The following is a 288,358-nucleotide window of genomic DNA, read 5'->3' as shown; positions in this document are numbered from 1 at the left end:
TAAGTTATTATAAGATATTGGATATAGCTTCCTGTGCTATACAGTAGGACCTTGTTTGTTTTATATGTAGTAGAACTGTTAACCTCAAGCTCCTCATTTATCCTCCCTGGATTCCCCTTTGGTAACGGAAAGTTTGTTTTTTATGAGTCTGTTTCTGTTTTGTAAATAAGTTCATTTGCATCTTTTGTTAAAAGCTTCTATATATAGGGAGTTCCCAATGTGATGCAATGGGTTAAGAACCTGGTGTTTCTGCACCTGTTGTGTAGGTCCTAGCTGCAGCTCAAATTCAGTTCCTGACCTGGGAACTTCCATATGCTGTGGGTGGGGCCAAAGGGAATATATAAAAGATGTCTCCTGATTAGGGGGAGGTGGCAGTGGATGGAGTCTATTTAAGCTATTCTCTAGAACAATAGTGACACCCTGTGGTAAATTCTTATAATTGACTATATTAAACAGAGTGAATGTGGATTTCCTCCTTGCCTACTTGAAAGCAAAAAAGTACTCTTAACCAAATTAATTAGACTTAAAGTTGAATAAGAATTTATTGAGTGCCTACTATGCACAGGAACTATGCTAGTACTTTGATAGATATTGTTTCTTTCCAGTATTTTGTATTTCATCCAGACAACCGGTGCTAAAATCTATGTCTAGAGTAGCTGTGACATCCAGAACCCCTAAAATTGCATGCAAAATATGTGTATGTGTGTTTCTAGGGAAATGGGCTCTTAACTTTTTTTTTTTTGTCTTTTTAGCGCCATACCCTCAGCATATGAAAGTTCCCAGACTAGGGGTCGATTCAGAGCTGCAGCTGCTGGCCTACACCACAGCCACAGCAGCGCCAGATCCGAGCCGCATCTTTGACTTACACCACAGTTTACAGCAACGCCAGATTCTTAATCCACTGAGCAAGGCCAGGGATTGAACCTACATCCTCATGGATGCCAGTCAGATTGTTGAGCCATGAGGGGAACTCCAAAGAGATGGGTTTTTATTAGGGCTGCACCTGGGACATATGGAAGTTCCCAGGCTAGGAGTCGAACTGGAGCTGTAGCTGCTGGCCTACACCATAGCCACAGCAATGCCAGATCTAAGCCGTATCTGTGACCTACACCACAGCTCACTGCAACGCCGGATCCCTAATCCTGAGGCCAGGAATCGAACCCACATGCTCAAGAATATTAGTCAGATTTGTTTCCAATGTGCCACAATGGGTACTCCCTAAAGAGACTGTTAAGAGAATAGAAAGACAAGCCACAGACTGAGAGAAAATATTTGTGAAACTTATGTCTGATAAATGATTAATATTCAAAATATACAGAGAATCCATTGAGGAAACATGCTTACAAGTTTGAAAGTGATATTATATAAATATGAATTTTTATTTATAGCACATGTTTTTTCTTGGTTTTAATATAGTACACAATTAGATAATCAATGAAAATCTACTGTATAGCATAGAGGAATCTATTCAATATTCAGTAATAAACTACGTGGGAAAAGAACCTGAAAAAGAATGGTTATATGTATATGTATGACTGAGTCACTTTGCTGTACACCTGAAACCAACACAATGTTGTAAATCAGCTATACTCCAATTTAAAATAAAAGTTAAAAAAAATTAGTGGAGTTCCCATCGTGGCTCAGCGGTAACAAACCCTACTAGTATCCATGAGGACTTGGGTTCAATCCCTGGCCTTGCTCAGTGGGTTAAGGATCTGGCGTTGCCGTGAGCTGTGGTGTAGGTTGCAGATGCAGCTTGGATCCTGCGTTGCTGTGGCTGTGACTTAGGCTGGCAGCTACAGCTCCCATTCAACCCCTAGCCTGGGAACTTCCATATGCTGTGCGTGTGGCCCTAAAAAGACAATAAATAAAAATAAGATAAAATAAAATAAATTAAAAATAAATTTTAAAAAGCCAGTGCACAATCACCATAGGCAACATAAAAATGAGAGAAAAGGATAAAGAAAAAATGCATGCCGTATAGCAGAAATTGACAGAATATTGTAAATCAACTATACTTTAATAAATTTTTTTTAAAATTTCATTTTATTCCATAGGTCAGCAATAATAATTGTTAACATTTTGATGTATTTTTTCCTCTTATGCTAAACATAAATGACTATATTGACATGGTATTATTAGTTAACTGATATTTCAAATTTATCCTATTTGTTTCACGTCATGGGGCCTGGATTTTTACCAAGAGAAGGAGGAGTCCCTTTCCAACATTGAGGTACAGGATGGCAAATCCTGGTTTATGGAGTGACATCAGCCAAGCCCTGGAGCCGCACATGGGTCAGGGTTGGGCAGAGAAGGCAAATGTACTCCTCAGGTGTGTGGTTGCTGCCTCTTCTGCCTCTGAACAGAGGTGGTTTGTGTTTGGGTGTGCACATGTACAATGAGCATGTGTGAGCATGCACATGCATAGGGAAAGAAGGAAAGAGCCTGAGAGTCCAGAGCTGAGACTTAGTGCTTGCATTGCTGGCTGCCCACTAGCCAGAAGGGCTTTAGGAAGCCTCCACCCTGGGGACTTTTCCTTATCACTGGAACATTTTTATTGAGGTATAACATAAATACAGAAATGTGTGCAAATCCTAAGCATACAACTAGAATTTTAAAAAATCTAAGTGCACCTAGTTCAAGAAATATAACCAGCACCCCAGAACCCTCACCATTCTCCCTTCCAGTGATTACTTACTGCATGAGTGACCTGACTTCTAATACTGTAGATTATTTTTGTCTGCCATGTAGACTTTCTGATTCTATAATGGATTCATAAAGGGAACTATTATAGTGTATGAGCACTCTGAAAAGAGTAACATTGCATTGATGTAAATAATTTGGAATCGGAGTGCCCCTAAGTGGGTGAGGTCAACCAGGTAGGCCTGTGAACTCTGATATGTGAAGGTGTCATTGTACCTTGGACTTGGCAACATAATTTGGCTCTCTTGCAAACACTGGGGTACCACAAGACCTAACTGAAGTCCTGTCTAACCATGCCTGATCTACTGCTTTAAATCTTGCCTTTCCAACTTCAGATAGTACCAGTACTAATCAGTTACCCTGACTGCTGACCTGCCCGACAAAACTAACCTCTATAGCCTTCCCCTTGTCCCAATCCTTGTCGGTTTGATATCTTCTAAGCATGCTGTGTTGCCCACTATAACTTTAGCCAGGCACTCTTGCTCGTATTTTTTTGTTGTTGTTGTGCTATGTCCACAACATGCAGACATTTCTGGGCCAGGGTTTGATCCCAAGCCTCAGCAGTGACCTGAGCCATAGCAGTGACAACGCCAGATCCTCAACCTACGGGGCCACCAGGGAACTCCCTTGCTCCTAATTTGTAGGAGACTTTTGAAAGGTCTAATCCTAAGCAATGCAGACTGAGAAAGCTAAAAGAGTAAAATAGAAAGAGTGGTATTCAAAGAATTGAAAAGGACAAGAAAGAGTAGGGGTATTCCTTTTTGTCTTTTGGCAAATTTTAAGACATGAAACCTCCCAGTTTGCTTTTCTAGACTAGAGCAAATGGGAGTTTCTGCTGTGGGTTAAAAATCTGACTGTAGCAGCTCCAGTTGCTGTGGAGGTGCATGTTCCATCCCTGGCCCAGCACAGTGGGTGGCTAAAGGATCAGGAGTTGCTACAGCTGTGGCTTAGGTTCAACCCCTGGTCCAGGAGCTTCCATGTGCTGTGGGTATGGCCCTGAAATGGAAAAAAAAAAAAAAAAAAGACTAGAGCAAAGACCAAATCAGGGAAGTCAAAATAGTTTTCAAATTTCATATTTATTCAGACTTCTTATTGTGGCTCAGCAGGTTAAGAACCTGACATTCTGTCTGTGAGGATGCGGGCTGAATTCCTGACTCCACTCAGTGGTTTAAGGATATGGCATTGCTGCAACCTGTGGCATAAGTTGCAGATGTGGCTCAGATCTGGCATTGCTGTGGCTGTGGCGCAGGTTGGCAGCTGCAGCTCCAATTTGATCCCTAACCCAGGAACTTTAATATGCCTCAGGTGTGGCCCTAAAAAGAAAAAAGAGCAGCCACTCTGGCTTGAGGCAGAGGAACAGAGATAGTAGAAGTTAAATTATTCAATGGGAAAAAAGGACAAGTTTTCAAAAATTTCATATTTGTTCATTTTTAGGGAGATAACAATGTCATCAAATATAGCAGGGTTGAACATTACGTATAATATTGTTAGAAGTTATCTATTCATTCTCTGCACAAGCTTAATTTTTTTTACATGTTCTGCACATCTTCCCTGTTGCTGGTTGGAAGGTCGTTAAAACATCCTAGAAAGCTGTACTGGGACAGTTAGTGTTGGGAGGAGTCCATGGATGTTTTGTGAGCACTCTGTATATAATGTACAATGTAATGAGTTGTAAAGAGTTGGAGATCCACAGGGGGTGAGGATGATTTACAACATCCTTTACAATTTAGAATAAAGGAGGTGGGTTTAGAGAGACCTTAGAGGTTAAAGAGATCAATCTTCTAGGAAGTGAAGTAATCCCTTTGACAGTAACCCTGACAGATGGTTATTTAACATCTGCTTAAACATTTACAGTGATTTCCAATCACTAGAAGCTCACTGCTTATCCAGGCAAGTCATTTTATTTATCCGCCCCCTCTTTTTTATGACTGCACCAATTCCATGTGGAGGTTTCCAGGCCAGGGATGGAATCTGTACCATAGCAGTGACCCAAGACACAAGCAGTGACAATGCCAGATCCTTTACCACTACATCACCAGGGAATTCCTATTTATTCCCATCTTGAATTATCATAAACCTTTCTTTATAATAATTTGAGATCTGCCTTTTTGCAACTACTTCCTAGGGATCCCAGTTCTTTCCTTGGGAGTAATACAAACTAAGACTTAGTAAACTATTGGGCAATTTTCCTATAGTGAAGGAGTTACCGTGTCATTCCTTCCCTTCTCCAGGCTAAATATCTCAATTCTTTCTAACACTCCCAAGCTATCTTGGTCTCCTACCTCGAGACAATGTTGATTTTATCAAGGTCCAAATAGAACAGATGTGGTCTGATCAGTTTAGGGTCTAATGGGTCTATAACTTTCCTTGATTTGGATTTAATTTTACTGTTAATGTAGCACAAGCTGGGTTTTTTTGGTGAACAAGTCATACTTTTGGCATCTATTGAGCTGTGGTCAATAGAAACTGTCATTTCTTATTCTTAAAGTTTGTATAGTTTAAAAATTAACATACAGTAAAATTAGCATTTTTAGTGTACAATTCTGTGAGTCTTAACACATGTATAGATTTGTGTAACCACCACCACAATCAAGACAGAACAGTTCTGCCCACCACCTCCTCAAAAATTTCCTCCTTAATATACCTTTCTAATCATACCCTCTTCTGACTCCTAAACCCTAGAAACCACTATTCTGTTTTCCATCACTTATAGTTTTGTCTTTTCAAGAATGTCATATAAATGGAATCATTTAACATGCAACTTTGGGACTGACTTTTTTCACTCATCATAGTGCCTTTGTGATTTATTCAATTTGTTGCCTGTGTCAATAGTTTGTTTCTGTTTATTCCTAAATTGTGTTCCATCGTGTGGATGTACCATTGCTTGTATATCTACTCAGCAGTTTAAGGATATTTGGTTGCTTCCAACTTTTCGCAATTTTGATGGAGTTACTGTAACCACTCATGTACTAGTTTTTGTGTGAAGATAGTTTTCCTTTCTCCTAAATACAAAGGAGTGGAATTGTTGAGATACGTCTAACTATAAAAAACTTCCAAATGGCTTTCCAGAGTAGCTGTACCATTTTGCATTTCCACCAGCAATATTTGAGAGTTACAGTTGTTCTACATACTTGCCAGCACCTGGTATTGTAAATATTTTAAAAAATTTTGGGAGTTCCTGGAGTTCCCGTCGTGGCTCAGTGGTTAGCGAATCTGACTAGGAACCATGAGGTCACGGGTTCGATCCCTGGGCTTGCTCAGTGGGTTAAGGCTTCGGCATTGCCGTGAGCTCTGGTGTAGGTCGCAGACGCGGCTCGGATCCCGTGTTGCTGTGGCTCTGGTGTAGGCCGGCGGCTACAGCTCCGATTGGACCCCTAGCCTGGTAACCTCCATAGGCCGCGGGAGCGGCCCGAGAAATGACCAAAAAAAAAAAGAAAAAAAAATTTGGGGAGTTCCTGTCTTGGTGCAGCAGAAATGAATATGGCTAGGTACCATGAAGTTGCGTGTTTGATCCCTGGCCTTGCTCAGCAGGTTAAGGATCCAGCGCTGCGGTGAGCTGTGGTGTAGATTGCAGATGCCACTTGGATCTGGTGTTGCAGTGGCCCTGGCCTAGGACAGCAGCAAAAGCTCCAATTAGACCCATAGCCTGGGAAACTCCATATGCCGTGGGTGCAGACCCAAAAAGACAAAAGACAAAAGACAAAAGACAAAAAAAAAAAAAAAAAAAAAAAAAATTGGCCGCATCCACAGCAAGTGGAAGTTCCTAGGCCAGAGATTGAACCTGAGCCACAGCAGCAACAACACACCAGATCTTCAATCTGTTGCACCGCAAAAGAACCCCAGTTTTATTTTTTGTCTTTTTGTCCTTTTTAGGGCTGCACATGGAGGTTCCCAGGCTAGGGGTGAGTATCTTTTATGGAGTAAAAGGTTTCAATTTGAATGAAGTCCAATTTATCAATTTTTTTTCTTTTATAGATTGTGTTTTTGGTGTCATGTCCAAAAACTCTGCCTAAATCCAGGCCATGAATCTCTTTTTATTTTTCTTCTAACCATTGTATAGTTTTGTGTTGTACATTTAGGGCTATGATCCACTTTGATTAATTTTTGTTTATGTTTCAATTTATGGGTTGAGGTTTTTTTTTTTATATATGAATGCCCAATTGTTCAAACATTTATTGAAAAAAATTATCCTTCTCCATTGAAATGCCTTTCCATCTTTGTCAAAATTAGTGTGTGTGACTTTGTATTCAGTTCTGTTGATTTGCCTCTATTCTTTTGCTAACAATACACTCTTGATTATTGCATCTTTGTAGTAAAACTTAAAGTAGTGTGATTCCTCCAACTGTATTTCTCTTTTTCAAAATTATTTTGGCTATTCTAGTTCCTTTGCTTTCCCACGATTCCTTTGTCTATCAAAAATCCTGCACATTGGAATTGCACTAAACCCGTAGATCAATTGACGTCTTTACTGTGTTCAGTCTTCCAATTCTTGAATAGGGTAGGTCTCTCCATTTACTTAGGTCTATTTAAAAATCAGTGTTTTGAAGTTTACAGCAAATAGTTCCTGTAAAAGTTTTGTGAGATATATACCTAGATATTACATTTTTTGGAGCTACTATAAGTGATATTGTGTTTTTAAATTTTAGTATTCAAGTGTTTATTGCTAATATATGAAAATATGATGTTTGTCTTTTGGCCTTGTAGCCTGTAATCTTGCTAAATTCAATTATTAGATCTACGAGTGTTTTTTTTTTTGCTCTTTAGGGCCACACCCATGGCATATGGAGGTTCCCGGGCTAGGGGTCGAATCAGAACTGTGGCTGCCAGTCTGTGCCACAGCCACAGCAACTCAGGACCCGAGCCGAGTCTGCAACTTACACCACAGCTCAATGGCAACGCCGGATCCTTAACCCACTGAGTGAGGCCAGGGATTGAATCCGAAACCTCCTGGTTCCTAGTCGGGTTCATTAACTCCCATTCTATGAGTTTTTTAAGGTAGATTTCCTAGGGATTTTCTACACATTATCTGAGAAATAGTTCTATTTTTCCTTCAAATCGGTATGCATTTTATTATTTTTTTCTTGCTTTATTTCACTGGTTAATTGTTCTATTATGATGTTGAATTGGTGTGGTCAGAGACTGGACATCCTTGTCACTTTTTTTTTAAGATTTGCCATCAGGTTTATTTATTTCATTTTATAGTTTAATATCTGATAAAGATTTAGCAGGGGAAAGAAAACAAAGAATTGTATTAAGTCAAATTTAAGTCACCAAAACAAATATTTCTTTTTTTTTCCCCCTAGTCTTTAAAATTGACAGTAGGAGTTCCTATTGTGGCTCAGTGGTTAACGAGCCTGACTAGTATCCATGAGGATTTGGGTTCGATCCCTGGCCTCGCTCAGTGGGTTAAGGATCCGGCATTGCCATGAGCTGTGGTGTAGGTCACAGACATGGCTCAGATCCCACGTTGCTGGGAACCTCCATATGCTGTGGGTATGGCCCTAAAAGAAAAAACAAAATAAAATAAAATTGACAGTACTTAGTAAAAAAATTTATTCAAGTATAGTTGACTTACTTATAGTGTTGTGTTAGTTTCAGGTGTACAGCAAAGTGAATCAATTACACATATGTATATTATATATGTATACAGTAAGTTCTCGTTAATTATTTATTTTATACTGTAGTGTGTATATGTTATTTCCATCCTCCTAATTTCCTCTCTCCCCTCAATGGTTTTCCCTATGGTAATCATAAGATCAATTTGGAAATCTGTGAATTTGTTTCTGTTTTATTTATTTATTTGTTTGTTTTTTATAGTCACACCAGTGGCATATGAAAGTTCCTGAGTCAGGGACTGAATCCAAGCCGCAGCTGTGGCAAGACTGGATTCTTTAATTCGCTGCACTTGGGCCGCTCCTGTGGCATATGGAGGTTCCCAAGCTAGGGGTCGAATTGGAGCTGTAGCTGCCAGCCTATGCCAGAGCCACAGAGACTCGGGATCTGAGCCGCGTCTGCGACCTACACCACAGCTCACAGCAATGCCAGATCGTTAACTCACTGAGCAAGGCCAGGGGTCGAACCCGTGACCTCATGGTTCACAGTCGGATTCGCTAACCACTGAGCCATGATGGGTACTCCAGGCAGATTCTTTTTTTTTTTTTTTTTTTAAACTTTTTTGGGCCGCACCTACAGTGTATGGAAGTTCCCAGGCTAGGGGTTTAATTAGAGTTGTAACCACTGACCCATGCCACAGCCACAGCAACAGCAATGTGAGATCTGAGCCATGTCTGCAACCTACACCAGAGTTCTTGGCAACGCCAGATCTTTTAACCTAATGAGAGAGGCCCAGGATTAAACCTTTGTCCTCATGGATACTAGTTGGGTTCGTTACCCTTGAGCCACAACAGGAACTCCAGATTCCTTTTTTTTTTTTAATGGCTGCACCCTTGGCATATGGAAGTTTCTGGGCCAGGGATCAAACCAACCCATGCCTCTCTGGCAACCCCAGTTACTGCAGTTGGATTCTTAACTCACTGTGCCACGGTGGGAACTTCATCTGTTTTATAAATAAGTTCTTTTGTATCATTTTATATGATTTTATCTTTGTCTAACTTCACTCAGTATAATAATCTCTAGGTCCATCCATGTTGCTGCAAATGGCATTATTTCTTTTTTTTTTATCTTTGAGTGATATTACATTGTGTATTGTACCACATCTTCTTTTGTGGGAGCTGGGGCATGTGGCAGTTCTCTGGCCAGGGAGCAAACTCAAGCCGAAGCGATGATAATGCCTTAATCCACTTGCCACAGGGAACTCCTTGTACCACCTTTTTTTTTTTTTTTTTTTTTTTTTTTTTTTTTTTTTTTTTGCTTTTTTAGGGTCGAACCCTCAGCATGTGGAAGTTCCTGGGCCAGGGGTCCAATCGGAGCCACAGCTGCTGGCCTATGCCACAGGCACACCATAGCTCATGGCAACTTGGGATCCTATCTCACTGAGTGAGGCCAGGCATCGAACCTGCATCCTCATGGATCCTAGTCGGGTTCGTTAACCATTGAGCTGTGAAAGGAACTCTCGTACCATCTTTTCTTTATCCATTCCTCTGTTGGTAGACATTTAGGTTGCTTCCATGTCTTGGCTATTGTTTTTTTCCCCCCTTTAAAAAATGTTATTGAGGTATAGTTGATTTACAAGATGTGATAATTCTGCTATACAACAAAGTGATTCAGTTACACATATACACACATCCATTCTTTTTCAGACTTTTCCCATATAGATTATCACAGAATATTGATTGGGTAGAGTTCCCTGTGCTGTATAGCAGGTCTCCATTGGCCAGTCATTCAATATACAGTGTGCATGTGCCAGTCTCAAATCCCCAGTTCACCCCTCCCCCCACCCCACCTGTCTCCTTTGGTAACCATAAGTTTGTTTACAAAGTCTGTGAGTCTGTTTCTGTTCTGCAATAAGTTCATTTGTATCTTTTTTTTAGATTCAACATATAAGTGATATCATGTGATATAGTTTTTCACTAATTAGTATCTCTAGTCCCATCCATGTTGCTGCAAATGGCATTATTTTATTCCTTTTTTATGGCTGAGTAATATTCCATTGTGTGTGTGTGTGTGTGTGTGTGTGTGTGTGTGTGTGTGCGTGTATACTAACACACACCACATCTTCTTTATACAGAAGAATAAATATATATATATGGGTCTTGTTTTTGTATCCATTCAGCCAGTCTATGTCTTTTGGTTGGAGCATTTAGTCCATTTACATTTAAGGTAATTATTGATATGTATGTTCTTATTGCCCTTTTGTTAATTGTTTTGGATATGTTTTTGTTGATTTTCTCTGGCTCTTTATCTCTTGGCCTTTTCTCTTCCCTTTTGTTCTCTTCTCTTGTGGTTTGATGACTATTTTTAGTGTTGTGTTTGAATTGCATCTATTGTAGATTTTTGGTTTATGGTAACCATGAGGTTTTGATATAGCAATCTGTATAGACACACAAGATTGCTTTAAGTTGCTGGTCTCTTAATTGCAAATACATTTCCAGGATCCTGCATTTTTACCCTCCTTTTCTCACAATTGCTGCTTTTGGTGGCATATTTGTGTGTGGATGATTTCCTATCTTTATTAATGTTTGCCTTTCTGGCAAGCCTCCTCAATTGTAATTTTCTTTCTAGTTGTGGCCTTGTCTTTCCACCTAGAGAAGTTCCTTTAGTATTTGTTATAAAGCTGGTTTGGTGGCACTGAATTCTCTTAGCTTTTGCTTGTCTGTAAAGGTTTTGATTTCTCCTTCAAATCTGAAAGAAAGCCTTGCTGGGTAGAGTAATTTTGGTTGCAGGTTTTTTCCTTTCATCGCTTTAAGTATATCATGCTACTCCTCTCTGGCCCGCAGAGTTTCTGCTCAAAAATCAGCTGATAACCTTATTGGGGTTCCCTTGTATGTTATTTGTTGCTTTTCTCAGGGTGCTTTCAATATTTGCTCTTTGACTTTAATGTTGGTTAGTTTGATTAATATGTGTCTTGGTGTGCTTCTTCTTATTCTATATGGTATTCGTTGTGCTTCCTGGATTTGAGTGAGTGATTCCTTTCCAATGTTAGGGAAGTTTTCAGCTATTATTTCTTCATGTCTTGGCTATTGTGAATAGTGCTACAGTGAACATTAGGGTGCATATGTCTTTTTTTAAAAATTAATTTAATTTTTTGCTTTTTAGGGCTGCACTTGCAGCATATGGAGGTTCCCAGGCTAGGGGTCGAATCAGAGCTACAGTTGCTGGCCTACGCCACTGCCACAGCAACACCAGATCTGAGCTGTGTCTTCAACCTACACAACAGCTCACAGCAACACCAAATCCTTAACCACTGAGTGAGGCCAGGGATTGAACCTGCATCCTTATGGATTCTAGTTGTATTCATTTCTGATGCACCATGACAGGAACACTGCATATATCCTTTTGAATTATATTCTCCGGATATATGCCCAAGAGTGGGATTGCTAGATCATGTGGGGTTCTGTATTTAGTTTTTGAAGGAACTTCCATACTGTCCTCCAATTTTCTTTCCCACCAACACTGTAGGAATAACCAATTTTCTTTCCCACCAAGGCCAGATCTTTAACCTGCTGTGCCACAGGAAAACTCTCTGTTTGTAGACTTTTTTAAAAAAATTCTTTTTAGGGCCTCGCCTGTGGCATGTGGAAGTTTCTGGGCTTGGGATTGAATCAGAGCTGCAGCTGCCGGTCTATGCCACAGACACAGCAATGTCAGGTCTAAGCCATGTCTTCTACTTGCACTACAGCTCACAGCAATGCTGGATCCTTAACCCACTGAGAGAGGCCAGGGATTGAACCTGTATCCTTTTGGATACTAGTTGGGTTCTTAACCCACTGAGCCATAACAGGAATTCCCTGTAAACTTTTTGATGATTGCCATTTTTACTGGTATGAGGTGATACCTCATTGTAGTTTTGGTTTGCATTTCTCTAATAATTAGTGATGCTGAGCATCTTTTCTTGTATTATTTGGCCATCCTCTCTTCTTTGGAGAAATGTTTGTTTAGATCATCTGCCAATTTTTTGATAGGGTTGTATTTTTTTTTATGTAACCTTGTAATGTTTCTGATCTTAGAAGGAAAGCATTGTTTTTCATTAGTCAGTATGATGTTAGCTGTAGTTTTGTTTTGTTTTGTTGAGAGTGCTTTTTCTCAGTAGATTGAGAAAGATCTCATCTATTCCTAGATTGCTGAGAGTCTTTATCTGAGATAGTTGTTGAATTTCATCAATTGTTTTTTCTGCATCAGTTGAGATGATCATGGTTTTTTTTTTCCTTTAGGTTTTTGAAATGGTGGATTACATTTCTTCTTTCCTAATATAAATAAACAATGACTTAATTGCCCTGTAAGCACTGCTTTAGCTGTATGTCACAATTTTTTTGTGCGTGTTGTACTTTTATTTTCATTCAGTTCAAAATATTTTCTGATTTCCCTTGAGACTTCCTCTTTGATTCATGGATTATTTAGAATTGTATTGTTTAGTTTCTCTGTATTTGAAATTTTTTTCTTGCTGTTATTGATTTTTAGTTTAATTCTCTTGTGATCAGAAAACTTTGATTTTAATTATTCTGCATTTGGTAAGATTTACTTTATGAGCCAGTATCTGCTCTTTTGTGGTGCATTTCCATGCACACATGAAAAGAATGTATAATTCTGTTGGGTGGAATGTTTGTAAATGTCAGACTCAATTCTTTCGTGGTGTTGTTCAGTTCTATATCTTTTCTGATTTTCTGTCTACTTATTCTATCAGTTACCAAAAGAGGAGAATTGAAGTTCCAACTGTAGCTGTGGATTTGTTCATTTTTTCTTCCAGTTTTATCAGTTTTTGCTGCATGCATTTTAACATTCTTTATTTTATTTATTTATTTATTTATTTTTGTCTTTTTGCTATTTCTTTGGGCCACTCCCACGGCATATGGAGGTTCCCAGGCTAGGGGTCCAATCAGAGCTGTAGCCACCAGCCCATGCCAGAGCCACAGCAACGCGGGATCTGAGCCGCGTCTGCTACCTACACCACAGCTCACGGCAACGCCGGATCGTCAACCCACTGAGCAAGGGCAGGGACCGAACCCGCAACCTCATGGTTCCTAGTCGGGTTCGTTAACCACTGCGCCACGACGGGAACTCCTTAACATTCTTTAAATAGTCATATAGCCATTTTGAATTATGCATTCTTGGAGATTGGCTCCCTTTGTGTAGTATTTCTTTTTATTCCTGATAATTATATTTTCTATGAATTCTACTTTGCTATTAAATAGCCACTCAAGGAGTTCCCGTCGTAGCGTAGTGGTTAATGAATCCTACTAGGAACCATGAGGTTGCGGGTTCGATCCCTGGCCTCAATCAGTGGGTTAAGGATCTGGTGTTGCCATGAGCTGTGGTGTGGCTTGGATCCCGAGTTGCTGTGGCTCTGGTGTAGGTCAGTGTCTACAGCTCCGATTCGACCACTGGCCTGGGAACCTCCATATGCCGCTGGAGCGGCTGTAGAAAAGGCAAAAAGACCAAAAAAAAAAAAAAAGCCACTCAAGCTTTTTTTTTTTTAAGTTAATCTTTCACAATCTGTCATTTTCCATCTTTTACTTTTAACCAACCTTTATCTTGTACTTGAAATGGATATCTAGTACACAGACAGTAGTTGTCTTGGTTTTCATCCATTCTGACAGGAAGAGAAGACATTACATGATGGAAGGGGGTCCATTAATCAAGAACACAGAACAGAAGTTCCCATCGTGGTGCACTGGAAACAAATCTGACTAGCAACCATGAGGGTGTGGGTTCGATCCGTGGCCTCCCTCATTGGGTTAAGGATCTGGCATTGCCGTGAGCCAGTGGGGTAGGTTGCAGATGCAGCTCGGGTCCTGCGTTGCTGTGGCTGTGGCGTAGGCCAGCAGCTGTAGCTCTGATTCGACCCCTAGCCTGGGAACCTCCATATGCCGTGGGTATGGTCCTCAAAAGCAAAACAAAAACAAAAAACACAGAACAATCTTAAATGTGTACATGCTTAACAACAAACTTTAAAACACATGAAGCCAGAAACTGACAAAATTGGAAGAAGCAATAGACAAATTCACAGCTATAGTTGGAGACCTCAACCTTCCTCTCTCGGTAATCAAAAGAACAAGCAGATTAACACATTATAAACTTTGAGTACCAAGTTGGGTGTAGGCCATAATTTCTCACCAGCCCATGGTGTGTTGTGATTCCAATGTCAAAATGTTCAGTTTGTAAAGCCTTTGTAGTGCCATTCAGATCTGTCTCCTGTCTATGCCACCCAGTGGGCAGCTAAGGAACCGAGCAGTAGTCTGTCCACATTTCAGTTCTCAAAGTCTGTGGTGTACCATTGAGGGTCAGATCCATGCCTGTGTCACTCAGGGAGGAGCCCAGGAATCCATAAATTACTTTACTGGGCTTTTTTTTCCTATTTTCTTCCTCTCTATGGTCTTCCCAGAAATTTCTGGTTCCCTCGGGCTTTTCTTTTTGGGCCTCCAACTAAAAAACTGGGTTTTTAGTTATCTGGGTCTGCCTCACACTTCCTATGATTGCTTGTGTATCCAGGATCAAGTGGCTGGAAGACAGAGAGAAAAAAAACAGCAAGAGTTTACCCTACTATGAGGACCACACATCCTCTGATAGGAGAGGAAGTTTCAGTGCTTCAGTGTTTTAGGCACCTGCCACCACTGTCATTGCTGCTAGAGTGGCCATGGAATTGTTTGGGGTCTGGAGCATGAAAGAACAGTGAACAAAGAAGTGTAGTAAACTTCCCCTCTCCTGCTGAGTGTTAGGGATCTCCTTTCCACTTTCTGAGCCAAAACTAGAGGGCTTCTCCCAGAGCATATTTTTCCACTTCTGGGTGCTCACATCTGAATTTCAGGCTATCTTGAGTCCAGGCCAGAAATACTGGAAGGGATAAAAAGAGAAACTCATTGCTCCTGGTTCTGATCTTCCTCCCACATCTTCCTGCTCTTAGTTACCTTTCAGTGTTCTCATATAGGTACTTCATACTGTCGATCTAGATTCTATAGCTGTATGATTCAGGTGGCTAATGGTGACTGTAGTATCTTTTTATTTTATTTATTTAAAAATTTTTCGAGTTCCCGTCGTGGTGCAGTGGTTAAGGAATCCAACTAGGAACCACGAGGTTGCAGGTTCGATCCCTGGCCTCACTCAGTGGGTTAACGATCTGGTGTTGCTGAGAGCTGTGGTGTAGGTTGCAGACATGGCTCGGATCCCGCATTGCTGTGACTGTGGCGTAGGCCAGTGACTACAGCTCCGATTAGACCCCTAGTCTGAGAACCTCCATATGCTGCGGGAGCTGCCTTAGAAAAGGCAAAAAAAAGACAAAAAAAATTCTTTTTAAATTTATTTTTGTTTTATTGTATTCATTCATCTTATTTTTTAGATTCTATATAAAGTGATAACAGTATTTGTCTCTCTGTTTAACTTATTTCACTAAGCATAATACCCTTCAGGTCCATCCATGTTGTTGCAAAATGTCATTCTTTTTTATGGCTAAATCATATTCCACTGAATATATAATACCACTTTATTCATTTATCTGTTAATGGACATTTATGTTGCTTGTATACCTTGGCTACTGTAAATAATGCTTGCATGAACATTGGGGTAGATGTATCTTTTTGAATTAGTGTTTTCATTTTCAGTTTTTTGAGGAACTATTTTTTTCTTTTTATGACAGCACCCATGGTATATGAAAGTTCCCAGGCCAGGGGTCAAATTGGAGTTGCAGCTGCAGGTCTATGCCACAGCCACAGCAACACCAGATGTGAGCCGTATCTGTGACTAATGCCTCAGCTTGTGGCAATTCTAGATCCTTTCCCAACTGAGCAAGGCCAGGGATCAAAGCCGCATCCTCACAGACACTGTCAGGTTCTTAACAGGAAACTCCTTTTGAGGAGCTTCTGTACTGTTTCCACAGTGGGTGCACCAATTTACATTTCCACCAACAGTGTACAAGGGTTTCCTTTTCTCCACATCATCATCTACATTTGTTATTTGTGGTCTTTTTAATGACAGTTGTCATTTTTTTTAAATACTTCGCACTGGGAAGCCTCCCATCCTTCATTTGTGTTTTTGGAATATATATTTAGTGATATTAAATTTTGTCATATAGCTGTTGGCCTATGTCCTTTTTGTCCATTGTATTTCATGTATTTGTGTAATGTGTATAATTGCAATAACGGATAATCTCTTACTTTAATATGTCCTCAACCAAGTCATTGTTTAAAACATTGACTAGGATAAGACTAAGAAAAGAACTTTGGAGTTCCCTGGTCTCAATGGGTTAAGGATCTAGTGTTGTCACTGCTGTGGCTTGGATTGCTGCTGTGGTGTGGGTTTGACCCTTGGATCAGGAACTTCTGTATGCCACAGATGCAGACAAAGAAAAGAAAAAAAAATTAAAAGCTGTTAAAAAAGAAAAGAAAAAATTATAGAAGACTTATAGGTTTATTCATTTATCTATCACATCTTATTAAATGCCTTTTTACCATATCCCAGGTATTTTCTAATCTGTACTAATCTAATCTGTACTCAGATCTTCCTGCGTTGGAGATATGGAGACAAATAAAATAAACTCTGCTGACAGAAATCCAGAAAACAGTGTGCTTTGGTACATCAGTGAATGAGCCTAACTTTACTAAATCAGCGCAGAGTTTTTGAACCTGAGTCAGGCTTTGTGATGCATGGAGAAGACATAGCAGTGAACAAGTTAGTGACATCCCTGCCCTCGTAAAGTTTCCAGTCTTATCTGTACTATCACTTTGCTTTAGTTTCTCCATTTTGCTTACAAGTCTCCATGAAAGCCTTTGAAATACCTAACTTATGTCAGTGATATACCCCTAATCTACAATGCAGACATTCTATCAGAGAAAAAAGAAGATGTTAATTTGTGATACTTGCTCTATCTCCAGCTTCTTTTCTAAGTGCTGATTAACTCTTGTTTAAGGCAGTTTACATTTTCTGGAGCTCGACATTGGCTAATTGACAGAATCTAGAGCCTAGTTTTTCTGTGATCAAAAACCAAGCTGTTGGTCTTTATCATAATTCCTCTCTGCCAACTTAAACTTATCCAGCCTACTGTCCCCCTTGGTAGACCGCCACCATCTTCTACTGTCCAGGTCTTCTGTTATCAGATTTTAGCTCCTCCTTGTCCTGTTGTTATGTTCTCACTGCCTCTCTTAGAAGCTTTTCTAGAGGAAGGATGTGGGTAACCTCTGGTTAGAGCAATTGATCTTTATCTTTTGTCTTTTTGTTGTTGTTGTTGTTGCTATTTCTTGGGCCGCTCCCGCGGCATATGGAGGTTCCCAGGCTAGGGGTTGAATCGGAGCTGTAGCCACCGGCCTACGCCAGAGCCACAGCAACTCGGGATCCGAGCCGCGTCTGCAACCTACACCACAGCTCACGGCAACGCCGGATCCTTAACCCACTGAGCAAGGGCAGGGACCGAACCCGCAACCTCATGGTTCCTAGTCGGATTCGTTAACCACTGCGCCACGACGGGAACTCCAGCAATTGATCTTTAGAGCGAGTGGAGGAAAGAGAGAACCAGAAGATGATGAATCCTGACAGTGTTGTCTGTTCTCAGCTGTTACTTTGAATGTAGATGTTTGGTGCAAGATTGATCTTCATTAGTGGTATAAACCCTCTTGGTTTGACTGTTTCAAGGCTAGGAAAAATGGATGCATATGGAACTGTTGGCAGAAAGGATTTATTTCAGGACACAGAATGATTTGAACGGAAATTACATTTTGAAAATATGATGGCACCTGTTCCTATTATGAGCACCTTTTTAGGGTTCCTGAAATTCAGATGAAACTCTAATTATGGAAAAAGTAGTTACTGTTAAAGGCAAAAGCTCATCTTTTCCTCTCTGTAATAATAGCATGATAATCTCTATACATGAGGGTTGATTTATACCTTCTCCTGTTGGTTTCCAGTAGCAGTAATTTCAAAAAGTTCTGGTGAATCTTGTGATCCAGTCTCCTCTCCATGACAGATGTAACTACTATTTTACTACAAGATACTCTAAAATGACACAAACAGCAGAAATAAGAACAAGAGCAGCCACAACAAAACCTAGTTTCCAGCAAAATCCTGATTCCACATCTAAGCTGTGCAAACTCAGTTCTTCCAGATAATTGCCTTATATCTACTCCCTTTCTCCTTCATTTCATAATACAAGACTTTCCCACTAAAATCAATCACTCTTTGTCTCAGCTCATGTTTTCCTATGTACAGGAGTTAGAATGGTTCTGAACAGTTAATTAGCCATAAATCCATCTCCAAAACACAGAACATGTCAGCTGCTTTGGTAAACCTCCTATGTTCCATTTTGCTTCAGTGCTTTTTTTATAAACCTAATTGTGTTAATGCACTGGCATATTTATTGCTCACCTTTTCACCCTTTATGCTGATCTCTGGCTGCCCACGGGGTTCTTTCAATCGATCAAAACCACAATCCCCCTGTGTAAGAAAGGTCACATTTACTCTAACAATGGGAACCCACAGCCATGTGTTGCCTCGGCGTGGGTCACCAGGCACACATCAAAGCAAAGGCTATGGCTTGCTTGGATCCTTCTTGAGTTTTTACTTTCTCAGTTTCAGATTCAGAGGCACAGGAATGATTAAAAAAAAATTTTTTTTTGACTGCCACCTCACACTCACTATGTGTTCTAGGAAGGAAAATGGAAGGGTTTTATTCAAAAGAAATATCTCTTCTCTCTGCTCAAGCTTACACCAGAATTTTTCTGACTATGACTCAGGACCAGAAAAGAACAGAGAGGAGAGTGGGTAGATATGAGAATTCAGCTCAATGGAAAGCAGAAGTCTTGTGGAGGATGTGAATTTTGCCACATGCTAGGTTAGTTTCTTCATTTATCCTTCTACCCTTCCATTTATCCATCCCATCCATCCTCCATCTGTCCATCTATTTGTCCATCCCTCCATCTGCCCCTTACTTTGTAGAGATCTTAGCACCAGAGATCATAAACTCAAATGCCTTCAGGATATGAACGAGATTTAAAAACTATGAAAAATGAGAATTGAGAGTGAACTGGGAACACAGGTCCCATCTTAAAGCCGTGACCACTCCTCAGCCTTAGCATTTTCTAAGCAGGAGTACAAGTCCAGCGTGAACTGAATTTTCAAGAGAATCAGGAAACCTAACTTTTTACAACAAATCTTCCAACTTTTAAATGTCGACATTAACTATCTGAAAGTTTTAAAATCACTGTGCAGAATGGATCTGCTTTCTGAATTTGACAAGCAATTCAGGACATCCAAAGCTCCACTGTTCTGAAGTTTAGAGAGGAGTGAGAAGGTCAGAAGTGATTATGCTACAGGAGTTCCCATCGTGGCACAGTGGTTAACGAATCCGACTAGGAGCCATGAGGCTTCGGGTTTGATCCCTGCCCTTGCTCAGTGGGTTAAGGATCTGGCATTGCCATGAGCTGTGATGTAGGTCACAGACTCGGCTTGGATCTGGTGTTGCTGTGGCTGTGGTATCGGCCAGTGGCTACAGCTCTGATTCAGCTCCTAGCCTGTGAATCTCCATATGCCACGGGTGCAGCCCTAAAAAGCAAAGAATAAAATAAATAAATAAATAAATCTGGAGAGTTTGGAACTAAATTATAGACGACTCTAAAATCAGATTCAGCAGTTAAATTTTATTAACATTCATTTGGCAGTGGAGAAGTATTGAAGGATTTTAGAAAAGCAACAAGGAGAAAACTTTGTGATATCTGTGTGTAGGTTGGTGAGAAATGGGAGAGACTATAAGCAGAAAACTAGAGGCAATTATAGCAATCCAGGCATAAATAGGAAAAAGCGGTAGTTAAAAAAAAAAAAAAAGAAGAGATGGGTGGGGAAAGGTCATGAGAAGGAAGTATGAGCAAGACTTTTGTTGTCGGAGTTCCCGTTGTGGCTCAGTGGTAATGAACCCAACTAGTATCCATGGGGATGTGGGTTTGATCTCTGGCCTCATTCAGTGGGTTAAGAGTCCCACATTGCCGTGAGCTGTGGTGTAGGTCATAGACTTGGCTTGGATCCCACATTGTAGGCCAGCAGCTACAGCTCCAATTTGACCCCTAGCCTGGGAACTTCGATATAGTGCAGGTTCGGCTCTGAAAAACAAAACAAAAAACTGGAGTTCCTGTCGTGGCTCAGTGGAAACATATCTGACTGGTATCCATGAGGACACAGGTTCGATCCCTGGCCTCGCTCAGTGGGTTAAGGATCCGGTGTTGCCATGAGCTGTGGTGTAGCTTGAAGACGTGGCTCAGATCTGGCATTGCTATGGCTCTGGCATAGGCCAGTGGCTATAGCCCTGATTTGACCCCTAGCCTGGGAACTTCCACATGCCATGGGTGGGGCCCTAAAAAGACAAGCAAACGGACAAAAACTGATTGGTGTCTAAATTATGCCAAATCTACACCCAAGATGTTCTTACCTCCTCTGGGTTTCTGGCTGTCTTCTAGCAAAGGGGGAATGCATGATGAGGATTTGATGGGGTGATGATAATAGAATGTGGAAACCAAGTAGGGTAGTTTAGTAGCTGGCTTCCTGGTCCATAATCTTTCTAATTTATCTGCTGCTGGTGTCCGTTCTGGGACTGGTGGGAGCTTTGTAGAAATCCAGGATTAGGGCAAAGTGTTAGGTGGGGTACAGGAAGTAGATTCCATCTCAAGAAATCACTTTCTTCGTTCCTCCATAGGAAGCAACTCCTTATCCTTAAAGTTTTATCATGAAGCTGCAGCAATTCAGTCACATCAAGCTCTACTTCTTCTTTTTAAAATTTTATTTATTTATTTATTTATTTGTCTTTTTAGGGCCACACCTGTGGCATATGGAGGTTCCCAGGCTAGGGGTTGAATGGGAGCTGTTGCTGCTGGCCTACACCACAGCCACAGCAATGTGGGATCCGAGCCGTGTCTGTGACCTACACCATAGCTCACGGCAACGCCGGATCCTTAACCCACTGAGGGAGGCTATGGATCGAACCTGCATCCTCACAGATATTGGTCAGGTTTGTTTCCACTGAGACACAATGGGAACTCATTCAAGCTCCAGAAGTGGAGTAATTAGAAATAATTCTAGTTCTTTTGCTATTTCCACATCTGCAGTTACTTCCTCACTGAAGCCTTGAAGCCCTCAAAGTCATCCGTGAGGGTTAGAATCAATTTCTTCCACACTCCTGTGTATGTTGATATTTTGACCTCTTTCCATGAATCACAAATGTTCTTAATGGTAGCTAGAATAATGAGTTTTTTCTAGGAGGTTTTCAGCTTACTTTGTCCAGATCCATCAGAGCAGTCACTATGTATGGCAGATTATAGCCTTATGAAATGTGTTTCTTAAATAGTAAGACTTAGGAGCTCCCATTGTGGCTCAGCGGTAACAAATCCGACTAGTATCTGTGAGGATGCAGGTTCGATCCCTGGCCTCGCTCAGTGGCTTATGGATCTGGTGTTGCCATGAGCTGTGGTATATGTCCCAGACTCTCTGGGATCCTGCGTTGCTGTGGCTGTGATGTAGGCCGGCATCTACAGCTCCAATTTGACCCCTAGCCTGGGAACTTCCATATGCTGCAGGTGTGGCCCTAAAAAGACAGTAAAAGGAAAAAAGAAAAAGACTTAAGAGTTGAAATTACGCCTTGATCCATGGGCCATAGAATGGACGTTGTGTTAGCAGGCATGAAAACATTAATCTCGTACATCTCTATCAAGCTCTTGGGTGACCAGGTGCATTGTCAATGAGCAGTAACATTTTGAAAGGATTTTTTTTTTTTTTTTCTGAGCAGTAGGTCCCAATAATGGGCTTAAAATAGTCAGTGAACCGTATTGTAAACAGATGTACATTCATCCAGGCTTTGTTCTTCCATTTATAGAGCACAGGCAGAATAGATTAAGCATAATTCTTAAGGGCCCTAGAATTTTTGTAAATGAGCACTGGCTTCTACTTGAAGTTACCAGCTGCATTAGCCCCAAGCAAGAAAGCCTGCCCTTTGAAGTTTTAAAGTCAGGCATTGACTTCTCCTCTCTGGCTATGGAAATCCTAGATGGCATCTTCCTCCAATGTGAGGCTGTTTCATCCACATTGAAAATCCACGTTGTTTAGTAGCTACCTTCAATAATTATCTTAGCCAGATCTTCTGAATAGCTTGCTGCTTCACCTTGTACTTTTATGTTAAGGAGATGGCTTATGCTCACACCTCATGAACTAGTTCTACCAGCTTCAACCTTTTTTCTGCAGCCTTCTCACCCCTCTCTTCATAGAGATTTTAGAGCCTTGCTCTGGATTAAGTTTTGGCTCAAGGGAGTGTTGTGGCTGGTTTGATCTTCGATCCAAACCACTAATACTTTCTCCAGGTCAGCAGTAAGGTTGTTTTACTTGCTTATCATTCATGTCTTCACTGGAGTAGCAATTTTAAATTCCTTGAAGAACTTTTCCTTTGTATTCACAGACGTAGCTAACTATTTGGCTCAAGAGGCCTAGGTTTTGGCCTATCCCGACTTTTGAGATGCCCTCCTCTCTTAAACTGAATCATTTCTAGATTTTGATTTAAAGTGAAAGACTCTCCCTTTCACTTGAACACTTGAGGCCATTGAAGGGATATTAACTGGCGTAATTTCAGTATTGTTGTTTCAGGGAATAGAGAGGCCTGGGGAGAGGGAGAGAGATGGGGAACACTAGTTGGTGGAGCAGTCCAGCACACATACAACACTATTAAGTTTACTGTCCTACATCAACATGGTTTGTGGCACCCAAGGCAATTAGAATAGTAATATCAAAGATCACTGATCACAGATCACCATGACAAATATAGTAATAAAAAAATTGGAAATATTGTGAGAAGGAGTTCCCATCGTGGTGCAGAGGAAATGAATCCAACTAGGAACCATGAGGTTGCAGGTTCAATCTCTGGCCTCACTTAGTGGTTAAGGAGCCGGCATTGCCCTGAGCTGTGGTTCAGGTCGCAGATGCCTATTGGATCTGGCGTTGCGGTGGCTGTGGTGTAGGCTGGCAGCTGTAGCTCCGGTCTGACCGCTAGCTTGGGAACCTCCACATGCCTCGGGTGCTGCCCTAAAAAAAAAAAAAAAAAGAAAGAAATATTGTGTGAATTACCAAATGTGACACAAAGACATAAAGTGAGCCAATACTGTTGAGAAAATGGTGCTGTTTCACTTGCTGGAGGCAGAGTTCCACAGACTCTGTGAAAAATAAAATCTGTGAAGTGTTGTATAGCAGAAATGGACAGAACATTTAAATTGACTCTAAAAAAAAATCTGTGAAGCACAATAAAATGAGGTAGGCTCATTAGTAGCTTCTTAAAGACTAGTTAGTTTATTTTTTGGGGAATGTCAGTAACTTTTTTGATAGCCACATTGGGGGAGCTCAACCTTTCTTTACAATTACCTTGGAAAATCACATTCTGTGTTTTTGTTTGCATATTTATTTATTTATTGTAATTACTTTTATGTCTATCATAAAAATCACCCACAAAATTAAAAAAACAATCAAATGGCATTACCTCACCTCTCTGCAACTCTTAGCCTTATTCCCTAGAACCACCTATTTTTTAGCTGTTTTTCTAAGTATTTGGCTCTCTGTGTCTAACTGTGGGATTTATACTGCTCAATCCTGATTTAATAACTTTAGATAGTGTATTACATAGTTTCGGCTATGGTAGATTTGGATCTAGCAATTTAGCACTCTGACTGCCAGGCTACACACCCCTGGCCCTGACAAACCCTCTCCCTCACAAATTGTGTGATGAGAATGCTTTCAAGTGAGAATTACAGAAAACCCTGACTCTACTGGCTTAATAAGGGAATTTGTTATCTCCATTTAACATAAGTCTGGGGATAGTTCTCTCAAGATTGCACAATTCAGTGGCATTATGGAAACTTGATCTTTGTTCTGCTATCCTGGAGTGTTGACTTTGTCTTCAGGTTGACTGCTCTCATAATTGCTAGATGGTGGCAGAAAATTTATTTGTCTTTTCCACAAATCCAGAGGAAATGGAGGAGAGTGACTCTTTTATTATGTACTTAAAAGAAATTGAAGTATAGGAGTTCCTGTTGTGGCTCAGCAGTAACCAACCTGATTAGTATCAATGAAGATTCTAGTTCAATCCCTGGCTTCGATCAGTGGGTTAGGAATCTGGCATTGTCTTGAGCTGTGGTGTAGGTAGCAGATGCAGTTCGGATCTGGTGTTGATGTGACTGTGGTGTAGGCCAGTAGTTGTAGCTCCGATTTGAGCCCAAGCCTGGGGACTTCCACATGCCACAAGAATGGCCCTTAAAAAAAAAAATGGACTTCCCTTTGTGGCTCAGTGGTTAATGAAACCGACTAACATCCATGAGGATTCTGGTTCGATCCCTGGCCTCACTCAGTGGGTTAAAGATCCGTCCGATGTTGCCATGAGCTGTGGTGTATGTAGGTTACAGACGTGGCTCAGATCCAGTGTTGCTGTGGCTGTGGTGTAGGCTGGCAGCCATAGCTCCCTAGCCCGGGAACCTCCATATGCCATGATTGTGGCCCTAAAAAGCAGGAAAAAAAAAAAATGCTTTACTTCCTATCTTGCTTTTTCTTTCTGTGTCTCTGTCTTAATGTCTCCCTTTCCACCCCCCACCTCCCGCCCAGCCTGCCTCGGCCAGTATTTTCTCTGCACCTCTCTTCTCTTTCTTTCCTCTTTAAATAAACACTTAATTGGAGTTCCCGTCCTGGTGCGGTGGTTAACGAACCAGACTGGGAACCATGAAATTGTGGGTTCGATCCCTGGCCTTGCTCCGTGGCCTAAGGATCCGGCGTTGCTGTGAGCTGTGGTGTAGGTTGAAGAGGCTTGGATCCCACGTTGCTGTGGCTCTGGCGTAGGCCGGTGGCTACAGCTTCGATTAGACCCCTAGCCTGGGAACCTTCATATGCCTCGGGAAGCAGCCAGAAAAGGCAGAAAGACAACCCCCCCCCCAAAAAAAACCCACTTACTTGCCTCACACACACACACAAATTGAAGTATAGTTGATTTACTATGTTTCAGGTGTATAGCAAAGTGATTCAGTTTTATATATATAACTGAGAGGGAGAGAGAGGAGATTGACTTTTCTTTACATTTTGATTAAGAAGGCCCTCAATAGGAGTTCCCTGGTGGCCTAGTGGTTAAGGATCTCGTGTTTTCAATGCTGTGGCTTGGGTTTGATCCCTGGCCTGGGAACTTCTGCATGCTTCAGGCACAGCCCCTCCGAAAAAGTCCCTCAACAGACTTCCATCAATGCCTCTTCCTAAAATTATCACAATTAACGGGAATAGGGGAGTTTCTGTTGTGGTGCAATGAAAACAAATCCGACTAGTATCCATGAGGCTTCAGGTTTGATCCCTTGCCTCGCTTAGTGGGTTAAGGATCCAGTGTTGCCATGAGCTGTGGTGTAGGTCATAGACACGGCTTGGATCCCACGTGGCTGTGGCTGTAGCGTAGGCCAGCAGCTGTAGCTCCACTCAACCCTTCGCCTGGGGACCTTCATATGCCGAGAGAGCAGCCCTTTACAAAAAAAAAGAAAAGGAAAAAAAGGGAAGTGGGGTTGTTATAATTGGTACTAATTAGATTTACCCTTTAGGACTGATGCTGGGATTACTCTCCTCTAAAGCACATTGCCAGACTGAAGATAGTAGCTACCTGAGCAAAATCTAGGTGGAGGAAAATGGGAGATGGCGGGAAGGAATGTTGGGTGGGCAACAATACTCCACCATCATAATGGAATTATATCATAATTTTTGGTTCAGTAGATAATCATGCGTTGTCATGCATAACATCATATCATATAAATATTATTCACATCTGAACCAAATAATGTATTATGATTCGATGTCCTTAATTTTGTAGTTCTCATGCTTCCTTTTCTTGAAGTTGATGATTGCAACATTTGTTTCACATACTTTTCAGTACTTACTCTTTTTTTTTTTGGTCTTTTTGCTATTTCTTTGGGCCGCTCCCACGGCATATGGAGGTTCCCAGGCTAGGGGTCCAATCAGAGCTGTAGCCACCGGCCTACACCAGAGCCACAGCAACGCGGGATCCAAGCCGCGTCTGCAACCTACACCACAGCTCACGGCAACGCCAGATCGTTAACCCACTGAGCAAGGGCAGGGACCGAACCGGCAACCTCATGGTTCCTAGTCGGATTCGCTAACCACTGCGCCATGACGGGAACTCCGAAGTACTTACTCTTTTTTCCATGAGATTTGTCAAACTCCTCTCAATAGTTTCCCAGATACTGAGCAAGTCAGTTAGTTTATTAACATCATTCCTTTTCCTGGGAACTTTCCTCTGAGCTCTCTGGGGATCATTCTGGATTGGTTGTGCTCTAGGTCAGCCATCAAACTGACTATTCCTTAACTCAGCCTTAAATTTGAGACCCTGTTTTGGGGATCCATGATTTTTCCTTTTATTGGTTCATTTGCTTATTTTGCTGGACTCATTACTAGCTTTCTAAGAAAGGAAGTGTATCTACAAATGCTTTTAGTCTATTCTAAAGCTTGATGAGGTATAAAATTCTAACACGAATTTCTAAGATGAAAGTCATTATCTTTCAAAGTTTTTAAGTCTTCTGATCTTTTGTCTTCTATCACCTAAGGTCATTATTATTGAGAAGTGCAAGGCCATTCTCATTTCTGTTCACTTGTATGTGATCTTTTATTCTCTCTTCTGAAGATTTAAAAGGATTTTCACATTATCCCCAAGGGTAAGTAATTGGGTGATGCTGTTCTTGGAGTGGGACTTTTGAAATTAATAATGCTAGTCATTTTGTGAGTCCTTTCAGGCTATGGATTTGTGTCCTTCAGCCCCACTAGTTATCTTGAATTATTTCTTAGATTGTCACTCATTTTGTCTTTTTTTTTCCTCTTCCTGGCACTTAGAATGATGTTCTATAATCTGTACTGATTTCCTTCCTCTCTTTCTTTTTTTTTTTTTTTTTTTAGGGCCACACCAGTGACATATGGAGGTTCCCAGACTAGGGGCTGAATCTGAGCTGTAGCTGCTGGCCTACGCCACAGCCACAGCAATGCCAGAAACTTAAGCCACTGACCGAGGCCAGGGATTGAACCTGCATCCTCGTGGAATGGATCCTAGTCAGATTCATTTCCGCTGAGCCACGACGGGAACTCCTGGACTGATTTTCTTATCTTTTGTATTTGTTATCTTTCCCTTATTTCCCCCCTTTCTTTTTTCCCCTACTTTCTGGGACAACTTTATTTTCTAATCCTTCCATTTAATTAAAAATTTTTTCAATATATAGATTTTTTTTTCCCCAAGAGTGATTTTCTCTTTTTAGATTATCTGTTTTCATAGGACCTTTTTTTTTTTTTTTTGAAGGATACACCTTCTCTTTGAGGCTAGTCTCTTGTTTGTAAGCTTTTATCTCTCCCCTGTGTGATATATCCCTTTCCCCTCCTCACTCCTTGAATTTTTTTTTTTTTTTTTGTCTTTTTGCCTTTTCTAGGGCTGCTCCCACGCATATGGAGGTTCCCAGGCTAGTAGGATTCGCTAACCACTGAGCCACAATGGGAACTCCAGTCCTTGAATTTTTTAGTTTTTTCTCTCCTTTTCTTTTCATCTTGTTTGCTTGTTTCCCCCTCATCTCCCTTTGGCCAGGCCCTTGGTGTGCTTTAGTTGATTGATAGAGCCATAGCAGTGACAGCAGTGAACTCCTTATTTGTGTGTTTTAATTTCTTTCTTCCATGTTGTTGTCTTCCAGAAATATCTGATAAAAATCTGATAAAGCATTCATTTATATTTAAGGGTGGAATTCTAAGCAGTTGGTTAGAAGTCTGTGTACAGCCACTTCTTCTGTGAGGTCTTTCATGATTCCTCTAACCTATGTGCTTCTGGTCTTTTAATCCCCAAAGCACTCTGAATCTCTCTTATGGCATTCACATTCTGCTTTATATCAGTCACCTCTAAACTAGCCTTATAAATGTAAGCTCTCCTATGAGATATGGATTCATTCTCCTGGGATAGGTCAAACCAGCCTGGATAACCCTGGAACATTTTGTTTCTTCTATTTCCCTGTGTCAATGCTGTTTATCAGTGTCAAGTCTTATTAATCAGAAACATGGTTGAAATTCCTGGATTACCCTTGCATAATCTAGTAAAAACAAAACAACCAGAGAATAGTTGGATAGATTTACTAAATAAAAGTTGTAGATATTTTCTTTTTGCATTTTCATTGATTTGTGGGTAGGGAAGTTCTCCTACAAGGTGATGGTCTTCAGGGAACCACAAATGACACCCTAAGAAGCCACAAAAGAGGGATCGCTAAAAACTGGAGTAATATGTATGCATCCATTGAGTCAAAGAGTAAGGTATAATTAATGCCTCTCAACTCAAACGAAAGTATTTGAGCAAAAGAATTTCTCTTTTGGAATTCCTGTTGTGGTGCAGTGGAAACGAATCCGACCAGGAACCATGAGGTTGTGGGTTCAATCCATGGCCTGGCCCAGTGGGTTAAGGATCCGGCATTACTGTGAACTGTGGTGTAGGTTGCAGACGCAGCTTGGATCCAGCATTGCTTTGGCTGTGGTGTAGGCTGGCGGCTACAGCTCTGATTCAACCCCTGGCCTGGGAACTTCCATATGCTGAGGGTATTTTTTTTTTTTTTGAGGAAGATAAGAATGATTTTAGTGCTAACAGGTTACATATTTCACTTGTCTGTTATGGACTAGAAAGAATATTTACTTTGAAAAATTGCTACATAATTATATACCATCAAACAATCACTAGTGTGAAAATTAATAATGTTTTCAGAAAAAGGAAATTTTAAAACAACAAAAAAAATTAGTGATATTTAAAAAAATGGAATCAATCAATGTCAAAGAGTTGGTAGAAAGCTTATTAAGATTTTCTGAAAGGTGAAAAATGAAAGCTTAATTTATGTCAATGGTGAATAATTCATGATTTGCTTCCCTTTGCAGCCAAAAAAAAAAAAAAAAAAATTGGACTGTGACAATTTTCCTGAATCTTAAGTGCAACAGATAGTTGTTTGCTTAGGTAATTCCCTGAAAACTGTGGTGGGTGAGTATGTATGTTTACTTGCTTGTGTGTGTACTTGGCCACAGGAAGCAATAGAGGGGAGGAAAGCAGGGTGCTTGACTGCAGAGAAGCCTTACCTTTGCCTGAGAGCTCAAAATGGGAAAATGATGACCAAAAAATAGATTCACACTTAGAACATCACTAAATGTATTTAAGCTATCGTGGAAAAAGGTAGGGTGGTTTTTAAAAATTGGCTGCCATTTCTTTGACATTCCTCCCATCAGGAAGTATATATCCTTTCCCTTTGAATCTCAGCTGGCTTGTGACTCACTTCATAACCAATAGATGGAGCAGAAGTGATGCTGTGTGATTTCTGAGACTAGGTGAGAAAGGTGATGCAGATTCAGCTTTGGAACCCTGAGCGACCACGTTAAGTTCTCAGGCTGCCATGTTGTGAGAAAATCCAAGTCCCACAGGAGGGCAAGTGTAGGTGCTCAGGCCCGGTCAAGGTCCCAGCTGACAGGCAGCATCACCTGCCAGACGAGGGAGTGAATACACCTCCAGATGAGTCCAGCACATCTTTTCCTGCCCCTCCGTAAAGGCAATCCCAGTTGTTGATTCTTCCCACCTGAGGCCTCAAGTGTCATGGAGCAGAGGCAACTTGTATTTGCTCTGTCTTGTTGAATCCCCCCCTTTTTTTTTGCTTTTTAGGGCTGCACTCATGGCATGTGAAAGTTCCCAGGCTAGGGATTGAATTGGAGCTACGGCTGCCGGCCTACACCACAGCCACAGCAATGTCCGGATCCCAGACCCACTGAACCAGGCCAGGGATCAAACCTGCATCCTCCTGGATACAAGTCGGATTCGTTTCCGTTTTGCCACAATGGAAACTCCCTCCTATTGAATTCTTGATCCACAAAATTCACGAGCAAAATAACATGGTTGTTTTAAGCCTCTAAGTTTTGGAGTAATTTGCTACATGGTATTAGTAACTAAACTAGAAGGAAGGAGTTCCCGTCGTGGCGCAGTGGTTAACAAATCCGACTGGGAACCATGAGATTGCTGGTTCGATCCCTGGCCTTTCTCAGTGGGTTAAGGATCCAGCATTGCCATGACCTGTCGTGTAGGTTGCAGACTCGGCTCGGATCCCGAGTTGCTGTGGCTCTGGCATAGGCCAGTGGCTACAGCTCCAATTAGACCCCTAGCCTGGGAACCTCCATATGCCGCAGGAGCGGTTCAAGAAAAGGCAAAAAGACAAAAGTAAATAAATAAATAAATAAATAATAAAATAGAAGGGATCAAAGGGTGTTGATTAATCAGGTTCCAGGGGGAGGAAAGCTACGTTGAGGAGATGACTATGTTGAGCAGAAGCAAAATTTCTAAGCACACAGGTAGGTCATAAGCAAGCCTTCAGGTGACAGTCCTCGATTGTTCTGATACCACCTGGGAATTAGCCTTCACATATACACTTAACAGACAACCACAAGAATGCAAAAGAAAGTACTAATTTTCTCTCCCTCTCTCTCTCTCTCTTTTTTTTTTGGCTGCACCCGAGGCATATGAAAGTTCCTAGGCCAGGAATCGAATCTGAGCCACAGCTGCGATCTACACCACGGCTGTGGCAGTGCCCGATCCTTAACCTGCTGCACCACATGGGAACTTCCAGTACTAATATGCTTTTGTTCTGTACAGTCTTTCGTGACTTCCTCCAGCTTCCATGGAGTATTGCTGGCACCTTGGTGACATCTGAAGCGCCACATTTGTAATACTGACTTGAAGCTGTGTCAAGATTAGTAAAAGGAACCATACCAAACATTGGGAGGGCTAGCTTCACACTGGACCTGTGTGGCTCCAAATCATACAACTCCCTAATCTAATTTGCAAATAATACCACTTAGCTCCTCTTGTGGCTGGGTGTTTAAATCCTCGAGCACACTCAGTCTGTGCTCAGTCACCTAGCATTTCCTGAGATGCCCAGCAAGCAGCACATCCTCAGGTTTGAATCCAGGTGAACCATCATCTCTGCTTCTGACTCCGCTGACTATTTAGGGCTCCGTGGACATTTTTACCTCTTGCTTCCATTGAAGATACACACCAAGCAGTAGCCATCAACTGATGAAATTATTCTCTCTATATCTTTCTGGGGTTTCGGAGCTATGGGTACATATACTTTTTTTGATGGTGGTGGGGGGAGAGGAAAACTGATGTTTTTGCAGATGGTTGCCAGTTCCTTTACCCCTTCACTGTATTTACCCCTCCCTTTGGCAGAGAGTTGCTCTTGTTTCCATTGGGTTCTTTTGGAACCCCCTGTTTTCCAGGACTCTTTCTTATTACCTTCATGCATTGTACCAAGGGTAAATAAGAATCAAACTGGGCCAACATTTAGTCATAACTTAAATGTGTTAAAATTGAATTTTCTTTTATTCTCTATAACTGAACCTACATTGTTCATGAGTCCTCATTCCCTCGTTCCTAGAGAACACTCGTGTAACAGGATCTATAAGTGGAAGTTTAAGCTAAGATCCTAAGATGACAAATGCCAGATGCCAGAGTGGAATGTGAGGATTTGTAAAATTTCAAGGGAAGCTTCTAAACCTCTCTCATATCCAAGTTCTGAAGGGTAGGGTTGGAAATAGGAAGAGAGGATTGGACTGAGGATGTCTTTGAAGAGAGCTCTGTTGTGAGCTCTCTCTGCCTCCTTTCTCTTCATCTTAAACCTGATGAGAAGAGTTCCTTGGGATTCTTGATATGTGATTCATGCAGTTGAGGTGCAGAGGGGCCATGTGGACTGATGTCTGACTTCTGACTGAAAAATGTGAAAGACAGGAATGTGCACCATCCAGCTGATCCAACGTGAGAGCAAAAGATGTGTGTGGGGGTGGGGTGGGGGTTCCTCAATCAGATGTGGTCACTGGGAAAAATGACGGGCCCGAGGCTCTTTTAAATCTTGCCCAAGCGTGGATGGAGTGATGGGAACCCCAGGGAGAGAGTGGATGTGGAATGCCGAGGTGGAGCAGCTATCTGGAGCAAGTGTAGCCACGAGGACTAGAAACAAAACTGAATGTTCCCAGAGTTCCCCTTGTGGCTCAGCAGTTAATGAACCTGACTAGCATCCATAAGGACGAAAGTTCGATCCTTGGCCTTGCTCAGTGGGTTAAGGATCCGGTGTTCTGGTGTGCTGTGGTGTAGGCTGGCAGCCACAGCTCCGATTTGACCCCTAGCCTGGGAATCTCCATATGCTGCACGTGCAGCCCTAAAAAGCTGAAAAAAAAAAAAAAAGAATGTTTCCAGTGACACTTTCTAGAGGGACTCATAGAAAGGACCATAAACTAAAGAGCCAGCTTCAAACATTTATAAGATAGAGGGCAAGGACCATTTAATGGCAGTCTCGATTAAGTAATAACTTTCCTGGGAATTCTGGTCGTGGCTCAGGGGGTTAAGAACCTGACTAGTGGCATTCCCATCATGGCTCAGTGGTAATAAACCTGACTAGTATCCATGAGGATGCGGGTTCAATCCCTGGCCTCGCTCGGTGGGTCAAAGATCCAGCGTCGTTGTGAGCTGTGGTGTAGGTCACAGATGTGGCTCAGATCCCGCTTTGCTGTGGCTGTGGTGTAGGCCAGCAGCTACAGCTCCAATTGGACCCTTAACCTGTGAACATCCATCTGCTGAGGGTGTGGCCCTAAAAAGAAAGAAAAAAAAAAAAAAGTAATAACTTTCCCGTTCTCCTTTCCTGCTCCCCTTTCCCTTTTCTCTTCCTCCTGCTTTGACCCTTGAGGGGTCAGATAACACATAGCAAAATAGGAGACAGGAGAGAAGGGTTAGAAGCCTAGGATGGAGAAATACAATCATGTTCTGGTCTTTGGTTGGCTTACCTGCAGAGACCTCAGTTGGAAGAGGAGAGAAATTTAACTGGTAAATCAAATTCAGTTGTGGTAATTACTTGAGATTGCGCACTCTCATTTTGAGACTTTGTTTGCAACTTGTTGTGACCATTTGGGCTTTTTATTATCTAAGAATGACCAGAAAAGTCCAGGACTTCTTGGATTTTCATTGAAGGTGAAAAAAGGAGGGATCGTCTTTCCTTGTCCCAACCTAGGAAGATCTTGTATCCTTTTGGGGACAAAAAGCTGCTATTTCTTTCAATCTGGCACTGTTGCTATGGCTATTACAAAATCCTCTGCTTAGTCTTTTAGGCTTTAATTGAAACTTGGAAGTCAAATCTTGTTACATTTCAAAACAAAATCATCACTGTACCTTCTCTAGCACTTGCTACTCATTCCCATTGCTTCTGTTTTCAAACTGTTGTGTCTTCTCTGAACTGATGAAGCAACTGGATTGGCTTCTTTGTTCTAGGCTAGGCAGGTAGGTAGCCCCTGGGAATTACCAGGGCTTATGAGACCAAAACTGCATTTGTTTAATATTTTAAAAATATTATGCTGTCTCACAGCAGTATTAGGTAGGCCCACAGCATGTATTTCCACTGGTCTTCATTTGGCTTATAATGTACCAAGGTAGGGGTGCCATTTGTGAGGTTGTTTCTGAGTTATACAAGCAGGTGTAGAAATATCAGCAATTGTGGTGATTACAGAGGAATGATTGCTTCCTTCATTTTGTGGAACTTATGAGATCTCAGTTGGTGAAGTCAAATAAAATAAAACAAAACTGCATAGGAGCACCCACTCTGGCACAAAAGGATTGGCAGTGTCTTTGCAGCGCCAGGATGCAGGTTCTATCCCTGGCCTACCAGAGTGGGTTAAAGGATCTTGGCATTGCTGCAGTTGTGGCATAGGTTGCAGCTGCAGCTCAGGTCTGGTCCCTGGCCTGAACTCCATCTACTGCAGGGTGACCAAAAAAGAAACAACAACGACAAACCAAAATAAAACTAAGTAAAATCAAAGTCAAATGGTACTAGAGGAGATGATAGAGAAAGGCTTTTTTTTTTTTTTTTTTTTTGGTCTTTTTGGCTTTTCTAGGGCCGCTCCCATGGCATATGGAGTTCCCAGGGTAGGGGTCTAATCAGAGCTGTAGCCACCAGGCTACACCACAGTCACAGCAATGCTGGATTCTTAACCCACTGAGCAAAGCCAGGGATCAAACCTGCAACCTCATGGTTCCTAGTTGGATTCGTTAACCACTGCGCCACGATGGGAGCTGTGAGGAAGGCTTTTTATTATTGATCAATATGGTAAGGCAATATTTTTTTTTGATTTATTTAGGCCTGAGCTCATACCATATGGAAATTCCCAGGCTAGGAGTCAAATTGGAACTGCATCTGCCAGCCACAGCCACGGCAATGCCAGACCCAAGCCTCGACTGCGAATTACCCCACAGCTTGAGGCAACACGCCAGATCCTTAACCCCCTGGGTGAGGCGAGAGATCAAACCTGCATCCTCTCCGGCGTTGCCGTGATGTGTGGTGTAGATTGCAGATGTGGCTCAGATCCTGCGTTGCTGTGGCTCTGGCGTAGGCTGGCAGCTACAGCTCCGATTTGACCCCTAGCCTGGGAACCTCCATATGCCGTGGGAGCGGCCCAAGAAATGGCAAAAACAACAACAACAACAACAAAAACAAAACCCTGCATCCTCATGGAATCCTAGTCAGGTTTGTTACTGCTATCCATGATGGGAATTCCCATGATTTTATCTTTTAAAAAATTATCTTTTGGAGTTGACTTGTGGCTCAAGCGGGTTAATGATCTAGAATTGTCACTTTAGTGGCTTGGATTGCTGCTGTTGCACCAGTTTAATTCCTTGCCCAGGAACTTCCACATGCTTCAGATGATGCAAAAATAAATAAATAAATAACCTTTTAACAGTGTATTATCAAAATGTTAGTGTCTGGTGATCCATGTGTTTTTCACTGATGACATGAAGAGGTGATCATTGCAGCAGAGGTTTATGAGTTTTTATTTTTATTTATTTCTTTATTTATATATTTTTATTTTTTCTTTTTTGAGAGGTTTATGAGTTTTTAATCAAAACTTCTTGCTCGTTTATCCTGGAAAATCAGTGGCTTTGATGATTATGTTGCGTAGCCTGTTACTTACGGGAACTAGATAAAAAGGCAAGGCATGTGCAGGTCTGGTGCAAGAGAATTCCTATGACTGCAAAGGTCTTATGAGTCCTTCAGCAACTCCTTCTGTTCACCTTCCCATTCCTTAACTAGGGGACAATGGGAGAACAAAGGAACCAAAATATGAACATCAAATTACTGTGCGCAAGGCCACCCATACCTCCCTTTGCTCCAGGGCATCCAGGAGTTCCTTTCTGATGATGTCAACAGAGATCACCTCCTTAGAAAAATGTAAAGGCCAGTTTCTATATTTAACTAGGAGACTTCTGATGGTCTGTGATGGCAAATTAAAAAGAATCAGAGTGGTTCCTTGGCATGAAAATCTTCTCCAAACACACAATATTATTATAGCAGCAAGTCATGAAAAAGGCCTAACATAGGTTGACATCCGTGACCTTGTCAACACTGATGGGAACTTATGTGGAAACCAACTTTTGTCCTCTTTGAAGTCTGAAGTTTTGAGTAGACTCTAGCTGCTTTGCTAGGGCCCTGACGCTGATTAGTTCTGATCTCCACCCTTTTAAGATTCTCTTAGCAATTTGGCTGCTGTACAAATACTGCCAGGGTTATGTGCTACCGTTCCTCACAATATGGTAGCGTACTTGGGTTTACAGTTTCTGGCACAGAAAAAAACAATGCCAACTGATGCGAAGCCTAGTCACTTGTTGAAGCATAAACATGTTTTAATGTACAATGATCATCACAATCCAATTTAAAAAAAAGAAAAAAATCTCATTGTGCAACTACAGGTGTGATAAATTCATTGAATAATAATAAAGAAACCCCCAAAAAACAAAAAAAACAAAAAAAAACATGTTTTAAGGGAGTATGTTTTCCCCATCTTCTTGGCCTCATCTACCACCTGAGATACTGTTTGGTCAGTACTCAGACAGGAAGGGAGAAAGTGTTCTATGTGATCACCCTACAGTCTGATTAGACCAGAGACGTCATATAAGCCTGGCACATTTCTCTGGATACTTTCTTGGTGAGGGGAACAGAGTTACTCCCATTAACCTTGATATAGTTATTTAATAATTGTTGTACCATTGCTTCATATGAACATGTTCACATTTTATTTTTTAATCTAGAAGCTAAAGCCACTTCGTAAGAGCCCTGTGCCTGCCTACCTTCTCATATTGGTCTGAATTTTGCTAAACTGATCCCTAAATTTACATAATTGGGATTATAGCTAAAGCTCCAACTCTGGCTGTAGCTTTGTTCATTAGAACAGGAGAAGTGCAGGAGTTTCTGTTGTGGCTCAGTGGTTAATGAATCCGACTAGCATCCATGAGGATGTGTGTTTAATCCCTGTCTTCCCTCAGTGGGTTAAGGATCCAGTGTTACAGTGAGCTGTGGTGTAGGTTCCAGATGCGGCTGGGATCCCACATTGCTGTGGCTGTGGTGTAGGTTGGCGGCTACAGCTCCCATTGGACCCCTAGCCTGGGAACCTCCATATGCTGCAAGTGTGGGCCTAAAAGACAAAAACAAGAAACAAACAAAACAAAACAAACAAAAAAAAGAGTTCCTGTCGTGGTGCAGCAGAAACAAATCCGACTAGGAACCATGAGGTTTCAAGTTCGATCCCTGGCCTTGCTCAGTAGGTTAAGGCTCTGGCGTTGCTGTGGTGTAGATTGCAGACACAGTTTGGATCTGGCATTGCTGTGGCTGTGGCTGTGGCTGGCCCAACAGCTCTGATTAAACCCTTAGCCTGGGAACCTCCATATGCCATGGGTGTGGCCCTAAAAAGACCAAAAAAAAAAAAAAAAAGAGAGAGAGAGAGAGAGAGAGAGAGAGAGAGAGGAGCTAAAGAAAAGTGGAAGCATGCAGGCAGGAAGATGTAACACAATGCCCTGGGCCTAAAGAGGGTAGCAACATGAATTTGCCTGGCACTTAATCAATGGAGGTGTGTACATGTGTAGGAGGAAGCTTCACTGGACTCCAGTACATTCTCCAATAAGAGATAAGTCTAGAAGCAGGAAATGTGGTGTATGCCAGTCCAATGGTTCCTGGCACAATCCCTGCAAAGGCATAGAATCTGGGGGTAGATTAGGAAGGAGCTAGGCAGGGAATCAGGAGGCGAACTATTTTACTTTATCTTATTATTATTTTTTGTCTTTTTAGGGCCGCACCCATGGCATATAGAGGTTCCCAGGCTAGGGGTATAATCGGAGTTATAGCTTCCATCCTAACCAATGCCAAATCCAAGCTGCATCATCGACCTGCACCACAGCTCTCAGCAATGCTGAATCCTTAACCCGCTGGGCCAGGCCAGGGATTGAACCTGCAACCTCATGGTTCCTAATGGGATTCGTTTCTGCTGTGCCATGATGGGAATTCCAGGAGGTGAACTATTTTAGAAAGAGCGTGTCATTTGAAGCCAGACTTAAATGGTTATCTGGGCATTTCCCCTTCCTAGCTGTGTGACTTTAGCAAGTTACTTAACCTAAGTCACAGCTTCCATAACCATAAGGTGGAATAATAATAGGTTGTTGTAAGGATTGGGAATACTGTATGTAAAAATACCCAGCACAGTAGTAGGTCCATAATAGGGCATCTACTCTAAACTGGTTAAAACATAAGTCCTAGTAAAGGACGAGAGCTCCAAACAGGTGAGCCAAAGCAGATGCTCAGTCTGAGGGACTCAGATGACTTGGGTCAGGCAGAGGTCAGGTAGATCCTGGCTACTTGAAATTCCAAGGCTCATCTCTAGCAAACAGTACACCTTGTCACAGGCTGAAGGGCCTAGGGCTGTTGATAAGAAATGGCCCAGAATAGACCTAGGACTGGGGCTGGGCCCCAGAGGGGTCAGAGGACAAAAAGGGCAACCAGAGAAGGCAGAAAATGTCAGTGCTTTTTGTTGGTTACACTTACCTGTAAGCTAATGGAGTGGTTTTTGGTCTCTTCTCTAAAAAAGGTCTTTGGGGAGGCTACTAAATTCTCAAATATGTGTGTTTGGGTGGTGTGGGTGTTGCAATTTTACTGTTACAGAAGAAGAGGACATTAGTAATAATTACAGTTGTTCATGAAATCCTTTCACTAGCCTATATTATTACATGCGCTCCTTGCCACAAGTGTGACATTATCATTTTTGCATTATACATGAGGAAAAATAAGGTAGAGAGTGATCAGGTGACTTGTCCAAGTCACAGTTGGGACTAGAATCTAGGTGGCATTTCTTCTAGGCTAGAACTTTTCCCATTTTATAGATTTAAAAATGGAGTTCCCGTTGTGGCACAGTGGTTAACCAATCCGACTAGGAACCATGAGGTTGCGGGTTCTGTCCCTGGCCTTGCTCAGTGGGTTAACCATCCGGCGTTGCTGTGAGCTGTGGTGTAGGTTGCAGACGCAGCTCGGATCCCCCTTTGCTGTGGCTCTGGCGTAGGCTGGCAGCTACAGCTCTGATTGGACCCCTAGCCTGGGAACCTCCATGTGCCGTGGGAGCGGCCCAAGAAAAAAATAACAAAAAGACAAAAAAAAAAATATATATATATATATATACTGGAGTTCCTGCTGTGCTGCAATGGGATTGGCAGCATCTTGGGAGTGCTGAACACAGGTTCAAACCATGGCCCAGCACAGTAGATTAAGGATCTGGCGTTGCTGCAGCTGCAGCTTAGGTCACAGCTGTGGCTCGGATTTGATCCCTGGACCGGGAACTCCATATGCCTCGGGGCTGCCAAAAAAGAAAAAAAAAGAAAAGAAAAAATATACATACTAAGGGGTTTTTGGTGTTGATAATAGGACATACATGTTTTTCTCTGTGACTTGCGGGTTTTTTTGTTTTTTTTTTTTTTGGCATGCATTAACACATGGATAAGTTTTTTTGTTTTTTTGTTTTTTTTTTTTCCTTTTTAGGGCTGTACCTGTGGCATATGGAGGTTCCCAGGCTAGGGGTCAAATCGAAGCTACAGCTGCCAGCCTATGCCACAGCAATTCAGGATCCGTGTCTGCGACCTACACCACAGCTCAAGGCAATGCAGATCCCCCACCCACTGAGCAAGTTCAGGGATCAAACTGGAATCCTCATGGATCCTAGTCGGATGCATTTCCATTGCGCTAGAGCGGGAACTCCAACACATGGGTAACTTTTAATTGTGCCTTTATGTAGATTACATATGGAGTAAAATTCATGGGAAATTCGATGGTAGAATTTACATTCCCAGTCTCAGGGAAATCTTGCCTGGCAGTGCACTTTTGGAGATTGCAAACAGCCCAGTAAGCAGAATAGGTTTGGATTTGTCTGTAGTCAGCTATGTGGCTTTAGGCAAGTTCCCTAGACTTAGAAATCCAAGAGACTGTCATTCTAGCCTTAGTGTCTTAAGTGACCTTTGAAAGCTTCCTTCATCTCTAAGTAACAGTGACACTGTGCTCCACACAGTATATTTTACAGACAGTATCATTTGTAGGTATAATCACCTTCCTTTGATAGACGAGAACCCTGAGGCTCAAAGAGATGAAGAGACTTGACAGGGCCATAAGTAGAAGAGCAGGTTTCAGTATAGGATGGAGACCTCAAAGCCCTTGCTTGTTCTCCTCTGCCAGGTCACCAGTCAGTTTGGCACTTTCCACTTTGCTGATAGGAAGTCAGATAACTGTTAGGGTAGCAGCCTCCAGTATGGGGGTGCCCCTCAGGCATGTGCAAGGCACTTCACTGACGGACAGAAAAGAATGTCTCCACTTTGATTTCTATTTATCTCATACTTTAAACATTTCTATTGGGGGGCATATTTTAAAATGTATATAAGCAGTGTAATAGTATGTATATATGATGTCTAAATACATTAATTTACACATATCGCATATGGAGGTTTGTGTGGTATGCACAAAATTTATTTCCCCAAAAGGAAAAAAGTTTGGAGGGCTACATTTTAATTTCAATCACATTTTAATTTTTGATTAAACAAATTAATGTAAGAATAAATAGGCCATAAAAATACCATATAATAGAAGCTCAGTTGTAAATACTTTGATTTGGATTATTTGATCTTTCAGATTATTTATACTTTTAGATTATCTTGGGCCACTATTCTGTATCAAAGCACATGCCAGAAGGTTAATTGAAGAAGTGATGCCTGTGTCTTGTGGGAATTATTTCACTTTCATAATCTTACTTTTTTTGCTTTTCTGGTAGGTACAGTTTATATATTTATGTGCCAAGTACCTTGAAAGCTTCTTAAGATGTATTTCATTTAATCCAAAATAGAATTTGAGGAGTTCCTGTCATGACGCAGTGGTTAACGAATCTGACTAGGAACCATGAGGTTTTGAGTTCGATCCCTGCCTCGCTCAGTGGGTTAAGGATCCGGCGTTGCCATGAGCTGTGGTGTAGGCTGCAGACGCGGCTCGGATCCTGAGTTGCTGTGGCTCTGGCATAGGCCAGTTGCTATGGCTCTGATTAGACTCTTAGTCTGGGAATCTCCATATGCCGAGGGAGCGGCCCCAGAAAAGGCGAAAAGACAAAAAAAAAAAAAAAAAAAAAAGAATTTGAACTTTGATCTTTCCAACTCCTAAATTATTCACTTCTTTCTTGTTTGGTAATTTTTTTTTTTTTTTTTAAGGGCTACACCTACAGCATATGGAAGTTCCCAGGCTAGGGGTCAAATCATAGCTGCAGCTGCCAGTGTATGCCACAGCCATAGCAACCCAGGATCCACCACAGCTCAAGGCAATGTTGGATCCTTAACCCACTGAGTGAGGCCAGGGATTGAACCTGCATCCTCGTAGTTACTAGTCACATTTGTTTCTGCTGAGCCACAACAGAACTCCTCTTGTTTGGTAATCTGTGTTAAACATGTTAGACATATTCATAAAAATCAAGTGTTTTTTCTCCTTTAGGGCCATTAAAATTGATCCCATGATACATAACTCATCTAAACTTTATCACAAAGTTCCCAAAGTGCTTGTATAAGAAATCATGCTCCAAAACTATATATTTTAGGAGTGCCTTCTGTGTTGCAACAGGATCTGTGGTGTCTGGGATCAGCAGCATGTCTGGAGTGCTGGGATGGAGGTTTTTCCCTGGACAGCACAGTGGGTTAAAGTTCTAGCTGCATTGCAGGTCAGAACTGTGGCTTGGATCTGGTCCTTGGAACTCCATATGCCACGGGCAGCCAAAAAGGAATAAAAAAGAAATTATATATATTACGTCTTTTTCTCTTCTTTAAATAGAGATAAAATTAAACTCTGATGGGGAGTTCCCTTCATGGCACAGCCTGGAAACCTCCATGTGCTGCAGGTGCAGCCCTAAAAAGCAAACAAACAAACTCTGATAGGGTTCCCTAATTCTCATATTTGATAAATAATTATCTCTCAAAACTTGAAAATTATTAAATGTTAAATCACTAGAAGTAACTTATCAGAAATAGGTAATTTTGCTAATTTTGCTATTTGATATAGGAGGAGTTAAGGCTATAAATTATCTTACTGTCTGATTAGGTTTGCTACATAATTCCTATTTGGTACATTAGTTTCTACTAGAAATTGCATACATTGTTTAGTCAACAGAAGGCAAATTGCTTTTTTAAATTTTATTTTTTATAATGATTTTTATTTTTTTCCATTCTAGCTGGTTTACAGTGTTCTGTCAATTTTCTACTGCACAGTAATGTGACCCAATCACACATACATGTATACATTCTTTTTTCTCACATTATCATGCTCCATCACAAGTGACCAGACATAGTTTCCAGTGCTATACAGCAGGATCCCATTGCTTATTCATTCCAGAGGCAACAAATTGCTTTTTGTTCTTTGTCTTTTTAGGATTGAACCCTTGGCATATGGAAGTTCCTAGGCTATGGGTCCAATTGGAGCTTCAGCTGCCAGCCTATGCCACAGACACAGCAACACCAGATCTCAGCAACAGGAACTCCTGGCAAATTGCTTTTTGATATTAAGTTAAAAAACCAAAGAGATACAGAAATAAATCTATTAATTACATTTGAAACAAAAGTTGCTAATTTAATCTGGCTTTCTATGCTACAATTCCCTTTCAGTGAACAAGCCATAAATTTAAATAATATTTTCAGGGAGTTCCCATCGTGGTTCAGTGGTTAACAAATCCGACAAGAACCATGAGGTTGTGGGTTCAGTCCCTGGTCTTGCTCAGTGGGTTAAGGATCTGGTGTTGCCGTTAGCTGTGGTGTAGGTCGCAGTTGGGGCTCGGATCCCGCTTTGCTGTGGCTCTGGCGTAGGCTGGTGGCTGCAGCTCCTATTGGACCCCTAGCCTGGGAACCTCCATATGCCGTGGGAACGGCCCTAGAAAAGGTGGAAAAAAAAAAAAAAGAAAAAAGAAATTGTTTTTCAATTGAAATTTTAGAAAGTGACTAATCACATGGAAAAGAATTTCAGGGACAAAAAGGATTGAGTTTGGCCACTGGGTGTCAATCTTGATCCTTATTCACAAGTAGTTAAAGCAAGAGAAATAAATCTTAAGTGATTTCAGCTTTTCTTTGCTCTCTCCAGTTATTATGTTATTTAATAACTAACATAGTAACACATTTTCTCTTTTCAAGTCTTTGTCATTTCTCTTTCACCATCATGAAGAATCTTCATTTCTTCATGAAATCTGAGGAGAAAAGAAGACTAAAAACAGTGACAAAAGAAACCCGTTACCAAAAATGGACTGACATTTGCTCTTTAAAAATCTTCTTGGGCTAATCTTGATTGGCTGTATAAGACATCTCTGGGTTACTTTCTTTCTGCACAGTACTCTCACTATGTAAAATTTCAAAGACCATAGGTCAAATACTGGTCTGAAAAATATAGCTCTCTTAATGAAATGGTGCATTTTGTTCCATGATTACTTTTCAAACTTGGAAAAAAGTAATAAAACTATAAAAGATGTACAGCATTGGGGAGACAGAGCCTCATGCCCCCCTTATATTTACCTCTTTCTAATGTATCCTAGAATCTTGATGTACTCTGTGCATATGTTAACATTTATGTGTATATATCTCCCCTCCTTTTTGTGGTACACAAATGGCACAATATGTATGTCATGCTAAAACTTTTTTCATTTATTAGTGTATCTTGGAAGTTGCTTCACGTTAGTCAACATAGATCTAACTTATTCTGAATTGAGACTGTCCCTTTTTTAAGTTTTTTTTTTAGGGCTAAACCTGAAGCATATGGAGGTTCCCAGCCTAGGGATCAATCAGGGGTGGAGCTGCCAGCCTATGCCACAGCTCGTGGCAATGCTGGATCCTTAACTCACTGAGGCGGGTCAGGGATCGAACCAGCATCCTCATGGATACTAGTTGTGTTCATTACCCCTGAGCCACAACAGGAACACTGAGACTACCTTTTAAAAAGATAATTACAAGGCCTCACTCAGCTTGCTGTGGGTGTGGTGGAGCTCCTATTGGAGCTGTAGCCTGGGAAATTCCATATGCTGTGGGTGAGGCCCTAAAAAAGCAAAAAAAAAAAAAAAAAAAAAAACTAGTGTTCTGATATTCTCATTTTAGGATTTTTTTTTTCTTTTTTTGGCCATGTCCACAGCTTGGGGAAGTTTCCAGGCCAGGGATGGAAGCCATGCCACAGCAATGACAACACCAGATCCTTAAGCAGCTGAGCCACCAGGGAACTCCTCTTAGGATTTTTTTTTTTTTTTTTTTTTGGGATGCCCTAGGACATATGGAGTTTCCTGGCTAGGGATCAGACCCAAAATGCAGTTGCAACCTACACTGTGGCTGTGGCAACACCAGATCCTTAACTCACTGTGCCCAGCCAGGGATTGAGCCTGCATCACAGCATTCCAGAGACACCCCGGATCCGTTGTTCTACAGCAGGAACTCCTCCTCTTAGGATTTTAAAAGTGAAACCAAAGGCAAGAATTTGGTCAGACATGCCAATATAGATCAGAGGAAATGGAACACAGAGAAGTTCGAAGCCCTTACCTCTGATGGTCTGCAAGTCTTTGATGCCCTTTCTCCTCCTCCTTCCAGCCCCCTCTGGCAATCCCAACATACCTCTGACTTCTGTTTATCTTACACTCCCTGATAAGTCTTTTTAGAAGCTGGTGGTCTACTTAAGCCATATGATGGTCCCTAAGACACACCATAGCATTGTAAAAGCCCAGAAGAAAACATACCGTAAAATTAGATAAAGCTGGATGTTTGCAAATAACATTAAAAAAAAAAACCCTCTCATTTGCATTGAAACAGTGCTTGATCTCATTCATTTCTGAGCTACTAAACTGGATTGAGCATATTTTCATTTTTTTCAAAAGTAGTAGTTTGATTTAAATCTGTCATCCTAGAAACAGGGCTGCCCCAAATGAATCGCCATAATTATGGCAGGTTGCTGTGGCCCCAAATTTACCCTTCCATTATGTTAGACTGACATTGAAACCATTCTGGACAAAATGCCAGTAATTTTTCTAAAACCAGTGCAGTCATCATGTGTTGAGATATAGCTTCAACAGGTAGCCAATGATTCCTGACTTTCTGGAATGGCTGCACTTGGCTCTTGGGTTTCAGTATCCCCACCCATCCCAAGCACTTTGGGAGGCTGTACATAGGTTTTGAAGACTTTCAGTCTTGCTTCCTCTTCTTCTTTTTTTCTTTGTCTTTTTAGGGCTGCACCCGTGTCATATGGAGGTTCCCAGGCTAGGGGTCCAGTCAGAGCTATAGCTGCCTGCCTAGGCCACAGCCACAGCACCTCCAGATCTGAGCTGAGTCTTGGACCTACACTACAGCTCACAGCAACACCAGATCCTTAACCTACTGAGCAAGGGCGGGGATTGAACCCGCAACCTCATGGTTCCTAGTCGGATTCGTTTCTGCTGTACCATGATGGGAACTCCTCCTCTCTCCATTATTAATCACTCATTAATTTCTTTGCCTAGGTTAGAGCAAGACTGGAAATAGTATGTGGGCGGGGACCTCAGTTATGCTCTTATTACCACATGTATAATGCTCTAATGGTATTTCAATATTTGTCTTGAACAAAGGTAAATATACATTATATATATATATACACACATATATATACACAAATATATATATATATATATATATTTTTTTTTTTTTGCCATACCCATGGCATATAGAGGTTCCCAGGCTAGGGGTCGAATTGGAGCTGTTGCCACCGACCTATGCCAGAGCCACAGCAAAGCCAGATCTGAGCCACATCTCATGGCAATGCCAGATTCCTTAACCCACTGAGCAAGGCCAGGGATCAAACCCACAACATCATGGTTTCTAGTCAGATTCGTTTCTGCTGTGCCATGACGGGAATTCTTACATGATATTTTTTTATGAACTCTTTTTTTTTAATTAAAAATTTTTTTTCATTATAGGTGATTTACAGTGTTCTATCAATTTTCTGCTGTACAACAAGGTGACCCAGTCACACATACATATATACATTAATTTTTCTCACATTATCATGCTCCATCATAAGTGACTAGACATAGTTCCTAGTGCTATACAGCTGGATCTCATTGCTTATCCATTCCAAAGGCAGCAGTTTGCATCTGTTAACCCCACATTCCCAGTCCATCCCACTCACTTCCCCTTGGCAACAAGTCTGTTCTCCATGTCCATGATTTTCTTTTTTGTGGAAAGGTTCATTTGTGCCATACATTAGTTTCCAGATGTAAGTGATATCATATGGTATTTGTCTTTCTTTTTCTGACTTACTTCACTTAGTATGAGAATCTCTAGTTCCATCCATGTTGCTGCAAATGGCATTATTTTGTTCTTTCATGGCTGAGTAGTATTCCATTGTGTGTGTATATACACACATACTACACACACACACATCTTTTTTTTTTTTTTTTTTTTTTTTTTTTTTTTTTTTTTTTTTTTTTTTTTTTTTTTTTTTTTTTTTTTTTTTTTTTTTTTTTTTTTTTTTATTTTTTTTTTTTTCTGTTGTGGTATATATATATGTATGTGTATATATACCACATCTTCTTAATCCATTCATCTGGTTTTTGTTTTTTTGTTTTTTTGTTTTTTTTTTTTTTTTTTTTTTTTTTTTTTTTTTTTTTTGTTTTTTTGTTTTTTTTTTTGTCTTTTCTAGGGCTGCACCCACAGCATATGGAGGTTCCCAGGCTAGGGGTCCATCGGAGCTGCAGCCACCGACCTACGCCAGAGCCACAGCAATGAGGGATCCGAGCCAGGTCTGTGACCTACACCACAGCTCACAGCAATGCCAGATCTTTAACTCACTGAGTGAGGCCAGGGATGGAACCCGAAACCTCATGGTTCCTAGTCGGATTCTGTTAACCACTGAGCTACGACGGGAACTCCCCATTCATCTGTTGATGGACATTGAGGTTGTTTCCACTCTTCGCTATTGTGAATAGTGCTGCAATGAACATACGGGTGCTGTGTCTTTTTCAAGGAAGGTTTTGTCAGGATATATGCCCAAGAGTGGGATTGCTGGGTCATATGGTCACATAATATTTTATAAGTCTCTCTCACTCTCTCTTTCTCTAAATATATATATATATATATATATATATATAAAATTAAACTATAAATAATTGACTTAATATTTGTATATAATTGAATATATTCAGTATATTGTATATATGAAGATGAATATTATACTTGAATTTATAATTATATATGTATACTTGAAAGTTGAAAGTCTATATCCTTAATATTTTCATTCTGATGAATGCATTCTTTCAGAAGAGAACTTGTCGCTTTTCTAGTTAAATGTACTTATTTAAGGGCCAAAATGGAGAAGTTATTCCCTCCAGATCACACAACTCATTAGTGGCGGAGCAGGGAATAAATCTGAGATCTTTTGTTTCAAAATGGTGCTATATAATACTCAGCATAGCTGAGTAGTCAAACAGTGAATGCCTGGAATAGCAGCTAGGTTAGTCCAATACATATCTGCAAGTTTTATCTGGAGCCAAGTACTCAAAAAGACACAATTCAGTTGCATTAAAATGTATACTGGGGAGTTCCCTTCATGGCTCAGTGGTTAATGAATCCGACTAGGGGCTGTGAGTTGCGGGTTTGATCCCGGCCTCACTTAGTGGGTTAAGGATTTGGCGTTGCCGTGAGCTGTGGAGTAGGTCGCAGATTTGGCTCGGATCTGATGTTGCTGTGGCTCTGGCGTAGGCCAGCGGCTACAGCTCTGATTAGACCACAGCCTGGGAACCTCCATATGCTGTGGGAGCAGCCCTAGAAAAGGCAAAAAGACCAAAAAAAAAAAAAAAAAAAAAGTATACTGGGAGTTCCTGTTATAGCTCAGCAGTAACAAACCCGACAAGTATCCATGAAGATGTGGGTTTGATCCCCTTGCTCAGTGGGTTAAGGATCCAGTGTTGCTGTGGCTGTGGTGTAGGCTGGCAGCTGTAGCTCTGACGCCTAGCCTGAGAATTTTCATATTCTGCGGGTGCAGCCCTAAAAAAACAAACAAACAAAAATTATACTCCCTAAAATGAACCTGTCTGGTTAGAGGTCAGAATAGTAGTTACCCTGAGGGGAAGAGAGTAACTGAAAGGGTCAAGAGGGGAGCTTCTGGGTTGTTGATAATGTTCTATTACTTGATCTGGTGAATTAATTTGTGAAAAACTCACATAATTGTATAGTTAATGATTTTTGTGTGTGCTTTACTCTTTAAAAAGCTTACTTAGAAGAATATAGGCACCTATATGTGAAATCTTTCGGTGCTATAGTTTACCCACATTAAAGTAAGAACTGGCAGTTCCCGTTTTGGCACAGAGGCAACGAATCCGACTAGGAACCATGATGTTGCAGTTTCGATCCCTGGCCTTGTAAGTGGGTTAAGAATCCGGCATTGCTTGTGAGCTGTGGTGTAGATCGCAGACGTGGCTCGGATCTGGCATTGCTATGGCTCTGACGTAGGCTGGCAGCAACAGCTCCAGTAGTCTGGGAACCTCCATATGCCGCAGGCATGGCCCTAAAAAGACAAAAGACCAAAAAAAAAAAAAAAAAAAAAAAGTAAGAACTGAAACAAGCAGTGGAAGGCAGAAGTTCATCTTTTAGAATGATCATATTATATTTAATTCTCTGCCTTTGTTCTTTTATTGTCTCCTGGAAATCCAGTTTCTCCAAAATAGCTAAATTTATTTAAGAAATGTAACAGATAAAAATCCTACCTCTTGGGCATCTTTTGACCAAATTGTTTTGAAAGATACAGGGGGTTTGATTATTACCATGATGAGCCCAGGGTTAGAAATGTCACTTGTCTGGTCATCTTTTTATGTGCCCTTATCTGATCGTCTTTCCACCTCAGGCAGTAAAGGAGATGATAATTCTTCCTTCGTGCCTTGCAAGGACATCGTGTCATAGATGAAGGAGGGCTGGGCAGAGGTGCTAGAAGTAGAGCCATGAATTGAGCAGAGCTATTTTATTTATTTATTTATTTATTTATTTATTTATTTTTGTCTTTTTGCCATTTCTTGGGCCACTTCTGCGGCATATGGAGGTTCCCAGGTTAGGGGTCGAATCAGAGCTGTAGCCGCTGGCCTATGCCAGAGCTGCAGCAACAAGGGATCTGAGCCGCATCTGCAACCTACACCACAGCTCACAGCAACACCACATCCTTAACCCACTGAGCAAGGCCAGGGACTGAACCCGTAACCTCATGGTTCCTAGTCAGATTCGTTAACCACTGAGCCACGATGGGAACTCCAAGCAGAGCTATTTTAGATGTTTGGCATGTTTCTCCGTTTCTGCCCCTCACAGTGTGAAGGCTTGTGCAAGGCAGGTCCAAGCATATTTTTCTTGAAATGAATGTTAGCACAGAAGGGAGTAGGAATTAATGGTTTTTTATCAAGAAATAGGAGGAGGAGGCAGCTGAACACTATTGATGTAGAACTGACTAAGGCCTGCCACCTATTTCTCATCCTTTGATCTTTTGCCATGATTTCCACCTTTAAAAGTTTAATTAAAAGCTTTGCCATGGAAAAATATGACATCCTTATGGGCCCACCAGAGTGAGTGCAGTTCTTGCAGTTTTATAGATTTTCACATCAAAATTAATTATAAATAAATTAATTATAGAAAACCTGGACCATTTTATATTTAAAAATAACTATCAGCTTTCTAGAAATATAGTTATAATTGTCTCAAAGTTCTCTATTCCCATTCATTAGCTACTTTTTAAAATATGACATCTCACTACAAGATGCTTTTTTTTTTTTTTTTGAATTCAGAGTTACTAAAACATTCTTTTGAAGTGTAGTGGAAATTCCTTTAATTTTTACTTTCCCTTTTCTGGTTGAAATAAGAAAAATATTAGTTAAAAGAAGTAAACATCAGTTTTAACAATGAAAAATGTTCTTACATAGCTTGAAACATTCTGAAATGGCAAGAATCTTGTCAACATTTTAATTTGGTTCATATGATCATTCACTGTCTTTGCTCCCTATATTTTTTTCAGCTTTATTGAGGTGTAATTGACTAATAAAATTGCAAGATATTTAAACTGTACAATGTGATGATTTGATACCTGTATACCCTGTGAAAGAATTTTTGCTGCAGGGTTAACACACCCATCACTGCACAGTTTCTTTTTTTTTTCCTTTGGTGAGAACATTTTTTTTTTTTTTGTCTTTTGTCTTGATGAGAACATTTAAGTTTTACTCTCTTAGCAAATCTTAATTTTACAGTACAGACTTATCAACCAAAGTGATCATGTTATACATTGGAGCATTAGATCTTCTGACCTTATGTATCTTATATCTTATATCCTTTTTACCAACCTCTTCCTATATTTCACTTTTCTACTCTCTCTGTTTCTATGAGTTCAAATTTTTTTTTTTTATTGTCTTTTTTGCCATTTCTTGGGCTGCTGCTGTGGCATTTGGAGGTTCCCAGGCTGGGGGTCTAATAGGAGCTGTAGCCACCGGCCTACAGCAGAGCCACAGCAACTCGGGATCCGAGCCTCGTCTGCAATTTACACCACAGCTCTTGCAATGCCGGATCCTTAACCCACTGAGCAAGGCCAGGGATCGAACCCAAAACCTCATGGTTCCTAGTCGGATTCGTTAACCACTGAGCCACGACAGGAACTCCCCAATTTTCTTTTTTTATATGATTCCACATGTAAGTGATACCATGTAGTATTTATCTTTCTCTGTCTGGCTTACTACACTTAACATACTGTTTGGTTCCTAGTTCTCAGATCTGTGTGTCTCAAAGCCAGACCAAAGACATCTGTAAGTAAATAAAAACAGAGAAAAGTTCAAAGAGCAAACATTTTGACTCAGTGTTATTTAAAGTTTGGATTTACAAAGTCTTCGCCCTATAGTTTCCCATATAGCTCAGCAATTCCAGTTATGGTCTACTCATTAAGCATCAAGCTCCATGTTGGGCATTTCATAATACAACAGCATTTGAAGTTACATTTGGATGGAAGGGGTGTGATTCTTCCTCAGTTTGAGAATGAAATCATTGTATTAGACTAAAGAGGAAAATGCTCTGAGACTTATTTTGTTCCGCATTTTTACTCTTTTTGATCTTTCAGTCCTTCAGTACATGTTATTTGAAAGCCATGTCTTTATAAATGCAATGATGCAGCCAAAGTAAGTTAAATTACAAAGGTTTAAACATAGCCACTATTTAAAATCTGTATGTAGCTGAGAGGAGAAAACAGAAACAAAGAGACAAATGAAAATCCTGTAGTTCCTAATGTGAAAGGCTAGTGTAAATGAAATGGAGACACAACTATTGACCCGGTACTTACTTTGAGGCCCAGATATTAAGTATTTTTTTTCCATTAAGTGATATTGGGAAACTTCTTTAAAAAATGCTGTGCTCAGGAGCACATCCATTGAAAAATTCCGGGACTACTCCCGTCTGCGTCCACATTCCAGCCCTATCTCTAGTTCTGAGATCTAAGAGTCAGAGTTAAAGAGATTTGAGAAAATAGTAATTTTTTTTTTTCTTCTTGCTGTAATTCAACCTGAGGGCTTTTCATTTAAGTTGTCATTCCTAGGGGAAAACAAAAACCTACCTCCAAACCTGATAATGCTGCTTTGGCTGGCTGCAGATAAGAGCACTTTTGCTATTGAAAAATGAGTTGACTTTGATTACCTTAAAATTACTCCAGTGAATTTGTCTTCAAAGGAGATATATATTTTCACAAATTTCATGTAATATCTATATTTCCAGTAATCAGTATACATTTTTACATGTTTACTCTTGTTGTCAAGAAAGAAAATCTGACTTAAGATCATAGAAGTTATTTTTTGTTTTATTTTTAGGGTCCCACCTGCAGCATATGGAGGTTTCCAGACTAAGGGTTGAATTGGAGCTGTAGCCGCTGACCTACACCACAGCCACAGCAACTCAGGATCCGAGCTGCGTCTGTGACCTACACTACAGCTCAGGGCAATGCTGGATCCTTAACCACTGAGTGAGGCCAGGGATCAAACCCTCCTCCTCATGCACACTAGTCAGATTCGTTTCCACTGAGCCACGATGGAAACTCCACAAAAGGTTATTTTGATGGTATACGTATAAGTGAGAGTCTGACAAATTAATGAACTGTTTTTTTCCCTACCATGCATTTCTGGACATTATTCCTTTCTCTTATTGTGTTGTCTAGAAGGTCATTTACTTGTACCTAAATAAACTAATGTCTATCAGAAATCAGAAGATACGAATATTGAGGAGTTCCTATTGTGGTACAGTAGAAACAAATGCAACTAGTATCCATGAGGATATGGGTTCGATCCCTGGCCTTATTCAGTGGGTTAAGGATCCCATGTTGCCGTGAGCTGTGGTGTAGGTCACAGATGCAGCTCAGATCCCGAGTTCCTGTGGCTGTGTTGTAGGCTGGCAGTTGTAGCTTCAATTTTACCCCTAGCCTGGGAACCTCCATAGGCTGCAGGTGCAGCCCTAAAAAAAAAAAAAAAAAAAAGGAATATTGAATGAATTTCTCTTTTCTGCTCAAACTGTGGCTCCATAGTCTAGCCTGCTCAATATTATCCCATGTACTGTTCTTTTAAAAACATGTACATTTAAACTTCCAGTTATAAGTAAGTACTAGAGATGTAATGTACAACATAATAAGTATAATGAGCACTGCTGTTATATATAAGTTTTTAAGAGAGGTCTCCTCACAGGAAAAGTAATTTTTTTCTATTTCTTTAATTTTGTATCCATATGAAATGATGGATGTTTACTGAACTTTTTAATCATTTAGTTTTTCCATGATGTATGTTAGTCAAATCATTATGCTGTATACCTTAAACAGATATGTGCTGTATGTCAACTATAAAACTATAAAAAAAGGGAGTTCCCTTGTGGCTCAGCAGACGAAGGATCAGGGTTGTCACTGCAGTGGTTCGGGTTTGTTCTCTGGCCGGGAAACTTCCATATGCTGCAGGCACTGCTAAAAAAGACTAGAATAATTTAAAAAAAAATACATTTATTGCCAACATTTGAAATTTGGAGTGTTTCTAATGAAAATCCAAATTTCTGGCTTCTGGTATAAAACTAGGGGCTGATGATACCAGGACCAACTTTTCCCAGATTGATAGTTATCTGAAGTTAAGCATTAGTCAAATTATGCACTTTGGAGCAATGTGAGCTTTTTCTTAAATATGACCCATATTAACTCATTTGTGTAACTAGACTAGGCCCTGTAGTCCTTTGAGTTTGAGACTCCTGTTTAAGGCAGGAATTGTGTTGAATTACACAAGACTTTGAAGGAAGCAAAAGTTTTTGGTGCTGTTTGTTCAGAAAGCTAGAATGACCCTAGAACTTCATAGTCAAGAGTCTAGACTTTGGTTCAGACAGATTTGGGCTCCAGTCCCTCCTTTGCTATGTCTTAGATCTTAGAACTTGGGGCAAATTACTTAAAAGTTTTTAAGCTGTTGCTTCTTGTATAAATGGAGCTAATTACATTTCTCTCATAGGGTTGTTACGGCTAAGCCGCAATGGGAAATTCTAAAATTCTGAGAAAAGTGATACATTTGTATATCCTAGATTCTCATCTAAACACTAGCTATAGGGAGTTCCCACCATGGCGCAGTGGTTAACGAATCCGACTAGGAACCATGAGGTTGCAGGTTCGATCCCTGGCCTTGCTCCGTGGGTTAAGGGTCCGGCATTGCCATGAGCTGTGGTGTAGGTCGCGGATGCGGCTCGGATCCAGCGTTGCTGTGGCTGTGGCGTAGGCTGGTGGCTACAGCTCCGATTAGACCCCTAGCCTGGTGGGAGCGGCCCTAGAAAAGGCCAAAAAAAAAAAAAAAAAGACAAAAAAAAAAAAATGAACACTAGCTATATTTTTGAATTACCTCTCTGTGCCCAAATCAGAATTGTAAATCATTTCCCTTTTAATATAATCCTTTCAAAAGAGTCACAGTGGTGGCTTTCAGGCTCAATAAAGCTTCCTGTATTGTATGGCTAGATTTCTGCATTTACAATAGTCATGTATAAGAGGCACTGTAGTTTCAGAGGTCATTCCTGGAGTCAATAATAAGAGACATGTTCAAAAAAAGCATAGGGGAGTTCCCATTGTGGCCCAGCTGTAACGAACCTGACTAGTATTCATGAGGATATGGATTCTATCACTGGCCTCACTTGGCGGGTTAAGGATTTGGCATTGCTGTGAGCTGTGGTGTAGGTTTCAGATGTGGCTTGGATCCTGAGTTGCTGTGGCTGTGGCATAGGCTGACAGCTACAGCTCTGATTGGACCCTTGGCCTGGAAACTTCCATACATTGTGGGTGTGGCCCTAAAAAAGCAAAAAACGAACAAACAAAAACCCAAACAAAAAACCATAGGGAAAGATTAAGATTTTGTGTGTGTGTGTGTACACACACAGAAAGTAGTTAAATCAGTTTCCTTGGATTGGAAAAATAGATTTGACCTAGAAAACCTATTCATAGACACATATTTTACAAATGAAACATAGCAAGGCCAACAGGAATCCTATAAAAATTGACTGAAAATTTAACCTCCTTCAAACTCTTCCTTTAATTATCCCATCTGCAAGTCTATAGTTATTAATACTGTCTAAGCAATAGCATCCCCAAGGTCATAGTTCTCCATCTAACTGCACATTAGAATCACTTGGGAAATTTAAAAATTAGTAGTACTCGCACTGGGTACTGGAGGGAAGGGTAACTTTTAAAAGAGTAGAGCCTGGCCATCAGTCTGTCTCTATTATGCTAATCTCCTATTCCTGGCATTCATAGAACTACTCTTGCTGGCTGCAACAAACTGAGCCTTCACTTATTTCAGTGCAGAGAAAGAGATGCCTTTGGAGCAAGTGGTTAGTCAGCACTCTAGCAAGGGAAGGAAAGGCCGTGCTAAACATATCTAAAGGTATTTATAGCAATATAAGAAATATTTGAGGAGTTCCCATCATGGCACAGTAGTTAACGGATCTGACTGGGAACCATGAGGTTGCAGGTTCAATCCCTGGCCTTGCTCAGTGGGTTGAGGATCCGGCGTTGCCTTGAGCTGTGGTGTAGGTCACAGATGCGGCTCAAATCTGGCATTGCTGTGGCTCTGGCATAGGCCAGTGGCTACCGCTTTGATTGGACCCCTAGCCTGGGGACCTCCATGTGCCACGGGAGCGGACCTAGAAAAGGCAAAAAGACAAAAAAAAAAAAAAAAAAAAAAAGAGAAAGAAATATTTGAAGTGCACTTCATACTTTACACAGTATATCTCATTTGGTCATATCGTTAACTTCTGAAATGGATGTTATTTATATTCCTATATTAAGGGAGAATAAAGGAATCTAAAGCAGATATGAATTTTTCCATAATAACTTGCCACATTGTTTTAATTTATTTTTCTTTCTTTTTAGGGCCACACCTGCAGACTGTGGAGGTTCTCAGGCTAGGGGTTGGATTGGAGGGACAGCTGCTGGCCTACACCACAGTCATACCAACACAGGATCTGAGTCATGTCTGCAACCTATACCACAGCTCACGGCAACGCCAGATCCTTAACCCACTGAGCAAGGCCAGAGATTAAACCTGCAACCTCATGGTTCCTAGTCGGATTTGTTTCTGCTGTGCCACTAAGGGAACTCCACATTGTTTTAATTTTTTAAAAAATTTTTTATTGGAGTTCCCTTCGTGGCTCAGTGGTTAACAAATCCGACTAGGGACCATGAGGTTGCGGGTTTGATCCCTGACCTTGATTCAGTGGGTTAAGGATCCGGCATTGCCAAGAGCTGTGGTGTAAGTCCCAGACACAGCTTGGATCCTGCATTGCTGTGGCTCTGGTGTAGTCCGGTGGCTACAGCTCCGATTAGACCCCTAGCCTGGGAACCTCCATATGCCTCGGGTGCAGCCCTAGAAAAGGCAAAAAGACAAAAAAATATTTTTTTAAAATTGTAATATAATTGATTTACAGTGTTGTGTTAGTGTGTTAGTTTCAGATGTATAGTAAAGTGATTTTGTTGTATGCATATATTTAAACATATATATTCTTTTTCTTTACTTCTCTTCCATTTTAGATTATTACAGAATATATTTCCCTGTGCTATACAGTAGGTCTTTGTTGGTTATCTGTTTATATATAGTAGTGTGTGTATTTTAATCCTAAAGTCCTAATTTATGTCTCTCCCTGTGTCCCCTTTGGTAATGTAAGTTTGTTTTCTATGTCTGTGAGTCTATTTCTCTTTTGTAAATAAGTTCATTTGTACCTTTTTTAAGATTATACCTATCACTGATTATCATATGATATTTGTCTTTGTCTTATTTCACTTAGTATGATACTGTTTAGGTCAATCCATGTTGCTGCAAATGGCATTATTTTATTCTTTTTTATGGCTGAGTAATATTTCATTGTATATATTACACTATATCTTTTTTTTTTTCATCTTTTTAGGGCTGCACCCACAGCATATGGAAGTTCTCAAGCTAGGGGTCGAATTGGAGCTGCAGCTGCCAGCCTACACCACAGCCACAGCAACACCAGACCTGAGCCATATCTGTGACCTATACCACAGCTCATGGCAATGCCAGATCCTTAACCAACTGAGTGAGACCATGGATTGCACCCGCGTCCTCATGAATACTAGTCAGTTTCTTAACCTGCTTAGCCACAATGGGTATTCCCACCGTATCATCTTTATCCATTCATCTGGACAGTTAGTTTGCTTCCCTGTCTTAGCTATTGTAAACAGTGCTGCTGGAGTTCCGGTCGTGGCTCAGTGGTTAATGAATCCGACTAGGAACCATGAGGTTTCGGGTTCAATCCCTGGTCTTGCTCAGTGGGTTAAGGATGCTGTGTTGCCATGAGCTGTGGTGTAGGTCGCAGACGCAGCTCAGATCCTGCGTTGCTGTGGCTATGGTGTAGGCCGGCAGCTACAGCTCCAATTAGACCCCAGCCCGGGAACCTCCAAATGCCGCGGGAAGCGGCCCTAGAAAAGGCAAAAAGACAAAAAAAAAAAAAAAAAAAAAAAAAAAAATAGTGCTGCAGTGAACACTGGGGTATGTGTATCTTTTCAAATAATGGTTTTTCTCTGGTGTTATGTTGAGGAGTGGTATTGCAGGGTCAATGGTTGTTTTAATTTTTGAAATAAAATTAAATCTATTTCTGAATTCTTGTTTGCAAAGATCAATAAACATTTTAGTACAAATAACTCACCTGTCATTGGCTTGCCCAAGAACCCTGGCCTGTGGACAGGTTGGGAGGATTGGGTTTTGAACTTTGGTGGTCACTATTATGAATCCACTCCTCCTGTTATGTGATTGTCTTGTCACAACCAGATCCTTCACTGTTCTGCTCCAGGTAGACTACAGAGAAATCCTTCGCCAAGGCCCTCTCTAATTTCTACGGGCTTGGCCATGGACAGACCCCTTGCTAGGCACTTGTCCTCCACGGGCATCCCTGTACCAGTCAACATTCAGGTTCACTGCGGGATGCTAGTGGAGGCTTCCCTTTCACGCAGAACCCCATCCCTCTCCTCTCCTAGTCTTTCAGGGGTCCAACAATACTTGGAGGTCCAGGTGAACCCTCTCCTTTCCTTGCATGGGCTGAGCCTTTCCAAAAGAAAGTTTTGGAAACACATAAAACACTGTAATTTTTCCTGAGGCAAAGGAACTCAAAACTTAGACATAAAGGCCTGGTTGTATTTCTTGAATGAGAAAAGGGAAAGGAACATTCTTTCTCTTTATTGTTGATAAATTCACAGCAGCCCCAAAGACACACATTAATTATTTATAATCCATTCTGGTGCAACACTAGAAAGTTTCAAAGCAAGTGAGACTGCTTTCCGGGAGCTTCTCTTTTCATCAAAATTAATCCATTGACTCAAATGGGTCTTGACAGTTCATTGGTCCAAAAAAAAAAAAAATGATGCCTTCATCAAAAAGTTTGAAATAAGACATTCTATCAGGTCTTTGGTAAGTAAAGACAAAACTTTAATATTTAATGAAGGTCCTTTGACACAGCTCTCTTTTCACGGACAGTTCTTCAATAGCACCCCAACCTGGTCATGGGCACTCCCCACACCCTATCCTTTTAGCTCTGTTTTTATGAGACTTTTTAAGTACTAAAAGTTAGTACTTTCCTCCCATTGATTCTTATTCTTTTTTTCTTTTTTTTTTTTCTTTGCTATTTCTTGGGCTGCTCCCGCGGCATATGGAGGTTCCCTGTTTAGGGGTCTAACCGGAGCCGCAGCCACAGGCCTACGCCAGAGCCACAGCAACGCGGGATCCGAGCCGCGTCTGCAACCTACAGCACAGCTCACGGCAACGCCGGATCCTTAACCCACTGAGCAAGGCAGGGACCGAACCCGCAACCTCATGGTTCATAGTTGGATTCGTTAACCACTGCGCACGACGGGAACTCTTGATTCTTATTCTAATATTCATATACCTATTTCTTAAGCCAGAAGAATATCTCTAGTCAAGAAGTGCTTATAGATTTGGGGAAACACTTGGAAGATCTAAGGGCTTCTGTGGCCTGACTCTCAGCTATAGAGCCTCACCTGTAAATATAACACAATGCAAATGGTCTCTGGCTCTACCATCCAGTAGTAGGTAATTCTAATAAGAGTTCTAGCCTGTTTCTTTCTTGCAGATTAAAAAGACAAGCCTTTTATTTTTTCTTTTTTTTGCTTTTTAGGGCCACAGCTGTGGCATATAGAGGTTCCCAGGCTAGGGGTTGGATTGGAGCTGTAGCCTCCGGCCTACACCACTGCCACAGCAACGAGGGATCTGAGCCGCGCCTGCGACCTGCACCACAGCTCACAGCAACACAGGATCCTTAACCCACTGAGCGAGGCCAGGGATCAAACCTGCAACCTCATGGTTCCTAGTTGGATTTGTTAACCACTCAACAGGAACTCCGACAAGCCTTTTCTGATGCTGAAGTTATTACATCTCATAAAGAATCACAGTGGAGGAGTTCCCATTGTGGCTCAGTGGTAATGATCCTGACTAGTATCCATGAGGATGTGGGTTCCATTCCTGGCCTTGCTCAGTGGGTTAATGATCCAGCGTTGCAATGAGCTGTGGTGCAGGTCACAGATGCGGCTTGGATCTGGTGTTGCTGTGACACTCGGGTGTAGTCTGGCACTTGCATCTCTGATTGGACCCCTAGCCTGGGAACTTCCACATGCTGCAAGGGTGTTCAGCCCTAAAAAGACCAAAAAAAAAAAAAAAAAAAAAAAAGAGGAACCACAGTGGAGTCTGATGAATGATGGTAAGAACTGAAGGCTCAGAGTAGTAGAGGTTTATGGTGAAAAATATGAGGTCATTTGTAGGATGGACTTTTGGAAAGACTGGGGCTTTGTGACAGGAAGAGAAGAGTGTTTTTTTGTTTGTTTTTTGTCTTTTTTAGGGCCACATCTGCCAGCATATGGAAGTTCTCAGGCTAGGGGTCGAATTGGACCTGAGGCTGCTAGCTTATGCCACAGCGATAGCAATGCCAGATCCAAGCCATGTCTGCAATCTACACCGCAGCTTATGGCAATGCTCCTTAACCCACTGAGCAAGGCCAAGGATTGAACCCACAACCTCTTGGTTCCTAGTCGGATTTGTTAACCACTGAGCCACGACGGGAACTCCTGCTTTTTTTTTTTTTTTTGTCTTTTTAGGCCCTTACCTGTGGCATATGGAGGTTCCCAGGCTAAGGGTCAAATCAGAGCTGCAGCTGCCAGCCTACACCACAGCCACAGCAATGCCAGATCCGAGTTGCATCTGTGACATACCCCACATCTCATGGCAATGCCAGATTCTTAACCCACTGAGCAGGTGTTGGAGACCACGAAACAGCTGAACTCTACAAAAGGCAAATATCTATGGATGCAGAGTTCTAAAGTACAGAGTCTCCTTCAAAGACAAGATAAAGGACTTATGTATTAACTCTGTTATTCTATAAACAGCTACACTCTGTCCTAAGGATACCCACTTTGATATCGCTAAGAAGATAACCTTGTTATTGCCTATGCCTGTTGCTGCCCACTGATCTTGTCACCTACTAATAATATTCTCATCACCTTCCTTAATAAAAATCATGTGGGCTAAAGCCTAGCCGCCTTTGTTCTGCGGTACAGAGTGCCTCCTGGTCCCCCACTTTCTAAATGTAAAAGTCTTGTGTATTTTGTTATACCATGCCATCCTTCTTCCAGGATTCCCCATTGCCCTGCAGCGCTGGACACAGCAAGCAGGGTCAGGGATGGAAACCGCATCCTCATGGATAATAGTTGGATGTGTTTCCAGTGCACCACAATGCGAACTCCTGCAGTCACATTCTTAACCCACTTTGCTATTGTGGGAACTCCAAGAGTAATATCTTGATTTTTGAGAGGACTGGCATATTGGAGTTGTAAATAACAGTAATTTGTTCTTACCGAACATTCATCCTCACAAAAATTGTATGAGGTAAGCATTATTATTAGTCTCACTTCACAGATGAAGAGTCTGAGTCACAAGGAGGTTATAAGCCAAGATTGTGTTGCCAAGGTTACATAGCTGAGGAGAGGGAGTAGAGCTGGGATTTGAACTCAGGCAGTGTAGCTCTTAATTTTGACGGTTGCCTGTACTAGGCTCATTGGCTTTATCACTGGAAGGATCTGGTGGAAGGCGTACTTGCTGAAAATTTTGCCTTTCTGTAATACCAGCAATGCTGTTCCTAGAAAGTGTGGCCAGGCTGGTATTGGCAGTGCTGCCTAGTCAAGTTTGCCTATGAAGCCCTCTAGGCATTGAATGTGTACAAAGGCAGCAGCAAGAGCTAAACATTTCCTTTTCTAACCTCCCTAAGCTTTGTCAAGTAAAACAGTTACCTTAATCATCTCAAGGTCCAAGGGTTGGAACTTGGCTTTTTCCTAAGAGAAGATTTTTCTGGGAAGGTTCCTAACTAAGAAAACATCTTGGCAAAGGGGTAAAAAATTGACTATTTAGTGACTCAATCCGGGGACTCGGGACCTTTGGATCATTGACACAGTTCATCTACTTGGGCAGTCACATAGGATTTCTGGGGACTAGCACATTATTAACTACCTGTTAAGCCACCAGACATGCAAACTAGACTCAACATATTGAAATACGGTCATAAAATGCTGGAGTGTGTTTGTGATAAGTAGCACATCTGAAGAATCAAATAATACAAGTTCACGTCTGTTTTATTCAAGTCACCGATAGTGTGGCTGTGACCAATCCAGTCCAAGTGCCTTCTATTTCTCAGACTGTACAATTTTTTTTAACACACTTTGCTCTTAGTTCTTACAGTGCACAAAATTCCACCTGAGAGTGTTGAGCAAGAGTTAAATATGACTGTACTTAAGATTTGATGTTTTTTGGTTTTTTTTTTTTGTCTTTTTAGGGCCGCACCCGAGGCATATGGAGGTTCCCAGGCTAGGGGTTGAATAGAAGCTACAGCTGCTGGCCTTTGCCACAGCCATAGCAACACAGAATCTGAACTGCAGGTGTTCCCGTTATGGCTAAGTGGTTAACGAATCCGACTAGGAACCATGAGATTTCGGGTTCAATCCCTGACCGTTCTCCGTGGGTTAAGGACCCGGCATTGCCATGAGATGTGGTGTAGGCAACAGATGCAGCTTGGATCCCGAGTTGCTGTGGCTCTGGCATAGGCCGGCAGCTGTAGCTCTGATTAGACCTCTAGCCTGGGAACCTCATATGCTGCCTGTGCGGACAAAGATGAAAGACCAAAAAAAAAAAAAAAAGTGTAGTTGATTTACAATGCTTTGTTACCAATAATTCCTTTTGATTGTAGAGTCGAAGTGTCTTATTCCCAAAGCTTTTTCTGGCTTATATTTTCCAGCTCCTTTTTCTTTGCAAACTTGTCCCTTGTTTAGAATCTTCTGAATTGTCATTTGTTGAAACCCTTACTGTCTTTTTTTTTTTTTTTTTTTTTTTTTTGTCTTTTTGCGATTTCTTGGGCCGCTCCCGTGGCATATGGAGGTTCCCAGGCTAGGGGTCCAATCAGAGCTGTAGCTGCTGGTCTACGCCAGAGCCATAGCAACTCGGGATCCGAGCCGCATCTGTGACCTACACCACAGCTCATGGCAATGCTGGATCCTTAACCCACTAAGCAAGGCCAGGGATCGAACCTGAAACCTCATGGTTCCTAGTCGGATTCGTTAACCACTGAGCCATGACGGGAACTCCAGCCCTTACTGTCTTTTGAGGATCAGTTTGAATGCTGCTTCTTCCATGATGCCTTTTTGATGGGCCTGTTCTCCTTTTCAGTCTCCCAGGATTCAGCCCTGGGTGTCCCTCACGTGATGGTTACCTCATCCTACCTGGACTTGTTATTATTTCCATAAGCATTTCACTTTATCTTCTGGATCAGAGGTTGGCCAGAGAGTAGGTATTTTAGGTTGTGTGGATTATATGGTCTCTATTTTAACTATTCAAATCTGCTATTGTGTGAAAGCATCCTTAGTCAGTATGTGAGTGAGTTAGTGTTAGCTAGGTTCAGTTTTTGGACACTGAAACCTCAAATTTCACATAATTTTCCCATGTCATGAAATACTATTCTTCTTTTGAGTTTTTCAACTATATAAAATTGTAAAAACCATCCTTAGCTTGTAGGCTATACAAAAATAGACATCTGGTGGATTTGGCTTTGCAGCTTGAACTCTGTGCAAGATTATTAATCCCTAGAAGGCAGGAGCCACATATTACACAACTTTGCTACGTGTCAGACTGTTTCGTATGCCTACCACCAAACCTTTAGCCAAATCAGTGTTATTAATGGGGAATAAAAAGAAGACATATCTGCATCATTGAAAAAAATCAGAAAACTTGAGTGGTTTATGATTCTTTCACTTATATTTTTTTTAATTTTAACTGCAAGGAAATTTGGAGACATGAAAAAGGTGATGGTTTTTGCTTGTGCAACTTTACAAAAGCAGAATGAATCCACTGAAGTGCTTTTGCAACATAAAAAACTTAATGAATAATGTAGCCATTCTTTTACCTGGAGTTTAAAAAAACTCCAACATTTTCTGAGTTCATTTGGAGTATAAATGTTTTAAATTGTATGTTGCTGGAGTTCTTTTGTGGCAAAGAGGGTTAAGGATCTGGTGTTGTCACTGCAGCAGCTTGGTTGCTGCTGTGGTGCGGGTTTAGTCCCTGACCTGGGAATTTCCACATGCCATGGATGTGGCCAAAAAAAAAAAAAAAAAAAAAAAAAAAAAAAAAAAAAAAATTACACATTGCTTTTGAAAAGTGAGTGAGAAGGGGTTTATGCCAGTGAGCAGAAATAAATTCTGAAGCCCCTATGAAGGACAAAAACATGAGAAAGTCTGAAGGTACTTTTCAGTGTATGCTGATTTGTCACACATTTTCTACAAAAAGAAAGTAGGATAAAGCTGGCTATTGTGACTTCCATATTTTTTCTCTTATTTGAATTTTTTTGATTATGGTTAAATACATTTAACATAAAATTGCAATTTTATTTTTTTTTAATTTTTATTTTTTTGTCTTTTTGCCATTTCTTGGGCCGCTCTTGTGGCATATGGAGGTTCCCAGCTAGGGGTCTAATCGGAGCTGTAGCCACTGGCCTACGCCAGAGCCACAGCAACGCGGGATCCGAGCCATGTCTGCGACCTACACCACAGCTCACGGCAACGCTGGATTCTTAACCCACTGAGCAAGGGCAGGGATCGAACCCGAAACCTCATGGTTCCTAGTCAGATTCGTTAACCACTGCGCCACCACGGGAACTCCTAAAATTGCAATTTTAATAATTTTAAAGTATACAATTTAGTGGCATGGCATTAAGTACATTCACAGTGTTCTATAACCATCACCACTGTCTTTATCCAGAATTTTTCATCATCCCAAACAGAAACTCTATACCTATTAAGCAATAATTCCTCATTTCTTTCTCTGTCCAAATCCCAATAACCACTATTCTTTTTGTCTCTGCGAATGACTACTGTATGTACCTCATGTAAGTACAGTCATACAATATTGTCATTTTCTGTCTGACTTTCTCCATTAAGCGAGATGTTTTCAAGGTTAATCCGTGTTGTAATATGTATAAAAACTATATTCCTTTTAATGGATGAATAATAGTCCATTGTATATACCACATTTTGTTTTTCCATTTATGTATTTTCAATTCTTTTGATTATATACCCAGAACTGGAATTGCTGGATCATATTGTAATTCTATGTTCAACATTTTGAAAAAACACCAAACTGCTTTCTACAGTGTCTGCACCATTTTTCATCAGCAGCATCAATGCACAAGGTTTCCAATATCTCCAACACTGTTATTTTCTGGTTTTTATTTTCTATGATCATCCTATTGTGTGTGAAGTGGTATCTCATTGTGGTTTTGTTTTGCATTCCCCTAATGACTAATGACTTTGAACATCTTTTCATGTGCTTTTTTGGGGGACATTTTAATATCTTCTTTGGAGAAATTTCAATGCAGATTCTTCTTTGCCTATTTTTTTGTTTGTTTGTTGTGTTTTTTGTTTTTTGCTTTTTAGGGCTGCACTCACGGCATATGGAGGTTCCCAGGCTAGGGGTTGAATCAGAGCTGTAGCTGCCAGCCTATGCCACAGCCACAGCAAGGCCAGATCTGAGCGGTGTCAGACCTACACCACAGCCCAGGGCAATGCCGGATCCTTAACCCACTGAGCTTGGCCAGGGATTGAACCCTCGTCCTCATGGATATTAAGTTCCTTTCCGCTGAGCCATGACAGGAACTCCATCTTTGCCTATTTTTAAATTGAGTTGTGAGTCTTTTTGTTGTTGAGTTGTAGGAGTTGTTTATATATTCTGGATACTAGACCTTTATCAACTATATCATTTCCAAATATTTTCTCCCAATCTGTGTGTTGTCTGTTCATGCTATTAATTTTACTCTTCAATGCACAAAAGTTTTAAAATTTTGGTGAAATACAATTTATGTTTTTTCTTTTGTTGCTTGGGCTCCCGGTGTCCTGTTTTAGAAACCATTGCCAAATCCAAGGTCATGGAGATTTGTTCCCATGTTTTCTTCTGAGGGTTTTATATTTTAGCTTAAGACTTCAATCAGAGTTCCCATCGTGGCTCAGTGGTTAACGAATCCAACTAGGGACCATGAGGTTGCGGGTTCGATCCCTGCCCTTGCTCAGTGGGTTAAGGATCCAGCATTGCCGTGAGCTGTGGTGTAGGTTGCAGACGCGGCTCGGATCCCCTGTTGCTGTGGCTTTGGTGTGGGCTGGTGGCCACGGCTCCGATTTGACCCCTAGCCTGGGAACCTCCATATGCTGTGGGAGCAGCCCAAGAAATAGCAAAAAGACAAAAAAAAAAAAAAAAAAAAAAAGACTTCAATCCATTTAGTTTTTTTTTTTTTCTTTGTATTTTTAGGGCCACACCCATGGCATATGGAGGTTCCCAGGCTAGGGGTCCAATCGGAGCTATAGCTGCTGGCCTGTGCCACAGCCACAGCAACATGGGTTCTGAGCCATGTCTGCAACCTACACTGCAGCTCACGGCAACGCTGGATCCTTAACCCATTGAGTGAGGTCAGGGATCAAGCCCGTGTCCTCAAGGATACTAGTCAAGTTCTTTACCTGCTGAGCCATAACGGGAGCTCCAGGTGTTGAGAATTTTAATGCACTGAATAAAGTATTGTTATTTTTTTCCTTCTAACATATTGTAAGCCATATGAATTACTTCTCTTTCACCATTAAGCTTATCGATCTTTTTATTCTCCAACAATTATTTTTCTCTTCCAAAGGAGAATTAGGTGTGTTGTCTTTTGTACTTCGTAATTGATTATAATACTTATCAGGCTGTATTGCTTTACAATATATAAATTCCTCAAAAAAGGGGACCATTCATTTCTCTAATCTTGGTGCCTGGCACATAGGTGTTTTGTAAATGTATATGGGCTAAGTGCAGGACATGATAACTTTCAACATCTGAGAAGTTCTTCATATCTTGCCTTCAGGATTTATCTCTGTACCCTGTGAAAAATTATGTCTTTGTGCCTTACCAAAGTTTTGTTGGGAGTTCGCATTATGGTGCAGTGGAAACTAATGCAACTAGTGTCCATGAGGATGCGGGTTCGATACCTGGCCTTGCTAAGTGGGTTAAGGATCTGGCCTTGCTCTGAGCTGTGGTGTAGGTCTCAGATGTGGCTCAGATCCTGTGTTGCTATGGCTGAGGCATAGGCTGGCAGCTCTGATTCGACCCCTACCCTGGGAACTTCCATATGCTGCAGGTTGGGCCCTAAAAAGACAAAGAAAAAAAAAGTTAAAAAAAAATCATTACATTGGGAGTTCCTGTTGTGGTGAAGTGGAAACGAATCCTACTAGTATCCATGAAGATGCAGGTTTGATCCCTGGCCTCGATCAGTGGGTTAAGGATCAGATGTTGTTGTGAGTTGTAGTGTAGATTGCAGACACGGGTTGGATGCGAGTTGCTGTGGCTGTGGTGTAGGCCAGCAGCCACAGCTTCAATTTGACCCCTAGCCTGGGAGCCTCCATATGCCACAGGTGCAGCCCTAAAAAGCAAAAACAAAACAAAACAAAACAAAACAAAACATTATAGATCTCACCATTTGGAGCTAAGCACTCATACTGCTTCAGTGACAAATATTTCTGAGTAGAGTTCAAGCTTGGTCTTGATCTCATGCATGTGTCTCTTTTTTGCTACACACACACATACAGCTTAACAGAACAGCACATAAAACAAATGTGACTCTATAAACTGATTTCTGAAACTTTTTTGAAGATGAAAGTAATATTTAGTATCTTTAAGAAACTAATCCTTTAAATTTCTGGTAACTGTAGTGACATGGCAATTAAGTTAGAGCCAATTTACAAGTAAGGGATTTTATGAAAGATAAATAAGGTTTAAAAAGTTAATTCGAAAGTTCCTGGTTCTAGAGTTCCCATTGTGGCTCAGCAGAAACGAATCTGACTAGCATTCATGAGGATACAGCTTCAAGCCTGGCCTCACTCAGTGGGTTAAGGATCTAGTATTGCTGTGAGCTATGGTGTAGGTTGCAGACGCGGCTCAGATCTGGTGTTGCTTTGGCTGTGGTGTAGGCGGGCAGCTGAAGCTCCGATTGGACCCCTAGCCTGGGAACCTCCATATGCTGTCAAAAGACAAGAAGAAAAGAAAAGAAAGTTCCTGGTTCTAATATCCTTTCTCCTCTCTTATAACTGATACAATTATCTAATTACTGGTTGAAATAACCAAGATTTCCCAGGGCTAGTGAATGAAGACAGGAGCCCAGATGAAAATCAGTCAACTCTGAGGCAGCAGAGGCAAAGGCACTAGTCGGGTGTGGAAGATGCCCTTATCTCTATCCATTCTGCTGAAAGGGGCTGTGCTGGAAGAAAAAAATATGCAGGTCTCTCATTTAAAGGCTGTGTTAAAAACTACCTCCAGTTTTCCAATTTGAGAAATAGTCGGAGTTTTATTAGAAGGAATCACATAAATAGTAAATCAGTGTTTGTTTGTTCTATTCCTTTTTGGCTGAGCCAATGGCATATGGCAGTTCCCAGGCCGGGGATCAATCCTGCCCACAGCAGTGTCCTGAGCCACCTGCAGTGACAACACTGGATTCTTAACCTGCTGCGCCACCAGGGAACTCTGTAAATCAGGTTTTTTTTTTTTTTTTTTTGTCTTTTTGCTATTTCTTGGGCCGCTCCCACGGCATATGGAGGTTCCCAGGCCAGGGGTCGAATCGGAGCTGTAGCCACCGGCCTACGCCAGAGCCACAGCAACGCGGGATCCCAGCAGCGTCTGCAACCCACACCACAGCTCACGGCAACGCTGGATCGTTAACCCACTGAGCAAGGGCAGAGATGGTACCCGAAACCTCATGGTTCCTAGTCAGATTCGTTATCCACTGCGTCACGATGGGAACTCCTAAAGAGTGATTTTGGAAGTTACTTGGTCAAAAGTGTTCTGTTGATTTACCCACAGTTATAGTCAGTAAAGTCGGATGGCAGTAGGATCAATGTCCCTCTGCTACTCACCGAACTTTGCTAATTGTAGGTTTTATTTCTATTTTTACTGTAGTTTGAAAAACTTCTTTATTTAGCCTAATTTGCCTTTCAGGTTGAGGTATTTCTAGGCATAAGTATTAGTTTATAAAGTTGTCACCTTTATGTTGATAGAATATAGAAGTAAGACGTTTCTGTAACCGTATGGTGCCCAGCAGTCACTAGGCAGGATGACCCCTGGCTACTTGTGCATACTGAGGGCATGGCTAAAAAAAACCCCAAAACAAACAAACCAGAACAATGGATTTTTTTTTTTTTTTTTTTTTTTGCCTCTTCTTGAGCTGCTCCCGAGGCATATGGAGGTTCCCAGGCTAGGGGTCCAGTCGGAGCTATAGCCACTGGCCTATGCCAGATCCATAGCAACTCGGGATCCAAGCCGTGTCTGTGACCCACACCACAGCTCACAGCAACGCCAGATCCTTAACCCACTGAGCAAGGCCAGGGATCAAACCCGCAACCTCATGGTTCCTAGTCAGATTCATTAACCACTGAGCCATGACGGGAACTCCCCCCTCCTTTTTTTTTTTTTTTTTTCGTCTTTTAGATCAATGGATTTTTAATGTAACTAAGGCTAAAAATTTCATCGCTACGGTTTCAGATTTCTTACTGTAAGTAACCTTTAGAAAACTACAACTTGTTGAGTTTTGGTGTAGCATCAGAGAATAGTCCCAATTATATAAAAATGTATTGAAAAAATTTAAATATAAAACAACTGTTTAAAGACGTTGGAGAGCAACAAGACATCCAACACTTTAGAGACCAAGCCCCCCAAAATAAAGGGAAAATACTGAAGCCCCCAGATCTACTACTTGTCTTCTCAAAGCATTTCCAGTTTGCAAGCTGCACTGAACTAAGAGTTCTAATATAAAGTGGATGCTAAGGAGTTCCCATTGTGGCGCAGCAGAAATGAATTGGACTAGGAACTATGAGGTCGAGGGTTCGATCCCTGGCCTTGCTCAGTGGATTAAGGATCTGGTGTTGCTGTGAGCTGTGGTTTCAATCGCAGATGTGGCTCAGATCTGGCGTAGCTGTGGCTCTGGCCAGCAGCTACAGCTCTGATTAGATACCTAGCCTGGGAACTTCCATATGCCATGGGTGCAGCCCTTAAAAAAAAAAAAAAAAAAGAAAGAAAGAAAAAAAGATAAAGTGGATGCTAGATGTTAAAGAATTACTCAGAGCTTTTGGCAATACCACGATGCTCTTGCAGTAAACACTGGAATTCATAGTCACCATGCAGAAAGAAGGGTCCTAGCAAACACTCCATGAGATGCCTGAGGGGCTATACCTAGTGGTAGGACAGACCAGAAGCAGTTCAGTTCTTTTTTTTTTTTTTTTTTTTTTTTTTCTGTCTTTTTGCTATTTCTTGGGCCGCTCCCACGGCATATGGAGCTTCCCAGGCTAGGGGTCGAATCGGAGCTGTAGCCACCAGCCTACGCCAGAGCCACAGCAACGAGGGATCCGAGCCGCGTCTGCAACCTACGCCACAGCTCACGGCAACGCCGGATCCTTAACCCACTGAGCAAGGGCAGGGACCGAACCCACAACCTCATAGTTCCTAGTCGGATTCGTTAACCACTGCGCCACGACGGGAACTCTGCAGTTCAGTTCTTAAAAAGACTGCAATCCAGTCTTAAGATACCTCAGTTTGAGTGGATCAAGGAATTAATCCTTTCTAACTGTCTGCCTGAAGGAAAATAAATCTTTTTTGGGGGAAGATAGCATCTTCTACAGACTATACAATTTTTCATACTTAATATAAATTATTCAATTAAAATTTGCCAGATAGGAGTTCCCGTTGTGGCTCAGGAGGTTATGAACCCAGTTAGTATCCATGAGGATGAGAGTATATGATCCCTGGCCTCGCTCAGTGGGTTAAGAATCTGTCATTGCTGTGAACTGTGATGTAGGTTGCAGATGTGGCGTGGATCTGGCGTTTGCTGTGGCTGTGGCATAGACTGGCATCTGCAGCTCCAAGTTGACCCCTAGTTTGGGAACTTACATGTGCCTCCATGCGGCCCTAAAAATACTATTTAAAAAAAGAAAGAAAGAAAGAAAGGTTACAAAATGCCTCATTTATTGGGAGTTCCCATCGTGGCTCAGTGGTTAACGAATCTGAGTATGAGCCATGAGGTTGTGGGTTCCATCCCTGGCCTCGCTCAGTGGGTTAAGGATCTGGCCTTGCTGTGAGCTGTGGTGTAGGTTGAAGACTCGGCTCGGATCCAGAATTGCTGTGGCTCTGGTGTAGGCCAGCGGCTACAGCTCTGATTCAACCCCTGGGAACCTCCATATGCCAAGGGAGCGACAAAAAAACCCAAAATGCCTCATTTATTAACGTGGAATCTTGAATCATGTTGCCTCAGAACAAGCAACCCATTTACAATGAAGGAGATTTTAATACTGAATGTTTGGCCTTGGAATGCCCGCATCCTATTATATATCTTATAATCTAGAACGAGCCACTCCAATGAAACAGTGAAATGATCTATTAAATTTTCATTTAAACAATCAGCTCAACAACAAAACTATGGGATTGGGGTGCTGTCTTCTAGGATGTAGTATGTAGCATATATTTGATGCTCTGTCCCAAGGAGTGGAAGAAAAACAGGTGCTTCTCACTGTCATCTCAAGAATTTGCTAAATGACAGGTATGTATTTAGGCTCTGGTGGTGTAGAGGTCCTTGTTCCTAGGCATGATGATTCCACTAGGGGACACAATAAGAGTACCACAGAACATTAAGTGGTGACAACTGCCTGGTCACTAGGCCTCATACAAGCTTCACCTCACCTTACCCTGGAAGCATTATGCTCCAGGTGCCTACTGCAGCATATATTTTACTTTCTACTCTGGAGCTTCTCCATTGCTTCAGGCTCAGCAAGCACACATGCATAACTCCAGGTTACAGGGAACATAATATCCCAGAACTATCAAAGTCACCCAAAACAAAGATAATGTCTGAGAAATTGTCACAGCCAACAGAGCTTAAGGAGACATAATGACTAAATATAATGTAATATCCTGGGTGGGATCCTGAAGTAGAATAAGGGTACTAGGTAAGAGCCAAAAAAATCCAAATGAAGTATGGACCTCAGTTCATAATAACGTATCAGTAATGGCTATTGGCTCATTAATTGTTACAAACATATCATACTAATGTAAGATGTTAATAATATGCTAAAATGGCTCTGGGATATACTGAAGCTCTCTGTACTACCTTTGCAGTTTTTTTTTTTTTTTGTCTTTTTGCCATTTCTTGGGCCACTTCCATGGCATATGGAGGTTCCCAGGCTAGGGGTCTAATCAGAGCTGTAGCCGCCGGCCTACGCCAGAGCCACAGCAACTCGGGATCCGAGCCGTGTCTGCAAGCTACACCACAGCTTAGGGCAATGCTGGATCCTTAATCCACTGAGCAAAGCCAGGGACCGAACTCGCAACCTCATGGTTCCTAGTCGGATTCATTAACCACTGAGCCACGATGGTTAACGAATGGTCCTATCTTTGTAGTTTTTATGTAAATAAATCTATTCTCCAATCAAAAAGTTTATTTAAGAAAGAAGACTGAGGGATACAAAGTGTATTGGAGGAGATATGAATGTGATCAAAGAATTTATACCACAAAGTGGAGAATCCTAATGAAGGTACATGTTTGGTGAGGTGGGATTATAGAAAGAAAGAGACTCTTGGGAAAGGTGGAGATTTTACCACAAAGGAGAAAATATTTGAGCTGAGGCTTGAGGAAAAAATAGTATTTGGTCAACCAGAGAGAAGAGAGAAAGTAAGTGCTTTTCTTGTTTAGTTTGCATTTACTTAAACATTGCTGAAGTGTAAGAACTGAGATGTATCTTCCAAGTTTTGAAATGCTTCTTTGTGTACCCATCTTTTTTTTCTGTTTTTTTTTTAAACTCTTTTTTTTTTTTTTTTTTCCTGGCCATGCCTGGGACATGTGGAAATTCCCGGGCCAGGGATGGAATCCATGGCATGGCAGTGACGTGGCTAGATACTTAACTACCAGGCCAGCAGGGAACTCGTTGGTGTGCCCCATCTTAATGTCTATTTCTCTTGACTGAACTCTGATCTACAGGATTATTGTCCTTTTCCTACTGCACTGTCCAGTTACTAGGAAGATGAAATTAGCAGAAGTGGTTTTTAAACGGACCTTATGATTCTGTTTTTTTTTTTTTTTTATTTTTTGTTAGGGCCGCACCCGAGGCATATGGAGGTTCCCAGGCTAGGGGTCCAATCAGAGCTACAGCTGCCGGCCTATGCCACAGCCACAGCAACGCCAGATCCGAGCCTCATCTTCGACCTACACCACAGCTCATGGCAAAGCCAGATCCTTAACCCACTGAGCAAGGGCAGGGATGGAACCTGCATCCTCATGGATCCTAATTGGATTCATTAACTGTTGAGCCACGATGGGAACTTCTGTGATTCTGTTCTTGATCTAAAGGTCTGAAATCCATCTCAAAGATTTTGTTGTCATAAACCTTTTGATTGCAGTTTCAGGGTTTCTCATCCTTAAACTAGTGAAATTTTGAGGCAGATAATTCTTTGTCACAGGACAGGAGGAAGGGGGGGCGGTGGGTGGGATGGTTTGTCCTGTTCCATGTAAGATATTTATTTATTTATTTATTTATTTATTTTCCATGTAAGATATTTAGAAGCATTCCTGGTCTCTACCAACTAGATGAGTGGAGAACTACCCCTCCCTGCCCCCTCCCCCTCCCCACCAGTCACAACAATCAAAGAGGTCTCCAAACACTGCCAAATATCCCCATGGAACAGTAGAGAAACAATGCGTCTTTTATAACTCAGATTGCAGTGTTAATTGTAGGCCCTTAAGGCAAGGATTGCTAAGGAGAAGTTAAAACTCTTAAATACCTTGAGGATGCTTCCATAGTATAGAAGATCTCAATATCTCTTTCTCTCTCTCTCTCTTTTTTTTTTAACATTTTTTTCTTTACTTAATGAATTTTATTACATTTATAGGTGTACAACAATCATCACAACCAAATTTTACAGCATGTCCATCTCAAACCCTCAGAGAGATGTCCACTCTCACCACTATAATTCAACATACTTTTGGAAGTCCTAGCCACAGCAACCAGAGAAGTAAAAGAAATAAAAGGAATCCAAACTAGAAAGGAAGAAGTAAAACTATCACTATTTGCAGATGACATGATACTATACCTAGAGAATCCTAAAGACTCTACCAGAAAACTGTTAGAGCTCATCAGTGAATTTGGCAAAGTCGCAGGATACAAAATTAATACACAGATAACAACTGCATTTCTATATACTAATAATGAAAGATGAGAAAGAGAAATTAGAGAAGCAATCCTGTTTACCATCACATCCAAAAGAATAAGATACCTAGGAGTAAACCTACCTAAAAAGACAAAAGACCTGCACTCTGAAAACTATAAGACACTGATGAAAGAAATCAAAGATGACACAAACAGATGGAAGACATACCATGCTCTTGGATTGGAAGAGTCAGTGTTAATATCTCTTGAGAGTAGGTCTGATATGAATGAAATGTCAGAAGCCAAACACAGAGTTTATACTGTTTTGTTTCTTTCCTTCCTAACTTCATTCATTCCACAAACATTTATTGAGGGCTTGCCATGTATCAGGTCTTAAGCTAAGATTTTGAGGATTTGGAAATGAATCAGACAGACCCAACTCCTTTGATAGGGAGTCTGGTTGAATTCTGATGCAGGTATCCAAATTGAGACATTGAAGACTAGAGTTATGTCTAGTGGTGATACTGAGACAAATGTCCTAATTGATTACATCCGAAGGTTCATCTATGGATCCTGACTTTACATAGGTGCTTTCTTCATGCACACACTACTCCTTATCACATACTTTTCTACAACCTCCAGCCCTTTCACAATCCCTGAGATAAGAGCTGGACTGTGGGATTGATGGAATTGTATTGGTCTTCTGGCTCTTAAGAGTCATTATCCAGGCAGATATTTTCACTGACCTTTGCCTGAAGAAATTGCTCCTAGGAGAGAGGAATTTGAAAGCAGGAACCTATCCAAGCTGACCCTGCTACTCTATTCCTAGCTTTCCTCACAATGCACTCTCAAGTACCCCTGCACAGCTCCGTGACGTGCTTATGCTGTTGGCATGATTAGAACGAGTGTGCCTGACTTAGGCCCACTTGACTCCCAGGGCCTCCCTTAATCGCAGAAAAGTCCTAGTTGTATTGAACTTTTTTTTTCTTTTGTCTTTTTGCCTTTTCTAGGGCCACTTCTGAAGCACATGGAGGTTCCCAGGCTAGGGGTCCAATCGGAGCTTTACCCACCGGCCCACGCCAGAGCCACAGCAACACAGGATCTGAGCCACGTCTGCAACCTACACCACAGGTCACGGCAACGCCGAATCCTTAACCTGCTGAGCAAGGCCAGGGATTGAACCTGCAACCCCATGGTTCCTAGTCAGATTTGTTAACCTCTGAGCCACGACGGGAACTCCTGAACTTTTTTTTTTTTCGATCAGTGAGACTCATTAGATTCTCTACTGTTTTTTCAAGTCTCTGCAAAGACGTTGTTCCAGAAGGCTATATTTGCAAATAAGGAGGATTCCTTTGTCATATCACACCTGGTGTCTCTGGGTGGTTTGGAAAATATGGTTGCTGCTCTGGATGCTCCTTTAGGTCTTTCTGTGGCTTGTCTTGGCCTGGCTACCCACCAGGAACAGGCAGCTGACATGGGCTGGTCAAAAATTGGAAAAAAACCAAAAACCAAAAACAACCCAGCAATGCTATTCCTTGTGAATGGCAGTTGTCATTACATCAGAAGCGTACTGGAGCTGCCTGGTAGGTGAGATACCTTGTGATGTTTTTTAGCATTTTTCTTTTCTTTTCTTTTTTGCTTTTTAGGGCCACACCCGTGGCATATGGAGGTTCCCAGAACTAGGGGTCTAATTGGAGCTACAGCTGCTGGCCTATGCCACAGCCACAGCAATGCCAGATCCGAGCTTCAACACACACACTGCTCACAGCAACACCGGATCCTTAACCCACTGAGCAAGGCCAGGGATCAAACCTGCAACCTCATGGTTCCTAGTCGGATTTGTTTCCGATGAGTCACGACAGCAACTCCTTTTTAGCACTTTTTGGATGGTTTCATTCTGGCTCTGTTTTACAAGGGCCTGAGATCCACTCAAGCTCACTCAGGAAAAAGGAGGCTTATTGTAAGGATAATCTAGTTGAGAAACTAGACCTGGGGCACAGTCTGGAATTTAGACAGTCCCATGAACCTCAGCCTACATCCCCCTGAGGCTCCTTAATTTCACCCTCAAGGCTGGGAAAGCAGACAGTATGTTTGAGGAACCAGGTGGAGGCCAGTGTGGCTGGATTGTCATATGAGGTTCACCAGATGGCCAAGGGTCAGTTCACTCAAGAGCTCATAGCCATGCTAAAATTTTTGAATTTTATTCCAGGAATAATGGGGAAATTACCGAAGTGTTAAGACCAAGTGATTCCTACAGTCTGGATGACTGCAAAAGAGAGATTTGTGGAAGCCAAGGGATAGGAGCTGGGCTGTGAGGGCATATAGAAACACCTCCTCTCAGTGGGAGTGGTGAGGGAAGACTTTCTGGAAGAGGAAATATTTTATTTTATTTTTATTTTATTTATTTTTTGCTCTTTAGGGCTACGCCAGCAGCATATGGAGGTTTCCCAGGCTAGGGGTCGAATCAGAGCTGCAGCTGTTGGCCTGCACCACAGCCCAGCGACACAGGATCTGAGCCACGTCTGCGACCTACACCACAGCTCATAGCAACATCAGATCCTTAACCCACTGAAGGAGGCTAGGGATGGAACCTACATGCTCATGGACACTAGTCTGGTTCGTTACCCCTGAGCCACAATGGGAACTCCCAGAAGAGATATTTTAGTTGAAACTGGAAAGTTGAATAGGAGTTAACTAGATGAAGGGAAGTATTCAGAAGGGAAGGATGTTCTAGACAAGGGAAAAAATGGGAGCAAACACTGAGAGACAGAGGACTGTCCTTGTGGAACTTATGATTTGATTAAAGTTTCTCAAACTTAAAAAAATTGCTTTATTTTAATATAATTTTAACCTGACAGAAAAGTGGCAAGAATAGTACAAGAAACTCCCACATGCCCTTTGCTTATTTGCTCTTTCTCTCCTTATTTATATGAACACGCAAACTTTTTTTTTGAATGATTTGAGAATAAATTGCAAAATCATGTTCCTGAACCTTTAAATCCTTCAGGATATATTTCCCTAAAACAAGGACATTCTCTTTCCTAACCAATATTAGATATGATAGGACATTAATTTTCAATCTACAGTCCATAGTGAAGTGCCTCTGACTCTCCCAAGAATGTCTTTTAGAGTTATTTCTCCCTCCCCCCAATCCGAGTCCAACCCAAGGCTATGCCTTGCATTTAGTTGTCTTATCTCTCGAAAGTCCTTCAGCATTTCATGTCTTTCATGACCTTGCCAACCTGAAGTATACCATTTGGTTATTTTATAGAATGCCCACAGTTTGGATTCTTCTGATGTTTTCTCATGATTAAGTTAAGCCTTTGTGTAGGTAATACTGTGGTATCTGCTTCATTTAGGCTGTGTTTAGCTTCTGTAATCTTGATGCATCTGCCCTGGCTGCATATGTTGGACACACCTTGTTCTGATGATATGCCTGAGCCACCTTGCCTTGACCTCCTGTCTCCTCCACAGTTGGGAAGGATGGAGGGGGAGTTATGTTCAAATACTAACTATCCAATCCTAAACCGGCTTACCCTGACTGCCTGTTCCCTTTTCCTTCCCTTGGAAGGCACAGTAAGGTGCTTGCCCACAATTTCTCCTTTTTCCTTCTGAGTTATAACTCTGGTGGTTGCCTGTGTGGCCCCCAGTGTCCTGAGTTGTAGTCCCAATTTTTGGGATCTGTGAGTATAATAAACTATCTCTTCCATGGCCTTCATCTCGTGGTTTGTTGACCTTACCACACCTAAGCCATAATAAAGCCTATCAGAACACCTGCCAGGTTGCCGCAACTGCAGAGTAGGTTGCAACTATTGCTTGGATCTGAGTCCTATCTGGGGAACTCCATATGCTGAGGGGCGGCCAAAAAAGAAAAAAAAAAAAAAAGAAAAAAAAAGGAAAAAAAAAAAGCCCCTAACAACACATGTCATGTTATCCACTTAGAGTTACTATTTTCTCTAATTATTAAATAATTTGTGGGGAGATATCTCATTTTCCCCAGAGATGCATCATGAATATATTTTACATAGTGGAGTGCCTGTTTTCACAAGAGTTTTTGTGAAACAATGCATGCTCTTTCCATAAAATTACTTTAGTTTCTGTTTTGCTCTATTTTATTTTTTGGCTGTGCCCATAGCATGCAGAAGTTCTGGGGCCGGGGATTAAACCTGTGGCCAGAGCAGTGACCTGAGCCACAGCAGTGACAATGCAGGATACTTAACTCAATGAGCCACCAGGGAACTTCTGTTTTGCTCTGTTTGAAAATAATTCTTGGAGTTCCCGTTGTGGCACAGCGGAAAGGAATTCGACTAGGAACCATGAGGTTTCGGGTTTGATCTCTGGCCTTGCTCAGTGGGTTAAGGATCTGGCATTGCTGTGAGCTGTGGCATAGGTCAAAGACATGGCTCGGATCTGGCATTGCTGTGGCTGTGGCATAAACTGGCAGCTACAGCTCTGATTAGACCCCTAGCCTGGGAACCTCCATATGCCATGGGTGTGGCCCTAAAAGGACAAAAAGACGAAAAGAATAAATAATAATAATTTATTATTATTAATAAATTCTCACCTAACCTACTACCTTGATTTTGTAAGTTTCTAATAGTGAATTGCCTTTGTTTGAAACAACCAGTCTTTTGAAAGTTCAATCCACTCACTTATCTCTCAAACCCACCCATTTCTCTCAATCTCACCAATCTCTCTCATCTGAATTATGGCAAGAGCCTTCTCTTGGGCTCCTTGCTGTCACTGTGCCTTCTGACACTTGTTTTCCATCCTGCAAGCAGATGAAGAAATTGCCTATCGAGTGGGGAAGAGAGAGGAGTCAAGAATGACAATTTCTGGAGTTCCTGTCGTGGCTCAGTGGTTAACGAATCTGACTAGGAACCATGAGATTGCGGGTTCGATCCCTGGTCTTGCTCAGTGGGTTAAGGATCTGGTGTTACCATGAGCTGTGGTATACATTGCAGACGTGGCTCAGATCCCGAGTTGCTGTGGCTGTGGCTGTAGGCTGGCAGCTATAGCTCTGATTAGACCCCCTAGCCTGGGAACCTCTGTATGCCTTGGGAGCAGCCCTAGAAAAGGTAAAAAAACAAAAAGACAAAAAAAAAAAAAGACAATTTCTACCTTGCCTGTGAGGTGGATGATGGTGCCCCTTGCTGAGATAAAAGAACAGTGAAGGTTTATAATTCAGGCTCTACCATGATTGTTTGCTTTTGTCTTTTTTTTTTTTTTTTTTTTTTTTTTTGTCTTGTTGTTGTTGTTGTTGCTATTTCTTGGGCCGCTCCCGCGGCATATGGAGGTTCCCAGGCTAGGGGTTGAATCGGAGCTGTAGCCACTGGCCTACGCCAGAGCCACAGCAACGCGGGATCCGAGCCGCGTCTGCAACCTACACCACAGCTCACGGCAACGCCGGATCGTTAACCCACTGAGCAAGGGCAGGGACCGAACCCGCAACCTCATGGTTCCTAGTTGGATTCGTTAACCACTGCGCCACGACGGGAACTCCTGCTTTTGTCTTTTTAGGGCATACCTGAGACAATGGAAGTTCCAGGCTAGGGGTTGAATCAGAGCTGTATGCCACAGCCACACTGGATCTGAGCCAGACTGTGACTTAACACCACAGCTCACTGCAACGCTGGAGGTTTTAACACACTGAGCAAGGCCAGGGATCAAACCCTCGACCTCATGGATGCTAGTGGGGTTCATTACTGCTGAGCCACAAGGGGAATACTGCAGGCTCCATCATGTTGAGTTTGAATTCTTTAGGGACATTAGGTTGGAACTGTCCAGTGGGCAGCTTGCTCTGTGGCACTCAGGAGGCTAATCTGAGTTAGATTATTAGCAAATTTAATTTAGATTGTACTCAAGAAGTTTTACTTCATGTCCACTGTAGGAAGCAGAATTTGGCTCAGGATAGGAAAAAATGCTCTGAAAATATTTCCAGTAATTTGCTGTTGAGATGCATAAAAATATAGACAAGTTAAACATATATTAAGGAAATCAACAAACATAAATTTACTAGAATAAATTTCACTTTTCAGCACTTTTTTGTCTCTTTTGGCTCAAGTCCTTTATGTATTTGTGTAGAGGAAAGTGGAACATAAAGAAATTACATTTTTGCATTACATAGGAACAATTCTGGCAGAAATCACAACCAAGCCTGCGCTTTCCTGGATGCTGGTTCTTAGTTTTAATCCTCCGTATCTAGCAACAGGCATTCTCAGGTATTGATACGAAATAAAAATATGTGCACGGTGAGGGCTGCTAAGAGATGTCTGTTTTGGGAGTTCCCGTTGTGGCACAGTGGTTAACGAATCTGCCTAGAAACCATGCGGTTGTGGGTTCGATCCCTGGCCTTGCTCCGTGGGTTAAGGATCCGGTGTTGCTGTGAGCTGTGGTGTAGGTTGCAGACTTGGCTCGGATCCCGCGTTGCTGTGGCTGTGGCGTAGGCTGGAGGCTACAGCTCTGATTCGACCCCTAGCCTGGGAACCTCCGTATGCCGCAGGAGCGGCCCTAGAAAAGGCAAAAAGACAAAAGAAAAAAAAAGCCTGTTTTTAAGTGGCACGAGTTTGGGACTGCATTGAGAAAATAGACTTTTTTAGAAAGAGTGTGGATGTGTGTGTTTACATACTTAGTGTTGGGAATGATGGACCGTGCTTCGTTATTGATACCTCATCCCCACCCCTTTATCTGCTCCCTTCCCTCCAGTTCTCCCTCCATTCTTTCCTCCTTCTCTGGCTGCGTTATTCTGGGATTAACGGCAGGGTTGGCCCCGTACACAAACGCAGCTGGTTCCTACGGTCAGCCTGAGCCCTGCTGTGCAACCACGTCAGGAATTCCAGTAAGTTGGCAACACTGGAGCACAAAGACAACAACAATGAGGAAAACCCTTCAGTGCAGAAAGGAATGTTTGGAGCCCCGGCTGCTACACTGAAAGGACACAAACACCGCCCGCACCCCCCTTCCCCCAGCAAAACTCGCGCCTGCGCTCACCCTTCCGCATCTCCACTAGCCCACGCACCCTCGGGGCGGGATGCAGCCCCTCCTGCCCCAGTTGTGTCCCTGCCCGCTCGCCCGCCCAGGCGCGCGACTCCGCAGCGCCTGCTTCCGCTCTTTGTAACTCCGTGGTGCGGGGACGCTCATTGACTATGCAGCAGGCCCCGGCGAGCTTCGGAGCCGCCTGACCCCGGCGCGGTCCCGTACCATCGCCCCGGCCGCCCGGAACCGGCATAAATCACCCGCGGAGACTAAAGTGCAGTTTCTTGCCCCCTCGCTGCTTCCCTCCTCCTACCCGCCTCGCCCCCCAGACTTCCCGGCCCCCCTGCCCCCTCCAGTCCCCAATGCTGCCTCCTCCTCGGCGCCGCCCATGCGCCAGACTCTGGGCTGGGAGGTAGATAGCGCGTCTCAGTGATTTTGGTCGGGGCAGAGAACTCAGGATTTTGAGTTTCCAAAAGAAAGTAACGAAGTCTCTCCCGCCCTTTCTCACAACTGCAGTTTTAATGTCTGTTTCCCCCGCCTCCTCTGCGTGTGTATCTTTCTCTCTCTCTCTCTGTTGTCTTTCAGAAATAAAATCTATCTCCCCCTCCTGCCTCCCCGTAGAGCTCCACCAACCAATAAAGCCCAAGGAAGGTACGCGGTCCGGACTGTTGCAAGTCCCACAAGATCCGTGCTCCGGGGAGGAGTGGCAGTGACTAGCTCGGGACTATGTGGGTGCAGAGCTGCCGTTTTCACGGCTACGGCCCCTCTGCCTGAGGCAAAGGGCTCCTGACCCCCTGACCCAGGGCCTGGCTCCTGGAGCAGGAAATTCTGGGGTGATCCTTGGCCCGGAAACGGCCCCTGCTTAAACAGAGCTCCCAGAGGCCAGGAATGAGGTCGCACTAACCCTCCTTTTTTCTGTGGGCTCTGAAGTCACGTACCGCCTGAGGACCTTGCTCTGTAAGGTTCGCTCACAGTGCTCTTGGGGGCTGCCCCCGGGGGCTGCCCCCCCCCCGCCCCGCCCCGCCCCAACCACTAATAGCCTACCCCTGGTTAGCCCTGCCCCAAAGAAAGGAGCTGCGGAGTTCTCTCGACTCCTTACATTTCTCCCTCATATAAAGGGGCACCAGCACTTTCATTTTTTTCAATTTTGCTTCGAAATGAGCAGATTTGTAAGAAGCGCGATCTGGCCGTGACACCTGTAGACGTGGTGCTTAAGAAAAACTAAACGAGTGTCCAACGCCCCTCCTCTCCCAACGTAGATTCAATTCTCTCTATAACTTGTAAAAACACAGAGCACCCCATCTCAGCACCCAGCTCGATGGAGGAAACCAGGGTATGAAGAGAGCTTGAGGGTTTCAGACTGGAGATTAGTCACAAATCTCTCCAGCAGGTTTTTTACTCCGCCTTCCCCTTCCCTTCTCTTATTTTTTCCCTTTCTAAAACTGTGCAGGTGGCAGATCTCTCTGTGGATCGCCTAGCCGACTTCTGTGCGGAGGCAAATCCTCCCTATGTGTGAGTGTGTCAGTGTGAGAGTATGACTGTGAGGAGCGGGTGTGCACACATGAGTGAGCGTGTGTACCTGTGAAGTGTGCGTGCATGTGTGACTGCATGTGTGCCCGCGTGAGGGAGCGTGTGAGACTGTGTGCCTCTGTGTATATGAGGCTGTGTCTGTAGGAGTGCATGCGTGAGTGTGCACGCGTGTGTTCGGGTCCGCGCTCCTCCGGGCGCTGCAAAGTGCAGGGGGCGGGCCCGGCGGCCGGAGGCCCGCCGCGCGGGATTCCCGCATGCTAGTTCCGGGGCGGGCGGGTCTAAAGGGCTTTATGCACTGTCTGGAGGGTGGGGACTGGCGAGGGTAGAAAACGGGATGCCTCAGGCGCGGGGCCCGGCTTTTTGCCACTGGGAGCCCGCCGAGGTGCGGGCCTGAAGGAGCGCTCTTGAGCGGAGGCGCTGCAGTGCTGAGTGCGACGCGCGCCCACCTCCCGGGGAAGGAACGGCGAGGCCGGGGACCCCGACCGTCGCAGGGATGGAGCGCTGGGCGGCGGCGGCAGCATGCACGCTGCTGCTGGCTTTCGCCGCCTGCCTGGCGCCGGCCAGTGGCAGAGGTAAGCGCCCACTGGCCCGAGCTTTGAGCGGAGCGTGGGATTTCCAAGGCCGTAGCAGGGTCGGGTCCGCAGGCGGGCTTAGGGGCCGCGGCGGACAGAGGCCAGGAGCGGGCGGCGGCGCTTCAGCCTCTCCCCCCGAGAGGCACTCAGGTTTCCCAGAGAGGGTGACCGTGAGCGCCCCTCCTTAGCCTGTGAACTCTTGCAAACTTGAGAAAGCAGCCGCTCCAATTTCGGTGACAGGGCACCCCATGGGGACCCCGCCTTTGTTCCCACGGGGGTTTGTCTCAACCCTTCTGGAAGGCACTTTGTAGCTCTCCCCGCGGTTCCAGAGCGTGCTCCCCCCACTGGTTTGCTCCGTCCAGGACTGAGCGGTCCATCCCGCAGCTCGGTGCGCAGTTTTCCACCTGCAGCGCTCAGCACGGGAGACCCTTTGCGCGCCCAGGCTGCGGGCTCGAGCACCCCGCCTCTCTTCACCAGCGAAACTTGGTCTCGCCGTGACCCCCAAGAGACTGCATCTAGATAAAGATCATTTACGAGCCAAGATAAGGCCGGGAGGAGGGATTGGCGGAGAGAGCGGCCGATATGCTGGAGCATTTTCTTGAAGGGTTTCCCTTTCCAACCGGGAGTGTGGAGGCTTTTGTGTTGATGAATGGGGCCCGTCTGCGCGGCCAGGAGTTTTGAGAGCTCGAATGGAGAAAGTTTTAGCTATGAAGCGCTGTAAACTTCTCAAGTTGTCGGGGAGTTTTTGTTTTGTTTTGTTTTTCTTATCGAAACAGGCGAGGGAAAGAGTAGGGGAGAAAATAGGGGAGGGAAATAAAAAGAGTAAGAGGGGAAGAGGAGAGAAAAACTAGCTAGTAGAGAGTAGAAGAAGGAAGGAAGAGAGAGAAAGAGCGAAGAGAGAGCCGAGAGCGAGCGAGCGAGGGCGAGCAGTGTAAGGAAGAGAGAGAGAGCGCGAGCTCGAGCGCTAGGGATGAATGGGAAGGGCGAGGAGGAGGCCGGGGAACCGGCGAGCTCTCTCCCTGGCTTTGCGTTGCTAGGTAGCAGTCAAGAGCTGCGTGTGACCGACCGCCAGACAGACAGAGCGGACGCTGCTGCCTCCACCGGGACTAATCTGTCTGTGGGGATGGGAGGACCCCCCCCCCCCCTTCTCCTCCTGCTTCTTCCTTCTCCGACATCTTAATTGCCCTACAATGAAAATGAAACCCCTATTGTTGTAGGATTAGCCAAAGCAATAAATTGATTTCCCTGGATCCCTGGATCACATATTGGGGTTGATGGGTGGGGACTGCAGAAGCCCCCATTTATGGCGGAGAGAGGGGAGGGCTTGTGGATGGGCTGTGGCATGTATTCAAATGGTTAATCTGCTTTCTTTCTTCAATTCTTAGCATAAGCTCCTTAGAGAGAATCAACTAAGTAATTATACAGCAACTCCTAGCAGTACCCATTGCAGACTTACTGGGAAGAAGTTTGGAAACGCCAACAAACGCTACTGGTCTTTTAAAAATCTTTGGAAAAGGAGGGGAGGCAGGGGGAGATCGTTAATAATTCTAACTTTGAGCACCTTTTCTCCGTGTTGGTAACACAGAAAAAAACGGAGGATTTATTATAATTGTGGAGAGTTTGCCACAGTGCTTAGGGTTATAAATATAACCTAAATATGGCCATAGGATTTACTATATGTTCCTGTCAGTGCCTGGCAAAAGGAAATCATGTCGGCATTCAACTGGGCTATGTCTAGGTTGTCCCCAGACAGCCAAAACAGATATTCTCTCCCCTGGATTGACTAGTTAGTCACCAAATAACCTGTACTACTCTTGGTAGTTTAGATCCATCCAGCTTTCATTCTGTAATAATATATAAAAATACGTATAGTATATAATGTATGTAATATGTATAGTAATAGAAACATACTGTACACTTACATATGAGGCCGGCCCTGTTCTAGGTATTTTGCACTTATTGACAATCTTTGTAATACTCCTTTGAAGTCAGTACTCTTAGTATTTTAGACATGGGAAATGGAGGCATAGAACAATTAACTCGCCCAAGGTCATACTGCTAGAAAATCAGAGCCAAGAGATTCTGACTCCAGAGGCTATAATTTAACTGCTACAGTTTGTGGCTCTCTGTCTCTTTTGTACTAAAAAGGTCATGCCTCCTAAGTTTCTGTCCTCAGGTAAAGTTACCAAAGAAGCCGAGGGGTATTTTCTAAGTCTTTGCCACTCCCTAACTGGGTATTTTTAGAAACTCCTTTTAGGTTTCTCTTCACCTGAATCCTAGTATCCTCACTCCCAGTCTTCCTACTTGATCATTTTTATGCACATGTCCTCTGAATGTCCTCACCTGGGAGTTGAAGGAGCTTTCCAGATTCCTGTTGTTTTGATTTTGATGAAGTAAAGTATGATGATGTTGTAAATGCCTTGTTTTAGCATAAAATATTTTAGGTGGGGTGTTAGTGCAAAATTTTCACCTTTAGAAATTTTCAAAATATTTTCCAGTGTTTTATAGTTAGTCTTTAAAAAAATTTGCAGCCAAAAATTTATTTGTATTTTCCCTAACACTTTTTAACAAAAAAAGTGTGTGAATTCTAGCAAGGCCTTCACCACATTCTGGCTGTGTGACCTTGGGGAAGTCACTTAACTTTGCTTGGCTCAGATTGCTTATCTGTAAAATTGATAATGAAAATAAGAGAATTTATTCCATGACATTTTTTGAACATAAACACATAAATGTGCTCAGGTAAGGCATTGTAGACAATGATCATGAACCAAGAGCTTTTTAAATTATATTGATCAACAATAAATGCTACTTAATGTTTTTTGCTTACCATTCATATTTCTAATTTCCAAATGCACATAGGAAAGTCTTTAACTATTTTCCACTTAACATTTCTTTGAGGAATTCCCACATCCCAGGGTGTGAGTTGAAGTTTTTTAAGAAAATGTTACTGATTCTAAGCAAAATGATATTCTTTCATCTAATAGACGTTTGGTGCTCTCAATAGTATCAGCTTTTATGATAGTTATATCTTTGTGTGCAGTTTATATGTTTAAAAGGATTGTGTGGCCAGTAACAAAGAGGCAACATTTTGGTTCCATCACATCGCTAATACCTGCTGATGCTTTTATTTCACAGCATTTGGCTTCTCTTTCTCTTATTGAAGTTCTTCCTTACCAGTCTTTGGGGCTTCTGCTTAAACTCCCTTCAGCTGAGTGCTGGTCTTGTTTTAATTGGAATTTTTATAGCTGGAGGAAACCTCAGATATCAGCTGGTCTACTTGCATTATTTCATAGATTAAGTAACTAAACCCTGAAGGGAGATTGAAAGCAGTGAAAGGGTGGGGACTAAGTGCCTTGCCTAAGGGCATGTGCCCTGTGTTCTGATTTGCGTGCAGGACCATTATTGTCTTTTGAATGTCCCCAGTCTGGTTGGTTGAGGGGACTTCTAGACTCCTTTTGCGTTGATCCTGACTAATCAAATGAGGCAAAGTATGATGAAAAGATGATCTTGGTGAATCTTCTTAAATTGGATGGGTCGCCTGCTGTAGGGCTAGAATGAATTTTAGGTTAATTAATTTTTTTTTGTCTTTTGTCTTTTTAGGGCCGCACCCACGGCATATGAAGGTTCCCAGGCTAGTGGTGGAACTGGAGCTGTAGCTGCCCGCCTACACCACAGCAGTGCAGGATCTGAGTGAAGTCTGTGACCTACATCACAGCTCACTGCATCGCCAGATCCTTAAACCACCGTGTGAGGCCAGGGATGGAACCCGTGTCCTCATGGATGCCAGTTGGGTTTTTTAACCACTGAGCCATGACGGGAACTCTGAATCTTAGGTTAATGTAACCATGTGTTTTTAGCTTGGTCCAGACCTTATGCCACAGCAGTGCCCCAGATCCCAAAGTCTACCTCTGGGTCCAGTTTTCTAAACCTTGGGCCATCAAAGCACTTTCCTGATGATCCTCTGGGTTTCTTAATGAAGGCTGCCATGTAATTAGATTTGTAGTCTTATTCAAGGTAATTATTGGTCTTGGTTAATCACTTTCCACGATCTTTTGGTAGGCATTCTCAGAACATTGAGAGGTTTCAAAAAATGTAAATTAAATGTTTTTTTTTTTTTAAGAAATCACTTTAAAATAATGATTCTGGGAACCTAAATGTATTTCCTCTGTGACCAGAAGCACATCGTCATGTTGTCTTTGAAGGTTCTGTTAAGTTCTGGTAGCTAGATCAAGCTGTGTAGAAAGTTGAGGTTGCTTACAGCAGTTTGTTGAATTGAAAAGGAAGGAACTGCACGCTAGAGAACAACTGAAAAGGTACCACTTGTAAAGCCCTATCCTAGTATGGGGTAAACGAGTGTGATGGCTCCTTTGTTGGTAGAACGCAAATAGTGATATCATATTCTTGTTAATGCTGTGATCTTGAGGAACTGAAAAAAGTTGTCGTCACGATGGCATTCCACAAACATTTGTTCTCCAGTGTAAGAGAGTCAACAGTATCAATATTCCAGAAAGGTTAGGGAGGATGAGAACTGAAGAGAGTCTAGATTTCATAATTAAAATGGCTTGCAGCTTTGCATTTGAGATTCTGAGATCATCATTTTCTAGTTCGTAATAATCCTGGCTAGGATTTCACTATTAGAAAGATTTTTTTTTTTTTTGTCTTTTTGCCATTTCTTGGGCCGCTCCTGCGGCATATGGAGGTTCCCGGGCTAGGGGTCGAATTGGAGCTGTAGCTGCCAGCCTACGCCAGAGCCACAGCAACGCAGGATCCGAGCCGCGTCTGCGACCTACACCACAGCTCACGGCAACGCCGGAACCTTGACCCACTGAGCAAGGGCAGGGATCGAACCCGCAACCTCATGGTTCCTAGTCGGATTCCTTAACCAATGCGCCACGACGGGAACTCCATTATTAGAAAGATTTGACACATTTCAACCTTGGGAGTCTGGGGCTGCTTCTTTCTTTCTTTTTTTTATTTTTATTTTTATTTTTTGTCCTTTCCAGGGCCACACCGCGGCGTATGGAGGTTCCTACGCTAGGGGTCTAATCGGAGCTATAGCCCCGGCCTACGCCACAGCCACAGCAATGTCAGACCCTTAACTCACTGAGCGAGGCCAGGGATTGAACCCAAAACCTCAGGTTCCTAGTCAGATTCATTAACCACCGAGCCACGACAAGAACTCCCTGGGTTGCTTCTTTAGAATGATCAGATTAGTAGATATTTTGAAATGTCAGACATTTCTTTGATGCTTCCCATGTTCTATAGAGGTCTGTGCAAATGTTTCCTAATGAATTTCTTGGCAATGTCAGCACTGTGAGACAAAGTGGGAAGAGTGTGAGATTTGGGGGGTTAGAAGATCTGGGTTTGAAACTTGCCTCTGTGGTTTACTATCTGGGAAATTGAGTACACACTCAACTGTTCTGGATTGGTTTTATCTGTACAACGGGCATGTGCTTTATGGGGTAGTTATGCCAATTAATTGAGCTGAGTGTGATATGTGTTTAATTTTTAGACTGTGAGGTCTCATATTTCTGTCCAGCTCATACTTATTTCTATCCATCATCATTCTTAGGAATTTAACTTTTTCCAAACTTAAGGAGAAGAAGATATTGTATCCTGGTATCTTAAAAAAAAATAAAAAAAAATACAGGTGGTCCTTTGAGTGCATGTTGGCATAGTGCTTTAGTGGCTATAGCACTCTTACATATTAGTCTGACTTCTTAGGTTTGTAAATGGTGGAAACCTAAGTTAAACTACTTGAAGCCATGGAGTTCCCATTGTGGCTCATCGGTTAACAAACCTGACTAGCATGCATGAGGATGTGGGTTCATTCCTGGCCTCACTCAGTGGGTTAAGGATCTGGCATTGCCGTGAGCTGTGGTGTAGGTTGCAGCCTCAGCTCGGATCCCGCGTTGCTGTGGCTGCGATGAAGGCCCAAGGCTACAGCTCTGATTCGACTGCTAACCTGGAAATTTCCATATGCCGCGGGTGAGGCCCTAAAAAAAAAAACCTACTTGAAGCCAGAATTTATTGAAATACATAATCGAGAGGATACAGCTATGAAGTTGTGCCATATGTGATTGCTTTTTTTTTTTTTTTTCAGGTCAGAAATAGTGAAATACGGCACTTTTGCTTGGTTCAACCTAATAAAAATGGGGGCTCAGCCCATGTCATTCTTATCTGGTTTCTCTTTCCTTTTTTTTTTTTTTTTTTTTTTTGTCTTTTTGCCTTTTCTAGGGCCGCTCCTGGGGCATATGGAGGTTCCCAGGCTAGAGGTCTAATCGGAGCTGTAGCCACCGGCCTACGCCAGGGCCACAGCAACGCGGGATCCGAGCCAAGTCTGCAACTTACACCACAGCTCATGGCAATGCCGGATCCTTAACCCACTGAGCAAGGCCAGGGATCGAACCCGCAACCTCATGGTTCCTAGTCGGATTCGTTAACCACTGTGCCACGACGGGAACTCCTCTAGTTTCTCTTTTTGTCTCCTGACTCTGAGATGACTGTTATCTAGTGTATTCTTCTTTGGTGTTATAAGATCGATGTCGGTGGCCTCTGAAGCCACATCCTTTCATGTCGTGTCCAATGGGAAAGAGCAAGAGTATTAATAGTACTCTGCAGACGTCTCACTTGCCTTTCAGGGTTCTGCTCAGGTCATACACTCAGTGGAGAAGCAATCACTGTGTCCAGGGACATGAACTATGCCTGGAGCTTAGACTTGGGTCACATGCTTGGTCCCTGAAGCCACAGACTACAGACAGACCTTGGAAGGAAAATAGGGTACGGCTCCCAGGAGAAAGGTGAAGAGGAGTTGCAAAAACAGGTGTCTAGAACACCTTATCAGATAAAGCCATTTTTCCATTTTATGTATGAAGACAAACTTGAAAAGGCTATAGACATTTCTCAAGAGCAGGCAAGTCCGTGATAACTCAATAATTGAAGGGGAAAATTAATGAAAACATTAAAGCAAAAGACATGGTGCTGTATTTTTTTTTTTTTTTTTGTCTTTGCCATTTCTTGGCTGCTCTCACGGCATATGTAGGTTCCCAGGCTAGGGGTCCAATTGGAGCTGTAGCCACCGGTGTACACCAGAGCCATAGCAACTCGGGATCTGAGCCACATCTGCGACCACAGCTCACGGCAACACTGGATCCTTAACCCACTGAGCAAGGCCAGGGATCGAACCCGCAACCTCATGGTTCCTAGTCGGATTTATTAACCACTGCGCCACAATGGGAACTCCCCTAAGGACTTCTGTAAATGGTAGAATAGGTATCTTTCACACTTCACTGGATTAATTCAGAAATGTCCAATGTAATTTTGTTGATTTTTTTTTTTTTTCTTTTTAGGGCTGCATCTGAGGCATATGGAGGTTCCCAGGCTAGGGGTTGAATGGGAGCTATAGCCGCAGGCCTACACTGCAGCCATGGCAACAAGTCTGCAATCTACACCACAGGTCACGGCAACACCAGATCCTTAATCTGCTGAGGCGAGGGATCGAACCTTCGTCCTCATGGATACTAGTCGTGTTCGTTAACCACTGAGCCACGATGGGAACTTCAGTTTTGCTGATGTTTAAGTCTTATTTTTAATAGCATGTACTGAGAACTGGAAATATCATTTCAAAAGTAAGGTGGCTAACTTTGGTAGTAGGGCTCTTGTGACTTAGGACAAAGCCGAACACAATGTGAAGAAATAATGTCTGTCCCAGAAAATGACAGATTAGCTGATGTGAAGTTTCATGCTGAAATCTCTATGCTTTTAGTCATTAGCTGTCAGGTCATGCCTGACCTCCAGGGTTATTGGAAACAGTGAAAAATGAATGAAAGCAGGAAATGTAATTACCATTCTGTGTTTTGAAAAGTTAAGCCACTGTTACCTTGGATACAATGGCTTGTTTATTGTCCACATCTTGAGATTCTAAGTTTGGAAGCAATACCAGAGGTCTCTTTAAAGTTTCTGTACCAACAACCACGTGGAGATTCTTAGTAACTTTGAAAATCAGTCTTTACTCTCTGATGTATTGATGTACATTGTGATAGTGAATGTTGAGGAAACCTGAAAAGAGGAAGAAGACCACAGCTCTGATTCTGTTATGCTGGACTTTCTTTCATTACCATATAATGACATCCTGTCTTATAGTGTCAGAGAGTTGTTTGTCATTTTGGGCCCAATTCTTTAGTTTTCAATCTCATTAACAAGAACTTTTTCTTAGTTAAAGGCTGAAAAATCAAAAGTCATTTATTTCAATAGGGAAATCCTTAAGTAAAGTGGAATTTACAGATGGAAATCTTATCAGAAATATATCAGTCTTACCTACCTTTTAATTTCACTAAAGGGGGAGGAGAAAATTCTAGTTTTTACTTCCACACTGGTTTGATTTTGATGTGGCAAAGGAGTGGAGGAGAGTTTTTGTTGTAAGAAATATAAAACCCATCTCGAACTGGTGTAAGCAATTAAGGGTATTTATTGGCTCATGTAAGTAAAAACTTCTAGAAGCAGAGTGGGGTTCAGGTAAGGTGCAGTCAGGGCTCCAGTTCTCTCTCTTTGTGTTTTTCTTGACTCTGCTCCTCTCTAGGTTTTCAGGTTTGTTTTCAGCCTGGCTTCCCATATTGTTATATTATATTGGGCAAATGGGGCTACATGTTTTCTTGATCCAATCTAGGGACAATTCAACTTTGAGAAGATTTCAGTTATGTTATCAAGTTCATTATTTCATCACAATTTATAGAATGATATCATCTCTAGGGACCCTGCTAGCTTCCTAAACTTGGCATACCATCAAAATCACCTGGGGAGCTTTAAATAGTATATAGATTCTTAGGCCAAAACACACACTAAGTAGGAGTATGGAAATCTGTTTTTTTTTTTTTTAAATTTTTTTAAGAGTTTCCAAATAATTCTGAGAGCTAGACAGTTTGGAAACAACTGATCTATGTAACCTCTCATTTTTAGTTTTGTAAACTGAAACTAACTTGACAGATTCCTTCTAGTAGCAGTGAAGGATACTCCTTTAAATCTATTCTTTCTTTTTTTTTAAAATATATAATGATTTTTATTTTCATCCATTATAGCTGGTTTACAGTGTTGTGTCAGTTTTCTACTGTACAGCATGGTGACCCAGCTACACATACATGTATAGATTCTTTTTTCTCACATTATCATGCTCCATCATAAGTGACCTAGACGTGATTCTTTCTTTTGAATGTGGATGTTACAAAGTAGTTACAACGAGATTCTGTTGTGGTTCAGCTGGTGAAGAACCCCACATAGTGTCTGTGAGGATGCAGGTTTGCTCTCTGGTCTTGTTCAGTGGGTTAAGGATCTGGCATTGCCATGAGTATTGTCACAAGCTGTGATATAGGTTGCAGATGCAGCACAGCACCAGCAGTGGCGGACCCCTAGCCTGGCAATTTCCATATGCCACAGTTGCAGCTATAAAAAGAAAAACAAAATAAAACAAGGTAGTTACAATTAAAAGGGAAACTCCTCTTTTATAACTCGGGCCAACATGAAGCACTGCCCCATTCCTGGCCAACAATGACAACCCCTCCCTGCAGCACTGTTTGTGTTTTAATTGTATTCTTTGCTCTTTCCCTGGATACTCTTATTTTTATTTATTTTTTGTCTTTTTAGGGCTGCACCATGGCATATGGAGGCTAGCTGTCAAATCAGAGCTATAGCTGCTGGCCTACACCATAGCCACAGCAACTCAGGATCCAGCCACACATGTGACCTACACCATAGCTCATGGCAACGTCAGATCCTTAACCTACTGAGTAAGGTCAGGGCTTGAACCTGCGTCCTCATGGATACTAGTCAGATTTGTTTCTGCTGAGCCATGATGGGAACTCCTCCCTGGATACTCCTCCCACTTTAAGAACCTGAGATTCTTTGAGCTGAACCACTGTTGGAGGTCTTCTCGTCCTTTTTCACTCAAGTCAAGGATTCATCTCAAGAGCATCCCCAACAAAGCCCACTGGGATCTAAAGCATCTGTCTCTTCCTTGTTTGGAATGTCAGTATTGGAAAACTTTATAGTTCATTCACTTAATATCCTAAGCCCAAATAAATCTTTGTGGCCCCCACTGGAACTTAGAGTCCATTGATCCTGACACCTCTTCACTGACCCTTAAATCCCTCAGTTATTTACTTCCTCAGCGAGCGCGCACGTGTGTGCGCGTGCCGCACACACACACACACACACACACACATATAATTTTTTTGCTTTTTAGGGCCGCACCCGTGACCCATAGAGGTTCCCAGGCCAGGGGTCCAATCAGAGCTGTAGCCGCCAGCCGGTACCACAGCCACAGCAACACTGGATACGAGCCGTGACTGCAACCTATACCACAGATCACGGCAATGCCAGATCCCTAACCCACTGAGTGAGGTCAGGGATCGAATCCGAAACCTCATGATTCCTAGTCGGATTCATTTCCACTGCGCCATGATGGGAGTTCCCTCAGCTTATATTTTATGACTCATTAACATCACTTCCTTGCCTCCACTCTCAGTGGTCTAGTCCTCTTTCCTTAAACCTCTTTCTTTTTAGGGTGGCACCTAAGACATGGAGGTTCCCAGGCTAGAGGTCAAATTGGAGCTGCAGCTGCCAGCCTATGCCACAGCCACAGCAACGACATATCTGAGCTGTGTCTTTGACCTACAATAGCTCACGGTAACGCTGGATCCTTAACCCACTGAGGGAGGCCAGGGATCAAACCTGCATCCTCATGGATACTAGTTGTGTTCATAACCCAATGAACCACAATGGTAACTCCAATACCATTTCTTATAAGCAACAATCAACAGAACTCAACAAACTCCCATAACTGCATCGTTGTCCATACTTCCCAGCCTGTGTATTCTGTCTTTCCTCCTGCCACTCTGGATGAACTTCCATGCTCTGTAGTGCATCCAATTCATTCACTTGCTTTCCTCTCACAATTTGTCTCCTCTCATAAAATCTTTTTCCTACACTCCCTTCTTGTTATCACTTATTTTCTCTGGTCCTTGGCAAAATTCCTTGGCGAATTTGTCTTTATCCACTGCAGTTTCTCTCCAGTTTTTCTCAAATCCATGGCATTCACATTTCTCCCACCTTTCACAGGCATTTCTTTGACCAAGGTCACTGATGACCTCCATGTTATTGGATCTTAGCTTTCATTTTTTGGGGGGCTAGGGATCGACCCTGTGCCATATTTACAAACTCCGCCACAGCAGTTGCAACATGGGATCATCAAAAGCTCCAGTGGCTTCTGTCCCATCCAAGTTGGGTTTTCCAGAAACAAAATCCATGATGGAGTTTGGAGTGCAAGGTGTTTATTAAGATCAGTGTCTGTGAAGGGAAGGGGAGGGAGCAGGACTGGGCGGAGGAAGAAGGCCTTGCTCAACCCAGTGGGCAGCTCTGGAGCTAGAGTGGCTGTTCTGTGTCTGTCTCACTGAGCAAATGGGCCTTCCTCAATTGCTGGATGTGGGCTGCCCCGGGAAGGGCATGGCCCTGGCAATGTGCCTTGCTACAACCAGGGTGGACCTCCAAGGTGCAATAGGTAGCTGGTCTTTCCTTGAAGGGGAATCTAGGTGGCGCATCTCTGCATCTCCATGCCTGCCATCACTTCCCATCTCATAAGGAGTCATTGTCTAAGTAGACCCTAATGATATCTGGCCTCTACATCACCTCCCTGAACTGTCTCCCTCACAGTGCATTAGGCACAATGATATTCTTGCTTTTTTCCCAACATAGTGAGCCCCTTAAGGCCTTGCTTTCTCTCTTCCTAAACACTCTTGCCTCACATTTACCCTTCACCTTCTATAGGTCATTGCTCATAGGTCATCTTCTCAGTGTCACTTTCTCTGATTTCTTTCTTTGTTTATTTCCTCCATCACAGTTAACCACTATCCAATATGATGGATATAATTTGTTCTTTGATTTACTTTGTATCTCCTTCCCCCCCACCTTTGGGGGCCAACCCATGGCATGCAGAAGTTCCCAGGGCAGGAATCAAACCTGCCCCACAGCAGCAGCCTGAGCTGCTGCAGTGATAATGCCAGATCCTTAACCTGATGCACCACAGGAGAATGCTGAGGGCAGGCATATTTCTCTCTTATTCATTGTCTTAGCCCTGTATCCAGAGTAGGGCTAACTAAATAAATGTAAGCTGAATGAATGGGTGGATAGATGCTACCATGGGTGCTAAAATTAGGAAGAGCAGTCTTAGCTCATGTCACTGGTATTACCAGCCCTTAATTCCTCCAGGCTCCTGGAGGCCCCATCAGCGTTCTGATGGAGAAAAAAGAAAATTGCTGTCTCTATCAAAACAAGTGGCTTAGCAACGCTATTTCTCTCCATTTGACTCTCCCCTTTCCTCCGCCTCACTGCCCCGCAACTACTGATGCTTTCCAGTGCATTTTGATAGCAGCTGATTCTGCATTGGTCTTGTTAACTTCCACCCCAGACACGTTGGTTACCCTCTGAGAATCCTCTGTATGTACAGAATGGGTCAGTCTGCTATTTTAAGGATGGATTTGATACAGTGGCTTTTACAAAAAGTTAAGCTAAAGTTTGTAGACTTTATGTTAGTGGACTGTCATTCTGTGTTTAAACAGGACACAAAAGAAATCTGTCCGAGACCATGGCACAGAAACAGCCTTGATCAGACAAAAGACCTCTTTGAAGAGGGGCGTGGTTTCCCAACTCAGGGAGGCAGCATGGACTATGGAGGAAAGAACATCACATGTCAAATCAGGACATTCATGGGTCTTGTTCCTGATGAATGGAGGAAAAATGGGCCCAACCAAAGAGGGCCAGACTGCTGAAAAATGCCCATGACTGCTTATTCCTGAGCACACTCCTCACATCAGACCTCATTCTCTCTCTATTTTTTTTAAACTTTTTAGGGCTGCACCCATGGCATTTGGAAGTTCTCAGGCTAGGGGTCAAATCAGAGCTCTGGGTGCCAGCCTACACCACAGCCATAGCAACAAGGGATCCAAACCTTGTCTGTGACCTACACCACAGCTCATGGCAATGCCGGATCCTTAACGCACTGAGGAAGGCCAGGGATCAAACCCAGTCCTCATGGATACTAGTCAGATTTGTTACCACTAAAACACAACAGGAACTCCCAGACCTCATTCTTTGATGACAGCCATAACCAAATAGGTCAGAAGCAAAAGAGTGACTCAGTGACATGGATGCTTGGGTAAAGAAGTTGGGAGAAAGAGCTAGAGTAATTATGGGTAAATTTTGAATGCTTTCTATGTGCCTGACACAGTCCTAAGTGTTTTACAGGTATAATTTCATCTCCCTCATTAACAGTTTGAAGTTTATGCATAAAGGACCAAGGTGGGGACAAGTGAGGTAGTTTCCCCAAAGCCAGATGGATAATTATAAGCGGTGCAGCCAAGACAAACTTGGAGCCTTTATTCTTACATGTTCTTACTGTGGGTAAGAAGGAGCAGCAGGAGGATAGTGCCTCTGTCTGAGGAGATTGCTGTTGTAGAGATGAGGAAGGCATTTGCCTCTGAGCTGGACATGTTGGAAGATCTCTTGGCTCCAAAGCATCTCTCCCTCTGTCCAGAGAGATCTGTGCCGACACTTAGGGCCAATTCTTGAAAGTAAGACACTCCCCCACTGAAATTCTGGTTTAAGTGCAGAGGAATGTCTACTCTTGTCTGGTAAAGTAGGTAGTTGAGATAATAATGCATAGTAAACGTCTATCAGAGAAAAGTTCAGAGAGAACAAGACCCAAAGCTCATGTTTTGATGTTGGACAGAGGAAGAGGATGAGAGTCTTAAAAAGGAGCCAACTTCATCTCTGAGTTATTTTGCCTAAATCATCTTCTCTGTGGGAAAATGTGTTATTGCTTGTGCTCTTTCCTTAGGATAACATTATGGGGATTTTCTGCGAATCTGTCATGCGGACATCATAGATGTAACTTTGTACCTCCTAGCGAGGCTCTCCTTCCTCCAGTGAGCTCTGTTGAAATGTTAGAATAAAAGCAAGGGTTGATCCTAAAAGCAAGAGAGTTGCAGCTCTCCATTAATCATTCCTTAGGGATTCAATTTGAGAGGGAGCTTTTGGATTTAGTGTAAATGAAAGTTGTAATTTTTCCAGACCATAATCATGACTATTTTCTTTCTTAGCATGCAATTAAAAAAGAATTTGCAAACGAGCAAAATACAGTCCACACATTTCCCAAGTCCATTGCTAAATGGTTAATTTTTATGTACCACAACTCCAAATTATTTTTCCACTTCACCTCTGCCATAAAAATTCACTTCTTTCCCAATATTTGGTGCAGTGAGGTGTTGAAAGAATTTGCTAAGTAATCATTGGAAGCTGAGATTCTAGTGAAAAACAAAATGCACTGTTTAAAAATTGAACATACTAATTGGAAGACAGAAAAAATGAAATGCTTCTTGCTGTAAATAATTAAGCCTGGCAGGGCAGACAGGAGAAAACATGGGATTTAAGCTAAGAAGGATGCATATTGTATTGAACACTTTCACTTCCTTGGAAGGGAAATCAAAGAGGTCTTTAATGGTTGTTGCTGATTGTGAATATGTGCAACAAAATCCCACTGTAATCCAGATTTATTTTTCAAGCATTTTGTTGTGATTGAAGGAATGAGAAAGTGAAGGGAAGAGGATTGATGTTTGATTGAGGCCCTTTAGCACTTTCTCTTTGGGAGGTTTGTCACAGTGACCTGGGGCTTTGGTTACCTTCCGGGCCTTCATGCTCTGTGGGTGCTTTGGTAGATCAAAGACAGTCGGTTTTCTTTTTCTTGCCGAGAAGCCTTGGAACTGGACTGACAGGAGACCCAGGATGGATTCTTTCTGACTTTGTCTAATGGAGTTAGTTTCTTAGACTGCCCACCTCCTCCACTTTTTTTGCAGTGAAGGCAAGTAGTTGGCCTTAATTCTTCTATCCGTAAAAAAGGGAATAAGGAGTTCCTGTTGTGGCTCAGCAGGTTATGTGGGTTTGATTCCTGGCTTTGCTCAGTGGATTAAGGCTTCTGTGTTGCTACGGTGCCGCGGCTATAGCGTAGGCCCACTGCTCAATTTGACCCCTAGCCTGGAAACTTCCATATGCACAGGTGAGTCCCTAGAAAGTCAAAATAAAATAAAATAAAATAAAAGGAATAAGATTTTACAGTTTTCATAGGTAGGGGGTTGGATATTAGCATTAATTAAGTGCCTTATTTATTACTTTAACAATTAACATAGACTGAAATAATGTGTGTGTATAGTTCTATAAATTTTAAAATGTGTATATATTTGTGTAACCGGCAACATGGTGGGGATTAGAACAGTTCAACACCACCCCACCCTCTCAGGTCCCTTAGGTTATTCCATGTGGTCACACCCTCCTAACAAAGTTTCTAAGTTCTTTTTTTTTTTTTTTTTCAAAGTCACTTTCACATACAAAAGCCTCAATTTCTGCCTTTCTTTTGTTTATTTTCATTCAGGAAGTGTTTCTAGCTCATTTTTGAAGTAATTCAAAATGACATGGATAAATGTAAGGTTGCAAGGCTTTTCCCTTATTACATGGAGGAAAAAACTCTGGAAAGATGAACGCCCTTTCAGTACAGCTATATAGGAAAAAAAATTCCCTATAATTTGGGTTGTTGCTGGATTGGAATCTGCAAAGAAAACACACTCAAGAAATCTCCCTTGAAGGGGAGGACAGGAGTTTATTTTTTATTTAACGGTGTACCCCCTGACACCTGGGAAATGATTAGTTGATGTTTTCAAAGAAGATTAAGTCAGTGTGGTTAATTAACTGTGGTAATCAGGTGACAAATTAATTAACTCCTTGTTAACAATTTCCATCAATTTTGTGAATAAATGACTGAATCAGTAAATGGAACTCTTAAGATTAAAGACTATATTTCCTGATTTATTTTATTGATGACAAATTAGAGATTTTCCCCTTCTCATCTTATTCTCCCTGCCAACATTACGAATGAGGATTAGCTAGTTATAGTTTGAGAGGAACACAACAGAGTAACTTTTTTTTTGTCTTTTTGCCATTTCTTGGGCTGCTCCCACGGCACATGGAGATTCCCAGGGTAGGGGTCGAATCGGAGCTGTAGCCACTGGCCTACGCCAGAGCCACAGCAACGCGGGATCTGAGCTGTGTCTGAAACCTACACCACAGCTCAGGGCAACGCTGGATCATTAACCCACTGAGCAAGAGCAAGGATCGAACCCGCAACCTCATGGTTCCTAGTCGGATTCGTTAACCACTGCGCCATGACGGGAACTCCAGGAGTAACTTTTAATATACAGTTTTAAGGAAAAGGCAGGCTAAAGGGCACCTTTGCTCCCTCACGTCGCCACATTTTGAAAGCTTTAGAGGAACCAAACAGTAAGTACAGGCATTGCAACAGTTAAGGGAGAATGGGGGTAGCAAGTAATGATGACACTCAGTCTAGGATAAGCTTTCAGTTTTGTTTTTTTTTTTTTTTTTTCATTTTTGGCATACGGAGCTCCTAGGCCAGGGATCAGATTCCAGCTGCAGTGGAGACCTAAGCCACAGCTGCGGCAACACCGGAACCTTAACCCACTGTGCCTGTCAGGGGATCGAACCCTATTCCCAGGGGTCCTAAGATGCTACTGATCCACTTTGCCACAGCAGAAGCTCCAGTATTAAGTTTTTAAATGTTTAGTTTTCTTTATTTTTTTCTAAGGAAAAACTGAATGAGCGATGTAATAAAATGAAACAGAATTTGACTTTTAGCTAGAAGTAAATTTTAAAGGCTACTTTAGGTCTCTAGAGGGGATTTAACAAAATGTGGTGATGTGGTGATTGCATTAGTAGGTAAATTGATTGCGGGTTTAAAATAGTATACAAATAAACAACTAAAATGTTACTTTTCAGAATCTTTAGAATTGAAAATTCTTTCCTCTTTACCTGATTTTATTGTGTCTTGCTTTCTAGTGAAACCTGGGAGCTAGAACATTACTAGCTAAATCATCCCCCATGCTCTCAAACAAGCGATTGCATTTTTCTTTTCTTTTCTTTTCTTTTCTCTTTTCTTTTCTTTTTTTCTTTTTGCTTTTTAGGGCCGCATCCACGGCATATGGTTCCCAGGCTAGGAGTCAGATTGGGGCTGCAGCCCCTGGCCTACACCACAGCCACAGCAACGTCAGATTTGAGCCACGTCTGCAACCTACACCACAGCTCACCGCAATGCCAGATCCTTAACTTGCTGAACAAGGCCAGGGATCAAACCCGCAACTTCATGGTTCCCAGTCTGATTTGTTGCTGCTATGCCGCGACAGGAACTCGACATTGAATTTTTTGAAAGGCTTTAAACATTGTAGGGCAGGGGACATAGGGTTATTTAGGATTGCTTCAAGAAGGAGTATTTGGTATCTTGAATAACTATTGAGGAGTTAGTATATATTTACATTTTTGAAAAAATCATATGCTAAAATTGCTCATGTTTTATGAAAAGAAAATTCCAGAGTTCCCTTGTGGCTCTGTGGCTTAAAGATTGGGGCATTGTCACTGAAGCAGCTTGGGTCATTTGAGTGGCTTGGCTTCAATCACTGGCCTGGGAACATTAGCATGCTACAGGCATGGCCAGAAAAAAAAAGTGTCCTTGAGGGTATAGAAGGCAGCCTAAATTGTGGGAGTGAGCTGAAGCCAGTGATGTAAATTTACTTCTCTGGCTGCCAAACAAAACTTTTGGTTCTTCCTATTATTATGGATGCTCTCTGGCCATGCCCCCTGCCCCTTCTCTGCCTGCCCGAAGATCATCAATCTCAAGAGGCTGCCCTGGACATGGTTCACCTGTGGCTGAACCTTTTCTGGTGCTGGGACACTACCAAAACCTTTTCTAATGTTGGAACGTGGAGATTGATATATCTCGGTCACTTCGTAGAAGTGTGTGTACCTTTGGGCTGCTTCACTTCTCTGAGCTTCAGTTTCCTGGACCACTTAGTAGTTTCTACTCCACAGGTTCCTGGGAATATTTAAAGGACCTTGTGAACACACAAGGCCCTGGCACTTGGTGAACATTCAGTAGATATTTGGCCCCACAGGGAACCCAGTGCTAAATCATTCATAGTTGACCAGCTCTTGGTTAGGTCAATGCAGTAGAGCAGCCACCATGCTGTGGTCTTTTGAAATAACGGAACCACTTGTCACATTCTCTATCCATAGAACTTGTTGGGGGAAAAGTACAGCTTTTTTTTTTTTTTTTTTTTTTTTTTAAGGAGGGTAAACTGTCAGACAAGGAAGCATTAGAAGACAGGCCTTTCTACCGTCAAGAATATTTGGTCCTTCATCTCTAGGTCTTAAAAGCATGGACCCAAAATGTTACATTAAAGAGAATTTCCAACTTCTCAATGGACCCATTGTTTCCATATCATGTGTCTATTCCTGCTTTGTGTAAACTTGGTCCAGTACAGAGTTTACTGGTGGTGTCTCTGTAATTGAGGACAAGGATGAGAGAATCATGGGTTTAAATAGAGCTCAGCCATGTCCTCTGGTCAACAAGAAAGCTTTCCAGAGGAAAGAATACAATCAAAGGTGGACACTTGGCTTTTTATTTTATTTATTTATTTATTTATTTGTTTTTATTTTTATTTTTTGCTTTTTAGGGCCACACTCGTGGCATATGGAGGTTCCCAGGCCAGGGGTCGAGTCAGAGCTACAGCCTTCGCCACAGCCACAACGACACAGGATCCGAGCTGTGTCTGCAACCTACACCACAGTTCAAGGCAATGCCAGATCCTCAACCCACCGAGCAAGGCCAGGAATCTAACCCGCAACCTCATCGTTCCTAGTTGGATTTGTTTTCACTGCACCACGACAGGAACTCCAACATTTGGCTTTTTAGACCACATGAGAATCATAGTCAATGATTTTTTTTTTCCTTATAATTGTTCCTTATTATTCCGTGAAAATAGAGAAGGGTCAGTGAGAAATTCAAGAGATGAAAGGCTATTAGTCAACCTAGATTTGGTTACTAATTACAGTGAATATTATCATTGATGTATTTATTCTACACGCATATACTGAGAGCCTATTGTGCCCCAAGCTGGAGACAAAAAGATGAATAAGACATGGAATCCCTGCTGTGGTGCAGTGCGTTAATGATCCGGCTTACCTCTGTGGCATTGCAGGTTTGATCCCTGGCTTGGTGCGGTGGGTTAAAGATCCACCGTTGCCACAGCTGTGGTTTAGGCTGCAGCTGTGGCTTAGGTCACAGCTCTGGCTCAGATTCATTTGATCCCTGGGCCCAGGGACTTCCATATACCGTGGGGCCATACAAAAAAGAAGATGAATAAGACACATACATAAACAATTGTGCTACAAGGTGAGAGTTGCTGCCATTGAGGTTTGGAAGCACAGGAAAGCTGAGTGAAGTCAGTAGGCCTGAAGGGGCCACGAGCCAAGGAAAACCACCCAGATTTGCCAGTTGAACCGAGGCTTGAGGGACGGTGTGTCAGCAGGCGATAGGGTTGGGACCTGGACTCTGGTGAGGCTGGAGGACTTTGTTCGTCAAGCTAAGCAGTTTGTTGCCTTTGAAGAAATGTAAGCTGGAAAGTGCAGTCAACAGATAATGCTTGTTGCCGTGAAGACAAGCAGATCAGTCAGTTAAAATTAGAGAATTATTGTACTATCTGAGTGACAGATAATAAGCATCATAACTAACTAAACTTGTGGACTGGGAGGTGGCCAGAAGGAGAAAGGGGCACTGTGGAAGATAGAGAAACCTTTTATTTATTGCTCTTTTTGACAATTCCCATTATTTGTTTTATGTGTTGATATGTTTTGGTTATGGGAATATACATTCATAAAAACTTGATGGCATTTTCTTGAATCTGCTTGTCTGAAAAATTCTAGCTTCTTGGGCTTGGCAACTGATATTTTCCTTGATTTTGCTCACTGATTCCTAGTTGGTAGAGTTCCCACGCAGAGCATCTAGAAATGTATAGGGGCCTTTTGGGAGTTGTCACATGCTTGAGGTGTTGGTGCTGTCATTTAGAGGGCAGATGACAGGGATGTTAAGCCAGCTGCAATACATGGGACAGTTCCACACTACAAGGGATCGTTGTCTAGCCCCAAATATCCATATTTCTTCTATGAACCAAGGGCCCATCTGGGTTATCAACCAAGGGAGGGAAGGAATAAAGAGGCAGGAAGGAATAATATTGGTCATAAGGGCTGATATTTACTGAAACTTGCTATATATCTGGGATATAGTCGCCATAATATTGTTTAGTCCTTATGGCAGTCTAGGGAGGTGGATACTCTTACTGTGCCCATTTTTCAAATGTGCAAACTGAGGCAGAGAGGGAGGACTGGCTCTAGATCTCACATGCTTAACTCTAATGCTCTAGAATAGGAGGAGAGGAGAAATACATTTAGTCTGTGCACTTATAGTTTATCATCTCTCAGGAAGCATTTCTTCCAGTTCAATTCAGTAGAGTATTGGCAGGTTTTTTTTTTTTTTTTTTTTTTGGCTGTGTCTGAGGCATGTGAAAGTTCCCAGGCCAGGGATTGAACCTGTGACATGGCAGTGACCTGAGCCACAGTGGCGACCACGGATCCTTAACCCCCCGTACCACCAGGGAACTTTACCTTCAAGTGTTTTTTAAAATATGGAAAAGATTTGATGACATATGTTTAAAATTACGGTGGCTTCATGGATTGGGAGAACCTCTCACTTGACAGCAGAACACTGTCACCGTTGGCACTCCATAAATGTCTGGTGAATTGACTTGAGCCCATGGAGGCACTCAGTAGCTTTAGAGGGTGCCAGGATCTTACACATTTGTTCTATGCTTCACTTAAAAGGGAATCTGCCACAAGCAGAATCTTGGTAAATTGAAGGCATGTGTCAGTGACATAGGATGAGAATGTGGCTCTTTCTTGCTCATGCCCTACACTTTCCTGGCTCTGTGCCAGTTCTGGTTTGTTCTTCTGCCAGCCTTACGGTCCCTTCAGACCCACATAGCTTAAATGCCCCTTCCTCCAGAGGGCCTTTCTTGATCTGCACTGAGTGTTATCTGAACCTCTCACAGCACTTATCATCATACCATGAATTACAGTTATTTATGTATGTATTTTATCTCTTCCTCTAGAATAGGACCACTAATGCTAAGAGTTATGCCTGCCTCCTCTGGTATCCTGTGTCTGGCACAGAGCCATGTGTAAACAGGAACTCAAGAAATCTTCCATGAGTTGAGAGTTCTTGCTGTGGCGCAGTGGGTTAAGGATCCAGCATTGTTGCAGCTATGGGATAGCTTCGGCTTGGATTCCATCTGTTTGTGGAAGCCAAAAGCAAACCAACAATGGTTGGGGGGAGGGTGGGGAGGGTGGCAGGTGTGCTGTACTTGTAGAGAAGGTTTTTTTTGGCCTTGTTTCTCTCTACATAACCAGCAATAGGAGGCTGGTGGTACCTATCTTTCTGCACCACCATCCTCTGGGATGGCTTCTATCCCCAAGGTTTCCTCATTGTCCAGAACAGTTTCTTAGCCATAGCTGTCTCTGCTCTGTGCTAATCATGGAGCTGGAGGAGGAGGAAGAAGGGCGTGCCTTCTCTCTTTAAAGGAGACGCCACACTGTTTGCTTGTATTTTGCCTTAGTTATCAAGACTTAGTCTCGTGACGACACTTAGCTGAAGTCTGGGAAATACAGCCTTTGAACTGATCCCACTGTGGTTCTGGGTCTGAAGACAAGGGGAATGGCTACTGTGGGGCTTTTGTGGCCCTGGCTATAGGCAGGTGACAGTGGACATTTGTTCAACTCTGAGGACCTCATTTTTGTAAAGACATTTGGACTAAATGTGGAGGGTGGAAACCAGGATGATGAGAGAAGTGGAAACCATATTGTGAGAGGAATGATAGAAATGCTGGGGTTGTTTCTTTTGGAGAAGAAAAGAATGAGGGGGACAGTGGCTAGCTCTCTATTCAAATATTCCAAGGACCATCACATGGAAGAAGGATAAAGCCCATTTTTAATAATTCTAAGGGACACAGTGGAAATTGACTAGTATCCATGAGGATGTGTGTTTGATCCCTGGCCTCGCTCGGTGAGTTGGGAATCTTCTGTGGCTGTGGCTGTGGCTTAGGCTGGCAGCTACAGCTCTGATTGGACCTATAGCCTGGGAACTCTCATGCTGCATGTGCAGCCCTAACAAAAAAAAGTTATAGTTCTTTAAGGGAACTATAATAGGCACACAGCATGCACCAAAAGAATGCTGGAATTCGACTATGTCTCTTGTAACTTTTGACCTTATAGTGATGTGTACCATATATACATCTGTGAACCTGATTTTGAGGTTAGGGTTGTTGCCTGTTCTCTAGTTTCTTTGTTATTAAAATCCCTTTTCTCAGGGGTTGCCCTGGTGGGGCTACTGCATTTGCAGATTACATTTTGAAAAGCTCAGGACTTTTCCTTCTATTGAGATGTGGGTTCTTCCTTTATGCTTGGTCTTTTGCAAAATGTCATAGTCAGAAACAACTTCCATGCTCAGGCTGAAGTGAGGAGAATTCTTAGGTCATAGATAACTAATATCAGGGTTCAATAATTCCATGTTGTCTAACTCAGTAATTCAGTAAATATTGTCACTGTCAATTTCTTCGGACTAAGGTATCTGTTTAGGCAGCTGGTTAATGTTAAACGTGAATTCTTTTAAATTATTACTAAACACTTTAAACACTTGAAATATAATTGCTGAAATGTCTTAAAAACAGGCATTATCAACCAGGGAAATAACCTAGTGGAGTTAATTTATACCACTAAATAGTGATTTTATTTTTGAAAGTGCATAGATGTGTATCTAAAAACTTTTCTGGGAGTTTCCATCGTGGCGCAGTGGTTAATGAATCCGACTAGGAACCAAGGTGTTGCGGGTTCAATCCCTGGACTCACTCAGTGGGTTAAGGATCTGGCATTGTCGTGAGCTGTGGTGTAGGTCGCAGACATGACTCGGATCCTGCATTGCTGTGGCTGTGGCTGTGGCACAGGCTGGTGGCTACAGCTCCAATTCGACCTAGCCTTGGAACCTCCACATGCCATGGGAGCAGCCCTAGGAAAGACAGAAAGACAAAAAACAAAAACAAAAACATTACCCCAAAAAACTTTTCTATCTTTACTATAAAGTTCTATTTTTCAGTTTTATCTTGAATGTAGATAGGATAAGATTTTCTTTTGTGAACCTCAGATATATGAAATTTTTAGTTAGGGAGAAAGTATAATTTAAAATAGAGGTGAGGAGTTCCCGTCGTGGCTCAGTGGTTAACGAATCTGACTAGGAACCACGAGGTTGCGGGTTCGATCCCTGGCCTTGCTCCATGGGTTAAGGATCCGGCGTTGCCGTGAGCTGTGGTGTAGGTTGCAGACTTGGCTCGGATCCCGTGTTGCTGTGGCTCTGGCATAGGCGGGTGGCTGCAGCTCCAATTCGACCCCTAGCCTGGGAACCTCCGTATGCTGTGGGTGCAACTCAAGAAATGGCAAAAAGACAAAAAAAAAAAAAAAGGTGATAATTTAAGAATAAGATAAATTCAGGAGTTCCTGTCACGGCTCAGTGGTTAACAAACCCAACTAGGATCTATGAGGACATGGGTTCGAACGCTGGCCTTGCTGGTGTTGCCGTGAGCTGTGGTGTAGGTCACAGATGTGGCTCAGATCTGGCATTGCTGTGGCTGTGGTGTAGGCTGGCAGCTGTAGCTCCGATTCGACCCCTAGCCTGGGAACTTCCATATGCTGAGGATGCGGCCCTAAAAAGAAAAAAAAAGGAATAAGATAAATTGAAATCACTTTTTTTTTGGGGGGGAGCCATAATGCTAATAGGGTCATTTAAAAAGATCTTCAAACTTGATTGCAACTTATGAATGTAATGCTAGACTATAAGCAACTACATATGAAACAGAAAAACCCGAAACAAAGGGAGACAATACATAGAGTTTAAAGGATCAGGAAACACCTGCCTAACAATAGTAACAATAGTTAATGTTTGTTGACCAGGTACTTATGTGCCAGGCCCATACTTCTTACTCTGTCTTCATTTTAACCTTAAGGGTAGGAGCTCTTAACTATCATCATTTTTAGATGAGGAAACTGAGGCATAGAAATTAAATAACCTGCTCACCATAGTGTTAGTAAGAGGTGGAGCTGGAGAGTTTGAACCCAGGTGGACTCCAGGGGCTCCCTCTGGAAGATTACTTGGTTTCTAAGCAGTCTCCCATCTTCCCTCAGTTTCCTTACCCCACTTCCCCCCCATTTTTTTTTTTTTTTCTTTCTTTTTTTTTTTTTTTTTGTCTTTTTGCCATTTCTTGGGCCACTCCCGCGTCATGTGGAGGTTCCCAGGCTAGGGGTCGAATCGGAGCTGAGCTGCCAGCCTACGCCAGAGCCACAGCAACGTAGGATCCGAGCCATGTCTGCGACCCACACCACAGCTCACAGCAACACCAGATCATTAACCCACTGAGCAAGGGCAGGGATCGAACCCGCAACCTCATGGTTCCTAGTCAGATTCGTTAACCATTGCGCCACTTCTCCCCCATTTTAGATAGCATATCAAGCATCCAGCCATCTGGTTATTCAGGGTTTGTTCTTAACCTTCTGTAAAAAAGTTTTTAAGGCTTTTTTTTTGGTTTTTTTGCCTTTTCTTGAGCTGCTCCTGCCGCATGTGGAGGTTCCCAGGCTAGGGGTCGAATCAGAGCTGTAGCCACCAGCCTACACCAGAGCCACAGCAACGTGGGATCCGAGCCTCGTCTGCCGCCTACACCACAGCTCATGGCAATGCTGGATCCTTAACCCACTGAATCAAGGTCAGGGATCGAACCTGCAATCTCATGGTTCCTAGTCAGATTCGTTAACCACTGAGCCACAATGGGAACTCCAAAAAACTTTTAAAGCTTTTAGACATGCTGGGCTGAGCGGAAGAAGGGAAATAGCATAGGGAACTCCTATACCTGTAATGCATTCCTTTAGGAAAGCATATCAGTCCATCCCTTAATCAGCAAGCTTTGAAAGACAGGCTTTCATGCGTGTGTGTGTGTGTGTGTGTGTGTGTGTGTGTGTGTGTGTGCGTGCGTGTGCGCGCGCGTGCGTATATACATATACACATTGGCTGGAATTGGTGAATCTTGTATTTCCAGTGGAAGGAATTGTAAGTAGTAGAGTAAGAGGTTTCAGTTTACGAAAGAATAAAAAGTACAGTGTTTCAATAAATCTTGTTCATTTGTTACTTGATCCTTTAGGCCCTCAGAGTCCTTGCTTTTGCAATATTTCCTTCGGGCCTTTTTCTTCAGCCTAGATTAGTCTAAAACACATTACACTGATTCAGAGATGTCACTAATTCTCTTGAGAAACCTTTGGACCGCATTTTAAATGGCCCGTGCTGTTACAGAAAAGTGCCATCTCACTGCCTCATAAGATCCTCTGTCCCCTAAAATCTGCCCCGTTAGGCTGATGGGGAATGTATCTGGGCGTTAAGAGATGCCGAGAATGCCCCAGTTAGAAGAGTTACTTCTTTGAGGGCCTCATATTTTCTGCTGAAAGTGCCAATATCCACGGAAGTCTTTGAAACTCAAACTTTGCTTAGTGGCGGAATTAGGGACACTCAGAGAACCATGAAAGCTATGGGCATCTAAGGGAGAAAGAAAGAAAGGATTTTTTGGAGTTCCCGTTGTGGCTCAGCGGAAATGAATCTGACTAATATCCATAAAGATGCAGGTTTGATCTCTAGCCCCCCCTCAGTGGGTTAAGGATCTGGAGTTGCCGTGAGCTGTGGTATAGGTCACAGACAGTCGTCACAGATCTGTGTTGCTGTGGTTGTGGTGTAGGCTGGCAGTTAGAGCTCCAATTTGACCCCTAGCCTAGGAACCTCCATATGCCACATGGGTGGGGCCCTTAAAAGAAAAAAAAAAAAAAGATTTTTAGTCATGGGTGGAAATGAAGCAGAGGTAGAACCCTTTAACTAGATAAGGCCCTAATCTCCTCATTCCTGGACTATCAGGAGAGCCTTTTAGGTTTAAGTTGCTTTTACCTCTTTGTTAACTTTACCCACCAAACTTAGTGTTGAGTGCTCTTAGTAAACAGGGAAGAACTGGCTTCTCTTAGGTTCTGGCAGGAGGTGGACTGGCTGTGTGAGCTTGCAAGAGGACAGCCAAATTGTTGTGAGCGTGCTCTCTTAGTTATTCTGTCCCCTGAAGAGCACCCAGATAAATGGTCTGCCAGAGCCTCAACACATGCTGTTGGATTGCATTGAGTTTGCTCTGTCTGAGATCCGTTACCAGGCAAGCCTAGGACTGAGGTCATGGCAATGATGGGATGTTTTCTTCCTTCTTTTGGAAGGGTTAGTGTCTAGGTTTACGTAAATCTATTCTGTTGATCCAGAGAGAAGATAATAACTTAAGATGATCAAGTTTTCCATTGAATGTATTGTAAGGCATACTCACGGATGGTTTTAGGCAAAGAATGTTTGCATCTGTGGCACTTTTCTATTACATGAGGGAACGTTTAAAGAACTATGATAATGAATATCTTAGCATTTTAAGGAAGAATTTGAAATTTCATTTTTTTTTAACCTGGAGAATGGAACATTAGCTTAACTTTATTTGATTAAAATTCTGAATTTCTTTATATCCTCAATTCTGTTGAGGTCAGAGCTGAGGTCAATGGGAATATTTTTTGACCATAAAAAGGTACCCATGTCAATTTAACAGGCAGTACAATGATTTAAGGTCCACTGTGGGAAAACTTTTATGTTTATCATCAAATGTGTACGTGTTGAGATTATGCACTGATTTTACGTGTATTCCATGTAAAAACTCACCTGAGAGGCTCACCAGAGATCGAGTGATTTTAAAATAGACCAAGTAATAAACATGCTCTTTGTAGGAAAATAGGAACATGCATAGAGAAGAAAATAGGAAACCAGTGGCGAGCTTAGTTTTGGCCCTAGCTTGACCAGTATTTCCTAGGATACATCTTGATCTTTAGTCTTGCCCTTGACCTTAGACTGAGCCAGTGGTTACTTTGTTCACTCTTCACTGACAGGAGGCAAGTGCTATAAACACTGAGCCTCCCACAAGCTAGGTGGCTCAGGTTTGGGGAATTTTCTCTCAATTAGTTATTAGGGGAACACATATATTTTATCTGGTGAAGGCATTGGCCTCCCAAATATTTTTCTTCCTAGGCTGTTAGAATGCTATGATGTTAGATGGATGATAGGTGGGCGTGCCCAGGAGGGACCTACCTGTCACGGAGGGCCTGCTGTAATTCAGGCATTACTGTGCTACAGGGACCTTTTTAATCCTCACCAGAATCTGGTTTTGCAGGTAAGGAAACTGTATCAGAGAGTTTAAACCCAAGTTTAAACCAGGCATAGCTGGTTCCCAGGCTGGGGTTCAAATCGGAGCTGTAATGCCGGCCTACGCCTCAGCCACAGCAACGTGGATCCCAGCCACATCTGTGACCCACACCACAGCTCATGGCTCCTAAAACCAACTGAGCGAGGCCAGGGATTGAACCTGCAACCTCATCGATACTAGTTGCCGGATTCATTTCCGCTGAGCCACCACAGGACTCCTAGGTGAAATCTTATGAAATATACACTACCATTTTTTTTCCTGCTTTTGACAGTCACTGCAGACAAACTTGGAATTTTTTTTAAGCAGCTCTCTTAATATTGGGGGATTATAAATTCACAATTTATAGCCGGAAACCTAAACACCACTTAATGACACATGGGTATCAGTGGGTGACAATATAATATTGTTGATTCTGTGTCAACAGGCTATTGAGTTTCACTTTATAACACAAAGTGATGACATTTATGGAGACTGGAAGTGATTTGGAGACCTATAAATGCTGTTTGAGTCTGGGCATAACAAACCAGGGCCAAAGGACTCCTGGTTTAACAGATAACCTGCTGCCAAGGAAACTCAGGGAATTTAGTGTCATTCTGCCTTGAAAATGTTTACAAATATAATAGATCCTATTTTATAGATTCCCACATTAACAAAATCAGCTTTATCTTTGACTCTATAGGAAAAATAAAGTTATGCTTATGTTAGCAAATTGCTTATAATAAAAATTATTATTTTTTCTTTATCGGCCACACTGGGCATATGGAAGTTTTTGGGCCAGGATCAATTCCAAGCTGTAGCTGTGACCTACGCCACAACTCCCGAAGCTTTAACCCAATGTTCTGGGCCGAGGATCAAACCTGTGCCTCCATAGCAACCTGGGCTGCTGTAGTTGGATTCTAACCACTGTACCAGGGCAGGAATGCCAAAAAAGTTATGAATTTTGATTTGTGGAATCAAATGTTGTCTTGTAGCTTTCTTTTTTGCTTCTTCCTATTTTTTGGAGGGGAGTGTATAAGAATACTCTCTGTACTCCAGACTAATGCTGAATGTAAATGTTTTTGGGCAGGGCAGGGAAGTCACATGCTTTATTGAATTAGCAGAAAATGACGTGAACACATAAATAGGCTCCTAAGGATTTGGGAATTGAGTCTTTCTGGCCTTCGGTGAGGGTCAGCATGGAAGATAATTGTTCAATTGTTAATTAGATTGGAAGAAGCAGCAGGATCCCACTGTAAAGTACACATATCATCATGGTCTCAAGACTTGATCATCTTTTGGAAATCATCGTAGCTTCACCCATACATTCTAATGCATTCTGTATTGTTCATTATTGAGGGCCATCTAGGTATGAGGGGAAAAACCCTTGTTTAGTGCTATTTATAAACCCTGGTTTGGACTGAGAGCGAGTCTATCACACCCCATATAAGCTTTAGGCAGCAAAGCTGCTTGCCTGGAGATGTGGGTGGTCACTTATTTTTCACAAGTGTGTGATTTTCTTTTTCATTTTTGATTCCATCCAACTGTTTTCTAACCATTTATATTGCTAATCAGTAAGCCATAGAGGAATACTTTGGGTGGTTGGGGTCGGAAATCAGCTCTTAAATACGGGGGATTTATAGCTTTTGTGTAAGTTTTGTTAAAACATTAAGTGTTGAGGGGTGTTGTATGCTTTTTTTTTTTATGGAGTTTGATTCATTGAGTTCTTATTTATCAGAGCAAGCAGACTACCTTAAATTTTCTTCTGTTTAGATAGTGTTCTTTTCAGGATTCTATAAATGTAGCTCTTTGGCCATCAAAGAGGTAGATAACCAATTAGTCTCTTGGGGGGAGTGGGGACAAAGGTCTTGGGCTGAGTTCTCTCCTATGTGGAGGAGGAGTCCATCCATTGGAGCCTCAGTGACTCAGCTGATAGAGAAAACACTGCATGGATTACATGAGGAAATACAGAAAAGACCAATACAAACACAGTTGCAGTGATTGGTACTGGCTGGCAGGAAGTTTTCATTGCAGAGTGTTCTTGATCCAAAAACTTCGAGATTCTTTTGAATATTTGGGCTCTTACATGATTGTCAGTTTATATTTTTGTTCCCTTTTTTTTTTTTTTTTTTGTGGTGATTGTATGTGTCAGGGGTGGGGAGAGAACATTTGAAGACATTTTTTTTGTTGTTCTGATAGTTACACAGATGGGAAAAGGTTGCACCATAAGCAGTTGTGTTTTTGACTTTATTTTTCACAGTAGTGAGCCTTTGCACTCATGAAGAACTGCTTGAGGATTTCAGATTTTTGGCTTGTGTTTTTCCTGTGACTTCCCCCACCCTTGAATGGGTAAGCCTGTGGATGCCCCGTGGAGCATTCCAGGGTGAAGCAGGCCTCCCTGGAACTTAGATTCTTTATCACGCTCCCAGGGGAGTTCATTTCAAGGTGCTGGTACTAGCAGCTGCGGCATGATATTGCCCAATCCTAGGCCCTCTTACTGATGGGTGGGAGGGAGTGGGGTTGCAGCTTAAGAAACTTTATTATCTTTAGGAGGGAAGAATTTATTATAGGGGTTTTCTTAGATGATCTCTTTCATGTGGGTTAAGACGTTTTGAGCTCTGAATGTCCAAGCCGCTTAGAGGTTCTAAGTTGTTCTCAACTGGAGGTGGTACCGCCACCCTCAGGGGGTGTTTGGACATGATGTATGCAGTAGTCTTTTGTGGTCACAGTGAAGGGGGATGGGCACCTCAGGCATTCCACATGTGGGGCCCAGGGATGCTAGACATCCCTCTTTGCGCAGGGCAATTGAATAATTGTCTCACCGTACATGCAAAAACACATCTTCTCAAGAACTCCTGAGAAAGGTGGTTTGGTTTATAATGCTCTGCAGTGCTGATGGACAGTCTGGTTGTAGGGGTAAGGGTAGGGGTACGCAATGAAAAAGAAGTGGCATGGGAGAGACTGGGGCAGGGGAGAAAAGCAGGTAGCTTGTGTTTAAACAAAACTGGAGAGGAATTGCTCAGGAAAGGTGGAAACTTAACTTCCCATTTCTCAGAATTGAGAGGCTTCTCTATAATGCATCATATTATTTTGCTGACTTTTGATTATTGAAAAGGCACTTTAAAAATTATGAAGCAGGAGTTCCCGTTGTGGCTTAGTGGATTAAAAACCCAACTAGTATCCATGAAGATGAGGGTTCCATCCCTGACCTCGCTCACTGGGTTAAAGGAACTGGTGTTGCTGTGAGCTGTGGAACTTCCTCAGCAACTTCCATATGCTGCACGTTGCCCCCACTCACCCAAAAAACTTATGAAGCAAATATTTCAGCAATTGTTGAGATCTGCTATCTCTTGAAATCTGGCTGAATTCCACATACTGGACTCCCTGACACATTCATTCAGCTTGGAGAGAACAGGACACTAGGAGGCCTTGGGTGGTACCTGTGGAAGCTGCTAGCCATTTGCTCTGCAGATGGAGCTGCTTTGGATCAGGCCTGGGGCAACTGGGGGCGGTGCAGAGTGAGTCCCATCCCCACCAGAGCCTTATGGTGGACCACCCGCTGGCCTGCTCACTGAGCTCATGCTCAGGCAGGTTCTGAGAAGCCCAAGCCCTTCTTGTAGTCAAAGTCTATATCAGGTTTGCATCTAACCAGAGCAGCTTTTTTTAAATTTTGGCTTTTTAGGGCCGCACCCAGGGCATACGGAGGTTCCCAGGCTAGGGGTCGAATTGGAGCTATAGCTGCTGGCCTACACCAGAGCCATAGCAACGTGGGATCCAAGGCACATCTTCGACCTACACCACAGCTCATGGCAACGCCGGATTCTTAACCCACTGAGGGAGGCCAGGGTTCAAACCTGCAACCTCAGTGTTCCTAGTTGAATTAATTTCCGCTGCGCCACGACGGGAACTCCTGGAGCAACATTTAGTTTCAATATAGTTACTGACACTAGAGATTTTTCTAAACCCGTTTTATCTTGTCCATGCTCAACCCATTTGATCTTGTAACTCTGTGCCTGGCATTCAAGGCCCTTTCTTCTCCATCTCCCCAGCTTGGTTGTCCCCACTTTAGAAGAGCTACCCTGCCCTGGGCCTTGGGGTCTGCTCATGAGGCCCCCTCGCCCATGCCAGGCCTCCCTCATGTTGTTTTGGTCCTACACAAAGCCTGGTCCCTCCTTCACTTACCCAAGTCCTCCTCTTCTACACAGGCCCAGTGCATTCTTTTTTATTCTCCTTCATGAAGCCTTCTCTGATTATAGCATCTTGTGGTATTCCTTTTTTTCTCCCTGAGACCGCTTGGTTCTTATTTTTCTGATGCTCATTTGGAACCAAATCACCTACTGTCACATGGCACAGCCTTGGAGTTAGACTATATAAGTAAGTGTGAATCCCTGTTCTTCTACCTACCAGTTGTGAGATTTGGTCAACCCTCAGTTTTTTCATCTAGGAATTGGGGCTATTAGCACCATCTTACAGAACTGTTGTGAAGATAGGTGTGATGATCTAGAGGAAACACTTAAAATACCGTTGGCACTTGATAAATTCTTGGTGAAAGAAAGCTGTCATTTATTTATTTATTTAGCTTTTTAAAATTACTCAATGATTTTGTTATATTTATAGGTGTACAACCATCATCACAACCAAATTTTATAGCATTTCCATCCCAAACCCTCAGTGCATCTCCCCATCCCCCAAACCTGTCTCCTTTGTTTTTCAAAATCTGTGAGTCAGTATCTGTTCTGCAAAGAGGTTCATTGTGTCCTCTATTTAGATTCCACATGTAAGTGATAGCATTTAGATGTTGGTGTCTCTTTGTCTGACGGACTTCGCTTAGCATGATAATTTCTAGGTCCATCCATGTTGCTGCAAATGCCATTATTTCTTTCCTTTTAATGGCTGAATAATATTCCATTGTGTTTATGTACCACATCTTCTTGATCCACTCCTCTGTCGATGGACATGTAGGTTGTTTCCATGTCTTGGCTATTGTATATAGTGCTGCAATAAACATTGTAGTACATGTATCTTTGTGAGTCATGGCTTTCTCTGGATAGATGCCCATGAGTGGGATTGTTGGATCAAATGGTAATTCTATTTTTAGTTTTCTGAGGACTCTCCATACTGTTTTCCACAGTGGTTGCAAGCTGTCATTTATTTTGTGGGAAGTGGGATGAGGAAAAGAGTCATATGAATTATGTATGAATCAGACTTTGATGTTTTCATCTGTGGGAATTTGATTAATGTTTCTGAGGTTCAAGTTCTCCTATTTTTTTTTTTTCCTTTTTAGGGCTGTACTCACAGCATATGGAGGTTCCCCGGTTAGAGGTTGAATTGGAGCTACAGCTGCCGGCCTAGGCCACAGCCACAGCCACAGTCACAGCAATGCCAGATCTGAGCTGTGTCTGCAAATTACACCACACACAGCTCACAGCAACGCTGGATCCTTAACCCACTGAGTGAGGCCAGGGATCCAACCTCATGGTCTTTGACTTCTTAGCATGTCCTCTTAATATTGTTTTCCTCTGTCAACATATCAGGGCCCTGAAACAATAATTTGGAAAAAGCAATGAACTCAGTTGTTTGTAAACTGGATTTAAAAAAAGGAATAATTCTGGCCCTATATTTGATGACTTGTTCTGAAAACCAGGCACAGAAAGAGTATTAGGTTGGTTTGCCATGCCTGTCGTGTTTCTGTTCCATCAGTTGAGTTGGTGGTTATTCCACAGTGACATTAGGAAGGACAGGATGTCCAGACAATTTGTCCAGGCAGTCATGTCTGCAGTGTCAAGTTTGGAAATTAGCAAGCAAGTCCAAATCTTCAAAAGGGGGACTGGCCTTGTAGGTGTGGATAAGGTGTGAGAGTTGTATTGAACCATCATCCAGCTTATAAACATCACAGGTATGTCTCTCAATACCAAGGGAATAAAAGTACTGGAAAAGTGAAGTAAAAATTACAGGTGAATTAAGGAATTTATTTCTTTGGGTTTCGGGAATGTAGGACTATTGAAATGCCATATAATGATACATGTTTTTAAAAAGAGTGTAGGCGCCCCTTCAGGGAGACCAAAAGTGTCTGGAAAGACCAGCAGAGGATCTAGTGGGAAAATAGGATTTGCCATAGAAATTACCTTACTCTGTTAACTTTGGACAATGTACCATTGACTGCAACTTGCGTTTTTCTTCTGAGAAGAGAATTCATGAGAAGAAAAAGAAGAAACTCTTATGAGGAGAGGGCGAAAGAAGGAAACATTAATGACTCAATATTTTTCTCTTGTTAACACTTGTAGGTATTCCTCTTATTTCACGTTATTTCAGATTGCATTTTTCTTTTCATAGACATCATATTGTAAACTCCAAAATAAAGGCATCATTGTTTGCCTTGATGATTTTCTGAAACTCTGATATAATCTGCAGAGATGGAATTTTACAAAGAGGAATCTTCATCACCTGATGAATGGATGGTTATGTGCCTGGCACTGCGCTAGGGGCTGTAAAGGGCCCAGAAGTGGTGCTCTCAATTCTGTGCTGGCCCCTCCTGGAAAAACAAACAAACTTTTTCCCTACTCTAGGCATTATCTGTTACTCCCATATCTTATCTTAACACATTCTTAGTCCAACACTTAAACCAGGAAGCTTGGACCATGACTATTTATGAAGAAAGGATTACCCTTGTTTTTCTCCAGCTTTGGGCTACTCCATACTTGTTGAAAAATCGGTTTATCCCTATATCGAATACAATTTTTCTTGAAGAGATTGAAATGCCTTTTTTGATTTCCCTGCATTGCTTTTGATTGCTGTAAGTTTTCCAAGTCCAAGAGTTCTTTTGGTGCTAAGTAGACCTCCAGTTGAATTAAATGAGCACATAGTGGGGTATGGATTCCACACCAGTGCAATGAATGAATCCAGTGAATGTTGATAGCAACTTTGAAAAGTAATAAAAATTTTATATCCATTTTTGGAGTTCCCTGGTGGTACAGTGGGTTAAGGATCTGACATTGTCTCTACTGAGTCACTGCTGTAGTAAGGGTTTCATCCCTGGTGACCCAGGAATTTCTGCATGCTGCAGTCATGGCCCCCATTTTTTTTTTTTTTTTTTTTTTTTTGTATTTTTGAGTCTGGGTGAAAGAGAACACAGAGCACTGCTGGTCCGTATTGGCACAGATACTGGACCAGAATCACCAGGTCCAAATCCTTGCTTTGCATGTGTTTGTTATTCTATTTTGGGCAAGTAACTGACCTGCTCTTTGCCGTTAATTTCTTGATTAGTAAAATATTCATAATAATGACATCTTATAGGGTTGCCATGAAGATTAAATGATAGTTGCAAAGTGCATGCCATTTAAGTACCACATGAGTGTTTTGTCTTTGCACCATCTATTTTGATTTTTGGGAAAGGCAGGGCCAGACCTGGGACCGTAGGGTGTCCCTTTCATTCTAATAGTTCCTTGTCATTGACTGTCTGGTTCTTAAGAAAAATTTTTATTTCAGTGTGCATTATGATGTTTTCCTCTTTGGTTTTTATTAGAGAGAAAATACTTTAAAGTTGGAGTTCCCGTCGTGGCTCAGTGGTTAACGAATCCGACTAGGAACCATGAGGTTGCGGGTTCGATCCTGCCTTGCTCAGTGGGTTAAGGATCCAGCGTTGCCATGAGCTGTGGTGCAGGTGGCAGATGCGGCTCAGATCCTGCATTGCTGTGGCTCTGGTGTAGGCCAGTGGCTACAGCTTTGATTAGACCCCTAGCCTGAGAACCTCCATATGCCACGGGAGCGGCCCTAGAAAAGGCAAAAAGACAAAAAAAAAAAAAAAAAAAGAAAAGTAAAGAAAAAAAAGAAAATACTTTAAAGTTCTGAAAGGTTGTTTGCAACATTGGTTAAAAATAAATTGGTCTGAGTTCCCGTCATGGTTCATCAGTTTACGAACCTGGGTAGTGTCCATGAGGATGCGGGTTCATCCTGGCCTTGCTCAGTGGGTTAAGGATCTGGCATTGCCGTGAGCTTCGGTGTAGGTCACAGATGTGGCCTGGATCCCGCATTGCTGTGGCTCTGGCGTAGGCCGGTGGTTACAGCTCGGATTAGACCCCTAGCCTGGGAACCTCCATATGCGGCAGGAGCGGCCCTAGAAAAGGCAAAAAGACCAAAAAAAAAAAAAAAAAAAAGAAAAAAGAAAAAAGAAAGATTTTTTCCTTTCATAAACTCTATTTGGCTCCAGAGTATGAAATCCCTCCCCCATCCTTCTTTGGATTTCAAATTAGTAAGTAGGAAGGGGTTAGATAATATGTAGTAACCTTTGGAGGGATTGTGAGTAATGGCTGCTTATTTAGAACAAAACGTTTTGAAAAGTGCATACAAACCAGTTGAAATCAGGGCTACTTCTCATCAAACTTGGTCTAGACCTTTTTGCTAGCAATTTGTTTCTAAATAGCCCATATTCCCTTTATAACATAATGAGTGGAGTCTTCTGACACCAGTGGAGCACTTTTGCTAAGAGGCCATCAAGCAATGATTTAAGTATCCTTTTTGTTTTGCTTTGTTTTTTGTTTTTTTTTGACTGCACTGGAGGCATGTGAAAGTCCCTGGCCAGGGATCAAACCCATACCACCAAATAGAATTTTAAGTAGTAAAAAATTCTACTGACTCCAAACGTCCCCTTTCAGTTTAATTTTTTAATGTGTGATTTTAAATAATTGCCTCTGAAGTACTAAAAAAAAAATAAACTTTGGGTGTCTATTTTGTGTTCTCTTCATGATGCACTTAATTAACGTCATATTTTGGCAAAAACAAAAAACAACCTCAGTTTGACTTGCAATAAGTTTAAGAAATGAAAAACATACAAAAAGAAGTAACATTAACTATACATGTATTTAAAATCAGGCAGTTCTGAGAATTTTCTTTAGTGTGCTCAGTTTCTAAGTGTATGCTTTTTCCAGCAATAGGAAACTCTTTGTAAGTAGACTTACCTTTAAATTATTATAATTTTTCAACCAGAAATTATTAGATACTAAGGGAAACAAATGTACTAAATTTACAAAAATGTATTATGTTGGCTTATTAACAATAGACCTAATTGATAAAAGTGATTTAATATATGTTAATAGCTAAACCTCCAAAGCCTCTAATCTCTCATGGAAATATTGCTTTGTAGAACAAAATCCAATGAGAAGTTCTGGGATTCCAGAGTGAATTTGTACATTCCTTAGGGGCATTTTTGCAAGGGAGGTTGTTGTGTTTTAAAGGTAGTTGATAAGAGACCTGCACCACCAACCCCAGACCTGCACCACCAACCACCATCATGCATTAGTCTATAGAAGGTATTTGGGTGTACGTATTCCTGTACCACTCGGTACCACCATTTAGCCAAGGAAAGTTTCTGACCATTTGCAGCATACATTATAAATCAGGATGTCACTACCAGACAATCAGATTTGAACATTCCATGAACAAAGTAGCCTATATCCCCTAGGAATAGATCACTTAACTATGTTTATGTCATGCTGTCGATATGCCTGTATTTACACTAGACAGGATAGCACATTGTTTATTTATTTTAGAAGTAGGTAATTGATCTGTATATTTACTTAATTTTAGGTTAATTAGTCAAACATAAAATGGGTAATTTAGCATAATTGCTTAAATACATGGGAAAAATAGAATTATTCTCCCAACCCTCTAAAGTATTCCTCTACCACCATGGGTTTGTGAAAGAGTAATTTTGAGTCTTCTCCAAGTTGGGCTTGTCTTGGCTGCTGTCTTAAAAAAAAAAAAATCTTATTTGGCGCATAATGCATGAGGAGATCGCCGTCCAGATATTTGGGGAAACTCCAGCTTCCAAATTGTCCCCTGGGGAGAACTAGGAAAACTGCAGGATACATTGGTTGAATTAAGTGAAGTTGTTTACAGTTACAGAATATAATCCTAAAATATGTTTTCCTAATTGTATAAATAGTTTACCTTCTTTCATTACTAGTTGGTATCACTAGGGGACATCAATGCTACTTGGAAATGTGACAGCTCTGGTGACAAGTTTGTGCACCACAATTGCTGTAAATGATTTAGTAATTTAAAAAGGCACTATATAAAAGGATAGAGCGGCAAACTGAACTGAAAAAAAGCACCGTCATGCAAAAGGAAAATTGCTCATGATGTTATCAAGTAGAGATAACCACCTTTCACATTCTGGTCCTTTTTTTTTTTTGCTTTTTAGGGCCTTACCCACAGCACTTGGAGGTTCCCAGGCTAGGTGTTGAATCAGAGCTACAGCTGCTGGCCTATGCCACAGCCACAGTAAACGCAGATCCGAGCTGCGGCTGCAATCTACACCACAGCTCACGGCAAAGCTGGATCCTTAACCCATTGAGATGGGGGGCCAGGGATGGAACCCACAACCTCATGGTTCCTAGTTGGATTCATTAACCACTGAGCCACGACAGGAACTCGTCGTGACAGGAAAAAGATTTATCTTGATAACTATTTGAGTGATGTGTAACTATATTTTTGTAGATAAATAAACTTAACCAAGGAAAATCACATTTTTAGTTTGTGTTAGTCTTTTGTTTATTTATTTTTTTAAAAGATTTTTATTTTTTCCTAGTTGGATTCATTTCAACTGCGCCACGATGGGAACTCTGACTTTCTGGTCTTTTCAGTTGCTTTTTTTCCCTCCATATATCACTCTGTGTCCTTGTCTTTGTTGCATTATATTACAAATATTTCTTCAAATTGCTTAGTTCCTCAAAACCATTTTAAGGAGTTCCTAATATGTCTATATATCTACATATCTACAGATATAAGAACTGAACGATTTTCATACTTTTGGACATTTAGGAAGTTTGGAATTTCTTATAAATAACATTGTGATGAAAATCTCTACATATAAATCTTTGTCTAATTCTCTGGTTAATTCCCTAAAGGGGGAAAAAAAAAACCCTAGAAGGAAATGTAGTAAGTTAAAAGTAAGCATTTTTAAAAAGCAGGATACCTGTTGTCAAATTGCTTTCCAGATTGGTTACATCAAGGTGCGCTCTAGTCAGCTATGTATGAAAATGACCTTCTTCCTGCAGGCCCTGAAACAGAATATAATCCGAAAAAAAAATGTGCTTTCACTACCAGTCAGTTGAATAATTTTTTATCTTCCTCAGTTTTATATTTCTTTGCGAAATATTGTGTGAGTAGGTTTTTAATCTGGTTTTCTGTTGCTGTTGGATTACAGAGTGTCTTGGTAATGAGTTTCGGTGCAGCAATGGGCATTGTATAACTGAATCCTGGAGGTGTGATGGGACCAGAGACTGCTTAGATGGCTCGGATGAAATCGGCTGCCGTAAGTGAAGAGGGGCTGGGCTAATAAGTTCTGCCCTGAATTTCAGAAATGCTTCATGGTGATTTCAGCTGTAACAGAGGGAGTTGGGCCTTTAGTGATAGATTGGACTGAGCTCCAATCTTTTGAGACAGAGAACTGATGACATTAAGAATTGTTTCTGAGTTCCTGTTGTGGCTCAGCTGTTAACAAATCTGACTAGCATCCATGAGAAGGCGGGTTCGATCTCTGGCCTCAGTCAGTGGGTTAGTGGGTTAAGGATCCGATGTTGCCATGAGCTGTGGTGTAGGTTGCAGATGTGCCTCGGATGTGGCATTGCTGTGGCTGTGGTGTAGACCAGCAGCCACAGCTCCACTTGGACCCCTAGCCTGGGAACCTCCATATGCCAAGGTACGGCCCTAAAAAGATAAACACACACACACACACACACACACACACACACACACCACACAGAGACCCCCCCCCCCAAAAAAAGAAAAGAATTATTTCAGTCCCTTTTGAGCAAGAGGCTTGATTCACATGAATTTTTTTTTAAATTAAACTCATTTTTTATTAGAGTTGATTTACAGTGAGTCAGTTTCTGGCCTAAAGCATAGTGACCCAGTCATGTGTGTGTGTATATATATATATATATTTTTTTTTTTTTTTTTTCTTTTCCTCATATGATTTTCCATTATGGTCTATCCTAAGAAACTGGATCTAGTTCCCTGTCCTATACAGTAGGACCTCATTGCTTATCCATTCTAAATGTAATAGTTTGCATCTACCAACAACAAACTGCCTATCCATTCCACTTCTTTTTTCCTTCCTCCTTGGCAACCACAAGTCACATCAGTTTCTTTTAAAATGATTTTTTTTGGCTGAGCCCATGGCATGCAGAAGTTCCTGGGCCAGGGTTTGAACTTGCGCTGTTGCAGTGACAACACCAGGTCCTTAACTACTAGGCCACCAGGGAACTCCTACATCTGTTTCTATCTTACTCTCCTCCCATGACCTTAATATGGAACCAACTTTCTGAGCTGTTTTCTGATGCTTCTAAGTGATTATTTCAGATTATTCAGTCTGCAAATTTTGTGCATTAACAAAAACAGAAAAATGTCTCAACTACTTTGATTTGTAATACAAGGAGTCTCTATTTATATAAAGGATGGAGTGTAACTTCTGTTTTTTTTTTTCCAGACAAAGTCCAGTCTTTATCTGTTTAATGAACTTTTGAGCACCTATTTTGCTCCAGGCACTGTGTTATGCTCTGGGCTATAGTGACAGATATGCCCAAACATGCAAGTGTCTCATACAAAAGATCAGACAGGAATATAAATTATTGCGTGTATATTATATATACATACAGCATGTAATGTACATTCATGTGAATACATGTATGAGTTATTGTGTTACAAAGCAGAGTATGAAAATTATTGTGTACACTTTGTAATCATACTATTCAGGAGAGATATCACTACATCTTGCTATATATACCATACTCTGACACTTTATAATTGCCTCCTGTAAGTACCAGATTTTTCAAGTTTCTAATTATCTCATGCTGCCTCATATCTGTACACACAGTGGGATTAATATCAGAGATTTACTAAGACATAAAATATTATGGCCCTTTTTTCTACAGTCTGCTTATAAATAGCTTATCTTGGGATCTATATCTTTAAGATCCTGTCATACAGGCTAGCTTGATTTTCAAGCTAAGATGTTATTATTAAATATAATTAATCTCTATATTTTACTGTTTAAAAATATGGAATTTTAACTAAGTCTTTTTTGGCTTCATGTAAAGAAGTATGTCTTCTGGACAATTTTACCCTCAATTCAGGGAGTAAAGAGAAATGTTTTGGGACTAGGGAAGATCACAGAATAACCTCAACCCATACTACAGAAGAGTTACATGATTATTTTGAAGGGAAAAAAATTAATTGGCTACAGCTATGGGATTTAATTTTCAGTAGCTATAAAATTACAAGTCAAATCTATGCTAATGTAAGTTGAATTGATATATAGACATTCCAAATAGTTAAGTAATTTCTAAATTAAAATAATAAGCTTGTTATTAAGTAATCTCTAAATTAAAATAATAAACTTGATAAAGATAATGAAATTATCACTTTTTAAAATTTTTAGGCTTTTTTTAATACTTTCCTAATTTTCAGTGTTTTTCCAGAAATTTTTTTTAATCTAAAAGACTGATTATCTAGATTATCTATCTGGAATGGGTCTGTCATTTTTTTTAAAAATTACTCACTGAATTTTATTACATTGATAGTACAATGATTATCACCACCCAATTTTATAGCATTTCCATCCCAAACCCCCAGCGCATCCCCCTACCCCCCAACCTGTCTCATTTGGAAACCGTATGTTTTTCAAAGGCTGCGAGTCAGTATCCGTTCTGCAAGTTCATTGCGTCCTTTTTTTAGATTCTGCAAAGCTCATTGTGTCCTTTTTTAGATTCCACATGTAAGTGAGAGCATAGGGAGGGTAACTTTGAATTACTGTAAAGAGATCACAAAGGTGGCTAGTGTGGTTTATGCTTAAAAAAAGTTGAAGGAGTTCCCGTCGTGGCGCAGTGGTTAACAAATCTGACTAGGAACCATGAGGTTGGGGGTTCGATCCCTGGCCTTGCTCAGTGGGTTAAGGATCCGGCGTTGCCGTGAGCTGTGGTGTAGATCGCAGACATGGCTTGGATCCCGAGTTGCTGTGGCTCTGGAGTAGGATGGCAGCTATAGCTCCGACTCAACCTCTAGCCTGGGAAACTCCGAATGCCATGGGAGCGGCCCAAGAAAATGGCAAAAAGACAAAAAAAAGAAAAGTTGAAAACATGACAATATTGTAAAGGCCAAATTTAACTTTATAATAAAATTATAATTTTATGTATATAATTTATAATTATAAAATCACTTTCACATATTTCTTCACTTAGTTTTCTCAACAGTGTTCTGAGGTGGGTTTCAGATGAGGAAACTGAGGTATAAAGAAGCTAAATTATTTATGAAAGTCCTCTCAGGTGGTGCGCAGATCCCTGACCCTTGTGTCAGTGACTCTCCCACCTTGCTGTAGGTGATCAGTCACACTCCCGCAATTTGATTCATTCAAAACCCAAGAAAAATGTTGTTTCTTTTACAGCCGCACCCGTGGCATATGAAAGTTCCCAGGCTGGGGTTGAATCAGAGCTGTAGCTGCCAGCCTACACTATACTACAGCCACAGCAACGCCAGATCCCAGCCACGTCTAACCTACACCACGGCAATGCTGGATCCTTAACCCACTGAGGGAGGCCAGGGATTGAATCTGTGTCCTCGTGGGTACTAGCTGGGTTCGTTACTGCTGAGCCACAACAGGAACTTCTGAAAATTTGTTTTGAATGGTTGGCCATCCTGCGGTACAACAGAAAAGACTTTGATGTGTTGTTTGGACGATGGCAATGCATTTGAAAATGGGAGAAGTGTGGGGAACTAGGTCCGTGCTTCTCAAATTTTCATGCACAAATGGATCCGCTATGGAGCTTGTTAAAGTGTAGGCTTTAGTTCCATATGTTTGAGGTGGGACCCGAGATTCCGAATTTCTATAAGCTCCTATGTGATGCCGATGCTGCTAGTCTAGAAAACACACTTTTTTCTTTTTGCCTTTTAGGGCTGCACCTATGGCATGCAGAAGTTGCCAGGCTAGGGTTCAAATTGGAGCTATAGCTGCTGACCTACGCCACAGCCACAGCAATGTGGGATCCAAGCTGTGTCTGGGATCTACACCACAACTCAGCAATGCCTGGATCCTTAACCTACTGAATGAGGCCAGGGATACTAGTCGGATTCCTTTCCACTGGGTCACAGCAGGAACTCCCTAGAAACCACACTTTGAGCAAGGGAATAAGTTCTGTTTGCAGAGATGTGGTCATGTGCTGCCTATTTGCCTACCCTGGCTTACTGAGTTCATGGTAGGTTAAACACTAGAAGTGGAAAGTCAAGAACAGTATATCCTGAGATAAAGGAATAAATGAATAGTCATAGTAACAATTTGTCCATGTACCATAACAATGATAATAACAAGTGGTATTGTTGTAACTAATTTACATGGCCCTTTCACATACATTATTCTACTTACTTTGGATAGCAAACTGTGAGAAGTTTTATCCCCATTTTATGATGCATACATTGAGACTCAAAGAATCTGCTGATCTTTTTTTTTTTTTTTTTTTTTTTTTAATGCTGCACTGCGGCATATAGAGGTTCCCAGGCTAGGGGTGGAATCGGAGCTGTAGCTGCTGGCCACAGCCACAGCCACAGCAACACCATATCTGAACCACATCTGTGACCTACACCACAGCTCACAGCAATGCTGGATCCTTAATCCACGAGCAAGGCAAGGGATCGAACTGGAAACCTCATGGTTGCTAGTTGGATTCATTTCCGCTGTGCCACAATGGAAACTCCTACTGAAGATCTTAAAGCAAGTGAATTGTGGAAATAGTAATTATTTGGAGTCTTATTTTCCAAATCTCATGGATTTTCTAATTTATCATGATTCTTTGCTATTAGTTATTATAAAACATTTCAAGCAATTTCAACTCATGGTTGGTTTTTCTGATCCTAATTCTGTGTGTATATATGTTTGGGATGTTTTTTATTCCTTGTATTTTTGTATTGCTTTGGTTCATCATTTTGTTGATGCCATTGCTGAGGTTAATTTGACAGGGAACACTACCTAGAATCCATAGGCTCTAGGATTTTTTGAATATTTGCCAACATATAGATTGAACAGGAGTTGACATTCTTTTGAAATATGCATTGCTTATTGTTATGAAGGAGTGGGTGTTTGACATAATGTGTGTTTTTTTTTTTTTTTTTTTTTTGTCTTTTTAGAGCCACACCCATGGCATATGGAATTTCCAGGCTAGGGTTGAATCAGAGCTGTAGCCGCCGGCTTATGCTACAGCCACAGCAAAGTGGGATCTGGCCGCATCTGTGACCTACACCACAGTTCATAGCAACGCCGGATCCTTAACCCACTGAGCGAGGCCAGGGATCGAACCTGCATCCCTGCGTTACCAGTCAGATTAATTTCCACTGAGTCCCAACAGGAACTCCATAAATTTTTTTTGGGTTTATTTTAGCTCCCTCTACTTGCGGTTCCACCCAATTCCATTGTGAGAATGAAGATGTGTGCATCCCTCTCTATTGGGTGTGTGACGGCGAGGAGGACTGTTCCAATGGTGCAGATGAACATCAGCGGTGCCGTAAGTACTTGTGGAGGAATCTTGCTTTGGTTCCTGGGATACCTTGAACCCCACCCTGTTTCAAATACAAAATGCACATGTGATTCTTGATAAAGGCTGAGTTGGGCCTGCAAGGACAAGGGAAACTGTGCCAGCCATCTCCCTCAGGGATTGGCGGATATTCAAAGTGCGAGTGTGCTGAAGAATTATAAATATATTCCAGTGATTTGGAAATGGGACAGAGTCCCAGTATTTCATTCTGGTTATGTGACACTTAAGAAAGAAGAGAAACATGTATTGGTATCTGTATGTGGGGGTCTTCATGTGTGTTGGATGAGTCCTTTTACTCCTATAGCACAGTCTGCATTCAAACCTTCCACCTTTTCTGCCCCAGTATTTTTTCACTGAGGGAGGTGGAGGTCTGTTGGAGGCAATGTTGGAGGTTGCTTCGGTGACTGCTGCTACAGCCATCATAGGATGAGCTGGAACAAGAAAACACATAGTAGCAATGAAGAGATTGCTGGCAACTGCCGATTCCTGGACAATGAGGAGGTTCAGGGCAGTAACCTGGAAGTTCTTGGGGATCCAAATGGAAAAGAGTGTTTTAATGGGCTTAAACAATTTTGGATGAGAGAGCATAATCTTGGGTAAATATAAGGTGGCAGCATGGGAGAAATATATCTGTCATGTATCATTCTTGCTTTCTCTGGAGGATATTTGTATAATTTAAAGTTGATAGGGCTTTTTTGGCCTACAAAGAAAGAAAAAAAACTCAAAAGTTAAACAAAAGGAATTTATTATCTCACACAAGAAGGCAAAATATAGGATTGTTCCAGGATTGATTGGTTCCTTTGATCAATAAGGTCATCCAGTTTTCTTCCACTGTTCTGCCCTGCCATCTTTTAGCCTCTTAGCTTTTCATGATGCATGAATGCTGTTGAAGTCCTGAATTTTTCATAATGCAGTTTTCAACATCTAGAGGAGAGAACATCAACATCTTTTCTCTGTATTTTTTTTTTTTGTTTTTTTAGGGCCGCACCCGAGGCATATGGAGTTTCCCAGGCTAGGGGTCGAATCAGGAATCAGAGCTACAGCTACTGGCCTACGCCACAGCCACAGCAACATCAGATCTGAACATCCTTATGGATCCTAGTCGGGTTTGTTAACCACCAAGCCATGACAGGTACTCCTCTCTGGACTTTTTAATAGGACAGAAAAATCTTTTAACAAGTCTAGGTTGCACTGAGATGGAAGTTGGAGGGAAGCTACAAGGCTGTAACAAGCCACCTCAAGCCTTTGCCCTCAGTTGTCCATTGGAGGAGACCAGCTCTGGTCACTGTAGCATTCAACTTTGAACTTCCACACCCTCTGTTTCATTCAATTCATATCCCTCCAATTACAGATGTCTATCATCACTCTGTGTTGATTTTGAACATATCCAAGATCCTGTTGGCATTGTTCCATGCTCATTGTCCATAAAGATGAAAGAAGAAACAGACGTTTTTGGCTACTTCATATGGGACCTTGTTTAGTTTTTAGATGCTAAGCAGTGGAAATGCCATGGGCTTCTGTGGATTCTGATGTATTTATTGGAATTTAGTCCAGCAGTTTTGAGTCCAGCATTGAGTGGAACTCTTTGCAGTCAGACCACTAGATGCGTATTTTGAGAAGGAGAATGGAAATTCTCCAAAATGAAGACTGTATAATTGAACAGTCTATTACGGCTTATCAGTTTTTTTTCATTTTTTTTTCTTTTCTGGGCCGCAATTTTTATTTATTTATTTTTTTATTATTTTTTTGTGTTTTTGCTATTTTTTTGGGCCGCTCCCGTGGCATATGGAGGTTCCCAGGCTAGGGGTCGAATCGGAGCTGTAGCCGCCAGCCTACACCAGAGCCACAGCAATGCAGGATCCAAGCAAAGGCTGTGACTTACACCACAGCTCATGGCAATGCCAGATCCTTAACCCACTGATCGAGGCCAGGGATCGAACCCGAAACCTCATGGTTCCTAGTCACATTGGTTAACCACTGAGCCACAACGGGAACTCCAGGGCCGCAGCTTTTAGATGAGGCCCTAAAAGTGGTGCTGGTGGTGACGACAAATGGCAGTCTTGAGGAAGGCATGGACAAGAGCTAATCAAGGCCAAACAGGAGCTTGGCATTCAGGTCCAGTCACGCATCAGGATTTGAGATGGAGAGGCAAAAGGGGATGAAAGAGGGAGTTGTGGGATGGTAGTTCAGAAATAGGGGCAGGAGGGAAAAAAAAGCACCAGGCACAGTAGGGAGCAGGATGAAATCTTTGTTTCTAGGAAATCTGTCTGGGCTCTGATATCCTCTGGCTGGCCTCTTAAAGGTCCTAGAGGAAAAGGTTGACCTAGTGGGTCCTCAGTGCAAATTTTTGAATCTCTGGAGAGCAGTGACTATGCTTTATTCAACTTGAATCCTAAGGCTTGATATTCTAACAGAGAGTAGGTAAATAATTAAATAGATACTGAATGAATGAATGAATGAATGAATGATGGGTTAATTTTCTATTGGCTAGATATGCCTTTTTGGTTCCATTTTTCCCCTTGCTCTCCACACAGAATAGGAAGAAAACTGAGCTTAGATTGTGATGGCAGGAGTGATGGATGACCCCCTGCTAATAATACTGTAGAGAGGGGGTGGGAACTACCAAGGGCAACTTCCTGGGGAGACTGAGGTAACTTTATGGCAGGAATTTATAAGTTGCATGTTATTTTAAATGAGTATGGATTTCATAAGGTAACTTTTGTATATTAAATTTTATGTATATTTTAAAAATAAGATCACATTTTCCCCAAATGCTTCTTTTTATGTGGACAGTTTAGAAATCCTATCATAACTCCTGCCTCAGACTCACAGCATATAATTGACATGCTGCTCTAATTTATCCAGAAGCAAATTTGATAAAGTCCTGCTGCTCTGCTTTCACATACTCCAGCCAACCTAGAATAAAATTAAACTAGCTTAATTTTCTGTTTATAAAATGTTTCTACATGTTCAATGTAGAAAGCTTATATAATAGAGAAAACTTTGAAGAAAAAAAATATATCAGCCGTATTCCTAATACTCAGAAATAACCCCTGTTTGGCCTTTGGCATGTTTCCTTATTGTGTAAATAAGGTTTTCAATGAGGGAGACATTACGGATCCTTGATTAATACCTATACCTGCAAAATTCTCATTTCAGTCATCCTCTTTACCCTACAGGATTTCAAGCTATGTTGTATTCTCAACATGTTTGAGAGTACAATTGTCTATAGGATTCTATGACCATTTTGATAGTATCCTGATAATAACACCTTCGCTTTTGCATCTTTAGATGTCTGCCTCCAGGTAGCTGAGTACTCTACCTTATGACTCTATGAACTCAATGCTCAATGTATGGTCTACTTGCCTTTGCTTTCGAAGTTCCGCATTCGTATTTGTTAATGTTACTGTAATATGTGTTCATTGTGATTATGAAGTAATGTTATTTTCCCCTTAGCACCTGGCAGAACATGCTCAAGCCACCACTTTACATGCACCAATGGTGAATGTATCCCAGTGGAATACAGATGCGACCACTCCACGGACTGCCTAGATGGAACTGACGAGATAAACTGCCGTGAGTCCCTTTCAGTCACTGTATTTGGTTTCACCTTTGTCCCTTTGGCATTTTAATCAATTTGTTGAAGGACAGAGATGCCTACAGTATACCTCTTGTTATTGAAATCTCCTGGCAGATTCTTTTGTGGATTAGAGGTGATGTTCTGATAGGAGTCTATTTTTAGCAAGACAGTCTTTTTTTTTTTTTTTTTTTTTCCCCTTTCTTTTTAGAGTGGCACCTGTGGCATATGGAGGTTCCCAGGCTAGGGGTCAAATCAGAGCTGCAGCTTCCAGCGTATGCCACAGCCACAGCAATTCGGGATCTGAGCCGCATCTGTGACCTACATCACAGCTCATGGCAACACTGGATCCTAACATATATATAACATAAATATATATATATCCTAACATATCATAACATAGACTGGTTATGAGCAAATTGTTCCTATTCACTGCACTGTTCAAACTGTGCTCCAAATGGAAGAATTACTTGTATGTGTGAAAAGGAAAGACCTGGTCCCTGCAGGTCCAGTTTCATGCTGCAGCTCCAAACATCATCACATATTAAAACAAAACAAAACAAAATGACTTCTCCCCTGTATGTTTTTTCCTTTGAGAGAAGTCTGTGTTATTTGTCTTTATAGCTCCATTTCCTAGCAGTTTCTGGTATAGTTCTGTTGTGATAGTTTCCAACTTCCTTGTTTTCTTTTCTTTTTTTTTTTGTCTTTTTTTTGCTATTTCTTGGGCCGCTCCCACGGCATATGGAGATTCCCAGGCTAGGGGTTGAATCGGAGCTGTAGCCTCTGGCCTGCGCCAGAGCTACAGCAACGTGAGATCGAAGCCGCGTCTGCAACCTACACCACAGCTCACGGCAACGCCGGATCCTTAACCCACTGAGCAAGGGCAGGAATCGAACCTGCAACCTCATGGTTCCTAGTCGGATTCGTTAACCACTGTGCCACAACGGGAACTCCCCTTGTTTTCTTTTGAAGAGGTTATCCTGCTCCTAGTTTGGGTCTTTCATTCTGGACAGTTTTTGGAGCATTTAGACCTAGTACTGGCAATTTTGGAGATGCTAGTGTGTGTGTGGAGGTCACACATTCCAAGTCAAGGACTCTGCTTTGAGTATTTTGTAAAGTCAATAATAAATCCTTTATTGTGGCAAGTGAAGAAAATGTTTTTGATTAATAATGGAGATAAATCATGTTATACTTTGCAGTATTGTGTCATGTACATTCCAGTGGTTATTCTTATTAGGCCCCTTACTGAGGACAATAGGGCCAGTATTGTACTGTTTTGTGAATAAAGTAACTGAACCAGTACAGGGCACAGTGGCATGTTCAAGGTTAAACAGTGTGTGTCAGAGCTAGAGCTTAGCTTACCTTCTGGTCCGAGTTTGGTGATTGCTTTTCTGAAGGACTTTACTTACAGAAAGAGGAAGTCCTACCTTGTGCAAGGACACAACCAGAGGTCTGTGCTCCCCAGCGAACAGCCTGCATCTTTATCCCTTTTTTACAAGTAGATAAAAATGAGTGCTTTATTGCAAATGCAATGGGACTGCAGGAAATGCTGTTTTAGGGAAAATAAAAGGCAGCCAAAACAGACTCTTTGGATTTATTCCATGTGAACACCCTGCAGCCAAGTCTCAATTCACCAATACAACTGCCTCATGACTTTGCTGTTGGACCTTCTGGAAAAAAGCTGGCAGAGTAAGAGCATTCAAGCAACTTGTTGAACCCGAGTAAAAGCTCATTGTTTCTAGAACCATACAAGTCACGACTTTTGTAGCACTCATGGCCCTAAAATGAATCTCACACATAAGGGGGTTTTATAGTGAGGTATTTTTTCCTATTTCCTTTTTTTTCTCCATTTTTTAAAGTTTTATGGAAGTATAGTTGTTTGACAAGACAGTGATAATTTCTGCTGTACAACAAAGTGATTCAGTTATACAGATACCCTTTTCCCACATAGATTATCACAGAAAATTGGGTAGAGTTCTCTGTGCTATAGCGCATGTCTCCGTTGGCCAGATCATTCCATATACCTCAGTGCGCATGTGCCAACCCCAAACCCCCAGTTTATCCCTCCCCCCACCTTGTTTATCGGTGTGGGTTATTTCTGGAGGAGCATAACATTATTATTTTTTTTTAACAAAACAGGGGAAATTTAAAAAGAGGCTTATTTCCTCGTTAGTGCTTTGATCTCCTGGCCACAGGCAGATTCGTACTGGAAGAAAACGAGTGACATAGGTCAAAGTCTTTAGAAAGTGCCAGTATAGGGGAGCAGGATTGACCTCATTTTATTTTCCCTCTTTGTTTGGAGCTCTTGTGGGAAGTGGGAAAGTGGTGTGTCATAGGGCATCGATCACTATCTTAGGCAATTTTCACAAAAATACTCCAAGGTAGGTGTTATGCATCTCTGCTTTGCAGAGATTACAAAGATTGTCAAGAGGTAAGGGTGGACGAACCAGAATTGTAAGCTGGGTCTAAACCCTATGCCTATGCCATATTATGAAATAGATAAAAGTGCACTTTCCCTAAGTTATTTTACTCTAATAATCTGGCCATCAGTAAAATAGCACCTGCTATTAAACAGCTTTTTAATTATTATTATTTTTAGGAGTTCCCATCTTGGCGCAGTGGAAATGAATCCGACTAGGAAACACGAGGTTGTGGGTTCGATCCCTGGTCTCCCTCAGTGGTTTAAGTGGATCACAGCGTTGCCATGAGCTGTGGTATAGGTCAAAGACGTGGTTCAGATCTTGTGTTGCTGTGGCTGTGGTATAGGCCAGCAGCTGTAGCTCTGATTTGACCTGTAGCCTGGGGAACCTCCATGTGGTGCGGGTGCATGGGGCCCTAAAAAGCAAAAAAAAAAAAAAAAAAAATTATTTTTATTATTAATTTTTTGGCCGTGCCTGTGGCATGTGGGTGCTTCCCAGGCCAGGGATCGAGCTTGAGCCACAGCTGGGACTTGAGCCACTGCAGTGACAAGGCCAGATCCACTGTCACACCAGGGAAATCCCAATTACTATTGTTTTTTAAGGAACAGAGATTGGAAACTGCCATCCATTTTACTTTTAATGGGATTAACATCAAGGAAAACTCACTCACTCAGTGGCTAAATATCAGAAGTTCAGACTGTGGCACAACAGGATCAGCATCTCTGCAGCACCACAATGCAGTTCCATCCTTAACCCATAACATTGGGTTAAGGATCTGGTGTTCCTACAGCGTAGATCGAACCTGCGGCTTGGATCTGATTCCTGGTCCACGAAGTCCATGTGCTGTGGGGTGGCCTAAAAAGAAAATAACCCAAAACCTAAAACATAAAATAAACATCAGAACAATGCAGCAATTATTGGTCATTCAGTTAATATATTGCACTGACTCAGTTGCACACAAATAGTATAGTTTTTTCCAAGTTAAGTAAACAAATTATTTATTTTTATTGAGTACCATATTAGAAACTTTTTGCTGTAAGTAAAACTATTACTTTGCATTGGTTCACAGCACTGTCTTTTGTTACTCAGGAATGCCAAAGAAAGGGTCAAATCCCTGTTACAATGAAGGCTTTCTTGCTTGTAATCAGCAGTATTTGGTCTGCCTGCCACTGGGGCTACTTTGTCTCTGAATTTTTGTTTGTTTATTTATTTATTTTTTTGCTTTTTAGGGTCGCACCCGTGGCATATGGAGGTTCCCAGGCTAGGGGTCGCATCAGAGCTATAGCTGCCAGCCTACACCAAAGCTCAGGGCAGTGCTGGATCCTTAACCCACTGAGCGAGGCCAGGGGTGTCTCTGAATTTTTATTTATAACGACATCCTTTTTTTTTTTTTTTTTTTTTTTTTTTTTTTTGCTTTTTGCCTTTTCTAGGGCTGCTCCCTTGGCATTTGGAGATTCCCAGGCTAGGAGTCTAATCGGAGCCATAGCCACCGGCCTACACCAGAGCCACAGCAACACGGGATCCGAGCTGCGTCTGCAACCTACACCACAGCTCACAGCAACGCCGGATCCTCAACCCACTGAGCAAGGCCAGGGATCGAACCCGAACCTCATGGTTCCTAGTTGGATTCATTAACCACTGTGCCACAATGGGAATGCCACAACTTTCTGCTCTTTAGATTTTTCTTTTTTTTTTACTTTTTAAAAATTTCTTTATACGTATTTAGAATTTTATGTGCTTAACTTTATATATCTAACTCCAGCCAGGGATATAAGTTGGGGGAGTGAAGAGGAGGGATAAACTCATTCTGTGGATGGTGATGGGTGGTGACAGCATGTTCGTCAAACTCGGGTCCACTGAGCCTTGCTCTTACTATTCTCTACTCCAGGTGAGAAGGGAGAAGCAGAGAGACTGACCCCATCTTATCTGTCACAGCGCAGATGGACCTTTTTAGCGTTCTTACAGATTGAGATAGCGTTCAGAGCTCTGAAACCTCGAGGAAAGGGAAAAATCTCTTTAGTCTTCACCTTACAAGCCCATTATAAATATCTCCATCTTTTTTTGGGGGGGGAATTCTTAGGCCAGAGATGGAACCCACACCACAGCAGCAACCTGAGTCTTCCATATCTCCCATCTTTTAAAAGACCCTAAGTAATTCCTATTGTGGCTCAGTGGGTTCAGGACTGGACATTGTCTCTGAGGAGCAGGTTTAATCTCTGGCCGCCCCTCAGTGGGTTAAGGTCTGGTGTTGCCACATCTGCATAGGTTGCAGCTACAGCTTGGATTCAGTCCCTGGCTGGTAATTTCCATATGTTGCAGATATGGCCATTAAAAAAAAAATTTGTGGCTTGGCGGTAACAAACCTGAATAGTATCCTTGAAGACTAGGGTTTGATCCTGGCCCTGCTCAGTGGTTTAAGGGTCTGGCATTGCCATGAACTGTGGTGTAGGTTGCAGACACGGCTCAGATCCCAGATTGCTGTGGCCGTGGTGTAGGTCAGCAGCTACAGCTCTGATTCTACCCCTAGCCTGGGAACTTTCATATGCGGCAGGTGTAGCCCTAAAAAGCAAAAAAAAAAAAAAAGTGAGTTCCCATCTGAGATCAGGTCACCATGGATAAAGACCGCATAGGGATTTGGGACTTAAAACCCAGTAGTTCAAAGAGTGCACTGTAAGGAAAACTAGAGAAGTTAAGTAATTTCCCTTTTTGGCTTCTTTTCTTTCTTTTTTTTTTTTTTTTTTTTTTTTTTGTCTTTTTGCCATTTCTTGGACTGCTCCCGCAGCATATGGAGGTTCCCAGGCTAGGGGTCTAATCAGAGCTGTAGCCGCTGGCCTACACCAGAGCCACAGCAACGCAAGATCTGAGCCGTGTCTGTGACCTACACCACAGCTCATGGCAACCGGATCCTTAACCCACTGAGCAAGGCCAGGGATCGAACCCTCAACCTCATGGTTCCTAGTCAGATTCGTTAACCACTGAGCCACAATGGGAACTTCTGGCTTCTGTTTCTTCAAAGCTGCTCAGCTAAACTTGATGTTAGTCCAGTTCTAGTTGTCCTTGGGAAGACTGTGTTTACTTTCTCTTTCCAAGGTGCTGAATTGCTATTTCCATTTTATAAATCTTTATTATATATGCTTTTTATTGAAAGGCACTTCAAATTATTTTTGGAAAAAGGCAGGAAATGGTTCTCTGTTGTTCTCTGGCATATTGCTGTACTCCTTAGGTGTTAGTCCATGATGGCAGTCACTTTGGGGACTCGCATTTGACTAGGGCAAGAGGCAGGGAGTTGTGGGGATAGATCCAGTTGCCTGCTTCTTTGTGGTCTTTATTTTTTCATATGGACTTGTTTACTTGTCCTGGTACTCTTGAAAAGCTCTGTTTCCCAGCACAGGGTTTCCTGGAATTCCCAGATTATACCAGATTGAAGAGCCATAAATTGCTGGAATCTATACTTGGCCTCCCTTGTCCAGACTTCCTAAAGTTGAAAGAGAAACTGTTTGGGAGAAAGGAAATACTTTTCCTTTGAATGGCTTCTTCTCTTTTTAATTATCTTTGTGTATGTGTGTGTGGCGCGCTTTTTAGGGCCGTACCTGCTGCATATGGAAGTTCCCAGGCTAGGGGTCAAACTGGAGCTATCACTGCCAGTCTACACCACAGCCGTAGCAACGGGGATCCCAGCCATGTCTGCAACCTACATCACAGCTCATGGCAACGCCAGATCGCTGATCCACTGAGCAAGGCCGGGGATAGAAACCACACTCATGGATACTAGTCAGATTCGTTTCTGATGTACCGTGATGGGAACTCCCATATTATCTTTTAAAAATTATCTGTTTCCTGTTCAATTTCATTCTTTCTTGTATGGATTTTCTCTTCTTATTTCTCTGAAGCCTGTATGTAAGTAGTGGTTAGGAACAAGCATTGTGGGGTCAGGTTGCCTGAATTTGAATTCTGGCTCTCCAACTTACCAGTCATATGATCTGTTAAAAATGATTTGACCTCCTTGTGCCTCTGAGAAACGTGTATATAAGATCTATAAAGTGGGAATAATAGTAGTAACTACTTCATAGGGTTGTTATAACAACAAAATGAGTTCATTCATATTGAGTACTTGGAGAAGCTTCTTGCACATAGTTTGCAGTACATGTTGTTGATGGTTATTGTTTTTGCTTATTTAACTTTTTGAGTAGTACTGGCAAGTAAATGCTGGTGGCCGGTAAACTTCTGGTAAATCATTACTTTGCTTGGATTATCCTGCCTTGCAACCAGACTAACACGAAGTAATTTATAAAGGCTGCTTCTAGGACCTTGAATAGTCTTAGGTGTCTGGGCAAGACTTCTATCAGTAACTTCTTGTTTTCCTTTTATTCTTGGCTTATGTTTCATAATCTACCTTTAAGATGCCTTCTTTTTCTTTAGAATCAGTTTGTCTGCTCTTGGCTATATTGTCAAATTCTGAAGTAAAATGTATTTACAGCCTTCCCCTCAAGATAGTAGTGTGCCTAATATTTGTGTCTTTCTCTGCTGTGCATGATTTCCATTCTGGGAGGTCTATGAGTTTCTCAAACCACATCTTCCTCCTTGATTATGTAAATAGGACTGTAACATGGAACTTTCTTGCTCCAAACCAAATCATTAGCAGAGAAGATATTTTAAAAATATTCAAGCACCAGTCTTCTATGTATATTTGGAGGCAGCTCTCAATTTTGAGGAGCAGACCCAGACATGTATCATTTGGAATTTGGAGAAAGGAAGGGAGAGAGAAGAGGTGGTGTGAGCAAGGATGTTCTCACTTTTTTTTCTTGTCTTTTTAGGGCCACACTCGCAGCATATGGAGGTTCCCAGGCTAGGGGTCAAATCAGAGCTGCAGCTGTCACGGCCACAGCAACGTGGGATCCAAGCCATGTCTGTGACCTACACTACAGCTCACAGCAACGCTGAATCCTTAACCCACTGAGCGAGGCCAGGGAGTAAACCTGCGTTCTCATGGATACCAGTCAGGTTCATTACCACTGAGCCACAATGGGAACTCCACATTTTTGTATGAGATAAACTTTAGAGGTCTTGGGCTTAGTTGATAGGTACTTGTCAGTCTTTCCATTGAACAGGAAGAGTTTCTCTGGTGTTCTTGTGCACCATCTATCCTGTCTCCTCTCTTATTATTCTACTTTCCCTTTGCTTGAAGACCTGTAGGACTTTTCAGCTACATGATGGATTTATCCCATAGGAAAATATTTACAAGGTTAGATTCAGACTTTACAAGCAAATAAACCAAAAAGTAAGACTTTGGAGATTTTCCCAGTCATGAAATATTGTGACCCCCTGTTTCCTGGGGTAGAATGAAACTCTTTAGAATGAAATTCTTTAGCAGTAGGATTCTTTAAGGGAAGTAGAATCTGTCCATTTCTTACTTTCCTCAGTATACAATTTGGATCTGTTCCCTCTGTGTGGGTATCCAAAGAGGGAAAAACTTTTGGAAACAGATTTCCAATATTTTGTGTATTCTGTGTGTGGTCTCTGTCCAGTCTTTCAGCTCCACTTCACCATGCACAGGAGAGACCAGAAGGTGTGCAGGGCTTGAGGCCAGTCCTTAGCTAATCAAGAGAGGTTCATTATTGGCGTGGACAGAGACAAGAAAGCTGGTCACGCATCATCCCAAGAGTCAAACTGCTGATCTCTGACATTCCAATACCCTCTCTGATGACATCAAGCTGGCCTTGTTTGTTGGGTGAATGAGCCTCAGCAGAAAACTTAGTTATGTCAGTGAACACTATTTTAGTTCTTCCCTTTTCAGTTCTGTGGGATTGGCTCTCAAAAAGCAGGACAGGGAAAACAAGAGATCTGCCTGTCATATCTGTCCCAGACCTTTTGTAGCTGCAACAATCCCTTTAAATGGGGGATATAATAACTTCCTCCTCATAGGTATAGTCTCCATTGCAAAGAGTTGGGTGTTCTAAGATTTCTTTCCTGCTTACTGCTGCTCATAAAAAGGCTAAATGGCATACTGACTCCAAGAGCTATCTGCACATGGGGGAAAGGAATTACTTGCTGGACTCAGTTGGCTTCTAGGCATCTCTTAAAGGGATAAATAATAAATGGAGCTTGGTACCCTTTGAAGGTGCATTTGCTGTGTGTACCATCTCAATGATGAAAAGCCAGCCATAACCCTGAATACTAGCTGATTCTTGGACTACTAAAACATGAAATGACATTCAGAAAAATTTTAAATTTTAATCAGTTATTAAATGCATTCTATTTTCATATATGATTGACTGTATGTAACTTTGGCAATTAAAGTATTTAAAGGCACATAATAGGAGTTCCTGTTGTGGCTTATCGGGTTATGAATATGACTAGTATCTGTGAGGATTCAGGTTCAATCCCTGGCCTCGCTCAGTGGGTTAAGGATCTGGCATTTCAGTGAGCTGTGTTGTAGGTCGCAGACCCATCTTGGATCTTGTGTTGCTGTGTCTGTGGCATAGGGTTCAGCTGCAGCTTCTATTCAGTCCCAAGTATGGGAACTTCCATATGCTGCAAGTGTGGCCCTAATGAAAAAAAATGACACAGACTAGTTTTGAACGTCTGGAGATGAGAACATTTGTGCTTATTCTTTCACTGTGGGACTTCACAAAATGGGACTGTGCTATCTGGTCTTGGGGCATGCTTTTAGTTAAAAAGAAATCAGAAGAGAATAATTATGAAAACAATCTTTTGCTAATCTTCCTTGGTAAAAATGGACTAAGGAAGATGTACTTGTGAGAGAGAGGCTCATAAAAGGCAAAAGTTAAAAATATTTTTAAAAACTTTCTTAACAGAAAGGTTCACCTGTGATAGCTACCAATATCAAGCATTTCTTGAGCCCAGTGAGAATGACCCCAGTCCCTGTTCTGGGTGTTAGGGAGTCTTTTTTGGGGGGAGGGTGCTACATCGGCAGCCTGTGGAAGTTCCTGGGCCAGGGATCGAACCTGTGACCCAATTTGCTCAAGTGACAACGCCAGATCCTTAACCTCCTGTGCCACAAGGGAACTCGTGGGTGTTAGGGATTCTAAAATAAGTTAGACACTATCCTTGATCTCAGAGGGTTTCATGATGTCATGGGGGAAACAGGTAACCAACCAACAGAATGAAGCCTACTCTTGGGGATTATAAGAGATATGTGTTCCAAATCTGGGGAAGAACAGGGGAGAGACTTAGTCCTGTGAGGGACATCCTGATTTTTCCACTGAGATCCAGAAAACCATGGTTAAGCATCTGGGCAATAGCAGTGAGGTGACGATATGTCCATAATGTGGTAATAATTATTCTTTTCAAAGTGCTTGAGGGCCTTGTATCCTGTGAAGTAAATTATCCAAATGTTGGAATGAGGAAGTGATAACACAGAGAGGATGAACCAGCTGAGTGGGAGTAAATAGGTATTGAGTGGTACCCCTGGTCCTAGGTTTTCTGACTTTTAGGCTTGTTTTCTTTCTATGACCCTCCAGCCAAGGAACTCTTACTTCATTTCCCAAACCATGTGTGCTGTACATTCCTGGAAGTTCTGTTTTTAAATAAGTTAAGTTTCTGCTCATTCTTGAGCTTACAAGTCACTTCAAGGGAGACTTTTCTGGACTCCCATACCCCCTATAGGCCCTCTCACGGCTCTCTGTACTTAATCCAGGAGTTCCCACTGTGGCCCAGTGTGTTAAGAATCCAACTACAGGGGCTTCGGTTTGGCCTGGACGGTGCAGTGGATTAAAGAATCTGGCATAGGTTGTAACTGCAGCTCAGATTCAGTCCTGAGCTCAGGAACTTCTGTATGCCATGGGTGCAGCCATAAAACAACCACCACCACCACAACAACAAAACCTGAAAATGAAAAAGCATAATCCAGCTTGTAATTTGCTGTTTGTGTCCTTCTTTGGTTATCCAAAGAATGTCTCTCTTTTGAATATAGCAGTCACTCTAGAGATGGTTGCTGAAGTAATGCCTTAATTTAAGGAATATGTGCTGTTTCCATTCTTTCAGGTTACCCAGTATGTCAGCAGCAAACTTGTCACAACGGAGCCTGCTATAACACTAGTCAGAGGTGTGATGGGGAAATTGACTGCAGAGATGCCTCTGATGAACTCAACTGCAGTAAGTAATGTGCTGAAGCTGGTTTATAATGGCTAGTTATGCACATTTCTTCTTAAGTTTGTTTTCAGTGAATTCATGTTGGTAACCTGGAGCATTTACAGCATGGAAATTGGCAGACATTGCAAGTGAAGGCTTTTGTGTTCCTAGAGAACTGGTTATTAAACATTTACCAGCACAGTATTGTGTAGAAGCTCTTTAAACTTGAGACAGAATCTTCCTATGAAATTAATTGGCTACCATGGACTTGACATTCTTTGTTTTCTTTCCCTTCTTAACCTTGTGTCCTAGCTCAGCGATGCTTGCGAAATGAGTTTCAGTGTGGCAGTGGGGAGTGCATCCCTAGGGACTACGTCTGCGACCATGACCCTGACTGTTCAGACAGCAGTGATGAACATTCTTGCAGTACGGTGATTTTCTTATTTTGGGTTGTGCTGTTAGGAGTAGTTTTGTCCTTGTTTTTGTCCCCCTACCAATGTGCTACTCTTTTCAAACCAAAATGTCACAGTCTGATAGCAGATGGAGCCAGAATATCACTTAGGGCTCATGGTAAGAGTCTCAGTAGTGCTGCTGAGCCCTGGCTTCTTTAACTTCAAGAATCTGTGTGGAGTTGAAGGGTTGCTGATGGACAGGTTTGCATTCTTTGCTTGGGCTACAAAGGTACAAGGTGTATTGTACCACGAGACCCCCGGGAATGGGTCTGATAAATTCCTTGATAAAGTAATAGAAATGCTTGAAAAGGGAAAGGAGGGAGTAGCTCAGCAGTTAACGAACTGGACTAGGATCCAGGAGGATGTGGGTTCGATCCCTGGTCTTACTCAGTGTGTTGGGGATCCGACGTTGCTGTGAGCTGTGGTGTAGGTTGCAGACACGGCTCAGATCTGGTGTTGCTGTGGCTGTGGTGTAGGCTGGCAGCTGCAGCTCCAATTCAACCCCCAGCCTGGGAACCTATACATGCCGAAGTTGTGGCCCTAAAAAGCCAAAAAGAAGGGGCGGCGGGAATTCCTTAGTAGTAATGCTTCTCTTTACTTTGAAATTCTTACCACATTAAAATTGACAGTCAGGAAAGTTTCAGTGTAGTTTCAGGTCACTTTTTGTTACCTCTGCTCTTTCACTCTGACCCTACTTTTCTTTTGATAAAGTTGCCTGCGATGCACACCACCTCTCTCATTGTCACTACCTCTGGATTCATTTTATTGGAATTTGAAGTCTCCATGTGAGAGTTTTGTAAATTCCAATAAATCTACAGGTTTTTGGTGGTCACATATTTACTACAATGTAGGATTTTTTTTCTCCACACCCTTTTTAACTGGTTGGTACCCATGCCTTAGGGGTTGTTAGATATTTTCAGGATCATTCTAATTTTTTTTCTCTTTCTGTTTATTTTTTTTTTCTCTTTTCACTTTATCTTTTGTTTTTTTGAGTGGCACATGCAGCATGTGGAATTTCCCAGGACAGGATTGAACCTGAACCACAGCAGTGACAACACTGAATCCTTAACCACTAGGCCACCAGGGAACCTCCACTCTAAGTTTCTATGAGCCATGCTTGATTTCCTTTCCGGCACCTGGGCTTATGTCAGTGACTGCATCACTGAATGGGTTGCTCAGAGGCATTAGGTCCTAGATAGCAATTATTGTGTTTGTAGTAAAATGAGAGAATGTTAGGCACTGTCATGTCAGTCTGCATTTTCTATTCTGGGTCCGCCTCTAACATACGGTCTTGTTTCCTTGTGTTTTTTTTTTTTTTTTTTTTTTTTTTTTTTTTTTTTATGGCTGTATCTGTGGCATGTGGAAGTTCCTGGCCATGGTTGAACCCAAGCCAGCTGTCTTTAAAAAAAAATTTTGGGCTGGGGGGCCACTGCATGCAGCAGCTTAATGTGGGATCTCAGTTCCCAGTCTGGGGATTGAACTCTGTGAAACTGCTGAATCCTAATCACTAGCCCACAAGGGAACTCCCCCTGCACTTTTTGTTTTTTTCAGGGCAAAAGTTCCCAGGCTGGAGTTGAATAGGAGCTGCAGCTGCCAGCCCACGCCACAGCCACAGCAACAGCAACGCGGGATCCACGCCACATCTGTGACCTGTGCTACAGCTTGTGGCAATGTTGGATCCTTAACCCACTGAGAGAGGCCAGGGATTGAACCTGGATCTAGTCAGGTTCATAACCCACTGAGCCACAATGGGAACTCTGGAGCTTCCTTGTGTTTAAATTTTTTTTTTTTTTTCTTTTTAGGGCCGAACCTGTGGCATATGAAAGTTTCCAGGCTTAGGGCCTGAATCAGAGCTGCAGCTCTTGGCCTATACCACAGCAACGCAGGATCTGAGCCGTGTCTGTGACTGCAATGCCAGATTGCTGACCCACTAAGCAAGGCCAGGGATCGAACCCGCAACCTCATGGTTCCTAGTTGGATTTGTTTCTGCTGTGCCACAACGGGAACTCCCCTTGTTTTTAATCTTTTTTTTTTTTTTTTTGTCTTTTGTCTTTTGTTGTTGTTGTTGTTGTTGCTAGTTCTTGGGCCGCTCCCGCGGCATATGGAGGTTCCCGGGCTAGGGGTCGAATCGGAGCTGTAGCCGCCAGCCTACGCCAGAGCCACAGCAACGCAGGATCCGAGCCGCGTCTGCAACCTACACCACAGCTCACGGCAACGCCGGATCGTTAACCCACTGAGCAAGGCCAGGGACCGAACCCGCAACCTCATGGTTCCTAGTCGGATTCGTTAACCACTGTGCCACGACGGGAACTCCTGTTTTTAATCTTGATGTACCTGAGTTTCATGTCCTGGACCCAAAGCTGCTGTTATCTTCTCCTCTTTCTCATTTCCGCTTCTCTTCCTCCTTTTTATTTATTTTTGTCAAGATAGTTGAGACTAAATAGGCATAGAAATTTGACTTTATAGAAGCTAGGTTCAGGCAGCTAGGGGGTGAGCATTTTGATTTTCTCCCTTTGGGAGAAATGGTTTGTATCCCTGGAGTTCAGCTGTCGTTTTCTTCCAGGTGTTTATCAGCCGTGCAAAGGCAATGAGTTCGCTTGCTCCAATGGCTTCTGTATTAATCAAAACTGGGTTTGTGATGGAATGGCTGACTGTCTAGATAATTCCGATGAAGATGGATGTGGTAAGCAGGGGAAGAGCTTCTGAGTGGAAAGCGTTTCCTTTGAGTGTTTTCTGGAACTTCTTTTTCCTACTTTCCTCATTAAGAAATAATCTGTGTGAGAAGCAAGTCTCCGGATTGGCTGGACTCAAAGGGAATTAATGGGTGATTCCATTAGCTTTTCCTAAAAAGACTCAGAACTCAAATATAGCATAAACTATAATCCTCTCCTTCCTATCATTAAGGCCTAATAGGTAGGACAGTCTCTCCACCCTCTATAGCCCTATCTGAGGTTTTCCTTAGGACTCAATTTAATTCGATTTATCTGTGTAAAAGAAGTAGCCTGGGAAGAAGGGAAAACAGGAAAATGTGATTTGTCTTAAGGCCTTTGCAAATGCCCTTGAACCTTGGTAACTGCTTGTTTTTGTTTGGTTTGCACATCCTCCAGGGCTGGAAGAGAGGCCATGTGGGGCAGCATGTGAGATGGAACTAGGGATTGGTAGGTGTGGGAGGGACAGCTCTCCATGGATGTGAAGAGATTGTCAATGATTTTCACCTCCTTCACACTGCTGTTATCATCAACAGCGTCTCTAATAGTTCAGAAGTTCCTAATACCCACACATAAAGCAAGTTACCCATACTTTTCTAGCCCCAAGTACAAGAATGATGCTTGTTCTGGGAACACCCATTGGTTTTAGGTTTCAGGGTTGTAAGAAGTTGTGTTCCCACATTTTGATTATCATTTTTCCTTACACTGTTAACACTTCACTAAGGAAACAAAAACAAGCCAAACAACCCCAAATGATACACACACATTAAAAAAAAAAAAAAAAAAAGCACGTCTTAGGAATACTGGCATTGCTTTGATAGCCCTAATAGACTAGTTCTATTACTCATGATCTAATTAACTCAATGTTCTCCTAGGGCTCATTCATCTAGTTTCTTGGTAATTCAGGCCCATATCTGCTTCTTACTCTTATATCCTGGCTGGGAGCTGCTTACTCTAGAAAGAAAGAGTGGAACTTAAATAATGGCATTTGCTGCTGCTTAGAATCTCAATAAAAGGCCAGTTGTACTAGAAACTACTAGTTTCTTGTCAAGTATAGGTCATTTGTAGACATCTTGTCTATATCTATCTCTTAACCATGGATTAAAGAAGAGCTGGCTCTGCCTCTCATGTGGCCTGTAACTCTCTCTCTTCTTCTCATTCTTTTCCCCTCAGAAAGCAGCATTATTCGTACTCATGAATGTTACCCAAATGAATGGGCTTGTCCAGAGGATGGAAAATGCATTCCACTTAGTAGAGTTTGTGATGGGATTGCAGATTGTCCAAGAGGAGGAGATGAAAACAAACAAGGACGAGTATGTGGTGAGTATGGAAATTTACTTGGGCACTTTTCAGGTGAAGGTGTTGGTGTTTTTCTATAACTGATTGCCAAACACAGAGAGCATCCATTGGTGTTTGCAGAGTAGTCCCAAGACTTAGCGGCTTTAACTGACAAACATTTATTATTTCTCATGGTTCCGTCGGTTGGCTACATATTCTTCTGGCCTGGACCAGCTCACTCATATCTCAGGATGTTGCAGTAAAGCATAACTAGTCCAATCTTTTTGTGGAGAAGGGGGAAACCCGTGTACAAGCTCATTTTAGCCTCTGCTTATGCCATGTTTTCTTGTTCTCTTGGCCAAAGCAAGTCACACCAATATCAAAGTCAGTGGGTTAAAGAAATAGACCCCATCTCTCTTGTTTTTTTTTTTTTTGTTTGTTTGTTGGTTTTGTTTTGTTTTTGTTTGTTTGTTTTTTAGGGCTGCATGTGCACCTGCAGCCCATGGAAGTTCCCAGGCTAGAAATCAGCTGCCAGCCTATGTCACAGCCACAGCAATGCCAGATCTGAGCCTCATTTGCAACCTATACCACAGCTCATGGCAGTGCTGGATCCTTAACCCACTGAGCAGGGCCAAGGATCGAACCCGTGTCCTCATGAATACTAGTTGAGTTTGTTACTGCTGAGCCACCATGGGAACTCCTAGACCCCATCTTTTGATAATAAAGGCTTTAAAATAGTTTTGACTCCCCCTCTGTTCTTCACACAGGAAGAATGGTTTTAATAGTAATTGCGAAGACTCTAAAGGTGTTCTGGAGACTTTATTCCCAGAGACTTTATTCCCATAGGCTTGTACCTATGGAAAAAGTGTTGTCTGGCTATACTCAAAGAAGCTTCCAGTTTCTGGGATATATATTTTTCCTGTTTTCCCTCCTTTTCTGTGGCTGTAGAATATTCCCACACCATCAGTCATGTAACTGTAACCCTAAAGTTTTGGGGTTGTTTTCCGCCTGAGAGGAAAAAGAGAGACTTCTATGATTTTTTTTTTTTTTTTTTTTTTTGCCATTTCATTTGGGAACCCTTTTAAATAGTCCTATACAAATTCTTATTTTAGAAAATAAAAATTAGCAGAAGAATAAAATACAGTCACCTGAAATTCTACCACTTTTTTGTGGTAAAAGTGGAAAATTTAGTGTGGTGATTCTTGAGAATTTCCTTCTATGAGACACAAAGAAGGACTTATGACCTGATTTTTCCAGGAACAGCACTTACGATGACTTGTGCTTGCACTTAGTTATAACTTTAAAAAAAAAAAATATGTGCTAAGCTTTTATTGCATCCTATTGCTCGAAGGCTTGAATGGTGACAGATTTTCTGTGCTGCTGCTTGATGCCTACTGAGCTTTTACTTTTGAAAGAAGTTCTTACTTCTTGTAAATCAGCCTTGTCCAGAGGTCACCATTCATTCATTTAACAAAGTGTTTTTCTCTGTTCAGATGTGAATATGTGTCCCTCCTTGGGCTGTGAGTACCAGTGCCACAAGTCACCAAGTGGAGGGACGTGTAATTGTCCCCCAGGTTTTATCGTCAACAAAAATAACACCCGTAGCTGTGTAGGTAAGTGACAGCGTCTGGTCTTTTATCACAGTGCTTGTGACGTTAGTGGGCTCCATGATCTCTAACATCAAGGAATTTGCACTTGTGGGTTGGAGTTTTGTTCAGAAAGAGCAACACTTGAGAACTATGTCTAGATACTCATGTCGCAACAGAAGAAAGGGTGGGGGAAAAAACTGTAATTGCAATGTATACATCTAAGGATAACCTGACCCCCTTGCTGTACAGTGGGAAAATTAAAAAATAAATAAATAAAATAAAATAAAAATAAAAAAAAGAAAGAGCAACACAGTCCTCACTCACAGACAACCTGGACAGTATGAGGTTTTAACTCTGAGAAGCTTTTGTGAGGTACGCAAGGCAAAAGAGTGGTTCTGTGAGTGTTTTTTGTGTTTTGAGTATTTGGAAGCAAAATTGATATGGCCGTACTTGTTACATACAGTTGGCCCTATATGGATTCTGCATCCTCAGATTCAATTGACCAGCCATCCAAAAGAAAAAAAGACAGAACATTCCAAAAAGCAAAACTTGAACTCTCTGTGCACAGGCAGCTCTTTATGTAGTACTTCTATTGTATTTATGACTATTTGCATAGCATTTACATTGTATTAGGTATTGTAAGTAATCTAGAGATGATTTAAAGTATACAGGAGGATATGTGTAGGTTATATGTAAATACCCATTGGGGACTTGCCCATCTCTGGATTTTGGTAACCTGAGTGGTCCTGGAACTAATCTTCCTAGAATGCCAAGGGTTGACTGTGCTGAAATACTTCCATGTAGCTGGTAAATAGCTGCTTTCTTAAACCCATCAGGTACTTTAACTTGCTTCCCTGGCCTCCTCTGGCCTCTTCTCCTAGATGCCTAAACCTGTCCATGTTTCAAGAACTAAAGAGTGGTCACTTGACATAACAGAATCGCCAAGTCACCATTCCACTGACCATATTGGGTAGTTAGTACCCATGCTATGCTGGTTGTTAATCCTGTTGATTTTTAAAGCTCTAGCATGTTGTTTCCAGCCAGTGGCTGACATTGAATTAGATACCAGCGCACCAAATATTTGCTGCATCTTCCTTATCTGAATGATGAGAATGATTTTTTTTCCCCACTGGGAAATTTTTGATTTTGATATGAGCCAGCTTTGCATCCCACTGTGATTAGGGTGAGGTCTGATGATGGGAGGATTAGGAAAGGCCAAGCGTCATTAATTTTCAGTTTTTTAAGGATTTGAACAGTGAAATTTCAATGCTCTGATTTCTTTTTTTTTTAATTATTAATTAATTTTTTCCCACTGTACAGCAAGGGGATCAAGTTATCCTTACATGTATACTTTTTTCCCCCCACCTTTTGTTCTGTTGCAACATGAGTATCTAGACATAGTCCTCAATGCTACTCAGCAGGATCTCCTTGTAAATCTATTCTAAGTTGTATCTGATAAGCCCAAGCTCCCTCCCACTCCCTCCTTCCTTTCTAACCTTTGATATATGCACAATAGACATACTAGCAGAAAGTGACCACAGAGGTTTTTGCTGATGTTGGGAAAAGACATCTGGAAGCCAACTGAAATGAGTCATTAAAATAAAGTACTTATCTATGGACCTCCAAAAGATAGATGATTTAGAATTTTCCCAGGACATCTGTGTTCTTTTGATATTCCTTAGAAATTAGAAATTCTTCAAGGCTTTCTGGATAAAAACAAAAATGGCATATATATGAAATTCTTTTAGAAAAGTATTTCTTCCAAAGTAGTTTCTAAAATATTGATATAATTTGGTCAAACATATTGAATTTCTATAAACCTAATAAAATTATTCAGTATTTAGTCTCAGCTCATGGCTTCCAACTTAATTATGGTTGATCTTAATAATTTACTCATAGTCAGAAAAAAATTTAATGCCAGAAAATCTCTTGATTTACAAATTAAATTGAAGCCTTGAGAATGTCAGTTCCTCAGTGGTGCTTGCTCACTTACTTGTCATATGCCAGGATATTTATATCAGTAAAGCAGGCCAATAAGGGGTTGACCTTGTGGTGTTTAAAGTAGGTAATTTTATTTTTTTGTTTTTATTTATTTTTTAGGTTTTAATTTTTTTATTATAGGTGATTTACACTGTTCTGTCAATTTCTGCTGTTTTTTGTTAGGTTTTTATTTTTTCTGTTATAGTTGATTTGCCTTAAAGTAAGTTTAGATTTTTAATGTCAGTACCATGTTTTTGTCCCGGATCTGATTTCTCCTCTTAAGTAACTATATTTGACAAGACATATTAAGATCAAATACTTTATGCGAACCAGCCTAGAGAATCTGAAGGCAAAGAAAGTCCCCAAATTTCTCATCATTTAAAACATTTCATAAAGAAAACATTCATGATCTGCTGCTGGCATTATTTGGTATTATAAGACACTTTTTTTGTTTTATCATCATCATCATTATCATAACATTGGGGGTGTAGTCAAGTCATACTTTTCACACAAATATCCTCATTTGTTAGGTGTTTTTCTGACTTTGGAACTGCTGCCTATGACTCCTGGCCTGCTGGCCTCCTAGCCTCCTGTGAGGCCTGCATCCTGTAGCTCATCTGTAGGTGTAAAGCTTCTTGTCTGTCTTTGGCAAATGTCAGGTTTCTCCACCCCCTTTGCTGCCACCCAGCTGCAAATCAGATTTCCAGGCTTCTAGTTCTCTAGGCATTTCCCCTTTCTCTTTTCTCTCTCTCTCTCTCTTTTTTTTTTTTTGTCTTTTTAGGGCCATACAGGTGGCATATGGAGGTTCCCAGGCTAGGGGTCAAATCTGAGCTGTAGCCACCGGCCTACGCCACAGTAACAGCAACACGGGATCCGAGCCACATCCGCGACCTACACCACAGCTCATAGCAACACTGGATCCTTAACCCACTGAGGGAGGCCAGGGATCGAACCCTTGTCCTCATGGATGCTAGTCAAGTTGTTAACTGCTGAGCCACGATGGCAACTCCCTCCCCTTTCTCTTAGTAGAAACAGAGCTCCAGTAGAGACACCAGAAGCCTCATCCTCAGTAGAATATGAAGATTTTCTCTTTTTTTCCTCTTAACCCCCAAAGAGGAGCTAGGACTGGACTGCCTTGTAGTTGTAACCTGATAGGTCATGAAGTCTATTCAGTAAAAGTGATTTGCTCTTTCAGAATCCTTAGTTCATTCTTGAGATACCCTATCTATTTTCCGTCTACCCTTCCACCAACTCTAGAGCCACATTTTCCAACACATTTCCCACCATCTTTTCCAACTGCTAAGCCTGTGATAAGCTTTGGGTTATAGGTCAGAGGTCCAGGCCACATCAGTTTTGTTCAGCCTTTAAGAAATAAAAAACTTTCACAACAGGATTATTACCTAATATATTAATGGATGTAATACAGAAATTTGCAATATTATGCTGTGTACAAATAATTTCAGGATACATAGAACACATTCAATTCACAGCACCCCTGTAGTGTGGTCTGATACTGAGGAACTAATTTTAAATTCCACAAATATCTTTCAATCCCTTTACAACATACCTGGGGCTTCAGGTCAGATAACCTCATTTAGATATAAGTTCAAAATTCTGCAGCCAAGGGCTTTTGTGAATATGAAGCCCCCTGCCACTTGCAGAGACCTTTTCTGTGACCTTCTCTGTCTTTTAAGAATGTAGCCTTTGCCAAAGAATGCCATTCTTTGCAGGTGTGCTAAAACTCAACTCAGAGTTTTGAAGCTAAGTTAACATTTATTTCACATTTATTTCAGAGAAGACCATATTTTGCTCTCTTTGTAAATGGAACTCATTAGTTTTAGTACATGACATTCTACAACCAGTTACACTTATTTCAGCTGAGTTTTGGTGGGCATTGTTCAGGTCTGCTCTTTCAATCATTTCCATTTGGCGAGTCCTCTGTATGGCTGTAATCCACTGCAGGGCTGACTCATCACAGAGGCTTTAGGTGTTGGAAACCTGAAGCATTTATCATCTTAGATGTGGCTCCCCAGTGAATGCCTCAGTGGTCATGAGTGGTCATGAAATCTTGTGTTCTTCTACCATTCATCTGCTCCTGGTAGTCTTGACCTGTCTGGGGAGCCTCTGAGGCTTGCTGCCCAAGCAGTTTACCCAGGTTATTGTTTTTGATTGGCAGGACATGCTGTTTGTTGATGGAATGACATCGTAGTTGCACAGTTGGGGCAGGAAGGTCATTCAGCATGGTGGGTTTCACACAGCCAGATGGAGCAGAGGGTGTCCAAGGGAGTCTAAGCTATAAAGGTTTTTAGAATGACTTTCAAAGAAGTGTTGGTTAGTAGGAGAGGGGAAAGAATAAAAGGAAAGGAAAGTAGATAAAGTTAATAGGCTGGGAAGGAGGATTGTAAAGCAGTGTTTTAGTGTTTTATACAGTTTCCACTACTTCCTCTACTTTCATGAAAGCCCCAGGTCTCCTTTTTCTTGTCTTTGCTTTGGCTGACGATGGATATTAATTAGTCTTCATTTTTCTTCATAATGGAGAATAGGATCTCTCCCTCTTTTTTTTTTTTTTTTGAGAATAGAATCTTATTTAGTCATTAAAAATGACAGTGGTTTAATATACTCATTCAAAGTACCGGTAGCCCAGGTGATAGGAAGAAGGGCATTTGTACCCAGGAATTCCTAGTTAATGGCTTCTCCACCCTCTTTTTGACATGAGAACTCCAGAGCCTTAGACACAGACTCATGTCTTGCATTCAAAAGGAGGTCATGACATTCTGAGAGCTTGAGAGCGAATGTCCTGTACTTTCATTCCTCCTGAAGCGGAGCCTCACATGGTGCTTTCTCAGGGCACAGAAGAGATAGATCAAATGCTGGCCTTTTATTTATACCCGCCTGTCCTTTTCCCTCCTCCTATCTGATTAATTATGTTCCTTGTTACAGTCCTTGCAATGAAAGTTATGCTGGCCCAGGTTGTTACACTTGGTCTGGAGGGAAAGGGGGAACTGTTGTCTTGATCCTGTGGGGGAGTCACACAATGGTGGGTCATCTGGCAGCTGTGCTAAACTCAACTCACAACTCTGCACATGTAACCAGAGCCTAGAAATCTGGAGAATTCTAGACCTGAGGGTACAGTGGTCTCAGGAATGATCATTTACTTGAGAATTTCTTGAAGCCCTGGGAACCCTGTGCGTGGAGGCGGTGGAGAGCATCCTCTGAGGGAAGAGGGCGAAGGAGGGTGATGAGTGGGTGTGAACGTGGAGGGTTCAACGTGGTGTCAACCAAGGATAAGACAATTTCTGTGCCCTTTAGGCTTTATAATCTTACGAAAAACACTTTAAATCTTGTGTTTTTCTTTCCCTCTCATATTGAATTGTCTTTATGTCAACTGCATTGAACTCTTTTTCACACAGTAGACATGGGACTATAGTGGTTTGAACAGAGCCCTGGATTGTCAATCAATACGGACTAAATGAATGAATAATGTTAATGAATAAGCAGGAGAGAATTCACATCTTAAAAATGATTTTAATTTTGATCATGATTTTTCGACATCAGAGGAAAGGCAGCCGGGTAAAAAGACCTTTCCAGATGCTTTATTGCAGGCACAGATTCGTGTCTTACAAAGCAATTGGCTATAAGGCAGTTCTTAATTTTTCTGAAGTAGCACTGTCCAGTGGAACTTTCTGCTGTGATAGAAATGTCTGTACCATCTGGTATGGTAACTACTAATCATGTGGTATGTGTGCATTTGAAATGGGGCTAATGTGACTGAGAAATTAATTTCTCTAGGGGCTACCATGTTGGAAAAAACAATTTTAATTAATTAATTAATTATTTATTTTAGGGCTGCATCCATGGCATATGTATGTTCCCAGGATAGGGGTCGAATAGGAGCTACAGCTGCTGGCCTACACCACAGTCTACACCTGCAGTGCCGGATCCTTAACTCACTGGTTGAGGCCTGGGATCAAACCCACAACCTCATGGTTCCTAGTTGGATTTGTTTCTGCTGCGCCATGACGGGAACTCCAGGAAAACAATTTTTAAAGTGATAGATTTACACCACCATTCAGATATTTTGTAAACCAACATTAGTCAATGAAATGCAACACCAGAGGTGTCCAAGCAGTGTTGTGCATCACTTGCAAAGTTTATGGAGAATTGAAAAAATCTTGGGTTTTCCCTTTGTCTATCACCCTCCGCCCCAACCCCTTCACCAACTCAGGCAGAGGCATCACCTTATTCCTGTGTAGCTTGTCCAAGATTTTCCTGAGAGGGTGCTCAAAACATGCTGTTAAATGTGATTACAAATGTTTATTTCCCATGTGGCAGATTTTAATGATTGCCAGATATGGGGAATTTGCGACCATTTCTGTGAAGACCGAATTGGCCATCACCAGTGCTTCTGTGCAGAGGGATATGTCTTGGAGCATGAGCAGCATTGCAGAGCTAATTCTTCCTGTAAGTACATTAAGGACCCTTGTGTTTCTGAGCAGTAAACTCCTGACTCATGTCCTCTTTCCATAGCAGAAGCAATGTCAGCATGGATGTGGATGGCAGGGTTTTATTACAAGTCAGGAGTGGCCCCTGCCGTTGGAGGAATGATTCAACATTAATTTCATACTTTGGTTATTAAGGACCAACCTGTGGATTAATAATGGAAAATTAAAAAAAATTTTTTGTTGTTTGTTCAGCTTTGGCGTGAGATACTATGTCATCTATTACATTTAATCATGGAATACATTTTATGAAAATCTTTGACCTACCTTTAATTATTTTAACTATCATGAAGTGACAAGTATCAATGGGCACCATTTATGCAAAATTTAAAGGTGCTTCAAAATTGACCTGCTAAATTTGGATTGTAGTTTGTGAGAATGCCTCATTCTAAGAGTACTGTGGTAAAATCATGAGGAAATTTTGTTTTAAAAAATTGGGCCTCCTAAAGCATTTTTGTCACTGTGGATTTCTGGGTAATAAGATCTTGACTCTTTTTTTAAAACTTAAAAAAAAAACTCTTTAAAACTTTTTGGGGGTGGGGGAGGCACACCCATGGCATATAGGACTTGCCAGGCTACGCCACAGCCACAGCAACGTGGGATCCTTAACCTACTAAGTGAGGCTACGGATGGAACCTGTGTCCCCATGGATGCTAGTCAGATTTGTTATCTCTGAGCCATGATGGCAACTTCTGTACAGGTTTTTTTTTTTTTTTTAAGTTTTCCATAATATTCCATTTTTTGGATGTAAGTAATTTATTTAACTAGTCCTCTATTGATGGGCTTTCATATTATTTCTTACCCTATGACACTGCAAATAAGACTTCAGTGAATAACCTTATTTATTTTGCATTCTTGTGATTATATGGATATAGCAGATTTGGATCCACCATTGCTATGTCGTTTCCCATTAATCCTTAAAAATGTGTTCTGTGTGGAGTTCCCGTCGTGGCGCAGTGGTTAACGAATCCGACTAGGAACCATGAGGTTGCGGGTTCGGTCCCTGCCCCTGCTCAGTGGGTTAACGATCCGGCGTTGCCGTGAGCTGTGGTGTAGGTTGCAGACGCGGCTCGGATCCCGCGTTGCTGTGGCTCTGGCGTAGGCCGGTGGCTACAGCTCCGATTCAACCCCTAGCCTGGGAACCTCCATATGCCACGGGAGCGGCCCAAGAAATAGCAACAACAACAACAACAACAACAACAAAAAATGTGTTCTGTGGGAGCTTCCATCATAGCTCAGCCATAATGAACCCATGAGGATGTGGGTTCCATCCTGGCCTTGCTCTGTGGGTTAAGAATCCCGAGTTGCCATAAGTTGTGGTGTGGGCCACATACACGGCTGGGATCCTGTGTTGCTGAGGCTGTGGCATAGGCCAGCTCTGATTCAGCCCCTAGCCTGGGAACTTCCATATGTGCAGCCGTAAAAAAGACAAAAATAAAAAATGTGTTCTGTGTTTGTGTAAATCTGAAGTTGCACCTGGAGTAAGGTACCGATGTCATCAAATATTCTTAGTAGTACCTGATGTATTCTTCTCAGTGTCACTGAATTAGCAATCAGGACACTTGAGTTCTTTAAAAAATTTTTTTTTTTTATTATAGTTGATTTACAATGTTGTGTCACTTTGCTGCATGCAAAAGTTATACATACAGGAGTTCCTGTCATGGCTCAGTGGTTAACGAATCCGACTAGGAACCATGAGGTTGCGGGTTCGATCCCTGACCTTGCTCACTGGGTTAATGATCTGGTGTTGCCATGAGCTGTGGTGTAGGTTGCAGACGTGGCTCTGATCCTGCGTTGCTGTGGCTCTGGCATAGGCTGGCAGCTATAGCTCTGATTAGACCCCTAACCTGGGAACCTCCATATGCTGAGGGAGCAGCCCAAGAAATGGCAAAAAGACAAAAAAAAAAAAAAGTTATACATGCATATATATATAGATATGCATATATATATATATATATATATATATATATATGTTTTTCGCATTATCTTCTATATGTTCTATCACAAGTGATTAGATATAGTTCCTAAGGACACTTGAGTTCTTGGTGGGCTCTGTTCCTAACTTACTATGATTTTGTACGTTTCATTAAGCATCTTTGTGTCTCAATTTGCTCATCTGTAAAATGGGTAGAATGACATGTCTGTCTCAATTTTAAAACCAAAAATAGGAGGTAAAACTGCTTCATCATCTTTGTTCATTTGAAGAAGTGACAGTGCTTTCTTTCTTCACATGTAGCTGGCCAGGCCTTTGTTATTTTCTCCAATGGTCGGAATTTGCTCCTTGGTGATATTCAGGGACAAAGCTTTGAGTACTTGGTACGGTCTCAAAATCGTGGATCGCCTGTGGGCGTGGATTTTCACTATCGCCTAAGTAAAGTCTTTTGGACTGACACTATGCAAAATAAGGTAAATAGAAATTTCTGGAGCATAGCTTGGGAGCTGATAGAACCCCAAGCACAAAGTGTTGATAGCTTTTCATTTTGGGGGGAGTAGAGGGGAAAGTTCCTTTGTTTTCTAACAAAAAAGGCCCTTGATATATTTTATGTTAATCAGCACCTTTTACAGCTATACTATTACATGTGACCTGTTAAACAAAGCAGTCTATTATATGGATTAGCCTGGAGCAAGTTTTAATTTTATTTGAAATGGAGTCCAAAAGCTTAATTAAAAGAAATAGTAGACATTCTTTCAAAACTGGGTAGATATTTGGTAGTAATTTTTGAAACTTGATCATTTAAAATGTAAAAAGTATTTTGCTTTCCTGGATGATAAAAATCAGATTTTACCTGCATCTTCTAAATGGAGCAGTAAATGAGGATTGGGTAACAAATATTGACAGTTTTGTTTAATAGCCAAATTTCATTATGCTCTCTTATTTGGAAAGTGTAATGCGTCTGAGTTCAACTTCGAGTAATATAGTGGAGATTTGTAAAACAAAAATTTTAGACTCCTAAAGAGTTATGGAATTTTATTTCTTCCTCTTATATTTTTTTCTACCATTAGTAAAATTCTAATCCAATGAACTGATATCTGAAATAAAATTTCTAAAAATTGAGAATTTCAATTATTAGCAGATCTGATTTAATTACAGCTAAAAAATCAAAACAAATCCTTACTACCTTCTCCACCAAAAAATCCACATTGAATTAAACTTTCACTGAATATCGAGAATTAGACAATACAGGCTTTAAAAAAAAAAACCCAACTTTTTATATTTGTCTCACATGATTTTAAAGAAACCCCACCCTGCCCCCTGCAAGTAACCCATGATGTTTAACATTTAACAGCAAGTCTCCAGTGAATTTTTTTTTTTTCCATCCAAATAGCTGATTTGTATAAGATAGGTCCCTGGAATGAAGTATAGGAGAACTACTCCCAGTTAGTTTGCTTTAGAAGTATAATAATTTTGTTTTTTCTCTCAGGTTTTTTCACTTGATATTGATGGTTTAGTTATACGCGAAGTTCTCAGTGTTTCTATTGAGGACCCAGAGAATCTGGCTGTGGACTGGATCAATAATAAACTTTATATTGTGGAGACCAATGTCAACCGCATAGATTTGGCAAATTTGGATGGAAGCCACCGAATTACCCTTATAACTGAAAATTTGGGACGTCCTAGAGGAATTGCCCTGGATCCAACTGTTGGGTAAGTGATTTAAATGGAGTTTTATTGCTCCCTCTAAACACAAAACATCCATTGGAATAATTGGAGGTTAATCCTGATTTCTTTTAGGCTCTGTTCTCTAGAATACATGTTTCTTTCATATCTCTATTCATAGAAGCTTTAAAGGAGTTGGCTAAATATAATCCCATTTGAGGAGAGGAAATCCAAACACATCCATTGGTATATTGAAAATATGTAATGTTTGGGCGATATGAATTGTATTCTTAGTGTTTGCCACATTTGCCTGGCTGAGAGATTGGACTCTTGTGTTCTGACGTGATCTAATATTATTGTCCCAACTAAACCCTTATGAAGATGACCGCTCTACAACTCTCAAATTAGTTGTAGAGCTTTTTTAGAAAAGAGGGGATATAGAACTATCCCTTCTAGTGGTTTCTTGTTGAGAGTGGTTGAGATGCCAGTGTTAATATTTCATTAACTGTGAATCGGTCCAGCAAGAGTGACAGTGCTTACTCTTCTCCAGGTGTAAATTGAAATTTTCCTGATGTCTACATTTGAGAATATGTTTAGCTTTCTTCTGTTTTTTTAAAATTTTTTAATTTTTTCGCAGTTGGTTCTTAGAAGCCTTGGATGAACTTTAGGCTACTTAAGTGTTGCTGAATGGTGATTATTCATTTCTACTTCATGATATTAGCTGTCCTTCCTTGAGAATGATGCGTATATTCTCTAGGCTCTGCCTTTGAATGAGGAATTAAGGAGGGAAATGCCTTGATAGCCTTTTTTTACAGCCTTTTTGCTGACTGAAAAAAGAGAAGTGCTGGGGAGCAGGGGAGAAAATTAGGGAGTTAAGGTAGATATGAATTTTTTGCCTGCCAATTAGTAAATTTTAATAGTTGCTCTTTGGAGTTGTTGACTCTCCTGAAGGACCCTCACAGTCTTTGATTTTTAATACTTTCAAATTTCTCTGTTGTTTTAAACCCCCATGATCCTCAGCTAGAGGAAATTTCTCTGGATTCAAACACGGTCTCAAAAACTATTTTCTAGGTAACTCTGTAAAATAACTGATTCTTTCATCTCTTGTTTTTCTTTTGTAGTTATTTATTTTTCTCAGATTGGCAGAGTATTTCTGGACAACCTAAGATAGAAAGGGCTTACATGGACGGCTCCAACCGTAAAGACTTGGTAAAAATCAAGCTGGGATGGCCAGGTGGGATAACCCTGGATTTGGTAGCAAAGCGTGTTTACTGGGTTGACGCCCGGTTTGATTACATTGAGACTGTAACTTACGATGGAACGCAAAGGTAAGTTTTTGGTTGTCGTTTGTGTGTTTGTTTAGCTTTATAAGTTTGGGGGAAAGTATGGAAAATTTATGAAGAGGGATACTGAAGGACTAATTGGTATTAAAGTGTTGCATTGTTAGTTGATATAACGCGAATGATTTGTGTGTTGACACTTGCATGATGTGACCTGCTGAGTTTTAACCTGTATTCCGTAAGAACACTCATTAAATACCACCTAGAGCATTTGTCCTTTGATGCTTCTTCTCCAAACCCTCCCTTGTCCCAGATGAAACACATTATTTTCATTAACTCCTGAGTCCATTTCTGTTTTGTTTCCAAAGATCACTTTGTCTTGTATAGTATATGGAGTTCCTGGGCCAGGGATCAGATTCAAGCCGCAATTGCAACCTAAGCTGGAGCTGAGGCAAATGTGGGATCCTTAACCCATTGTGCCGGGCCCGGGGTTCCAAAGTGCTCTCAAGACGTTGCCCATCCCATTGTGCCACAGTGGGAACTCTGGATCTTTATCTTTTAGCTTTCTAACTTTCCCCTAGTAAGTAAGTTTCATAAGTTTCATTATTTAACATTATCTGTTGGGAATGAATTGGATTTTAAATTTCAAATTTTAAAGGGAAATTCTGATATACTTCAAGGATACTTAATATTTGATACTTAATATTTGAGTATGGCATACTTTTTTCTTTCATCTTCTTAGTTGGCTTAGTGCTTACTATAAATTAATTAAATGGTTAACTATTTTAGAGCCTCTTCTTTTGGTATTAAAATTTTGACCAAGAAAAATTAATCTAGCTGATTTGATTTTTCTAAATGATTTGATTTTATTATTCCCTCCTTGAGAGGAATATTACAGTTTTTAGTTTCTCCTTTATTTCTATTTTGTAAGGATGGTATTTCAGTTTGCTGGATTTATATTCTTAGAACAATTCCTACTTGGTTAAATGAAATGTGTTAAGGCTATGATTTCTTGTGAAACTGGTTCCCGCAGTGAGGATATGAACTAATGTAATGAAGAAAATCATGTAAGTCAGATAAAAAAAATTGAGAAATTGCCTAATTTTTTCCCTCTTTCATGAATCTTCCAGCATTGTAGTCTAGGGTATAAATATTTTTATGCCAAGTTTAAAGTAAAACAAAATATAAAAATCAATGGAGTTTCAGAAAGATTTTCAGAAAGGTTCAAGTGGTTTGCTGGCTGTGAAGAAAAAAATCAGGGAGATATTAACTCAGGAGTTCCCTTGTGGCACAGGGAATTGATGATCTGGGGTCACTATAGCAGCTTAGGGCCTTGCGGTGGCGGGAACTTCCACATACTGGCGTGGCCAAGACGAAAACAAAAAAATCTTACACGTGAAATCTTAAGGTCATTACCTCTTGCTTTGCCAGCAGGTGGCACTCAGGTTTCTGGAACTGGCTAACTGGAAAAGAAAGCCATTAATTTTACTCTACAATATCATTAGTGTTTCAAAGTTTGCACCAACATCATCCATTTCTTTTCTATTTTATTTTTTTCTGCCTTCTGTATGATTCTCTGCATTACTATTGTCAGGTCTTTTCTTAGAGCTCTATTGTGTTTTTTAGTCTTCTGGGGCTACAAGATTTTTCGTTAAGGTCTTTCTCTTATGCTAAAAGAAAAAGAGATTTCTTCCACAAATTAACTTCCTCCTCACTGTATTTATGTGGCCTCAGTGAATTACTGTTTATGTTGATGCAGCTGTGAGAGGCAGTGTTTTGTGCTCTTGCCTAGCACTTCTTACCTTTGTTGTCTTCCATCTAAGCAGCTCTGGGCAACCTGCCTCCACTAAAAATATGATCAGCTGACAGTTTCATCAAACAGAGGCATAACAGTGGTAGTAGCCCTACTTTCTGCTCTCTCTAGAGTGACAAGAATAGGTTTGTGTGTTTGTTGTGCTGCTCCCTAATTGCTGAGAAATGGTCAGTGGTGTAGTGTGAAGTGAACATTGAAGGCATCTTCACCAACTCCCACTTGATTTTTACACTCTTTGTTCTATGGATTTCAAAAAGGTATCTCACATTTTAGCCCTTTTTAAGGGGCAACCTTAAAAGAATGAAGAGCAGGTGAGAATTTTTTTTTTTTTTTTTTTTTTAAAGGCAGGAGTTGGCGTTCCCATTGTGGCACGGTGGAAACAAATCTGACTAGTAACAATGAGGTTGCAGGTTCAATCCCTGGACTTGCTCAGTGGGTTAAGGATTTCACGTTGCTGTGAGCTGTGGCGTAGGTAGCAGACGCGGCTGGGATCTGGCGTTGCTGTGACTGTGATGTCAGCTGGCAGCTACAGCTCCAGTTTGACCCCTAGCCTGGGAATTTCCATGTGCCGAGGGTGCGGCCCTAAAAAAGAAAAAGAAAAAAAGAAAAAGCTAGAACAAGCTGGAATTTAAGTGCCAAGGTTCTATTTCAAGAAACAACGGGAAAATCTTTTCTAGTGAATGTAGACAGAAATATACCTTCATCTTAAAATGTATTTGGTTCTATATTCTATATATACATTTTTTTTAACAAATTCACATTGTATTGAACTACAATATGGCAGCAGATTAAAAAAAAATTATTGTGCACAGTTTAAGGGGACTCCTAACAGCACACGTTCTTGTTGGCACATGATGGAACACAGGATTCCAAGCACTTAGTAGCAGTGAGTGAAGCGGGTATCCTCGGGGAGCCGATACATTCTATATTTGTCACAGGACTTTTTTTTTTTTTTAAAGCCGTTTTAGGCCTATGCTGGAACTAATTCCACCTTTATTCAAAATATTGTATGGTATGCATCTTTTGTAACAGGAAGACAGTACTTCAAGGAGGCTCAAATATTCCTCATCCTTTTGGAATAACCTTGTTTGAAGATAATTTGTTCTTCACTGACTGGACAAAGTTTTCGGTAATGAAGGCAAACAAGTTCACAGAGACCAACCCACGAGTGTACTTCCGGTCTTCCACGAGGCCTTTCGGAGTGACTGTTTACCATGCCATCAGGCAGCCCTCTGGTACGCCCCTGAACTGTGGAAAACCCTGTTTGCTCCCGGCCTTGATAGAAAGGTTTTCTCAAAGCTCTTGAGATTTGGGTGACATTCTCAAAGACGTGGTGGGTTATCTAGAGAGTTAAACCCTCTGAATCAATTTTGCAGATCATGGGCATTCTGGAGAAATGGAGTTAAAATGCTCAATCTACAGAGATGCCTTTAATAGCTATTTATTAGCACCTGCAGTGTACCAAATCCTGTCTGAGGCTGGAGAAAACACAGCAAACAAACCAGACTAAAACACCTATTCTTTTTTTTTTTTGTCTTTTTTGTCTTTTGTCTTTTGTTGTTGTTGTTGCTGTTGCTATTTCTTGGGCCGCTCCCGCGGCATATGGAGGTTCCCAGGCTAGGGGTTGAATCGGAGCTGTAGCCACCGGCCTACGCCAGAGCCACAGCAACTCGGGATCCGAGCCGAGTCTGCAACCTACACTACAGCTCACGGCAACGCCGGATCGTTAACCCGCTGAGCAAGGGCAGGGACCGAACCCGCAACCTCATGGTTCCTAGTCGGACTCGTTAACCACTGCGCCACGACGGGAACTCCTAAAACACCTATTCTTATTCTACTGGAGAAATCTCCCAGTTCAGCCCTCTGATGTTACAATTCAGGGAGCAGAGGCCCAGAAGCAGAAATGACATGGCTAAGTAGTCATTTCAGGCAGTGTCAGAGCTATTTTTTTCCCCTTCTTCTCTTATATATTTATGACACCTGTTGTTTGGTATGCATTGGGTCTGTCATAGACCAGCTGGGTTTGGTGTCTCTCAGGCTTCTAACGTACAAAGAAAAGAAATATTTTGATTCAGGCACTGTTTAGTCTTCTGCTATTTTATAGAAGGTTTTAAGTGGACTGACTGTATCAACTGGTATGTAGCTCTTTTATGTATTTGCTCGTGCATCAAAGAAAAGAAACATTAAACTAGACTACATTGAAAGAAACCTTAATATCAATGAACAGTCATTCAGAGAAAAAGATTTCATTTTAGAACTCTAATGCTAAGTGATGAGTCTGGCTTTTGGATGGAGAAAGACTATAAAGTAATTAAATTGGTTTAAAAAAAAACAACCAACCAACCAACCAACTTGGACTGATAGATTCCCATCACTGTCCTTCAATGTAGTTATCCTAGGTAAACAAATACTTATTTGGGAGTTCCCGTCGTGGCACAGTGGTTAACAAATCCGACTAGGAACTGTGAGGTTGCAGGTTCGATCCCTGGCCTTGCTCAGTGGGTTAAGGATCCGGCATTGCCGTGAACTGTGGTGTAGGTCGCAGATGCGGCTCGGATCCCTCGTTGCTGTGGCTCTGGTGTAGGCTGGTGGCTACAGCTCCGATTAGACCCCTAGCCTGGGAGCCTTCATGTGCCGTGGAAGTGGCCCTAGAAAAGGCAAAAAGACAAAAAACAAAAACAAAACAACACAAAAAAACACAAATACTTATTTGGAAAGTATATACTGTCTCTGAAAACACTGGAAAACATGTCTTCGGAATAACTAGTTCATGAGCTACTAAATTCACATCTGTCCTTGATCAAAAATATTACCCAGTTTTATCATCTAAATTATTTCTATTATTTGCCTCAGAGTGACACATACCTGTATTTCTCCAAATTAATCTACCTGAGAAGTAAAGGGCCTATTTTGAAAAATAAGTCAAAGGCTAAGAAGACAATTTCAGAAGGAGACAGTTTTCACTATGATACCCTTGTGTACAGTAAATTTCCTGAGGGCACTCCTTGAGAGTGGTTTTTGTGGTCCTGGTTTGTGTTTCAGACTTATTTTAGGATCCTATCTGCATTTGAGTTGTAGTTTAGCTATTTAGCCATGGAAAAATCTTGAGCAAGTTCTCCAACATTTTGGAACTTTGGTTTCCTCTTCTGTAAGTTTGGGACGATAGTATTTATTTCTTAGAGGCATTGTCTTACAAAATAAGCATCTAGGCTGCTTTTTCTATTTGATGAATGGTAAAAATAACACAAATTATTTGGGGGGCAGTTATACTTTCATCACTGAGGGTAGCAGACTGAGTTCAAATCCATTTCTCCCATGGGTTTTAATGGTTTTGCATATCTCAGATAGGGATTTATTTTAACTGAGCCTTAACCATGTGCATTTTCTCCTCCAGTTAGAAATCCATGTGGAAATAACAATGGGGGCTGTGAACACATCTGTGTCCTCAGCCACAGGACAGACAATGGTGGTTTGGGTTACCGCTGCAAGTGCAAGCTTGGCTACATTCCGGGTTTGGATGACTACAGCTGCGTGGGTAAGAAATCTGATAGTCAGCGCAGGGGTATGTGCTGCTCTTGGTCTTGCTTCTTCACAGCAAATAAGCTTTTTGTAGCCCACAGGGTGTCTTCCTTGGTGGGCACCATTCCCTTTGTGGAAAGAGCTGTGTTTGAAGATGTAAATGTCTTTCCTTTGGGACATGTCCAGGCTTTGGGCTCCTCCTTCCTTTTATCCCTTTCCTGAAATCTCTGGTCTCCTTATGCTCTTGAAATTCTATAGGATTTAATTTTGAGTTCTTTTCTCTACCATGTACCTTTTCCACTTTATATACTAGCTTGAACTGTAGTGGGGAGCACTCCTATCACTTTTATTGGCCTCTCCCAGCTCACCGCTTTTGCCTAAGTTGGGCATTTTGATCCCATCTGCTTTACGGCAGTATTCCAAAGTAAACTCAGTGTTGGGGTGGCTCATTTCTTCATTTAGTTTCCACTCTTCAGTTCAGATTTTCTCTGCCTCTGTGCTCTGGATTTCATTCTTACCCTAAATGCTTCCTAAATGTGCTCCTCTTTGGTTGCTTGCATATCTACTCACAATTAAAATGGCCAGGGAGTTCCCTGGTGGTCTAGTGGTTAGGATTTGTCACTTTCATCACTGTGCCCTGGGTTTAATCCCTGGTCTGGCAACTGAGAACCCACATCAAGCCACTCAAAGCTGTGGCAAAAAACGAAAAACAAACCAAAAAACCCCCTATTGCCTAGGCCTCTGATGATGGGGAACTACACTCCTACAATATTTGTTTCTCTTATTTTCCCTTTGCCAACTCTTTTTTTTTTTTTTTTTTTCTTTTTTTGGTTGTTTCTTGGGCTGCTCCCGTGGCATATGGAGGTTCCCAGACCAGGGGTCAAATTGGAGCTGTAGCCACCGGCCTACACCAGAGCCACAGCAATGCCGGATCCTTAACCCACTGAGCAAGGCCAGGGATCAAACCTGCAACCACATGGTTCCTAGTCGGATTCGTTAACCACTGAGCCATGACGGGAACTCCTCTTTTTTTTTTTATAATGCCTTTGACAAATTCTTACTCCCTAGATGCTTCTGCTTCTAGCGTAGTATGTAAATACTCTTATTTTAACTCAGATAGATGTTAACTTTGTAGATAATCCAAGATTCAAATAAAAATCACCCTCATTAAAAAAATGTGTTTGTAACTATTAAATCAACATTGTATTGTGTAATAATTTTTCTTTTAAACTCCTTTGGTAATTTTTATCTTTGTCTTGGGTTGCCTCCTTCATCTTCTTCTTTTTGATTTCTGGGCATATTATCACTGTCTCCATTTTTGATTTTACACATCACTCCTTCTTTCCTATTTCCTCCATTCCTCCCCTCACCCTCCTTTACTTCTTTCTAAGTAATTTACCTAGTTGCTAGGATTCTTGGTATAGGTCTTTACATAAAAGTTAATCTAACTCTAGTATTTTATGGAATTATGATGCAGTTAAATTCAGTATATGGGAGTTCCCACTGTGGCTCAGTGGTAAAGAACCTGACTAGTATCCATGAGGATGCAGGTTCGATCCCTGGTCTCGCTCAGTGGGTTGAGGATCTGGCATTGGTGAGAGTTGTGGTATAGGCAGTTCCCTAGCCTGGGAACAGCAGCTCAGGTCTCTGAAGGTTTGATCCCTGGCCTAGGAACTTTTGCATGCCACATGCTTGGCCAAAAAAAAAAAAAAAAAATCCAGCATAAGGATACCATATTTTCTGTAAATAAATCAAATAAATCTTGGGGACAGATTTCTCAGGGAGAATTAAGACTGTCATGCTTGGATCGCCTTCCTAACTGCTTGTATATTTTCTTCCCTTCTTCCCATTTTTTCCAACTAAGTCTTCTATAGATTTATTTTTTAATGTTTATTTTAAAATTACATTTCAGAATTATAAAATGTTCTTTATGGGTATGTAAAAAGTTACTCTGGAATTTGGAGAGGGCAAAAACCATGGCTAACTGTGTCCTTCTTTCTACAGCTACTAAGCAGTTCCTGTTCTTTTCAACTGACGTGGCTGTTCGCGGCATCCCGCTCACCCCCTCCAACCAGAAAGATGTCATCCTTCCAGTGACAGGAAGTCCTTCTGTCTTTGTTGGGATTGATTTCGATGCCAAGGAGAATGCTATCTTTTTTTCAGATACATCAAAAGACATGATTTTTAGACAAAAGATCAATGGCACAGGTGAGAATGGGTTTTAAAGGTGGTTTTTTTTTTTTTTTTTTTTTTTGGGTATATTTTATGCATTCTGTTTTTTTAGTCAGATTCGTTAATCACCGAGCCATGACGGGACCTCCAACAACAAGACAAATGTTATTCTCCTCTATGTGAATGGAAAAGACTTATAGCCTTGAGAATGAACTATCCTATATATTTCAGGCTGTAGGCAACATTCCTTTACAAAAGCTGCAGAGCCAGCATGACTAAGCACGGAGGGGCAACAGAGCACAGAGGTTAGAGTTAAAGGAATAGCTTCAATATAATAAATTTAGGTTTTTTTATTCTCTGTTTTAGACATTTATTTTAAACATCTATTTCCTTGATGTAGATACCCCCCTGCATTCTCCCTGAAAAGCTAGATGCTAAGTTAAGTAGTATTTGGTGGTGATGTTTCTTGAACAAATTTTTCTTTTTTTTCTTGAGTTAACAATTGCTCCATCTTCTGCATACTTTTGCACCATCTATGTCTTTAGGTGCCATCTACATAGTAATTATAAATACATGTAGGGAGTCTTATTCCTGATGTTTCTTCCCCTAGCCTGGGGAATGAGGAAAAGGTCAGGGAAGGGTTCTTGCAGGAGATGATAAAAGTTCCATCCAGGAGTTCCTGCTGTGGCCCAATGAAATCAGAGGTGTCTCTGGAGCACTGGGATGCAGGTTCCACCCCCAACCCCACACAGTGAGTCAAGGATCTACTGTTGCAGCAGTGGCCTGATCTGATCCCTGGCCTAGGAAATCCATATGCCCTGGGGCAGCCAAAAAAAAAAAAAAAAAGTTTCCATCCAAGTTGTCTCTCTGGGATTAAGACCCATAAGGCCAAATACCTTTGAGATGTCTCATGTAGATATTCCACAAGCACCTCAGCACTCATATGTCTGCATGTTTGCCTTTAATCCACCTCTCCAGACCTCCTGCCTTTAGGGAAAGAGCATGACCCCTCACTTCCTCCTGCCACTCCCATAGCCCCCAAATCTCATGCTCATCCAAACTTCCCCCTTCCTTTTAGCCTCCATCATTGATTTATTAACTTCCAGCCACACTCCTGAAATTGTCTATCTCTCTCCCTCACACTGCCAAGTGTTTGCTTTCCTAGAGCCCCTCATTCATCCCTTCCCTTGGGAAACCTCTCCATACCTGCACCTTACTAAGCTCCATACCATCCTGTTCATACCCCCATCATAGCACCCATTACCCTTTTATTTTTTCCCTCTTGGTATATAATTGCCTCCCCCTACCTGTCCCACTTCATTATAGATATCCTGAAGACAGTTTACATATTTCTTTCAACATGCTTCACTTTTCTATGACTTGGTTTGCTCATACGCAAAATAGGAAGGATGATAATAATTTCTGCTGGGAGTTCCCGTTGTGGGTCAGTGGTTAATGAATCGACTAGGAACCATGAGGTTGCCGGTTCGGTCCCTGGCCTTGCTCAGTGGGTTAAGGATCCGGCATTGCCGTGAGCTGTGGTGTAGGTTGCAGACGCGGCTCGGATCCCGCATTGCTGTGGCCCTGGCGTAGGCCGGAGTCTACAGCTCCTATATGACCCCTAGCCTAGGAATCACCATATGCCGCAGGAGTGGCCCTAGAAAAGGCAAAAGGACAGAAAAAAAAAAAATAATAATTTCTGCTGTTGCTCTGTTGTGAGCATGGATGCGCTCATGTAAATAACTGGGCGAGTTCCAAGATCATGTTAAGTGCTCAGTATAAGCTATCATTATTTATACTATTAGCAATATTATGTTTCCTAAATGTCTACTGTGGTGTCTAGCACATAGAGGACTTTCTTCTTACAATTTGCTAAATATGAATGCAAAAAACCCTAGGATTGTTTTTCTTCATTCAGAAGAAAGAATTGTGATTGTTTACTTTGATTCACATTTTCTTTAATTTAAAAAAAAAAAAGAAGGGAAAGGCGTAAAAAAAGCCACAAAGAAGAAAGTGGTCTTCTTTTCTCCTGTGTCTAGTTTTGATTTCCTTTCTGGTTGTTGGTTTTTCCGAACTTGGCAACTGTGTGGCTATGAGAACCTGTTGATGAGAAGGTTTGGCCCGAATACCTTGCAGACACTCCCAGTTGTACCTGGCGGTGTCAGCTTATCATTACTGTCTGTGGGTGATGGTTGTGAGTATGTGAACTCAGGTATTTCTTCTTCAGATTTTCTGCATTGAGAAATTTTTTTTCTGGAGGCTTGAACAGGGAGTAAATCCAGGCCGTGCCACTCCTGGTCCTATTTATCAGATTCAAACTTTGGGGAATGGATAGGTTTTAGCTTTATCTCATGTTGTTGCTTTGCAGTTATTTTACTTTTTAAAATAATTCCACATTATTGAAATATTCTCACAAAATCCAAATGGGCTGTATTCATTATGCTTACTTTAAACCATGTCCATATTTTAATTTACAGGAAGAGAAATTATCACAGCTAACAGGGTGCCAAGTGTTGAAAGTTTAAGTTTTGACTGGATTTCGAGGAACCTCTATTGGACAGATGCTTCTTATAGAAGTGTCACTGTCATGAGGCTAGCTGATAAATCAAGACGCACAATAGTCCAGAATTTAAATAACCCACGATCAATTGTAGTTCATCCTATTGCTGGGTAAGTGTGTTTATGTTTCCCTAAGAGCTTGAAAACTGTGTCTTGAACAGTCATTGCAGAGTGATTTGGCAAATTCAGTAAATATAAGATTGAATAATATGTATTGAAATCACCTTAAATCATATCCCTTCAGCAAATGCTAAAGTGATCACTTTATCTCTTTCCAAAAGCTTTCTCCTAAATTTTGGCTTTCCCAGTCTTCACTGAAGTATGATTTTTTTCAGAGTTGCAGAGGACTGAATATATGAACAGATTCAGTGGAGAAGGAAGGAATAAATAGTAGTATTATCAAGAAAAGGTCAAATTCTTTCCTTGCTTTAATGTTTTGATATAAAGCTTACCAAAACTTGCACAGTCATTCAGTAGTTTTCACAATAAAAAACCTTTCAGCCCACAAAGTTTCATGTTTAACCATTTTATGAAAGACAGAACAGTTCTTACTATGTCTTTTATTTTTTTTATTTTTTATCTTTTATGGACACATTTTTTTATGGTATATGGAAGTTCTGGGCTGTGGCAGTGCTGGATCCTTTAACCTAATGTGCTGGGCCAGGGATTGAACCCATATCTCAGCATCCACCTGAGCTGCTGCAGTTGGGTTCTTAACCCACTGTGCCACAGGGGGAACACCTACACTATGCCTTTTAGTTCTAATGTATGTCTGAGCTAGTATAATTTTAAATAATTTTAAAAAGATGACTGGTAATTCACTAAAGCCTGATTGAGGGTACATAGTAAGCATCTTACTCAGCATACAATTTCATCTAATCCAAAAGCTAGTTTGTGAGTGAGGTATGTCCAATACCTGTTTTGGAGATAAGCTGAGGCTCAGAGAGATAAAATAACTTGCCTAAGGACCCACACTATTAAGCAACAGTTACTATGCGAATTCCTATCTGACTGCAAAACCTCTGTGCCTAATATATTTTAAAATTGATGATATTATTGATAAGAAATTTTATTGGCCAAAAGAGGGTTAAACTGTTGATAAAAAGAACTTATCTTAGGCTAGCTTATCTTAGGTTTTGAAAAGCCATTAAATTTCTTTCCTAATGAATCCTTCATTTAAAACAATAAGAAGACATTTCATAAAGTTATTACCCTTGGAAAAGATGAACTTTAGTTCTTAACACTCATATGAGAGAGACAAGCTTTTTTTCCTACACTACACTTATCTTTTTGCCATGCAGAGTAAAAAAAGCACCAATATCTTGGGTTGGATTGTTTGAGTTGATTTGGATGCATTTTTCATCAGGGATGAAATGCTTTCCTGCAAATTTAATTCCTTGTGATGGTGACGAGTGACCTAGTAGATTCTGAATGTTTAATCCAGAAAGAGAGAGATTCAAATGTGTTTTCTCGCTCATAAGTTTATTATTTTATTTCAATAACATGGAGTGTTTAAAATTTAACCTGAATTGCATCTTTTGTGACAATAGTTTTAAGTCCTCAAGTCCAGCACAGTGGTTCTCTGCTCTGGATGCCCATTTTCATTTGTATTTTCTATATGTTTTTCTATATAAATCCAATAGAAATGAAGTTAGTTGCAGCAAGTCCCTGGAGAACCTGCGTTCGTGCTAAATCTAAGTCTAGTTGGTCTCTCCTTTTCTAGGTATATATTCTTCACCGATTGGTTCCGTCCTGCTAAAATTCTGAGAGCATGGAGTGATGGATCTCATATGTTGCCTATAGTAAACACTACTCTTGGATGGCCCAATGGGCTGGCCATTGATTGGGGGTAAGTAGGATCATCCCAAATTGTTGAGTTCTCCCTTTCTACGGAAGACATATACCAACTTGGCCAGCTTCTGCTGGGATGAAAACAAATGTGGAAGTTCTTGCTGTGTGGCTCAGTGGGTGGAAGGATCTGGCATTGCTGCAGCTGCAAGTCAGTCCCTCACCTGGGAACTCTCATATGCTGTGGGTATGACTGAAAATGCATTAATGAATATTGTGAGGATGTTGCTAGAGGGGGGCAGAATGATAGAAGCTTGTGAAAGGTCAGTGTGGAGGAGGCAAGCCTCAAATCTTACTAAAAGTAGAATAGGGAGAGAATTCTGTGGTGGTCTTGTGGTTAGGACTTGGCACTTTCACTGCTATGGCCTGGAGATCAAGCTGCTGCTTACTGCAGCCAAAAAACAAAACAAAACAAAACAAAACAAAAAAAACAAAAGAAAGAAAAGAACGATAGAGCAGGGACTTGTACAGATCATGTGTAATTTTTACAGAGGCCAACTTGAGGGTAGGAAGTCTTTGGTGTCAACAAATATATATTTGCCTTTATGTACCGTGGGAGAATTTTTGAAGTACAACAAATTTTAAGAAATTGATCTATCAAGGAATATAGGAAAAGGTACCAGGGTAAACAAGCTTACAGACGTGAAATAAAAAGCGGTTTATAAGAGAGAAAAAAGGAAGAACATGTTTAATCCTTAAACATAGGTTACTACCAATATTTGTTCTAACTTGCTGATTTAATAGGGAGAAAAATAAAATCTCTAACACAAAGATAACATTTCAAGTTTTCCAAGATAATTGAAAATCACTTCATGAAAGTTGCTTTACCTTTCTGGGGAGCGTAAAACTACTACACTTTTCTTAGTAAATGTGTCAACTGTTTTTGAATGCCCTTAGTGTAAAGCGTGCTTTGCTAGTTTCTGGATAATTGATAACCAAGTATTTTATTATTTCAGTTCTTCCCGATTGTATTGGGTTGATGCCTTTTTGGATAAAATTGAGCATACTACCTTTGATGGTTTAGATAGAAGAGCCCTGAACCATTTACAACAGATGACACATCCATTTGGACTTACCGTTTTTGGAGGTATGTTCGAAGCAGAAAAAGTGTATCTTATTTATACTGTGCAAATTGTATAAAACTCTTTCTCATTTGGCAATCTCACAATTCCAGAAAAGATGGTCACTTTAGAATATAAGACATTGAAATGTTTGAGACATTTTTAGATAATATTGACAATTTACATGGGTATAGCACTTGGTATATTACACTTTATGTAGTTTCACTCTGTTATATAAACATCACATGAAGAAATAGTAAATTACTAACTTCTTTCTTTTCATAAATAAAACAGTAAGAGCTGTTCGTAGTAATTATTGCAGCATTTCATCGATCTCTGATGTTTGCAAGAACCTCTTCAGAATCCTTGTTGGACAACTATTACCCATAGTTATCAACTGGGTAATTAATATTATATTTATTATGTAGAAATGTTAGCATATGGCTTATGAAGGATTAAAAAAATGTAGTCTTTTCATCAACCTTTTCAAATAATATAAGGCTACTAGTAAAGATCGCTGGGAATACGGAATTCTGGGAAACTACAGCAACAATGATCACACCAGTGTATCTGTTTTCTTTCTTGCCAGTCCTCTCTTGTGAGTGTAGGTGTGCTGTGCTATTGTTTGAGTTGCTGGGAGTAAGAATCTGGCTTGGTACCGGGTGTTTGGTTAGTCTAGAAAACAGACTGTGAATGTGAATGATTATATAGCTTGTGCCAGGCCAAAAGGGTGAGGAGAAACTAAAATCTGCCCTGGTTCTGTTTGACAAACCATATTTAGTCTTGTCAGAGAGATGCTATTTTGCGATTCACTAGAGGGCCTATGTATATCCTCGTTGTGTCCCTGGTTGAAACTTTCTGATCTGAATAATTAGCATGGTGCTTAAAAAAAAAACCAAACACTAAAAAAAACATAAACAAAAAAGCAATCAACCACACAACAACAAAAAAACTAAACACGGACTATACTTCAAAGACTTTCTCACACATATATAGTGTAGAATGAATAGCGAATAAATATATTGCAGAGTCCACCCTGCTGTCTGATTTATCTGTGGAGGAGTGCATGGTATTTAAAAATATTTTAAAAATGCTCTTGATTTTTGATGAATCAATTATGAATAGTCATTCCTCTACCAAGTGCATTCTTTCCCTTTTTACCAATGATGTCAGACATAGCTTATTTGCTGTGACATAGGAACATTTTAAGAATGTTAAAATTTCTGTACTTTTTGTTGGACTGTTTCAGGCTGGAATAAAAATGCAGTTTCAGTTTTCATCAGTATGTAAAAAATTTTGAGTTGTACCCATGCAAATAACACAACATTCCAATATTAATAATAATAATAATAATAATAATAATTCTTCCAACACTGCACTTCTTTGAGAAATTATTTCTGGAAAGTTCTTTTAACACCAAGAGAATGTTTTTAATGAAAGGCAAGATCTGACTGACTGCCTACCACACAGGACTCAAAGGTTTATTGAACTACTCATCTTATTGAATATAGTGGGATATCTTCCCGAGTGGTAGGACTGAAATCGACAGTCTAGATTACTGAGTCTAATGACTAACTCATTGATTAGACCATAGATAAAGGTTTATTGATAAAACTTGTGATATTTTAGTCATTTTCTGGATATTGGAATTTTTAGTTAGGGACTACTAAACTAGAATCTCGTATTGCCTCTATATCCTATTTTCAGCTTCGTAGAACATTACTGTGTTTTAGATGTAGGAACACTTCTGTGGGTAGTTAGTATTTATTTATTTTTGAAGTATAGTTTTACAATTTCAGGTGTACAGCAAAGTGATTCATATATATATATATATGAGTGTGTACCCATATAGGTTATTATCCCTTTTAGGTTATTACAACCTACTGAGTCTAGTTCCCTGTACTATACAATAGTTCCTTGTTTATCTGTTTTGTATATGGTGGTAGGTATATGTTAACTCTTAATTTATCTCTTCCTCTCTGCCCTGTGAGTAATTTTATTCTATTTTATTTTATTTTTCTGTTAGTTCCATGTTTTATTTTTTTTTTTGTTTTTTATTTTATTTTTTATTTTCCCACTGTACAGCAAGGGGATCAAGTTATCCTTACATGTATACATTACAATTACATTTTTTTCCCCATCCTTTGTTCTGTTGCAACATGAGTATCTAGACAAAGTTCTCAATGCTATTCAGAGTAATTTTAATGATTGCCAAACATACACTGAAATTTCCTTTTTGGACTAGATCTGTACTTTTCCTTCTCAATAGCTTGTTATGAAACTTTTCTTTTCTTTCTTTCTTTCTTTTTTTTTTTTTAACATATGGAAGTTCTCTGGCTAGGAGTCTCATCAAAGCTCCAGCTACCAGCCTATATGCCTTAAGCACAGCAACAGCATACCTACGCCACAGCCGCAGCAAGTTGGGATCTGAGCTGCATCTGTGACCTACATCATAGCTCATGGAGATGCTGGATCCTTAACCCACTGAACGAGGCATGGGATTGAACCCCCATCCTCATGGTTCCTAGTTGATTCCTTTCTTCTGTGCCATGACGGGAACTCCATGAAAATTTTTTTTTTTTAATGTTCTCATTAAGACCTGGGATACGGAGTTCCTGCTGTGGCTTAGCAGGTTAAGGACTAGATGTTTTCCCAGTGAGGATGTGGGTTTGGTCCCTGGCCTTTCTCAGTGGTTTAAATATTTGGCATTGCCACAAGATGTGGCATAGGTCAAAGATGCGGCTCAGATCTGGTGTTGCTATGGCTGTGGTTTAGGCCGGCAGCTGCAGTTCTGATTTGACCCCTAGCGTGGGAACTTCCACAAGCCCTGGGTATGGCAGTAAAGGAAAAAAAAAAAAAAAAAAAAAAAAAAGACATGGGAGATAAAACTTTGACCTGGAAGAGAGCTTAGAAATAATTCAATCTATTTCCTTAATTTTACTAGAAAATGAGTCCCCGCACAGTAAACGTATTTGTGCTTTAGCTGAGATAAGAATGTAGTCTTTTGAAGCTTCATCAAATACTCTATGAAAGAATCCTGAGATTTATTTTTATTTTTACCCATGCAAGCCCTAATTGCTATTAGATGCCATAGCACTATTTCATACATTCTTGCCTGAACCTGAACTGCAGTATTATTAAAAATACAGGCTTCTTGGAGTTCCCATTGTGGCTCAGTAGGTTACAAACCTGACTAGTATCCGCGAGGACATGGGGTCAATCCCTGGCCTTGCTCAGTGGATTAAGGATCCTGTGTTGCTGTGAGAATATGTATATGTAAAGTATATATATATATAAGCATAGAGTCATTTCTAAAGAGTCACAAGTCGTGGAAAATGATTACGGAAGAATCTTCACACTTTTGGAAGAAGCATTATAAACATACTTCCTTTACCCAAGTGATCTGTAAGTCAGCTGTGATGAAAATACTCATCACTTTGTTTCTTCTTAGAATATGTATATTTTACTGACTGGAGACAGCGGTCTATTGTGCGAGTCAGGAAAACAGATGGAGGAGAGATGACAATTCTCCGAAATGGCGTCGGTAATGTGATGCGTGTGAAAATATTTGAAACCAGCATCCAGGTCGGTGAGTGATATTGCCACGTCCTTTTATTTGGGTGTATTTAATATGGCGGTTCCTTTTCCCTTGAAGTATTTATTAGTTAATATAGCTCTTGATAGTTTACCCAGATAGGTTAAAAGACTTTGAGACTCTTTTCAGCTCTAACTTTCACTCTTTTCAGCTCTTTTCTGTATTTAAATTGAATGCACTATTTAACATGTTGATTTCCAAGAGGAAGCGACTTTTCTTTCATATTGGGTCTGAAAAATGTTCTCTCCCATTTGTTTTCCCTCACAAACCAAACCTGTGATCAACTAAAGGAAATGTGCTTCACTCATTATCTCGGGGCACTGTTTTTTCAGGGTCTAACGCCTGTAATCGACCCACCAATCCGAATGGAGACTGCAGCCACTTCTGCTTCCCGGTGCCCAACTTACAGCGGGTCTGTGGTTGCCCCTATGGAATGCGGCTGGCTTCCAATCGCTTGAACTGTGTGAATGACTCATCCCGTGAGCCACCCATGGAGCAGTGTGGCGCCCTCTCCTTCCCCTGTAACAACGGCAGATGTGTACCCCTTCACTACCGCTGTGACGGAGTTGATGACTGTCATGATAACAGTGACGAGGTTCAGTGTGGTGCATTTAGTAAGTGGCTTATACCCTGGAGAGCCTCCGGAGATGAAAAGAACAGAGATAGATGGGCCTTTAAAAGAAAAATAGGCTTGGGTTTTCTCTACAGGAAAAAATAGCTCCTCCTTCAGATTTTTAATGTGGACTCCAACAGCTTTTAGGAAGCTAGACAAAAAAACAGTATTCATAGGCAATGTTACAGATGATTTCTAGCATTGATTTGGACTAGCTTCAATAAAATTTCTTTTTGATATTGGCTGTATGGACCAAGGCAGGGTCACTGCATCTTGGCAGTCTCCTCAAATAGGCAAATCAAAATGAACTGGATTTAATCTTTAATCTGGGAGAGAATATCACAGTGCTTGCCATAATCATTTTTGGAAATCTCATATTCTATATTCCTCTCTTCCCACCAACACCCAACCCCTGCCCCTTTTGTGTAAAATGAATTATGGGTGAAATGGTGGTTGTAACCTTTATATTCTCTCAACAGTAATCCAGTTTGTAATAAATGCTGTTGCAGAAGACAAAAAGATAGAGGACAGATGAAATCTCAGAAATTTCTATCAAGGAGACATGAATAGAAAGAAGAGTGACATTTGAAAATAAAAGTGTTCACTTGTACATTTTTTGAAATTTTTTTGTTTTATCAATTTTTAAAAGTGGATATTTTCACATGAACGTTATATGAAAGTTGCAATTTTCAATTGAGCTCTGTGATTGGAGTGTAGCTGAGTGTAGCTTAGAGATAAAGGATGGGCCTTAGAATCACACCCACTAGAGCTTTAGTCTTGGGCAGGTTCCTAAGCCTCTTAAAGCCTCAGTTTCGGAGTTCCCGTCGTGGCGCAGTGGTTAACGAATCCTACTAGGAACCGTGAAGTTTCGGGTTCAATCCCTGGCCTTGCTCAGTGGGTTAAGGATCCAGCGTTGCCGTGAGCTGTGGTGTAGGTCACAGACGTGGCTCGGATCCCTCGTTTCTGTGGCTCTGGTGTAGGCTGGTGGCTACAGCTCTGATTTGATCCCTAGTCTGGGAACCTCCATATGCCGCAGGAGCGGCTCAAGAAAAGGCAAAAAGACAAAATAAATAAATAAATAAATTAAAAAAGCCTCAGTTTCCTTATCTGTAGAATGCAGATAATTGTATGTACCTCACAGTTACTCTCTAACAGGAGTAAGAGAGGAAAAAAAGATGTAAATACTTAAAAGTGCCTGGCATATGATAACTGCCAAATAAATGTCGCTAGTGATGATGATGATTGGCACATTTTGTATAATGCTCCCATTGAAAAGGGAGGATTGGGCTTTTTGCAAGGCAAGATCTCATTTAAAAGGCCGTAAAAGCACATGTTCTTCAGGACCAATTTGTTTCTTTCGCAGATACTTCCTGTGCACCTTCAGCATTTGCATGTGGCCACGGGGGAGGAGAGTGTATTCCCTCATACTGGCGCTGTGACAACCACAATGACTGTGTGGATGGCAGTGATGAGCAGAACTGTTCCTCCCAAGCGCAAACTTCCTGTCGTGCAGACTACTTCACCTGTGATAATCACATGTGTATCCCAAAGAACTGGCTGTGCGACACAGATAATGACTGTGGGGATGGATCTGATGAAAAGAGATGCGGTAAGTTTTGAACTGATTTCTCTGCATTGGTCAGCCTAATAAATAGATTTGCCCAATTGATAGACCTTGTGCACTTTCCTCTAAGGCTCACATAAATTTCATTGTATCTTAACCACTTCTATGCCATCTGGCAATCCTTGTATCAATAGGCTGTAGAAGCAAAGACTTGGAAAGTCTTCCTGATTATTTTCTATGGAAGCAAAAGAAGGACTGTCTCTGATGTTTAACATCCAGATAAAAACTGGAAAAAAAAAAAAAACCTTCAACTAATTATTCAGATATTTACAACAAGTTTTCTTTCCAAATCATATAAACACATCTAGACATTTGACAAAAAGGCAAAAAGTCGATAAAATAAAGAGGCACAGAACCTCTAAACTTCATTAATCTTACCCATCTGCTTTTCATCTTTGCCAGTTCTGATTTCCTTTAGGTTGTTGTTTGTTTTCATATCTGAGATAATAGTTGCCGTGGAGCAAAGTCCTCTGGACTAAGTTCTGTCTTGGTTGTGTGTTTAGGCAAAGCCATTTTCCTTCGGGAGGAGATGAGCTTTATGACCTCTTCGAGCTTTCCTGTTCTGTGAGACTGTATTTAATACCATTTCATATTGTGAGTGGGGAAGGCAGCACATCTGACCCTAAGGCTGTAACTCTTCATCCATCTAGGACCCTGGTGTTTAGAATTGTTCTGCCTAGATTTTGGATTAAATCCAGTTGCCACGATCTCTCTCTACATGGTTGTGTCTAGGTTTTGGGATCATTCGGACCATGCTGCCTTGCTGGGCTCCATTGCTTAGCTTTGGTGTATGGTCTTGGCATCTGGGAACACACATACAGATGAGATAATATGTATTTGCTTAGCATTTTACAGTTTGGCTCTGGTACACATTGAACAAGAAATAAACTGTTACTTGGTTTTGTTTTCCGATGACGTTAGATCTTGGAGAGACCTGCTCACCTACTCAATTTCATTGCCCTAATCATCGATGTATTGACCTAGCTTTTGTCTGTGATGGGGATAAGGACTGTGCTGATGGGTCTGATGAGAGTGCTTGTGGTAAGTACCTTGCTTTATTTTTCAGATTTTTATTACAGTAATCTATTGAGGTATAGCTGATTTACCATAGTATATGTTTCAGGTATACAACATAGTGGTTGACAATTTAAGATTATACTATTTGTGAATATTGGCTATACTCCCTATGTTGTGGAATATATCCTTGCAACTTGTCCCTATCTTGCCCTTCTCCCCATGCTCTCCCCACTGATAACCACTAGTTTGTTTTTTATATCTCTGAGTCAGCTTCTTTTTGTTGTTTTCACTATTTTGTTTTATTTTTTTAGATTCTACAATAAGTGATATTTATTCAGTATTTGTTTTGCTCTTCCTGACTTATTTCATTAACTAATATCCTCCAAGTCCTCCAAAGGGCAACACTTTAGTCCTTTTTATGACTGAGTAATATTCTTTATCCATTGGTGGATGTTTAGGTTACTTAGATATCTGGGCTTTTTATTTTTATTTATGATTTTTAGAAAAAATGTTTAGTCAGGAGTTCCCGTCGTGGCGCAGTGGTTAACGAATCTGACTAGGAACCATGAGGTTGCGGGTTCGATCCCTGCCCTTGCTCAGTGGGTTAACGATCCGGCGTTGCCGTGAGCTGTGGTGTAGGTTGCAGACGCGGCTCGGATCCCGCGTTGCTGGGGCTCTGGCGTAGGCCGGTGGCTACAGCTCCGATTCAACCCCTAGCCTGGGAACCTCCATATGCCGCGGGAGCGGCCCAAGAAATAACAACAACAACAACAAAAAAAAAAAAGACAAAAAAAAAGACAAAAAAAAAAAAAAAAAAAAGAAAAAATGTTTAGTCATTTTTCTTCTTGAGCTAATTTCTAATACTTTTCTCTCTCATTTTTTAGTAATTAATTGCACTGATTCTCAATTCAAATGTGTCGGAAGCAACAAATGTATTAGCAACACATATAGATGTGATGGTGTTTCTGACTGCAGTGACCACTCTGATGAGATAGATTGTCGTAAGTACCATCTTCCCAGCATGTTTCAGATGACGAGATCGTTTCATGTTTATCACCATTGAGATTACCACACATTATCTCTGACTCAGACTCAGGAAAGCAGCCTGAACTACAAAGCATTATCAAAGGAATGCAGACCTGAGCATGCAATTGATTCAGTGTTACCAAATAGTGACTTAGAATTTGTGAATCAAGTGGTTATAATTGCAGGCACTTTCAAATTGTCTCTTTAGTAGGTTAAATATTTCTTAGATATTATTTATTTATTTATGTGGCATGTGGAAGTTCTGGGCCAGGGATTGAACCCCTGACTCAGTAGTGACAATGCCAGGTCCCTCACCTGTTGAACCACTGGGGAACTCAAGATATTTTTGTTCAGAGAAATTATTTCAGAGGATTCAAGGAGAACTTGGAAGAATATAAATCTGATGGACCTATAATCTCCACAAGTTGTAGACTTAATAATAGAAAAGATTTATTTTTGTCTTTTTAGGGCCACATCTGCAGCATATGGAGGTTTCCAAGCTAGGGGTTGAATTGGAGCTATAGCTGCTGGCCTGCACCACAGCCATAGCAATGCCAGATCCGAGCCATGTCTGTGACCTACACCACAGTTCATGGCAACGTGGGATCCTTAACCCACTGAGCAAGGCCAGGCATCGAACCCGAGTCCTGTGGATAGTAGTTGGGTTTGTTAACTGCTGAGCCACAAAGGGAACTTGGGCAAGATTTAAAAAAAAATTTTTTATTAAAGTGTAGTTGACTTACAATGTTAACTTCTGCTGTACAGCAGAGTGACCCAGTCACACATGTATAGATATTCCTTTATTATATTATTTTCCGTTGTGGTCTATCCCAAGAGACTGGATATACTTCCCTGTGCTATTCTGGATCCCACTGCTTATCTATTCTAAATGGAATAGTTTGCATCTACCAACCGCAAACTTCCCCTCCATCCCAATCCCCCCTCTCCCCCGTGGCAACCACAAGTCTGTTCTCCATGTCCAGACAGGATTTTTTATTGCCCAATTTTTGTATTAAATGAGGCAGTGTGGTCATTTGTTTGACTATTTTGGACCAGAAAAAAGTAGGTTTCTATCAATTCTCCTTCCCAGTCAGAAAAGAAGTGCTTTTCTTTAATCCTCGGATAAAAAGAAAAGTTAAGTGGAGTTCCCGTCGTGGCTCAGCGGAAGCTAATATGACTCGCATCCACGAGGACGCACGTTCAGTCCCTGGCCTTGCTCAGTGGGTTAAGGATCCGGCATTGCTGCGAGCTGTGGTGTAGGTCACAGATGCAGCTCCCATCTGGCGTTGCTGTGGCTCTGGCATAGGCCAGCAGCTGTAGTTCTGATTGGATCCCTAGCCTGGGAACCTCCGTATGCCACAGGTGCAGCCCTAAAAAGACCAAAAAGAAAAAAAAAAAAGTGCTGACCTACTTTATAGGTGACAGAAATTCTTAATCACTGAATTTCCTGTTTCCTGTTGAAAATCTGGAATTCTTCTGCGGTGATCTGAGGTTAAAGTGCCAGTTGCCCCGACTTGCTATTGCCTTTTGGGGTACTTGGGAGGGAGTTTGGGTCTACTCTTACCTTTCTCTCAAGGATTGCCCCATGAATAACAGAAAGTTTGCAAAGAGTTAGGGATTTACAGTCATCTTTTGTTTCCTTAATGTATGCTGGTTTCATTAGATAGAATTCATTTGAGGGAAAATTATAACCTCCAAATATATGGTATTAAAACCATGACTTCCGAGCCACCGTAACTCCTTAAGCCCTACTAAAATGCTCTGCTGATTCTTTCTTATTTAATCTATAATTAGAAACACAGGAAACAGATTTTTCTTTTGACTCAGGGACTTACCTTCAATCTGAGAGTTGTACATCCTGTTCCTTGTTGTCAGATCTGCTAATCAGACACATATAAATATCTCTATGTACCACAATGTCAGAGAAGATCCTCTATCATTTTAGATTTTTTTTTTATTTTCAAGGTTGCATCTGTGGCATATGGAAGCTCCACAGCAATGCCAGATCCTTAACCCACTGAGTGATGCCAGGGATCAAACCCACATCCTCATGAATACTCGTCGGGTTCTTCTTTTTTTTTTTTTTTTGCCTTTTCTAGGGCAGCTTCCTGCGGCACATGGAGGTTCCCAGGCTAGGGGTCCAATTGGAGCTGTAGCCACCGGCCTACGCCAGAGCCACAGCAACGCGGGATCCGAGCCGAGTCTGCAACCTACACCACAGCTCACGGCAACGCCGGATCCTTAACCCACTGAGCAAGGCCAGGGATCGAATCGCAACCTCATGATTCCTAGTTGGATTTATTTACCACTGAGCCATGATGGGAACTCCACTAGTCGGGTTCTTAACCCACTGAGCCATGACCAGAACTTAGTCTAGTCATTTTTTTTTTTTTTTTGTCTTTTTTAAGGCTACACCCATGGCATATGGAGGTTCCCAGGCTAGGGGTCCAACTGGAGTGGTAGCCGCCAGCCTATGCCATAGCCACAGCAACGCCAAATCCGAGCCCCATCTGTGACCTACACCACAACTCACAGCAACTCTGGGTCCTTAACCCACTGAGCAAGGCCAAAGATTGAACCTCATGGTTCTTAGTCGGATTCATTAACCACTGAGCCACGACGGGAACTCCCCTCTGATGATTTTTGATTTGTCATAGTCATTATTATAAGCCTACCACTGATCCCAAACCATTTCCTCTAAATCTAGGAGTTCTGTAAAATGGCTCATGGATGGCATTCTCAAACCCATTTCCCCCTGTTCTTTTAGCAACCAGGCCTCCCGGGATGTGCCGCCAAGATGAATTCCAGTGCAGAGAAGATGGCATCTGCATTCCGGATAGCTGGGAGTGCGATGGGCACCCAGACTGCCTCACTGGATCTGATGAGCACAGTGGCTGTCCCCCCAGAACTTGCCCTCCTCTCGTTTCCTCTGTGCCAATGGAAACTGCATCTTCAGAGACTGGCTCTGTGATGGGGACAATGACTGCAGGGATATGAGTGATGAGAAAGACTGCCCTACCCAGCCATTTCTGTGTCCCAGTTGGCAGTGGCAGTGCCCCGGCCATAGCATCTGTGTGAATCTGAGTTCAGTGTGTGATGGCATCTCTGACTGCCCCCATGGGACAGATGAGTCCCCACTTTGCAGTAAGTTTCCCAACCACAGTTTCCTGGCTGTGGACTCATTCTGAACGACGGCCTGCTGGGTACCATCATTGTCAGTCACGGTTACCTTGCAACTTTTGGGGAAGGGATCTCAGTTCCTCTCTGACTTCAAATCTACGTAGGGCTAGCCATCATAGAATAATCATTGGATAATATTTCTCATTGAATCCTTTTCTCCTGGTCCTGTGTTTTCACTTCATTAGATCATCAAATTAAATCTGGCTCTGTTGATAATGTGCTCATAAGTTTTTTCTAACTTTAATATTTTCTAATGATTAGAACTTGCCACAAAACAAATGAAATCTCAGGATTTGTGTTTGCTGTGATTAAAATCCTTTGATTGGCATGCCATCCTAATTACTGTCCTTTCTTTCCTTCCTCTTTAATCAATGCTCACTCTCAGATGAACCCCAGCCAGGTATGATTGCAAAGTATTTTAGATTTTATATGTATTGTGTTTGTGCTGAAAATGTCCTAATCGTTTTGACTTCCCCTCCTAGTGCATGTTTCATATCATGGCTCTTACAAATAAATTAGTTACACATGGAAATAGAGGGCATTTGCAACCTCAGGTAGATGAACTATCTTTGGATGCTTCCGACATTGCTGTTTTAGCCCTGATGATGGCAAGTTACGGCATCTGTGTCCTTGAGTCTTCCAGCTGCCTTTCCCTTCATAGACCTTCCAGCGCTTGCTCTTCTATGTCCAAGTCTTATCTCCCATTTCTGTGTAGGTAAAAGAATGTCAGGAAGCAAGTGGGAAGAAATTTAGGTCTCCTTGGACAATTTATTAATGACAGTTGTCTTGTTTCCTGATGTCAGCATTATTCTCCCAAGTTGTTAAGTGGAGTTCTGAAAGAGGGCTGTCGTGAAGAAAGCTGTCCAGGTCTAGTGGATGTGAAAGATGGATCCTAAGGCAAATCAGAGCCCTGAACAACCAGCCAGGGTTGCTCATCCAGGTGGATTCTGTTGTGGCTCTCACCTGGGTATTGTGTGAAGGAGGCGTGAGACTGTATGACACTTAATACAACAGAGTGAACCGAAGAAGCAAAGATTCCTAAGTTTTCTCTTTTGTGATTCTTATTTTTATTCTAGACCAGGAAAGCTGCTTACATTCCAATGGTGGTTGTACTCATCTGTGTATTCAAGGGCCCTTTGGGGCTCAATGCGAATGTCCTTTGGGATACCGGCTTGCCAATGATTCTAAGACGTGTGAAGACATAGATGAATGTCGTATTCCTGGCTTTTGCAGCCAGCACTGTTACAACATGAGAGGCTCTTTCCGGTGCTGGTGTGATATAGAATACAGCTTGGAAGCTGACCAGAGGACTTGCAAAGCTACAGGTACTAAAAGCGAACTAACAACTCCTGCCAATTTAACAAGCACACTCCAGAGCTTAAGATTACATGTCGCGTTTTGCCGATTTCATCATCTTTAAGTAATGCTTACTGAATTCAATTTCAACCAGTATTAATTCAATTTCTACTGCATGAAAGTATTAGTATTATGTGTTAAGGTATTGCTCCGGCTGCTTTAAGAGTGAGAAAATACAGAATATTAAAACAAAATAGGCAGTGTCTTTCTTTTCCAGGTAGGAGTCTGGACAGTAGACAGTTCAGGGGGTAAAGCTGGTCAGTTACCTTCACAGTGTGGCTTCCATAGAGAGATCCAATGCTGTTGCTTCAGTCTTTGACTTCTCTCAGAAAGTAGAAATGGGGCAAGTAGCTTCACATTTCCGATCGCTTCTTTTTTTTTTTTTTTCTTTTTAGGTCCACACCCGCAGCATATGGAAGTTCTCAGGCTAGGGGTCGAATTGGAGCTACGGCTGCCTGACTGCGCCACAGCCACAGCAACAAAGGATCCAAGCTGCACGTCCAGCCTGTGCTGTAGCTTGCAGCAATGTGACCTACACCACAGCTCACGGCAACATTGGCTCCTTAACTCACTGAGCGAGGCCAGGGAATACGCAGTCTGCATGTATACTAGTCTGGTTTGTTATCGCTGAGCCACAATGGGAACTCCCACCACTCACATTTTTTGGGGTCAGAACTTAATCATATGGTCACTCCAAATGGAAATGAAAATGAAGAAGTACCTCTAGCTGGAAGGCCCCACGCTGTGCTAAACTGTGGCATAATTTATTACCAAAAAGGAGAGGAGAGGGGACATGAGGTCAATTAGAAGTCTCTGCTGCAGCTGAATGCAAAGTATGAAATAAGCAAGGTATGAAAGTAACTATAGTAACAGGAAGAGTGCAAGTATAGTTCGCTCCAAGTTGACATTTAGATAGACATTGAAGTGTAATTCAAAGAAAAAGTTTCAAAAACTTCCAGCTAACTATCAGGGTCACATCATTCTTACTGGGATTTTTGATTTCCCATTACTCTAGGTTTGGAATGACATCTCTTTCTGTTACCAATGGTATCACATAAGATTTTTTTTTTTTTTTTGTCTTTTGTCTTTTGAGGGCCACACCCGAGGCATATGGAGGTTCCCAGGCTAGGGGTCTAATCGGAGCTGTAGCAGCCGGCCTACACCAGAGCCACAGCAACATGGGATCCGAGCCATGTCTTTGACCTACACCACACCTCACAGCAATGCTGGATCCTTAACCCACTGAGCAAGGCCAGGGATTGAACTCGCCACCTCTTGGTTCCTAGTTGGATTCGTTTCTGCTGTGCCACGCCGGGAATTCCTATCACATAAGATCATAATTAGTTTTTTTCCTCCCAGAAGTGTTGAAAAATTTGCATTTTCTTTTTGGACAGCCTCAGAAAGTCTGCTGTTAGTTGTGGCAAATCAGAACCAGCTTATTGCTGACAACATCACCAAAAGTATGGACCATATGCGTGCGCTTATCCAGGATGGCTCTCACATTGTGGCTGTTGATTTTGATTCAGTCAGAGGTCGTATCTTTTGGTCTGACAAAACTCTGGGTAAAATCTTCAGTGCCTTTCAAAATGGAACAGACAGAAAACCAGTAAGTACATTTTTACTGACCTTTGGCCTGACTAGATCCCCTGTCTTTGTCTATTTACTGTTACTCCCCAGTTAAAGAAAGTCCTACCTCATCTTGGCCTCACCCACCAGGGCGCTCACCTCCTAATCAATGGGCTGTGAAGGGAGATCCATGCCCCTGAATTCCAGGTTGCATTATGCAGAGACCTCACAACCTGTTTGAGGTCCCTTTTGCATTTTTGTTTTTTTCTAGTTGCAAGCGATTCTTTCCTAGAGAGATGAGGAAAATGATTTTCATGTCTTTAGTTATGGTTCTTTTTTCTTTTCTTTTTTTTTTTTTTTTTTTTTTTTTGTCTTTTGAGGTTTCCAGGCTAGGGGTCTAATCGGAGCTACAGCTGCCAGCCTACACCACAGCCACAGCCACACCAGATCCGAGCCGCGTCTGGGGTCTACACCACAGTTCACGGCAACGCTGGATCCTTAACCCACTGAGCAAGGCCAGAGATTGAATCCATAACCTCATGCTTCCTAGTCAGATTCGTTTCAACTGCGCCACGATGAGAACTCCTATTTATGTTTCTTTTTTGTCTTTTTAGGGCCACACACGTGACCCCCAGGCCAGGGGTCAAATTAGAGCTGCAGCTGCTGGCCTACCCCACAGCCACAGCAATGCGGGGGTCCGAGCCATGACTAACCTACACTGTAGCCCATGGCAATGCTGGATCCTTAACCCACTGATTGAGGCCAGGGATTGAATTGTGTCCTCATGGATCCTAGTTGGGTTCGTTACCACTAAGCCACAGTGGCAACTTCAGTTCAATCCTGTTTCTTTTTTTTTTTTTTTTGTCTTTTTGCTATTTCTTGGGCCACTCCTTCGGCATATGGAGGTTCCCAGGCTAGGGGTCGAATCGGAGCTGTAGCCACCGGCCTACACCAGAGCCACAGCAACTCGGGATCCGAGCCGCGTCTGCAACCTACACCACAGCTCACGGCAACGCCGGATCATTAACCCACTGAGCAAGGGCAGGGACCGAACCCGCAACCTCATGGTTCCTAATCGGATTCGTTAACCACTGCGCCACGACGGGAACTCCTCAATCATGTTTCTTGATCCTCTCCCAGAATTTCAGTTTCTTGATTCTTGATGGTTATGTTTCCTCTGCTCCTTAGAACTTTGTAATTGTTAACAATCAATAAAGGTTTTTCTTTTGGTATGTGAATATTGTAAAGTTCCATAGGGCTGCTAGTGAATGGTTGCATCTTTTGTTTAGTTGAAATTAACTTTGAAACTAAAACTACCCATTAATCCACCCATAGAGTATTCAATTTTACAAAATCTTGTATATTTTTCCTAGAAAGTCCTACTGTTTCTACATGGGAAGACCATTTTCACAAGCAATCATAGGACAAGTTAGATGCCTTGTTCTGTATATTCATATAATTTCCATGTTTGCATTCATTTAGTCCCTTAAGAATTCACTTTTTCTTCACCTTTGTCTTTTAGGTCTTTAACAGTGGTAACATCATGACAGAAAGCATTGCAGTAGATTGGGTAGGACGCAATCTTTACTGGGCAGATTTTGCTCTGGAAACAATTGAGGTCTCTAAACTGGATGGAACCCTCAGGACTGTGCTGTTGAGTGAAAATGTAACAAGTCCAAGAGGAATAGTATTAGATCCCAGAGTTAAGTAAGACTTCTTTTTTTTTTTTTTTTAACGATGCTGGCTTTCTTTACATTGTATGAGGGAAAAACAGCAGTCACATGTTGTGACTAACAATTATATCACAAAATTTAAAATGATCCCTTGTTTAAACATTGCTATAGAAGTGGTAACCATACAACTGGTTGTTGCTATCCTTCCTTTATTTTAATAGTCTTTTCTCTTTTTTTTTGCTTATTTATTTATTTATTTTTGCTTTTTGGGGCCGCACCTGCAGCTTATGGAGGTCCCCAGGCTAGGGGTTGAATTGGAGCTACAGCTGCCGACCTATACCACAGCTCATGGCTAAGCCAGATCCTCAACCCACTGAGCTGGTCCAGGGATCGAACCCACAACCTCATGGTTCCTAGTCAGATTCGTTAACTGCTGCACCAGTTAACCCCGATGGATAGTCTTCTTAAAGCACAATAGGTTGTTCACTAAAACGAAGATCACATTGATTTATTAGCTTGGAAATATATGATTAAGTCTTTAACAAATGCATATAGTTAATACTCTATAGATGGACTATGGCACTTGATGTATCATGTATATTTCAGAGTTTCACAACAAAGAAGCCAGATTTTCCTGCTTCAGTTTCATTCTGTTTACTAGAGCGCCCCTTATATCACATAAGGAAGTTTTTGCCTGATGGTCCTAAAGGGAAGAAGAAGAATTCTCCCATGTGCTTAGAAAACTTTGAGGGCTTCTTTCCTTGAATTTCCTTAGATTCTTGTCCACAGGATAATGGGTTATGTTTTAGGTAATGCAGACTTCCTAGCTATTGTGAAGTATTACACACCAGTGAAATTTATGATGAATCTCAATTTATTAGAGCGCCTTATCTTAAAAATGACAGGGTAGATAAACAGGGACAGATGGATTTTTTCTACATCAACTATTTGTGGGTTTTGCAGAAACATGAATTGGCATTGAGACATTTCAGTGTCACAATGTACTGCGTATTTTATGAACATGATAAAAACACCCAGATGGCTTGCGATTGCATTGTAATTACAGTTTTACTTTGTGACTCTCAGAGGAAATAGTCAGCTCTGTGCATATATTCTGAGCTGCAGAGGGATGTATTTTAAGCAGAGCATAACGTGATATTTTATTTCTTAGAAGAAAAATGACAGTTATTTCCCGTATTGAAATATGTCCCGTTTCTTTTCTCAGTGACCGCGTGATATTCTGGACTAACTGGGGCAGTTACCCTCGCATTGAGCGAGCCAGCATGGATGGCGAGATGCGCACTGTCATTGTCCAGCAGAAGATTTTCTGGCCCAACGGCTTAGCTATTGACTACCCCACCAGACTGCTCTATTTTGCGGATGGCAATCTTGATCACATACACTTTTGTAAATATGATGGAAGCAATCGGAAGCAGGTGATATCCAGTGGTGAGGTAAGTTGGTAGCGAGGAAATCAAACTAAAACCAGAATAATGACTTGATAGGAGGCACATAGAGCAACAAGAAAACTAAAGAAGTTAATTATTGTGTCACAGACATTACAGGGTCCATCCAGGAAATAGCAATAGGAGTGAGGGCCAATCTATCTTTTATTACTGACAGAAAATAAATATTCTAGTTCCTGGTCAGTTATCAATTCAGGCTTGATCACTTGTGGATTACTTGATCTGTAAATACTAATCTGTTGCTTCCATAAGTCAATATAAATAATGATGTAATTATATGTACGTTCCTCAATTAAATCATAGCCTGTTATATATTTTGTATTGGGAACATACATAATAACCAGAAGTTTGCTCAGTGAACATGGAAATAAGTATATTTGTATTCAGGAAATTCCAGTGAATTTACTCTCACAAGTTAAATGGGAAAATGCAGAAAATACGTATTTTTACCAAAGAGGTGTTATTGACTTTTGTTTAAGATTATCTTTTTTTTTTTTTTGTCTTTTTGCCTTTTCTAGGGCTGCCTCCCGCAGCATATGGAGGTTCCCAGGCTAGGGGTCTAATTGGAGCTGTAACCACTGGCCTACACCAGAGCCACGGCAACGCAGGATCCGAGTCGTGTCTGTGACCTACACCACAGCTCACAGCAATGCTGGATCCTTAACCCACTGAGCAAGGCCAGGGATCGAACCTGCAACCTCATGGTTCCTAGTCGGATTCGTTAACCACTGTACCACGATGGGAACTCCTAAGATTATCATTGATTATAGTTTTTTGACTAGACGGGGCCCTGGCAGATCCCCCTACCTTCAGGAAATAGGCAGCTAAATTATGTGATCAGGGAATGGCAGAAGAAGGTGACAGAAATGGTACTGGATAAGGAGTGGTGATAATGGGGTGGCGGCCAGGATTTGGGAGTAGGGGATGAGGCACCTGTAACTAGATAGGTGATCTACATAAGTCACCTTACTGTCTGCATGAGACTTTTGCTTTCGTTTATACAATGGATGGATGCCCAGTGTAATTACCAGAGTGAAAATGCAGGTTAAATGTGCAGGTAGATTTAGATCAAGTATTTTGACAAGTGGGATTCAGGTCACAAAGTAATATTTTTTTCTGTCTCTTGAGCAATGACTTTTCTAAGTCATTTTAAAATTAAATGCTAAAGGAAACTATCTTTTTGGGTAGATATACTCTGCTGTGTTCATCTTGGTTTGTATTTCTGGGGGAGGTCTCATCCTTCTCTTCCGCTTCCCAGGGTTCAGGGCATCTCTTTGCCATAACTATCTTTGAAGATTCCATCTACTGGACTGACCGCAATTCCCAGGATGTTAGGAAAGCCAACAAGTGGCATGGGGGGAATGAGTCAGTGGTACTGTCTGCTAGCCAGCCCCTTGGGATTGTCGCGGTTCATCCTGCAAGACAACCAACTGGTAAGTGACAGAGAATCCTGCCTGGGTATATAGTTTGTGGGAAATATTAAAAGTATAATGTTTCATATGTTTTGGCCAGTACATCTCCCTTTCTTCTTTAGTAAACCATGCTAGTCCTAACATTTCTATGACTTTTTTTAAAATCTATTTTTTATTTTTTTTGCTTTTTAGGGCCACACCTGTGGCATAGGGAGGTTCCCAGGCTAGGGGTCTAATCGGAGCTGTAGCCGCTGGGCTACACCACAGCCATAGCAAGCAATGCAGGATCCGAGCCTCGTCTGTGACCTACACAACAGCTCAAGGCAACGCTGGATCCTTAACCCACTGAGTGAGGCCAGGGATCGAACCTGGGTCCTCGTGGATGCTAGTCAGATTTGACTAGCATCAAAACGAATCTGATGTTCTCTGAACATCTGCACTGTCCCCCTTTCTTCTGCCCAGGATCGTCCCTCCTCTAAATGGTTGCCTGAGTTACTCCTCAGAGAGAATTCAGTGTTAATTCAGAATTCTCTCTATTGCTCTATGGTAGCCCTTGACCACCCAGTCTAAAATGGCTCCCCCATCATAATTTTGCTCACATTTTGAAATCACAATTTCTGAGTTGAGTTCTGTCTCCTTTTGTTAGAATATATCTGCCTACAGTATTCCCAGTGCTTAGAATGTTTTGTATAGTGTTTTCAAATGAATGGATGGATTAAGGAATCCAACAAGGTATATATAATAAGAATACATAAGATCTATAAGCCATCCTATGGCACAGGTTGCACACAGGCTCCTTTTATTTCAAGGAGCAGAGACACACAAGGATGCATTCATAGAAAAAGAAAAGATTATTATCTAACCCAAACTTGGACAACAGTGGGTAAATGTCAACGTCAGGTAGGAAACACCACTTGTTTTCATTTAATGTAAAAAGATCTCTTTTGGATCAGCCAAGGAGACACATCGTATTTAGCATCAAATTTCCAGTACTGAATGGTGACTGTTGGTTTATAATTGGTTTATAGACTGACCTTGGGCAAGTCAATCCTCTCTCATATGCCTCTCACAAATTTTATTTTATTTTTTATGAATGGTAAACTAGGGCAAAAAATGAACCAGCTGAGGTAACAATGTGCTTGTGTCTCCAAGTTTTGGGGGCTTCTGGGAGGACAATAAAAGATGACTCTGCATATTTAAAATTTTGCTTATTAATGGAGATATAATTGACACGTAACATTGTATTAGTGCTAGATATAAAACGTATGATATATATGTATAGTAAAATGATCACCACAGTAAGTTTAGTGAATATCCATCACAGTAAGTCTGTGTGTGTATAATAAGAACTAGTCATTATATGATACATTACATCCCCAAGACTTATTTATCTTTTCTTTGCATGGCATGTAGAAATTCCCGGGCTGGGGATCAAACCTGTACCGCAATTGTGGCCTGTGCCACTGTTGCAGCCAAGGTGGATCCTTAACCCCGTGTGCCACAAGGGAACTTCCAGATTTATTTAATACTGTAACTGGGAGTTTGCACATTTTGCCACCCCACATTCTCTGCTTCTGACAACCACAATCTGTTCACTGCTTTTTTTTTTTTTTTTTTTTGCGTTTTAGGGCTGCACCCCCAGCGTGCGGAGGTTCCCAGGCTAGGGGTCTAATTGGAGCTGCAGCCACCGGCCTACACCACAGCCACAGCCACGCAGCCACGCTGGATCTTTGACCCACTCAGCGAGGCCAGGGATGGAACCCACAACCTCATGGATCCTAGTCAGATTCGTTTCTGCTGTGCCACGCGACCAGAACTCCTGCTTTTTTTTTTTTTTAACTTAGGAGATCATATAGTATTTGTCTTTTTCTGACTTATTTCACTTGGCATAATATCCTCCAGGTCCATTTATGTTGCAAATGGAGGCTTCCCTTCTTTTTTTGTGGTAGAATAATATTCAATTTTTTTTTGTGTGTATAGCACATCTTCTTTATCCATTCATTCTGTGTACTTTAATGTTGGGCAGTTTTCCATTCACTAATGGTTTTTTCTCTTCTCTTTCTATTACAGCCAGAAATCCATGCACCATAGCCCGCTGCAGCCATCTATGCCTGCTTTCCTCGGAGAGGCTTTACTCCTGTGCTTGTCCTTCAGGGTGGAGCCTCTCTCAAGATTCTATGACTTGTGTTAGAGGTACAGTATGTCCTTTAAGTGTGCCCTGAAGGTCCAGCTTGCCTTTGTTTATGCAAAGCAGTGTGGTAGCGTATGTGCAGTGTTCCCTCTGATTCAGCAGGTATATCTGGAGTGTGTGTTATATGCGATGAGTTAATTGAGCCTGTGTGTCTGTGATTCAACAATCTTTCATCTCACATTTTCTCTTGCACAGTTAGAGTCAATAAGCTCTGATAATGGGGAATTCCTAATTCTTCATTTAGAAGTAACACATTTGTGGATAGCTTTAGTTTTGAGATTCCTTATCTCATTTTTTTTTTCTCATAACCAAGAGTCAATAATGAGGATAGGTCTTCTGACTCCAGTTTCAGTACCTTTACTATTACTATATTGTGCTTTAAAAACGAAAATTTTCTCTATATGAAATATTTTAAGTAATTATTTGAGCAATTCATCTTGTTTGATTGAAGAGTATGCTCTGGGGGAGGGGGGGTCATGCTAAGCACTTTAGGAAGCAAGAAAGGAGGGACAAATTTAGTCAATCCACAAGGCGATTTTTAAGAAATCATTTGCCTTTGCTTAAAAAGTCTAGAGAGGTATTCTAAACTCAAGTTTCCTTCATTTCTCAGTGAAGAGGAATAAATATCTTTTGATACTGCTTAAAATGGCTATAGATAAGTTAAAATTAAATGTCTAATGATTAAAAAAAATCCCTAAATTGAATGACAGATAGTCTTAATCTAGAGGAAAATTTAGTTTCCAAATGGAAAATATATTGTTAAACCAGGAAATTTATGCTGTTTACAGATTATGCAGGTATAATCTTACTGAAAATCAAATTCCATCACCATATCATATTTTGCAATAATATTTTTGTGATGAAAGGTTTTAATTATTGGTAATGCTCACAGAGGTATTGGCATTTGCCATTTTTCTTCAGAGGCTGATTATGCACCTAATCCTTGTTGACATTGTTTAATTTAGTGTGTCCACAGAGTCTTTCAGCAGAAGATTAGACTGGGCTATAGACATTCTGGATACAAAGCATTCTTTCACCACACAAAGATTGTTGAACTCTGCATTGGGGATTGTGGTAATCTATATTACTATCTGGTGGTGATTGATAAGTCTTATTTCTAAATAGTACCTTTTGTTTTTTCACAAGTAAGTCCACTAGTGGTTTTTCCATGGGCTGACTTTATTGAGGTGGAACTTTAATCAACATTTCCCTGCTGGCTTCTGAGTAGCAGTTTGGGTAACTGAGAGACAATATATGTGAAGTTTAAAAAAAAAAAAAAACTAGATGAAAACATTTCACTTGATTTAAATGTTCAGTTGCCTCCAAAATTTTATGTGCTGGGTGTCTAGAATACCTCTAGACGAGCTTATGTGATAATATTATGATTTTAGGCATTCCCTTTATGGCTCAGCATGTTAAGAACCCAACTATGTCCCTGAGGATTTGTGTTTGATCCAGGAACAAGGAAAAATGAATCAGATGTGAAAGTAAATTAAGAAAAAATAACATAATCCTTCCCAGATTATCGATGTAATGAAAATACCATTTTTAACCCCTGAAGATTATGCAGTAATCATTTTATATTTTGTCTTAGTATGCAATATATCTTATAGATGTCTTCATAACGAAACTCACATTCCAAAGTTTTTCTCTGCTCAGGGAGGAGTGATAAAATAAAACCCCAACCTTGAACGTCTTTTTTTTTTTTTTTTGATAATGGGACTACAGTTAGGATAAGGATTATCTCTTTTGCTTTTTAGGGCTGCACCTGTGGCATATGGAGGTTCCCAGGCTAGGGGTCCAATCAGAGCTACAGCTGCCGGCCTCCACCAGAGCCACAGCAATGCGGGATCCAAGCCGCATCTGCAACCTACACCACAGCTCATGGGAAGACTCACCCACTGAACAAGGCTAGGAATCAAACCCATAACCTCTTGGTGCCTAGTTGGATTTGTTTCCGCTGTGCCTTGATGGGAACTCCAGATAAAGATTGTTTTTGAAAAAGGATCTATTAAAGAATTTACATGAATTCATATTTTAAATAAGATATGGAGATATTTAAGTTGCAGTGTACCAATACCTTCCAAGTTTAGAAGATACTCTTTACATATTTACTATGCATCCATCCATTTTTTTCATTTTCAGGGTCCTTCAGTTAACAAGCAAATATTTATTAGAGAACTATTATGGGACAAGCCCTGGGCACATAATAGTGACACAGGGTCACTGGCCTTTGCGAGCTAAAATCTAACGTGAAAGATAGACATTAGTCCAATAACAATTGGTGGGATCATAAATTGTATTTACTTAGTAATTAAAGTCTCTGATAAACAACAGACAGCAATTGTCCTTTTTCGAAAATTTTCTGAACGTACTTGCCATTCACCAAGAAATGTATCAATTTTCTTTCTCATTTTTGGGCAAAATCCAACTCTTTTCTGAGTTATTCTGCATATAGAAATGGAAGAACTTAGCTGGGCCTCTTAGCGAACATGGGTAGCTTAGCAGTGTGAGTAAGGAATTAAGAAGTGTTAAGTTAAATGCTCATCTGCCTTGAGTAATTTCAGAAGTGCTGTATGTGGAGTTGACCCAGCGGAAGGCTCTGGATTGTCTCATGAAATAGCTATTGTGCATTATATCACATCTTATTCTATCAGATGGTAACACTACTGTCCCATACTCTAAATGGCTGGGGTATCATTTGGACGGACATTCTGTTCTTTTCACAGATGATGACGCGTTCCTAATAGTTGTAAGACGCACTACAATTTTTGGAATCTCCCTTAATCCTGAGGTGAACACCGACAATGCTATGGTGCCCATATCAGGGATGGAGAGTGGCTATGATGTTGAAGTTGATTACTCGGAGCAATTCCTCTATTATGCTGATTATCCAGTAAGTTTCGAAAAACTTCCAAGTATATAGCTTGTTCTTGAAGAGCCTACCTGCCCTGAAGCCTTCTTGAATTTTCGCTGGGGCGGGGAGGGCGGGATGGCCCAGACATAAATTAATTTACTAAGCTTTTTTTAACTCAGAGAGAGATGTCAAAGTTGGCTGGAGCAAAGATCTGATAATAAGCACATTTAAGCTACTGCATATATGTATTCATTTAGCGTCTATTAAGTGACAATGGTTCTCCCCACACTGAACTAGCTGCCTATAGCTGCAGAATACATGCCAAGGAGAAGCAGTAACCAAGTTGCTTGAGCTTTTAAGCTTGTAGAAGATATTAGAGTAACATAAAAATAACCAAGACCAGAAGCAGGGAGTTCATGTCATGGCTCAGCAGGAACAAATCTTACTAGCACCCATGAGGATGCAGGTTTGATCCCTGGCCTCGATCAGTGGGTTAAGGATCCAGCATTGCCATGAGCTGTGGTGTAGGTCAGTGATACAGCTCGGATCCTGTGTTGCTGTGGCTGTGGTGTAGGCCAATGGCTATAGCTCCGATTTGACCCCTAGCCTGGGAACTTCCTTGTGCCACAGAAATGGCCATAAAAAAAGACCAAAAGCAGTAGATAGCTAAGGGAATTCCAGGAAAGCATTTGATGTGGCCGCTGTGGCCTTCAGTTGGAATCTTTGCCTCAGGGAGTTCCCACTGTGGCACAGTGGGATAAGAATCCAGCTGCAGTGGCTTGGGTCACTATGGAGATGCAGGTTCAATCCCTGGCTTGGCACAGTGGGTTCAAGGATCCTGTATTGCCGTAACTCTGGCTTGAACTCAGTCCCTGGCCTGGGACCTTCCATGTGCTGGGGGTACAGCCGATTAAAAAAACTTTGCTTCAGGATAAAAAGAACACACCTCCCAATTCCATTTCCACTCACCCTCTGTGCTCACCCTTTAGGGGAGAAACCTGTGAGGAGAGGGAAGGGACAAAGAAAATACAAATTAGAGAGAGGGAAGATCATTATGTTTGATACTTGTCACCTCTATGTAAAATATACTCCTCGTCTTCTCATTCCCACTGGTGACCTAGGATATTTTTAGGACTCTTTGGCCTTTGATAGTTAAGAAGTCTCTGTAGCTAATGTCAGAGGAAGCCTGCATGGTAAGCCATGTGTACTCCTGTGATACACTTGAAAATCAGTGTTTTCAAAGTGCTGCTGGCATTACATTATATACAGTGAGCCCACACAGTGATGCTTGAAACTGCCTTGCTTCCATGTGTGAGGCATGTTAGAGAAACACAGCAGCTGGCATGAAGAAAGTGCTTTCATGCAGAAGCTGTGGCCTTGAAACAGCTCACCTCTCCTTGTCTTTCTTTCCAGGGGGAAATTTACAAAGTGAAGACAGATGGCACCAACAGGACCTTGTTTGATCCTCTAACAAAGGTGGGGTCTACTACGACCCTGGCCTTGGATTGGCTCTCAAGAAACCTTTATTATACCGATAGCGAAGCTCGGTCCATTAAGGTAACGATTCCGTAATAATAGTTACACAAACACTGGTTTCCAGTTCATGTAAAATCTATTCTCAGGAAATGCTGTCATAGGAAGCAAAAGGGTTAGAGATATTAGTATTAAGCATTAACCAAGTTTCTGAAGCCATGTCATTGGAACTTTCTACTCCTCCATTTTGTTTCCTCCTAAGTATCAATGGTAACTTGTTCATATAAAAAGATTTAGAGTCCCTGTTATGGCTGTGGGACTAAGCTGCTGTGGTTAAGTGGTTAAGAACCCGACCAGTATCCATGAAAATTTAGCCTCCCTCAGTGGGTTAAGGATCCAGCATTGACACAAGCTGTGGCTTAGGTTGTAGATGCAGCTTGGATCTGGCGTTGCTGTGGTTGTGGTGTAGGCTGGCAGCTGCAGCTCCAATTCGACCCCTAGCCTAGGGACTTTCATGGGCTGCAGGTGTGGCCCTAAAAAGAAAAAAAAAGGAAGAAAACAAGATTTTAGAGGGCGTTCACTGGTGGTTCAGTGGCTTGAGGATCTGGCATTGTCACTGCTGTGTCCCTGGCCCAGGAACTTCCACAAGGTGCAACCAAAAAAAATATTTTTAGGTAATTTATTAAAATATATACAAAGCTAAGTTAAACATTTTGTAAGGGATTTGATATAAAGGGAAGCTTATAGTAGGCAGGGAATTTTCACTATCTTTTCTCATCAAGTATTCAATGCTATTTCAGTTCTAAACCAAATTTCTAGGTTATCTCTGTTCTGAGATGGAAATCTTTCTATGACTCCAACAGTGAAACAAAGTAGAAACTTGATTCTAATTCCTTTGTTGCTTTCTTTTTGAGACAAATGTTCTTTTTGCTTTAATTCCCATAAGAAATTCTATATGGGCACAGGTATGAAATCACATGAAGCAAATCAGAGGTAACTTGACTAGTCTTGGTTGGCCCCATTCTGGGGCAAGGTTAAAACATGTAAGGGATTATTAATTCAAAGTGATTCTGAGAGTGAGAATTCTTAATGCAGAGGGGTGGTCTTGTGAGAGTGACAGTCCTGTGATTGTCCCCTGTGCAGGATGAGGCATCAGCGAGTAATTTGGTTCTCTTTGGGTTCGTTCAGAAAGATGGATGCTAAAGATGTGGAAGGCACACTGCAGCCAAATGACTAATTTAGAGCAGATTTACTAGGAGGAGTCAGAACAGTACTTTATAGTTTACAAAGATCTTCTGCAAACACCATTCAATCTTTAGCACATCCCTGAGGGCTGCCAAGTGTAGGAAGCATTCTCAGTGACGGGGACATTCACAGTAGGCACAAAAGCTAATCTCAAGCTAGGTAGAATCAGCAACTACTACTAACATGAGGGAACCTTGGGGGTTCATCTGGTTCAAGCTTTTTTTTTTTGTCTTTTCTTAGGGCCATACCCGCAGCATATGGAGGTTTCCAGGCTAGGGGTCTAATTGGAGCTGCAGCAACTTGGAATCCTTAACCCACCGAACAAGGCCAGGGATCGAACCCGCAACCTCATGGTTCCTAGTCGGATTCATTAACCACTGAGCCATGACAGCAACTCCTGGTTCAAGCTCTTTGTTAGATAGAACCTGAAACCCGCAGAAGCTAAGAAATTGGCTTAAACAGTCAGTTTCAGTGTCTTGATTCTGGGTGGCCGGGCATAGGGTGGGTGGTCTAATTTTGTTGTAAACCGCAAGTCCTGCAATCCAGCCTGCCTTTGACAGTGACAGAAGGTATTTTGCATGACCTCAACTAAATACATCATGGCCCGCTGAGACACAGGCAATATTTGCTGCCCAAGACCTTTAATACCAAGCTCCCATCTCAGTACAAAAATGTCTTCATTCTCAATCATGATTAATATGCTCCTGCTCCATCTCTTGCTCTCTTGCTTTGTAAATGGGGTCTTCCCTTTTGGACTGACAGTTTGCTAACAGCAGGGTGCATGTCTCTTCCATCAGGGTTAGGTACAATGAAAAAGCCACCAGTTGAAAGGATTGAGTGTGTGTGTGTGTGTGTGTGTATGGGTGAGGTCACTTTAACTATGGAAATGGGTAATTGTGCTCCCAGTGCTGTGAGGTCCAGAGGACAGAGAACTTTGGAGTCCTGACTTTGAGTCTGCCTTGCTTGCTCATTTATGCATTCATTCAACAAGCAGTAGGAACTGCTTTGTCTGGATCCATGCCATGATTAGTCCTGGATAGTCAAAGGTGAATCAGACATTGTTTTCTGCTTTTAAGTAGCTCACACATCTGAGACTGGACACCTTTGCTCCAATGTAAGTGTGTATAGAGTGTGTCTGATTGAGGACAGAGGTAAGTGTGTGGGGAAAGGCCTACCCTCAGTGTTACTTGAGAGCTAAGTCCTGAAGGCTGACCAGTCTTTCTGCCTAATAAAGAGGTAGGGAAATAAGAACATGTGAATAAAGACCCTGAAACATGAAAATGCATTTTGTGGCTGTGACAGCAGTATTTCCTCTGATCACAAGCTCTTTGACCTTGAACAAGTTATCATTTCTCTGAGCCTCTGCTTCCTTATCTGCAAAATGGGGTTAATAATTCTGTAAGTCTGAGGGTATCCTGTACATACAGAGCCCTGTTTCCATAAATACATTTAGAATATCTGTAAAAGTATATTGCCCCTTTAGTGTTTTTGTTGGTGATATCAATTGTGACTCTGCCAGGAGCATGGTAGATGGCCTAATAAAACAGAAAGAGATATAGTGTTCACTTACTAGTTACCCTTAACCTTCCAGCATGAGTAATTGACATTCCAACATTTCCACTAGGGGTAGCTGTGTGCCCATCACTAAATGCAATTTTGTAGCTGAAAAGGGAAATCTACAGAAATGGCTCTGTGTGAGGGCGCTCTGTATAGTCCAAAAAACAAGGAGAGACATTTCCTTTAACCAAAGACATCTTTAGGAAAAGGAAATTGTAGCAGTAAGAGACAAATTGAAAAGAGAACAATTATTTTCGTCCAAATAGGAGAGAAAGGAACCATGCAGCAGAAGGAGAGAAAAGGGAAAGGTAGAAAGATAGAAACAGTTTGTACTGAAATGCAATTTTATAGAAAAGCCTTCATGCAAATCAAGAGGCATTTTCTTATTTCTCTCAGGTTGTTCTCACTTGGACTGTCTCAAGTGCCTATGAAAATAGCCTTGTTTCCAAAAGAAATTGCTTCTAGTCCTGTAATCCACATCTCTCTGATGTTTCAGAGGTCTCCTACCACTGTGGTTATAACAGTGCTAACAAGAAAGCATTGGGAAGGCCACAAACCTCTCTAGGCCTCTCTTTCATGGCCTTATATGTGTATAATAATGGCATCTATCTCACAGATTCACTGTGAGCATTAAATCTGATAATGCTCCGTAAAATGCCTGCTACCTTGTGAGGTCCCAGTAAATAGACTAATTAAAAAAAGGAAACACATTGAAATACTTAATACATATAATCACACATTCCTGTGAGCTCTATGCACAAGGGGCCATTATCATCCACATTTTACTGAGTTCAGAGGCATGAATTTACTAGTCTCCAGTCATATAGTCAAATCTGGCAGGGCCAGAATTTACACTCAGGCTGTTAAGTTGGCACAGGATTCCTTTAACTCTGGCTGTTGCATCACCTCTGTTGGGCCACTGTGTGCTATGGTCCTGTCACTGAATTGCAGGAGATCTGAATCGCATGGGTTCCCATTTTATCTTCCAGAGTTTTCCTGAAGGGATTTGTGTAGTTTCACTCAGGCAAAGATTCTCTGTGTTCACTCATGTATAATCTTTTTTCTATACAAAAGTCTTCTGAAACTTTTGGTGAATTTGAAAATAGAAATTTGAGAGTTGTTTGTGTTTTCTTACTCCCATTTTCTATTGGACTGATTTCCTCCTAGCCCTGAAATGCTTTTGGGGTTTATCTGAATCTCATACGAACCCTCTCATTCACCCCTAACCATGCTTTGAGTTTGTTGTGTATTGAAGTTGTCCTTCATCTTAACTTTCTTTGTTTTCCCCTTGTATAGGTTTTGACACTCCGGGGCAATGTTAGATATAGAAAAACACTGATTACAAATGATGGGACAACTCTTGGAATTGGTGTGCCAGTTAGCATAACTGTTGATCCTGCCAAGGGGTGAGTAGCCATTCATAAATAGCACTCTGTCATATATACAGCACCACTCTTGCTTTGTTCTCTTCTGTTATTTTGTTCTATTTTTTTTCCAATGAATGACACTGAACTTAAAATTCCAAGTTAAAAAGAAGCAAGAATTTCAGGCATTTAAAAAGAAGACTGAACAATAATAAAAATTCAGTTTTGACTTTGAATGAATGTCCAGAAAGCTTTAAGAAGGTGGATAAACATTTGAAATAGACCTTGAAGGATGAGAAAGCTTTCAGTGGGTGGAGAATGAGTTGCTGATGGGAAGTGCTACTTGAAGCCAAAGCACAGTGAAGGCCTGGAACATGGTGATATTTAGCATGATTGTGTAGAGGACTGGAAGTGGAGACTTTTAGAACAGGGTGCAGTTGACCAGATCGAAGATAATAGCAGCTAAAATCATTTGGGGACAAATGAAGGAGAGACTTTAATGTCGTGTTAAGGAATATTGCATTGTATTCTTCTGGGAAATAAGGAGCCAGCAGGAATTTGGAGGAAGGGAGTGATAGAACCTAATTGGTATTTTAGAAAGATTGGTCAGGATTGGAGTGGAAAGGCTCAGGGGGCAGGAAGAAAATATTCAGCAAGAGATGAGAGTTCTTCAGCTGAGGTTAGGCAGCTTAAATTTTTGGTAAATTCAGAAGTCACAATGTTTTGTGACTTTGTCCAGAAAGCTAGCCTGGAATGGAAGAGGAGAAAGAAAATAATGACAGGAACCCAGGGTTAGCACTTAGCAAAGAATTTCAGAGTCTGAGATTGAGTTTGGATTGGTGGTGAAGGAGGTATGTATATGGATTGGATTACGAGGACTTGTAGGAAAAGGGTGTAAGATTGATTGACGGCGAGAGTGGGAAGCGGGGTAGAAAGTTATGAAAACTAGGATTCAAGTCTAGAAGTTAAGTCCTCAGTGGAAATGGAAATCAATTTTTTTTTTTTTTTTTCTTTTTAGTGCTGTACCTGCAGCATATGGAGGTTCCCAGGTAGGGGTTGAATCAGAGCTGTAGCCGCTGGCCTACACCACAGCCACAGCAACGCCAGATCCGAGCTGCATCTGTGAGCTACACCACAGCTCACAGCAACGCCGGATCCTTAACCCACTGAGCGAGGCTAGGGGTCCTCATGGTTCCTAGTTGGTTTTGTTAACCACTGAGCCGTGACAGGAACTCCAGCCCATCATGTATTTTAATGAAATTTCATAGATTATGGATTTGGCACTTCTGCTGTGTACTCATAGCATTTCCCATGATGAAAATCAGAAAATAAAGTAACTGGTTTTGTGATAGATGATTGGGAAAAGAATTTAGTAAGAGGACTGAGAGGTGTTCAGGAGACACTTGACATTTACATTAGCTTTGTTCTTCCTGGTGTACTGATCAGTATGTGATTCTTTGACTGTTGCTTCTTAGTCCCCAAACTTCCTGTGTGGCGAAGCTAAGTGATTGCCCACCAATGGGAGATGCTAGCCTCCTGTATTAGAGACCATTTTAAATGGCCTCTACCCTAATAATGACTAGGAAGTCTGCACACATTATAGAACACTGGTTAAGGATGCTTCCACACTGTGTGTAACAAGATACTGACATTTCACACTTCCTCCATTGAATGGTGTGCATCTTGAGGACGAGAAACACACATTTTGCATTTAAATACGTAACAAGAAACATTTCATTAAATGCCTTTGCTTTTCATGGTTGTAGGAAACTGTACTGGTCAGACCTAGGAATTGAGGGTCGTGTCCCTGCCAAGATTGCCTGTGCGAATATGGATGGCACATCTCGAAAAAATCTTTTTACTGGGCACCTTGAAAACGTGGGGTTTATCACCCTCGATATTCAGGAGCAGAAACTCTACTGGACAGTGAGATCCTATATATCGGTATGAGCATCCTTTTTAGTCTGTTGGTCTTTGTGTTTGAGCTTGCATCACTGTCAATTGATCTGAGTTGTATGGCAGTGGCTCCCACTAGGCCACTTGTACCAGTGTCTTATTACCCTGTCCCTGAAGTCCAGTTCTTTATACTACGTGCATGGCTTTTCACAGGATGTTTGTTTTTCCCCTCATCCTTTCTTTTTCTTCAAGACAAAGTAGTTCCATTTATCTCTTGACATGGATTCACTGCTATAAAATTGTCCGGTAGGTTTGGTTTTTAGTTCATTATAGTTTACTGAGTACTCATTTCACTCCTAATATGCACTTATAGTGGTCCAAAAGAAGTAGTGATGGGTGTGAAAGCACTTTGTAGACTTTGATGCATGTATGCAATGATAAGAAAGCTCCTTCCACTTGGTAGGATTTCTGCATACAAATGAGCATATCCCAGCCAGGACTCAGCAGCCCCCCTCCCCTTCCTGTGTCCACATATGCTCTGCCTTCCTGAATCTGAGAGCTGGTTGGTGGTATGATTCTCCAACTTTTCGCCCAAGCTAGCACCCTCATATTTCTCCTTCACTATAATAACCACATCCTTATTCAATCATCACAAAATCCTGGCAATTGGTCCCATACCTCTTCTCCCAGGTTCAGCCTTTTTCTGCTACTTCCTCCGTGCTGAGCCACTTCTCTCTAGGCTTGACTAGAGCATGCCCTTCATTAATGAATCTGCTTTCATGATGGGGTCATGTCATCATAAAACCACAAGGAACATGTCTGATCACTGCTTACCCTGGAACCCTGATTAGTAGCTTCAAACGCTTGAGCCAAGCGTTTGGTCCTGGTCACTGTCTCAGAAGCTCCCTTCAGACTTATTTTCCCTGTGCTCTACCCTTCTGGAACCTCTATCAGTTGCTAGGGCAAAATCTGCTCTTGCAACTGCTGAGTTCCCTGGCCTAAGAGGCAATGAGCCAGACCCCATTTGTCCTGCCAGCAGTCAGCTCATAACCTGGCCTAGAGGTGGCATTTGAGACAAATTTCTGGAATGAAATCAAACCAACTATGTTTATATTTTGTTTTTCTCCAGAGCAGACAACTTGTCATTTCCCATTAGAGACTTCATTCTTGAGTTCTTTTCTAGTTCACCGGAGTCCTTTTGACTAAGGCTTGGTACTGTGCTGATAGAACAGAGCGCCTCCTTGCTGTCTTCTATGTGTGTGAGCCCATTTCCTGTCTCCGTTGCAGACATTGTCGGTGACAACCTTAAATGCAGGGGCAGTTAGCACAGAGTTGGACATTAATGTGTATGCTTGACCAGAATATCACATGCAGGAATTGGTCCCCGCTTCTTCTTCATACCATCTGAGAATATTAATTGACTTCCTTGGACTTGAGCTTCAATATCAGTGAAATGGGCACGAGAACATTTATCTGACCTACTGTTCAGTATAGATGTGCCTGTAAAATACAGGTAGTCAGAAATAGATATGAAACATCCCTGGAAAGAATATTCATGTGAGACATGTAGTTTTATTTATTTATTTATTTTGTCTTTTTGCCTTTTCTAGGGCCGCTCCTGCGGCATATGGAGGTTCCCAGGCTAGGGGTCTAATTGGAGCTGTAGCTGCGGGCCTACACCAAAGCCACAGCAACACGGGATCCGAGCCTCATTTGCGACCTACACCACAGCTCTCGGCAACACCAGATCCTTATCCCACTGAGCAAGGCCAGGGATTGAACCCGAAACCTCCTGGTTCCTAGTTGGATTTGTTAACCACTGCACCACAACGAGAACTCCAAGAGACATGTAGTTTTAAATGTTTACATGTGAGACTAGTAGTTTAAATGTTTCTCTCCTTTCACCATGAATCAGTCAATAATGGAAATTCTGATTTTTCAGATTGAAAGAGGAAATGTGGATGGTACAGATCGAATGAGCCTGGTAAACAGTCTTCCCCGCCCCCGGGGAATTGCTGTTTATGGCCCCTACCTTTATTATGCTGATGAGCAAAATCAGGTCATTGAACGAGTTGACAAGGCAACTGGGGCCAACAAAGTAGTCGTGAGAGAAGGCCTCCCAAATCTGAGGGCACTTCGAATTTATCGAAGACGTGGTGAGTATTGTCACTGAAATAAACACATTCATGGGGTGTACAAGACATATTTATACATCTACACACCTATATGTCCACACAAACCCATGTATGTACACATGCATGCAAACTGAAGTTATCCCAAAATATAAAAAATGTTAACCATTTTTAAATCTTAAAAGTTTAAATCGATTTTTTCAGAGATAATCTAACTTTTGATTTGCCCGCTTTATTTTTTCATTTTTTGATTTTTTTTGCTTTTTAGGGCCACACCAATGGCATATGGACATTCTCAGGCTAGAGGTCGAATTGGAGCTACAGCTGCCGGCTTACACCATGGCCTACACCATAGCCATGGCAATGCAGGATCTGAGCTGCGTCTGCGACCTACACCACAGCTCACAACAACACCAGATGCTTAACCCACTGATTGAGGCTAGGGATCGAACCTGCAACCTCATGGTTACTAGTCTGATTCATTTCCACTGCACCTCAATGGGAACTCCACATTTGCCTCCCTTTAAATTAATATTGTGATCTAGAGATTATTTTAGTGTTGGCCCTATTTTATAGCATTTAGTTTCTAAGCAAAGATAATCAAATAATTTGTTTGCTGTCCTATAACCCAGGTGTGTCACTTGGTATTATTTTTACTGCATGTGAAAAAAACTTTTAAATATCTTTATTAAGTAATAATACCTCAGATCAGGGAATTCCCATTGTGGCTCAGTGATAATGAACGCATGAGGACGTAGGTTTGATCCCTGGCCTCACTCAGTGGGTTTAAGGACCCAGCATTGCTGTGAAATGGGGTGTAGGTCGCAGACATGACTTGGATCCCATGCTGCTGTGGCTGTGGTGTAAGCCAGCAGCCGTAACTCCGATGTGACCCCTAGCCTGGGAACCTCCATATGCGGCACGTGTGGCCCTAAAATATGGAAAAAAAAAAACCCAAAAACCCAAACTTTAAATCAAATGCCCATTGGAGTTCCCATTGTGGCTCAGTGGGTTAAGAACCCAACTAGTATCCATGAGGATGAAGGTTTGATCCGTAACCTCTATTAGTGGGTTAAGAATTAGGCATTGTTGCAAGTTAATGTAAGCTGTGGCATATGTTGCAGATGCGGATCAGATACCACTTTGCTGTGGCTGTGGTGTAGGCCAGCTGCTGCAGCTCTGATTGGACTCCTTGCCTGGGAATTTCCAAGCCCTTAAAAAAAGAAAACATCAAATGTCCATCACGTTGGTAATCATGTAATTAAAAACTGAATTGATTAAAAATGCCATTATGTAGGGCAAGAGGGCCAAAAAAAAACTTTTAGAATTTTAGAATTTGTTGACTGACTTCTGTAGTTCCTCTAATTCTTGCATGATATGTGGAAGAAAAGCAATTGATGCTCCATTCTGTATTATCATATATTAACTACATGATTATATATTTATTAACTATATTAAATATAAATATATATATTAATTATATAACTATTCTACAGTTGTGGTGGTTTTAAACCTTTACATGTTAGTTGTATAAGCTTTAAGGCCTCCAAAATTATTTTTATGTTAGTTCCATGTTTATTTTTATAACGACTTTAGTGACTTGGAGTGGCAAGTAGATCGGGTGAAAAGTTACAAACTGATTTTGATTTCATTTAGGCTCTGAATCCTCAAATGGCTGTAGCAACAACATAAATGCCTGTCAGCAGATTTGCCTGCCTGTACCAGGAGGACTGTTCACGTGTGCCTGTGCCGTTGGATTTAAACTCAATCCTGATAATCGGACCTGCTCTTCACATGACTCTTTCATTGTTGTTTCCATGCTGACTGCAATCAGAGGCTATAGCTTGGATGTGTCAGATCATTCAGAAGCTATGGTGCCAGTGGAATTAGAAGGTATGCCAACTTCAATATAAGTAATATTCGACACCGTCTGGTGCCATGTTGAAATCCTGGGTGCCTTGAAGCATTTCTCCATGTTTGAATGGAACATGTAAGGAAACCTGCTTGATAACCATATTCACCTGTCCTCATGACTTATCTGAGTAATAGTCATTGTGTATATATATATACATACGACATCTTTTTTATCCATTCATCTGTCGCTGGACATTTAGGTTGCTTCCATGTCTTGGGTGTTGTGAGTAGTGCTGCCGTGACTTTCCTGTATTCTTTTGGCATCATCCCATTAGGGTTTGTGTGCCTCTTTGCTTCTTGGTGTAATAAATAGGTTTTTGGCTCACCTTGTGCCTTCCCTTCCCAAACCTATAATTAGCCATTCCTCCCAGGAGCCAGTAGTGTTCTTCATTGTAGGAAGTAGTTTTTAGAAACTAAAATCTGGAGGGTAGGTATGCTCATTATAACTGGGAAACAGGAGTTCCGTCATGGCTCAGTGGAAACGAATCTGACTAGCATCCATGAGGCTGCAGCTTCGATCCATGGCCTCGCTCACTAGGTTAGGGATCTGGCGTTGCTGAGAGCTGTGGTGTAGGTTGGCAGCTACATTTCCGATTCCACCCCTAGCCTGGGAACTTCCATGTGCCTCAGGTGTGCCCCCCCCAAAAAAACCCCCACAAAAATATTTAAATAAATAAATAGAATTTTTTCAGAGATAATCTAACTGTAATTTGCCCCCTTTAAGTTAGTATTGTGATCTAGAGATTATTTAGAAGTTCCCAAGCTTGGGAACTTGCATATACTGTGGGTGCGGCGCTAAAAAAATAACTGGGTAATGAATAGTTTTATTTCATAGTGGGGACATGGTCAGAAAGGGGGAAGGGTTCAAATGAAGGTTTGCGAGGAAAGGCAGACATTTTAAAAAAGGTTATAGTTTAAGGTAGAGCATCGTTTAATGATATTTTCTTAAATATTCCAGGACAAAATACCCTGCACGTCGATGTGGATGTATCTTCGGGCTTCGTTTATTGGGCTGATTTTAACAGAAATGTGCAAACTGATAATGCCATCCGTAGAATTAAAATAGATGGGTCTGGTTTTGCAGACATCATTACAGATGGGATAGGAAAAGATGGAATCCGGGGTATTGCAGTAGACTGGGTAGCAGGTGGGTAAGCTATATACTGATTTTATTGAAAAGTCTTTATGTTTGCTTCTCTTTCGTCTTATTTATGCTATAAGTTTAGCCTATCATATGTGCGACAGATCTGTTTTTTAGATTCTATTGAAATTATTTAAGGCAAGTTGAATTGTGCTTTTAGAATAAGCACACAAGTCTGTTAATGGTAAGGTGTTTCAGTTGACAGATTCATTGTAGATTATCTCATTTTCTTCTGTTATTAATAGGATCACTGAGATTAGCATCTATTTTCTAAGTCTGAAATGTCTAAATTTTTAAAGAGAAAGGAATATTGAAGGGTAATGTAAACTATGAAATGGCATTCATTTATTTTAAGGCTGAGCAGGTTCCTAATTGCTTCCTCATGTTAATGCTTGAAAACCCTTTTAATCATTAGGTACTTTATTATGGTTATATTGAAATGCTTGACTCAATATTACATTAACTTAGTTGTATTGATTCATGTACTTAATTTTGAATTACCACTCATTTTTTAACAAATGTATTAAATAATTTCATAACTTCTATAGCGTTAATCCCATTATATCAAAATGGGTATCATTGTGTGCTATCAAGCTTGGTAAGTAGATATCACTTAGAAATATTAAAATATAATTCAAAAATCTAGATACCATAACAGTTGCAAATAGTAATCATGGTAGTATGTATATGTAAGACTATAGTTTAGTTTCTAAATTCTATTCCTGATCACAAATTTACTACATTATCTCCGAGGGTATTGATAAAACAGGGGTCAACAGTCTATGGCCTCTGGCTCAAATGCAGCCCACTGCCTGTTTTGCAAGTAAAGTTTTGCTGGAACATGGCTACGCCCATTCATTTATGTAAGGTCTATGGTTGCTTTCGTGTAACAATGGCAGAGTCAAGTACTTGGTGAAAGAAACCGTATGCTCTGCAAAGTCTAAATAGGTAATGAAAAGGGTAGTAGACCAGTAACATACTGCATATTGGCTTAATTTATCTAGAGCTGCTTGTCAGATATAGGAACAAAACGATGTACCTTAGTCTCAGTACAACAGACTTCAGACTACATGGAGTCAATTTGGGATCCCTCTCTACTCATTGTAGTATTTTAACACCATGATGTTTTTATCCTAGCATTTATGTTGTTTTATAATGCCCAAAGGCAAATGGACTTTTGTTTTGGTGACTTTAGAAGGTCCATGGGCTAAAAGCATCTATACTATAGAAAGACTAAGATCTCAAAGAGAGTTTGATGACATAGATAACGGCCCTGTATTATTGGCTCTCTCTCTTTGTTCCTTTCATCAAGTTGGAGTAGAAGGTATGCCAAGATAATGTGTATTGAGAGTCTCTGCTGATATGGGTGTTAAACATTCACTTAGAAGAGGAAGGACATTCTGCAGAATACATCTTTCAGTGGAAAGTGGTTTATGATGCTTGCCATGAATTCTAGTCTGCTTTAGAAGCTGAAGAGAGGTACATTGTCCTTAAATTTGAAGGAACAATCTACTTAGTTCCTAAAAGTAAATATTTATTTTTCTAAGTCTAAACTGAGGTATTTATTTATCCTCCTAGAAAAGACAACATATACTGACCCAAACCTCTGTCTTACAAAAGGTATCTTCTTTCTTCTTGGTTTTCCATTCATCAGCATGCTCTTTCCTTTTCCTGTAGGAAATCTTTATTTCATCAACGCTTTTGTATCTGAGACACTGATTGAAGTTTTAAGGATCAACACCACCCACCGCCGCGTTCTCCTTAAAACCACAGAGGATGTGCCCAGGGATATTGTTGTAGACCCCAAGAACCGATACCTCTTCTGGTCTGACATTGGGCAAACCCCAAAGATTGAACGTTCTTTTCTTGACTGTACCAATCGAACTGTGCTTGTCTCAGAGATGGTTGCTTCACCACGGGGCTTGGCTTTGGATCATAACAGCGGCTACATTTATTGGGTTGATGACTCTTTAGATTTAATTGCAAGGGTCAGCATTCATGGAGGGAACTCTGAAACGATTCGCTTTGGCAGTAGTTACCCAACTCCTTATGCCATCGCTGTATTTGGAAACTCCATCATATGGGTAGACAGGGATCTAAAAACAATCTTTCAAGCTAGCAAAGAGCCATTTAAAACAGATCCACCCACAGTGATAAGGAACAATATCAATTGGTTAAGAGATGTGACGGTCTTTGACAAGCAAGCCCAGCCCCGGTCACCAGCAGAGGTCAACTACAATCCTTGCTTGCAAAACAATGGAGGGTGCACCCATTTCTGCTTTGCTCTACCACAATTGCGCACCCCAAAATGTGGCTGTGCCTTTGGGGTCCTTCAAGGTGATGGCAGGAGCTGTGCCATTTCACGAGAAGATTTTCTTATCTATGCCTTGGATAATTCTGTGAGGAGCTTACACTTTGACCCTGAAGACTATAACGTACCTTTCACAGCCATAAGTGTGGAAGAAACTGCCGTGGCTGTAGACTATGACAGCATAGATAATAGAATCTACTTCACACAAGTTTTAGCATCTGGAAAAGGCCAGATTTCCTATATCAGCCTGAATTCAAGGAGCCATTCTCCCACTGTTGTTATTTCAAGTAAGTGCACTCAAAAAGTGTAGCTTCTCTTAGAATAAGCTACTCAGTGGGATCAACACACATGGATGCCTCAGGGCTTCTAAAGCGAATGTTGAGACTCTGACACCTTTTTGTGTGTTTGTTGGTGTATGTCCAGACTTAGGGAGTCCTGATGGCATTGCCTTCGACTGGATCGGTAGAAGAATTTATTACAGTGACTACACCAACCAGACGATTCAGTCCATGAACATGGATGGATCTAGGCGCACTGTGGTAGCCCGAGTTACAAAGCCAAGAGCGATTGTGTTAGATCCTTGCCAAGGGTATGACATGGTCTGCTTATTTCTGGGGGGAGTGGGGTCTGAAATTATTTTCCGGTCATAGAGAGCCAGTGTTTTGTGGGCTATAGCTACAGATTTCAAGGGTGAAAGAGCATGAGTGACTCTACCTGGGAAGGAACTCCTGTTGATGCTAGGAAGATTGGCAGCCGGTCACCATGAGTGGGAATGGAGTAGGGTTTCATTTTCTATATTAATGTCGATTTGCAGTTAATGAATGCTGAAATCTTTCTTAAGTGAAAAACGAGTGTGAAGTTCCTTGTGGTGAATTATAACTCCTTTTGGATCTCCAGGTACATGTATTGGACCGACTGGAGTACTAATGCCCAAATTGAGAGAGCCACAATGGCGGGGAACTTCCGGAATTCCATTGTGAACAGGGACCTGGTTTGGCCTAATGGACTCACTCTGGACTATAAAGAAAACCTTCTCTACTGGGCAGATGCTAGTTTGTACGTGTCTTTGGTTATTCCTGGGGATGTGGATGAGAAGAGTTCCTTCCTCCCACCTAAAAAGAAGAGAAATTTGAGTGATGTGATGAAAATATAATATGCCTAATAGGTTTGGTCAAAATGTAAAGTCGGTTTTAGGAGCTAGGTTCTAGCAAGGTGGATGTTCTTGTGAAAATTTCTGTATCATGAGGCTGAATAATTGTGAATGGAAGGGCTCAAAAGATGAATTGCTAGATGAGTTAATTACAAGTGTAATTACAAATGTGATCACTCCATTTGTAATTTATGGGCCCCGTGTGACTACCATAAAATACGAATGAGTTTAAATGCACACTGATAGTAAGTTTTCTCTGGGCTTTAGCATTCAATGTTTTATTTTCCTTTAGTTTTTGCCTTTTGGTCATCTTCTCAAAAAATGCTTTGTTCTTGTGCCAGCTTCTCAGTTTCCTAATGTTTTCCTTATAAACTCCTGTCAGCTTATTAATTTTATATGTAAACTCTTCAAGTAAATTACTCACATTCCAGTCATCCAAATGGTTGAAAAGATGAGATGATTTTGTTTATTACGATTCCTGTCAGGAATCAGCTTTTCTTGCTTGTTTTCTTATAATTTCGGCCCTGTGACACTGACCACCTAAAAAACTTTTATTTTCTCACTTGAGACAAAGTAATGATGTTGTGTGTCTAAACAACATCATTAGATCATTCTAGGTAAATGCCTCAAGGTAAATAAAATGACAAATGGAAAAAAGTCATTAAGGAATGAGAAGGGGAAATAGTTCATATTTTATTGAGTGACTACTATGTGCTAAATACCAAGTTCCATGCATGACATGTATTATTTCATAGTACTCTCCTGTTTAAATGTCAGCCAGGTTCCTTTCTTAGGATAAGTTGTGGGTTATATTAATATTTGGAAATTAATGATTTATAGGGGCCATTATTTGATAAGCAGAAGAAACATTTCTTGCTGCCATATGTGCTACTTGAAAAGGAAGGTAGGGTCTTGTGTAAAGCCAAGACTGGGCCCAGACATTAGGTGCCAGCTAAGGAACTTATTCTTTCTTGATTCCAGCATCTTTTTTTTTTTAATCTTCATTTTAGGCAGAAGATTGAGCGCAGCAGTGTAACAGGCACGGGGAGGGAGGTCATCGTCAGCAGAGCCAATGCTCCTTTTGGCTTGACCGTCTATGGCCAGTATATTTACTGGACTGACTGGCTCACACAAAAAATTTACCGAGCTAACAAGTATGATGGGTCAGGTCAGACTGCCATGACCACGGCTCTTCCATTCTTGCCTAATGGTATTCGTGCAGTTGTGAACAACCAAGAGCTGTGTCACAATCCTTGCGGTCGGTTTAATGGAGGCTGTAGCCATGTTTGTGCGCCAGGTAAGACATTGGCCTGAAAATAGAATAATAATGATGACAACCAGTAGGAAGGCTGAAGGAATGGAAGCTCTAATAGAAAAAAATTCTCTTTGATTTCAAAGTAATTTACAAAAGTGTTTGTATGTTGAGAGGAACATTTTGAAAGGTTTCTTTTTTGTTGTTGTTGTTTTGTTTTTTAGGGCCATACCTACAGCATATGGAAGTTCCCAGGCTAGGGGTCAAATGGAGCAGCAGCTGCCAGCCAACACCACAGCCACAGCAACATCAAATCTGAGCTGCATCTGCGACCTATACTACAGCTCATGGCAATGTCGGATCCTTAACCCACTGATCGAGGCCAGGGATTGAACTGTGTCCTCATGGGTCCAAGTTGGGTTCATTACCACTGAGCCACAGTGGGAACTCCTGAAAGGTTTCTTTTCTACTCTTATAAAGACATTTTAAATTCAAGCTTGAGAGAGGCCTAAAGAAAGATGGGGGTTTGGCTGCTGCATCTCATGTCTTGAAATTTCATCAATTAACCTATGTTTCTTATAAAAGGATTTAATTCTTTCACATAGGAGGTACTATTTATCCTTTGAAGTATTTCTGATGATATTTTCCAAGTGATGTGTGCTTCAAAAATGTGTTTTCTAGAGAACAACCAATTCATAAAAGATTTACCTTTTTTTCCTCCTTTTTGTGGCTGCACACTCAGCATATGAAAGTTCCCTGGCCAGGGGTCAGATCAGAGCCACAGCTGAGGCCTGCACCACAGCCATGGCAACACTGAATCCAAGCTGCATCTGTGACCTTCATGGCAGCTTGTTGCTGGATGCTTAACTCCCTGAACAAGGCCAGAGATCGAACCTGTATCCTCATGGAGACAATGTTGGGTTCTTAACTTGCTGAGCCATAGTGGGTACTCCAATTAGTGCCTTTTGATACTGTTGCTTTTTAGATATTGCTTGGAAGAGGGAATCATTGCTAATCTTTCAGTGAAGACAAGAGATAGTTGTTTAGGAGTTCCCTCTGTGGTGCAGCGGCTCAATTGCTGTTGAGGTATGGGATCAATCCCTGGCCATTGCAGAGGGTTAAAGGATCTGTGAACTTCCATATGCCTTGGCTGTGGCCATAAAATAATTGTAATAGTAAAAAAAAAAAAAAAAAAAAAAAGAGAGAGAGAGAGGCTTCCCTTGTGGCATGGGAAAGTTCCCAGGCCAGGGAACAAACCTGCACCACAGCAGTGACCCAAGCCACATCAGTGACAATGCCAGATACTTAACTGTAAGGCTACCAGGGAACTCCAGTGATTCTTATTGATGGAAAATGACTCAGAACAGCCTTCCCATGGCTTGTCTTATAGCACATTTAATATGGAAGCTGCTGCCAGTGTTATTCTGAAGAAGAAAATATGAATGTTTGACATACAAACCTTTTGCTTTTTCTGGGCCTGCCTTTTTCCAGGTCCGAATGGTCCTGAGTGCAAGTGTCCACATGAGGGCCGCTGGTACCTGGCCAACAACAATAAGTACTGCATCGTGGATGATGGTAAAAGGTGTAATAGTACCCAGTTCACCTGCCTTAGTGGGTACTGCATCTTGGAGTCCTTGAAATGTAATGACATCGATGAATGTGGTGATAGCAGTGATGAGCTGGAAACTCTGTGTGGTGAGTTGGACTCTTGGAGGTTTTTTGGGGGAAGCTAATGATGTACCAAGTGTTTGGTCCTTTTGTAACTGAACAACATCTATACTGAAAATCTAGACTGCAAATCACATATAAGCTGATTCATATGCTGTGAAGTAGTGTATGATGTTTTGTTAGGAAGCACCTTGTAGTGGTTGAGAGTGAAGGTGCTGGATACCATTTACAGTCTGGTAGCCTGGGGAATGTTACTAAGCCTCTCTGAGCCTCAGACGTCTCATCTGTTAAATGGTGCTATTACTGGGATTCTTGTGAGGAGTAAGAGAAACCATACATAAAAATCACACAGCATGGGGCTTGGTGATTTAGCATGGGACCAAGAGCTCAAATAGGTGATTATTAATTTTCAAATGGGTTGTTAATTAATTTTCATAACAGAAGGATAATTAATTCAATACCTTTATGGAAATGACTTTCAATATTCAGTATTAGGAAGTTCTAAAGTTAGAACCCTCTTTCTAGTCTGTGTAGGGGCTACAATTTCCGCAAAGAAATTATTGTTGGCATGCTTTAATGTGATTGAGATAAACCTGAGATGGTAGAGAAATGGAGTGACTTTGCCATTTGCTTAATGCTTCATTTGCTTAAAAAAAAGCATGCAACATATTTGCTTAATCTAAATCAGCAAAGCGTTATCTTACTTTGCATGCACTGTGTTTTGCAGCTGTTTTTGCCTTGGAAGGTAAACCCATAGCATTTTATTTTACTCGATTGTATCCTGTTAGGGAACCAGGATGCTTTAATCCAGAAGCTTCTGCAATGTGTTTTTTTTCCCCTCCTCTTAGCATATCACACCTGCCCTCCCACAAGCTTCACCTGTGCCAATGGGCGATGTATCCAGAGACATTTTCGCTGTGATCACTACAATGACTGCGGTGACAACAGTGATGAGTCAGGCTGCCGATTCAGGAGTTGTAACATAACCACGGAATTTAGTTGCAATAATGGAAAATGCCTCCCTCTTCAGTTGGTATGCGATGGTATAGACCACTGCAATGATAACAATACTTCAGATGAGAAAAACTGTGGTAAGTTTCTCTTCCATATCTATTGTGCTTAGAACATGGGAGTCCTGAAGTCTTAGAACATGGGAGATAAAAATGGATTTCTGAGAAATCGCTTATGCCGAAAATGTCAGTAGTTGCTTTGTTCAAATTAAGATTCGCATCAAAGATCTACACATTGAATCTAGAGATTTGATTACATTATAGTCAATTCTTTGGGCAAGAACCCTTCATAGGTGAGCTGTATATTTCCAGTTTTATCACATGAATGCTTGACTGTTCAACTTTAAGTGGAGATGGATCTAATTACTGGATTTAGAATTCAGCCGGAATGCTTCATTTGCTAAAAAAAAAAAGGAAAAGGAAAAGAAAAGAAAGCATACAACGATTGCTTAATCAACCTTTCATGCACGGGTTTTAGATCCATGGATGGTTGTTCCGTAAATTCATTATTTCTTTAAGGTTACAAAATAAGTTTTTTACTATTCCTTCCACATTTATTAGCTGAAGTTCCATATAGGCGATATTTCCTTTATCAACTATTTTGTTGAACAATTCTGCAGGCAAATGTCTGAATTTTTCCCTCTGTGTGTCAGTTTTCGGAGTAATGAGTTGGTGACCAGTGAGCCCTAAACTTTTGCTTTGTTTTGGTTGCAGTATTAAGGATTTTACAGATTTGAGTGATGTAATTTACCAGCTTTGGTGCTTTAATTGCTCTGTCTTAGGCCAGCAGGGAAGGAACCCTGCTAAGTTGGATCCTCTGTTATTTTTTACTTGATCTCATTCAATGTGCCATAGTTCAGATTTGTGCATTTCCTTTTTAAAAATTATTTATTTATTTATTTATTTTTAGGGCCACGGGTGCGGCATATTGAAGTTCCCTGGCTAGGGGTTGATTTGGACCTGCAGCTGCTGGCTTATGCCACAGCCACAGCAATGCCAGATTGATGCCGTGTCTGTGACCTACACCACAGCTCAAGGCAACACTAGATCCTTAACCCACTGAGTGGGGTCAGGGATCAAACCCACATCCTCATGGATACTAGTTGGGTTTGTTTCTGTTGAGCCACAGTGGGAACTCCTGTACATTTCCTGTTTCAGACCTGAATTAGGCCTCATTCCTTTTGTGGTATTTAAAAGTTCCCTCAGTGTTGGGTTACCCATTCCTATTTGGCTTTTATTATTTCTAGGCCTTTTTAGCGGACAGAACTAGAAAATATGATTCGTAAGGAAAAAATATTTTGAGATAACATTTTTTTACCTTTTAGATTTTATTATATAAGGTAAGTTCACAGAATTCCTTCATCCTTGTCCTTTCCATGCTCCTCCATACTCAGGGAAGAATATCATAGGGGTGACAAAATTCATAGGCATGACAGCTTTCATTAGTGTATCTTTTCATTGTTGTTGTTTTTCTTTTTTGGCTGCCCCGCTGCACATGGACTTCCCAGGCCAGGGGTCCGATCTGAGCCACAGTTGTGACCTATGCCACATTTGTGACAACACTGGGTTCTTAAATCCACTGTGCCAGGCCAGGGAGCGAACCTGTATCCTGGTGCTGTAGAGATGCCACTGATCTCTTGCACTGCAGTAGGGAACCCATCATTGTGGTTTTTAATGTAAGCATTGCTAGTCATGCATATACCCTCATTATCATTTTTCTTACACAAAAGACAGCCAAGTGTTCTACTTGCTTAGCGTTAATATATCCCAGCGGTCATACCATCATTCCTTATCAATATTCAAAGATCTTCATTCCTTTTTATAGCTGCATATTACCCACTCTGTTTTGTGGATATGCCATAGTTTATTTAACCAAGGGTGGGGAGTCTTGCTGATGCTATTAAATAATGAAAACAGACAATTTAGACTGATTGGCATCTGCAGTAGATCTGTTAAAGTGGACACGCAGAAAATATACATGGTGGATGTCTTTCAAATGTTTATCTTGTTGTCTTTTTCAAGCTCAGCACACTTGCCTGCCTGACTACATAAAATGTGCAAATTCAAATGTTTGTATTCCTCGTCTTTTCTTGTGTGATGGAGACAATGACTGCGGGGACATGAGTGATGAAAATCCCATTTATTGTGGTAAGATAAACCTGCTTCTCTTTCTGTGGTTGCATGCCTTGAGCTAATACAAAGAAACATGGCCTGGGTGTTTGGGCTAATTTCAATTTGACCTTGTAAGTAGATGCAGCAGGCATTTGCCTTCGGATGTGATTGGAGGGGCATAAGAAGTCCCTTCTTGTTATTTGCTGGCTGGATGCCTGACTCCAGATATTTCTTCCAGAGACCAGCTCTGATGTTTAACCTTCTACAATTGAAGGCCTTTTGTCTTCAGGAACTCCAAGCAGAATTCACACATTGAGCCCTCATATTTGCTCTCAATACATTTATAGTAGCCATTAGTAACTGAATTTTTCTTTTTTGTATGTTTGACTTTCAGAAACCTTTTTTATATTTAGCGATTTGGTTCTATCAAATAGTTTTTCTGTATTTATAGCTCAAATTAAAAAGCCTTAAGCTTGAGAACTTAGTGTAAATAGATGACAATTTAGTACTTATTGCCAGGCCAGGCCAGGCTGTAGAAAGAAGAAGCAGAAAATCTCCAAAACACAAATCTACAAGACCAGAACTACCTATGTTTATGTGAGAAGAATCAATCTTCACACATAGCAGGCAGAGTCATTTACTCAAATTGTAAGGATGAGTAGGTGCAGAACTACAGACATTCTAAAATCATGGTCTAACATGACTAAAAGGTTGTGTGTAGGGTGAACTCAGATTTGGTCATGTTGTTTTTGCTCTTTAATAGACTATTTTTTTTTTCTATTATGGCAGAAAACCTAGAATCAATTCTGGGTTATATGTAATTTGTAATTTTATGTGTAAAAAAAGTCTTTTGGTATTTCCTGATTTTTCCCATCAGAATAATCTTTTTTTTTTTTTTGTATTTTGTTTTTGTTTTTTGCTTTTTAGGGCCCCACCCATAGCATATGCAAGTTCCCAGACTAGGGGTCCAATCAGAGCTATAGCTGCCGGCCTACATCACAACCACAGCCACAGCCACAGCAACAAAGAATTTGGGCTGTGTCTGCGACCTTCACCACAGCTCACGGCAACACTGGATCCACTGAGCGATGAGGCAAGGCTCGAACCCACGACTACTACATCGTTACTAGTTGGATTCATTTCTGCTGCGCCACAATGGGAATGCCGGTCTTTTGATATTTCTAGCAAGTCCAATCTCTTTTGGGATTTTTGGAATTCAGAAAAAAATTCTGGGAAACTGGTGTAGTATTGATCCCCATGCATATCCCTCCTGTTGGGAAACCTATACATTTTCCAGGCCTCGGTCTTCCTTTCTTGGCAACTCTTAGTCAGTTCAGAGATACAGGCAGGTGGTTAGGAACAAGTTTCTCATGGGTTTTATCTCCTTCCCCCCCCACCTCAGTCTCTCCAACGTGTAAGAACAATGAGTTCCAGTGCACATCTGGATCCTGTATTCCTGAGTTGTGGCATTGTGATGGAGAAAGAGATTGTGATGACGGCTCTGATGAACCTGCCACTTGTGGTAAGCAAGCATGAAAAGCATACAGATGCAGCTGGAGGACGTCTTCCAGCTACCTCCAGTGTAGATTGGGGTTCTGGCTGCTCAATGCTTATTAGTCCCCGTTCCTCCTCTTAGCTGACATGCTGAAACCATTCAGCAGACATTCATTAAAAACCTGTTCATGCCCAGCACTGGGTGGGCTGCTGATCAGGATATGGAGGTTGCTGATTGATGGGGATGGAAAGAGATTATGTTGGTGGTGCGCTTAATACCCGCCTGGCTTGTAAAACTCAGTTAATTATAATTGACTCTGAATTGGAATTTCTGATGTTGACTGAGTTCTGACCCCTAAGACTGTGGGAGGATCCGAAAGTGACTGAAGTAATCAAATCCGTGGGGACGGGGCACACATTTTTTTTCTACAGAACTGTAAAAATATAGGTACAATCTTCGACATTGTTTGTCTGTCAGTAAATCATATTGCTATTTAGGGGTTGGCAAACTATGGCCTTGGGCTAGCTGCCTGTCTTTATACATAGTTACCTTAGAATGTAGCCACATCCTGGCTATGGCTGTTTTTGTGCTACAATGGAAGTGTCAAGTAGGTGCAACAGAGAGCATATGGCCTTTAAGCCTAAAATACACACTGTCTGGTTAAGAAAAAGTTTGCTAGCCACTGTCTTTTTTAATGGCTGCATGATATTTCATTGAGTTAACTGCCTCTATTTTAAAGATTTAGATTACTTTATTTTTTTATTATAAATATAACTGTACATAAAACGTTTTTTTGGAGGGCTGTTTTCTTAAGACCATTAGCCTAGTGTTGCAGCTAGATTCAGACTTTGGGGGTGGGGGGGGCTATGTCCATAGCATGTGGAAATTCCTGGGTCAGGCATTAAACCCAAGCTGCTGCAGACAATGATGGATTAACTCACAGGACCACAAAGGGAAATCCAATTTTTTTTCTTTCTTTTTTTCTTTCTTTCTTTCTTTTTAGGGCTGCACCTGCTGCATATGGAAGGTCCCCATCTAGGGGTAGAATCGGAGCTGTAGCTGCCAGCCTATGCCGTAGCCACAGCCACACCAGATCCAAGCCAAGTCTGTGACCTACACCACAGTTCATGACAATGCCAGATCCTTAACCCACTGAGCAAGGTCAGGATTGAACCCACTGAGCAAGGCCAAGGTTGGAATCTGCATCCTCATGGATACCTAGTTGGGTTCATTACTGCTGAGCCACAATGGAAACTCAACGGGTGCTGTATTTTTTTAATAATCTCTGGGTTTATGGGCATATTACTGCTTGATTAGGGACAAGTGGGGATCTGATTAAAGAATTCTAATTGGTGTTCTACACAGTCCGAGCTGTACTAGGCTTCTCAAGATTTCTGGACTGCAACTACTTCTCACCAAGAAGGCTTTTTCTCTTTTTTTCAGTGTACTCCCCGTCAACCTGCTCAAGTGATGAATTCAAGTGTGACAATAACAGGTGCATTCAGATGGAGTGGATCTGTGATGGAGATAATGATTGTGGGGACATGAGTGATGAGGACGGAAGACACCATTGTGGTAAGCGAAACCTATTAATTCCTCTGCATAGTGACATTACAGGGAAACCCAGTGGATTTAATTTTCTGTCTTTGGAGAGTAGGGTTGTCAGATAGGTTCCTCTTTAACTGAATGCACACAGATAACACGGTACATTTCTGCAGTCAGGAATGTTTGAGATTATCCCCTTAAACCCTTTCAAATGATGAAAAGTGATTTTAATGTTTCTTTCTATTGCATTTAAGTAATGGAAATAATGTCCTACATTTCTAGAGCAGATAAAGAACTCAGATGGCCATTCTTAAGAGCAGCTATACTAGTGTAGCAATTAACTGTGCCTCCATTTTTATCTGTTACCTTAGAGCTGTTCTTTGGAGAAGGGAGGAGGGAGAGACTCATTCCTCTGAAGTGAACTATGGAACAGACTACGGAGCACCATTTTCCATTACCAGTGGAACACAGAGCTCTTAGCTAAGGTGTCTCCCAGGAGTCTCTTTCAGTAGTAGAATATTAAAAACATTGACTCCATGATGTTTGCATTTGATTGTTAACCTCATATGTCCATGATTTGGTGGTGGTCTGTGAAATGGATTGTTGGCAGCTGCACAAACTGTAGCACGTGCTTTGCTCCCATATCCTCTCACCAAGACCCCACCCCTTTTTTCTCCCATACACCAACAAATGAGATTGGATAAAATATTTTATTCTGCAGGCTTTAATGATTACAAGTTAGCATCCTAGCTCTTTCCTAACAGTGTCATGGTTTCTGACAATGTTTAGTGACATATACTCCTCCTACATACCTAGGAAAGAAACCATAGCTTTTAAGAAAATTCTATGAGCCCTCTGGTCAATCACTGTGAGCTTTAATTTTCTTTGTAGAACTGGCATAAAAATGCCCATCTCACATTATGTTTGTGTGATTATACATTATAAACTAAAAAATGTTAACCAAATATATAGGATTTTTGGCATCCAAATAATAAAATGAAAGTAGTTTTATGCAGCCCTAAGGGAAAAATAAGATCTTATGTTAATTTTATGGAAAGCTAAGTGAGGTGTTTTATTATCTTTATTTTTTACTTCCGAAAAAACCCAAGGTCCAAAGCAGTTAAAATGAAAATTTTGGATGTATTTTTATTATGATCTATTATTGTAATTTTTTTTTTTTTTTTTTTTTTTTTTTTTGCTTTTTAGGGCTGCCCCCGAGGAATATGGAGGTTCCCAGGCTAGGGGTCAAATCAGAACTGCAACTGCCAGCCTACGTCCCAGCCATAGCAACTCAGGATCTGAGCCACATCTGTGGCCTATACCATAGCTTATGGCAATGCCAGAGCCTTAACCCACTGAGTAAGGCCAGGGATTGAACCTGCATTCTCATGGTTGCTAGTCGGATTCGTTAACCACTGAGCCATGACGGGAACTCCATGATCTATTATTATAATAGTGTAATTTGTCTCCCTATTTCCCCTTCGTTTCCCTTTATCTCTCAGGCTGTTATATAACAAAAAGCAAGATAAATAATGGTTCAGGATGAATTTGACTGCTAGTATGAGTTCTCATATGGTTTCTGCTTCTCACCTGCTTTGATTTCAGAGAATCACAACTGCTCCAGTTATGCGTTTCATTGTGTAAATAGTGCGCCTCCATCCAGAAGGTGCATTCCTCTATCTTGGGTTTGTGATGGTGACGCGGATTGCTCTGATGCTTATGATGAGCATCAGAATTGTACCAGGAGAAACTGTTCCGGAACGGAATTCAGATGTAGTAATGGACTGTGCATCCCCAACTGGTTCAGGTGAATTGGAGATTAAACAATTTACCAGCAAACCCCAGCTGTCCAGAAAGCAGGACTTAGTTATCCATTAAGTGTAGTGGTCACAGTGCCTGGGGCCCATGGAACTTGGGGCCTATGAAGATGTTTGGATTTCTTTTAAAATCAAAAGAAAAAAAAAATTAGGTCAAAGAAAGTATTTGTTAGTATTAAATAATATTAATGTATCTTCCTATATACCAATGTGGTCATTAAATATAATTTTAAATATTTTTATGGAGGATGGGTCCATGAAGTCATACTCTGACCTCGTACAGAGGGCCAGAGAAATGAAGAAGGCTTATTGTTGTTTTTTTTTTTTTTTGGCATTTTTGCCTTTTTCTAGGGCTGCTCTCTTGGCATATGGAGGTTCCCAGGCTAAGGGTCTAAGCGGAGCCTAGACCTACTGGCCTACACCAGAGCCACAGCAACTCAGGATCTGAGCCGCGCGTCTGCAACCTACACCACAGCTCACGGCAATGCCGGATCCTCAACCCACTGAGCAAGGCCAGGGATCGAACCCACAACCTCATGGTACCTAGTCGGATTCGTTAACCACTGTGCCATAACGGGAACTCCAGAAGAAAATTCTTAAGGCAGCGGACCCTCTTAGTTTTCCATTTGGAATCAAGGCCTGAGAACAAGAAATACTTCCTTCTCTTCTCTCTCTGCTATACTTAAAATAACAGTGCAAGTGTGATGATACATACATCATGGGCACCGAGGCTCATTGTTAAACCAGACAGCAGGCAGAGGCAGGTGAGACGAGCCGAGGGCACATGCTGCATCCAAAAGACACAAACACTAGTCAGCATCCTTTATTTTGAGATATGTTGGGAAGCCCTATTTTCATCTGAAATATTCTGAATTTAACTGCTGCAAACAAACTGAAAAAGCCTCTTCAAGAGTGGTGCTGGGTCTCATAACAGGTGTGACCGTCGCAATGACTGTGGTGACTACAGTGATGAGAGGAACTGCAAGTACCCAGCCTGTGATGAAAACCTTTTTACCTGTCAGAACGGTATCTGCACTTATAAGAGTTACATCTGTGATGGGGAAAATGACTGTGGCGACAATTCTGATGAGCTGGAGCACCTGTGCCACAAGGAAGAAACCACATGTCCCCCTCATCAGTTCAGGTGTAACAATGGGAACTGCATTGAGATGGTGAAAGTCTGCAACCACCAGGCTGACTGCTCAGACAACAGCGATGAGGAAAGATGTGGTGAGAATAAAAAAAGATTGGGGAAAAGGAAACCAGAGAGACTGAATGTGGATTGTCAACCTTTTATGACTTATCAAGACTTTCCCGTTGGTCCTCTAAGTAGAACATGGCCAGAAATCGCTATTGCTTGTCTATCAAAAAGAAAGTGTTTTTTTTTTTTTTTTTTTTTTTTTTTTTTGTCTTTTTCCTTTTCTAGGGTTGCTCCTGCAGCATATGGAGGTTCCCCGGCTAGGGGTCGAATCGAAGTTGTAGTCGCGGGATCCAAACCGAGTCTGCGACCTACACCACAGCTCACGGCAATGCCGGATCCTTAACCCACTGAGCAAGGCCAGGGATCGAACCCACAACCTCATGGTTCCTAGTCGGATTCGTTAAACACTGAGCCACGACAGGAACTCCAAGAAAGCGTTTCTTGATATATAGGATTAGTCACAAATATCTTTTTGGAGTAATTCATCCCTTTGGCAGTCATTACAGGCAACAGGAGATGAACAGATTCAGGCCATCAGTCTCTGTTGCTTCTCTTTGAACTCTTGCAATGACTTGTTGCCTGAACTGCCCCTCTGCTGGGATTCCTCAGCCTTTTCCTCAGGGGGCTAAAGGGGAGAGTATTAACTCCCTTCAGACCCTCACAAGTAAACAAGCCTAGAAATTATAAAATATAAAATTCCTGAGAAAATGTTCTCCCCGCTGTGTAGCTGTGTTTTTGAGTGAGCATCACCATGGGTCGCAGGACCTGCTAGAGGTACCCTCTGAGGTGCTGGGTGGCTCATCCCACTTGTGAAAGTCAGTCAACTGTGCACATCTCTCCCCAGCTCCACATTCAGTGACTGAAATTGGCTCTGTGTGAGTTCCCACGCCGCTGAAATAGAAGAGGCTACAATCAGAGCACTACTTCCCACCCACCCCCCACTTCTCCTCCCCCACCAGAGACCACTATGTGGGCCCTTTTATAAAAAAATTATTTTATTGAGGTAGAGTTAATATACAACGTTGTGTTAATTTCTGCTGTATAGCAAAGGGATTCATTTAGAAATCCCTTCTTGGTCTTCTTTTAACATGATTCATTCAGAATTGGGTCTGTCCAGTGCGAAGGTTGACTTTCGACCATTGGGGTGGATCCATTGCTGACGTTTTAGCTTCTCTGATGGCTGTTTTTTACCTACAGGCGTTAATGAGTGCAATGACCCGTTACTCAGTGGCTGCGACCAAAACTGCACAGACACCTTAACCAGCTTCTATTGTTCTTGTAAGCCTGGTTACAGGCTGTTGCCTGACAAGCGAACTTGTGTTGATATTGACGAATGCAAGGAGACACCCTCCGTCTGTAGCCAGAAGTGTGAGAATTTACTGGGCTCCTATATCTGCAAGTGTGCCCCAGGCTACACCCGTGAGCCTGATGGAAGGAGCTGCCGGCAGAACACCAACATTGAGCCCTATCTCATTTTTAGCAACCGTTACTATTTGAGAAATCTGACTATAGATGGCCACATTTACTCCCTTATTTTACAAGGACTGGGCAATGCTGTGGCATTGGATTTTGACCGAGTAGAAGAGCGATTGTACTGGCTTGATATAGAGAATAAAGTCATTGAGAGAATGTTTCTGAATAAGACAAACAGGGAGGCAGTCATAAAGTACAACATACCAGGTACAGAAAGTTTGGCTGTCGACTGGGTTACCAGGTAAGAAAATGCTGAGGAGCTTTTTAAAAGTTCAGAAGGAGTTTTTTGTTTTTGCCGCCCATGTTTCATCTTCATAGGGAAATGCCCTTTTCAATTTGGGGTAACAGGTGGCATTTTAATGCTTCTGTATTTTTTCCTGTTGTATACCTTATAATCAAACGGGGTACCAAAGAACCTAAGATCTAGTGTTTTTAAGAATTGATGGTATGGGTTTCATGGGGAGGGGCTTTACATAACAGGCCATTCAGTTAACTGGTGATGATTGAATGGATGATAAATACATTCGATGGGCATGCTCAGTCATTTAAAGCTGCTTCCTCAGCACTTCCTGCATTCAGTGCTGTGCCAAGCACCTGGGGTTTAGAGGTAAATGAGACTGACACAATCCCTAACATCCTGGAGTTCACAGGCTTGCTTACAAGGCTAGTCATTCCCAATGGGAATGGGCTACTTATTATAGAATAGAGAATGGCTAACTGGAAACTCTGAACATCTTCAAGGTCAACAGTGATGTTTTAATTAAGGCTATACTAGCTCAACCATAGTTCCTAACATCTCTATTGAACATTGAATCTATCAAATACTTGGCATAGAGTCATTTTGTGGTTGACATGAAGCTGCAGGCTCTTAGGCTGCAAATGTTATGTCTATGGTCAGCCCAGACCTGCAGAGGACTCTTCCACATCTTCTCTGTTTGATCATCTTAAGATCCTAAAATGAGGGATGGAGGCTTTGCTCCTTAGTTCTACCTGAATGGTATTTGGCCTGCCAGGGGTACCTGAAGAATAATGAATAAAGTATTGACTACGTGAATACAAGTGTTTTATATGTATATATAGCTCTACTAGATGTCACAAGCATAGTGATGAATGATTTGCAGGAACAGAACTAATCCTCGTACTTTTCCTGTCACATCCTTTGTTCCAAGGTAGAGAAAGATGGTATTTTAACCTTGAAATTGGCATTCAGCTCTCTCTTCTAAAAACTGGTAGGATGCTATTTTCCTTTGGATTTCAGCTACCTTCCTCTCCTTAATTAGTGGAAAAAATTAGATACATGAGTGGTAGTGAGGAAGATGGAATAGAAAAATCCAGGATGAGGAGGGGATAAAACATCCCAAGCATTTTCTCAGGTATTCAAGAAGGTTTACAGCCAGGCTAAACATTCCTTAAACCACAAAGGCAGAAGAGAAGCCAGTTACATTTTAAGTTTGTAGAGGACAGTTCTATAACACTAATTACACTGAAATTTGAATTTCAGAATTTACCTAACTTAATTGAGTGGCAAGGCTTATACTTTCATGTATACGCATTTCCCCATCCTCAAGCCTCAAGATGCTACTGTCTTAACAGTTAAATATTCTGATGCCCAGCACGGTTGGATGAGGCTTACCTCTGGCAAGGAAACACCAGGGCCTTTTGGAAGGGAAATTGTTCCAGTGAGAATTGACTCTCAGCTACTAAATGACACACATTTAGGTATTGAATGTATTGAACCCTTTGAAAAGTACTTTCAGGAGCTCCCATCGTGGGTCAGTGGTTAATGAATCTGACTAGTAACCATGAGGATGAAGGTTTGATCCCTGGCCTCGCTCAGTGGGTTAAGAATCCAGTGTTGCCAAGAACTGTTGTATAGGTCACAGATGTGGCTCCTATCCCACTGTGGCTGTGGTGTAGGCCAGCAGCTATAGCTCTGTTTTGACCCCTAGCCTGGGAACCTCCATACGCTGCGGCTACAGACCTTAAAAGAAAGAAAGAAAGAAAAAAATGGAAAAGTACTTTCAGTCTTCTGGTGAAACTAACCCATGGACCCTTGTTGGACAAAAGCACTTCACACATTTATGCTCATACAATTTTGCATCAGTTTAGAGGCTACACAGAATTCCCAGAGCCCAGGTTACCCTGATGACAGGTTAAGGACCCCAGATTAAGAGCCCAGCTTTATAGAAAATAAATGGATCTTATTGAAGTTTCTAAAGCTTTAAGTAAAACTTGGTTCAGGGTAAGAAACTCATTTTGCCAGCCTAGTGTGTCAGGGCTCTCTCTTTCTCTCTCTTTTTTCCCCCTTGGCCTGTAGCTGCAGCATATGGAAGTTCCCAGGCTAGGGGTTGAATCAGAGCTGTAGCTGCTGGCCTACGTCACAGTCACAGCAACGTGGGATCTGGGAGCCGTATCTGTGACCTACACAACAATGTAGGATCCTTAACCCACTGAGCAAGGCCAGGGATGGAACCTGCGTCCTCATGGATACTAGTCAGGTTCATTACCGCTGAGCCATGAGAGGAATTCTTTTTATCTCAAGGATGCCACAAGTCAGCCTTCCCTTGTGCAGTCTCAGTGATACACTTAGGCAAGATTGTTTTTTAACTCCTCTATTTAAATTGTAATTCATGATACTCACTGCTGTCACTCCTGCTTTCCCTGCTCTTCTAAAGCCTGGAACATGCTCTGCAAAGGGACCTTTTGCTGCATGAAGCAAGTAAATCCAGAATCCTTGTATAAAGTGGCTCCAGGATTCCCTATGTGCCATCACCTTCCAGGGGGGAGTGAAGCATACGTTCTTGCATCTTTTGTTGCCTCATTGAAGGAAGATTAACTGTTTTTCCCCTTGTCCTTGTTTACCTGGGGAAAAAGTTTGAGTAAAACTTGGAAAACAGTAGCTTATTGTGTACTGTTTCCCAAGTAAAATGGTTGTAACTCCTGGTTCTTCATCTCTTCATTTTCAGAAAGCTCTATTGGTCGGATTCCTATCTGAATTGCCTTTCTGTCTCTGACCTCAATGGTCGATACCGCCGCAAGCTAGCCGAACACTGTGTGGATGTCAACAACACCTTCTGCTTTGATAAGCCCAGAGGAATTGCCCTTCACCCTAGATATGGGTATTGTCTCCCTGTAATCTTAGGCTCTTCTTTCACGCACTTACTTCCACCTCTGTTACCAAAAAGGCTGTTTATGTAGTGATCTCAAGTCCAATATCTTGCTGGAATTTGTCTTCTGCTTTTCCTCCCTGGTAAATGACGTAGTATAATGCGTAGAAGCATGGCTTGTTCAAATGATATTCATCAGCTCTTTTCTTTCCATCATACACCATTTCACTTTTCAAATCACATAATTTTGACTTGGCTGCATGCAATTAAATTATGGTTAAAACAAAAGCAAAATAGAAACACTGTTACTGGACTTCCCTTTTGAAATCCACTGAAGTTCCCAGTTACTCATGTTCATTCCTAAGCATTTCCTGTATATTATCCCCTTTTATTTTCTGTTAGTTCTCTTTCCTTTCTGAAAGCCTATAAACTCTATTTCTTTCATTGGAGAAGGGCTGTGTCTTTGCTACTGAGTTATTTTGGTTTCAGGGACTGACTCTTTGTGTTTGTTCCAACAGATATGTCTACTGGGCAGATTGGACTGACCGAGCATACATTGGGAGAGTAGGCATGGACGGAAGGAATAAGTCTTTGATTATCTCTAGCAAGATAAAATGGCCCAATGGCATCACCATTGATTACACCAATGATCTGCTCTATTGGACAGATGCCCACCTGGGTTACATTGAGTATGTACATAGAAAAGAGTAAAGCAAACTAACTGGGTAACCGTTTATTCCAAATACCAGAACGTGTGTTGCCAGTGCTTTATTCCCAGGCATCTTCTAACTGGCCTGTTTGTTGAAAGTCACTCTGAGGTCACTTCTAACTAAAATGCCTATAGGCAGTTCTCTGAACTCTGTGATATGGCACAGCAGAAAGAGCAAGTCCTATAGGTCATGTTTTTGTCCTGGTGCTTTTACTTCTACTCCTAAAAAAAGGAGCTAGTCATCTCTCCCCTGAGGTAGTCAACTTAGTACTCAACTCATTTTAATGTTCCTATCCCTTTTCTTTGCCCTTCCCTCTCGAATATATGATTAAGAAATTCTAGTATTTGAAAAAAATTCAAATATTTTTCAATGAAAAGTACTGTTTAATGAAAAATACTCTTTGTGAAAAAAATAATGCAAATGATTAACCAAGCATTTATTTTAGGAAATTGCTAATTATGACCTCATTAGACTATGGTAATGTCTTCCGGCTATTTATGAGCTAGTACCCAGGTATACAGCCTGTTGCATTCAAAACCATGGAATTTTCACTGCTTAACTAGAACTATTTTGAATTATGTCATTCTGTTAAATTTATTTTGAAAATTCTGAAGTTCTCTAATCCCATGTTCTCTTGGGAACATGCCATTGAGAAGGATGGCGCACGTGGCACACATGGCTAGTGCCTTCTCCTTATACCCTAGTGGCAGACATAGGTAATCAATCTCAGGACTCTATTTTGTTGAAGTGGGACATTTTCCCAGAATCCTCCTCAGTTGACACATGTGATGAAAACTCTTTGCCACTCCTATCATGAAGCAGAGGAGACTAGATTGTTTTTATAGGCTATGCTGTCCGCCTCTACTAATTCTCAGTATCTCTTTCCTTGGAACTACCTCATGATCCAATTTAAAATATATTTAGGGTAAGTAGGAAAGGAGATTAAAGGATTTTGACATATAATGCTGATGGCTTTGGGAATATTCTCTTTTCCCTGGTTCATTTGATATACTAAGGCAAACTTTAGCTTTCTCTTTGTAGACTTTACCACAGCAGATACTAACTCACTCTTAGATATGGATCAGAGTAAGAATATTACTTCTAGTTCATTTGTATCATTTTAATGTAATATACAGATTGTTACACCCTTGGCCCTTCCCGCTATATGTGTGTTCTCTCTCATTCTCTCCATTTTTATGGCTGCATCTGGGCCAGGGATCACATCTGCAGCAATGCCAGATCCTTTAACCCACTGTGTCAGGCCAGGGATCAAACCCATGAGCCTGAGCCACTGCAGTCAAATTCTTAACCCACTGTACCACAGTGGGAACTCCTGGTACTCCCTCTTTGATGGAATAACATAGAGCTTAGCTTTCCATAAAATACAATATGTTCTGAATTAGTAGAAGGATCAACAGCTTTCTTGCTGGATTTTTTTTTCTTTAAGTATTGAAAGCTTAGTGGCGCAATGGAAATGAACAGCTTACACATAGGTAGTTAGAGGTAAAAAGGAATTTTCTAACTACTTAATATTTTGTTCAATTTAAAATAAAATCTGATATAAGTTATTTGTGTAGGTGGATTCTTAGATTTAGGCAAAAGATGAAAGTCTATCTAAAAGTCAAATCATAATATCCTGCACTATGATCTGGAAATGAATGAACCTTTAGTATTCATATAACCGTGTTGACTTGATCATCTCTTGAAGGAATAGCGATACCTATGTTCAGAAATAGATTTCATAGACCATGTAAAGCAATACATTTTTATAGCGAATCCAACCCATTTCTTGTCTCTGTTAGGATGTGCTGACAAATTCTTCTAGCTGTGCCTGTGGTTCTACACTTAACAAAAAATATTCATAAAAGTGTTCAAGCTTTCTAAACATGTGAGAGATCATGCAAGAACTGAAAGGGAAGGTCTTTTTTTTAGGAAACAGATAATGATAGGTTCTGGTTACTTATCTGCAGTCTTATCAGTAGAGGTCAAGAAAGTCTTCAAGTTTCCCTATGCCTTCTTTTAGTAACCATAACCTGTGATGTGCGGCATATCATAGTTCATAGCCCAGAAATCAAATCCGCACCTTAGCAGTGACCTGAGCCATAGCAATGACCATTATCCTTAACAGCTAGGCCACCAGGGAATTCTAGGAATGTGATTTTCAAATCCTGGCTTTTGGGCATTGCTTTTGCCACTTTTGCATCTCTTGTACAGTCCAAATATAGCTTTTGTCTTAACTGAAGAATAGGAGTTTTGAGGAGGATCTGAACTTCAGTTACCTCTTGATGGTGGAACTTTCTTCACTGATTTGTCAACTCCTCTATCCTTAAGGGCATTAGAGGAGAGGTGTTGTCTTCACTGAGTGACTCTTCTCTCCTTCCACCCCAGGTACTCGGATTTGGAGGGCTCCCATCGGCACACGGTATATGAGACTGGGACTCTGTCTCATCCCTTTGCTGTTACCATTTTTGAAGACACTATTTATTGGACTGACTGGAATACCAAGACAGTTGAAAAGGGAAACAAATACAATGGGTCAAATAGGGAGGTGCTTGTGAACACAACTCACAGACCGTATGACATCCATGTATATCATCCCTATAGGCAGCCATTTGGTGAGTACGCAAAGCAGAAGTTTGGCACAGTTGTTTAGGGTCTTGTGCATACCATTGTTGTTGGTTTTTTTAAAGCATAAATAACATGATTTATACAAAAAAAATGGTGTTAAGATTACTGTTAGTGTTTTCTCTAGAAACAAATGCTGAGAGTTTATGTGATGGAATTATCTTGAGAGTTTATTCCCCCACTCCTGGGAAAGGCTCCTTATAGTTGTCTTTCACAACATCTGCTCTGTTCTTAAAGATCAGCCTGGGTTTTCTTTTTGAGAAGAATCAACAGCTGTGATGTTGCCTTGACATTTCAGCCCTGAATACTTAAGAAAGCACCTTTGAAAAATAAGGACATTTCCTATGTAACCAGAATAAATTATCAGACTTGAGATGTATTATAATCATTTCTTTACCAAGATCAATCTATTGAAATAGTTGATTTAAAAGAACTATCATTTATGAAATGTCTTTGCATTTGATAGCTAGCTAAGTTTTGGGAATATTCTTTGGGAACATAGTGGATTTTGTGGGCCTACTTTGTGGTGGTGTCTTGTTAAAAACTTGGAAGTTAGGAGAAATGAGAATTGGCAAATGTTTTTTTTCTAGAAGTTAATATTCATCATATTATTTAGCAGAAGTTTAAATTCACCTTCGCTTCTGTGTGGTGGCCCAGAAAATTAGTAAAACATTGCTCAGTTTATCCATCCATCTGATTCTTGGCCATACTTCTGTGGTCTATGTCTTTAGCATCTGCTGAAAATGAAAGCTTTAACTTAGGTTCTGGGCATGTGGATGAAAGCTAAGTTTCCCACCTGCTCTCCAAGAACTTGGAGAGACACATCTTTGCTGGCCCAACATCAGCGAGTATGCCTCACTTCTCATGGCAATATAACTTTGCTGTTAGTACAGTTGTCCCTTTTGTCTTATTTATGAACTTTTGGAAAAATCATGGTTTTTTTACTTAGAGGCGAAGATTTTGAGAAGGTGGGTCATCAATTCGTCTGTGCTGGATACTGTAAGTGAATGAACATGTGTTTTCCTCCTTTCACTAGTGAGTAATCCCTGCGGTACCAACAATGGTGGCTGCTCTCATCTCTGCCTCATCAAAGCAGGAGGCAATGGATTCACTTGCGAGTGTCCAGATAACTTCTATACCATCCAACATGGTGACACCACCCAGTGCCTGCCCATGTGCTCTAGCACCCAGTTCCTATGTGCCAACAATGAAATGTAAGCCTCTTCCCCCCCCCCCCCCACTGCCTCTCCAGCCCTTGGACACACAATGAACTTCAAAGCTCCAGGGGATAGGGGTTTTCTAATGAACCAAGATTTGGGGCTAATTAATGTGGGTCATTTGGGATGTCCCAAGACCATCTCTAACTATCCAAATCTCTCTAACATCAGATAATTTCTTCCATGAATATAAGGAACTTGTTAACTAAATGGTTATACCCATGCATGCAAGTTTTTATACCTGTAGCAAGGAAGCAAAATAGGTTTTTTATTTCTATTAAATTGTCCTAAGTGTCAGGATCTATAATGTATATGTGTATGCTGAAAAATTGCCCTTAAGAATGAAAGAACTTCTTCATCTTTTTCAAACGTACACTGGCCTAGCTCCTTAGTTAACAATACCAGAGATCCAGGGTCATGCATTTAAATCCCTTTTCGATCCTTTGTATTAGTCGTAAAGCATGGCCACAGATTATTTCCCTGACACTGGCCACAGGCTCACCAGGGGTTCTCCATCAGAAAGTCATATCAAGGGAAGGTGTTAATGCAAATCATAGTATCTAAGAGTGAATGGCAGATTATTTTGATGTTGAATAAGGTATCCTGCATTAAGAATCTAGCACTCACCTATCATAACATAAGCTCCAAACAAATAGTGCTGTCCAGCTTCCCAGCCAGTACCCAAATGTTATCACTCTGGCTGACAGTCCCAACCAACCCCTGTTACCAGAGCACACACCCCACTGTGGCATGAATTTAATCATCATACTCAAAGCACTTTTTCAGCATGCATTGGGTCTTAGAACACCTGCTCTAGCTCATCTAGTTAGGTTTTCTATGACAGTATGCCGTAGTAACTAAGGTTTAATTGATTCTCTTCTTGGGCCATGGGCCATGAGTGCTCGTGCGTATCACTTTGCCTTTTGTCTGGATAGTTGTTGCCTGGTGCTTTGCTAAGAGAAGTGCTTTGTTTTCTCTGCAGGTGTATTCCTATCTGGTGGAAATGTGATGGGCAGAAAGACTGCTTGGATGGTTCTGATGAACCCAACACTTGCCCGCAGCGCTTCTGCCGGTTAGGACAGTTCCAGTGCAGCGATGGCAACTGCACCAGCTCCAACTTCATATGCAATGCGCGCCAAGATTGCCCCGATGGGTCTGATGAGGACGCTGTTCTTTGTGGTGTGTTGAATCGCTTTCTACCTTCTTCGCCCCCTTCTGCAACATGTATGATCATGGTTCTGTGCAAAGTTTCTGAATACCATAAGCCAAAAACTAGTTCAAAATCCTAGGAAAAAAAGAGTCCATCCTCTATCAATTTTTATAAAGTTAAAAAAAAACATCCTAAGGTCTCTCCAAGGCCAGTGGTTGAGGTTAGATGGTAAGTATATTGGTGGTTCTTTACTATGACTCCTCTTTGAGAGCTGACATTGAGGGCAAAATGAGGAATTCCCACATTTGAAACCAGTTGTAATATTTACTTATGTTTCCATTTTAGAAAAGACACCTCCCTACCCCAACCTAAAACTAAAGTACAACCCCAAACAGCACATCAACAATAACAGCAAACACATAACTTGAAAACCATTCTCCATTAGGGCAACATGTACAGGAGGAGGTGAATTGAGTAGGCCATCAATGATTCAGTTTTTATGTCCCAATTCTGTATGCAAGAAAAAGGAGTGGATCAAGAAGATGTGGCACATACACACAATGGAATATTACTCAGCCACTAAAAGGAAAGAAATAACGGCACTTGCAGCAACTTGGATGGACCTAGAAATTATCATGCTGAATGAAGTCAGTCAGACAGTGAGATGCCAACATCAAATGCTATCACTTACATGTGGAATCTAAAAAAAAGAACACGATGCTCTTCTTTGCAGAACAGATCCTGACTCACAGACTTTGAAAATCTTATGGTTTTGAAATGAGACAGGTCGGGGGATGGGGGTTCGGGATGGAAATGCTATAAAATTGGGTTGTGATGATGATTGTACAACTATAAAGGTAATACAATTCATTGAGTAATTTAAAAAAAAGAAAAAAGGAAAAAAAGAATTTAGCAGGCAGGACTAACTGCTTGTGTAGATGTCCTGGCGCGTTAGGACACAAGGACATAAGAAACTAGTCTCCGGGCTCCGTGAATGTAAATTAGGAGCTTCTGACCCTTCCAGGCTGATAACTAAATGCCTGTACTTCCAGAGCATCACCGCTGCGAGTCCAACCAATGGCAGTGCGCCAATAAGCGCTGCATCCCGGAGTCCTGGCAGTGCGACTCATTGAATGACTGTGGAGATAACTCGGACGAAGACAGTTCCCACTGTGCCAGGAGGACCTGCCTGCCGGGGTATTTCAAGTGTGCCAACGGCCACTGCATCCCTCAGAGCTGGAAGTGTGATGTAGACAATGACTGTGGAGACTACTCAGACGAGCCCCTCCAAGAGTGCAGTACGTTCCCAGGCCAGGAGCCTGATCTGACCGGGAGAGGGAAGAAGGGGAACCCCTGTGTGGACAAGTGGGTGTGTGCTGCTGCTCCAGCCCCAGGGACAGAGGCTCCCTCCTGGCTCTCCCCGGCCTGGAGGGAAGCTAAGCAGAGCCGAGTGCCTGGCTGGCAGGTTGAACCATAACCCTGCCTTTGGAGTGGCTGATTCCCGCTTTTCAAACATGGGGTGTCTAACTGTACAGAATTTGATAACCAGAACTTAGATTGTGTACATCTAGATCTTTCTCTTTGGGTGAGGTAGGCAAGGTGTGTGTTGCCAGTTCGCATTTTGCAGGTTAGGAACCCGGGCCTCATATGCGATGACTGGTCACCTTTCTGCTTAGTGGCAGAGCTGACACCTCAACCCCATTTACTTTTTTTTCACTTCCAAGCCAATTCTTGCTCTCACCCACACTTCCACTCCCCCAGCGTTAGACAGCTTTCATAAGTGCATGGTAAGGAAACGGTGAGAACTCAGGACTCTATTTCTGTTCTGGGTGAGACATGCCAGAGTCTGTTTAGGTGGTGGTAGCCTGGTCACTCAGGTAGCACCGCATCCTAAATAGGATACTGGGAAGGTGTCTTCGCTTTCTTGGCAGGTCTAAGACTTCAGTTCTGACTCTATTCCTCCCTCTCTTTTCAGTGGGCCCTGCCTATCGCTGCGACAACTACACAGAATTCGACTGTAAAACAAACTACCGCTGCATCCCAAAGTGGGCTGTGTGCAATGGTTTTGATGACTGCAGGGACAACAGTGATGAGCAGAACTGTGGTAGGAGGGGCTGCAGGGGAGGGGAGATGGGCCAAAGTCCTGTCAGCAGATGAGGAAGGATTTACCATATCACCTTCCTTTGCCTCTAATAACAAGTTACATCTCTTTAATATTTTACAGCCTTATTAGGGAGGTTTAATATTATCTCAAATGAAATCTGTCCCAAAGTGCACTGTAATTCGGGAAAACATTATAAAGATATTAGGAACTTGTGTGGAATTCTTCCTTAACTTGAAAAGTTTAAACTGTTTGTTTAATCTTCCAGATTGATTAAAATTGATGGAAAGGGGGTAGCAAAAAGATTCCATATCTGTCTCTAGAAAGGATATTTCAAAATCAGAATATTTTTCTTTGGAGATTTTCATGTTCTGAACATCTCTCTGACTTTCCATATCCTCTATGTCTTGCAACACGGAAAGGATTTATGGACAAAAGTCCAAGTGAATTAATGGAATTTTCCAAGATTAGGTATATACTCCAACTTGAAAACAAAATGTACAGGAGTGTGTGCCTTAGGTCTAGTTGGAATAGAGAGGTAAGGGAAACAGTGGGTTATTTTAATAACTACACTGAATCTAATCAACTAAAGACAATATGAGGGCATGTGTTGCTGGTGGCATCACTTAATTTTCAGTTGCAGGCCTTTGTTGCAAATTGCAAACCAGAGACCAGTTCACTTTGTAAACAGTTTCTACAAAAGAGAACGCATCTAGTTTCAAGCAATCAATAGGATAGGCACTTTAGCCTAGAGAACAATATTGACAGTGAACGTTGCTGGCGTTCCTCTTTCTGAGAGCTTGGGGAATATGGTAGCGTGAGTCAGACCATCCCACAAGAAAGACCATTCGCTTCTGAGGTATTTGCAATGACTGTGCTTTGCAGAGTCGTTGACATGCAAGCCTTCGGGAGAATTTCGCTGCACAAATCACCACTGCATCCCTCTTCGCTGGAGGTGTGATGGGCACAATGATTGTGGAGACAACTCAGATGAGGAAAACTGTGGTGAGTGTTCAGGGTCCGTCATCTGGGGTGGTGATGTCTGCTCTTTATAATTTGTAACTGTCTGTGCCTTTCATCCTCACAAGGTAGGATGCTGACCTGATTTTTGCTTTCTACTGACTGGCTTTCTAGCTCCTTCTAAGCTGCTTAAAATCAAGCTTGGGGAGGAGACTGTTTACCCACGTATATTCTTTTGTCCATTTAATTTATTTACACCCGACTTTTTTTTTTTTCCAAGAAAAATTTGAAGTGACTTACACTAAAAGACAAATATAGCAAGATAAATAGAATAGAAATAAAAAAATCAGGACCAAGAGAAGCACGGGGAGGAAAGGTGCTGACTCAAAGACACTGCTTCCTGAACTCTTGCCCCCAAATGGCCTTAATAGCCAAGGAAAGAGAACTTTGGATTTTGGATTGTGATCCTTCCTGGAAGAGCTGGCTGTTTCCGGACACCTAGTGATTACGTGGCTGGTCAGGTTTTAGTCCCTCTCTCCCAGTGAAGGTGTTGACTATCAGGAATTGGACAGGGAGGTCCAGGGAAGGAAGGCAAAGATCTGTATGTCATCAAAGTAGATGTCATTGCCTCATGCTATATGTTGATTTCAGATGAACCAACATGAAATACCTTCTCACCTGAGTCTCCTTTTAGAAGTAAGAAGTGATCACCGTAGGCAGTTGAGAGAGGATGCTGATTACACCTGCAATTATTAATTGGCTAAAATTATCAGTGATGCCAAAGGGCAATCCAATTGGCATTTGATTATTTATAAGAAGGTTCACGTTGAATCATATAGGACATTATCTGGAGATTCAGGAAATCGAAAATTGTCTTATGATTAAATCACTTTTCCACAAACCTTTTGACAGAGGCCATTCTTTGCAGACTCACAGTGGAGGTGGAAAGTCTATTTTTGGAGGCTGGACAGTCTGGGACTTGGGACACAGGAAGGCTTTGGACACTGAGGGCTCTCAAGGGAATTCACAAGCCTGTTCCTGGGGTGGGACTCCTGGTGCCGTCTGATGGCCGTGTGGCTTTTCTTTTCAGTTCCCCGGCAGTGCTCAGAGAGCGAGTTTCGATGTGACGATCAGACCTGCATTCCTTCCCGATGGATCTGTGACCAAAACAATGACTGTGGTGACAATTCAGATGAGCGGGACTGCGGTAACTGTCACAATTCTTGGAGAGCTTTCCATAGAGTTTTGTCCTAGGGTCAGCATAATGGGCAGAAGCAGGGACTTCAAATGAGTGCTTATAAGGTTTTTTAGAATGAAATAATTTTTTGTGTTGTTTATGTAATCTATAAACCTAAGCATTGCAGTACCTTCTGCTCCATATTTTCTGTGCTTTATTTATTTTTTTTTTAATTTTTGTTTGCCAAACTTTTTTTTTTTTGGCTTTTTAGGGCTGCATGTGGAGGTTCCCAGACTAGGGGTCCAATCAGAGCTACAGCTGCCGGCCACAGCCACAGCCACAGCAACTCGGGATCCAAGCTACATCTGCGACCTACACCACAGCTCACGGCAACACCGGATCCTTAACCCACTGAGCTAGTCTGCACCCTCATGGTTCCTAGTCAGATTCGTTTCTGCTGCTCCACGACGAGAACTCCCCTGTGCTTTATTTTTAACTTGCAGTAGTCTAGATGAATAATAATAGGGGAAAATCACAAGAGTTTTTTCTTTTGGCTGTGTGCATGGCATGCACAATTCCCAGGCCAGGAATCAAAACTGCACCACAGCAGTGACCTGAGCTGCTGCAGTGACCACACTGGATCCTTAACCTGCTTAATCACCAGGGAACTTCATAAGAGGAGTTTTTCAAATCTCATTTTAATTTAAACATTTTCTAGGAGCAGACCTAGAGTCTACATGGGCCTTTTAAACAAATAAAAACATTGGTCTTCCGACTATTCTCCAGAAAGTGGACCTAAGAGATATCCTACTGTAGCTGCAGAGTGGAGAGGTCAGAGCATGAGAACAGGAATCATAAACCCCAAGTAATTTTTATAGCTTTTTACTGATGAAGTGTTGGGCCTGAGAAAAATCAGCATTAAAAGTTGGGAGTTCCCATCGTGGCTCAGCAGTAACAAATCTGACTAGTGTCCGTGAGGACGCAGGTTTCATCCCTGGCAATCTGGGTTAAGGATCCCGCGTTGCTTCGGCTGTGGTATAGGCCAGCAGCTGTAGCTCCGTTTTGATCCCTAGCCCGGGAACTTTGCTATGCCAAGGATACAGCCCTAAAAAGCCAAAAGCAAAAACAAAATACAAAGCAAAAAAGGGGGAGGGCAATGCAGGTTTTTAAGGAAAAGCCTAAGAGCTAGAGATTATTTAATAGAGGAGAGATTGGTTCCTCCATCTCAGGGGAAGGTGTAACTTCTGAGATGTCATTTACTCCCTAACCACAAGCTGTGGGTTTGCTGTGAGCCAGTCACTGGGTATGGATATGAATGTGATGGATTCCTTACTGCCCTCCATGGAGCTAGCACCTGGGAATGACAGTCTTTTCTCTCCAGAGGTGATGACCTGCCACCCTGGATATTTCCAGTGTAGTAGTGGACACTGCATTCCTGACCAGATGAGATGCGATGGGTTTGCCGACTGTCTTGACGCCTCCGATGAAGCCACTTGTCGTAAGTTCCTAGACCGTTTACCTGGAATATATGGATATGTCAGTTTAGACCCCAAATCTCCCATCAATCACCACTTCTTAGATTAAAAGGGCGTAGGTATTTTCTATTTAGTAGTTTTTGAATTATCGGTTAACCTGGGGTCTGGGTCCCCATACTCAGATATTTCACAGTAGTCAAATGCATTTCATTAATAAGATTTCAAAGACTATATTAAGGGTCTATGTTAACAAAAGTACTTCTGTTAGCAAATATTCAAATTGTAATTTGGATAAAAACTTTGCAGGTCAAAGAATATTCAATTAATGACTTAACAGGTAGTCGAACATATTGAAGTTATAGCATTAGACATTTTCTGAATTAATAATGGCACATAAAATTATTTAAAAATGTAAAACAATATGATCATTTGCATTTTAGTTTTTTTTGAATCACTGAATAAATGTTAACTGCCGATGATTGTCCAAGATGGAGATTGTTGATGGTGTGGTTGCCACATCTTCAAACCTGGTTTCCAAGAGACTGTATAAATGGGTGATAGGAAAGCCAGTGCTGACATTGCAGAAGGGTTGCACTTGTCTCTGGAGAAATCCAGTGCTGGCCACAGAATGACTCATGTCATCAAATACTGGGCTTGGACAACTGTCCTTAAGAAACATTCCATCAGAATTTCAGCCAGTTTAAGGCCGAAGCATATCTGGTTGAGTTCGAAAGAACAGGGTATAGTGGGAAGGGCTAAAGGAGAAATAACCGACTAGCCTTCCAAAAAGTATCTTTTTCTAATCTGAATATGTCTTCACTCCGTCAACAGCCACTCGCTTTCCCAATGGTGCTTACTGCCCAGCTACTCTGTTTGAATGTAAAAATCATGTTTGTGTCCAGCCATCTTGGAAATGTGACGGTGATAATGATTGCGGCGATGGTTCTGATGAAGAACTTCATTTGTGCTGTAAGTGAGGCAGAACTGGGGGTGGTGTTGTCACATGTTCCTCATGCGGAGCCTGTGATCCAGGAGGGCAGCTGTATAGCACTGGACTGCATCAGTGCAGAGAGGCAGATGTGTCACGATTGAGGTCAGGGTCAGGGTGGGGCTGTGTTCCTGTCCTGCTCCATCCCACTTCCAGTGCCCCTCAGAGTACTTCTGCCAACCCCTTGGAAATTTGAAGACTAGTTAAGCCTTCAAGTCACTTTGTTTTTACATCATAATTCAAGCCCATCTTATTCCTTTGCATTGTATGATGGATGTTTATTTCTTTTTTTTTCCTGTTTATTTTATTTATTTATTTATTTAAAAAATTTTTTATTGCTCAATGAATTTATTACGCTTGTAGTTGTACAATCATCATCGCAATCCAATTTTATCGGATTTCCATCCCGCAATCCCAGCACATCCCCCCACCCCCCAAACTGTCTCCTTTGGAAAGCATACTTTTTCAAAGTCTGTGAGTCAGCATCTGTTCTGCAAAGAAGTTCAGTCTGTCCTTTCTTCATATTCCACATGTCAGTGAAAGCATTTGATGTTGGTGTCTCATTGTATGGCTGACTTCACTCAGCATGATAGTTTCTAGGTCCATCCATGTTGCTAAAAATGCCGATATTTTGTTCCTTTTAATGGCTGAGTAATATTCCATTATGTATATATACCACATCTCCTTGATCCACTCCTCTGTTGATGGACATTTAGGTTGTTTCCATGTCTTGGCTATTGAAAATAGTGCTGCAATGAACATCGGAGTACATGTGTCTTTGCGAGTCATGGTTTTCTGTGGATAGATGCCCAGGAGTGGGATTGCTGGATCAAATGGTAGTTCTCTTTTTAGTTTTCTGGGACTATGTACCTGTCTTGCTCCATCCCATTTCCAGTGCCCCTCAGAGTACTTCTGCCAACCCCCTGGAAATCTGAAGACTAGTTAAGCCTTCAAGTCACTTCATTTTTACATCATAATTCAAGCCCATCTTATTCCTTTCCATTGTGTGATGGATGTTTATTTCTTAAACCAGTGATTCTCAGTTTGGGTACCCATCAGAGCCACTTGGGGAGAGAGAGTTCAAAAGCACAGGCTCTGGCCCCAGGCTTAGACTTAATGAACCAGAATGTCCGAGGATTGGGCCTAGGCAAAATATAAGGTGAAAAAGCTCCTCAGCTTTTAATTTAAGCTCCTGGTTGGGAACTACTGAACTACTTTTTTTTTTTTTTTTTTTTTTTTTTTTTGGTCTTTTTTAGGACCACACCCAAGGCATATGGAGGTTCCTAGCAACACCCAATCCAAACCAAGTCTGAGACCTACACCACAGCTCACGGCAACACCAGATGCTTAAGCAAGGCCAGGGATTGAACATACATCCTCATGAATACTAGTCAGATTAGTTTCCACTGAGCCATAATGGGAACTCCTACAACTACTGATTTTAACAAAGTGAATGAAAATAGAGTTTGATCACTTTGTTCCATGCTTTGAGTCACTGGAGAGACTCTAGGGAGTCTCCAAGTGTTATCTCTGTGCTAGGAGAGTCAGTATCACCTGGGGACATTCATGGGCCCACCCCACATATCCCTGATTTTAATTATTGGCAGTAATCTCTGCATTAATGAGCATTAATAATTCTGAAGCGAGGGAGTTCCTGTCATGGCTCAGCAGTAAAGAACCTGACTATCCATGAGGACATGGGTTTGATCCCTGGCCTCACTCAGTGGGTTGAGGATCTGGCATTGCCCTGAGTTGTGGTGTAGGTCGCAGACGCTGCTTGGATCCTGTGTTGCTATGGCTGTGGTGTAGGCCAACAGCTATAGCTCTGATTGGACCCCTGGGAGCTTCCATATGCCACTGGTGTGGCCCTGAAAATGAAAATAAATAATAATAATAATAATAATTCTGAGGCAAGCTAAAGTGTAAGAACTTCGTGTAACTCAGGAGAAGGCAACTCCACGAACATCCCTGCTGGAACTCCTAGTCTGACTTGGCTGCAGTTTGCTTCTGAGGTTTGCATCACCTCTTCCATTCAGTTTCCTAGATTCATCACTATTCATTTTTTAGCTCAGAGACTTGACTATATAAAATGATAAATTAGAGTACTTCTTTCCCCCAGAGACCTTGAGTTAGCATACATTCTATTTTTCTGGTGGCAACCCAACAGTTTCCTTGCCACATCTTTTCTTGTAAGGAACCCATCATGTTTCTTTCTTTTTTTTTTTTTTTTTTTGGTTTAACTTGAAGTTGCTTCCCTCTAAAATGCCCATAGTTACTAAAATTAAACCTTGAAGAGGCAGAGACAGAGTCACATGAAAAAGTGACCAGCACTGTTTTATAATGTTGCATTTGCCTTTCACAGCCAGTAACTCTTCACTTTACATCATAATCGAAGCCCATCTTATTTCTTTCCATTGTATGATGTAAGTTCTCTTAACGGTACATCTAAGAACCAGCTCTTAGAGTTGGTTTTTACCCCCAACCTCCACATGAGTCTCTCCTCTTGTTCCCTGTGTGTGGTACCAAGGCAGAAAGAAAATCAAACATCCCAAGTCCTCCATGGAAAGAGGAAGGCACATATGTGTTGAGTTTACTGGTACAGGCATACATGCACCAAACAAGAGACCTGGGTTCTACCTTTAGGTTCTCCCAGGGGCACAGGTATCAGTCAGAGGTCTAACTCTGGATCATAAAATTAGTCAGGGTTTGATGTTAAGATATCAACTTGAACTGTAATAGATGAGGGGATTTAGGAAGAAAAGTCCATCATGGTGTAAACTTTAATGGAAAGACTTTGTGCTCTGGAGGTTGAATGACACTTTCAGTCAGAGGGACAAACAGTGGCTCCTGGCTCTTAGGATACGAGCTCACGTATGGTCCTGTTGGTCTCTCCAGCCTCTTGGCCGCCATTTTCCTCCTAACTCCATGATCTAGCTGCAGAGACCTTTTAGTTGGGTTCAGAAGCCCAGAAGCCTGCTATGCACCTTTCTGACTCAGAACCTTCCCATGTGACATGTATTCTGACTCCCCATCCCTTAGATCTCTATCAGATCACCCCAGTTGATGCTTTCATAGCATCTTTCCTTCATGGCTCTTAACGCAGTTGCAGTTGAATGGTTAGTTTGTAAAATCTGTTTCTCTGCTGGAATGGAAGTTCCTCAAGGACAGAGACTGGGTCTTTCTTGTTCCCAGTTGAATCTGATGCCGAGCACAGCGCCGGGGTGTCAACTAGATACTCAAGATGTATTTGTTGATTGAACCAATGAAGGGATGTATCAAGCAAGCCTGGCGCTTGTGTTTTGATATTGACCCTTGTGTTCCACTCTCAGCCTGTTTTTTCCATCTTGTGTTTTAGTGAATATTACCTGTGATTTAACAAATCGCTTCCGGTGTGACAATAATCGCTGCATTTATCGTCATGAGCTGTGCAACCATGAGGATGACTGTGGAGATGGAAGTGACGAGAAAAAGGAGAACTGTAAGTAAAGGTCAAAAGGGAGGAATTCCCACTGGGGCGCAGCGGAAACAAATCCAACCAGGAACCCTGAGGTTGTGGGTTCAATCCCTGGCGTCGCTCAGTGGGTTAAGGATCCGGCGTTGCCGTGAGCTGTGGTGTAGGTCCCAGATGCGGCTCCGATCTGGCATTGCTGTGGCTGTGGCTGTGGCTGTGGCCGGCAGCTGTAGCTCTGATTAGATCCCTAGCCTGGGAATCTCTGTGTGTGACAAGTGTGGTCCTAAAAAGCAAAAAGGAAAGAAAAAAAAAAGAGAAAGGAAAATAAGGGCCCCAGATTCTCTTCAGTTTGCAAAATGGATTTCATTTCAACCTATAGAGGCTTGAGCTGCACCTCTGACTGCAGATTTCTGCTGACTTAATAGTTGGCAAGACCCTGGCCACATAGGCTTTACTCAGGTGCAACCCTTCCCCACTTCTTGCTATTTCATTTGAATCCGATGTTGGCAAGTTCCTTGAAAAAATGAGAATAAATACTAAATAGTTGTTGAGTCACACTTCACAAAGCAATGGTTTAATCTCTTTTCAAATATGCGGTTTGGTTACTCTCCAGCCTAGAGTTTCTAATTGTTAATCTAGGTAGGGATGGGAACTTCTCGGGGCCCTGCTGAAAAGATCATGTTAAGTAAGCCAGCAGTGGTGTTCACACAGCTTATCTAATATCCTTCTCTACAGTGAAAATGCATTTCCCAGCAGAGGAAAATGATAGATTATTTTAAGAGATATGTTTCTAACTGGCTGCACTTAGTGTTTCAGGTATTGAAAAAAATCTAGACTTTTCCATTTTGAGAATGTTTTAAATCTAGCCAGTGAAGGAGAGAGTTGATTAATTTTCTGGGCAATTTAATTTACCTAGAAAAAGTCAGTGAGGAAAATTATTTCCTCTGACTCATTCCTCTGACCTATTTCCTAAAAGGATATTACCTGGGAAAATTTACTTTAATAGTTTTTTGTTTTCTATCCTTTGTATTGACGTGGCTTTAGAACACTTTGCTATAGAATGCTTCCTGTCTGCTGTCTTCCAGATGGCCATCCAGGGGCCTGGATGTCAGGGGGACTTTGACACGACTGCCATATTTGTGCCCTCTGCATCCCTTTCTTGGGGCAGAGGTGAAGCTGTGGTTATAACATTGTTAATATGTTTGTTTGAAGCATAGTACAAAACACTGAAAACCCAGAGATAAAACCTTTTTAAACAATTTGAACAGGTTTACCCCTTCCCCTCTTCTCTTTCCATGTCTCCTATTAATCATGCCATTTTTCACTGGAGCTAGATATTTGCAGCCCATGGTCCAATCTGAGAGTGGGGAAAGGTGTAGTAAACTGGTATTCTTACCAGGAAGAAAAATCACTGCTAGCCATCACAGTAGGCAAACCACAACACCTCAGTCACTTCAAACAGCTGAGGGATATTTTTCACCCAAGCAAAGTTTGATGAAGGTCAGGAAGCCCCTTCCGTCCTGTAATTAATTATGCCATCTGGAACAAGGTGGCTGAGGCAGGAGAAGGGAGAAATGGAGGTGACGCAGTTTCCTAATTTCCTGAGCCTGTAAGTGACAGGTGTCTCCCCCATTGGTTGGAACTAGTCACGTGGCCCCACTTAACTGCAGGGGAGACTGGGAAATGAGGGAAGTGCATGGATAGTTAACACCACTTTTCTACCACCATTAACCCTGGTTTCACTAAAAGTCCCTGTACACTTTAATTCCCGTGTATACAGCACTCCTAACTCCTCCCCAAGGGGCTCTAGGTGACAGGCACTAGGCATGCCATCAATTCCAGGTGTGGTTCCCTTTGGTCTGGAGACCCATAAATAGAGTAGTTTTATTTGTGTCCCCTGCCCCACCAGGTAGTGGCAAGAACAAGGGAAGTAGGATGAAAATAAAAACATTCCCCTTTGGAAAGAAAGAATGAGGGACTCATTGTAATCATCATTCTGTAGCAATTTTGAAGTGCCTCTGGGCTACGGCGACGCCTGTTGACCCAGGACAGTCCTGATCTACATCTCTTGATTGGCGGTGTTGTTAATTGTGCTCCTTTGACTCTCCAGAGCACACTGGCCTGGAGAGTAAATCACAGGATTACCTGTGCAGACTCATGAAAGTCCCAACAGTGGGGTCTGCAAGGGATTCACTGATGCGGTCAAGACTCTGCTCTTGGGGCAGAGCTGAACCTGTGGTTATAACATCTATACCCATTTGTCCTCATTGTCTCTGCCTCCCCCCTTTGGGAGTGTTTCCTTGTGTATTTCCCTCTTCAAATGAAGAGGCAGCACTGGAGTATGCCCTCCTTAGGGGTGGTGCAGCGTTCCCAGCCACTCCCTACTGGGAGGTTGGGGGCCCTGGAGTTTTTTAAGTCTCATAGTATTTTGGTTTATTTGATTCTGTGTTTCTCTTAGAAACTGAACAGGCTTTTGATCTTCTTGTTTACGGTTAACTCTAAATATCAATAACAGTGTTTTGCTTATTTTTTGTTTTTGTTTAGTTTTGTTTTTGGTTTGTTTGTTTGATTATAGATACAGTTCTTGGATCTGCCCCATTTCTTTTCTCTGTTTCCCTCATGTACCTTTGTCTCAACTTTGTCAGTTATATTCAGGCAGTAAATGAGCAGCTACTAAGAGAATTTCATTCAAGAGATTTTACTGGGCCTTTGTATCTCAAAGGCTTTTGAAATTTCATACTCTTTGGGATCTAACTGCAGTAGGATTTTCCCAAACAATAGTTTCTGGACTTTATTTTCAAGGCGCTTAATTGTAGCTGCCTTGCTACCAACAAATCCCAAACTCTAAGCAGTGTGACATAACAATGGCTTGTTTCTCATTCATGTAAAGACCAATGCAGGCAGCACAGCCCACCTCCTGATGCACATGGTTCCTAGGTTGCTGTAGCAGGGAGGCACATGGGCTTTGATTGGTTCAACCCCAAAGTGACATATGTCGCCTCCAACTCATAGCCCACTGGCCTGAACTAGTCTCATGGCCCCAACCTAACTGCAGGGGAGACCAGGAATTGTCTTATTTGTGAGAAGTACTGTCTCTGCCACAGAAGGAAGCATCTTGCTTGGTTCACAGAGGAAAACATTTCGACTTGAACCTATTCTTAATTTCTAGGTCTAGCACCGACTCCCAGACCTTGTACAGAAGGTGAATTTAAGTGTAGCAATGGACATTGCATTTCACAACACCTGGTGTGTGATGATGTCGATGACTGTGGGGACCATTTTGATGAAACCGGATGCAGTAAGTGAATGGTTATTTTTATACTGTGTTGCCATAACTCCCGTTAACCTAATAAAGCGTGCAATAACAGAAAGTAGACAATAACCATGTTTCTTTTGAATATACACGTTATGCTTTGAATTGCAGTCAAGTCCATAGCTCCCTGTTATTGAACATTTATCCTGTACCAGACATTGTGCTAAACATTACACTGCTAATCCCTTGCTTTTCTTTTCCCTTTCTCCTTCGCTTCCTCCCCCTTTTCTTTGAAACAGGATTACTGAGGAGTTTCGGCCACATATTTTCTTTTTAAAACATATTTTAAAATCAGGAATGAAAGACGTTAACATTTTTCTAGGCAATTGAGGTATAAAGAAAAGAGTTTAACCTCAGGTTGCAAATATTATTTTTATGATTATAGAGATAGATTGACTCACTTTCTCTGAGTGGTAGTTCTTATTTCTTCTTCATAAAATAAAAATAGAGTGTTTACTTCATAGAGTATAATATACCTGGGATGGGGAATATCTGTTGAATTATGAATTAAAATGGTGATTATTTTCAAATGAAATAAGTTACAGGAAGGACTTTCTTTACATTTGAGGATGAATCTCATAATGATTATATGGTTTCTGCTCTTGGTAATGACTCTTGCTTCACAAGAGTAACTGATTCAAGGGAGCACTTGGTCCAGAAATTTTTACCTCCTGGAATTCCCTAATCACATTATAGATTTTAGAGCTGGGAGGAGATTACAGAGCCTAATGATGTATTTGAGGCTCAGAGAGGTTATGTGACTGGCTCAAGGCTATTCATGTTAATAAAAGTAGGTCACATTTATTGAGCAATGTAGAGGAGCCATCACTACCAACCTTACAGAAATTAAGAGGTAATAGAGAAATAATTTATGAGAAACTTTATGCCAGCACATTAGACAACTTAGGTGAAAGGGACAAATTCTTATACACAAAAAGCTGCAACTGCTTCAAGAAGAACTAGAAAATCTGAACAGAGTTATTTAGCAATGTGGTGTTGTTAAGAGCTCAGACAAGACCTTTATGGTAATGCTTTCATGTATACAGTTTTGAAGTATGAAATCCAAGAGCAGCATTCCATTGAATGTCATTGTTCTTTATTTTGTGTTATTTTTCTTTTTTGAAACTCAATGCTTTTAGTCTATTCAAACATATGTACTCATAGTCATTGTACTCCATGGGACCCTGAGAAGTGGCTAAGTTCACTTCATTGCCTACTGTAGAAGACAGTTATAAATCTGTTTTTATTTAAAGGAATTGAGCCAGGAGATTCCTGTGTCTGTGTCTTTTATTTATGTGTGTGTGTATATACATGCATATCACATATATAATAGATGTATGTACTATTTATATTTATATAATTATTTACATACATAATCCGTATATATATATATATATATATATATATATATATATATATATATAGATTGATAGATAGATAGATAGATAGTGGAGAGGAGTAAAGATAGTTGTAAAGAGACCATGGCTTTGTGATTCTGTCCAGAACTGGATGCTTTGAGGATGAGCCTGGAAGTGCTGAGTATAATGGGGAAATTGCCTCAAGGATCTAGCATTACATGTATTTGTACAAATGATAATTCAGGCCATTACCAGATAATGCTATACAGAGGTCTCTGATCCTCTGTATAGCATTATCTGGTCATCTCAAGATGTCCTATAATTGACTCTCCGTAGGTGTTCCTCTGATATACCCTTGTCCTGTTCATTTGTGGCTAATCTGCTTTATTCCTTCCAATTGTAATGCTGGAATTTTCTTTTTCAGATACAGGAGAAGAAAGATCATGTGCCGAAAATCTGTGTGAACACAACTGTACCCAGTTAATTGGAGGAGGATTCATCTGCTCTTGTAGACCTGGGTTCAAGGCCAGTAGTTTGAACAGAAACTCCTGTGAAGGTAGAGTATATTTTCCCCAATTCCTATTAGAAGAACCTTGTACTTTTTAGGTTCCCTTTTATTAAACATGGTTTAATTCCCTTAATGGGGCTAAATTTATGGGTCTAGTTCATTAAAATACTCAAGGATTTTAAATTGCTTTTTTTCTCCCCATGTGATCTTACCTAGCAGAGCACTGAGCAATAGCTCATCTTCAGTAATGTCTATAAAATTCATGCAGTTAATGAAAACCTGAGTGATGATGGCTAATTAATGTATCGGTGTGTAAGATCACATTTTCTTACTTTCTTCAAACAGCTCATATTTATTACACACTTCCTTATGTCAGATGTAAATGAGTTCCATGGAATGCAGTCCTAAGGTAACTTATCAAGATAGTAAAAATCAAGTATGGTTTTAGGTATCTTTGATCATTTGAATGGACTCTTTCTATCTCAGAATGTGCCACTTTCAGATGATTGGAATAGTTCTTTTGGGGGCTGAGTTGAAGAACTCAACCGAAAATGCCAAAGCAATGACTCCCCTTCCAAACGCCAATAGCATAACAGCTGCTTGCCAAGAGGGAAAGTCTTGTTCTGTTCCTGTACAGGGTAGTCAGATAGCTTCAGAACGTTAGGTTCGATAATAGTCCATACCTCAGAGAGTCTTTTTGGAAGATTAAATGAGGACAAAACATGAAAAGCATGTGAAACAGTATCTGAAACTTGGCCAGCATTCCACAGATGTTATCATTGCTTATTTTCATCTGCACTCTTCTCATTTTCATGGTGTGTGAATGTGGATTTAAACAAAAGCAAGGTCTCTAAGCAGTGGGTGGGAGCAGATGTTGCATACTTGGTTTTATTTTGCCTACAGACATCAACGAATGTGAGCAATTTGGGGTTTGCCCCCAGAACTGCCATAATACTAAAGGAAGTTATGAGTGTACCTGTGCCGAAGGCTTCAGGTCTATGAGTGAGCACTATGGAGAACGGTGTGCAGCTGAAGGTATGATGGGTTTATACCAGGGTTGATCCACTTTTGGAGAAATCAGTGCAGATGATACAATCCCAGGAAATAAGTCTGAGTCTTATTTTCAGTAATTCACCAGCTACTTCTAACACTCACCCACCCTCTTCTCTCTTCTCCCCTGTCAGATAAAAACAATAAGTACACCCCCTCACCCCCAACAAATACATAGGAGTTAGAACAAGAGCCAGGTGTTACTTATTGTTCTGGATCTAGCCTCTTGTCCACCTGGATAAAAACTTCCAAAAGTGGACAAGAAGGCATTCTCATCATGGCTCAGTGGAAATGAATCTGACTTGCATCCATGAGAATACATGTTCGATCCCTGGCCTCGCTCAGTGGGTTAAGGATCTGGTGTTGCTGTAGCTGTGGTGTAGGCTGGCAGCTGTAGCTCTGATTAGACTTATGGCCTGGGAACCTACATTTGCCACAGGTGCAGCCCTAAAAAAGCAAAAAAAAAAAAGTGGACAAGATGACAATCTTTGGACAATTCACACAATGAAATCTTGCCTGTAGGATGGTTGTCAACAAAACTCCCACTTCACTGATCAGGGTTTGAGGCCGAGTAATCCACAATGGGTCACAAAAAATATTCCATTCAGTGGGTCATACTCATTTGGGGCAAAGCAGGGACATTCTTTTGGCAAGTTTTTTTTTCATGGACTACTGATCACAAACAGAAAGAGTCTGGCTCATACTTCAAACATTAGCTCTGCAGTTTAGGCCAGTATCTGAGAATCAGGCCTGAGTGAAAACAGTAAAAATACTAGATAATAATAACAAAAGAGAAAGTCAGAAGTTTTACAGTCCAAATTTCCAGAGGTTTGATTTAATTCAGCATACTCAGTTAAGGGGTCTAACTAAGGCTTTATGATTGTACATATTTGAATTTAAAGTTTGTAATTGAGTTTGAAGACTTGATTTAAAAAGGAGCATTGTATTTTTGCAAATTAAGGGTAAAATGGCCAATTTCTTCATACAAATAGGCTTTTAAAGCACACATTAGACTAATATACCTAAATATTTTACCCTCCAAAGATTTGTGACATGGAAGGAAAACTAGGGTAAAGACATTTGAAGAGTTGGTGTGGTAATTAAACAGAAAATTAAAACTAAAGAGTTGACTGAACTAAGTTAGAATATTTCCATAAAATATAATGTCAAGATCAAGGAAATATGTAAAATAAACTTTCAAACATTCCTTAAATTGGATTCAATTGACATTAGGCAAGTATATTAAAATAAAATACTTCTAGACAATGCATCTTGGAGTGAGTCACCAAGTTACTTAAAGTAAAAAAAAAAAAAATTTAAATCAAGGACAAGTTGTTTTGTGTCATTAGCTAGAAGCTAAATTGGGTCATGGAGCTGATTACCTGCTAAAAGAATCACTGAAATCTGTCAGCAAAGAATAAGGAATGAGGACTTCCAGGAAAACTTTTAGTAAGACTCTCTACATGCCATATTTCTTCTGTGAGACTATGTCTGCAGTCAGTGAGCAAAGGAAAAAGAAGAAAGAAAAAAAAAAAACAGTGAAAAAGGAGGTATCTAGGGGTCTCAGTCTTACCTTGCTTTAAACCATTGCCCACCGAAGACAAAGAACTGACAATATCCGAACAGAAATGTTAGCTTTCTACCTGCAGTGTAGAAAGTCCACAGTCACAACCTAGATGGATGATCAGTTCTATTGACTAGCTGAGATAGATTCCTAGGTTTTTGTTTGTGTTTTGTTTTTAGGGGCAGGGCGGATACCTGCTGTTTTTATATCCTGCTCCTATAAACCAAAGAAGAATTCAAACAGATTAAACAGCCGCTCTTTTGTTTACAGGCAACCCGCCTTTGCTGCTCCTGCCTGAAAATGTGCGTGTTCGAAAATACAATCTCTCATCTGAGAAGTTCTCAGATTACCTTGAAGACCAGGAACGTATCCAGGCTCTTGATTATGATTGGGATCCGGAGGGCACAGGCCTCAGTGAGTATCAGCTTTGGCATCTGTCACCCATGTCAGTTGAATACACTGAATTATAAGATGCTGCACTTTGGAGGATTTAGTTTGAATGAGTGAATTTCGTTGCCTGAGTGGAAGAAGGTACTTCTCCCTGCCAGCGTGCTCCAGACAATTCAGCAGGGCCATGTGTTCCAGCCAATGTTTCCCACATCCTCACCTGACCTCCCATCTCCGGGGTCATCTTTTCAGGATCCTCTCCCATCCCTCTGTTTACTATCTCCTTGTCTTTGCTCTTGCCAAGACTGTTCTTCCCGACTCTTGCACCCTTGGAAAATTTCTATTCAAACTTCAAAGACCCAGTTCAGAAGTCACCTCTTCACTGATGTCCTGGCACAGTTCCATGAGAGGCATTTTAACACATGCTTCTACTAAAGCACGTCACAGTGATGCATAGTTCATCCATCCACATATTTTTCTCCCTGCACCTTAAACATGTGCTCTTTTGAAACAGAGACTGAGTTGAATTCATCTCTACATGCCTAGCATCTGACCTGACATCTAGTACAGTGTGTATGGTGGGTGTTTGATGAAGGGAAAATGAATAATACTTACCATGGAGTCTCTCATGACTCTTATGGCATCTGGGAGATGGTAATAGGGCAGGAATATTTGTGTTCTCTCCTGGTCTCCCTCATCTACTAGCTCTATGACCTTAAATAGTGGTGACAATTCTCTGGATTTCCATTTCTTATCTGTAAAATAAGACCAGTCCTCTTGTTCTGCTTGCCTTCCTCTGAGAGTAGTTGTAAAGATAATAGATGTGAAAACTCTTTGCAAACTGTGAAATGTAAGATTTATCGTTGTTGTAGTTTCACACTTAGTTATACAATACAGTAAACTTTTCAAGACTGGTTCATACCTAGGAAAGTATGTGCCTTGAAAGTCACATTTTCCTACGCTTTTTCAAAATGCCTGCTGTTCAATATCCTTGAGTCTATACATAGAATAGGACTTCTCATCTACACAACCCCTTTATTGCCAGTATGGTCTCAAACTCTCAACAGCCTGGCCCATTACCATCTCCCACATGATCGATACATTCTGTTTGGGAAACTAGAACGTGATCCTAATGGGGGTAAATAGACTTGTCAGTATCAATTAAGTTATCAATTGAGTTCCCATTGTGGCTCAGTAGTAACAAACCCAACTAGGATCCATGAGGATGCAGGTTCGATCCCTGGCCTCGCTCAGTGTGATAAGGATCCAGCATTGTCGTGTAAGCTGCAGATGCAGCTTGGATCCCGCATTGCTGTGGCTGTGGTGTAGGCCCCTAGCCTGAGAACTATATGCCATGGGCATGGCCCTAAAAAGATTAAAAAAAACCCACAGAAACCTTCAGTTGACGTGTTTGTAGCTCAAACACTTGAAGTTTGAATTTGATCATATTGGTTTAATTGAATTACTTCTATTATAGGAACACTGAACAGGTAGAGATGTCAATAAGTCAACAGTACTTCAACTGATTAGACCCCAGATGCTCCTTTACCTGATGTTTGTAACATGAAACTGACCTATGTGTCCTGCCTCTGCAGGTGTTGTGTATTACACTGTGCTAGGGCATGGCTCTAAATTTGGTGCCATCAAACGTGCCTACATCCCCAACTTTGAATCTGGCAGCAATAATCCTGTGAAGGAAGTTAACCTGGGTCTGAAATACATAGTACAGCCAGATGGAATAGCAGTGGACTGGGTTGGAAGGTAAGTTTATTTATTTATTTATTGTCTCTTTTTTTTTGCCATTTCTTGGGCCGCTCCCGTGGCATATGGAGGTTCCCAGGCTAGGGGTTGAATCGGAGGTGTAGCCGCCAGCCTACACCACAGCCACAGCAACGCGGGATCCAAGCCACGTCTTCGACTTACACCACAGCTCACGGCAACATCGGATCCTTAACCCACTGAGCAAGGCCAGGGATCGAACCCGGAACCTCATCGTTCCTAGTCAGATTCCTTAACCACTGAACCACAACGGGAACTCCAAGGTAAGTTTATTTAAAAAATTTTTTTTTGCTTTTTAGGGCTGCACCTGCAGCATATGGAGGTTCCCAGGCTAGGGGTCTAATCAGAGCTATAGCTGCGGGCCTATGCCAGTGCCACAGCAATTTGGGATCCGAGCCACGTCTGCAACCTACACCACAGCTCACAGCAACACTGGATCCTTAACCCACTGAGCAAGGCCAGGGATCGAACCCACAACCTCATAGTTCCTAGTCAGCTTCATTTCCACCGTGCCACAATGGGAACTCCAGAAGGTAAGGCTAGCTTCATTCCCCTCCTACCTATTCTATTTTCCTGGTCAGAGCGCCCCGCTACTCACCATGGCACATGAGTTAAACTGGTCCAGATTAAAGGTATACTCAGCTGTGGTGCAGCTGGGTGATGCCTGGGGTTGCTCTAGCCCCAGAAACTACCTCTGCTTATTCAGTGTGTCATATGAACATTATCATTTTCCTATAGTCTATATGTGCCACAAAAATTTTGAGAAAGCACCAAGGTCAAGATTTTATATTAGCTCAAGGAGAGCTGGTAGAATTCTGGATTCCAAAAGGAATTTTCAATTTGGCTGCACTGTTCACTTTTTGAAGAGATGGGACAGCCTTACATTTTCCCAGCAAAGCAATTGAAATGAAACGTTTGTATGATAATTATTTTGAGGAGAAACAATCCATATCTTATTTTCAGCAGGTAATGTTGTCTGCAGGTCTATTTTTGTTTTGTGGATAGGTTCATCTGTGTCATATTTTAGATTCAACATACAAGTGATATCATATTGTATTTGGCTTCCTCTTTCTGATTTACTTCACTTAGTGTGATAATCTGGTCTGCTCTGTTAGACCTTCTACAAGTCCAGGGGCCAGGTCTAGACACTTCGAATGATGCCTAAATAAAATCCTTAATTAAATTTGTCATCAGATCGATGCATGACAGCCAAACTAGGGAGCTAAGAATTAGCTCCTTCCTCAAGGAAGAGCTTTGTGTTGGGATGGCATTTATGGGAAAGTGATTCCTTTAGAATCAGAACTCAAATATTCATAGAATCCCCTATGTCCTTGAAAATGAGCTAATAATGGAAAATGTTTGCTGCTTTCTGGGAGGACGGAGAGTCATTTGCAGTATAAGTTAATCACTTTTTCATGTACTTGTCCGAAAATGTACTTGTCTGAAACTGTTCTCCTGGAACACTTGAGCATCTATCTCCACAGAAGTTCAGTAGGTCTGCCTGGGTCTGCAGGATAACAGGAGACTCATCTCAGCAACTTCTGTCTGGAAACAAGACCTCAGAGAGTCAGGAAGTGGAAACTCTAGACCTCAGTGCTTCTTTCTGAAAAACAGCGAGGCCATGGCAGATCTTTCTTGCTAAGTTTTACCTTCTTCTCAGCTTTAATGAATGAATGAATTTAATAAATGGCTGGAACTCTTTCTGCTATAAGAGGCTGAGACCTGAAGCCTTGCAGGTGGATTAAGCCAGGGCAGGATGGCCTTGCTGAGGTTGTCCCTTTAAATGGCTCTTTCCACTCATCCTTGGAGGTGATGCCAGATTCCTCTTGGCTGAGGATGGGACAGATGCACAGGCTGTCAGAATGATAGGACCAGCTCTGCAGTGCCCTGTGACTTCTTCTTGGAAGCATGTGTCTCAGAATGTCAATTACAGATAACAGATGTAAGGCTCACTGTCATTACCAATCATGGCTGATTCAGCTGCTTTGGCTGAATGACCCCTTCACCCCACACTCCACCACTTGTCACATGTCAAAGATGTCCCCTTGGCTGAAGAGCGAGGGAGGCTGTGCTCTCATCACTGGTGTCTTGCTGGCCAACTGAATGCTCTCATCATCAAACTGAATGCTCTCATCATCAAACCTCTTCCCCAGAGCCAGTCCTGAGTTTTCAGTTGTTTGTCTCTCTCTAAACTCAGGCATATTTACTGGTCAGATGCTAAGACTCAACGGATCGAGGTGGCCGAACTTGATGGAAGGTACAGAAAATGGCTGATTACCACTCTACTGGATCAACCAGCAGCAATAGTTGTGAATCCCAAACAAGGGTAAGTACTTGAAGGAGTCCTTAATGTTCTAGATATTTCCCACTGGATTCTCAAAAAAATTATATCGAATTATTTTTTCTTAATTGTACTGAAATTGTCCTTGGACTTCTTGGAGTGGTACCTATGACATTTCAAGAATTATAATATGCCCTAAAGATCACTTAGGACCAAACTGGCTTCAGAAGATGGACACTGTATAAGGAGAAGGCCTCTGGCCTCATTTTTGCCACAGTCCGTTTGGTTTAAAACCTACACATTCCTCAATAGAATTTAAGGATTGGTCTACACCTGATGATTGCTTTAGACTGCAGACTAGTGGCTGATAGGCTAAATATGGTCTGTATGCTTATTGGATGAACTTCACAGAACTTTAAGTTTGTCTTGGGAAACTTAGTTGCTAACATTGAAATTAAAAAAAATTTTTTTTTTTTTTTTTTGTCTTTTTGTCTTTTTAGGGCTGCACCCACGACATATGGAGGTTTCCAGGCTAGGGGTCAAATCAGAGCTTCAGCTATTGACCTACGCCACAACCACAGCAATGCCAGATCCTTAACCCACTGAGCAAGGCCATGGATTGAACCCGTGTCCTCATGGATACTAGTTGGGTTCGCTACCACTTAGCCACAGTGTGATTAATACATATCCTTGGGCAGGGCTGGCCAGTTTCTGCTGGGAAAGTGTTGCTTTCAGAATGGATAGGTCACAGATGCACAAGCTCTTCTCTTTCCCTCCCCCTCTTGTGTAAAGTATAAAAATAGCATCATTTAGGGCCCAGTCCTCTATGAAATCCAGTTGAGTTTCCCACTAGGTAAGATTCTGCCACGAGGAAACCTTCTGTTACAGGTTGATGTACTGGACTGACTGGGGCAAGAACCCTAAAATTGAGATTGCTTGGATGGATGGGCAGCATCGGAAAGTCCTGGTTCAGGAGGACCTTGGTTGGCCAACTGGCCTTTCTATAGATTATGTGAACAGTGACCGGATCTACTGGAGTGACCTCAAGGAGGATGTCATTGAAACCATTAAACACGATGGAACTGATAGGAAAGTTGTTGTAACTGCAGGTGAGAAACTTCATTTATTAAATAATTAATGTACTTCCTTGTCTCTCTGCTCATTTTCTCAAGAAGGATCCCTAATCTTAAGAGATGGTTTGTGTAGAGCTCCCAGCTGCTGATTTAAGGGCAAGTGAACCTTTTAGCAATAATTAAGTCCGTTTCGTTCTCTTTATAGAATTTCAAAAACTACTCTCAGCAGCAGATGTTTTTTAATTTAAGATCTTTGTTTTTTTCTATTATAGTTGATTTACGATGTTCTGTCAATTTCTGCTCTCAGCAGCAGATAGCAAATAACCAAGTTTCCTGTTAGGTTGCCCTGTAGAGATGGTGATCATGTGTTCCAATGGTGATCCATGTCTAACCACTTCTAGATGCATTAGTTTTTAATGTGCTAGATTGATTGCTTTTTATGTACTACTGGAATCAACTCAGAGATAAGCAACAATCCAGCATTATGAGGATAAGTGGTATATCTTATACTCAAAGAAAAAAATCTCTGCCCTACAGATTGTTTTCTAAAAATAAAATCAGCAACTTGAAATTGAGTGAGCTCCTATAACCAGAGTCAGCCTGGAGGCATTAATCTACTTTAATTTCTGTCACCTTGATCCAACACAGCACACTTTCACGGTCATGTGTACAGAGAGTCTTGCCTGAATGTTGCTGGAATTTTAAGGCATTGCATTAGGGGTTGATCGAAGCAGTTTGACTTCTGAACGTAGAAGTGGGGCTAGGGTCTCTTCTTCATAATAACCTTGTTTGGTTTTGCCTTTCCCCTGTTGGTAAACAGCAATGAACCCTTACAGTCTGGACATCTTTGAGAGCCAGTTATACTGGATATCTAAGGATAAGGGAGAAATATGGGTCCAAGACAAGTTTGAACGAGACCGGAAAGAGAAATTGCTGATAGTGAACCCATGGCTCACTCAAGTTCGAATCTTCCATCAACGGAGATATAATCAGTCAGGTAGTTACCAACCTTATTTCAAATTAATAGCTACACATATATTAATTCTTTGGAAAATGGTAGTGGATAATAATAGGCTAATCTTTTGGTGTCTTGGAAGGTGAGTGTGTGTGAGTGTGTGTCTGTGTGACCAAAGGAAGTTAAAGCTGGAAGTCAAATGAAATAATGCCCACCACGAGCAGACATGAATTAAAATACTATAGTCTGGGAGTTTCCGTCATGACTCAGTGGTTAATGAATCCGACTGGGAGCCATGAGGTTGCGGGTTCGATCCCTGGCCTTGCTCAGTGGGTTAAGGATCTGGCGTTGCCATGAGCTGTTGCAGAAGTGGCTCAGATCTGGTGTTGCTGTGGCTGTGGTGCAGGCCGGCAGCCACAGCTCAGATTAGATCCCTAGCCTGGGAACCTCCATATACTGTGGGAGTGGCCCTAGAAAAGGCAAAAAAAGATTTAAAAAAATGCTATAGTTGTTGCTTGGAGCTATGTCTATATACTTTTAGGCCATAATCCAATAGGCATCAGACTCCTTGCTAAATGTGGGTTGGGTTGACAAGTCTCATAAGTCTTCCCTACTCTTGTGAGGTCAGGCTAGTCAGGCTGTGTGAGCTGCATGAGCCTTAGCTTAAAGCTTCAAGGATGCATTTCTGCATCCGCCCATCTTTCTCATTTTCTTAGCTCTGGGTCCTGCTTCCTCAGGTTACATCCCTGTGTTCGTTCTTCGCCATCGTGCGGAGTAATGTGAAAGGGAAAGGACAGTTTTGAAGAGAGGAAAGGAAACAGCCTTTTACTAAGTTCTCTATGTCAGAATCTCCCTTCAGCATTCACCCAGACATCTGCTACTCCAATTCGTCTTCTCCAAAACTTACAAAGAGGTTTTATTCTCATCTCACAAATAAGGAAACTGAGGAGAGGAAGGGGTTAGCAAGTCACTCAACCAAGGAATGAGTTTTAAACTCAGAAACTCAGTTCCTTTCAATCCAAAGCTCAGCGTCTTTCTGTTCTGGTCCAGTTATCAGTTTACCTAGTTCCAGATTGAATTCTATGGCTGTGGGGTCCTTGACAAGTCACCTCCCTTCCAATCCCTGTATGTGAAACCAGTGTGGATGAGGTCCCCTTGAGTTCTCTGATTCTCGGTGAACCTGAATCAGCCTTGACAAATTGGAACTCAAAACAGAGGCTCCCAGGTGACACTGGTGGCAAATGTCTTTTCTAGGGATTGGCCTCCTTGTGTCGCTGCCCTAGACTCTCTCCAGACCCCACTGGTGTAATAGCTCTTGTGTCCTAAACGCTCCTGCAGCTCTCACGCTTGGCAGAGACTTTCTAAGGCCAGAGAGTAGAGTCCAGTATACCTGGGAGCCCCCTGTGACCTCTGTCGAGAGTCGAGAGGACAGCCTAGGAGTCAGGCAGAGGAAAATCTGGACACTTTTCTTGAAAAGCATCTCAGCCAACTGATACTTCAGGCTACCTTTGGAAGGTGCTGATTGCTATGTGGGCCAGAGACCCAGTCCAGCTGCACCAGAGTAGCATTTATTCCAGACTAATAACTTAAATTTTAGCACGTATCAGAAACATCTCTTGTTGAACGCCTCAATACCTGTGGGGTTTCTGACTTAGTTTTCCTGAGGTGGCCTAAGAATTTACATTTCTGACAAGTTCCCAGGTGATGTGATCTTGCCAGTTTGGGAACTACATTTGGAGAATCCCTGCTCTACTCCAAGTGTGGGCCAGGGACCCCTAGTATTGATACAGTATGAGAGCTGGTTAGAAGAGCAGGCTTGCAGGCTCCACCCCAGCCCTTTTTAGTCAGATTCCCCAGGTTACATGTATGCCGTTCAAATTTGAAAGCTCTGCTCTAGACAGCTGAAGAAATGGAGATAGGACAAGTTTTGAGTGAAGCTTTTGAAATATACCTCATTATTTTATTAGCCATGCCTTGCCTATGGTCATATTTTTGTGTGACAGAGGATCACGATTACAAACTGTTAGTCTGAGAAGGAATTTAGAGATCATCCAATCTTTGGATAAGTCATAATATATGCCAAGCTAGAATTCAGAAGACTCTAGAATTACCTGAGGAGCTTTTAACAGTAAGGCTTGAGCTCCATCCCGGACCCGAATTAAATTTGAATTTCTGTGATAGGACATTGATAATTATGAATAGCTTCCACATGATTCTGATAATCATCACTCAGAAAGTCCTTAACCTTGCAAATAATGAAACTGAAGCCCAGAAGAAAGGTCTCCTTAGAGTGTAGGGGTAGAAATCCCGTCCAATGTATGCACTGGCTGGACCACACATTATGAGCTATTCAAATCTGGGTAATGACAAATCTTGATATGATAATGGGGTCTTACCGACCTTTTGAAATCTCTCAAGTGGCTTAGGACTGATTAGTTTTTGAGGCCATGCAGTGAACCAAACAGACACCTACCTTCCAAACCTGCCAGGGCAATAGAGGAGATGTGATGCCAGATGTGAGTGGTACAGAAGTGGGATGGAGGGCATGGGGAGGGACTGGCAGGGGACGACCATGTAAATGAGGGCAAGTAGCCAGGTTTGGACGTTGCCTGGGCTCTGATGTCACCTGGCCATCACTCAGTGGATGAGCATGTCCTTGGTTGGGGTAGTCGCTCCCTCTTCAGATAATAACCACTGTTCTCATCTGCTTTCCAGTGCCCAACCGCTGTAAAAAGGTCTGCAGCCACCTGTGCCTTCTGAAACCTGAAGGATACACCTGTGCATGTCCCCAAGGCTCCAGATTTATAGCAGGGAGTGTCACGGAGTGCGATGCAGGTAGGGACCCTGCCTGGACGGGCATGGGTGCCTGGGGGAGCACCTTGCCTTCTTCAGTAGGTTCCCTTACCTGCACTTGACCTTTTTCAGGACCCTGAGGAATCCCTGGGTGCCGGTCCTTTGCAGAATAGGGGGGAGATGGTTAGAAGGAGGGGTGAGAGATGTGGGAAATGTGAACAGAGCTGAATGGGACTTAAGGGGCCAAATAGAACTTGTGTTCTGATGATTTCTGAGAATTGTTTGCCAAAACCTGCCCAACCGATTGTTGTGTTGTCTTGTTTAAGACATGTTGAAGAGTGAGTTTTCTCTGGGGCCTCTTCCTCCTTTCTCCACCCTGTACTGGATCCCAATCACCCCAGAACCTATTCAGCCTTAATGAGAGTTAACTCAAGGAGGAGAACCAGGCTCCTGAAGGGGTGGGGAGTACAGGGAGGAGGCCTAGAGGAGATCACTGGCCTTCTTCCCACATGCTTATTTCCAAGTTCTGACAACCGAAAAAAAGCCACATTTTAAAATGTGCCTTATGTTGTTGGGAGATGGGAGCTGTAATAAGTAAGCAGTGGTTCTTGTCCCAAATGCTGTAGATGATTTATTCTTGGCAAGACCTTTTTTCAGTGGTCTTTAAATTAAGGCATTAATAAGCCATAGGGAATAACTAATGCCTGTAACTAGTATCCCAATGCTTGATAAGCACATCCTGCAGTTAGCTAGTGGGCCATTTTATGGATCACATCCTTGGGCCTGTCTCAGCTGATGAGGAAATGAAGAGGTGTAACCACCTCCTACCACCAGGGGGAGCAAGCGGTTAAACAAGGCGCCACCTGTTGACGCTTCCCACCAGGTTGAAAAGTGGCCAGGTTTAGAAAATGAACTCAGGAAGAAAAAACTGCTCCCTTCCCTTCCCCTATCCTTACTCTTATTCCATTGCTACTGGGGAAGTATTGGCAAGGTTACAATATTTTGCAAGGACAATTTTGAAGGACTTAAAACATGAGATCTCCAACCAGCTGTCTCTTGGGTATCTATCTGTACCTGTGTGTCCGTTTATTGATTAATGGAAGTTTTGGGTATTTCTAAATTGAATTCTTGATTTCAACTGGGTTCACAGTGAATGATTCTGAGAACTTCAAATGAAAGTGTGAATGTCCTTTAGCACAAAGTTCTTTTTAACTCTTACTGTATGTTTTAGAGTCTAACATCTCTCCACTGGGTTTTTTGTTTTGTTTGGTGGGAGGATGCCCATCTTTTTTAAACCAAATGTTACTCCCTAAGACCTTATTGATAAGGAAATTCATCTAATTTATGGGGAAGATAAGACTTTGATAGGGAGACTGAGTAACTCCCCACCCCATCCAGCCCTGGGCAGAAGCAGGTTTTGCACAGTGGGGTGCTCTGCTGAGTGTGGCCCACTAACATGCATGGCTTTCTTTTCTGCAGCCATCGAAAGTCCTGTCACCATGCCCCCTCCATGCAGGTGTATGAATGAAGGAAACTGCTATTTTGATAAGAATAATCTCCCCAAATGCAAGTAAGTCTGAATGTTGAGGTCCAAGCTGTGGGCCTTGCATCTTCTAGGAGGGATTCGAGACCTTAAAGTAACCAGAAAAACAAGTACAAGAACCTTGCCAGTTGGCAAATTCTCATGTCTTAACCAGCTTGCCCTCCAGTGGGGGAGTCCACAGAGAACTAAGGCAGGCCATCTCAAGCTGTACATTAGAATCACCTGGGGTTCTGGAAAAATGCCCATCTCACTGGCAGGGATTCTGCATTTCTAATGAGTGCCGGGGAGATGCCACAGACTGTGGGCCACGCTTGGGAGAGCAAGGGGTTAGAGAAGTGACAACCCCATTTTCCTCTTCCTCGTATTGCTAATTACAACTATGATTGTGAAGAGCTACTTCAGTACAAGGTGTTCTCAAGGAGCAGAGTGACTGGGCTCAAGACTGGGGAAGAAGAGAGTCATTGAGAAAGCCCTTACCATGGAGCAGGTGATCGTTAATAAAAGCATGTCAAAGGAAAGAACACAATGAAAATTTCCAGTCTTAACTCTCCAAGGAGAAATTCCATAGATTAGAGAAGACACCATTTGGCGAGGCTGACTCTGTAGATGCCACAGCTCTTCTGTTGAAGTGAATTTCCAAAGTCACATTAGGATTGAAGCCTAAGAAGGCAACAGCCCGTGAATGATTCTCCTTTCACTTTCAGGTGTCCAAGTGGCTACATGGGAGAATATTGTGAAATAGGGCTTTCAAAAGGCATTTCTCCAGGAACAAGTAAGTTTTAAGCGTGCCTCATGGTCCCTAAATCTAGTGCTGTCTATATTCTGTTTAACTCAGTCTCTGAAGAATGAATGGTTCTAGCCCCTAGTCTTTACTGCTAAGTCTCCTGCCTCTTTTCCTTCTCCTCATGGTCATGTTTTTGCTTCTTCTTCTCTTTGATGACAGCAGTGGCCGTGCTGGTGACACTCATCCTGATCATCATCATTGGAGGATTGGTGGCATTAGGATTTTTCCACTATAGGAAAACCGGCTCCATTTTGATTTCTATGCCCAGGCTGCCAAGGTCAGTTTCGTTATGTGGCATATTGATTCTAGAAGCCTGTGTGATCTGTAACCATGTGAATAGCTTAGTGTTTTTCTTTTAAGTTAAAAAATACCCTATACTCTTCACCTATTTGGCAGAAACAAAAACACTGAACTTCAGATCACAGTGTCTTAATCTACTGCTTCTCATCCTGAGGGCAGATCACATTTTAGAGTCTAAATGGTTTGTACTTACTGGTGGGCATTGAGGTTACACTGGGGGACAGCATTGGCTGTGTGACAGACTGGGCTTTCTTTCTACAAGTGCCCAACGGGCCCTCTCTTCAATTTAAGCATTCAGGAATGTGCTTTAATACTTCCAGGTCGCTAAGGGATCTTATTCCAGTTTCATTGATTTAGATAGGAAAAGGTACAAAGAAAGAATCCTATCATAACAATTGTTTTAAAAAATACAATTTTTCGATGACTTCTTTTCAGCTTAAGCAATCTTTCCAAATACACGGAAAATGGAAACGGGGTGACCTTCAGATCAGGGGAGGATGTTAACATGGATATTGGAGTATCTGGTTTTGGGCCTGAGTCAGCTATTGACAGATCAATGGCGATGGTGCGTATGGTTTCAAAATGACTATCTGAAGGTTATCATATATACTGTTTAAAGACATACTTTTTATAAAGAGTAAAGTTAACCTAGAAAGAAAATATAGTATGCCACTCAGAAGAAAGTCTTCATTACACAGACAAAGTTAGGAAACTTTTAGATTAATATCTAAAATTGTTAATGATAAAATTGAAATTTAATCCTGATCTAAGTCACATGGTTAAATTGGAATCATAAACAGTCTTAAGTTTAGTTGGAATCTTTTTTTTTCTTTTTTTTTTTTTTGGCTGCATACATGGTCTGTGGATGTTCCCAGGCCGGGGACTGAACACAAACCACAGCAGGAAGCCTCTACAGTAACAACACCAGATCCTTAACCCAATGAGCCACAAGGGAACTCCTTAATTGGGGTCTTAGACAGGCTATGTTTTTTTGGGAAACAGGAGAGGAACCATGATGTTCTGTTTTTATTCGATGACTTTTTGTATGTTTCAATGAAGAGGTAGGGAAATACGTGTTTCCTGTTCTCATATTTTCCCACCATATAATGTTGGGATAAACAGCGGTTTTAGAGTTAGTGATTGGTTCCAGTCACAACTCTGCCACCTTCTAAGTCGGTCCTAATAGGCATGGAGCTTGATCTCCTTTGCCCTTTCCATCCTCATCTGTCAAATTATACCTCCTGTGAGGAGCAAATACTTTATATGAGTGGACTGGTATCCACTACATTTTCTACAGAGTTCAGAGGTCATTTGCAGTATTCTGCCTTCCCCCTCAAGCTTTCATCTTTGCCTTGGCCTTAACATACACTATTATTCATTCTTTCTTCTGTCCCCATCTCTCTCTTCTCTTCACTCCTCTCTACCCACCCACCCTTCCCTCTGTGTCCGTACCCAGCCCCTAAGTGTGTTATTTGTCTTAAGGAGCCATAGTGAACTCCAGTATAGGAAGAGTGGTTTCATTTTCTTGAGCTGTCGAGTTAGTGCATTTAAGCTACTTGACATAATGGTTTGCCCTGTGGAGTTCTTGTGTCTCTGCTGGATTTTTTTTTCTTTTAAGTTTTTTTTGAGGGAGTGGGGTAAACATAACACCTAACATGCCTCCAAGTGTGAAGGACTGCCTCTTCCCCTGTGTGTGAACCAGATCAGCATGGTGCAATCTTTTTTTTTTTTTTTTTTCCCTTTTCTCCATCAGAGTGAACATTTTGCCATGGACTTGGAGAAGCCTCCCATCATATTTGAAAACCCGATGTACACCTCCAAGGATGGTACCATCAGAATGGCTCAGCCAACAACAACCCAGGTGAGAAAGCACAGCCCTTCCTCTCAGGGGCTGCTGTTGCTAGCTCTTGTTCTTTGGAATGATGTGCCTTCAGGGTCTTCCTGGTCTTCCCTCAATGGAAGGAAGCACAGTGTCTGTTCAACTTCACTCTCTGCAGCAGCAAGTCCCACCCAAAGACCTAAGGCCTGCAAACAGTCAGAATCATTCTGGAGCTGCTGACCAAGAGCCTTTTCACGCTGGGGGCTGGGGGGGGGGGTCGGAGCAAGGGGGTCTGAGAGTGTCCAGAAGCTCGGGCACCTGACACCCACAGGCTTTCTGTAAATATCTGGGAAGTGAGTGGGTTGAAGCTGTCAGTTCACTAGGCAGAGGCTCAGGGGTCAGGGCACACTCTCCTGGTTCTTATTGGTGTCATAGGTGTGACTGGAGGTGACCTCCCTGCCTTGCCCATACTTTTCTGCAAAGTACAAAGCTCTCCAAAGTGGAAAGTTGGCAGGTGGATACTTAAATCCCCTTTGGTGTAGCCTTATTTTCACTCATCTTTAAGAGGAGAAATAAGGATGAAGGGACAAAACTTCATTAGGTCTGGATCAGTAGCCCCAACACCACTTCCAGTGTCTGTCAACTGTCAGCCTGTCTTTGCTTTGTCAAAACAACTAGGGTGAGAAGCAGTTTCATTTTTAACACCTGAACTTCTTTTGAACCCACAAGATATGGTACATTTTATTTTATTTTACTGTAGCTTTATAATGAGGTTTTTTTTAAATTAAAGTATGGTTGATTTACAATGTTTTGCCAGTTTCTGCTGTACAGCGTATATATATTCTTTTTTAATTATTATTCTTTTTTATTCTTTTCCATCATAGTCTATCCCAGGAATCTGGGTATAGTTCCCTATGCTATACAGTAGGGTACATTTTAATATAAGATAGAAATATTTCCTTCATGGATAGCTTTCTCAAGAACAGCTAAATTTGAATCTTGAAAGCATTTTTCCTGATTCTTTAATAGACAGCAAAACTTAAAATCACATAGTAAAAATAGATTTTTCCATTTTCTCTTAAAATAAAATGAGGCTATGTTTACAAATACACTTTCAAGTTTGAGAAGAAATAAAGTGGTGAAAGTAAAATACAGGAAAAGGGGTGAATTTCTACCCTGTAATTGATTAATTATATATCCATGGTAATTTGCTCTGTCAGAGGGAACCTTAGTGTCACATGAATGTTACAGAAAATATCTATAGGTGTATTAATTCCATTATGTCTCTTGTTTCAAATGGATAAGCAATGAGGTCCTGCCGAATGGCACGGGATACTATATCTAACCACTTGTGATAGAACATGATAGAAGATAACATGAGGAAAAGAATGTGTATATACAAATAAATAAATAACTGAGTCACTTCACAGGTACAGCAGAAATTGACAGAACATTGTAAATCAACTATAATAAAACATTTTAAAACATCCAACCTCTTTTAAGCAGGCCTCTGAAATCATTTTAGTCTGACTATCCAAAGATAAAACTTTCAGTTCACTAATGATTAGGGGAATAATTCATCCGGTTCTTTTAGGATTTGGCTGCCAGTGTACCACCAGAGTATCCTTGCTCCAAAAATATGGTCAATGGTGGGAGTCAGGGTGCATGGAGAACACAGAGGAAGTTGCTATTATTAAATGCGAGTGTGACCAGTGATGGGTGCCTTTGTCCCCAAGATACAGGCGTGAGATAGATAACTTAGTAGTTGGTGCTCCTGATTTTGGGGAGATGGGAATGGTGTTTTTTTTACCTGAACCCCAGGGTCAGTCTCATGTAATAAAAATGGAGCCTGACCTTGTCTGTGGGAGAGCAAGGTGGTAAACAGAGAGTAAACAGAGAGACTCTGCACCGAAAATTATTTCAAAACTGAATAATGGCCTTCAATATGCACACAGGTATCCGAATCTGGGAATGTGTATAACAAAAACTATGGAAGTCCTGTAAACCCTGATGAATTAGCTCCAGACACAAAGCCGGCTTCCCCAAGTGCTGATGAAACTCAGGTAAGAGTGATCAACCACTAAAGTGATACGGGATTTGGGAAGGACTGAGTTTTTTAATCCTAAGCAAACCGGAGAGACCCTGATAGGCTCACAGATCTCAAGAGGTGTGGGCAGGTAATAAAGGTTTTTTGTTTTTTTTTTTTTTTTTTTTTTTTTTTTTTTGCTCCCCCGAGGCATATGGAGCTTCTGGGCCAGTGATCAGATCCGAGCCATAGCTTAGAACTAAGCCACAACTAAGTTGAAAAAGTAAGGCTACATTCTGACATTGAGATGGGAATGGTGTTCCTTGTGACGTGGGAGGCCAATCAGAAGAGGGCGACAGACTTCTGGATCCAGCCTCCTCAAATCGGAGGCATTTAATTTGAGATAATGACTTAGGATGAACAAAACCTCACTTTGTTAAGGATACACAGAGAGGATCCTTTCCTTTCCTGTGCAGTGTAATTTTTCTGTTGTTTTTAGCGCTATTGTGTTATCTGTGTTCACCACTAGATGGCACTAATTCACACTCTTCCTCTATGTCCATTCACCTGGCTCACTGTCCAACTAACATTATTGCCCTCAATGTTAATACTGGAAATTAAGAGGAAAAAAACCACTAGATGGAGCTTCTCTACCTTGTAGGTCCTTTGAAATTTGTAGACTGTGTGGTCTACAGAGAGAAATACAATAAATAAAACTGATAGAAAACTTTGTTTTAATGGATAGTATATCATTAGTTTTAATAGGAAGCTATCTAAGATATAGCTGTTTGATTCTGGGCACACTATTTTACCTCTAGTCTTAATGGGCAAACTGTTTTACCTCTAGTCTTACTTTACCTCTAGAGTCCTTAATGTTTCTATGGGGGGGGGCACTCTTGGCATATTGGGTGGGACAGTTCTTTATGGTACAGAACTATTCTATACATTATAGGACATTCTGGTATTCCTGGTCCCTGTCCACTAAGTGCCAGTAGAATTTTCCCCATGCATTGTGATTCCAGAAATCGCTGTTCTCCCCGTACCCCACCTCCGCCGCCCCCCCCCCCACCCCAGCCCTCAAACATATACTCCCAGTTGAGAACAATAGGATCTGGAATGTCTCAGTTCTAAGGGTCTGTGATTTCTAAGGTAAAGTAATGTAAAGAAATACAGTCCAAGGGTAGTTGGAAATCTTGCCATTTTTAGACAAGCTCTGGTCTCAAGTTGTATAAGCTACAAATAGAATTGGTATCTACAAAGTTAACTCAGAAGTCATGTTGGATTTTCAGACATTGGTTCTTATTCTCCTTGTTCTGGTTGAAATAAAAGATGAACTAAATTGATGGTAATGAGCTAATAGCAAAGGTCTCTGTCCACGGTTTCTTATTCCATTTACTAATTCCTTCTTACATACACACACGGATATTGTCTTAGAAAGGAATTTCCAATTTCATATTTTTCAAGTGACTGAATTTTTCCCCTTCAAGCTACATCGAAAAGTGTATTTTGAAGACTAATTTTTCACCAAGACCAGAATACTTGAATGTCACATATTTGGTTCCCCAAGTCTGGCTCAACCCCCCCAAGTGCTGCCAGTTCTAATTTATATTCTTATATTCTCAGTCCCTTCTGAGTCTAGCCAGCCTCTTCCCTAGACAGCTCTCTCTGCTGGCTGAGCAGGAAGGGAAGTGGTGGGATTGCTGCATTATCAGAAACCCTGAGACCTCCCAAGGAAGGGCAGATCTCTACCAGTCAGAGCCTTTCTTTCTCATCGCCATCTCGGCAGTTCATTGACTCTTCTCACCTTTTCTAATCAGTCAAGGCTGAGACCCTCTACCCTTTAAGGTCTGTCCTCCGCAGTATGTCCAGGGTTGTCCCTATGTCCATTGCCTCCTGGGCACTGAGATAACAGCCAGGGTGACTTAGAGCCATAGAGGCCCTGTAGGGTCACATTGACATTAATGTGCCAGAGAGACTCACTGGTTTCGCTTTCGTCGGTAAATCTGCTCAAAGGACTCAAAGACCCTGAACTCCTGTGGCTCGATGCTGTCATTTTGCAAAGTCTCATTGGCTTTCCCAAGGAGACAACAGTGAAAATCACCACCACTCCTCTCATTAGTAATTACTCAACTCCACGTAGCCATTCCACACTGAGTTTGGCTTTCCCCAGAGGCTGGCCTCTGACTGGAGCATCTCCATCTCCCCCTTGGTGGGGGCCACGTGCAGAGCAGGTGCTCACTTAAACGTGGGATAAGGTGAATGGCCTCTTCTACCTCTCCTGTAGTCCCGTGCTCCCGCTCCTTCATGAGTCCCCATTTTCACGGAGCAAGAACACCCCATAGAACACGTGGGCTACCTCAGCTACCCACCAGAGGTGGCTGTCTGTTTCCTTGTCTCCTTACATCTGGCAGCCAGAGCTGTGGGCAGCACTGCTACCCTGGGCAACCACAGTCTAAGGTGACTTCCTCTTTGGGATCTTCAGTTTGGGGAGCCTCTGTACCCTAGAGGCATGGCTCAATCCTCACTCCATCCGGTTAAATGATCTCTCTTTCCTCATGTGCCAAATAGAGATAATTAGAGCCCCTGCCTCACAGAGTTGTTGGGAAAATAGAATCAACTCTTAGAATAGTCAGTGACACATAGTAAGCCCTCAGTTAACATTAAGTTGCTATTGCTATGGTGATCACAGGAGGAAATGAGAAAAATTCAGTACTTTGTTAAATTCAGTACTTTAAATGAGAAAACATCAGTACTTTATTAAAAATATATATTTTTCTCCCATAGTCCTGTATTTGGAAGTGTCTGTAGAAACAATGCTTTGTCACTTGCACTCACGCCATCTCATATTTTTTTTTACAACTGATGTCAAAGCTTCTAGCTACTCTGGGCACAGATTCTGTAAACTATACATTTCAAACCAAAGAAGGGTTTTGAAATTACTGGATGGAAAAAGCCCAAAGAGTTTCAATGCCTGTTCAGGGGTCATCCAAGGAAGAATTGGACAATTTACTGCCTGGGCTGGATCACATGGTCCCAGGTCCCAAATTGCTTTTCCTCTCTTAAAAAGAAATTTAAAAACCTGAGGGGTGGGGGCGGGGGGGGGGAGAAACTCACAAGGAAATCCCATTACTGAAGGTTTTCTGTTTCCCCTTTTGTGTCTAGGTGACAAAATGGAATATCTTCAAACGAAAACCGAAACAAAATACCAACTTTGAAAACCCGATCTATGCCGAGGTAATTTTGAACAATTTTTCACAGCCCAGGCATTCTTTCTTAACAATAATTTGCTAAATCGGGCACAGACCCAGATTGTTCTGAGCAAATTGGCCAAGATTTGTCATCTTTATGTCCAAAACTGTTGGGGAATGAATGACTGATTCCTGTTTCTTTGTGGTCTTAGACGGAGAATGAGCCAAAGGTTGGTGCCGCCGTGACCCCACCTCCATCACCTTCTCCCCCTGCTAAGAAGACTCAGAAAAAAGGCACAACTCCAGCCTACAGTGCAACAGAAGACACATTTAAAGACACGGCAAACCTTGTCAGAGAAGACTCTGAGGCATAGCTGTGCCAGCTATGTAGGGAATAATTAGAAACACATTTTTTGCACATATATTTTTTACAAACAGATGAGAAAAATTTATGTTCCATACTTTATAAAAAAGATGTATTTTCCTCCATACTTCTATAGCTGGAAGTGTCTGTGGAAACAATGCCTTGGGTGTCTTTTTTTACTCATACCATCTCATATTTTTGCAAATAATTATCACAATGTACTATATGTATATCTTTGCACTGAAGCTATCTGAAGGTAATGCTATAAATACATTGTACATTTGTAAATTTTGGAAAGATTATCACATTAAATTTGCTAATGAAAGTATCTGCTGAATTGGTTGGTGATCATTACAGTCAGGGATCCACAGAAGAAAGGAATTGACTTGGGGCCTTTGGCCACGTCAAAAGAAGAGGCACCACTGTTAGTCCCCATTGGATTATCAAGGAAGGGAATCCATGTTCACACATGAGCACTTAATGCTCAGTATTACATGTAACCTGATGAGTAGCGTATCGATAGAGACGCAGGTGACACAGGAGGTAGAAAAAGCAATTCAGTTCCCCCTTCTGCCCTTTGCATTGCCTAACACTGGTTCCATTGTGTTCTCTCACTAGCTGCCCAGGCAACATTATTATGTTAATATCAGCAAACCCAATGTCATTAAGTCTAAGTGTCCCGCAAAGAATGTGTATCTAATGAACTCTTTCATCTGATGGCCCGTGGAGTGATTGACACCCTGGACTGGCATCTCAGGTGGACACCTACTCTAGCACCTGGCGCTCAGGAGCTGAATTACTAAAAGCAAATCTGTGTCTTCCTTAAGGAAGGTGCCAAACAAATAACCAGTGAAGCAAAGCCTCGTCTGGGTTTGTGTTTCCGAGAGTAAAAATTTCCTTGTAATGACTATTTATTTCATTAAATAGTTGAACATGAATAGAAAGGGAAACCGTTCTCATTGAGCCTTATTTTGGCTAAATCCTACATTTGTAGGGGAATGTACCACAGAGCCCAGCCCTCCACTTGAAGAGTGGCTCTAATCTCCATAGTGGGAACCATGCAGGAATTACACAATTCCACACTCAGTAGCCTTCCCGGCTCTCTGTGCTCACATTGCACATTTTTAAAACAATGGATGGATGGATGGATGGATGGATGGATGAATGGATGGATGGATGAATGAGACATGTACTACTGATTATTTTATTCCCGAGTTCTCAAAATATTTTTTGTGCATATTTTGAGTGCTTACTGTAATTACTTTGAAATGTACTTTGATTAGAAAAGAAAATGGAAATGATGCTGCTGAAAAATTTCTAATAAATGTGTATTTTATCAGACTTCTCCTGTCTGCTTCCTAAACCCAGGTCATGGGTCAGTTGTGTTTTGTGGTGCAGAGCTTGGGGCTTTGATGGCCAGCGTGCAGGCAGCGGGGGAGGAGGAATCACAGTTCTGGCAGGTGGTCGCAGAAAGGAGAGCGACTCCTGGAGGGTCCCACCTGAACTCTGGGCAGACAGCCCCCTTAATGCCCCCACCTTTTTCCTGCTTTTTAAAGTTTTATTGAAGTATAGTTGGTTTACAGTACTGTGATAATTTCTGCTGTACCAAAAAGTAATTCATTTATACAAATACACACATTCATTCTTTTTCAGATTCTTTTTCCATGTAGGTTATCACTTAACTGCCTTTCAAGGCCCATTTCCACTTTCCCTTTTCCTTCCTTACCCACTTACACCCGGCAGTTTTCCTCAAATTGTGACAGAAGAGCAGGGCATAGGTGGGGAGGGTTTTGTTCAGACTGAGATTCAGGCTCCTGGGGGCTGTGTGAGCTGTATCTGCCTACGGAGCAGGAAGTCAGAATGAGAGGGAGCATCAAAGTGCCTGTGATGTCCAGCTTTGATACTTGTCTCAGGCCTTAAGCTCACTGAGAAATTATTCTGGGGAATTTTAAAAATGAGGATTAGTGTCTTGCTTTGTGTCTGGGTCTCCCAGAAAGGAATCAGAAAGCCTGCTGTTTCTCTCTCTCTCTCTCTGTGTGTGTGTGTGTGTGTGTGTGTGTGTGTGTGTGTGTGTGTGTGTGTGCATGTGTGTGCATGTGTGTGTGCGCACATGGACCCTTGGGGTCTGGAACCTCAGAGGAAGAGTAGCCACCACCTCCCAACCCCTCACCCCAGTGCTATTTAGAGGACAGAAGTGCTGACGTTACTCAGCATCTCATCACGTGAAGCAGAAACAGTTCTACGAGCAGTCATGTATTCCACGGCACAGCATAAAATCACAGCCCCAGCAGGTGTGTCCACAGGAAGCTGTCAGGTCACACTGGTCACTTGCCCAGGGTTCCCACTGATTTTTTTTTAGTATTTATTCCGTCCTTCATTCATCAATTCACATGCTCACACCCCCACTCTCTCTCCCTTCCCCAGCCTGTGTTGTCACCAGCACCCAGTTGCAGTGACCCACACAGAGACCACGGGTTTACAGAAAATACATGAGACAAGAACTTTTAGTGGAGAATTCCATCCATGAACTTTTTTTCCCCTCTGCTTTGGGAAAAGACCACTATTACTTGATTTTTGTGGTGGAATATTTTGGGATGGCTCAAAGATGATTAAGAACTAGAGGGAGGGGGCTAAGGGCATGCACCCCTCTTGGCCTCTCTTCAGTCTCTACCTCTGCATTCATCAAGGTCACAAGCCACAGGTCATACTGAGGATAATATGATTCTGTATTTCCTTCTTGAAGGCTCCTTTAAGGGCATAAAGCATAATTTTTGTTTGTTTGTTTGTTTGCATTTTCAGCTGCACCTGTGGCATATGGAAGTTCCTGAACCCAGGATCCTTAAACTACTGTGCTGGGACAGGGGTTGAGCTGGCAATGCCACAGAGACAAGCCAGATGATTAACCCACTGCACTTATATAAAATTGCTTTTTAAAAATCTGAGATTGGCTTTGGAGTTTCCGTCGTGGCAAAGTGGAAATGAATCTGACTAGCAACCATGAGGTTGTGGGTTCGATCCCTGGCCTCGATCAGTGGGTTAAGGATCCGGCATTGCTGTAAGCTGTGGTATAGGTCGCAGACGAGGCTCAGATCTGGCGTTGCTGTGACTCTGGCATAAGCTGGCGGCAGTAGCTGTAATTGGACCCCTAGCCTTGGAACCTCCATATGCCATGGCTGCGGCCCTAAAAAGCAAAAACAAACAAAAACAAACAAACAATCTGAGATTGGCTTTGAAATAATCCCGTGTGTGTTGGGTGGTGGGCAAGGAGCAGAATGTAGATACAAAAAGAGTGGCCAGGAGTCACTGATTGTTGAAGCTGGGCTCTGGGTACCTGGGGTTTATTATATTCTCCCTGGTCTTGTGTATGTTGAAAATTTTCCGGACTTGGTGAGATACATCCTTCAATTACACTTGGCGAATCATCACACATGGACCGCTTCTCCCAGGACCCAAATAATACGCACTTACAAATCACCAACATGGTATTAAGTTGGCCATTCGCATTCCCCTGGGTTCTGGGAACCAGGGATATAAGTAATAAAAGTTGGTGGCATGTTTACCACATGCCGGGTTCAGTTCAGACCACTTTATGTGTTTTACCTGATTTCATGTCCATAACAATCTTATTATCCCATTTTACAGATGAGGCACAGAGCAGCTAAACACCTTTCCCAAGGTCACACAGCTGGAATTTAAACCCAGCTCCATCTCCAGAGTTTGTGCCACCCCCTTGGGACCTCAGAGTCCAGCAGAGGAAACTAATCCCGCCGCAGCAGGCTGTGGGAGCACAGAGGACGGGACGGGCCTGTCACAGATCTTCAAGTTTAACCTTGAAAGATGAATTTTACCAGTAAAAGAGTCCATGGGTGGGCTAGGCAGAAAAGACAGCATGAGCTAAAGCAGGGAGGTAGGAATGGACCTGGGGTGTTAGGGAACAGCAAAAAGTCTACTGTCAGTAGGTCAAACACTGCTTGGCTTGAGACTAGGGAGGAGGAGTGCCCGTCATGGCGCAGTGTTTAACGAATCCGACTAAGAACATGAGGTTGCAGGTTCAATCCCTGGCCTTGCTCAGTGGGTTAAGGATCTGTGAGCTATGGTGTAGGTCGCAGAAGCGGCTCAGATCCCGTGTTGCCGTGGCTCTGGCGTAGGCCGGTGGCTACAGATCCAATTAGACCCCTAGCCTGGGAACTCCATATGCCGAGGGAGCGGCCCAAGAAATGGCAAAAAGACAAAAAAAAAAAAAAGAGAGAGAGAGAGAGAGTAGGGAGGAGAGCATGAGGTCACCACAAAGGCAGTTTGAAAGGTGATTGGCCGGGTATGAAAGGTCCCTAACACCTAGGAAGGGAGCGCCAGCCCGGCAGAGCATTTTCTCATACCGAGGGTGGCCCTAACCATGGCCTCTGCCAGGAGCAGGTCAAAAAAGAAAACACTGGGGACTGTCAGCTCTGGAAAGTTATCAGCTTTGCTCAGGACATTCAGTCCCACCAATTCTGCACCCCTCCGTCCTAGAAGTGAATTCAGGACATGTTGTTTGAAAACCAACCAGACGTCTACATTTGTTTTGTGTCCATGAGATTCTGGAATAACCCATAGGAAACAAAACCAACAGGTCTCTAGAAACTACTTGACCTCGTTGAGTTCCACTTAGCTAACAGCATCGCCGGTCACTGAACGCTGGTCCCCGGCTTATGCAGACCAGAGGGGAAGGGCACAAATTTCAGTTCCTCTGATGTGTCCCCTGATGATAGTCACTGGCAGAGCACAATTTCCCAACCAATTACTTGCATGGCAGGGGCTCGGCCATCCTTCTGCTGCTAATCTCTGAGCCTCAGCTGCTGCTTCTGTGAAATAGAGAGACGGCTGTGAGAGTCCAGGGTGAAAATGGATGTAAAGAGCAGCCCAGGTTAGAACTACTAATCTAAATAGAAAGTGGCTAATCTTCGTTTTTTAAAATTTTTATCCTGGAACTTCTTGATTCATATAACATTAATTAATTAATTAATTATGTCTTTTAGGGCCACACCTGTAGCTTATGGAGGTTCTCAGGCGAGGGGACAAATTGGAGCTGTAGCCACTGGCCTACGCCACAGCCACAGCAGAGCCAGGTCCGAGTTGTGCCTGCGACCTACACCACAGCTCATGGCAACGCCGGATCCTTAACCCACTGATCGAGGCCAGGGATTGAACCTGTGTCCTAATGGAATCGCTTCCTCTGCACCACAAACGGAACTTCTAATTTTTTTTTTTTTAAATGAAGGACGGTATGCGAGAGGTCAAGGTTTTCTCTGGGCTTTTGGAAGAATGCACATATCTTGTCTGTAATGAGGCTGGAGTGGAGATAATAAAACATTGGGTCTCATTTTATTGTCATTTACAGGGTAATGGGAAAGTGATAAAGACACCTGGACATGAAAGACGGGAAACCCGAGGTTCAGAAAGGGCAAGAGCTTATTCAGGTCACAGCATGGGGAACAGGGCACATTGGTTGTTCCAATGAGCCAGGGTAGGGCCTTGCACAACGTCCCCAGTGTCTGCTCCCTGGCTTTCACCGAATTAAAAAACAGGTTGAGAGTTCCCATCATGGCTCAGCAGTTAATGAATCCGACTAGTATCCATGAGGACCGGGGTTCGATCCCTGGCCTCGCTCAATGGGTTAAGGATCCGGCATTGCCACGAGCTGTGGTGTAGGTCCCAGACGTGGCTCGGATCCCGAGTTGCTGTGTCTGTGGCTGTGGTGTAGGCCGGCGACTGCAGCTCCTAGCCTGGGAACCTCCATATGCCACGAGTGCGGCCCTAGAAAAGATGGAAAGACAAAAAAAAAAAAAAAAAAAAAAAAAAAAAAAAAAAGCGCCCTTGGAGGAAAGGGCTTCACTTACACCAGGGTCTTCCTTGTGCTGAACTGGCTCCTGGGTGCTCCTGCCCCATCAGAGGGCTGGCTTCACCCCTTCATAGGGCCAAGCCAGTCCGGACCAGCCGTGCCTACTAGCGTTAACCTTTTCTTCACACATTCATTAGCATTTAAATATATAATGAACTAATGCCTTGATTTAGTCTGAGGAAAAATAAATCGGCCCGAACAGGCTGAATCTTCGTGGTGTGTCCCCTGCTGTCTGACTGTGGAATGCTCTTGTTTCTGAGAAACAAAGGGGGCAGAAAAATGTGAAAGGCGGCTGCAGTGATTTTTCTGAGCTCTGTCTCAAAACAGAGGGTAGGGTCAAACAGCTCCGATGGCTAACCCTACCCTAATGTGACTTGCAGTTTCTGAGCAGCGAGGGCATCTGTGCATGTATATGTATGTGCATGTGTGTGCGTGTGTGCCTGTTTCTTTAATTAAGTGGCGTGCACACCCTTTTTCTGCCTTCACAGGACTTTCTAAGCTCACCTCCGTTCTAGTCCTGGTGCACAGTTTATTTTTCATTTTTCCTCTTTTTAAACTTCTTTTTTTTAGTGTTTGCAAATTTTTATTTTTTATTTATAATTAAAGTATAGTTGATTTATTGATGCACATTTTATAATCCTTTTTCTTATATGTCTCTGCAACCCTGTGTGGTTGTCTCAGGGACAGTGGCTAGCTTTCGCTTCTCCATTCTTAGCTCCTGACACTGAACCTGGCACTTAATAGAGGCTGAATAAGTGTTAGGTTAAGGAAATAAATGGAAAAAAAAAAAAAAAAGTTAAAGGCTAAGGCCAGAAAGAAATCCATCGAATCCTGAGCCTCACACAGCTGTTCCGCCATCCTCAGGGGATGGTTCAGAGGGTCCATGCATGTGATGTTACTTTGGTCACAATAAGGTGCCATTTGAGTTTGTATCTTGATTTTTTCTTCTAAGCTCCTGGGGCTCATAAAGTCTTTTCATTGAATAGTATGCCAAATTTATTTATTTATTTATTTATTTATTTATTTGCTGTGTCATGCAGTGGCTTAATGTGGGATCTCAGTTCTCAGGCCAGGGGTCCAGCCTGTGCCACAGCAGTGACCAGAGCCATAGCAGTGACAATGCCAGATCCTTAACTGCTAGACCACCAGGGAATGCCTGGAAATTTAACTTTCTAAATTCTTTTTGGCATAAAATAAACCAGTCCTTCAGATTCCAGGTAACAGCTTTTCTTTTTGTTTGTTTTTTGTTTAGTTGCTTGTTTTTTCTGTTTCAAATGGTTGGTTTTATTTTTTCTTGCTTAGTCCTTGAACATACTTTACTTTGAAGGCAGGGCCCACAGACTTTTCTGATAAACTGGACACGTAGTAAGAGAAATCAAAGTTCAATTATGGTTTTGCCTGAAAAATGATAAGGTTAGAGTTTCCATCAAATGAGATGGGAAGATTGCAGGAAGGGGTTGGGGGGCTACCCTGTTAAGATTGTCCTGTGAGGTAGCAATACTAAGGCATGACTCATAAAATGAAGAGATTATGGAAAAGTTATAAGTACTTTTTATTTTCATTCTTTTTAAATTTTTTTTAATAGCTGCACCTGCAGCATATGGAAGTTCCTGGGCCAGGAACTGAATCTGAGCTGCAGCTCCAGCAAAGCCGGATCCTTTAACCCACTGTTAAGCCACTGTGATGGGTTAGGAATCTATCCTGGGCCTTTGCAGTAACCTGGGCTGCTGCGCCAGAGCAGGGGCTCCATATTAGGTTTTTAAATTTATTTTTATGTATTTATTTATTTAGGTCTTTTTAGGGCCACACCCGTGGCATATGGAGATTCCCAGGCTAGGAACTGAATCAGAGGTGCAGCTGCTGGCCTACGCCACAGCTCACAACAACGCCAGATCCTTAACCCACTGAGCATGCAAGGGATCAAACCTACAACCTCACGGTTCCTACTCGGATTCATTTCCGCTGCGCCATGACAGGAACTCCCAAGATGTAACTATCTATAAACATGACTCACTTCTTTGACAGTTATGAGTTCTTGCAGCTTCAAGGAGACTTGAGGGGTTCCCTGGTGGCCTAGCAGTTAAGGATCTGGCATTGTCACTGCTGCGGTGTGAGAAAATCTTTGGGTAGGAGTTCCTGTTGTGGCTCAGTGGTTAATGAATCCAACTAGGAACCATGAGGTTGCGGGTTCCATCCCTGGCCTTGCTCAGTGGGTTAAGGATCCCGCGTTGCTGTGGCTCTGGTGCAGGCCAGTGGCTACAGCTCTGATTAAACCCCTAGCCTGGGAACCTCCATATGCCTTGGGAGCAGCCCAAGAAATGGCAAAAAGACAAAAAAAAAAAAAAAAAAAAAAGAAAAAAGAAAATCTTTGGGTAGATCCATGGAGGCTGTGGTCATAACACAGCCCTCATTCCCATATGGGCCATGACTCTCAGCCTTCCTGTCCCTTCTACCCCAGACTGGGGACAAGGTGGGGCTTCTAGAGAGTCTGGGAAGGAAGAGGGAGTTCCCTTTGTGGCTCAGCAGTAACTAATCCAACTAGTATCCATGAGGACGCGGATTCAATCCCTGGCCTTGCTCAGTGGGTTAAGGATCCACCGTTGCAAGAATGTATATATGCATGTGTGACTGACTCACCTTGCTGTACAGTAGAAAATTGACAGTACACTGTAAACCAGCTATAATGGAACAAAAAATAATTTAAAATGAAAAAACAAACAAACACAAAAGGACCCACTGTTGCTGTGAGCTGTGTTGTAGGCCAGCAGCTGTAAGCTCTGATTCGATCCCTAGACTGGGAACTTCTGTATGCTGTGGGTAGGGACCTAAAAAGCAAAAAACAAAACAAACAAACAAAAACACCCCAAAAACCAAAAAACAAAAGGAAGAGAAGAGACCAAGGAAAGCAGGAACAGCTTGGGTATTTTGTTCCATCTGGGGTGGGAGCTCTGGCTCCCAGGTGACCAGGCTCAGGAATGCAAACAGGGACTCAAGCAGCACAGAGAGCCTGCTCAGAGTCATTGTTGCATGACTTAACCAGCATGTACTTGCAGTTCATTATTTAATCTCTAAGCACCTTGAGATTTGTTTTTGTGGTTGTAGGGTTTTTTTTTTTTTTTTTTTTTTCTTTTCTGAGTAAGACAGTAGCAGGCTCCTGTTATTATGAAAATTAAATGAGATCTTGCATGGGAATGTAAGTTCTGTGAGGAAAGGGACATTAATTCCACCAGTACTATAGCCCTAGTGCTCACATCATGGTTGTTCTTTTTTTGTTTGTTTCGCTTTTTATTTTAAGCCCACACCCATGGCATATGGAAGTTCCCAGGCTAGGGGGTGAATCGGAGCGATAGCTGCTGGTCTACACCACAGCCACAGCAAAGCCAGATTGGAGCCGTGTCTGTGACCTACACCATAGCTCATAGCAATGCCGGATCCTTAACCCACTGACAAGGCCAGGGATTGAACCTGCAACATCATGGATACTATTTAGATTCATTACCGCTGAGCTATAATGGGAATTCCCTCATATCATTGTTCTTGATGCTCAAATAACCACTCAGCACAGAGCCTGGATTATAGCAACAGAGCTGCTATTACTCTTCAGGGGCTGCTTCCAGATCTGAACGTCTGCCAGGAACTCTGGGGCATACTCCTGGAGGGCAGCATGCAGTCAGCCCTCACACTTGACCATGTGTTGATCTGCTGGTTTCCTTCAATGACCCAGCAGATGGCAGATCTATGCAGAGGGACTGTGGGATTGGGACAGCTGGTTCAATGCTGTTGGCCAGCCTGGAGTTGGGGTGGAGGGGTCAGGGGGTGAGGTTGATTGCCAAGCTGAGGGATTGCAAGGGTTGGAAATGCTGGAATCTCGTGCAGCTAGCTCTACAGCTGAGCCACGTTTTGGGTTCATGGGCGCTTGTTAGGAGGGGGACCTGGGCCTCCAGTTGGCACAATGTTTCCATGAGAAATTCATTCTCAATCTGAAGCAGATGATGAAAGGCCTAGGACACGGGATGACCCCATTCTGTGCTCTGACCTGGAATCCAGAACAATTGGGGCTTGTTTTTTTGTCTTTTTTTCTATTTCTTTGGGCCTCTCCCGTGGCATATGGAGGTTCCCAGGCTAGGGGTTGAATCGGAGCTGTAGCCACCGGCCTACGCCAGAGCCACAGCAATGCGGGATCCGAGCCGCGTCTGCAACCTACACCACAGCTCACGGCAACGCCGGATCGTTAACCCACTGAGCAAGGGCAGAGACCGAACCCGCAACCTCATGGTTCCTAGTCGGATTCATTAACCACTGCGCCACGACGGGAACTCCAGGGCTTGTTTTTGATGGGAGCCATCGGGGAGTTCGGTTTGTGTAGTAAAGACCTCCCAGTCCCAAGAGAGAATAGAGACAGACTCGGGCTGAGAGTCTGTGCCAGGGCAGAAAATTCTTGAATAAATTGGAGGAGTGCAAACCGGAGGCCAAAGACACTTCAGCTCCTTGACATGCTAGAAAGGGTCTAGTGGGGGAAGAACTCCACTTGGAGAGAGAGAGAGGCACCAGCTGGTCCAGAGGCAGAATTTCAAGGAAAAATTTTTTTTTTTTAGGGCCACACCTGCAGCATATGGAGGGTCCCAGGCTAGGGGTCGAATTAGAGCTACAGCTGCAAGCCTATACCAGAGCCACAGCAACGCGGGATCCAAGCCACATCTTCAACCTACACTACAGCTCACTGCAATGCCGGATCCCCGACCCACTTATCGAGGCCAGGAATCGAACTTGCGTCCTCATGGATACTAGTTGGATTCATTTCCACTGCCCCACAATGGGAACTCCTCAAGGAACATCTTGAGGGGAGTCATCAGAGTGGTCTCATTCTCTTCCAGGCAGGTACCAAAAGGACCCAGAGCTCACCCATCCGCCTGAGTACAACCTCTTGGCAGCTGTCAGAAATAGAGTCACACATATAAAGAGACTTCTGGAAATTTGGGGACTTGCTCTAATGGGTTTCAGCTTGGGGTCTCCTCAAACCTCCCTTCTAATGAGGAAGAGAGAGGAGGAGTGTGAGGAGTGGGCCAGATGGTTCCCCACGTTAGTGGACCCAACATATTACATCAGGCATCACTGTTTCCAGTTATTCCTGGGCTCCCCTAATTACCTACAGCAAATTGATTCGACAGCGCTTCACCCATGGGCAGCCAGATCACTTCTCACCACCTCCTTCCCCTCTCCCTGCCCTTGGTGAGAATGCTAGGAGTTATTGCCAGAAGATCCAAATAAAAGTAATGGGACCCTGGGGGTTTTGTTTCTCTAGAACATTGCAGTTATTTTCACGGATTATAAAATGTTGCATCAGCTTCAAAAAACATGCCAGCATGTCCAATTATCCTCAACAATGAAGGCTGAGGGGGGAAAAATGCATAAGGGAGTTCCCTGGTGGTCTAGTGGTTAGGATTTGGTGTTATCACTGCTGTGACCTGGAGTTCAATCCCTGGTCTGGGAATTGAGATCCCACATCAAGCTGCTGCACATTGAAGCCAAAAAAAAAAAAAAAAAAAAAAAAAAAAAAAAAAAAAAAAAAAAAAATCCTCCGAAAGCAACAGAAATAAAAGCAAAAATAAACCAATGGGACCTAATCAAACTGACAAGTTTTGCACAGCAAAGGAAACCAAAAAGAAAACAAAAAGACAACTTACAGAATGGGAGAAAATAGTTTCAAATTATGCAGCTGACAAGGGCTCAATCTCTAAAATATACAAACAACTTATACAACTCAACAGCAAAAAAGCGAACAGCCCAATTGAAAAAGGGGCAAAAGACCTGAATAGACATTTCTCCAGGAAGATATACAGGTGGCCAACAAGCACATGAAAAAAATGGTCAACATCACCTGTCAGGAGACATGTTTCTACAATATTTTCTTAGCCTCTTTGCTTCTATTTTCTATGGTGAAAACTCCGTCTTGTCCTGCTTTACTTTACACCCCATCTTCCTGCTTGAAAAACAGTCACAGTGCTGGTAAGTGACTTAAGCTTAAGAACAAAAGACCTAAAGGCATAAGTTATTCATGTGGTCAGCTGAATGAGGACATAATGCGTTGGTCTAGGCACACCGGACCTGTGCAGATAGGCATGCCATTTGCACAGCATGATATGGCCTCTTAAGATTAAGAGGAAGATGAGCCTCATGGCCCCAAGAGGTTTATGAGGAGTCCTTAGCAGGATGTGCATTAGCAAGGAGAACCAAGGTGCCTAGGCAGGCGGGGTTGCTGCAGATAGGCATGCTGTCTGCAGAAGCACAATGGTGATTCTCTAGATGCTATGCATAGATAGCTGATGCCAAGCTTCCTCAGTGCTAATGACTGTTAAATGCCTAAAGGTCAGAAAAAAACGTAACCAGCTACCTGCTATGTGAGTTTTAAAATAATAAAAAAAACCCCTCTATCCTGCACCTATAGCCCCCTCCTCAATTGATGTAATCCTAAAGAGCACAATAAAAGCAGTGTGGTTTCTTCAGGCAGGGCTCTTGGTCCCTGAGACCTTGAGTCCCTGGTTCCCACCTTTAATTAAGATAAATGTCTCTGTGTCTTGTTTTGTGTTAACTTTTTCCTTAAGTTCCACAGCACCGGTTCTTCAGCCCTCACCTGCTGAGCTGGTCTCGGCAATCACTGATTATTAGAGAAATGCAAATCAAAACTACCACGAGATACCACCTCATACCAGTCGGAATGGCCATCATTAATAAGTCCACAAATAACAAATGCTGGAGAGGGTGTGGAGAAAAGAGAACCCTCCTGCACTGTTGGTGGGAATGTAAGCTGGTACAACCACAATGGAGAACTGTATGGAGGTAACTTAGAAAACTATACATAGAACTACCATATGACCCAGCAACCCCACTCTTGGGCATCTATTCGGACAAAACTTTCCTTGAAAAAGACACACGAACCCGCATGTTCATTGCAGCAATATTCACTATAGCCAAGACATGGAAATAACCCAAATGTCCATCGACAGATGATTGGATTAGGAAGATGTGGTATATATACACAATGGAATACTACTCAGCCATAAAAAAGAATGACATAATGCCATTTGCAGCACCATGGATGGTACTAGAGACTCTCATACTGAGTGAAGTAAGTCAGAAAGAGAAAGACAAATACCATATCATATCACTTATATATGGAATCTAATATACCGCAGAAATGAACCTTTCCACAGAAAAGAAAATCATGGACTCGGAGAATAGACTTGCGGGGAGGGGAAGGAGTGGGGTGGATTGGGAGCTTGGGGTTAATAGATGCAAACTATTGCCTTTGGAATGAATTTATAATGAGATCCTGTTGTGTAGCACTGGGAACTGTGTCTAGTCACTTATGATGGAACATGATAATGTGAGAAAAAATAACGTATACATGTATGTGTAACTGGGTCACCATGCTGTACAGTAGAAAATTGACAGAACACTGTGAACCAGCTATAAGGGAAAAAATAAAAATCATTGTATTAAAAAAAATCAATCAATCAAAGGTACTTCCTAAACTCAACCTTAGCAAGTGGCTTCTATCTCACCCACCGTGGGTGCCACTGCATCAGGGGAGTGGCCAGAAAAGAGTGGCTTGGTGCCCTCTGGCCAGTAGAGGCTCCAAGGTGCTGGGGGACTCAAGTGATCTGCAGGGTGAGGCAAAAGGACAAAGGTCAAGGGCAGTAAACCCAGGGTCATCTGCTCAATCAGGAGATGACCGAGGCCACGGGTTGGCAGGCAGCCCTGATGCTCCAGGGCTGCTCTGATGCTCTGTGTCTCTGGAGGGTGATTTGTGGGCTCTAGGCCTCACTTTTTCCCATCTGAAGAAATGTAATTCTTAATACCCTCCCCATCTCAGTGAGGAGATAAAATCCAAGAAATGTGGAAAGGTATTGAAGCCTCAGGGAAGATTTCTGTGTAGGGGCGGGTGCTGAAGTGTTTGTGTTTCCTACCAAAGGCAAGGGCAGTTATCAAAACCACAGGCGGATTAGGGGCCAGGGTGGGTGGTGGGTGTGGGATGGTGGTGGTCTTCCACCAGCCTGCAGAGGTGGGTCCTGGAGGCTTTTTTCCACCCACATTAGTACAGTCGTCAAGTTTCCTGTGACAGTAAGGCCGCCTCCTCCTGGCTCTGCACCAGCAGATAACACCTGGTCTTTGCCTGGTCTCCCGCTCACATCTCTGGCAGCAAAAACTTGAACCCTCTTGCTCCCCAAGGGGATATCAAGGCAAAGAAATCTCTATGAACTCTGATTCCTTTCAAGGAGTGCCAAGAATTTTGAACCTGTGTATAATACATCTCCTGGGGACTAAAGCGTCTTTGGTTCTTTACCATGCAGCTGTTCATACTGGGTTTGGTTTGATAGTTGATTGGGGCTTTATTTATTGATTTTTTTCCTTTTCCTTTTTTTTTTTTTTTTAGAGCTGCGCCCGGGGCATATGGAGGTTCCCAAGCTAGGGGTCCAGTTGGCTACAGTTGCCGGCCACAGCCACAGCCACAGCAACGCCAGATCCAAGCTGCCACTGCGACCTACATCACAGCTCACAGCAACGCCGGATCTTTAACCCACTGAGCGAGGCCAGGGATCAAACTCACATCCTCGTGGTCCCTAGTCAGATTCATTTCTGTTGCGCCACGACGGGAACTCCTGATTTTTTCTTTTTTTAAGTTTTATTCAAGTATAGTTAATTTAAAGTCTGTGATCATTTCTGGGACTTTATTTAAATGTCTTCCACCCCCCCTCCCCCTGCCAGAGGCAGGGTGGACTTGCCTTGGGGTTGGTCAGCCACTGTCCGCCCTGTGCCTGCTCCCTCCTGGGAGAGGGAGGAGCGGGAGAGCCTTTCCACTCATGTTCATGTCCCGGCGCAGAAAAGCAGTGGATAACGATGCCAGATGCTTTTCAAGACCCCTGCTTCAGCCAGAGAATTTCCCCAACCCCTCGTCACATCTTGTTATGGAGACTCTCGCCTGCCTCTGAGGCGCCTCCCTCCAGGCCCTTCTGCAGGCAGCGGGCAGACAAAGCAAGAAGTATGGGAGCCGGAGTGATTATTGGGCGTGAAGTGACAGGATGGAGTGCCTGTCAGGAAACGGTCTGCACAATTAGCGGCCTGGCAAGGTTACAGGCCTTCCTCATTAAGAGATCTTCAATACACTGAGGGGGGCTTTGTAGCAAACTTGAGCTTCATATCCATCTTCGTAATAACGCAAACAGAGAACTGAGGTTGATTGACAGAACGGCGCAGCCCCATTTATCCATTCCCAAGCTTTGGTGAGAGCGGGGTGGCCACATGCCTTTGGCACTTCGTGGTCCCGGCCCCAGCCATCTCTCGCTCAATCTGGTCTGAAAAGTGCTTTGGCTCCAGCGCAAGGAGGTCAGTGGGAGAAACCAAGGGAAGGTCAGACCGCGGTTTCTTTCTCTTTTCTTTTTTGTTAGTCATGGTTAGTGGCTGGATTTTTAAAAAGCTCCGAAAGCATGAAGTGGGAGACTTGAAGATTCTTATTTGCATATTCATGTCAAACCTGTGTTGTCAGCCCTCGGTTATTTCAATGGCTGTTGCCAAGAGCCCAGTTTGAAAAGCCTCAGCGCGCTGGGGGCACCTGGGGCCTCTGCCCTGGCTTCGTCAAAAGGGAACACCCTACCGCTCCCCTTCCTTCTGCTGTTCTCTGGGCTTCCCCGGTTGCAAGGAAAGACGGCTTCTCCAAGGGCCAGCTTTCCGTCCACGCTCCTTGTCCATGAAGACACGTAAGCACAGGGAACTATGGGCGCAGGAGATGGTCAGGACTTTGCAGAGGGCGGGTGTTTTTCTTTTATGCCTTGTCTTATTTTTGATCACCCGTTTAAAAATACTATAATATCAATCACTGATTGCTGTGTTAACTCGGTGTTAACCTGGAAGCTATTAGTAACAGGGCTGGGAGGAGGATAGACTCTTTTTTTCTGTATTTTCATAGCACTAAACCGGAGGATGTCGGACTTAGAAGGTCTCAAAGGAAGGATTCCCCAGTAGAAAGAGCCATGAAACGCAGACACAAGTTTGTTTCGAGACAGTATATTTAGATGTTAGAAATGATATTTCGGAGGAGTAGAAGGAGACTGTTCGTTTCGGTAAGTCAAAGGCGAATCCTTCCTGGGAATCCCAAGGATTTTATGAGCATATGGCGCCCCCTAGTGTCCGAGTGGCAGTACTGGCTTAGCATGCTTTGCTATGGATAAAATGGAGCACAAGTGTGGAAAGTCAAGAGGGGCTCTCACTTAATTTGTCTCCGTTTGCTTCTTGGGGCTAGAAGTTTGGGAGGAGGAATGGAAGTAGGGAGGGGACTGACTTCAGGAAGTGTCCACTCCTGGAAGAAAGGGCTGACCGTGCATCCTTACTATCACCATGAGGCGGCCAGGTCCAGGAAGTGGAAGGAGGTTGACCTCTGGCATTAAATGACTAGAGCGCAACTCTTAACTTCTAGGACTGAGTACTTAATCTTTTGGATGGAACCACCTTCAGAGTGGTGGCAGGAATAAGTGTGTTTCAGAGACAACTCATGCGAAGTGCAGGATGCCTCTCAGTTAACTCCTGGCCCCCTTTGCCTCATGCCTGTCCCTCATCCTAAATTTGAAACAGCTTCCTGGGTCCAATTCACTTGACACACAGCTCCATAGGCTGGCTTCATGCATGTGCTCTTTATAAAAATACTATAAAGGTTAGTGAGTTTTTGTTTGTTTTTTGTAGCTTTAGCTGATTTTTTTTTAAGTCAGTCTCTCTCAGTCTTGACTGTAAAATAATTCACGCAACCATCTGAGATGTGGCCATTGCACTTTGACAATTGCAAGACACAGCTGAGCTTTCAAGCATGCACTGTCTGCCAGCCAAAGAGGAAAGTCCCTAAGGGCTGCCCCGGAGGTGCTGGCCCAGGCCGTCCAGACAGCAAAACCCTCATCTTGCCGATACAGTGCTTCTGGCTTTACGAGAAGACATGAATAGATTTTCCTAGTGACTTGCACCAATGTAACATCAGAACATCTTCCTAATACATCTCAAATCTTTTTAGCTTCTAATTTTTATCTTTATTTGCAGCAGCTTTCCTGTCACCGAAGATTTTGGATTAATTAGAAAAAACTCTTCTGCTTCCATTTTCACCATGGAGGGAGGAAAGAGGGATTACTGGTAGCCTTGGCAGGCCACGTAAAGGCGGGACCCTTTTACGGACCAACTTCTCTGACTGTGGCCTTTGCTACTTAAAAGAAAGGAGGATACATTAGAATACATGAATGGGTCATTTTGAAAACTTGCCATGTGTGGGGAGGGAGACACACATAAGTGTCTTATGAACCAGGACTGACTTTCAAGCTGGTCAGGGGTGTGTGCGTGTGTGTGAGTGTGTCCTTGGGCATGACATTCAAGCTGTCCCAAATCTCTAGTTTTCTCACATGTAAAATGAGGCATCATAATAGTCCCTACCACAATGTTGCTGGGAAGGTTATATCTGATAATGCATTACAGCCCACACTCACGTAAAAATTCTTCAAGCAATTGTATGTCTACCACTATTTGTTCACTTTCTGCTGCTTTAGCTGATTTCGGGTTCCTCTTACACCTTTGGGAAGCTTCCTGGGCAATTTACAGAACTACAGGTGGTCTTACTTCACTTCCTGCTGAGAGGGAAGCACAGTTGCTGGTTTAACCATCTAGGGGTGAGATGCAGAGGGAGGTCTTGTGCAATCTGCTATAGGACCTGCTGCCAGCCCTCCATTGGACTCTCAAAACAGAAGGCACTCAGGAAATGCTTGTCACCTAACTTGGCACCAAGTACAGTGCTAACTGGGAAATGGGCCAGTACTGACCTGTACAGGCATCCATCTCCTCTGGTGCCCTCTCTCCAGCACATGGCTTCTGGGAGTTGAGGGGTGTCCCAAGTGGGGTCCCCCTTGTTTGCACTTAGGTTGGGTTTGTTTATTTATTTATTGCCTTTTTAGGGCTGCACATGTGGGATATGGAAGTTCCCAGGCTGGGGGCCAAATCTGAGCTGCAGCTGCCGGCTTACGCCATAGCCACAGCAACACCAGATCCTTTAACCCACCGAGCTAGGCCAGCGATTGAACCAGCATCTTCATGGATGCTAGTCCGGTTTGTAACCTGCTGTGCCACAATGGGAACTCCCAAATTTGGGTTTAAATGGAGATATTTTTAACCACGAGCCTTATGTCAGGTCCCCTAAATGATGTTTTCCTTCTCCTGTAAAGAAGGACAGGACCTCCCAATAATGTTACCCTCCCCTTGTTTTTATCATCGAACTGTTGGAGTTGAACGTGGTGGCTCAAGTCCAAAACCCAACCACTGCATTTACTGTGGTTTCCATTGCATTTCATTACACTGTGTGAGAAAAGTTCAAGGGGAAATGTTGTCAGGTCACCCCCGAGAAAAGCAATGACTTCAGCAAGTTTCTGCCAGTGCAAAAGCAAGCAACAACCAGACCCAAATGTCACCTAAGATTTTTGTCCAGGGCCTGTTCTTACCCCAGAATGAATGAGGTGGTTGTTTTTCTATTATGGTTTTCACAGTTCAAAACTCTGTATGGAAGACCAGGTAAATCTGACTTGCTTATAGAAGATAGAACTTGTCACTGGCATGGCTTGGGTGTTCTAAAAATCTACTCTCAACAAGAAACA

At 41.8% G+C, this 288,358-nt stretch overlaps 1 protein-coding gene across 1 annotated transcript; it reads left to right on the top strand.

Moving 5' to 3' along the window:
• LRP2 (LDL receptor related protein 2) lies at nucleotides 81,845-271,150 on the top strand. The gene is given in 80 exon segments (XM_021076311.1): nucleotides 81,845-82,090; nucleotides 120,614-120,721; nucleotides 125,835-125,957; nucleotides 129,444-129,563; nucleotides 139,989-140,099; nucleotides 140,388-140,501; nucleotides 143,091-143,210; nucleotides 144,409-144,555; nucleotides 146,007-146,126; nucleotides 152,415-152,543; nucleotides 154,818-154,987; nucleotides 156,004-156,227; nucleotides 157,301-157,507; nucleotides 160,305-160,507; nucleotides 162,667-162,807; nucleotides 164,796-164,999; nucleotides 167,441-167,633; nucleotides 169,246-169,371; nucleotides 170,327-170,457; nucleotides 173,883-174,020; nucleotides 174,359-174,640; nucleotides 176,003-176,248; nucleotides 177,185-177,304; nucleotides 178,165-178,281; nucleotides 181,074-181,220; nucleotides 181,223-181,450; nucleotides 182,563-182,811; nucleotides 184,237-184,448; nucleotides 185,931-186,115; nucleotides 187,307-187,535; nucleotides 188,806-188,980; nucleotides 191,030-191,152; nucleotides 193,880-194,046; nucleotides 195,421-195,564; nucleotides 199,579-199,688; nucleotides 201,413-201,590; nucleotides 203,485-203,698; nucleotides 205,331-205,567; nucleotides 206,547-206,735; nucleotides 208,407-209,327; nucleotides 209,464-209,629; nucleotides 209,938-210,096; nucleotides 211,201-211,487; nucleotides 212,934-213,137; nucleotides 213,959-214,201; nucleotides 216,143-216,268; nucleotides 217,635-217,754; nucleotides 219,171-219,302; nucleotides 220,878-221,079; nucleotides 222,024-222,319; nucleotides 223,488-224,004; nucleotides 226,730-226,882; nucleotides 227,389-227,559; nucleotides 229,969-230,195; nucleotides 231,242-231,419; nucleotides 232,405-232,601; nucleotides 233,625-233,870; nucleotides 234,548-234,676; nucleotides 235,559-235,678; nucleotides 236,724-236,840; nucleotides 238,192-238,308; nucleotides 239,117-239,254; nucleotides 242,629-242,751; nucleotides 245,894-246,022; nucleotides 247,820-247,951; nucleotides 248,807-248,938; nucleotides 250,788-250,931; nucleotides 252,500-252,665; nucleotides 254,881-255,009; nucleotides 255,853-256,073; nucleotides 256,858-257,034; nucleotides 259,708-259,827; nucleotides 261,265-261,355; nucleotides 262,033-262,100; nucleotides 262,272-262,389; nucleotides 262,848-262,977; nucleotides 264,166-264,273; nucleotides 266,187-266,294; nucleotides 269,420-269,491; nucleotides 269,658-271,150. Coding segments are annotated over 80 exon segments (13,956 nt in total). The 5' UTR covers nucleotides 81,845-82,011; the 3' UTR covers nucleotides 269,820-271,150.

The sequence above is a fragment of the Sus scrofa genome, chromosome 15 (assembly GCF_000003025.6).
Source record: "Sus scrofa isolate TJ Tabasco breed Duroc chromosome 15, Sscrofa11.1, whole genome shotgun sequence".
NCBI lineage: Eukaryota > Metazoa > Chordata > Mammalia > Artiodactyla > Suidae > Sus > Sus scrofa.
This window is presented reverse-complemented; position numbering and strand designations above follow the sequence as displayed.